The sequence below is a fragment of the Plenodomus lingam genome (assembly GCF_022343315.1).
Source record: "Plenodomus lingam strain CAN1 chromosome Unknown contig_14, whole genome shotgun sequence".
Taxonomy (NCBI): domain Eukaryota; kingdom Fungi; phylum Ascomycota; class Dothideomycetes; order Pleosporales; family Leptosphaeriaceae; genus Plenodomus; species Plenodomus lingam.
In genome coordinates this window covers 2,121,601-2,388,362 of record NW_027093932.1, presented here as the reverse complement: position 1 = coordinate 2,388,362, position 266,762 = coordinate 2,121,601, and the positions used below count along the sequence as shown (strand labels likewise).

Here is a 266,762-nt window from a genome sequence, read left to right as displayed (position 1 = left end):
ATAGGATCACTACTATTAACCCTTGCCCCTCCCACTTCTCCTCGTTTGAATGGGTTACTCTCCCTAACGGTTCACTATTAGCTACTAAAACCTATTAGATTCTAGCCTAATATTACTACTAGAAAGGTATAGAGACTACCTATAAACGCTACGTTTAGAACTGTATCCTATGCAGGAGAGGGCACCTAAGACAGCACTAACTCCCTAGCATACTCTACCCCCTTCTAATCCCTAGTCTACTAATACAACACCTATGCATTAATTTTAAGGATTTTCCCTAGGATTAACGTAGTTACAATTAGATTATAGTTATTATTAATTGCCTATTAAAGCAAGCTATTACTATCCCTTACTATAAAACTATAGACACCTAAGGTATAGCTACCTTATTTATTTAGTAGGTGTACTAATTTAGACACACTCTAGATACTATTATTTCTAATTAAGGCCCTTAGTTTGTATCTAGTTTCTAGTCTAAATTCTATTAGATTATAGGCACTAAAGTCAAGCTCTCTACTGCCTACTATAAATAAACTAATAGACAAACTAAGATTATAAACAAGTATATTAATTAGAGACTAAGGCCTTTTATATCCTATTACTAAGATAACTAGAGTAACTTACTACCTATAATAGACTGTGCCTAAAGTACTCTCCTATATTCGTCTATTAGTATAGCCCTATATTAGCTCCTCTTTAGTTCCTTACTAAAGTAAAGTTAGTATTAGAAACTAGAAAAGACCTTATCTACTATACTAGAGAAACTAAACCACAAGGACGCCTTATCCCTTGCTACTTAGATGCACAACGCCTAGAAGATTGCTAAAGAAAATATAGAAAGAGCTTAAGACTAAATACGCTCTGCTACTAATCGCTATTGCTATCTAGTTAACTAGAAGGTTAGTAACTATATTTATCTATCTACTACTAATCTTGCTATTTTATAACCTAGCTAAAAACTATCTAAATAATAGGAAGGCCCCTTTAAGGTATTAGAATAAGTAGGAAACGCGTATTACCTCTAATTGCTACCTAGTTCTAAGATCTATAACGTTTTTTCTCTAGATATACTATGCAAAGATCCCTAAGACCTATTACCTAGATAAGAGGCTCTAAAACCCCCTAGTACCCCTATATAAGGTGTAGAGGAATAGGAGGTAGAAGAAATCCTAGCTAGCAAATTATATTAATCTAAGCTAAAATATAAGGTTAAGTAGGTTAGACATAATCCTAATCCTATTTAGTATCCTACCTCTAACTTTATAGGTGCTCCCTATAAATTATAGGTATTCTACTAATAGTATCTAAATTAGCTAGGTCCCCTACATAGCTTACTAAAATAGATTTAAGCCTAGGAAAAAGGCAAAGAGGATCTAATATTACTGCACAACAATCATACCTAATATTAGAACTAATTCATATCCTATTTAGCTACGCATTATCTATTAACTACTATCTATTACTATTATTCTTGTTACTATTTATTATTATATCCTATTTAGAACCTTTAAGGTTCCTAGGACACTACTGTGAAGGACTTAGGCTTATGCCTAAGCCTAGGTCTAACACAAGACGGACTAAGTCTAACACTACTACTAAGCGAACACACTAGACACCTATAAAAAAGGCGTGGAGGGCTTATCTCTCCTTTAAGATACTAAATACTATTATTAACGCTTATTATATTCTCCCTTAAGGCTAGTCTATAATATTTTAGTATCTTCTTCTAATTATACTATAATAGTAATAAGAGATAGACGCGCTAGATATTTAGAATAACTAGGTACAACCTAATATAGTAGAAAGGCTAATACAACAGGTCTATAGATTAATAGAATAACAGGCTTAAGACTCTGCTATAATAGCTATACTATGTTAATAGAACAAGGAAATACGTAATTAGATTCTATCCTAACCCTCCTCTAAGCCTGCTAGGTTTAATAACATGCTGCCTCTGCCCTCTCCTGCCTTACGCTACAAACCTTTCCTAGTTAGCTTGCTATATAATAGCACTAAGGTAAACTTCTCCTCCTAGTAAATAACTATAGAGTTTAAACTATGTGTAGACAAGGTCTTTATTAGGGATAAGGAGGCAAGGTTTATATATATCTAGTCCTAGTTATTACCTATAGTCTAGCGCGCTATAGCACTATACTTTAAGGATAGTGCACGTAAGCGTTAGGATATAAGCAGGTTTCTTAACTACCTAGTGTTCTATTATAGCAACTATTATAGGCAGGAGCGCGCCTAAGTTACGTTAGAATACTTATATTAGGGCTAAAATTAGCCTTTTATAGAATTCTTTATAAATTTTATATAGCTCCTTATATAGTTAGGAGGTTTACACTAGGATAATAAATAAAAGCTTTTATAACTTTAGCGATCTCTTAATAGTTATATACGCTTAGTTTCCCTTAATAGGGGAGTCTCTAGGATAAACTATAACGCAGCTATAGAGGAATATAAGATAATTATAGTAGATATTAAAATTGCCTCTTTAGAACTAGGTTTTCTTTAGGCTAGTAAGTCTAAGGAACCCTAGTAGAAGTCTAACTTAGATTAGGACGGCGATATAAATATAGTAGAAGTGGTAGCCTTATTAAGTGCACCTACTAAACTGCTAATATTACGTCCTAACTAGATCCTACAGGACCTGTTTAATATATAGAAATTAGCAAAGGTCTACACCTAGTATAGATAGGGTGGTTATTTTGTGCGTGTATGCCCTAATGCCCTATTACTGTAACTAGTGGGTGTTAAGATAGTTGCAGTATTAGCAAGCGGCCCTAATTTAGGAAACTAGCCGCCCCTAACCTTAGGCTAAGTTAGGGGTATAAGGAGGACACTATAATAGAGGAATTATTAATAGTAGAGGCTATTAAGTGTTCCCTAGATATTAAGGCTAGGTTAAATAATCCTCCTTTCTTTATTCCCCTCCTCCTAGGTAGAGTAGAGAATGTGCAAGTAATAGTTAATTTAGGGTGCTAGTGTTTTAGTGTAGTTAAGGAAAAGTTAGTAAGATAGATTAATAGGAACTTTATTAATATTCCCCTATAACCCTTATAATATGCCTAGGGAATTACTAAGGGTATAAGAATTTCATAGTTAGTGGTATTAGACTATAATTTAGATAGTTAGTAGTCTTAGCTTTTAGCTTATATAGTACCTAGTCTCTCCTATTAACTAATACTAGGCAGACTATAGCTATGCAGAGAGGGCGTTGTTATAGATATTCTATAAGGCGAATTAATTATTAGGAAGGCAGGTAATATAGTAGTATAAGAGAGTAGGAGACGCCTATATCCTACCTATATCTCTATTATCTTAGGTTTAGTTATAGCAGGGTTGCTAGATTAAGGACCCTAATAGGAAGATATATAGGTATAAATTTTTGTAACAAATATACTAGATATTTTATAGGTAATATACAACTTACGCCTAATAAAATATCTAGGAAGTGTTAATAAGGGAAGTCCTATTAATATACACACTATCTATGTTACTAATAGCACAGGTTCCTATAAACCTAAGTATAAAACTAGAAAGATAAAGCTACTACTAGAACTATAAGAATTTAAGGACCTGTTTAACAAAGAGTTAGTAAGTAGTTTACTACCTTATTAAGGTAGTATAGATTACTATATTTAGTTAATAACTCTCCTAGATAGAACCTAGCCTAACCCCCTATAGGGTCCCCTATACCCTATATCTTGTGATTAATTGCTAGAACTAAGAATATAACTTACTAGATTAATAGATAAGGGCTAGATCTAAGCAAGCTCTTCTATAGCTAGAGCTCTAGTGTTACTAGTAAAGAAGCTATTAGGTGGTTAGCGCCTTTATATAGATTACTAGATGCTTAATAGTATAATAATATTAGACTAATACCTACTACTACTTATTAAGGAAACTTTGCGTATATTATCTAGCGTAAATTAGTTTACAAAAGTAGATATTTGCGCTGCCTTTTATAAAGTTAGAATAGTAGAAGGTTATAAGTCCTTAATAGCTTTCTATACCTAGTTTAGGTTATATAAATAGTTAGTATATCTATTTAGTCTTAGTAGTGCGCTATCTACCTTCTAGCAATATATTAATACCGCGCTTATAGAGTTACTTAGATTATATATAATAGCCTACCTTAATAATATCCTAATTTATTTAGGAGGAGACTAGTTTAACTATATAGAAAAAGTAAAGCATGTACTTACGCTGTTAAAAGAAGTAGGACTACACCTAGACTTAGAGAAATATACTTTTAGTGTTAAGGAGGTACACTACCTAGGCTATATTATTAAGGCAGGCAAATTACTTAGACCTAACCCTAAAAAGCTTAGGGCGGTATAGGAATAGGAATCCCCTAAGAATATAAGAGAGGTAAGGAGTTTTCTAGGTTTTACTAACTTCTACTATAATTTTATTATAAAGTTTTCTAAAGTAGTAGCGCCTTTAAACTAACTAACTAGGAAGGATACCCTATTCTAATAGGGAGAGGAAGAATAGAGTATATTTAATGCACTAAAAAAGGCATTTATATCTAGACTAGTACTAACGTAATAGGACCTAGCTAAAGAAATATTATTAGAAGTAGACTGTTTAGGATACGCTCTTAGGGGTTACTTATTACAAAAAGTTAGGGGCGTCTAGCGCCTAGTTGCTTACTACTCTATAGCACTAACGCTAGAGAGATAAAACTACACTATATATAACAAGGAATTGCTAGCTATTATTAAGTATCTTAAAAGCTAGTTAGTAGAGTTATAGAGCGTTTATAAACTGTTTACAATATTTACAGACTATAAAAACCTAGAGTACTTTACTAGCCTTTAAAGCTTAAGCAAGCAATAGTGCTACTAGGCAGAGGAACTTTTAAAATATTAGTATATCCTATAGTATAGACCTAGCTATCTTATAGGATAACCTAATACCTTAAGTAGGCAACTATAAGACTTAAACTCCTCTAAAGCAACACTATAGTTAGTAATACGCCCTAAATTAATTTAGGTTGCAGTGTTAGAAGCAGAGGAGGCGTTTAAGTTATTAAAGGGCGCTAGCCTTTTTGCTAACCTATATATATAGGCACTATAGGACAAAGCAGTATTAGAAGATAAGATATACTAAGTGCGTCTTAATATAGTTTAGAAAGGCGCTAGGTCTTTCCTAGTTCTAGCTAATACAAAGTAATAGATTAGGGACTATATAATTAGCGCACACGGCACTTTGCTTTAGAGGGGCGTTATTTAGTTACTAATATAGGAACCCCTTATAACTACTATTATATAGCAAGCATATAAATTAGGTTTAGTAGGATATCTAGGAAAGAATATAATATTTTAAATACTGCACTACAACTATTATTAGGATAGAATATTAGGAGACGTTATGTAGTATATTTAGAACTGCTATTATTATAGTGCTTATATCTCCTAGAGGCGCTAATAGGGTCTATTATAACCTATACTAGTTGCGTTATAATACTAGTCCTAAATATCTATAGATTTTATAGTTAACCTACCTATAAAAGATAATAGAAAACCTTAGTACCTATTAGTTATTACTAATAGATTATCTAAATATATTTAGCTTAAGGTAATAGTCTCTATAGTAGCTAATTATTGTGCAAGGATCTTCTAGGATAACTAGTAGTAGTTCTAGGGATTCCTATCCTCTATTATTACTAACTAAGGCTCTAACTAGTTAGGATCTTTCTAGATAACGTTGTGCTAGATAACAAAGATAAACTAGTTACAATTTACTATATACTACCCTTAGATAGATAGCAGGATAGAGCAGGTAAACTAAGAAGTACAGGTAGTGCTGCGCATAATAGTATGCTTTAAGTAGACTAACTAGCCTAACTGCCTACTAGCCTACTAACTTGCACTTAATAACAGGGACTCTAGTATAACTAGTGTTAGCCTAAATCTACTTTTAAATAGGTATACTATAGACACGCTATAAAAGGCAATATTACTACTAGTAAAGCCTAAGAATCCTTATAGAGAGGCTATAGCGTTCTTATTGCACCTATAGAGGGGTGTAGAGCTAGCGCAAGCTGCTATTGCGTTCTAATAGTAATAATAATAGGAAGTAATAAACTAGTCCTAACGCCTAGCTAAAAGATTCCTAAAAGGTAATATAGTTTAGTTTGCAATACGTAATATAAAGATAAACTAACTAAGTAAAAAGTTTAACTAGCTATAGGTAAAGTATAAAGTAATAGAAGTTCCTACTCTACTTATAGTAGTATTAGACTTACTAGGGAGCTTATATAAGACTATATATATAGATCTGCTAGAGAGAGCTACTAATAACCTACTACTAAGCTAGAAGCTTTAAGACTTATAACTAGGTCTAATAGTTACTCTAGAAAATAAAGATACAACGCTAGATAAATAGGAAGTAGAAGAGATCCTTTGTGCAAAGAATACAAGAGGAAAAGGAAAGCGTTAAGTCCTAGTAAAATAGAAGGGGTATATTAATCTAATATAGCACCTACTAGAGGTAGTGTAGGATACTAAGGCTCTAGATAGGTTTAAGGAATAGTATAGGGATGCCACGCATAATAACAGCCTAATATATATAAAAACTAGGAAGTAAGGGCAAAAGGAAACTAGAATAATAACTTAGACCTTAGTTATAATTAAGAAGTAGAAAGGTATTAGAGAAATCTTTTAATTATCCTTATAATACTCTAAGTAAGTGCCCTACTACTAAAGTTTTATTATATAGCTAATAATTAGGTAGTAGTATCTATACTATTACTATCTATAACTAACCCCCCTTTAGCCCCCCCTAAACTATTGTTTATATTATTCTAACGCCTCTACATCTCTTAGCAACAGCGGTGACGCTTACGCGCGTTATAGGTAGGGGACAACTTAGTTAACAAGTATAAGTGGTAGCAGTAGTAGTGTTAGGAGGAGAGTAGTGCTTTAATAGCTTACTAACGCGTAGCACCCTAGGCCTAAAAAAAATAAATATTAGAATAGATATAAAGGGAACAAGGGAAAACTAATACTAATAATAAGAGTCTTAATACCTTAGGCAGTGCGCTTAGTAGCGCTCTTAAGCCTATTAATATAAAGGTCAGTTTAGGCCTAGGTCTTATTTATACGCTAGTTAATATACTAGAAGGTAACACTAGTAGTAGTAGTAAGCTATATAATATTATTATTACTATAACTACTACGCGAAGGCGTAATAGTAGACTAAAGAGGAAATGCTAGAGCACTAGTAGTAGATAAAATAATAGCACTAAGCTAATACTAATTATAGGCGCGCGAGTAAGTAGTAGGGGTAAGTAGATTAATAGCGTTATTAGTTTAAGCCCTTAATATAAGATCCTTAAAATAATAGTAGAGCTAGTAGAACTATAGCACAAACTAGTAATAGGTGCCTTTAGTAGGTTTCCCTATAAAAGTGCTAAGGGTCCCCTTCTTTATAATATAAAGGCGATCCTCCTAGTAACTATAATAAAACTAAAGCTAGTTATAGAGGGCTTAGCAAACGTTAGGATTATTAGTAAGGATAGCTTCTAACTAAGTACAAGTCTTGTGGCCGTAATAGTAGGACTTACACAAGCGCCCTAGATATAGTTAGAACTTGCTATAAAGGAAATAAAAATTAAGGGGAACTTACTACTACCCTCCTAATAGTTACACTTGCTAAAGAGATAAAGCTAGTTAATACACTAATTATAGGGAAGTGGCTTTATAAAGCTACTATTATATTCCTTATTATCTAAGTTACTAGAAATAATAAAGCCACTAAGCAACTAGGTTTAGGGAGATATGTGCTAAATAAAAAGTTAGTACAGGAAATATAGGGAGAATATTAGAAGTACGCACCTTATCTTAGTGGGCCTAGCGCAGGGTCTAACTACCTTATAGTAGATCCCTACTACTAGCACTAGTAGCTGCAGATAAAGATATAATAGGGACTAGATAGGTAGGATTAATAGAAAAAGATTAGAGGAAGGGCTAATTAGTAGGGAAAATCTATTATATAACAAAGTAAGTTTAGGAAATTTATAGTAGGGTAGGACAGCTATATTAGAACTTTTATAGTAGGGTGCTAAAATAAGCGCATAGACGCTACACGCGCGTACCACTTAATATATAGGCCTGTTACAAATTAGGAAAGAATATAAAGATATAATAACAAAACTAAAAAATATAGCAATAGAGCCTAATATAGATTGTAGAGGACAAAGACATAACCCTAGACCCTAGAAAGACGATTTCACGATGGTCTATGAGGGAAGGTTAGGGGTATGTAAAGGACTTAGGCTTATGCCTAAGCCTAGGTCTAACACAAGATAGACTAAGTCTAACACTACTACTAAGCGAACACACTAGATACCTATAAAAAAGGCGTGGAGGGCTTATCTCTCCTTTAAGATACTAAATACTATTATTAACGCTTATTGCATTCTCCCTTAAGGCCAGTCTATAATAACTACCCCTAGGAAACCTCTTTATTCTATATCTATCTCTCTATTAGAACCTAGTTTAGACTCTATATTAGCTAAAATAGCACCTAGACTATCCTTCTTTGCTAGCTTCTAGATAACTAGTGCAGTAGGGATTAGAGCAGGTGCGGGAGTAGGGATAGGAGCTAGGACTAATTTAGATTCCTTCTTGTGAAACGCCTTTATCTTAGCCTACACTAGAAAGGTTGCCTCCTAATTTAGCCCTAATTCCTCCTTAAGTTCTTTAATAGCCCTTATTAAGCCCCTAACTGCTAAGACTATCTTATAGATACTATTCTAAAGCTAACATAAATTAGATATAGTAGTATAATATATAGCTATAAGGATCTTAGTAGCTTCTATACCCTTAGTCTAAGCATTAGTAATAGTAACGCACTTAGTAAGGTTTTAGGCAGTTTCTTAAACAGCGGCCTTAAACTGCTTAATATCCTTCTAATAAGTAACTATAGCTTTCTTATCCTTATCCCCTTTAGTAGGGTTTGCTACTAGGCTATAGTACTTATTTAAAGCACCCCTAAGGGTAGAGTACTCTTAGCTAATAAAAGAAGGAATCTACTAGGATTAGTAAAGGAACCCTATTAGACTTAGATACTTACTAGATTATAATACTTATTCTAGAAGATATAGTACTAGCACTTCTTAGAATTCTTTAACTTAAAATTAAAATTATTAAACCTACCTCTAGCTAGAGCCCTAACTACCCTTATATAGAGGGCGCGATAAGTAATAGGGAGGATTCCTAGTAGTATAAGTACTAGTATAGCTAAAGGTTCTAATTTAGATTAGTAACTACTTAATTATATAGATTAAATACTTACTAGATTTTAGATAGATTAGGTTAAATAATTAAAAAATTAGGGATATAGGAATAAGAAAGTTAGTAGGTAGAGGGCTAGTTATATATAGGCTAGGGATAGGGGTCTATACCCTAAGAATAAGAAGTAAAGGTAAAGGTAGAGGTAAAGGTAGATTTATTTTGCAAAAAGCTTTTCTTTAATAAGGGATCTAAACTTAATCCTAAGGATAGGGACTATCCTTTCTCTATAGGAGGGGGTAGTGTAATAATAGGGCAGAATTACCTACCTATTATTCTATACTAAGTTAGGCCTAATAAAGGCCTAACTTACTAATATATATAAAGAACAGCTCGCCTATAGTTAGGATAGGCATGTTCTTCTTGTCCTTTTATACAAGACCTATAGGTGTAGGAATCTTATCCTTTTCTGTATAGACGCGCACTCCTATATGCCTTTAAGTCATATAGGATACCTTTTGGATGCCCTACCTACCTAAGTCGTTATAAGTATAGCTATTATAGTAGAGTCTTAAGCCTATTATTCTATTAATCTATAGACCTACTATATTAGCCTTTCTACTAGATTAGGTTATACCTAATTATTCTAAATATCTAGCGCGTCTATCTCTTATTACTATTATAGTATATTTAGAAGAAGATACTAAAATATTATAGACTAGCCTTAAGAGAGAATATAATAAGCGTTAATAATAGTATTTAGTATCTTAAAGGAGAGGTGAGCCCTCTACGCCTTTTTATAGGTATGCAGTGTGTTCGCTTCATAGTAGTGTTAGACTTAGTCTATCTTGTGTTAGACCCAGGCTTAGGCATAAGCCTAAGCCCTTCACAGCAAAGTACTACTATTAGAAATTTAGTAGGAGAAACTTTACTTAGGGTTTCTATATATATACTACAAAGGATTATATAGTTCTCTTATAGATTAACTAAGCTCTATACTATAATAAATGCCTATAATAAATACCTATAATAAATGCCTATAACACATACCTATAATACATACCTAAGATATATACCTATTATATATATACTATAAGTAGATTACGTAAGACCCTACACCTAACCTAAGCCTATAGCCCGTGTGACCTAACCCTAACCCTAACCTACTTACGTAAGACCTAACCTAAGCCTATAGCCTATGCGACCTAACCCTAACCTAAGCCTATAGCCTATGTGACCTAAACCTAACCTAAGGCCATAGCCTGTGCGAAAATTTGTGGTTAGGTTTAGGTTAGTTTTAGGGTCTTACATAAGCTAACCTAACCCTAACCTAACCTATACCTATTTACTACCCTAGAGATATATATAGTAATAGATTTATTAGGTATAGATCTAATTAGAAATCCCTTATATAATCTTTTAGTATATCCTAAACTAAATACTATAATCTACGCTGTAATTATAGTAGTAATAAGGAGTAAATCTCCCTAAAACCCTAAAAGGAATACGCACTAGGACGCTCTATAAAAGTTGCTAAAATAATAGAAGAATCTCTATAACTACTAAATAGGATAGTAATTTAGAGACATAGTATATAAAGAAATTAATACTCTACTAAAAGCTAGTACCTAGGAGGAGATTAATAGGCTAAATTTAGGAGAGTATCTACTTCTACTTAAATAGGTGTTTATATATAAGCTTAATTAGGATAGTTACCTAATTAAGTGTAAAGCAAGGATAGTAGTAAGAGGAGATCTATAGCTTACTAACTTAATTTATTTAACCTACGCAGCTACCCTAGTAGCTTAAGCCTTTAGGACTATAATAGCTATTAGAGCTAAGTTTAACCTTAAGATATATTAATATAACTTTATTAGAGCTTTCCTTAACGCCTTAAGGGATTAATACCTAATAGTTATCTACAAGCTACCTAAAGGATATTAAGTGCCTAGGAAGTGCGTTAAGCTTAAACAAGCCCTATATAGATTAAAAGACTTACTATTATTATAGTATAATAAGCTCTTAACTACACTCTAAGAAAATAAGCTTATTACTTCTAAAGAGGAGCTATACCTATTCCTTAATAAAGATTAAAGTATCTTGTTAATATTCTATATAGACAATATCCTATCGCTCTATTACTAAAACTACGCAAGGTAAGCTTATAAAGTTATCTAAGCTCTAAAGTAAAGATATACTATAGAAGAAAAGGGACCTATAGGCTAGTTTCTAGGGGTAAGAGTAATCTAGGATAGAAAGAGAAAGATAATAACACTTATTTATAATAAATATATTAATAAGGTTATAAAGAAATTTAATCTAGTAGAGATAGGAAAGTTCCCTGCTACACTACTACTAAGTAAAGATATTAAAAAGAGTACTAGAGAAGCTACTAAAAAGGAGATTAAGGACTATTAGGAGCGCGTTAGATTAATCCTTTATACCTTAATTATAGTGCGCCCTAATATTACCTATATAGCCTCCTAGTTCTCCTAATACTATACTAACCTATCTAAATAACACTTTAACGCGGTTAATTAAGTGATTGTCTATCTATACTACACTTAATACTAATTAATACAATATAGGAATAGTAATCCTAATAAGCTTATAATATATAGTCTTATATTATTAGCTAATAATATTAATACTTAGCAAGTATTATATATATACCTAATTACGCTCTTTAGAGGACCTATTATTTAGAAGGCAGCTTAATAAGCAACTATTACTACTTTAACTACTAAGGTAGAGCTCCTTGCACTTAAGTAAGTAAGTAAAGAAGTAATAGCGTTAAAACGCTTTTTAACTAAAATACACCTTACTTTAGATACTACCTAGATAATTAATTATAATAATTAACAAACTATTAGGTTAGTAGTAGGTAATAATAAAAGGATTACTACTAAGTTACGCTATATAGATATTTAAAATATATAGCTTAGATACAAATATATAAAGTAATCTTTCTATATTACCTACCTACCTACTAGTAAAATATAAGCTAATAGGCTTACTAAAAACCTAACTATAGAATAATTTATAAGGTTTAGGGAGCACCTAAAGTTATATAATAGTAGAGTATATATTATAGAGCGTTAATTAAAGTAAAGGTAGTATATAAGATCTATTAATATATAATATAAAAATAACTAGAGCCTACCTCTCTATTATTAACTAAGTAGCTTCCCTAAGAAGCTCTATTATACACGCGTAGCGTGCCTTAGAGTCTATAGGGAGCTACCTAGGTTATCCTTACCTAGGATCTATAGGGGGAACCTTAGAGGAGCTAGAGTCCTTATCTTCTAATAAGGAGCTTTAGGCGCCCTTAGCTATAAGAGTAGCCTTACGCACAAGCTTAGTAGTAGTAGTAGCAGCTTTTACTAGCTCCTACTATTTAGCCTTACTCTCCTTAAGGAGCACTAAGATTCTTCTCTTCTTATCCTTAAGAAGATCTTAGCTCTTACCTACCTACTTCCTTACTAGGAAGGACAGCGTAGCATATTAGGTAAGCTTAGGGCTAAAATAGTTTATTAGTATTAATCTTAATCTTACTAAGTATTATAAAGGAAATTCTTATATAGATTATATATATTAGGATATAGCTATACCTAAAGAAGTACTACTAGTACTAAGTCTCCCTACTAGAAGAATTATAGCACTTGCTATTAGACTTATTAAAGAGCGTAAAGTGTAGATAATTTAAATAAGTTTTAGTATAGTAAGTACTAGGCTCTCTATAGTAGGAGGATCTTAGGGTCTCCTTAGGAGCTAAAGAGGGAGAGGGAGCAGGAGTAGGGGCCTAAGGTAGGGTCTAGGGAGCAGCAGGAGCTAGAGGGGGAGTAAGCGTAGGTAATAGGGCTAGAGAAGTACAAGCTAGGGAAGAGATATACCCCTTTCTTAGCCTCTTAATCTTAGCTAAATATAACTATATATACTCCTTATAAGTAGTATTAATTAGGGCCTCCTTAGTAGTAGTAGTAGCTATATACTTAGATACTATATAATCTATAATAGCATTACACGTAGCTATATACTTAGCTTCTTTAGTAGCTTTAGTAGTAGCGCGCTTAACTATAGTAGTAGTAGCTTTAGTAGTATAGGAGGTGTTAAGGGTAGCGTAGGTAGAGTAAACGTAAGTAGTAGATTTTAACTTTAACTAAGATATAGGTTAGTAGGGATATAGGTATAGTTAGATCTTTAGGGTTATATAATCTTATAATTTAAGCTATAGTAAAGGATTATAGTTAGGTAGATAAAGTCTTAGAGCTTAGTCTAGATAATATTAGAGCGCGTAAGCGTAGGCCTAATAAGGAAGGCGCGCTAGCTCTAAACTAGCATCTAAAGGGTGCGCTAATTTAACCCTTTAGATATATAAGGCTCTAATTAGGTACACTACCTACTAACTATAAGCGTAACTATAATAACTAAAGATTAACCTACACCTAGGGGGTGTGTTATAGGAGGGATAATAACTAGATTATAGAGTATCTTAATCCTAATTAATCCTAATTAATCCTAGTTAATACCTATATATAACCTACTATCTAATTAACTGCTAGCATAGTGCTAAGTGCCTAATAAAAGAAGGAGCTCTAGTAAGGAAGGTTTACTAATTATACACCTTCTAGTAAGGGTAGCTAAAGCTCTATATATATAAGTCCGATCTTAGTAGAGATAATCTAAAATAATCCATCTCCCAAATTATTCCTAACCTTAGTGATCCAAATTTCCACACCTTATTATCTAAGTTACTAGAAATAATAAAGCTACTAAGTAACTATATTTAGGGAGATATATGCTAAGTAAAAGTTAGTATAGGAAATATAGGGAGAATATAGGAAGTACGCACCTTATCTTAGTAGGCCTAGCGTGGGGTCTAACTGCCTTATAGTAGATCCCTACTACTAGCACTAGTAGTAGTAGATAAGGATATAATAGAGGCTAGATAGGTAGGATTAATAGAGAAAGAGTAGAGAGAGGGCTAATTAGTAGGGAAAATCTATTGTATAACAAAGTAAGTTTAGGAAATTTATAGTAGGGTAGGATAGCTATATTAGAACTTTTATAGTAGGGTGCTAAAATAAGTGTATAGACACTACGCGCGTGTACTACTTAATATATAGGCCTATTATAAATTAGGAAGAAATATAAAGATATAATAATAAAACCTAAAATATATAGTAATAAAGCCTAATATAGATATTAAAGGATAAAGATATAACCCTAAACCCATAAAAAGACAATTTTATAATAGCTTATAGGGAAGGTTAAGGGTATATAAAGGGCTTAGGCTTATACCTAAGCCTAGGCCTAACAAGATAGATTAAGTCTAACACTACTACTACTAAGCGAACACGCTACACACCTATAAAAAGGCGTAGAGGGCTTACCTCTCCTTTAAGATACTAAATACTATTATCAACGCTTATTGCATTCTCCCTTAAGGCCAGTCCATAACAAAGAAGAATATGCCTATCCTAATTATAGGCGAGCTGCTCTCTATATACCTTAGTAAGTTAGGCCTAACAAAGGCCTAACTTAGCATAGAACAATAGGTAGGCAATTCTGCCTTATTGTTACACTAGGTTTTTAACACTAAGCAAGATAAATCTAGTAATATAGTTAAGAGGAAAGTATAGCTTATTATATAGGGATTTTCTTAATACTATAGTTTTAACTATAATAATATACACTTCCTAGTTATTAGATATAATAGTCTACGCATACTCCTAGTACTTGCTACTATAAAGGGATAGTATATGTAATAAGTAGACTTTAACGCTATATACCTAAATAGATATCTTAAGCACAAGATATACTACTAACTACTACTAGGAATAGCTTATAATAGTTTAGTGTTCCTACTACTTAAGATACTTTATAGACTTAAGTAATTAGGACGCGAATAGTATGCTATCCTAGTAGATTAGCTAAAGACCTAGTATTTTATCTAAGTAGATTTTAACCCCTATATCTTTATATTAGAGTATCTAGTTCTTAGAATCTATATAGATAATATCCTAATAGTAGGTATATAATATTAGATTGCCTATATACTTAAACTTATAAAGACCTACTTCTAATTTTAAGATCTAGGATATCCTAGAATACTCCTTAGTCTAGAAATTAAGCACCTTAACTACTATATTAAACTCTACTAACGCACCTATATTATAGTAGTGCTTTAATAATATAGGATAATAGACTATAATAGGCAATAGACACCTATTAACCCTAGCTTATTCCTATTATAGACCCCTACTAAAGTACCTGTTAATCTTAACTAATAGAAGAAATTCTAATCTATTATTAGTTTACTTAACTTTATAGTAGTAGTAAGTAGACCTAATCTAGTATATACTATTAGACTTCTTAGTTTATATAATACTAACCTATTAGATAACTACCTTAAGTTAGTATTCTAAGTACTCTAGTATACTAGCGCTATATCTATATATTAGTTGATAATTAGAACACTACTATAACAAGGTAGGCGCCCTGCCTGTGAAATGAATACTACGTTATCTCCCCTGCCTGTACCAATTAGCCATGGTCCAAAAGGTACGCACAAGAATACTTAAGCTAAGTAATCCTCGCATAGTATAATATATATATCTTAGCTAAGCTTAGCCTAAGATAATAGTGCTAGACCCTAGCGCCAACCCATGAACCTTGTTCAAGTCTAGCCTAGGCATCTAGTAAGCGCTAGGTACGCACAAGAATACTTAAGCTAAGTAATCCTCGCATAGTATAATATATATATCTTAGCTAAGCTTAGCCTAAGATAATAGTGCTAGACCCTAGCGCCAACCCATGAACCTTGTTCAAGTCTAGCCTAGGCATCTAGTAAGCGCTAGCTATTTTTAGCCTAGCCTTGTTACAACTACCTAGAACTCTTACTAGGAGTAAAAGCATGTAACCTAACCAAGCTTAAAAAATATTAGCGTCTATCTATATATAATGCTGCTAGCTATAAAAAAAATGCCGCAACACGTCTATGCTGTTGATCAAACCTGTTTGGTAACAAGTTAAGCCGCAATCCTTGACCAAATATGATGCTAAGCCTATAATATGTAATTCCTAGGAATTATTTTGTTACCTTATAGTAGTTATCCATAAGGTCGGTCTGACTATATAAACGAGTCTTTATCCTGAATTTTGTAAGTTCCAAGACACCTCCGGCAATACATATTCATTTCAGCGTCACGTCAAGCATTCGACATATCCCAATCACCATGAAGCTCATCTTCCCCGCTTGCCTTCTTTTCATGGCTACCTCTACCTCTGTATGTGCCCCTGGGGATCTTTACCCTATGTCAACTTTCAAGGAGTATATTTTAATGCTCCAGTAGGCCAGCAAGACTCATTGCCAGTGCCTGGGTAGTGATCTGAAAATAAATTTTGCGGCAATGCAGACTTGCTGCGAGACGTACGGCCCAATCTCAGATATCCCCACAGGCACTGGGGTGTGCGAAATCAATTTATCGGCCGATGATACAAAGACTTCAATTACACAAAGTTTTACCGCGTGCTGTAATGCGCAAAATAGAGAGATCTGGGGTGCAAATTGCTCATAACTGCTCATCTCGTCAATCAGACGCTCCCTTGAGCTTTTTAGGTAGTTCAATCAGGAAACCACAGCAATTGATTTGGTTTTAGCTCTAGCGTGAGGTACAAGGCTACCACTGTGATTCCATGTATCCCACCATCCCTTATCATATTTTGTTATGTTCACGGAGTATATTTACCGTCCGTCGTGAGTAAAATGAGGCATGCAAGCAAGCGCGCATTTGCCAGTGTCTGTAAATCTGTATGGCTACGTCTTACACCTAGTCGCGGTCAACAATGTTTTGGTGGATTATCAACTGAATTTGTCCAACAATCACGCCGCACGCTTCTTAGTGCTTACCAAGCAAGCGCTATAAAGGGCATTTGGCCATTAGATTGGATCCTTGCGAGTTGCGGTATTATATTGAGCCTAGTCAGGCCAGTCACGCATGTCCATCATACTTGCAATGGCCTTATACATTCTTGCTGCAAAAAGGTTCGTTTATATATTATTTTGACTTGAGTTAGATCAATGTATCTAGAATCTAATCATATAGCAATATCCATACACGTAAACCAACTAGGTAAACTTTCCTTTTACCTACATTAGCACACATCCTTGGCCATCCTACCCTACCGTAATCGCTCTTAGGCTTACCTTCCCTATGTGCCTTTAGTCTACGCACGTATCCCTCAGAAACTTACCCGGCTTTGAGTTCTAGGGTTGTGTATCTTGATATAAAGATACACAAAACGTGCTAGTGCAATGGCAGCGTCCATCGAAGAACTACTGACGTAGTAAAGAGTTCTTGCGGGGGACTCTCGAGGGACAGGCCAATAGCAATGACCAGTGCAATGTCCCTACCAACGAACATCATATACTTTGCGAAGCATGAGGAAGACGAGAAAAACTGCTGCTATATTGAGACCCAAGCTGTTAAGGAATATCGTGACGAAGGGTCAGGTACGGGTGGAGACTGCTTCTAGGGGAACAGTCGATTAGCTGGGCTTGATAGTGGAGTTTTGCCAAACCAAGTACAATAAGTATCAAGTCTTATACAGATCCAAACCCTAGTTTTCATTGTTTTCAGCAGTAGTACACTGCGGGTCTCAGGGAAGTGGCGAAGCGCATAAATTGAAAGTTGAAACCCTGTGGTGTGGTAGGTATTTCTGTATTACATGCTTACCCACATGAACCAGCGCTGGAATCGATGTATAGTACAGTTTCTCGATGCTTTCATCTCCCACACCATTTTATCATTTATGGCATTATTGCCTCGATCATTAGCAACAGAAATATGACTGTGTCATGTGGATTTTAATTAGCATAACTTGAAGCAAGGGATCCACAAGCACCCCACGACGCGCTACTTTGGAAGGTGATGGGTACCGGTATTGTACTATGTCTAAGGAAAAGTACTCCATTGTGGGCCGTGTGGAGGAGGCTGAGCCGTCCGTGCACGCGGAGATTAAAAGCACTGTATTTCTAATATTTACATGCAAATCTATAGTAATTTGTATTATTAACTATGCCCCCCTAAGCTTTGCGATGCTTCTGTCTTAGAGGCCTTAGTAGCCTTAACCTCCTAAGCCTTAACCTTAACCTTAGCCTTAACCTTAACCTTAGCCTTAACCTTAACCTTAGCCTTAACCTTAACCTTAACCTGCTTTTATCTTATTATAGCTACGCTGCTATTAACACTAACCTAACGCTACTAGCCCTACTAATATCTTACCTGTAATAAACGCCTTATTATTAGAGTATTAAGAGATATAGGCTATATATAGCAATTTATTGCCTAGTGTTGCAGGAGGGATATTAACTGGATCACGGAGCATCTTGATCCCGATCAATCCCGATCAATCCTAGTCAATACCCCTGTATGACCTACTATCTGATCAACTGCCAGCTTACTGCCAAGTGCCTAACAAAAAGCAGGAGCTCTAGTAAGGAAGGTTTGCCAATTATTTACCTTCTAGTAAGGGTAGCTAAAGCTCTATATATATAAGTACGATCGTAGTAGATATAATCTAATAATCTATCTCCTAAATTATTCCTAACCTTAGTAATCTAAACTTCTATAGTTATAAGCCTAGATCGCGCTTTACCTTATTAAAGATTGTCCTATCTATTTAAGCGTATTATTTAACTTAGACACTAAGCTAGCAAGCTTTACTCTTTATACTATTTCTTAAGTAGAAGCTTACTTATTACTCTTCTACTATAAGCAACTAAATCCTAAAGGGGGATATCCTACTTACTAGATTAACTAACTGGCCCACCTAGTATATTTAATTCAGATACCATGCCCTAACTAAAGGGATCTAGGCAGAGGTAGACCCTAAGGCTCTAGATACTAAAAACCACTTTAATAATAAACCTATTAAGCCTAGCATGCTAATAGATATTACGCTATCTAATATAACAAGCAAGTAGTACAAACTCTAAATAGTATAGTACTAAGCCTGCTTATTAGATTAGGTATTAAAGTTATTAGTAATCTAGAACCTCTTTACATAGGTTAATAATATAGTAGATTAAGGGATCCTTACCCTAGCCTATATAGAGCTTATTAATTAAGGAAGAGTAACCCTCTAAGCACTAATCTAAGTGCTCTGCAATAACCTAGCGCTAACAGACTTAAGTGCTGCAACACTAGCAAGATTATAGTATAAAGCTTATCTTGCTAAGGTAAAGATAAGTAGCTAAGACACTAATTACTAGTAGAAGGAGTAGACAATCCTATATACGCAAGCTAAGGTATATAACGTTCCTAATGTTAAAGGGCAGCTTATAGTATAGGATTATCTTAAAGCTCTATCTACTAGGATTTTACTAGATTAGGGTAGAACTATATTTTAAAGGATTATTAAAAAGTTAGTAATAGGAGAGCTAACTTATAACCTCCTGCAGGTTGCTAAGATCTATTTATTACTGCTCTAAGAGAACAACATAAGATTAAGCTCTAAGGGTCCTAGAGTATTTGCAACAATAGGAGCTCTACCTTCTAATTAACCTAAGAAGGAGTCTTTATGCCTATATAGTAGATCTTACCTATAGAAACCTCCTAAATGTAAAAACATTATTAAAGCTTAGACTAATACAGGTAATAAGCTTACTACCACTTAACAATTAGAGATTAAGAAAAAGATTAATAGGAATTAAAAATTTAAAGAGTTAAGAAAAGCTCTAATCAAGTCCTATCCTATTAATTAAGATTATAGTAGTAAGGCAAAAGAAAACGTGATCACCTATCTAGGCAGTATCTAGGCGGCACTAATTAACCCTATGTTAATAGCAGAGAAAACGAACAGGATCTATTTAACTATAGACTTTAAAGCTCACGCTTTATTAAAGAGCACTATCTTTAACAATAGGGGTGCAGTGCACCTAGTTAATAATATAAGCTACCTAGAAGAAAGCTTGTTTAGATTAGTTAAATATAAGATAGTTAAAGCAGGAACTTAAGCTTTTCTAATCTTAGGCAGAGGGACTAGAGTAATCCCTAATGCTCTTAATAGACTAAGAGGTCTAAAAACAGAAGATTTAGTGCTTACTAACATAGTGTTAGTAGAAGGTTTTTATATAAATATTATATTAGAAGCTTAATTGCTTAAAGCAGGAGTTTAGTTCCTTAGGCTAGATACTACCTTATGGTTTAGATTATTAGAAAAGAGCGTTGTATTAGCCAAGTTACTGCGCAAGTTTAACTTAACTTTCCTAGAATATAAACCCTCTAACCCTTATTAAATAATCTAAAGCATAGTGCCTAAATAACCCTAGCAATCCTAGACGACTTACCTAAGATATAATAGTAAGGAGCTTTAGCACTAACAATTAGGCTATTTAGGACCTAAGGCGCTTAAAGCTCTAGTTAAGTTAGTAATAAATATTAGGATTAAAGGAACTCCTAGGAGCAAATGCGAGCACTACGCTATTACATATGCCTAACAGGTTATATTAAGACAACTAAGGGAAAGATTACTACATCTATACTACTAGGTATTATAGGATCTATTTAACATACTAATAGGTATAGCTTACAAGTAATAGATCTTGGTATTAAAGTGCGACTACTTAGGAAAGCTTTATACCTATCTACTATAAGCTAAAAACCTTAATAAGATTATATAGGTGTTTAAAAATTTTAAGAGCTTAATACTTAACTAATATAAGCTTAGCATAGTTAAGATTATATAAGATAATAACATTGCAACGCTCCCTTAGCGTAGCAAATCTTGCTTTTAGATCTAGGTAGCTAATAATAGTATTAAAATTAAGAGCTTACCTGTATATACCTATAAACCTAATAGAGGAGTAGAAAGAGTAGGGCAGGAGATTATAACAAAATTAATTAAAATAAGGATTAGTGCTAACCTACTAATAAAGCTCTAGCCTAAAATTGTTAAAGCAGCAACTTAGCTCTATAATATAAGCCTATCCTATACTTACAATATAATATTACCTAACAAAGTGCTAGATTATTAGTTTACTAGATACTTTAGGTGGTGGCAACTAGAGCAGATAAGGGAGGTAACTACTAATCTCTGCCCTGATTAGAGCGGAATATACGCCTATGGCTGTTAAGCTTACCCCCTTAATAGAGATTAAGCAGCTAGGCGTCACAAGAGGGTTTTTAAGGTAAACCCTTAGGGTTATATTAGATATCTAGTAGGATATAGAGCATCTAATATATATAGGATATAGATCCCCTTACTTAATTAAATTATTATAATATAGAATGTTACCTTTAATAAGGATCTTTTCTACAAAGAGAAAGATCTAGAGTAGCTTTAATAGTTAGAGGCTTAAAAAATAGTTAATGTTATTAGCAAAAATAAGATCTATAATACAGGAGAAGCATATAAAGAGCTTAATATCTTTAATTAGCTCTATATTACAGTAGAGCAACATAAGGAGTCTAGTAAGCAAGGAGGACTAAACCTAGTATAGGAGCTAGGGGGTAGGGTAGAGCTAGAGGAGGTAGATAATTAGGCTAGCTAGCCTAGTAATTCACAACCCCCTAAGTAGACACCTCTAGCGTAGGTACTAAGCATAGCTAGCTTAGCACAAAGGATCTATACAAAGTCCCCTAAGCTAATAGGGCTCTAAACTCCTAAACTAATACTAGAACTAAACTTTAGTATAGGAAATAAAGGATCTATATAGGTTATAGATTAGGGTCTTACTACCTAAGATAGTAGTAATCTAACTTACTTTAACACTATAATAGGTAGCTCCTAGGAAAGACCTAGAGGGGAGAGTGCTATTAGTAGGTTACTCTATAAGAGCACGGAGATAGGTAAGGGCACCCTATCTAGCTCTTATAAGGGTAGTAAGTAGAGCTCCTACCTACCTGCTTTAGGACTAGATTCTATATCTCCTGCAGATCCCTTATAAGCGGCACCTAGAGCTCCTAGGAGAAGTAGAAAACTATAATTTAAAGGACTACTACTAACGCGTGTTAGTAAGCAAGCTTAGGGACAGGACCCTAATAAACTACTAGGAGGCTCTATAAGTATAGGGATATATATAGTAATAGATCTATTAGATATAGATCTAATTAGAAATCCCTTATATAATCTTTTAGTATATCCTAAACTAAATACTATAATCCACGCTATAATCGCAGTAGTAATAGGGAGTAAATCTCCTAAAAACCCTAAAAGGAATACGCACTAGGACGCTCTACAAAAAGAGCTAAAATAATAGAAGGATCTCTATAACTACTAAATAGGATAGTAATTTAGAGACGTAGCATATAAAGAAATTAATACTCTACTAAAAGCTAGTACCTAGAAGGAGATTAATAGGCTAACTAAAGGAGAGCGTCTACTCCTACTTAAATAGGTGTTTACATACAAGCTTAATTAGGATAGTTACCTAATTAAGTGCAAAGCAAGGATAGTAGTAAGAGGAGATCTATAGCTTACTAACTTAATTTATTTAACCTACATAGCTACCCTAGCAGCTTAAACCTTTAGGACTATAATAGCTATTAGAGCTAAGTTTAACCTTAAGATATATTAATATAACGTTGTTAGAGCTTTCCTTAACGCCTTAAGGGATTAACACCCTATAGTTATCTATAAGCTACCTAAAGGATATTAAATACCTAGAAAGTGCGTTAAGCTTAAACGAGCTCTATATAGATTAAAAGACTTACTATTATTATAGTATAATAAGCTCTTAACTACACTCTAAGAAAATAAGCTTATTACTTCTAAAGAGGAGCCATGCCTATTCTTTAACAGAGATCGCAGTATCTTGTTAATATTCTATGTGGACGATATCCTATTGCTCTATTACTAAAACTACGCAAGCTAAGCTTATAAGGTTATCTAAGCTCTAAAGTAAAGATATACTATAGAGGAAAAGGGACCTATAAGCTAGTTTCTAGGGGTAAGAGTAATCTAGGATAGAAAGAGATAGATAATAACGCTTATTTATAATAAATATATTAATAAGATTGCAAAGAAATTTAATCTAGCAGAGATAGGAAAATTCCCTACTATACTATTATTAAGTGAAGATATTAAAAAGAGCACTAGAGAAGCTACTAAAAAGGAGATTAAGGACTATTAGGAGCGCGTTAGATTAATCCTTTACACCTTAATTATAGTGCGCCCTAATATTACCTATATAGCCTCCTAGCTCTCTTAATACCTTACTAACCTATCTAAACAACACTTTAATATAGTTAATTAAGTAATTGTCTATCTATACTAAACTTAATACTAATTAATCTAATATAGGAATAGGGATCCTAATAAGCTTATAATATGTAGTAATGCGTTATTTGCTAATAATATTAATACTTAGCAATTATTATATAGATACCTAATTATGCTCTTTAGAGGACCTATTATTTAGAAGGCAGCTTAATAAGCAACTGTTACTACTTTAACTACTAAGGCAGAGCTCCTTGCGCTTAAGCAAGTAAGCAAAGAAGCAATAGCGTTAAAACGCTTTTTAACCAAAATACACCTTACTTTAGATACTACCTAGACAATTAATTGTAATAATTAATAAACTATTAGGTTAGTAGTAGGTAATAATAAAAGGATCACTACTAAGCTACGCTATGTGGATATTTAAAATATATAGCTTAGGCAAGAGTATACAAAGGGATCTTTCTATATTACCTACCTACCTACTAGCAATATGCTAGCTAATAGGCTTACTAAAAACCTAATAGTATAATAATTTATAAGGTTTAGGGAGCACCTAAAGTTATATAATAGTAGAGTATATATTATATAGTGTTAATTAAAGTAAGGTAGTATATAAGATCTATTAATATATAATATAAAAATAACTAGCTATAGCCTATCTCTCTATTATTAACTAGGTAGCTTCCCTAAGGAGCTCTATTACGCGCGCGAAGCGTGCCTTAGAGTCTATAGGGAGCTGCCTAGGTTGCCCTATCCTAGGATCTATAGGGGGAACCTTAGAGGAGCTAGAGTCCTTATCTTCTAATAAGGAGCTCTAGGCGCCCTTAGCTATAGAAGTAGCCTTGCGCGCAAGCTTAGTGGCAGTAGTAGCAGCTTTTACTAGCTCCTGCTACTTAGCCTTACTCTCTTTAAGGAGCACTAAGACCCTTTACTTCTTATCCTTAAGAAGGTCTTAGCTCTTACCTGCCTGCTTCCTTGCTAGGAAGGACAGCGCAGAACGTTAGGCAAGCTTAGGGCTATTAGTTAGTTTATTAGTATAAGATCTTGCTAAAGCGTTATAAAGGAAAAATTCTTGTATAGATTATATATATTAGGATATAGCTATGCCTAGAGGAGCACTACTAGTACTAAGTCCCCCTACTAGAAGAGTTATAGCACTTGCTATTAGACTTATTAAAGAGTGTAGAGCGTAGATAATTTAGACAAGTTTTAGTATAATAAATGCTAGGCTCTCTATAGTAGGAGGATCTTAGGGTCTCCTTAGGAGCTAGAGAGGGAGCAGGCGTGGGAGCAGGGGCCTTAGGCGGGGTCTAGGGGGGAGCGGGAGCTAGAGTTAGAGTTAGAGCTAGAGTAGTAGGAGCTAGAGCAGGAGCACCCTTCCTTAGCTTCGCGATCTTAGCTATAGTAGTAGTAGCTACGCGCTTAGCTACTGCACACTCTATAATAGCTTTACGCTTAGTAGTAGCGCGCTCTTCTTTAGTAGTAGTAGCTTTAGTAACTATAGCTTTAGCTGCGCAGGAGGTAATAAGGGCAGCGCAGGTAAAGCAAGCGCAAGTAGCAGGTTTTAACTTTAACTAAGATAGGTTAGTAGGGATATAGGTATAGTTTAGATCTTTAGGGTTGTATAATCTTATAACTTAAGCTATAGTAAAATTATAGTTAGGTAGATAGAGTTACAGAGCTAAGTCTAGATAATATCTACACGCGCAAGCGCAGGCTAAATAAGGAAGGCGCGCTAGTTAGTATCTAAAGGGTAAGCTAATTTAACCCTTTAGATATACAACGCTCTAATTAGCTACACTACCTACTAACTATAAGCGTAACTACAATAATAACAAAAGATCCACCTACACCTAGGGGGTGTGTTGTAGGAGGGATATTAACTAGATTACGGAGCATCTTGATCCTAATTAATCCTAATTAATCCTGGTTAATACCCCTATATAACCCACTATCTAATTAACTGCTAGCTCACTGCTAAGTGCCTAATAAAAAGCAGGAGCTCTAGTAAGGAAGGTTTGCTAATTATTCACCTTCTAGTAAGGGTAGCTAAAGCTCTATATATATAAGTACGATTGTAGTAGATACAATCTAATAATCCATCTCCCAAATCATTCCTAACCTTAGTGATCCAAACTTCCACACCTAGTAAATGTAATAATAAGGTAGAATTGCCTGCCTATTGTTCTATGCCAAGTCAGGCCTAATAAAGGCCTAACTTACTAATGTATATAGAGAATAGCTCGCCTATAGTTAGGATAGGCATGTTCTTCTTGTCCTTTTGTACTAGACCTATAGGTGTAGGAATCTTATCCTTTTCTGTATAGATGCGCACTCCTATATGCCTTTAAGTTGTATAGGATACCTTTTAGATGCCCTACCTACCTAAGTTATTATATTATAAGAAGAATATTATCCTAGCTAGTAATAGTATTTAAGAATATCGCATTTGTTGTTATTTTAAGCTACTAATTTAGTTCTAGTAGCTACCTAACCCTATACCTCTACAGTTAGAATAGCTATTAGAACTTCTAATAACCAAAGCCTATAGGCTTAGACTTCTAGACCTATAGGTGGTGCTAGATTACCTTTAGAAAAATTGCGTTAGATTGCGTTAAGGTAGAGACCTAGAGACTACTAAAAGCCTAGAGGAATTAGAGGCAAAGCTAATATCCTCCTATAACTAAACCCCCTAAAAAAAAGAAAAGAAAAGATTTATTATTCTTATTAACTACAAAATATTAGACAAAGGTAAAGGAAGGGTATCTAGTTTAGCTACTTTTAAAAGCCTATTTACTAATAGAAAGAAATTAGATAAGGAAGACTTAATTAACAACGCCCTCCTTAAAGGACCCTCTTCCTATCTATCTCTTAAGGTACCTTGTGCTCCTAGGAAATCTTAAAGCAATACCTCCCTTAAAGATAAATATATATTAACCCTATCTAAAAAGAAGAGGTTAGAGGAACAAGTTAAGCAACTTACTAATTAGTTGTACAACACCTCCCTCTATAAGGAGATATAGGGTACTACCTAACCTAGCTAGTCTTTAGCTTCTATATTAAACCCTATAGTATATACTATAAAAGCTAAGAGATAATCTAAAAAGACGCTAAATATCTCTATACTTAGTAATAGTGCTGATCCTACTTTTAGATAATAGCAAGCATCTATTTAGGATAGGCTAGAGATTAACACTAATTACTACCCCTCTTCTAGAGCTTAGATAGCGTTAGTCTAGGGACACTACTTAGGACTAGCAAGAGAATACTTAGAGCCACATTACCTATCTAATTCCCTAAGTCTTTAATTCTAAAAAGCTAAGGAAATAATTACCCTCCTTTAAACTTACTTTATTACTAGAAATAAGATAGCTAAGAGTTAGACTATATTTAACTACCTATATATAACTAATATAGAGACGTTCCCTGCTTTTAAGTTATAATTCTAGAGTCTTGCTATTAGAGGAGAAGTACCCTAAATAGAGTAGTATTACTACCTCTAGATAAAGATTACACCTTCCCTAAGGATGCTAAACCTTGCTTTCTAATAGAATTGGCATAATAATTTTAAGACTATAGTAGATTATCTTACTACTTTTAATATAGAACGCTGCCTATACCCTACCTTATCTACTTCTACCTAGACTACTCTATTATCTAGAAAAGGACTAACCCCCTTCCTATACTCTAGAAACTAGTCCTATTTAGACGCTAATTAGAAACCCTATAATAGACCTTTAATAGCTAAACCTTATATACCCTACTTGTAATAATAAGGCACTACCCCTTAAAATAATTAACCCCTATCTGCTACACTAGCTACTCCTAGCGCTACTATAATAGGAACCCTAGTAACTTGCTATAATTATAGAAAGCCTAGGTACTTCTCTAGTAACTGCCCTAAACCCCCTAGGATTTAGGCTATAGATATAGAATAGGTTACTAAGAATTCTAAGGAAGAAGATACTGCTAAATTAACTAATTTAGATAGCTATTAGACAGGAAATAACAATACCTAGGAGGATTCTCCTTCCTAGGCCTAACTTAATATAACCTGTTAAACCTTTCCTTAACTAAATTATTTTTTAGTTCCTATTTACTTGCACGTATAACCTTATACCTTAATAGATCTAGTGTTTGCCTAAACACTTTAGTAGATACTAGGGCTTAAGGTTACTTATTTCTTAATTTAAAAATTGCTTATAATATCTCTTCTATACTTAGGGTACCTATCTAAAAGCTACTATACAAGCTTACTATTAAAGGGTTCTAGGATTAGATTACCTCCCTAGTTGCCTACTATATTTAGCTTTATATAATAGTTAGTAGCTAAAAGGTTTATAACTACCCCTTTATAATAGTAGACTTAGGTTCTTAGGATTATATTATTAGATAATACTAGCTAAAACAGTTCTAAATCCTAATTAATACAGATAAATCTTAACTAATCTAGCTAGAGAAATATCCTCTAACCTATAACCCCGCACCTCCTATTCTAGTATAACTCTACTAGCAAGTGCTGTCTACTCTAGTTACCTATAATATCTTGCAAAGAGACGCCCTTTAGGATTAAGAGGAGAACTAGAACTAAAATAGTCCTGGTTTAATTAATAGGATACGTAGTATACTTAAAATTCTAGCTACTTATAAGGCTGCTACTACACCTATTACGCTACCTACCCTAGTCTAATTACTAACTGTTACCCTACCTGTAAAATTCTAAATTACTACTATTTCTACTAATACTTTCTATTTTAATATAAAAAAATCTTCTAATAAATTCTTTACTACTAGCCTATATAAGATTAAGCGTAGGATCTAAACCCTATCTAAATAGGATACTCTTAACTACTACTTGTTAAATTAGAAGCTCCTATCTAACTATAACTCCTATTAGGACGTCTTTAATAAGACTAAGGCTAATAAACTTCTAATCTACTAGCCTTATAACCACAAGATAGTCCTAGAGGAACCCCTTCTAAACTACTAGAGTCCCCTCTATTATTAAAATACTAAGGAACTCTAGGCTACTAAGGAATATATATAAGAGCACCTATAGAAAGGTTTTATTAAGACTAGTTAGAGCCTATTCGCCTCTCCTATCCTATGCGTTAAGAAGCTAGATAGAGGCCTTAGGATCTGTGTAGATTACTATAAGCTTAACAGCTTAACACAAAAGGACGCGTATCTAATACCCTATATAGATAATCTATTGTCCTAGCTAGCTAAAGCAAAAATCTTTACTAAGCTAGATATTTGTGCTGCCTTTAATAAGATCTAAATAGACCCTAACTTAGAGGAGTACACTACTTTCTACACTAGATATAGTGCCTACAAATGTAAAGTCCTACTATTTAGGCTATATAACAGACCTGTAACCTATTAGTGTTATATAAATAATATACTAATAGATTATTTAGATAACTTCTATATTACCTATCTAGATAATATCCTAATCTACTCTAAAAACCTTGCTACTTATAAGGACTATGTTTAAAAAGTCCTTAAGCGTCTTTATTCTACTAGATTATAGGCTAATATTAAGAAAAGCAAATTCTATATAACCTGTACCTATTACCTTAGATATATCCTAACTAATAAAGGCTTAGAGGTAGACCCTAACAAAGTTAAAGTACTCTAAAACTGGTCTGCTCCTAAGATAATAACTAGAGTAAAGTCCTTCCTAGGATTTACTAGATTCTACTAGCAATTTGTAGAAAACTTCTCTAAGATAGCTAAGCCCTTAACTACTCTCTAGAGTCCTGCTACCCTATTTGTATAGACTTTAGAATACTAACAAGCCTTTAACTAGCTTAGGAATGCCCTACTAGCAATCCTAAGCTTGGCTTACTTCTATCCTAAGTACCCTCTAAAACTAGAGATAGACGCCTCTAATAGAGTTATTGCAGCTATCCTCTTATAGGAGCATCCTAATAGGAAATAGTACCCTATATCCTTCTTTAGTTAGACCCTTACTAGTTCTAAACTTAACTAGAAAATCTATAACAAAGAATTATTTATAATAATCTACGCCTTTAAGAAATAGCGTGCTAACCTAATAAGTACTTAGCACCTTATTAGAGTATATATAGACTATAGAGCACTAGAGTACTTTATATCTACTAAAGTCCTTAGTGCTAGGCAAGCTAGATAGCTAGAGGTTATAAGTCCCTTTAACTTCTAAATTAAGTATACTTCTAGATCTTATAACGCCTAAGTAGATATCCTAAGTAGAAGGGAATAGGATATAGTTAACCTTAAGACTACTTAGAGGGATAATTATTTATAAGTAATAATTACCCTAGATAGGTTACACCCCTAAATTAACTCTAACTTAGCGCAAGACTACCTAGCTAAGCGTTCCTTACTAATCCTAGCTTTAATTATAGTAGTTTAGAACCCTATAACTCTTAGATCCCTAGAACTTATTAAAACTCTTCTCTAAGAAAATAGGTCCTTATTCCTAATAGAAAGATTAGAGTTACCTAAGCACTATTAGATAGAAAACAGACTCCTTCTCTACTAGGATTAACTTTGCGTGCCTGCTAGATTAGTCCTATATACTAGACTAATTTATAAGGCTTATAATTAAGTATCTACTATATACCTATTAGCTACTAAAACCTATTAGATTCTAGCCTAATATTACTACTAGAAAGGTATAAAGACTACCTATAAACGCTACGTTTAGAACTATATCCTATATAGGAGAGGGCACCTAAGATAGCACTAACTCCCTAGCATGCTCTACCCCCTTCTAATCCCTAGTCTACTAATGCAACACCTATGCATTAATTTTAAGGATTTTCCCTAGGATTAACGTGGTTATAATTAGATTATAGTTATTATTAATTACCTATTAAAGCAAGCTATTACTATCCCTTGCTATAAAACTATAGATACCTAAGGTATAGCTACCTTATTTGTTTAGTAGGTATACTAATTTAGATATACTCTAGATACTATTATTTCTAATTAAGGCCCTTAGTTTATATCTAGTTTCTAGTCTAAATTCTATTAGATTATAGGCACTAAAGTTAAGCTCTCTACTACCTACTATAAATAAACTAATAGACAAACTAAGATTATAAACAAGTATATTAATTAGAGACTAAGGCCTTTTGTATCCTATTACTAAGATAACTAGAGTAACTTACTACCTATAATAGACTGTGCCTAAAGTACTCTCCTATATTCGTCTATTAGTATAGCCCTATATTAGCTCCTCTTTAGTTCCTTACTAAAGTAAAGTTAGTATTAGAAACTAGAAAAGACCTTATCTACTATACTAGAGAAACTAAACTATAAGGACGCCTTATCCCTTGCTACTTAGATGCACAACGCCTAGAAGATTGCTAAAGAAAATATAGAAAGAGCTTAAGACTAAATACGCTCTGCTACTAATCGCTATTACTATCTAGTTAACTAGAAGGTTAGTAACTATATTTATCTATCTACTACTAATCTTGCTATTTTATAACCTAGCTAAAAACTATCTAAATAATAGGAAGGCCCCTTTAAGGTATTAGAATAAGTAGGAAACGCGTATCGCCTTTAATTACTACCTAGTTCTAAGATCTATAATATTTTTTCTCTAGATATACTATATAAAGATCCCTAAGACCTATTACCTAGATAAGAGGCTCTAAAACCCCCTAGTACCCCTATATAAGGTGTAGAGGAATAGGAGGTAGAAGAAATTCTAGCTAGCAAATTATATTAATCTAAGCTAAAATATAAGGTTAAGTAGGTTAGACACAATCCTAATCCTATTTAGTATCCTACCTTTAACTTTATAGGTGCTCCCTATAAATTATAGGTATTCTACTAATAGTATCTAAATTAGCTAGGTCCCCTACGTAGCTTACTAAAATAGATTTAAGCCTAGGAAAAAGGTAAAGAGGATCTAATATTACTGCATAATAATTATACCTAATATTAGAACTAATTTATATCCTATTTAGCTATATATTATCTATTAACTACTATCTATTACTATTATTCTTATTGCTATTTATTATTATATCCTATTTAGAACCTTTAAGGTTCCTAGGACACTACCCCTAGGAAACCTCTTTATTCTATATCTATCTCTCTATTAGAACCTAGTTTAGACTCTGTATTAGCTAAGATAGCACCTAGACTATCCTTCTTTACTAGCTTCTAGATAACTAGTGCAGCAGGGATTAGAGTAGGTGCAGGAGCAGGGACAGGAGCTAGGACTAATTTAGATTCCTTCTCGTGAAACGCCTTTATCTTAGCCTACACTAGAAAGGTTACCTCCTAATTGTAACAAGGCTAGGCTAAAAAATAGCTAGCGCTTACTAGATGCCTAGGCTAGACTTGAACAAGGTTCATGGGTTGGCACTAGGGTCTAGCACTATTATCTGTTGAGATATATATATTATACTATGCGAGGATTACTTAGCTTAAGTATTCTCGTGCGTACCTTTTGGACCATGGCCGAATTGGTACAGACAGGGGAGATGACGTAGTATTCATTTCATAGGCAGGGCGCCTACCTTGTTACACTAATTTAGCGCTAATTCCTCCTTAAGTTCTTTAATAGCCCTTATTAAGCCCCTAACTACTAAGACTATCTTATAGATACTATTCTAAAGCTAATATAAATTAGATATAGTAGTATAATATATAGCTATAAGGATCTTAGTAGCTTCTATACCCTTAGTCTAAGTATTAGTAATAGTAACGCACTTAGTAAGGTTTTAGGTAGTTTCTTAAATAGTAGCCTTAAACTGCTTAATATCCTTCTAATAAGTAACTATAGCCTTGTTATCCTTATCCCCTTTAGTAGGGTTTCCTATTAGGCTATAGTACTCTTCTAAGGCACCCCTAAGGGTAGAGTACTCTTAGCTAATAAAAGAAGGAATCTACTAGGATTAGTAAAGGAACCCTATTAGACTTAGATACTTACTAGATTGTAATACTTATTCTAGGAGATATAGTACTAGCACTTCTTAGAATTCTTTAACTTAAAATTAAAATTATTAAACCTACCCCTAGCTAGAGCCTTAACTACTTATATATAGAGAGCGCGATAAGTAATAGGGAGGACTCCTAGTAGTACTAGTACTAGTATAGCTAAAGGTTCTAATTTAGATTAGTAACTATTTAATTATATAGATTAAATACTTACTAGATTTTAGATAGATTAGGTTAAATATTTAAAAAAATTAGGGATATAGGAATAAGAAAGTTAGTAGGTAGAGGGCTAGTTATATGCAGGCTAGGGATAGGGGTCTGTGCCCTAGGAAGAAGAAGTAAAGGTAAAGGTAGAGGTAAAGGTAGAATTATTTTGCAAAAAGCTCTTCTTTAATAAAGGATCTAAACCTAATCCTAAGGATAGGGACTATCCTTTCTCTATAGGAGGGGGTAGTGTAATAATAAGGTAGAATTACCTACCTATTATTCTATACTAAGTTAGGCCTAATAAAGGCCTAACTTACTAATATATATAGAGAACAGCTCGCCTATAGTTAGGATAGGCATGTTCTTCTTGTCCTTTTATACTAGACCTATAGGTGTAGGAATCTTATCCTTTTCTGTACAGACGCGCACTCCCATATGCCTTTAAGTTATATAGGATACCTTTTGGATGCCCTACCTACCTAAGTCGTTATAGTAAATAGATTATATAATTAACTAAGTTTAATACTCTCTTACTATACCTACTACTCCTTAAAAGCGCTTAGGCTAGCCTGCTTTACTAAATATAGAGTAGGTAGAAGAGTTAATCTCTTTTATTTATTAGAGTAAGAGGACTTAGTAGATAAGCTATACTACCCTAGTAGAGCACTTTAAGTATTAGGGAGTTATAAAGTACCTAATTTAATACACGCTTTACGTAGCTAGTTTTAAGCAAAGGAGGGCGCTTACTAAGCCTCCTCTTTCTAAAGAAAATAAGAGAATTAGGCTTTAATAGGCGCAGGAGCACGTAAACTAGACCTAGGATTAATAGAATAGGATACTTTAGTGTAATAAGACCTAGGTATCTAGTAGCTAGTAATAATAGATCTAGGTTACTAGGTATAATAGGGAGGCTCTTAATAAGACCTACTTAGTTAATAAAGTTAAGAGTAGTATAGGCTAGATATTCTAGGCTTGCTTCTCTAGTAGTAAGAAAGGTCCTTGCTTATTTTAGGAGAAAGATTAGGGCAAGATAAATAGGAATAGCTATACTAAGCTAGTAGTCCCTCTTATTAATAGATAGCTAAGGATATAGCTAGGACTACTATTTATACAGGATAATACTCCTACGTATGCTACTAGAGTAGTAATTAAGGAGCTTTACTCTTAAGGCATTTATCCTATCTTCTAGCCTATATTTAGCCCTAACCTTAACCCTATTAAGGTAGTCTAGAATTAGATAAAAGCCTAGATTAAGGCTTAGTATCCTACCCCTACGTTGTTTAGTTAACTATAGGAGATAGTGTACGCTACTTAGGACGTAATTACACCTATAGAGCTTTAAGTAATAGTAAATAGTATAGGGGCTCGCTGCTAGGCAGTAATTAATACCTAGAGTAGGCACACACGGTATTAAGACTGTATATTACTATATTATCTGAACTTGGTATAGCTTAAGGCAAGGGGTACGTAAGCGCCCCACAATGGAGTACTTTGACTCTACTATAGTACTTAGCGGACAAGCCCTGTAACTCATGAACACCCGTTCGGCCCTACCCTCATTCTGTTCCCTTTAGAACGGAGACTACCGTCTGCTAGATTCGGCCATTTAGCGAAGTCAGCAGCGTCTTAGGTTCACAAATAGAATCAATTAGATTACAAGCGTGGGCAATGCGGTAAGATTGTTTGAGAAATCCGCCGGGAGAGAAATTCTGGGTCTGGTTCATATGCTGGGTGGTTTGGCTTGCGTTTCATGGGTGACACTAGAGGACGACTCTGGTCGTGCGACAGGTCGAGATGACTGAGATGCAGCAATCGTTGATGAGTGGTACCGGTAGACGCTGGTGTGCTATTTGGAAAGTTTTGGGAAAGACCGAAGTCGGCAAAGTTGCGCAGTCGATCTTCATTATGTGAGACGATAAGAGCCTGTTGAGAACCGTTGGTGCTGACGGTCAAACTTTGGCGATTGCTGCGATCGATTCCCCTAGCTTTGGTATGTACCGTATTCGATTAGGCTGAGATGGTAAATTTGTGTGAATCTTCAGTGGGGTCGCAGCAGCGCCAGCGTCACGAGCAAACCTCTGCTCTCCCCGACAGCGAAACTGATCAGGCCGCAGTGATTAGAGCGCAAGACATGCATACTTGACTTTTGACAACGGAGTCGATACTCCCATGATGCACCTGTTTACAGGCCGAAAGTGAAAGCAAAACGTTATGCAGTGGTTGGCACCTCCAATCGTTGCGGCTCAGTTGGTCCGAATTATGCAGCCGAAAGCATTGGCAAACGTTATTCGAGGCAAGGAGCGAAAAAGGTACCGGTGCTGTACCTAGAGCCAAGAAAGCAGCACATGAGAGAATGACGCCGATTACATAGGCAGTATCTTTGCCCAATGGTTCGATCATGCATTCAGAAACAGGATTGTCAGAGTGTCGGTGCAGTCGAGTGCATGTGGAATAATAGCGAGACAGCAGCAATTTCGAAAGAGTACAACGGCGAATTAGGGTGTCGACCTTGGCGGTGAAATGCATCACCGGCGGGCTATTTTCCCGTGGCCGAGAATTGTCGTACAGTCTAGAGACAAGATTTCAGCATTGGCACCGACGGGACTACTATATGCTTCAAATGATTGAGGTTGCATGTGACGACACAGTTTTGGAGTAGATTGGCAAAGGTTGAAGAAAGCTGCAGGAGTCTCTCTTGCTGCGCTGCCGATGCTTTACCCCAGGTTGAATCGTTCTACGGTAGTGGGTGGAATAGGGTACCCCCAGATAGATTGCACGACCTGCACGAGCATGTGGGGGGATATGAAGTTGGGTGGTCAGGGTCGTTAGCGATCCGGCAGAATAGATTAGCACTACGGGCTGCAGATGCTTCCAGAAGGGATGAGCGCTTGTCCTTCATCTAGACGGCCAGAATACTGTATAGGGAGGATCAATTGCATATTGAGAGCAATCATAGCCGACGGAACATGGCTGCATGATGTAGCTCGAAGGAGTAGGGTGCACTACACACTATAGTGAGTACTCTAGTCCAGTCGCCATACAGTAGATCGATGGTGCATCTTCGTCCGAGGCGAATCAGGAATTGCTGACGGAGAACCAAGCGGTACAATGTGCACTTGTTTCGTGTCGCCACCGAGGTTGACCCTGGGTGAGGTTTAGATCGAGCTCGAGCTGCTACTAGAGTATTAAAGTACTTGTGAGAGGGTAAAGAGCCTTGGCCGTGAAAGTTTATGGATGTGGACGGCTGGCTGTGGCTCGCGCCAGTTCAGCCAGGCCATGGATGGTGAGAGAGTGTTAGTGTGTAGGTGTAGGTACTCCTAGAGTGTGTGTGAATGCATCTACACGCGTCGAACAGCGATGCGACTGGCTGAGCCAAAGATAGAGAGGGATCCCCCCCCCCCAAAGTGAGCCCTCCCGAGTTCCAAGGGCGGAATGCGAATCAGGATGCGAGGCACGCCGTTGCAGATGAGCAGCTCTCTCCCCTGACTTGGATAGTGAAACGATGGGCGGGCCGCGACTGAGAGCACTTGAGGGAGGCTAGCGGTGGTACCTCGTAAGATGGGTAAGATGGGAAGTAGGGGTGCGTCGGACTTGCTTATTTTAGCGCAGGGTATGGAGGCAAGTGCGACCACCGCCGACCAGGGGGGGAGCGCCTTCCCTTTGGGTGGGCCTTGGCGGCAGCCTACATATAAGGGTCCGAACATGCCACTCTGGCCTCTTTCTCAGCACAGCCCGGCCCATAGTGATAACCACCCGCTATGCCCGCTACCACTCACTATTACTCCCACTACCACCACCACTCCACCCCTCCCACATCTCCACGCCATGACTGAGCAGAACTTCGACACCTTCTTCTCGCAGACCATCAATACCAGCACCATGACTGCCACCCCGCTCACTCCCCCACGCACGGACTCTGTGCCTGCCACTATAAAGATGGAGCAGCTCGAGGTCTTCGATGCATCCTCTCCCCATGAGTCCATGATGTCCACCACCTCAGAGCCCTCATCCACACCGGCCCCCTCTTGTGCCTCAGAATCCAAGACCGTCAAGAAGCGCAAGTCGTGGGGCCAGGTCCTGCCTGAGCCCAAGACCAGCCTGCCCCCACGCAAGCGAGCCAAGACAGACGACGAGAAGGAGCAGCGTCGTATTGAGCGCGTCAAGCGCAACCGTCTCGCCGCCCACAACTCTCGGGAACGCAAGCGACAAGAATACGAGCTTCTCGAGAAGGAGAAGCAACGCATGGAAGCCGACCTCCATCGCTACCAAGAACAAATGGCCCAGATGAAAGCTGAGCTCGAGTTCTATCGCGCAAAGTACCCTGGCCAGGCACCCACACCGGTCTTCGACCTCTCGACAGCCACCACCAAAGACGCACCGGCGACCATCTGCCCCTCGCAGACGTCGACGCATCTCACAAGCCCAATGTCAATGTCCCACGACTCGTTTGACTCTCCCCGAGAGTCGTCCTACCAACCTGAGACGCCCCCTTCAACCTTCGAGGCCACACCCGATTTCGACTCGACACAATACTCTGCCGCGGTATTGTGCGACCTGCAGTGTCAGTCGACTTCGGCCACGGCCTCGCCCTCCCTGGCGGCGATATGGGCCTATCTTACACTCTTCCACCTCACGCTCCAGTCGATGAAAAACCTGTTGTCCTCGACGACCTTTTCCAGTTCGACCAGTTCCCAGAAGGCAGCCCGACAGCTGGCTCTATGGAACCCACTCATGGCCTGGCTGACCCTTCAGGCGACTTCTTCGGTTCATCCCTCTTCAGCCATGACTCCATCTCAAACCCTTATGGATTTGCTGATGGCTTTGATGCAAAGTTCTCTGATTTGCAGAGTGCCCAGTGCGCGACTTATGTCAGCGACGGGGTTCTCGCAGCGGAAACTTAGCATTCAAGACATCGTAGCAGAGTCCAATGAGGGTGTGAATGAAGCTGGGTCTGTTGATGGTGACCGTAGATCACGACTGGTGGGATCGGGCGGGCTTGGGCAATTTGAACGGCGCAAAAAGATAGGATCATTCGGACATGGGAGGCTGGGATGGGATCATTCGGCGTTGCAAGGGACTACAAGTGTCTGTTGACACGGCTGTACCAACAACCTTCTTTCTCGAGTCCAGAGTTGGTTTTGCATTTCAGGATATCGCTTCTTGAAGGCTTTTTAGATCGGCGGATAAGATAGTAACCAAGGGCTGGTGCCTTTGAAGCCAATTCACCATCTCTCACTATACACTTTGATTTTGCCATGCATGGTGATACTTTGATACTTTGTTCTTTCTTTGTCGAGCTTCACTAACCTAGTCACAACCACATTCCACGCTCACCGTCTTTCCTGTCCCCCATCCCTGACGATCCTCACCGCATCATCACCCATCGCGGCATCGGAGACAGGCCCGCGCCTCAACAAAGTCCAAGATTCTGGATGCTTCTGCCTTTTTCCCCACAATTTCACCTAGCTCCACACACATCATTCAGATCCACATCCGCCGCTGACGGCACACTTGCTCCACCTAGTACACTGCGCATACCGTACCGCTGTATCATCCAGTCCTACCTTGCAAAACTCGAAACCCAAAAACTGTGACCCAGACAACGATCAAACTCGAGAGTTGTAAGCTGCGCTCTCTATGCTGTGGTGCCATGGCTTCGTGTAGTTTTGGTATGCATGCGCTAGTCATGCAATGCATCACATCGTAGCATCGTTGGTATCGCAAATTGTTCGCCCAGATTATAGGATGGTATGTTGGGAGATGAGGACGCCTACCTTTGCATGTGCGCGTGAAAAATTGTACAAGTTGCCTGTATACCATCCTTTGGTGTAGAATTTTCATGATACAGACATGAGATGCAAGGAAAAAAACAAAGCTGTATTAGTCGATTAGTGTTTCCATGATTTAGCTCCTCATCGGACGATAAACTGTTCAATCGATGAAATCAGTCACAGGTGACGAGTCCTTGCACACACAGAAACAGGTATAAACCATGGATATTTGCGATTTAACAGTCCTTGCAACTATGTTTTTGGTTTGCTCCTTTAGGCTTCCGCTATACCTACTTGCACCTGCCCGCTGCAATACGAAACAACTCCGAACCTGAAAATAGAGGTTTCCATGTTTCAGCTACTCCATCCACAGTCTCTAAAACTTGTAACTCCTATAGTACTTTCTTGGAGAAATCAACAAGTTACAAAGATAAACGAGGATGTGGAGGCCCGATTCCTTTGTATGCCTGTTACTATATTCAACGATTCCTTTCCTCGCGTGCCCCAACGAGGCAACTAAGTCGAGCGAGTGAGCGGAATTTCATGTACAGGCTGTCGGAAGTACCGGTACGGTACTTGTCTTGCATCTGCTTGGTTAGCGTTGCTTACTGCGCTAGATAGACTACCTACTGCCATGTGTACAGTAGTAATACCTTTTCGACTACGCTCACCGACGCTCTTCCACACCGCTACACAATCTAACTACTATTGTTAGCGCAGATGCAGCCTAGGATCAGACTACTAGGGTATAGATTGAAGGTACTGCATATCAACGCCGTGAATGGAGCAGCTGCGCATGGTGAAGTGAGGCCATATCCATATCTCCAGCCTTCAATTTCGCATAGCTCAAGGCAGTGACAATCGATGGGGCAATTTCAATATAGACTTCTCGTCCTTTTCTGTGGCTATCAATCTATGTGAACATGTACTTGTTCTGGCATTGTTGGGCAGATACTGCACTATTGTAAAGGTCAAGCAATAAGTGACGGGAATGGGGGATAGTATAGACGACGCTTGTAATTCTCTAGGTAAAGTATTCGTAATTTACTGGCGATAAATATATCGAACCATAGGTTTCTATCCAGTATTTCTTGTATCTCAGTAGAACGAGCTACGGGGATTTTTGTTCCGTCCATTAAAAGGATCTGAGACAGCCGAAGCACTCGTACCGCAGTATGGGAGTAAGAATTGGTCCAAGACCAATCGACCCTTCAGCCCAGCTTGTCTAGGTACATATGCTCCTCAATTTCTATGGTGAGCAAGTTGTGCAGTATCCGACGGGATGAGGGGTCCAAAAGTAGAGTGTAACGTGATCGTATTGTCCTAGTCTAGGAGGATAGGAGCTATCTGTAGGCAAGTACCGCCAAGAGACTAAGCCCATTCAAGAGTCACACGTGACCGAGGCATTCATGATACAGCAAGTTGAACAAGCGAGCGAACGAGAATACGTGTATGCATGCAGAGGGCTACCAAAACTTTTGATAAAGGTCTTGTTTCGGCTTGATTCGCGTCCGCTGCTGTTTACTGTCGGGATATAGAGTTTGCTTAGGGAAGTAAGTACGGTACACTGGGAGGAAAATCGCCGTAGTTCCAGTGCCTGCGGTACGGTCCGACTAATCACTCCCAGTTTCATGCCAAGGAGCTTGTCTTCTTGGTTACTTTAGAGCAGCTTGGCTACCCTTCGGTCCACTACCTGCCGCAATACGGGACTTGTGGTCACGTTTATGGGGCTCTTAATTGCGAGATTAACATACCGCGTGGTGATGTCTCATCCAGTACACTCTCCCGTAGCCTCCCCGATGCTATCCCAATCGCATGGTATGGTGAGTGTAAACGTAGAATTTTTCTCCAATAAACTATTATGTGGTATGAAAGATAGCAAAAGGTCACTTTTTATCTTATGAAAAAGGCCATCTACAGCTCATTGTTGAAACATCCATATGCTGTACCAGCACTTCTCGAGTACGAGCCCTCGCAGGAATATCAAATGCTACGACTCTCGGCACATATTTCTTTGCCGGTACTGAACATGTAGCAAAGCAAGATGTGACAGTTACCAGTTGTCACTTTGCCAATCTCAGGGTGTGGCGAGGCACAGATCAAGTATACATGTACTGTTAACCGATGCTCAGAGCGTCGGGCATTTTTGAACATACCCTCACTGCGGCAGAATACTGGAAGGGCCAGGGCAGTGGTAACCTTCATGATAGTAATAGCAAATAGCAAAGACTAGTCAACGTTTGATTAAGTGTCTTCCTAATTAAAACAAAATCCATTTACTTGGCAACTTATAGCAAGCTTCACCTCAATGTCCAGCATACGTAGAGTTTTTCTTTTCACCAGAATAGGTTTGTTAGAATGTGACGTATAACGAGGCGAGGTTAGCATTGTAGGTATCTCTGCTGACCTTCAGACTACAGATGACCCATTGGTGTTCTGAGAAACAAATGGGTGGTTATAAGTTACAGCTTTAGTCTGATGAGATTTAGTGAAATACACCAACTAGCAGAGATGCAACCCGTTCTACGCTCTACGCAACCATTTTTTCGGAACTGTCAGTGCAATCCGTACAGATCAAGAGACACTGAAGCTGTTCCTACCTGTTCACGTGAAAAGATAGAACGAGGTTAAAGCGTTGGCATATTCTGCTATGATCGCGGAGTGGCACTAGACAGTCAGTAGAGTTTCTCACTACGGTACAAAACTGGTTTACTATAGCTATATTTATCTAAAGTAGACTGTAACGACGCAGGTAAGTAGGAACATCTAATAGGGGTCCAATACGACTCAAAGGCATATGGGAGTGCGCGTCTATATAGAGATAGAACGATTGTTTCCTACACCTATAGGTCTTGTATAAAAGGACAAGAGAAACATGTCCATCTATCTATAGGCGAGATACTGCCTATATACCTAGGGGATTTGGGCTAAGGGTAGATTTAAGTCAGGGTGCTAGCCCTAGGAACTGACTCAGGTAGTTAGTCGTGGTAACTATAAGTAGTAGAGTTGTTACATAGACTAAGAAGTAGTTTAAATAGAAGAAGTAAACCTAAATAGGGTTAATAGTACTAGGTAGTCTATAAAAGTAAACAAATTTTTAGTGTATATGATATTAGTATTAAATATGATATATTATAGAACGGAGAACACAAGCTTAATCTCTATCTTCTTCTACTTACTCAATCTATATTACGATCTATAGTCTCCCCTGCTTATTAAGCTAGCTAAAGGTAGATCTTAATACTAAATTACCTCTTAATAGTGCACCATCAGGGAGAGCAACCCACTCAAACAAGGGAAAGAGGGAGGGAAGAAAGATAACAGTAGACTTATTAAGTAGAGCAAGAAGATTCAAGCATAGATAGAAGAAGACTGAGGAATTTCATATGATTTCGAATACTGAGGAGTTCATGTCCACCATAACTCAGGTCCCCTTCTTATCTATATACCCATCCTTCCCTGCCTATCCTCTCCTTGATTAGCCTCAATTTTTGGCATGCCCACCGTGCCACGGCACAATAGGAGCTTAGGTTAATATTAAGTATAGATAAATTTATCAAGACTAAGTAGAGTACTAAGGTTAAGATCTATATATTTAAGCTCTATCTTGATAGTTACAATCTAACGATCCATCTCCCATTTCATTGCTAAGCTCGTGATCACCCAATTTCAACAGATAGTGCTACGCAGCCCCTCTTCGGTGACTGTTTACGAACCTGTAGGAATGTCATAAATGTCAAAATTAGTGCAAACGCAGTTTACTCCATGTTCACTGTAGTATGTTAGACTTAATGTACTGTCGTATGCTATAAAATACTTTGCTTACACCTTGACGGGGCAATATCCATATGCCCATTTCGTTCCTTTCAGGCATGTGCCTTGGCATGGAGAGCCCACGGGGCAAGTTTGAACACAGTATTCTGCCTTCTTCGTCCTGTGCAAGGCTGATTAGCACTCATAATTTTTCTAGCTCTCTAGATAAACTTACAGCGACGAGACGCATTTACTTGATCCGCGACATGTTCTTTTACATTCAGGAGCAATGTTTGTGCCGACATCAGTTTCTTGGGCATACACTGCGCTGCTGCAAACTGCCAGGAAGGCGAGGGCGGTTGTGGCCTTCATAAGGAAGATGGCAATAGTGGTGGTATATTAAACAAGGGAGTTGAGCCTGAAGTAAGTGTCTTGTTGGAAACCTGTTAGGCAGGAGCAGTCAACAAATCCTCTCTTCATATACAGCATGTTCGACAGCCTAGCAGAACCTATTTAGCGTCTTGGTTCGGGTTTCCCGGATTGTAATTCTGTCGCCATACTTCCGAGAATAGCTGGGGCCCTTGTATATCGTGGCGTACTACTGCATACATAGTATATAGTTTGAGGGTACGGTAAGTGCTAATTGCTGACCACTACACGGTAGACAAAGTGCCCCACTACTGTTAAATTAGGCAATTAAGGCGATAAAAGCTGGCATTCCCCTTAGTCTTGAGACTAGTATCGGACCTTTGTTGAAGTACCCACTGTCTGTTCTCTCCCCACCCGTTTCCCAATGCAGACGGTATATATTGTATGAATTGAAAATTCGCTCAAACGTGTGATGCAAGTGTACTAAGTAACTGAGTGAACGGAAGGAAGACAAGAGAAAAAAGCCTCGAGGTTCACCTGTGTAAGTATCAATAATTAAACCAAGCCCAGTCGGGATGTACATAGTATCCTAATCAACCACCTGCAACCGCCATCTTAGTGGGTAGAATTTCACCACTGACAGTCAGAGTCAGGTACCAAGGATGAATCGCAGAACATCAAGGGCTTAGAATCTGCGCGCTTGGCGGCTAGGGTGTCTATTTAAAGAGTACAGTATCTTTAAAACTAGCTACGTAACAGGTAAGCAGGGTCACGAGCCAATTCCCATTCCTCTCTATAAACCATTCACCATGTCAGATTAATTACAAAAGACTGCCATGTAGCTCCAGGTATCCATAGATGAAACTATACAAGTACCGGTAGATCTGAAGTTGGCTATGATTCAGGTGCCATCAGATCAGGACAAAATAGCATCCATAAATACAGATTGTGAGGCCAAAAACTTCGTTTCTGGGCATCATTCCTGCTTTCTCCGCATGCTCTATACCCACAGACCATATAACAGTATCTGTCTATATTGCTTAACATTCTGCACAACCCTCCTTGCATTACTTGCAATCACACTACCTAAAACTTCAAACACACTTTCGCAAGCTCACTCACAAGCCTCAGTGACGGCTTGCAAAATGCCGTATTTCTTTGTATTATACTGATAGAGGGTACAAAAAAGAATCTAGCTACCAAATCACAAGCAAACACCCCCTACCCCGACGCAGTATAAATCTACCCCCCTTGGCAACGCCTATCAAGAATAACTACACCGCAACATACGGTCCATGCCAAAACCCCTCTACACCACCATGACCAATTTCCTACTAAACAAACCCCTTTAAAACCATCCAGGACGTATCAAACACAACTTGCCCATGTACGCATTGTTCCAAGTAGTAAGACTAAGTCGAGATATTCAGATACGTATCTAATCTCCATAGCAATAAGTAGTATTGGAGTATATCCACGTATACCCACGCACATTCGCAATCACGCCTAGGGTTTTTCGGCTACGGTGTAGTAGCACGTGAAGATGCAGGTAGACATATCAAATCTACTATACACCAAGATGTAGCCCAAGTCCTAATTTACATCCTCCTTAGAGCTTAGAGCTGCAAGCGCTATAATGTAGACATGTTTTACACTAATCAATTCCACACAGTTGTGTAAAGCGATGGTAATGCTCAGACTAAGCCAGGCTGAATAATCGCTGGACTAGACTGAGCTTGAGTTGGACGACTGTGGAGTACCTGTGCATATATAATGTGTTGCTAAAGTGGCTATTTTGCTCTGCCAGAAGGGGGGATATTTGTGCAAATGTGAACGAATTGCAATTTGTGCGTAGCTTGACTTCCATGCTGTGGGATAGCGAGGAGCTTGGTTACCAGGCGAGAGTGCGTGGAAATATTATCCGGTATTAAATACTTGGTTGTGGGGGAGGACATGTTGGCACAGGACGGCGAATGAGATATTTGCATTAAACGTGATTGGTGTTGAAATAGACGAAACCTTGGGAGGAGAGTGAATTGTACAGATATGGTAGCTCATGAGGATGAATTTCCCAGATGGAAAATAAAGGTATGAAAGTGTGTTTGATTCGTATAGCTTCTAGACAGGGTGAGGTGGGTACAGAGAAAGAGAGAGCGGGAGAGATTTATTTCGCCCCACCCGCAATCCTCCCCGTCTCCTCTGTATTCTTGGGCAAAGAACCACCACCAGATGCATTGTGTCCTTCCAGCGCTGTCGTTTCCGGTTAGCAAGCGGTATAAAGGCACACCAGCCCCCTTTCGGACTATAAAAAAAATAGGGGGAGGATGGAATCAAAAGGGAACCCCATACCTTCACCCTTCTCAACCTCCGGCATAGGCGCAACATTGTTCTTCGTATGCTGTAGTGTTGCCTTATAGACATGGGTGTTAGCAATGTGTTTCTCTAAATGGAAGAAGCGCGTTTCGTTTAGCAAGGTGATAAAGATGCTGTGTTGTTTATAACGATACTGCATCGCATAGCGGTACTAGACAGACCGAGGAGAAGTCAAAAAGGGCAAAGCAGAGGATACTCACATCCCCCTCGTTCCCATGAATCACGTTGCCAGCCTCAAGGGGCCCATTGTCTGATGATCCGTCTCCGTTGCGCGGCATGTTATCTTCTTAGTTCTTCTTTATTTCGTTGGCGGTTGTGCTAAATCTCGTTGCTGGTCTCGAGGTTTGTGCTTGCGTGTCTTGTTTGTCCTTTTCTTGCTCTTTCGCTGTGTGCCGTGTTTGTAAAAGGCAATCTATATATACCCAATGTAATTCATGGTGAAAACTTACCTCATCATGATGATGCCAGTCGTTTGAAATTTCCTGGTCTGCGGTTGGGGCAAAGAGCGGGGGATGATGTCATGGGTGGAGTGTGTGCCCCTCTCCTCCCCCAAGGGCCCCGCCGTAAACTGGATGGTTGGATAGTGAATATTGGATGCTGGATGCTGGATTTTGAATGCTCGATGCTCGATGCGCGGCGTGTATGAGTCAACGGGGCCCAGTGGATGTGGTTTGAGGAGAGTTACTGGTACACGGGACGGGATAGGGTGAGTATACATGCCTCTAGCAAGTAGTGTGAATGCGCATGCGTGTACTAGTTATCTCGGCTAGTTTGAGGATCACGTTACTTGTCTTGTGCTATGAAAATAGCCAGGATGTAGCAGTGGCAAATCACATGATACTCAAACTACCCGAGCGCATGAGTATCAGATTGCTTGATCCCAGTTCCAATCAATTGATTATAACTACCACCATAACCACGGAACCATGAACCGTGTCCGTTAACCTAGGCTGCATGCGCAAAACCCCTGGCATTGCCATCAATGAAGCCATCTGAAGACGCCTTGCCAATGCTACCTATTCCGTAAAACGCCGATTGGGGCAGTATGAATCTCGTGTCATCGTAAGCGGGGCCCGTGGGCGTGTATTCAAAGGAGCTGCAAAGCATCCACCTTTGCGCTCGTCCGTCGGTCTTCTATCAGCTCTGCCATGACGAGGCCCGTACCGGGCGCATGCGATATTCCCCAAGCACCATGGCCGGCGGCGATGAAGATGCCGCCTCGTGCGCCGCCTTTGGTCTTGACGCCTCCGAGCCTGTCTTCCGGTATTCGCGAAACTAGCGGTCGGCCGCTCGAAGTCACTGCGCGGAAACACTTTTGGTGACTGATATTAGCATTGGCCCTCCTCCCTGTCCCAGAATTGGGCTCGACTTACAAGACCTTCGCGCAGCACTTCGAATGGCTTGCCAGGGACATTCAGCATCATGGCTTTTGCGCATTCCTTGAGCTGCGAAATCGCCTTTTCGCTCGGCTTGACGTCGGTAGCCACTTCGGGCAGCGGGATGTTGGTCGCATTCAGACCAGCCAGGTAGAGCTCTCCGCCCGTTCGCGCAAACCACTCTGGCGAGAAGCCCAATGTATCCGTGGCAAAGACTGCATGGCACACCTCCTTGTCTGGTTCGGCGGCGTTGAAGTGCGGGTTGCGAACGAGCAGCGAGTGGCCTCCCAACGAGGAGATGGGTATCCGAGACTCGGAAGCAGGGAAGAGTGTTGAGAAGACGCGTGGGGACCAGGCACCGGAGGCGATGACGATGCGCGAACACGGTACTGTCCCGTCTATTAGCAAGCCATTTCCTCCTCGCCCATGACAGACTTGGCCCACTCACAATCCCTCTCCTCGTCATCCTGTCCCATCTTCACTCCCCTAAGCACGCCGTTCTCATCCAGCACCACGCCCAACGCCTTTGCAGGTTGATGCACCCTCACACCCCTCTCCCTGCACCTCTCCAACAGCCACCTGCAAAACCGCAAGGGGTCCATCTGCGCCGTTGTTCCTTCGCGACTGATCACCTCCATGACCCCGTCTTGCGTGCGCCTCAACCACTCGGGCCCGCCATTTTGCCCCTCCCGTGATCGATTGTGATTCACAAGCTCTGCGCGACTGCTTCCGCTTTCCAGCCAGTCTTCGCCACTACCACTAACAGCAGATTCCGATTCGCTGTCCTGCGTAAGCGAGATGCCTGTGGAGGGCGCGTAACCCCATGTGGAGCGGCCGGCGTGGGTAGATGCGAGCTCAGCGTGGAGTTTGAAGGAGAGGGCACCGAGAGAGCGGACCGAGGGCGCAAACCCTACCACTTGATCAGTACCATTGTTTGTATAACGAGCTTGCCGTGTGCGCCGTGTGATTGTGGCTATGAAAAGTGACCGTGGTTGTGATTATGGAATGTAGCCGCGGTACAAAGTCTTGTAGGCAGACCATTCCAAGCGGTATACAAAGTAGTGATGACGATTGGCTGGGATACTGGGATTCACAACAACAAAAAACTCACAATCAGCAGCCAAATAGCCGCCCGCAAACCCAGAAGCACAATGAAACAATTCGGGACTCGAATCAATCATGTGAATGCTGGTGGGCTCAGTATTGCCAGTCTCAGTCAGGAAATAGGCTGTGCATAGGCCGATGATTCCACAGCCTAGAATGACGGTCGCGTTGCTGTCGCCCTTGGTCTCAGCGGCGCCGCCATCATGGCTCGATTCGTCCACATGCTCACCACCCATGATGGGATTGAGGTCGAGTTTGATTGTTTTCGTTCCGGGCTGATGGGCGAAAAGGTGCGTGAGTAGCCTTTTTATTTTTCTTTCTTTTTCTCTTTGCTTGCTTACCCCCTTGTTTGCCTGCCGACTCGACGTTTGCTCCTGTGAGGCGGGGGCTGTGAGCAAGTCACTTTTTTTTTCTTTGGCTCTGTATCGAAGGGAGAGTACCAGTGGCACTTTGCTGAGGTTGCCCTCAACCAGGTCAACAAGAAAAGTGGAAGAAGAATCCAGGCAGAGTCAATACCACATTCACCCTCTTTTAACACAAAGGAACCACCTCGTTCCTTCCTCGCCTTTTTCCTTCCATGCTTTCCTTCGACACATGATCCGTGTCAAGACGGCCAACTCGTACGATAATCATTCCCTCTCCCAACCGACCATCAACCCACACCCACACCCACACCCTCTCCTCTCCCCAACTCCCCAGCCAAACACCAGCCCCTCACTTGCCGGTCCATAGCAAAGCACGCCCCAGCTGATTGGCCGGACGTGGTTGCGAGCGGCGGACCTTGGATTCCGACTGGATCGGGACAACAAGGGCGGGGGTTGTGAGTGTGCGGCTAAGAATGGGGACTCGGACTGTGGTATGATGTCGACAACAGCCCATGTCATTCGACTTGTGCATCTGCATGCATCGTCCATGGCCACAGAGACACCAGACACAGGCACCCTATACTCTACACGCTCTCGCTCCCGCTCTCGCTCTCGTCTTTCGTCTCTTCTTCTTCTTCTTCTTCTTCTTCTTCTTCGCCTGGTGTGGCGCATTCCCTACCTACAGTGCCTCTGATGGATCAGGCCATGTGTGACCTGCAACTCTGTTTGCCGGTACCTTTATTTCCATCCGTGCCCAAGTATACATAGCCTACTCCTCTACAGCTACAGCCTGTTTATGAATTGCCGTACCACCCATGTACCTCTACCCCGCCATCCATGTGACGATCGCGCCGTCACGAGAGGGGAAGGCGTCCATGGAAGATGTGACATGGTTTCGTCGGTGCGACCGGTACCGGTACCGGTAGGTAAATCGGCGCATCCGTCCAAACCGCCATGTCCCGACTACCTACACGACCCAGAAATGGGAAAAGAGTCATCATGTCATCGACCCGGTGCAGATGTGCAAGCCCATGCAGGACAAATGCTCTCGCCCATCATTCATGATTCATGATTCATCATGCATGATGCATGTGCTGATACTGTTGCTACCCCAATCCATCCTTTGTCTTGCCTTCCGGCTCGGCTGTCTAGCTGACTAGGTAGGTAGCAATGCTTCTCGTCCTTTTCCTGTCTGGCCTCCGTCTCTGTCACACCTCAACAAAACTCCTTCCGCTACGAGCCCACAAACTTTCGTCCTCGACCTGCCACACTCGACTCCATCCACCTCCTTAGCCGCCAATCTTGTTCGCCAGTTCCAGATCCTCTGCAATATCCCACTCGGATCCATTCGTCTCTTCCTCCTCCTTCTCATACACTGCATACGCACGAATCACTTCCTCCAATGTCTCATCATCGCTCGACCCATGTGGAGGCACAGTATTGTCCTTCTGGACGCCAGCAAACATGAGGCCGTCTTTGCCTTTTGCATCGGCCATCAAAGCAGTGCCTTCAGATGTCGGGACCGTCTCCAACGTCTCTCGGGTGCACGTGGACGGGTGCGAGATGGTCGACTCGGTCTCTCCGCCATACCCAGAGCCATCGTAGAGACCGGCATGAGTGCGCCAGGCTTGCAGACGGTCCTCCGACTCGGTAGAGTCATCTTCGGTTGAACGGCCCGTGGCTATCTCGTCGGCACGGAGGGCATAGCTCGTCTGCTGCACGTCAGTCCTTCTCATGTACACGTCGAGATCAACGCATCCTTACCTCTGGAGAGGCTGGCATAGTCACATTCTTCTTCTCCTTCTCCCACACAATGTGCTCAATACCCTCCAAGTGTACGTCCTCGGTAGGCCCATCATCTGCACTACCCAAAACACATGGCTCCAGTCCTATGCGATCAGCGCTTTGGCGATTGAATGTCTGCTTCTTGCGTAGCGTGCGACACTTCTCAGCGCTCGGGGCCTCACTTGTCACAGGCTCTAGGTCATGCATAACCTCTTCCAGCGCCTGGGCCTCGCTTTTGGTAGGCTCTAGGTCGTAGATGAGATCCTTCAGCGCCTCTGCACTTGCTTGGCGAGCAGCCTCGCAGTCGTATTGACTTTGGTCAAAGTCTATGAGTTTCTCATCATTGTCAGGTACCGGTACAGCAAAATAACTGGAAGGCTCATCGGAAAGCATCGGAGAAGAAGGGCCTTGCACTCCTTCTGGACAGACATCCTCAAGAGTAAGATTTGTGCCAGGCATAGGTGTTGGAAGAGGGGGCGAAATGCCACCCCATTCGAAAGTAGCACTTGACAGAGGCGACGGAATCTTGTTCGTTTCCTCTATTTCCAATGCCTTTTGAAAAGGACCGGGCGTAGTCGGTACTGTCCCAGCAGCCAAGGTAGCTGGACCGCCAGAGACACTGAATCGAGCTCCTTGTTTGGACAATGATGGAACAGTGATCGGTGAAGAATGGTGGACAAGCACACTTGAGGATATTGAGCGTCGAGGCTTAGATAGGTCAAACATGGGTTGATCGGGCGGTGACTCCTTGAAGTTGAGTGCCAGCGAGTTCCTCACATATCGTGTCGGTGTAAGAGGGCTCTGGGACAGAAGAGTCAGTAGCAAGCCTCCCTTTTAACTGGAGGCATTCACTACCTCATGTGGTGAAGGAGGCGAGTCGTCACGTTCATTGCTCCTGCCAGGAGACATGCGGATAGTGCGCCGAGATCCGATTCTTCGCAGCGAGCCCATGAGTCGCTGACGCCTCGATGAGAGGCTCTTGCATGGCGAAAGTGCCTTGAGGTTGGGGCAGGTAGATCCTCTCTGGCGTGGATACGAACCAAATTCTTCGAGGTCACCTGCGTCGTTCTCCTTGTCGCAGTGGGCGTGCTGAGGTGATTTGATCCTGAAATTGTCAGTATAAGCTGATAATTGGATACAACATCGGGACACTTACGATACATGTGTCGGCCCGTCAACTTCGCTGAACGAGAAGAGACCCGAGAGACTCTTCTTGGCCCGAAGGGTGAGTCCATTGAGACTCATTATGGATGAATGCACAGCTGTTGTACAGCAATGTAGATACAAGTATGCGCGCAGAGGTCAGCAGAGTGTTGAGCGTGACGAAGTAGGGCCCGAGCTATGGAAGTCATGTGCAATCTGCCATGGCGCGCTTGACGCTTGAGCCCACTTTTGTTAACAACCATATGAGCCTGCTCGATTGTTCAGAGGTCCGGGAAGCAAGTTCCCAGCATTGTGTGCATGAGGAGGTGACGGTCATAGTAGTTGGGCTAGGGACGAGAAGACAAGCGTTCAGGCGTGATGAAGAGTGATCAAAACACAGGCAGGTAAGATTGATTACTACGCCAGCCATACTAGCATCCAACGGGTCAAATGAGCAGGTATAGGTGGGAAAATTAGGAAAGAGCTGGTGAGATTGGATTATCATCGTGGCTCCTTCCTTCTCCATCGCAGGCAGGGAAAGCTAGGACTCGATGGCCGCACAAATGCGGACACCGACACGAAGAAAATACCTTCATCATTAGAATGGGATCACGGCGGGTTGAAAAATGGAAGCAATGGGATAATATTACGACTTGCCACAGGTCCATCTATCTATAATGAAGGCCGTCAACCCATCTACTATCTATTTTAAAGCGATGCAACAGGAGCAAATGCCAAAAAAAAATGCGCAGACAGCCACCCTGAATTACCCATCCATTTTATCCACAAACACACACACACACCACACACACAACGCCTAAAATCAGAACGTCGCCTAGGCGTCCAAAACGGGCGGCGGCAACTCGGTCGGCAGAATTTGCTTCAACGAAGTGGAATTCGGATCGACAACGTCGCTGTTAGATATAGCTTCCATTCTTTCCTCTGGTCTTCCTCTATCTTCTTCGTCAGGCTTCAGCTCTTTCGGCGGTTGAAAAATGGCACTGCTGGTTCGCTCAAACGCATCAGGCGCTTTCTCGCTGAGGTCTATGGCTACAAACGACTTGGGCAGTTTGACACTGCGCGAAGTCAGTACTGCGTGTAGTAGGCATGGAAGGGCGAGGGGCTTACGTATGAAACTTAGCACGGAGTGTCTCTAGCACCTCCTTCCAGTCTTGATGCAAAGTCAGACTGCGACGCGGTGAGAACCCAATCATGTGACGCGAGTCAAGCTGCCTATTGCGATATTAGAATCAAATCAGGAAACTATATTCTTCTTCGAAACTTACACATCCAGTGGGGAAAAGGCATGACAACCAGGCGACAACGTGATACGGATGCTGTAGTTGAAGGTATGCGGCTGATCATCGATACTAGCGTTCTCCGACTCGTACAGCTCAAAATTGATTTGCGACAAGTAGTCAAGCTCCGGAATGGCATTGCGTTCAATCTTCGTCTTGATACCGCCCTCCAAGATGCAGTTGAGCAGTGTGTATATGTGCGATTCCTTGGTGAAGTAGAAGAAGCTCTTGGGCATGTCGGACGCCTGAAGCTCCTCGAGGTCTCCGACGATTTCCTTGAGCAGCGGGAGCGAGGTAAGTAAGCCAATCTCGAGCTTCTCTTCACTCTCGATGCCATACTCTTGAGGGCCAATGTAGTCAAAAAGTACCTTACAGAGATGATACATCTCACGAAGCTTCACAAGTCTCGCGTCTGTCTGCGCCTTGGTAGTGGTGGTCCCGACCCCAGCATAGAGCTTGAAGTACGACTCGTGTGCATATGATGGTAATTTCATGGCGACTTCAGACTTGCGTCTGAAACCCATGCGGTGCGTAAGGCTTCCACGCTCTTGAGGCTTCTCTGCTGTCTGTTCTTTTCCCTCTGTTTTTACCTGACCATCCGATGTCGCACTCGCCGAATTGGACTTCACAGAATGATTGTCGGGCGTTGTCTGCTTTGGAGGGTCTACGATGCTCTCCTCATCGATGAAGGAAGCGTCCGGAGTGAACACCCACTCGAGAAATGCACGATTGTGAAGCGCGTCGAACTTCATCGTATCGTAGAGTTCGGATATCTTACTAGGGTCAACTTTATCAGCATCTGCAAACTCCTTGAAGAGCTTCTCCCATCGTTCCTTGAAGAGCTCTGGTCCTTCGTTACAGCACCAACGAGACTGGATATGGTTGACATTGGTGTGCTGAGGGGTCGACTGCCCAACGTTAGTGGCGCCAGTCGGCGGCGACGTCACAGATGACAACGAGCTCATAGCATTCGTCTCGATCTTCTTGAAGTTGTAATTCATGACGCGCTGGTGAAACTTCATAAGATCGACCACTTGCCGAACGACAATGTAGGGTTCTGGTACATCCTTTGGCCATGCAAACTGAGGTGGGGCTTTATCACCGGCACGCAAGAGTGTTTTGAGTTTTTTCTTCACCTTGTCCATGACGTCTTTTGCAGCATTCGAGTCATCTAGTAGATCCTTGCGTACATGGATATGCTCCGCAAGGTATTGATCTTTTTCAAGAAAGGATGCCCCAAAGATCTGCGCACTCGTAGTAACTCGTCTCTCTGAGCTACTGAAGATGTGAACGTCGTCAAGAACATCCCGATTCATCAGCAGAAGATCGTTTCGAAAGTTCGCACCCATATCTTGAGTCTGATGTCGGGCCGAGTGAGTGGGCTCGCCACCCCATTTGATGATGAGTTGTAGCTTGTCGAGGATCATGTTGTTGTCTTGCGCGGTTATGCGAGATAGTGTCACGCCTGACATGGAGTCGCTCCTGTTCTTAATAGGTTCAATCTCACTATCATCCGTAGAGGCTTTTTCTTCGGTTTCGGAAGCACTCAGGGGCTGTACCTGTTGCTCCGGTGATTCCTCTGGCAGGCTTTCTCCAGGCTGTAACTCCTCCTTCCTCCTTTTCCGGAACATAGGCTTGATTTGAACTTTCGTACCAGGCCAGGCTCCTTTCTTGTTCAAGTACAACTGAAGTTCGCGCAGTTTCTTGGGGTCTTCTTGACCCTCTGCCATGGCTTGTGTGACTGCATCGCTGACACTTTGCAAGGCGGCCTCGCCAATTAATAACACCTCGGCTTGATGTCCCTTGAGCAGGTCTACAAAAGGCTTAGTATGGAAGGTGTACTTGAACTTTTGTTTCGGTGTGCGATCCGCATGTCGTATGACAGATACAACGCCCTTTAGCTTCCATTGTGCTTTGGATGCCGGAGGAGGTACGTTCAAGTGTTCGTCTGAGAAAGAGCGGTCGGGATCAGTGTCGATATCTTCGTCCGAGATCAGAGGAGTAGGAGACAGGTCAGGCTCCGACTGTGCCCGGTCCGGGATAGTGGTTCCAGTCGCCGTAGGAGGGCTCATATTTACAAGAGGATTGCTCTTTTCCGTGCTAGGCGAGGCTGCAGTTGGGGTAGTACTTAGCGATGTATCTGGAGAAGAAGGCATAGTACTAGCCTGCCGCATGTGAGGCAAATGAGGGTGAACGTGTACTTGGTTGGCCATCTTTGACATACTGGGACTTTTGAACATCTTCCCCAAAGCTTTACGATGATGCGACGAACTCTTGTGCACAGTACTCGAACTTCTATCGAGACCCTCTTGCGAATCTGCAGTTGCATTTTGTGCTGCGTTGCGTTGCTTGCGTGCAATTTCCTTGTAAAACATTTCGCGGAGAATAGTAGCAGCCTTGTCGTAATAATCGCTGTTGTCCTTGACAAAGCTCCATCCATTGACATCAATGACATAGCTTCGATCTCCAGCTCGGAGAAGGTCGAAGCCGCAGACCCGTTGACCGAATCCTTCAGAGATCTTGGACGCAATGGCAGCTTCGGACTCGCTCAGCTTCGTCACGTAGCGTACCTCCTTGCCACTGGGATTACGCTTGACCAGGCCATCGACAACAGGCGACTTGCGCGTCTCAGCGTGACAAAAGTTTGGGCCCACTGTGTAGGCCTTGACATCCTCGGCATTCTCGACTTGTAAGAATTGTTCGTAGATGTAGCTGCTTTCAGGTTCGAGAATGGCCCTGGGCACATGGAGTGTGTCATCTCTTTCCGAGCTCTTGTTGTTGATCTTCCTGAAAAGGCGCCGACCGCCACCGCCGTCCTTTTTGTGAAAGTAAATATGTATGTTATGATCTTCACCGCTCACTGGCTTCTCAACAAATGGCTTGGTAAGAGTGACACCGTCCACGCGAATCGTGTTGCCGTCGTCGATCAGCTCGATCTTCTGCGGCGGCTTCAGCCCTCCCCCAGTGCCATCTTCGGGACCTTCGAGCTTCAATCCCGTGCGTTCGAACAAGTTCTTTGCAAATTCGGCGCTTGGTAGTTTCGGCCCGCCGTCACGGCTGACGTCGATGCGCTTGGGCGTGGGGACGTTGAGTTTGTCGAGGATGGCCAGACACAAGCGGCGGTCCCAGAGCACCTGTTGCATGGGCAGGTCGTTGACGCAAAAGGGCTTGCGCAGTTTGGTGTAAGCAATCGCTTTGTCCAAGGGGAAACCGTCTGAAAAGAATGAAATAAGGAAGTCGCACACGGGCCAATTCTCCACTGCTTCGTCGAGAATGATCTTATCGCCAAAGATCTTGACCTCGAACTCGTCGACGAGCTTGCCAAAGATGTTGCGTGCAGGTTTGCTGCGGGCCTTGGACTCGAGAGCGCAGACGCCAATGATGCCCTTGGTGGGCTTCTTTTCCCTCATATCACGGCTGGCCGGGCTGCTGCTGGTGGCGGTGCTTCCGCTGATACGTCGTTGAGCTGTACGACTACGAGAACGACGGGGAGGTGGCGGTAGAGGTTGTGGGCCTGGCTGGGGAGAGGCGGTGGGATGGTGGGCGGTGGTGGTAGGGCTGGCTGCGGCATTGCTTGCTGCTGGTTCCTGGGGGAAGAGCAGTTGGGTGGGCGAGACTTTGGGGCCGAGACTGCCATTCTGGCTCGAGGTGGTGACAGCCAGCGAGGAGGTTGCGTTGGTGCTGGGGCCATGGGGGCTCTCCATCTTGACTGTCCACGGTCAGGTCAGTGAAAGTGAACAGCAGCAGTAGCAGTAGTAGAAGCAGTAGCAATAGCGGTAGCGGTAGCGGTAGCAATAGCAACAACAGCACACGCAAACTTGGCAGCAACGTCTTCACCGCATGACGCACCTTCCGGCTCTGAGCCCACTAGCGAACTCCTTCCACTCCAGCTATAGCCCCGCGCGTTGACAATGGACGAGACGACCGAGGAAATGGACAGCCGCTTCGAATCTGCAGACTGGACAGGCTGAGCAGGCTCGACGTCAGTTCGCGGGAGTCGGAACGAGTCTGGCAGCAGCTGTGGGTTCACGGCGGCAGGCCCTGGTCGCGTACTTTCTAGCGTGGGCGTGAGGTCGTTCTCGTCCAGGATGGCCGACCCGTTCCTGGAGCTGCCAAAATACTCCAACAGGCTGCTGTCGGATGCCCGTGACTGTCTGCGTGAGGCGTGCTGGCGGATGGCCTTTGTAGCTGGTGTGGGCATGGAGACATTGGCACGCTCGACGTTTTCCCCGCCAGAATCAGACACGCTGGACCTTGCCTTTCGCGACGCTCCCGCAGCACCGCTTGCGGACGAGAGTTGCTGCCATGACTGAGCGGTCTCTGAGCTCACCGTGCGGGAGAGTGAGGGTTCCATGGCTCTACGCCGTCCACAGAGCTGTCGTTGCGATTATCTACAATAATTTGCTTTTGTGGCAAGCGAATGTGTTGGCACCCATGACGTAGGCAGCCAGGAGAAACCACGGTTGAAAAGGTGGTAGGCGCTCGGGGAGTTGTGGGGATGGGGATGAAAGCACTCGCAACCATGGATGGGCCTCTTGCTGTCCTGAACGACACCATCATGGGACATTGAGAGCAGAGTAGAGTGCGAGTCCGTCTCCCCCGAGTACGTCACTGTGCACGACTTGGCCGCATGGCTGAATCGAATGGCCCAGGCACGTCGAGTCCACTGCATGTGCTATCTAGGCCTGGAATGCGGCTGGCTGAAGCGAAAAGAAAAAAGGCGAGGCTTAACGCGTGTGTGTGCGCGTGTGTGTGCGCGTGTGTGTGTTTGGGCGACGTGTCAGGCTTACCAAAGGACTCTCTGACTGCGAGTGCATCGCTTGGAGCTGCACTCTTCCATGCAGGGGGACACGGGGTTTTTCTTTGCGTCTAGATGATGACGATTGAAGCGCTGGGGTTCTGTTGCTGCAGACGCGTAGAGCACCCGTAGAGCAGAGTACAGTGTAGATACAGACTGTTCAGGGGGCGCATCCAAATCCGTCATGGTACGTACATACTACTTGTACATCATCCATCTGTACCGCACCTACATAAGTATCTAGCAGCTACTCTACCTACCATCCATGGCAGTGGAGGAGCCCCCCGGCATCCAGTTGGATTCGAGAGAACCCGCTCCTTGCGGCGATCGCTTGGCGTGGGGAGGAGCTGTCCACGTGATCTCGGGACTGGCGGCGGGCGGGAAAGATCTAATCTTATCTTATCTCCTCTCCGCGCCCCCAACCCCTGCCTGCTTGCGGGCAAACTTTTTGTGAAGCCCAGCCAGTCTTCGCATTCGCGCACTTGGTGCAATTCCCGCCCAATAGGTACAACAACGGCAACAACGCCATGGCAGGACCCAAGGTGCACAATGGCACTTCCAGTGGCCCAGCAGTCAAGCGCCCAAGAATAGAGAGCGATACCCCCGCCAAAAGCTCTGCGCAATCTGTCGTCCGCCAGTCCAAAATCTTCGCGCCGTTCCGTGTATGTCTTCAAATACGACTTTCCAGGCAGATCCTCATCCCCCCGATATGGCAATGCTAACACGGCACATGTAGACTGTAGGTCTCGTTTCGCCTACCAGCGTCCCTTTCACCTCGCTCCCCCTCGGAAAGACGACGTTCCAATTCACAACCTCGGTCGGCCGCTCGCTGCAAACATACGACTTGAAGCGCGGACTGAATCTGGTCTTCATCACGCGCCCACAGACGCCAGAAGACATTACTGCGACGCTGGCATGGAAAAAGGTCGTCTTCGCAGCCTGGTCTGGCGACAGAAGCGGCAGTGTGTCTGGCGTTTGGGTCTTTCAGCGCGGCAAAAAGGTGGCGGAGCTCGAGGTGCCTCCTGGCGTCAACGAGAGAATTACACGCCTCCTCGTGCTAGGAGAATGGATAGTCGGATGTGGCGTAACCAAGCTCCAGGTATGGAGGACGGCCACGCTTGAACACTACACTACCCTTCAGGGCGCCTCTGCCTGCCCGCTGTCGGGATGCGTCTGCACGATGCCAACCTACCTGAACAAGATCTTGGTAGGCCGAAGAGATGGCTCGGTCGAGATCTGGAACATCAGCACCGGAAAGCTTCTCTACACGCTCCTTCCTCCCGCCGCAGACTTTGGTGCCGTGACTGCCCTGCAGCCAACGCCTGCCTTGTCTCTGCTTGCCATTGCATACGAATCGGGTCCAGTGACAATACACAACATACGCACAGACAAGGAAGTAATGCGCCTGAACACGGGTGGCTCGCAGAAGACTCCCATCACCTCAATCTCCTTCCGCACAGACGGACTCGGCGCGGGCGACGATGGCCGTGAGGACGGTGTCATGGCCACGGCGAGCAGAGAAAGTGGCGACATCACATTCTGGGATCTCAACAAGGGTGGTCGCAAGACGGGCACCTTGCGAGGCGCTCACAGCCCGCCTCCTTCTACCAGTGGCGGTGTGGGTGGTGGTATCAGCAAGGTCGAGTTTCTGGCTGGCCAAGCGGTCATTGTCTCGAGCGGCCTGGACAATGCTTTGAAAAGCTGGATCTTCGATGAAACTCCATTTTCTCCCGTGCCGCGCATCTTGCACTCACGTGGTGGCCATGCTGCACCTGTTTCGGCACTTCGCTTCCTTCCTTCCAACGCAGACGGCTCAGACGATACAGGCAAGTGGCTGTTGAGCGCGAGTAAAGATCGAAGTCTTTGGGGCTGGAGTTTGCGGCGTGATGGCCAGAGCACGGAGCTGAGCCAAGGTTCCATTCAGAAGAAAGCGAAGAAAATGGGGCTGCTCAATGGTAACGCCAACGTCTCCAAGCACCACGCAAGGCTGGAAGATCTCAAGGCTCCTGCCATCACTTGCATGGCCTGCTCTCTTAATCGCGACGGCGGCATGGGAGCTAACCCAGGTGTCGCTGGCATTTGGAACAATTCGTCAAAGGTCAAAGGGCAAGACAAAAAGGCAATCGAAGCCAACATGACTGGATGGGAGAGTATCGTCACAGGGCATGCTGGAGACAAGACGGCGCGAACGTGGTATTGGGGCCGTAAGCGGGCCGGCCGGTGGGCTTTTGAAACGGGCGACGGTACAGAAGTCAAGAGCGTCGCCATCTCAGCTTGTGGCACTTTTGCCTTGATTGGCTCAGCCGGTGGTTCCATCGACATGTACAACCTTCAGTCCGGACAGCTTCGACGACGATTCCCAGCTCGGTTGACACCTGCCGAAGCAAAGAAACATAAGCTGCTACAGCTCCAGGCACAGGATGAAGGCCATGCCGAAGAGAACGCTCCTCGAAGATTTGCAAAGGGTGAGGGCAGACACAAAGGTGCTGTCACAGGTCTTGCTGTCGATGGCTTGAACCGTACGCTCATCAGCTGCTCTGATGATGGCAAGATAAAGGTCAGTCGAGACGAATATCTGGTTCGCACTCACTAACACCCTAGGTCTAGTTCTGGGATTTTTTTACTGGTAATCTACTGCACCAGATCGACTGGTATCCTATGACCAAGGTTCTCGGTCTACGCTACCATCGTAACAGTGACTTGGTAGCTCTGTCCTGCGATGATGGCTCGATCAGAGTCCTGGACATTACAACGAGGAAGCTTGTGCGTGAGCTTTGGGCGTTGAAATCTCATGCAGGGCAGGAGACGCTGGATTACACTTTTTCAAACGACGGTCGTTGGATTATATCTGCCGCTTCCGACTCTGCAATCCGAGTATGGGATCTTCCCACGGGCCATCTCATTGATGCGATGAGGCTTCCCAAAAGGTGTAATACTGTGGCATTCTCTCCTTCTGGCGAGTTCCTTGCCACAGGTCTGGACGGTGAGGTGGGCGTCCACATATGGACCAATCGAACACTCTTCACGCACGTGCCCACGCGTCAAATATCCGAAGATGACATTGCTAGTGTCACTGCGCCTACAGCATCAGGTGAAGGAGGCATTGCCGTTATCGAAGCAGCCACCGAAGACCAGGCAGAGGCAGAAGAGCAGGATGAGACTACCGTTCCTATCATGGATCAACTTAGCGACAAGATCACTACTCTGAGTCTAGTACCGAAATCGCGCTGGCAAACGCTTCTTCACCTAGACGTCATCCGCGTACGCAACAAGCCCAAGGAAGCACCGAAAGTGCCAGAGAAGGCACCTTTCTTCCTACCTTCAGTGGGCCAGAACCAAGTCTCGGGAACGGATAGTACCGCACTCACGCCCGCACCACTTGAGAAAGATCCAGCATCTCGGATCTCAAGTTCTGCGCTTGCATCCCGTTCCAACACGGCGACTTCCGCGAGTGAATTCACTCGTCTTTTGTCTCAAGCAGCTCGTACCACTTCATACACTCCTCTCCTCACCTACCTCTCTTCCCTCCCACCATCTGCTGCCGATGTTGCCATTCGGACTCTGAACGCCGAGGAGCCATACACCGAGCTGCGTACATTTATAGAGGCGCTGTCAGCACGACTGAAGGAACGAAGGGACTACGAGCTTGTACAAGCGTGGATGAGTGTTTTCCTGCGACTTCATGGCGATACATTAGTCAAGGATCAGAGCTTGATAGATGAGTTAAGGAAATGGCAAGAGGAGGCAAATCGCGAAAGGGAGAGAATCGGTGGGCTGGTAGGGTATAGTGTCGGTGTGGTCGGATGGGTAAGGAGCGCGAGGTAAGGGGACAGTCGTGCTACCGAAGCAGAATCGAAAGACGCGATGTTACGCGGCTCTGTCGTCATTACAATCCGTCCCTCTATCTATCCCATATCATGACACATCTTGCATCACTCGTTCGAGATAAGCGTGTTGTCTAATGTACTGATTCGCCTTCCACGTCAACATCTCCGCCGTATGGCACGGAGTACCGCAACACGGTCGAAACTTCAGTATCATATCCTGAGATTGGTCTCTATTTGCCACGACTTCATAATCGCAGCAACGGTAGCTAGATTCGCTTCCATGTCTCGTGGGTAGTACGACAGTGCTAATTTCAGCTGTCAAGATAAAAATATGTCACATTCCTTCCTGGGAAAGATCCGAGGGACTTGGTTGTGCATACCGATGGTCATCCAGGACCCGTTCTACACCTGCCGTACCCTATTGACACTTTGGATGTAGTCATCCAGATTCATCTTCGATGTTCTAGCGCTTGGTCGTGCCTGTTTGCCCATACGAGACTTGATGGTCACCTAATTGACCTGAGTGTAACCCTACCTCGATTGACATCGTCGACGCACAACACCGACCCCACTTGGGCCTTCTATCGGGCCTGCTTTGTCGTACTCATTCGTCGCCTATGACCGAGCCGGTGGTCAAGTCCGCGTGTGAGTCCACATGCTCGCGGTTTCAGCGCATGGTCGTCCCTTCCTTGTCCATCGAAAACACATCACCAACACAGTTAGCGCGAGGCCTTTTACAGACGGGCTCCAAGTTAAAGTTCATATTTCCTCGGACGGACTATGAGTTGTCATGTCGCTATCACACGAGCAATCTTTTGAAATCTCGTTTCGTCACGCACATTCCCCTGCTTCACAAGGCTCTGTCACAACTATTACAATTGCAACTGTACCAGTATTTTCGAACCACGCCTCTTCCAACTGAATCATGATGATTGCACAGCACTTCCAAGGACCCGATGCCATGAGTGTAAACAAACGCCAACTAGCTCCAAAGAACTTGGGCGTGCGTCCTACAGCTTTCATGTTTATCGATGCCAGCAATGGTGGTATTAACGCAAAGCCAGACAAGGTCGTCAGGTCTTTTGTAATGAAGAGCGCTCGCAACAAGAAACCTTGGAGTACAAAGCCTCGGAATCAAGCTTCGGAGAATGGTATAACGGAAACATCGTTACAGGGACTGCCTTGTCAACCGAAGAGCTGTACAAAACTCATGCAGACCGGCGGATCCAACCCTCAACAGCAATGTTACAACTCACCAATACCATGGGATTTTTCAGTTGTTCTTTCACCTAGTAGTGGGAGTGATAGCGTGGCTTCCAGTCGGAATAGCGATATGGCACATGGAAGCCCCGTATCCAGCTATGCTAGTCCACGTGCTGAGTGCGAAAACATCGGCTTCCCATGCGATGCTGTACAACACATAGGTTCAATATACCAACCCAGTCCCAGTACTAGGCTCACAGCATCCTTCAACTGTTTAGCTGTACGCCTTGATGCATACACAGAAGGACTGATTCATCAATGTACGCTCAAGTATCTCCATGCCTGTGCACTACTGCTGACGGAAACCGTAGTCATTGAATTTACGACCCCTAATCTATTTCCCATCGATCTCTACAAATCATCTAGGGAAGCTGCCACGCATTGGGTCTCTTCATGTCTCCAGAGTCCGATCGGCGCTCCTTTCATTTATGCCGCACTCACAACATCATCGAGAGCCGCGAATCATGCCTCCGAGATCTACAAGTGGCGCGCTGTGTCCGCGGTGAATGACCTTCTGACCAACGAAAAATACAGTACCGATGATACCACTATCGCCTCTGTCCTTATACTTCTCGCTCTTGAGGAATCAGATCTTGCGGGGTCAGGGAAAATGGGCGAGGATCTAAGATCGAGTATAGGTGCAAATGATGCACATCTCAATGGACTCCGGACTATGATAGAACAAAGAGGGGGGCTTGCAGCCCTGTCTGGAAATCGCTGCCTACAGGTTTGCATACTCATGTTCGTTATGGGCTCAAGGCAATACAGAGCAAATGAGGCTAATCTCAAACATCAGGCATAGTATCGCACAGTCGATCACCACGTTCAGAAGGCCGTACGCTGTCTTGGACGATATCAGCGGCTACTTTGGGCATTATGCGACTACTTCATCTAATTTCTACATCACGCCCAGCCACATAACACGGCAATGTCAAGATCTTGGCGTCAATCGCATTCTCCTGGAAATTATCCACGCCATTGTCGTCTTTGTTCCAAATCTCATCCTGTGGTACGACAGATCTTCATGCCTGGTCGACTCAATTGAGCTTCAAAAGCACGCGAGTCTATTGATGTACCGACTCTTCGATTGGTATGATCGATGTCCGGGAGACGACAGACATGCCATGGACCGGAGCATTTGCCTTGCCCTGCTAATCTTCATGACGCATGCAACCGAGCCAAAGGCAGTACCATTCGGATCTCGTCTTGCCAAAGTTGTCGGTAAACTTCACGTAATCTTTCAAGAGATCCCGCTGTCAGAATGGTCGAATGCTCGCGATGTTTACCTCTGGGTAATCACCATGGGTGCACTTGGTAGCCAAGACCCCTTGAGCATCAACTCGTCCCTGAGGGTAGATCCAATCATGGTTTTTTTCGCACAAAAATTTGCGCTTGCATTTGAAACAGGCACCATGGATGTAACAGCAGAAGCATACATGATAGACAAGCTACATGCGTGCCTCTGGATCCCATCTGTGTTCGACGCAAGACTTGTGAACTTGTGGGAAATAATGCAGTCATGTAATCTGAACATATCCGATGAGTCGAGCACAGGCAGAGAAGGAGATGGACATGATCTCGTCACTAATGATTACGCGCTTGGCCAAAGTACTACCATGCGATTCTTCGCGAACGATAGAGCTGGGAAGAAACGCGGCACTCGAACGTGAGCACAGGGACCCTTCTATCCAAGTTCCAACGAGAATGTCTATCGCTGCGGATCTTTGGGTTGGACAATGTGCTCGGCATGGCGCAGGACAGGCAAAATTTGCAGTAATCACACTAGGGAAACGCTTCTACCCTTCTCATCGTACCAGAATCCCCGTCCTTATCGCACGATATCCTCTTCGAGTCTCTCCAGACTCCAATATCTCCCGGCCGATTTCCCCAAGCTGCCTTACCTTTTCACAACCTCGCCGAGATGAAGTATCATCCTTGCGCGATACAAAACAACATGTCAAATCACACATCCGCGACATTGATATGCCTGACCATCGGCCGGATTCGTCAATCTCCAGCGGGATCCCATCAACATTTTGGTCTGATCACCCATCTCGCCCCCCTCACAGCTTATTGGTACGACAGCCCACACGTCGACCGAGTGCACGACCTGCAGCAGAATTCGCATCACCACCCAGGGATATGGAAACGAATGCCTACCGCAGACTTGTAGAAGCAAAGGATATCAGGGACACAGAGCTGTGCTAGACAGGTCGGACAGGTCTTCAACCAAACAATTCTAGCCCTTCTACGCACTGGTGTCTTCAATACCAAGTCTTGTGCATTTCTTGGGAAGCGTCTCAAACTCCAGTGTCGCTCTAATTACTTGAGGCTTGTTTTCATTCAAAACATCGCAGCCGCTGGACTAAGCAATGCCTAGGAGGTTTGCTTTTGGGGATATAATGGGATAGTTAATAGTGTTGTGGTCAACTTGCGCCACTGTTATAAATACTTTATAATTACACCTTATAAAAGGATTTCCTTCTTCCGTGTGGGATTATAACCTAGATTTCAAAGGAAAAAACACTACAACGCACACAATACCTTACAATCTACCCTTCTAAAAAAAAGCAAAACAACACTCACATCTGTGTATTGCTGGCCACTTCTAACATCTAAATTTGTTGTAGTTGGTATCTAACTATCTAACCACAACACTACACAACCTACTACTAAGATAACAAACACGCAAAAATACAACTTTATCATCACCGCACACACTAACTAACCCCCTTTTCTACCAAACATCCCCCAAAAAAGCAAAAATAAAAAAGAGAGAACTTGCCCATTCGCGGAATCGAACCGCGGATCTTCGCATGACGCAGAAATTACGAGTGCGACGCTGTACCCCTAAGCCAAACGGGCTGGTTGTTGAATACCACTTTTGAAAATTGGTGAATATATATTTGTGATGAAAAAGGGCTGGATTAGTATTGAGCGTAAAGAAGTGCGCGGGGACGAAGTAGCTTGGAATGGTGTGTCTATTAAAAGGGTTGGGGCGCGGGTTGAATGGTGAGGGGCTGCTAGCTAGGCATCTAGCCAAATGAGAATTGTGGGGGTTTTCTTTTGGGTAGCGGCAGGGTATAGGTTGCTAGGGGTTATGTAGGGTAAGAAAGTACACTTGAGAGGATCAAGAGATGTTGGATTTGCTGTTATGGATTATTTGCAGGGCCTCTCTACCTTGTTCTGATCATGACTTGAATAGGCGGGGGTTGTACGGTGTTGTTGAGTAGGGAGTTGGTATGGTAGCTGGCGATGCTACTACAGAACACATGTACTACCTAGGTAGATGTATCATGCATGGCAAAAGGATCGTCATATATGATTGCTACTATCAATAAACACAAAGCATCTCCTCTTACAACCCGAATACTACCTCTACAGCACCGTACCGGTAGATCCCATCTAAACCCAACCCAACCAAACTCACCCGCCCACCGCCCAACCCCATCCCTCAACACAACCCAGCCAAGCGGAGATCGCACACGGCGCACATGGCGCTCACCCATACCGGAACAGAAAAACAAAACTGCCCCAGCAACCTACATGCAGTACTTGCATACCCACCAGCCTCACAGGCCAAGCATCGACCGCCCCGAAATCTCGTGTTCCTGCATAAAAGGCTAGTACCTACCGGTAGAGTGGAAAGTTTAAACGCAGGGCGCGCGCGCTCCGGCTCAGGAATTGATTGCCATGTGTTTTTTTGTTGTTGGCGGTCACCGCTATTGTGGTCATCTAGGAAGTGAGGCGGTCAGTAAAGATGGAGACAGCGAGGACAAATTGTTCAATAGGGTGGTCCAGCGCAGTGTGAAACTGACCGCCGTCGTGCACGTTGGCAAGACTGGTATTTGCAAGCTACGTGCCTGAGCCCCTATCCTGGGGACTTGATTGCATAATTGGGTACTGTATTCATTCCCGTGGACTTTGCACAGGGATTTTTTTTCTTCTTCTTCCAACGCAGAGACTCTGCTGGATGTACAATACGTACAGCATGCAAGCCGCCGTTCCTGAGCCGCCTTGCTGCATGCGGCCACAGCAGACTCAAGCCTCAGTACCAGGGCCAAAAACGCCACATGTATGGCAGCGGAGCCTCGGCTCGGGCAAGCCAGCAAAGCGCAAAACCCACGACTCAGCTGAAAGCAGCGAAGTCTGGGCCGATGAATTTTTTTTTATATTGTGACATGCCATTCAAGACCCAATCTCCGTTACGCCATAGCAAAACATGGGGATTTTTTCTTCTACATCTACTACGTAACCGGTACGTACGGAACCTTTTAAGATCCGGACAATGGTCGTTTTGTCGCACATGTCCGTGTATGTACATCGGCATCAACTAGGCGGAAAATTTTCCGAAGCAAGAAAAAAAAGTCTGGATGAGCTGATGAAGCTACCGTACCTGTCCCTGTATCAAGGGTTTTGACACAATGGTGGCATGATGACTGTGACACGTAGCGGCAGGGGGCCCGAGGGATCCATGGGAATTTTTCTTTCCGAGCTAGAATAGAAAAAATGGTCGTTTTCCATCCAGCTTCCGTGCCATTGCCTAATATAGAGAAGGGCGGGGGGGAGCACGGTCTGGTCGACAAAAGGTCATGCGAACGGAGTTGTTCAGTGGCGTACAGTAGGCGGGCACGAAGAAGAAAAGAAGCCACCTCGGTGCGGGTTGGCGCGAAGTTCTCGCAGTGGTCATGGCATGTTGGTCTTTTGGCCCGTGAACAATTCTTGTCGACAAATGGTAGGCGGAAGCTCCATGCTTTTGAGCGGCCGGTTCTGAGAAAGCTGGCGAGCGGGAGCGGTAGGGCTGAAGTCCCGGATATCCAGTTCACGTGATGGCCGGCCTTTATGGATTCGGCGGGTGCTGACGGGAGGGACGGATGTCATGGAAGCAGGAAGCGTTTCTTCCCGATCACTGAACTGACTGAGGAGCGAACCAGGTGCAGGTGGTGGACTCTGTGGAATCTTCGATATGAAACGGGATGTTGACCTCGTAGCCTCTTCTCATCCCGCGGGATCCGTTGGAAACGATTCTTTTACATCCATGACGAGTATTTGGAGGGATACCTGATCGCCGTGCATCATCTTCATCCTTGATAGGATGCTCGGAATCGTGGTCGTCGATCATGTCGAATCCCATGCAAGGACCAGAACCAGAGTAGGGAAAGGCAGGGACGCGATCCGGCATCCGAGCCTAGCGAGCTTCCGAGCTCAGGCAAACAACGGATTTGGGCTTATCGATGACAACAGTCGAGACCCTGATTCATCTCGAACATGATGTCAGTCATTGCGTGGCATGGCTGTGTTTTGGCTGGGAGTATGTAGAGCAGAGTATGGCAATTACAGTGTGTATGCATTGTAGGCAAGGGACATGCAAGTCAGCCGAGGCCCATGTGAGGCAAGTTGTCCGAATTTGAGGCATAGGATTGAAAGGTAGCTTCCGAGACAGCGAGGAGCTGCCAATTACCGTGTACCGGCGAATGTGAAATATAGGACAACAAACTAGGAGTAGCCAGGTACGTGGTATCAACAAGGCGCAGAAAATGGGCGACAGGTAAACAGACCGAGCTTAGTAGAGCGCACAAGAACTCGTGCTGAATGATCTGCGGCTGTCTGTTGGCCTTTTTGCAGCCCATGTCCCTGTTTTAGGGCGCGATGAGGCAGCAATACACAAAACTCGACATCAACTTGGTTCTTGCAGCTCAAAAAACAAGGCGTCGACGGGGGTTTTCCCAGGGGAGAGGAAAGAGGGGAGGCGGAGCTAGAACGCCTCGCAAAGGATCAGATATCGCATATTGTGTATCGCCATCGCCATCGTGCCTGGACAGCCAGCAGTGTGGCTCAGCAAAACACACCGAGACATGTTCTGACAGCGTGGTCGCAATGAGAGAAGGAATCCCGCATTTCCATGGGAAGGGAAAGGGCAGGCTACATGGACGCCTCGAGCTAGACACGTGCTTGGTCCTTGTGTTTCACCACAACGGGCCGCCGAACAACGCATCAGGATCATCGGCCACCAAACAGACCCTTGATTCTGCCATACATGAGACCGTCGAAATACGTTACCGAATACAGCAACCCCATTACTGCCCTCGGGGCGCGGGAGGCTCTCTCGTTCGGACATTCGGGGCCCCGTACATGGAGCAGGGGAGGGTACCATACACAAAGGCAATTTCGAGAAGTGATACAATCATCAACCACAGGATGCGGAAATGATGCGATTGTGAGGCCGTTTGTGGGTTGGGGGGGGGGGCGACGTGGGGAAAGAAGGGTGATGGGCGCCCAGAGTTTCCAGTCTCAACCTTTCCAGCTTTTTGGATGGTGTGGAGATGCAAAGGCCACGTTGAGATCATGGCAGACAGGTGATCTGGATTCCAGAACGTCTTTGGAGTCTTGCCTGTTTGCCATGCATGTACCTACTGTACAGCGACAAGACAAACGACATGAGCACAATCCGGCGTATTTCAGAAAAGCGGTTAGAGATACAGTAGACAGTCGGGAGGTAGAGTAGGTAAGACGAACAGTGAGCGTTTCAGACACACAACCCCCTCCCTCCAACCACCAACCGCAGCGGACATGGTAGTCCAAGCCCTGCATTTCCGTCTTTCGACCGAGCGGAAACTAACTCACTCACTCTCCAACGCCAACCCTGACCAAGCCACAGCGCCTCACGGACTGCCACGGGCGCCGAGCTTGGCCGCGCCGCGCGGGTTCCCTGAGCGCGCATGTACGCGGCATCTCAAGCGTGTCAAGGGGATTTTTTCTTCTTCTTCTCTTCGCAAAAAATATTTCCAGGCACCAAACTAGGTTGTCATACTATAGACTGGCGGGCCTGACGTGGGAAAGCTGAATCGGCGTGCCGTAGTGGAGACGACACCGGTGGAATATACTGCATTCATTTGTTCTTTCGTGCGAGGGGGGAGGGTCGGCCGAGAGGATTCGGTACCTAGGCTAGCGAATCAGTAGAGTGCATGTGAAGCGTGGTCGTGACCTGGTGAGTGGTGAGCAGATGGCGCGTACGGCGATAACGAGGCGTCACATGAAGCATGGAGATCGCGATGGGGAATTGTAGGTAGAGTGATGATGATGATGATGCTTGATTTGATTTGACAGCTAACTAGGGCGGGAGTCTCAACCAAAAAAAAACAGTGGGAGAGCTCAGAACCGCATGCGACCCGAATTCAAACGCCTCAGTAGCTCATAGTCGTGTACTGTAATCCTTGCCCCGTAAATCTGAGTAGAGTAGATCGCTTCGTGAAAATGTAAAAATGTGAAATTCCGTCCGTGGCCCATGCCAATGCCAGTGAAGAAAAGCTCCAAAGAAAAAACGCCGAGGATATCATGCTGAAACAGGGCAGGCTCGCTGAAAATGCTGATCAAAAATCAAAAGGTCGTCGTCGTAGCAATGCTGCGCTGGCCTAATAACTTGAGATGAGCGGAGCATTGGTGTCCATGAACAGCGGGTGATCGTGCTCGAGGTAGCCGGATTGTGGTTTGGCGTCGTAGAAGGATGGGTTGAGAAGAGCGTCGTTGTCGGACAGGTTGAATGTCGAGGTCGGTGGGGATTTGGGAGGCGATTCGTCGTCGGATTCCTCTTCAAACACGAGCTCTGGTGGGGATTGTAGCTGCGAGGGAACACGAGTGAGGGCAAGTTCCGAGTCGTCCTCCATGTCGTCATAAAAGTCGTCGTCCTCCTCATCCACCTCCATGGTGGTTATTTGTACGGGTGGGTGGGCGATGCGGCGGGGAATGGCAGCAATCATGTCAAAGTCATCCTCGTTCTCAGACTCGGACTCGGACTCTGAATCCGAGTAGTCCTCGTCCTCGGCGATGCTGTCCACCCACTGAATGTGGCGGTCCTCGGCCTTGGAGGCCTTGGCCATGGTCTGGTTGAACCATTGCTCTTGCTGGCGTTCGGCATCTTGAAGTTCGAGCATCAGGCTGTCGAGGAGATTGGCGTGGCCGACAAGAAGGCGGAGGTCGTGGTCAGCCCTCGAGGCCTCTTTGCCCAGCTTGGAGCGGGCCGAGGCTGCAATGTAGTAGGTTTGGGTGAGGGACATTTTTTGCTTCTTTTGTGGTGGTGAGGAGACAAAGTGGGAGCGAACTGCCTCGGCGGTGATGGGCTCCGACAAGGTCTGTATGCGAAGGTGTGATGAAGAAGGCATCCTGCTGGTGGTTCAGGCAGAGACGTATAGATGGATGGATGGGGACAGGTAGCTGGCTAAGAAACATGTGAGTCAGTCTTCCATGATGATGACTACTATGACTGGTACACGAAACATGGGGAGGGTTCGCGAACCTTGATGGTGTGTAGCCAATGGGCGGGAGTGGATCCGAGCTTGGGTGCTTTGGAGATTGTAATCGATGCACGGTATGTATGTATGTGTTGTGTGTAGGGGGACGAGTATAGTATATGTGTGTGTGTGTGTGTGTCTTCTTTGCCTGTTGTTTGTTGCTGTGATGTGATGGTCTGTCTTTTTCTCCAAAAGACCAAAAGAAGCGGACCAGCGTGTGTCTTATGCTACGTAGGGCTTGGAGGATGACCACGATGCTTTCCAACGGCTCTCGGATTTATTGGCATCTTTCCACCGTTCTTGGCCGAGTCGGTGAGATGATTCACAAGCGGACAGGGATGCAAGCAGCTTACGCGGGACCCGAGGCGGACGCTGCAAAAGCCTTTGGCCGGTCGACTGGACTTTGGTTGGCCCTTGCGGCCTTCACTCTTGACTCTCTGGCTGGATTAGCTCAGCCAGCTGGCCCGGTCGGGTGCCAGGCTGCGAGGCCAGTCAGTTGGCCGTAGGTTCAGACAGGCTTCGTTCTGCCACCGAGTCGGCACGGAGCGGGCACGTAACCTGTCGCAGAGACGCCCTTTTCTGTCCTCTTCTGTGCAAATGGCGTTTTGGTCGGAGTTTAGCAAACTGCGAAGGCATGACGACGGCAGGCCCATGGTACAGTACCGTACCGGCCATCCTCTCGTCCACCTGGCATGGTCATGGCACCATCCATGGCGCCCTGTTGTTGCTCTGCTCTGCTCTGCGACAACAACCATTTTACATTGCCTCTGCAGCCATCCACAACACGACCGACTCCCCTTTTTGGCCGGTGCGTTGTCTGCCTAGTTGGACCCAGGGCGCGCGTACTGCGTATCTACTATTATGCGTGCATGTCTGTGTGTGTGTGTGTGTGTGTGAGAGAGAGAGAGAGAGAGAGAGATGGAACGGGTGCCTGATGTGTGTGCCCATGGAGACGGCCAGGGATGCGTTGTCCGTAAGGCTCAGGGCCAGCCGCCAGCGTCAACCAGCGGTCAAAGCCACAGACAGGATCATCCGCTAGCCAGAGCGGTCAGGGCCATCGGACAGGACCATTTTGAATTTCCGTAGCCTGGCCCTGTTGGGTAGCATGCAAACATGGTAGTATTGTAGAGTATTGTCGGTGGACAGGCAGGACCTACAGTGGCTGCCTGTGGCTTCAACACCTGGCCCCGCCCGACCCTCTCGCTAATCAATAGAGTTGGGCGTTGCGTTGCGTTGCCATGCATCTGCATTCTCCCTTTTGCATTCTGCATTCTGCATTCTGCATTCTGCATTCTGCATTGCCCCGACTTCGCACACACTCGCATTGCACAGCTGGCAGGCTGGCAGGCTGGCAGTCCCGCTCGCCAAAGGAACACGCGGAACCGACACATCCTTCCCGTCCCTTTCCGCCCTTGCCCTCACCCACACCACTCAAGAGACAGAAAACTACTACCATCCCTAGACACACACAGAGAGAGAGAGAGAGAGACAGAGAGAGACCGAGAGCTACGGACCAGAATTTCGTCTTTTCGGTGGTATAGACTACCTTGGTAGAGTAGATCTCGCTCCGGACGAACTGCGCAAACCTTGGACGCTTGGACTGTAGTACTCTACTCATCATGGGCTAGCTCCCCCCAAAACAGCCCTTGGGCGTCTCGAGACAGACGACGGCATTCCAAAGCTTCCTTCCTCTTTGTCCGCATCGACTTTCTAGACCACGGCGATGTAGGTCCTCTCTCTGTCCAGACGTGCAACGAGATCAACCGAGATCAACCGAGATCAACCCCCCCCCCCCGCCTTTCTCTCGCACAATGTCATCGCTTTCGTCATGGATGGGGGGGTTTTTGGACTCTTTGGCTTACCAACTCGACCCTCTTCCTCGCCTGGTGTTGGACTTTGATTGGTGGGAGTCATTTGGCTTACTCGGCACCAAAGGAATAATGCTGAGTAAAGCCTGGGTTCGACTCTAGAGACATCTAGAGTACTCACCACCACCACGACGACTAGCAAACTACCTAGCAAAACCTTGGTCAATGGAGAGAGCACCTGCATGAACCACTCATCACTCATCCATCATGATGACTGAGTCACACTCATGCTTTGGGCGGTGCATTCCTTATTTCCGTGCTTCGAGTGACTTGTCACTTTTTGGACTGTCCCCCAATATACTAGGGTACATGTCACCTATACACTGTAGAGTAACCAGACAGTCGAGTTTTGCATCTCACAGGCTAGCATGCAAAAGCGGGATGGAGCATGGGATGCTGGACGCGGATCTCTCGTCACACCCGTCTCCGCCCTTCCCACCATGTACTGCTTCTCTTCTGCCAGGCATCTCTCAGGCGCAAAAGGCGCCAACTCTATCCCAAAGCAGTAACTCATCTCGCCATGCCTTGCTCAGCTTCTCCCTTATATCTACATTCGGCCATACTCGCACAACGTGAGCGGAACCAAAAAGAGGACTGCGCCCGCCCGCCAATGAGGCCATCTGTTCCGTTACCCATCACCCACCGGCCGCTTTTTCACCGCTGAAGCTGTGCGAGCCGTACAGCTCAGCATCGCCAACGCCGATCCACCATCGGTCTACAGGCTCGTTAGCTGCGGATGGCCATATTCTCCTGTCAGCTAGGTACGGATCTGTCACTCGTCTCCGCATCCGCCCACTCTGACAAACAATGAGTCGACCTCGTGCTACTACGCGACGGGGGCAGGACAAGGCGCTAAGCAGACTGAACAGCCACAGTGTGACTTGCGAGTTACGACGACACGCGCATGGCTTCAGTACCGTACGGCCTCCCGTCGCACACGCGTTGCAACAGCCACCAAACGCCAGCGAGCTCAGGCAAGCACTTCATCCTCAAGGCTGATAGCAACAGCCTGACCGTTGACTCTCGTCAGCAACACCTCCACCCCCCACCTCCAACAAGAAACAAAACGTCATACTCACTCCGCGGTCCAACCGTTGCAACACCCAGCCATTCACGAATAATAGTACCCAAACGGGCAACGTTTCAGCCTGTGCGCTGACAAAGAAATCCCACGCATGGGTTCTAGACCACCCATTTCTCCCTCCCGTGACAGTCTTGTAAAGGATAGGGTACTGCGCAGTACCGGTACACTTAAACACTGCAAATCCAGTCCACACACACAACAAAACCCATGTGCACCTATCCACAGCCAAACATCACGTGAGCCCTCACACGCTGCGAACCGCCGCATGCGTCCCCCGACTAGAAGACACGGTTGCTAAGCGAAAAGGGGGGTTCAGTCCTGTACCTGACCAGTCTTTACTCTACTCTACTGCACATGAACACCTCCTCACCATCCCCCCCCCCCCCGCATTATCCCAAACCGTCGCGTGGAACTGTCTAGACTGCTGAACTGCGCACCACTCCTCTCACTAGACCTTTTACCGCTCCTCACCACCCAGCAACAGGTAACCTGCGAAGAAAGACCGTCTCGAACATGAGGTATCCCACTGCTCTCCCACCACCCCAGAAACCGCATGCACATCGCACCAGAAGAAAAACCCCAAGAAACTTTCACAGTCACACAACATCCCCCCTCCAGCTCACAAATCCAACAAACACGCATGGAGGCGCATCCAACTCACCGTTCACCATTCACCATTCACCGTTCACCCCCCCCCCGCTCCAAACCCAATCCAATCCAACCCCATCCCCCATCCAAACCTTCCACACTAATCCCGCTCTGCAAACTCAAACCAAAGTCTCGACTGAATTCAGGCTTTTGAACTAAAACTCTGCAAAAAAAAACAAGACGGCGGTTTCCCGTACTGTGAAGTTACGATGTCAACCTCATTTTCATCTTCATCTTCCATTGTCCTGCACGCAAATCATCAAACCATGCTTCTTTAGATTGGGAGTGGGCAGCCTGGCTTGGGCCCCAGAAAGGGGGGCTTCGAGGGCCCGGGGAGAGTGCAGAGCCAAGGCGTGGATTTGGCCATGTGGCAGTCGAGTTACAAGTCTGCCATATGGTATTCCTCACATGAGGTACACACCACGATGCCATTTTTATCAGTGAAAAAATAAAAACTTGAGCGTCGAGCGTTGGCAGTGCAGCTACTACAACAACCTCGCGCACGCACACACACACACACACACATCATCATGATACCAAAATTACATGACATTTTCTCACATCCTATACCTTCATAACCAAATCCCCCTTCTTACACACATCCACTCCCCACTCCACCCACAAGCGCCAAAACCCGACCAAACAGCACCTGTGGTGGCGGCAACACCTGTCCATCATCCAGCGCATCCTGCAACAGCTGCGCATTCAGCACCGCCTTGTCCTCGCTTAGATCCTGCGTAAGATCCTCCGCCACATCAACGGATCCGATGCCAGCCTCCTGCATTTCCTGCTCCTCCCCCCCATCCCTAAGCGTATAAGCCTCGCGTAGCCCGTCACTTTCCTCGGGCGGTGGTGTAGGCAGTTGTAGTGCTGTGGCGCGGGGAGTGATGGCTCTGATGCACGAGGCCGAGTCAAGGGCGATGAATCCGCTTTCGCCCTTTCGGGCTGCGAGGGCGAGCGTGATGGAGGGGGATGTGCTGGACCAGAGTGGGGATGTGTGATCGGGATCGTAGATTGTCAGAGTGGAGCTGGGTTTCTTTGGTTTGGAACTGGAAGACGTGTTCTTTTCAAAGTGTGGGAGGGCAATGGCGAAGGTGTTGTCGTCGTGGTTGACAGCGAAGCGGATCAAGGGGATGCGCTCTATGCGGTCCAATCCAGATGTGTGGAGAGAGGCGCTGTAGACGAGTTGGTCGTGAACCATGTCCCACACGGTGAGAGATTCAGCGACGAAGACGAGGTGTTGGCCGACGAAACCGAGATTAGACAGTGCCGTGACATCAACCTCGGTCATGGAGCGTCGGATGGTTGCGGAATGTGTGTCGATTAGGTGTGTAACTCCTACATCAGACTCTGATGCCCATGAGATGGCGACGGCGAGGACAGAGCCATCCGTGGAGAATGCTAGCCGCGAAGTCCGTGGCGGAAGAGACTGTTGCGAGCCCTCAAGCACATCGACTTTATCGCTAATCGGAATGGAGCGCTCCAAGGTCCAGGTAACCAATCCCTCTTCATCGGCTCCACGAACAACTACTCCATCGCGAAGTCTCGTCTTCGGTCTCCAAATCTTGAGGACATGGTCTTCTCCAACCGTCGCAAACCCAGCTCCATTGGGATCAGCAACAAGATCGAAGACCTTGCCATTACCACACACGTCCTCGAAGAAGTGTGGGGCATCGATCCGCGCTGCCAACTTCCACTGATCATGTGCTTCATCGCGTCGCCAGAACTTGAGATATACCTCGCGGCGGTTCAGGCGCTCTTCTTCGTTGAATTCAGGGATACCTTCATTCAGGAAGCCAGTATCAGACGCGGGTGGCACCCACTCATCGACTGTTGCAAGCCACTCGCCATCGTGACTAACCTGAAGAAGCTTCGCGCTAGGTTCCTTGATCTTGCCACCTTCTGGTGCCACGTTCGGCTCTGTTGCGTTGTTGCGTGTCAAGGCCTGTCTAGACTTCGCACGGTGGTTAGCAAGGTCGAAAGTTTGTAGATATGGTTCAGGCCGAAGACCCTCATTCTTGTGTCGTGGTTGCGATGAGGGTACGGTGAGAAGGAGTTCATCCGGTGATGCTGGATTGACAGCCATGGGCACATGATGGAATATGTCAAGGTTGGTCTTGTTTCCGTTCGGGTCTTTTGACTGTTGCTGAGTGTCTATACGTCGGGACTGGACGCCAACAATGTTCGTCTTGGCTTCTAGTTCGGTTGTGGAGAGAACAATGACCGAGTTGTTCGCAAGCGATAAGGCGTACGAGGTGCCTGACGGGGAAACCACTACATTCTCGATGGCTGCAGATAGATGGGGAAGATGTTGTGCTCGTCCCGTAGCAAGTTGCCAGATAGTCAGTACAGTCTCTTGGCCACCGGAGATGAAGTAGTTGCCTACAATGCGTCAGTATTATGCTGGACCATTGTCGTACCATATGCGTACCATCTATTGACCACTTCACGGCACCCACAGCATCTCTGTGCCAGTGGAACCGCTTAGGTCTCAGACTCTCCGCACTATCAAACTTTTCCTTCTTGCCCTTCTGTGCGCCTTCAATAGCAGCAAAGGTAGCCAGAATGTCTTCAAAGAGGAAAACGACACCGGTTTCCTCTCCAACCGCGAAGTCGAGCACATCCCTTTGGTCTACCACAGGCTTCTTTCCTTTGCTAGTCTCTCGTTCACGGTGATAAGCACTGAATGTGGTGACACGCTTTGAGAACTTAAACTCGCGCCAGATGTATTCAAAGTCCTGCACAGCCGTATGCGTAGGCTTTAGGCGCTTCCCAACCATGATCGAATCACTCGTGTTCAGAACAATGTACCTGCCTTGTAGCAAAACCTGAATGCCACGTATAGATGAGCTGGTCTTCAGCACGCGCTTCAACTCTGTTTTGGAAGCTTGAGACTTTGTGCGGAGCGCGTGGCAGTTGATAACCTGGCTGTTGTTGCCCGTCTCGTGACAGAAGACAAGGTCTTCATCAGAGTCGGGTTTGGTGACAACAGTCATATTCCGCACAGGGGCTCCGATATCCCAGCGTCCAACCTTGGTTCCATTTACCCAATCCCACAGGGTGATCAGACCATGGGAGTCGGCGACATATACGAGGTTCGACTTCGTGGTGGAGAGCGCATAGGCCGTGAGTACTCCCTTGCCGCCAATAGGAAGCACATTTGCAAGGAGCGACGTTTCGGTGGAATATATCTGGAGCGAGTTGAGATCGGCGAGGATGAGGTACTTCTCGTCGACAGAGAAGATGGGGTCAGTGGGAAGGAACCAGCCACCCTGTAGTGGCGAAACTGCCCATTTGGAATCACTCTTGTTCTTCTGCTTCTTGGGTTCCTTGTAATCCCTCTTCTTGAGCGCCTTCTCCACCTGTGCCTGTGTCAATGGCTCCATCACTGCCACCGCCTTGTCTTCTGCAGCATCCTGGCCCTCGCCTTTTATCGCCGTGTCGTTCTTTTGTTCCTTTTTGCTCTTCTTCTGACTCGACTTGCTGCGAGCCTCGGTTGCGTGGGCCTGTGCATCGATATTTTCCGTGTCCTTTGCAGCCTTGGTTGGACGTTTCGCAGTGGTGGATTCATTTACGAGAATCTCATGCTTCGTCGCCTTTTCAGTCTCTGCAGTTGCTTTCGATTGATCTTTTGACTTGTATCTAGGCGTGGAATTCGTCTTTGATTTCGGTGTCGAAGTAGCTGCAGGCGTCGCCGCGTCTTCTTGAATGCTAGCCGCCTCGCTCTTCCTCTGCTTCTTGGACTTGCGCTGCGGCGTCGCCTCCTCGTTTTTCCTCTTTAATTGAGGAGTCGCGTCCACCATATTGACTACCCTGCCGTAATCTTCCTGGCGCAAATATATGCGAGAGGGTGTGGATGCGCGACTGTTCAAGATTCCAGTATTCAAGATCCGAGAGTTGAGATTGTTGCGTCTCGAAATCTTTTTTGATGGAGCAACAGGCCCAAGCTTTTTTCCACCGCCTGCAGTGACCACCAATCACTTTAACGTTAGCGCGTAATGTCCGCATCTTTCTTTGACCAAGTCGCACTCTTCAACATCAAACAAACATCGAACTTCACTTTGCGCCTACTCACCCTTCTTGCACCGCGTCTGAGCCCATTGCAAATCGCGGAACTATACTTGCACAATACAAACGCTCAACACTACCACCAAAATGATCATCCCCATCCGCTGCTTCTCCTGCGGCAAGGTACCATTCTTTGTCCATTCTCTGATCGCGCTGCGCATAACTAACCCCCCATCCAGGTCACCGGCGACCTTTGGGAACGCTACATTGGCCTCATTACCGAGCAGCAAATGTCCGATGGGTGAGTCTCCCTCTTCTACCCTTTCCCTCTAGTCGCACGCTCCGCAAACCCTCGCCCTACGCCTCCAACCAACCGATATGCTCCTCTCTACATCCCCGAACCCTCTAACCCTTCGCCCCTGCTAGTGACGCCCTCGATGCCGTCGGTCTCCAACGCTACTGCTGCCGCCGCATGGTCCTCACCCACGTCGATCTCATCGAAAAGCTCCTCAAGTACGTCCCCGCCGCAGATAGGCAAGAACAACGGAAGGAACATCAGCGTCGTAGGGCTGCAGAGAAGCGGCCCTGAGGCGTGTCGAGTTTCTTCCTTCCCTTGTGCTGAACGAGTATGTCCCGGATAGGGGCTAACGAAATGACTACAGATATAACGCGAGTGAACGGGAACAGGCGAGAGCTGCGAGGGGAGGTCGCTAGTTGATTAAGACCGGGACGAAGTGAAAATGGGTGACTTGGGAGTTTAGTAGGGCATTTCTGAGGCGTTCTTCTTTCCTGGGCTGGAGGTTACTCCATGTTTTCTGTTTCTTGGTGCTTCAACAACATCGATCAACTCAAGACTCTAAGAAAACAATAGAATGCTATTCAAAGTTACCACACAGTTCCCTGCTTGTACACACCTGACCCTATCATATCAGCACCAATAGAGACCCAAGTCCACACGTACTCTTCATGAGCACGATTATAGTCAGAGGATTTCGGTTCACAACAGGACGATAATTGCATAGCATTGTACTATTACAAGACATGATCTTTCCCCTAGCCATGGCGCTTGAACTCCAACCGCCCAGTCGCCAATCCAGCCCTCTAGTAGCGAAACGAGCATAACATCATCGCCCGTCGAGGAACCCAAGCCGTGCCATAGCCAGATCATGAGAGATTAGATGGCATTCAAATCTGAATGTAGTGAAAAACGGAGAGGATGGGCAGACCGCTATGCAGAAAAACAGACAAAGAGAGAGAGAGGGAGAGGATAAAAAAGAACAAGCAATGCATTGCAATCCTGGTAACGCCCGTACATGTATGCCAAAATCTGGAGACAAGGGGGTGGGTGGCCCGCAATTGGCATGAGAGAAATGAGGAGACAGAAAGATGGAAAATGGTGCAAGCTAAAGCGGAGCAGATGCCGTGGAGCAATCTACTTTTTGCTAGCGAGGATACTGTATTGACCACCGCAGCCCACCCAGGTGAGCTTCTCGTCCCGTGTGGCAGTGTTGTCGATCAAGGTGGGAACATCGACATCGTCATCCGTGCCCAGGCCGGTTTGATAATTTGCAGAGAATCCCCATGCATAGGCCTTGCCGTTCTTGTCAATGACAATGGTGTGGTCAGGCCCACATGAGCCAGCAACAATGTCCTTGAGGTTAGGGATCGGCGTAGGCTCAACCAAGATCTTGGGCTTGCCATTATTCTTGAGAACCTTATCGGGATCCTCCTCAGCAGCGAGCACGTCGGCAGGAATGCCGGTTTGTGAACCATCACAACGACCCCATACGAGCACTTGGCCGTCCTTGGTGATGGCGATGTTGTGATGCGCGCCACCGGCGAGAGATGCGACGTCCTTGCCCTCTAGGCTATGGATGATGCGTGGTGTGAGAAGACTGGCATCATCCGCGCCAGCGTTATCGGGAAAGCCTGTCTCGCAATAATTGTTGGCTCCCCATGCCCAGATGTGTCCATCTTCTGCAATGGCAAGACCATGGTAATCACCTGATGCGATGGAAACAATCTTCTGGCTGTGGCGCTTGACAGTGGCATCGTGAAAACCAATGCGGTTCGGTTGGAGAGCCTCGGCGAGGGAGCGCTCTGTGACGCGGCGACCAAGCTGGTTCTGTTGTCCATTACCCCAGGCATAGACGCGTTGATCTTTGTCCAGTGCGTAGACGTGGTTGGTACCGCAAGCAATTTGGGTGACCTTCTTCATACTCTCAATGTACACTGGGAACCTGGCAGTGTGGTTGCCGCGCTCGAAACCAAGAATACCTTCATTTTTGCGGAACGTTCCCCAACCGTAGACTGCACCCTCTGTCGTCAGTGCAAAGGAACAGCTGTCTCCAGCAGCAATATCCACAAAAACTGTGTCTTCTGGGAAGTGCTCGTCCGACACGGCTGTAGGGGTTGATTCAAGATCGTTCAAACCACCAGATTCATCCTCAGAGTCTGAATCGGAGTCGTCAGCGTCGAGATCGCGCATCTTGACATCGGCATTAGACGTGTCGCGTCCTAATGCGCCGTTGTCGTTGACGCCCCATGTCAAGATCTTATTATCCTTGGTCAGCGCAACCACGTGCATACCACCTGCGGCGACCCTGACGACGTTCAGGTTGGAGAGAGGCTCATTGTAACGTGGGCGCTTGACGTCAATGGCCTTTTTGGTTGCGCCGAGGCCAAGCTCCCCAGAACTGCCCTCGCCGAAGACAAAGACCTTGAGTGGTTCTGTATAGCGAATCGCATTGATTTCTGTCTTGCCCTTCTTTGTGCGTCGCGGTCCCTTGGGCAATGGTTTCGCAGGCTCCTGTGCGACTTTGGTGGCCTTTGGAGCCTTTGGCGCAGCCTTCGGTTGCTCGACCTTGGCCTTCTTCACTGCCGGCGCCTTCTCTTCGACTTGTTCTTCCTCAGACTCTGCCTCGCTCTCTTCATCCTTCTTGCGCTTGGTCGCTTTGGCTGGCGCAGCGGGGGCGGAGGCGGGTGCGTCTGCCTTCTTTGCGCGGCCTCCTCGTGCAGTGACTGTTGTTGTCTTAGTATCGCATGACAATTCTTCGGACGCGTTGACTCTACTCTTCTTGGGCTGCTCTTCAGCCTCTTCCGTCTGCTCAGGCTCTTCTGAGATGCCGTTGGTCGCAGACGCGTCTTCGGCCTTCTTTGCGCCTCGTCGTGCAGCTGGCGCTCGCTTTAGCTTTGGCTGGACAGCTTTGGATAGCTGTGACGTACCGGTGCCATTGACTTTGACCTCGTTACTGTCTTTCGACTCCGCAGGCTTGGCGCTTGCGGCGCGGGATCCTGCAGCTCGAGCCATGATATGCAGACTCGAAGTGAATAAAGTAGGCGTGCAAGAGGCCAGTTGAGGATGTTTGTTGGATGCTCAGCTGCGCAGGTGGTTGGGGTGTTTTGGCTCAAAAATGTTGACGCTACTAAGCCCTAAGTTAAATATGGGTCGGATACCGGTAAGGTCTGGGAACGTCAACATCCCTGTCAACATCACGCTGGCAGGCCACCAACCCTTTCACCGAGACGGACGTCACCGCCTCATCGGCCATGTTCTCTTTGATATAACTAACCAGCATCCCCCCAGCTGCTTCTCCTCTCCCGCTCCAGCCATTTCTGCATCGCTTTGACAGTCTTTACATCATCATCAGCGCCTGCAACATACAAACGCTGGTTGCCTATGCACATGAGGCAGCATTCCATCTTGTTACCGTGTTAGTAGTACCTGAATGGTCGCTTAGAGAGACACAGGGAGATCCGGACTCTGTGGAACAACACGGCACAGCATCGTCTAGCATCGCCCATTCACCATGCCTGGCCCCTCTCTTGTTCTCTTTGTTGTTGTTGTTGTTCTTCTTCAAGGAGTTTCCTGCGTGCAACCAGAAGCTCCTCCCCCCAAAGCTGCTCCCCTGCGTGGATTACCTTGGGCCCAGCTGAACTTTCTGCATACAACAGATGTGCACGGCTGGTGGGGCGGGCATTTGCAAGAGTAAGTTCTATACGATGCGACTGACATCTGCCCTTCTCTGCTGTTGTCGTATTGTGGTGCACATAGCAACTACACATCAACAAAGCCTTGTTAGACCGCTAGCCCCATCAGAGAAACGTGTTCTATGCAGCTGGCCCATCTCCACACGAGACACAAACTGACACCTTGCAGATCATCATTTTCGGCTGACTGGGGAGACTATGTCTCTTTTGCTAAGCACCTGCACGACAAGGCAGATGCAGATGGCTCAGATCTCTTGCTCATCGACACGGGAGATCGCGTAGAGGGAAATGCTATTTATGACTCCTCCAAGCCGCGCGGTAAATTCACATATGAGATTGCGAAAGAGCAACATATTGATCTGATCAGCTCTGGCAACCATGAGTTGTACAAAGCCGATACGGCCGAAGGAGAGTTCTATCACACGGTTCCCGATTTCAAGGGAAGCTATCTAGCTTCTAATCTGGACATCTACAACCCCAAGACTGGAAAGCTGGAAGCACTGGCCCCTCGTTTCAAAAAGTTTACTACAAAGAACCAAGGAATTCGCATCTTGGCCTTTGGATTCATCTTTGATTTCACAGCCAATGCGAATAATACAGTGATACAGCGAGTCGAAGATACTGTCAAGGAGGATTGGTTTACAGAGGCCATCAAAGATCAAGATCTGGATCTGATCATCGTGTTTGGCCACGTGGATATCCGCTCCGACGAGTACAAAGCTGTGTACTCTACGATTCGATCTGCTCGGTGGGACATACCAATACAATTCTTCGGAGGGCATTCGCATATTCGAGACTTCAAGATCTTTGACAGCAAGTCTGTGGCTCTGGAGAGTGGTCGCTACATGGAGACATTGGGTTTCATGTCAATTGATGGGCTTAATACTGGTGGCACAGAAGGTCGCAACCCTGTGGCGGCGAAGGCTGGACTCACCTTCTCACGTCGCTACATTGACAATAATCTGTTCTCGCTCCGTCATCACAGCGCAAAGAATGAAACCTCTTTTTCAACCAAACACGGCGAAAAGGTTTCTCATGCAATCGGAGATGCCAGGAAGTCTCTTGGTCTTGGCGAGAAGTACGGATGTGCGCCTCAGAATCTCTGGGTCAATCGGCGACCATACCCACACAATGAGAGCATCTTTACCTGGATCGAAGAGCAATTACTCCCACAGTCAGTTGGAAAAGCGGAGAGACATGAAAAGGAGAACAAGAAAGCCTTAGTCCTCATCAATACAGGCGCGATTCGATTTGATATCTTCAAAGGTACTTTCACTAAGGATACAAAGTTCCTGGTATCGCCATTTACCAGTGCTCTTCGCTACATTAAAGACGTACCATACCAAGCGGCCAGCCAGGTCATCAAACTCCTGAATAACGAAGGACCCATCATGCTGGAAATGATGGACAACAATGCCTTCTTGCAGCCGCCAGATGTACTAGCAGCACGATTCCGTCCCATGATGTTCTCGCAGCACGACAACTTGGCCCAGTCTCCCCGGGATCAGACAGTTTTAACAAGTAACGACGGTCCCGAGCCATTCCCTGGTTACACAACCATAGACGATGCTGGAGAAGATGGCGACGACACGGTGCATGAGAGGATTCAATTCTACCAAGTGCCGAATGCCATTCAGTCGACTGTTGGGTTCAAGGCATCCGACGACCATGAACCCGAGAAGGTGGATGTAATGTACAACGCATTCCTAGAGAGGTGGGTTTTGCTCGCACTGGAGTATACAGGGCAGAAGTACTCGCTGGAAGACACAGAGGCTTTCGCCAATGGGCGCAGTTTCACAGACATCATGACAGACTGGGTCAAAGAGCATTGGGGTACTGAGGAAAAATGCCCACAATGAATGTCTAAATCACCATGTATCGCATTGAAAATCTACGTATATAGCCTTTAGTCACAATAAGTGCGCACAATCTAGTGAATACCCTCACATTATATTTCCAACTTCAATATCATATCTGTCCCACAAGTCCACTTACATAAGCAAAACCTGGTCACCAATGACGCTTGTGCTGAACCCTCACCAAAAGTTTCGCGAACCGCAATCGATCGGACCTCCCACCACCAACTCCCCTCCACAACCGATCCTCCCAAACGTACGCTGCCATAACCCTCTGAATCGCCGATCGAAGTCGCTAAACAGATAACTCAGTACTCCCGATAACAATCCCGCACTGCAACGATGCCACCAAAGCACATCCAAGGCAAAGGCCGCACGCTCAAAGAGCCCAACTTTGCACAGTCCACACTGCGGGCATTGACAAGCGCGGAGAACAGAAGCGTCGTTGGTGCGATTGGCTTGTTTGCTGTAAGATACTCTGGATGATGCGGAGGAAGACTCGAGGCGCAAGGTGGAGGTGTAGCAACTCACACCATATCGCCGTGTCAAGACGGGTGAAGATATAGTTTCCTATGGACATTTTGCTAACCTGTGTTTTGCAGATTGGGGTCACATTCCTACACAGCAGCTGGGCTGAGATTCTGTTGCCTGCTTAGACGAGACGACGAGACGAGACGAGATGATGGATGGAGAAATGCACTGAGGCGTTGGGGGAGGGAAAGAGGAACAAATATCGACATGGACTGAGGAACTGCTAAACGGGTTTCTTTTCAAAGAAGAGAAAAAGTGTAATTCACAATGCGGAGAGGTTTTTACCCGGTCACCCTCATGGATAAGGCAGGCCATAAATGACCCCATTTGGTCACCACTCATCCCTGTACAACAATTGTATACAAAACGATTCATGAACACAAGACACCACACCATAACACACGCCACACAACTTGCTCCCATCCCATCCCCATTCCCCCCACTCGAAAAGGAAGTCTCACACACCGCATAAACCCCATGCCCACCCCGCTTCTGAAACACAACCCGCCTCACCCTCCCTCTTCCAAACCACACACCCGCGCCACAAACCTATTGTATAAGCCCCGCCAAGCTCCGTCTCGCACGTCACAGATGCTTGTTCTGTCTTGCCCACACGCTATCCTTCCATCTTGCACATTACCATTGTCATATAGGTACAGGTACATATCACACACAGTGAAAGAACCCACCCTTGCCTTCTCCCCCTTACCCCATCCGTCCAATCTTAGCCCCACAATGCCCAATCTATCCGCCCAGAACTCTTGATACAAAGGATCTTGCATCTTGAGCGAGGGTGTGGAAATGTCACGCTGATAACATGTGTTTGTCAGTTGATATGAGAGTGCTTGTGAGGATTGCCTGGAGCGTAGGTATGTGCGCTGGGAACTATGCTTGTCTACTGTGTGTGTGCTGCGCGCCGTATGTGGTAGAGAGGATGTAACGAGGATACAAGGGTCTTCACAAAAAAGAAAACCCATAGCATGCTAAAGTCTTCCTCGCACGATTTCTCCCTGCTCGCACGTGGCGCGCCACACATGCAACATGCATGCACCTACCCACCAGCAATAGCCAAGTTTCCCACCCTGCCCCCTCGCCCATTCTCCCCCTCCCTCCCGCACCGGGGACTTTTAGTCGAATGGTGTACATGTGTTTTGCGCCTCCGTTGTCCCCCGTGCCGTGTTGGTTCTGCTGACTGCAGAGGCTGCGTTTCCACGGCGCAGCGGTGAGGCGTAAGGAGTGAAATGTTGAGAGATGATGTGCCAATGGTTGGGGTGGGGGGGTTTGTTGGGTATGTGTTTATGAGGCACGGTGAGTTCATAATTTGTAGTATGTGGGCGTCACGATTTCTGCGGGCAGGGCTGGATGGTATCAATTGTGGCTGCGTAGTCTTGATGTTGGAAGCGCTGGTGGCGTTAACAAGGCCAACTCAATGCAGTTGCCGTCTTTCGCATGCGTGACGATATATATGGCTGGCGATAGCGGTCTTGGTATTAGTATTGAGTTCACAAACACCATCATCGTATGCATCACCTATCGTGGAAGAGCCTTGAGAATATTGCTAGAATGAAAACAAAGGTTCTTGTGTGTATAATGGATTCAAAGATTACTTTCCCTCCTACGTGCAAGCCGTAAAGCGGGCCACGATCATCGCTGTGGAAAAGGGGGTTCTATTGCGGATCAACAGTCCGGCTGTGAAGTAGTATGTGTGAAAAGGAACAAAGCGACGAATGTAGTATGCTCGCTGAATTACGGCAACTTGTTGCTGCGTAGACTATCATAAAAGAACCAAGCCTAAAAGCATGGCCTGTTTTTCGGAAATCCAACCTGTGCAGATAACAATAAATGTCAAATGGAAATCGTGACAATGCATGATGCTAGGGTATCTCTGGTCTATACTTCTCGAACCCAAACCTGCAGGTGATGTTAGTACTTGTGCTGTGAGATCATGAGATAGTAAAAAATGACTCACCTCCATCTTCGGCATATCGCTACCTTCCTTTCTCGCCAGTTCTCTGGCTGTCTGGACAGCCATGTCTAGATCGTCTTGATCCGCCATGGTGATCATGTCGCCTTCATCCTTGATCTCAACCTTGAAGTTGTTCCTTACGCCAAATTTCTCCCTGATTGACTGCCAGAATTCACGTATGGTCATGTCCGGTGTGACGAAGACGTAACGTATGTCGGCGGCATGACACTTGACTCTGATTTTGCCGCCTACGCCACGATTGCTGCCACCGGATCTCGTTGAACGGGCAGGTGATCGTCGTCTTGATTTCGCGCGGGACATCATCTCAAACTCTGCATCGTCAAGATCACTACCATCATAGTCGTCTTCATCTTCTTCTTCGATGTATGCAGGTCTTCGAACTGATTTTGTACGGCCATATGCACCACGGCTAGATCGGGCCGGCTTTTCGTAACCATCATCTTCATAATACTCGTCAATAATATCATCGTCCGAACCGCGGCGGCGCGACCTGTAATCGCGCTGACGGGTCCGTGTGGATTCAGAACGACTTGGCGGTGCTCGGTCAACAGACCTCTCTGAAGGTCGTTCTGATGCAGAGCGTTGGAGACGGCGAGGAGCAGGCTCCTTTTCTTGTTGTTGATCAAATGCAGCTCTTCCCAGATTGAGGGGCTGTGGCTTGGGTCCACCACCTCGTACAGACTGTGCACGAGACATTGGAGCGTCCGATTTGCCTGCAGATCTACGATCCGCCTCCGGGGGAGGTGTGGGTGGGAACACGTTGCGGTTCAGCGGGGGTTCCGACTGCTGGCGCGCTCTGCTCTGAAGCTCTGGCTTGACAAGATTGGTCGCAGCGTACGAAAGCTTATCATCAGGTCTGTCGTCCTTGGCTGCCTGGGTGACTTTCTTGACCTCTGATCCGGCGAAGCCAGTGAACGCATTGGATCGATCTGATGCAGCGACGAGACGTGCTTTTCCAAGGTAATCCTTGGTCTTCAGGTTTTTCACTTTGGCTTCGTTGGGGCGGTATACAATGCCGACAGGAATGGAGAAAACAGTGTAGCCCTATAATTGTCAATCCTTATTCACTCGCAGGCGTGTCACAGGCATACCTCCGCTTGCTCGTTGATAGCTTCGTCGATAACATCATGGTCAGGTACCACCTTCTCTTTCGCAGCGAATGAAAGATCCTGCAAACCCGCCTCCTTCTGCTGCAGGTAGATGTAGCAGAGACCGCGGTTAAACAGGACCTCACAGGAATAAAGCTTGAACTTAAGGCCCAATTGTTCATAATCGATATTGTTGTTTCCGCGCAGATATAGGAGAGTGTCGTTGAAGTTGGCAAGCGCTTCCTCGAAATCGCCCATGAGGAAGTTCGACACACCCTGTTGGAAGTAGGCCACGGCGAGGTACTGATCCAGACGCACAGCGCGCTGGTAACATTCGACCTGGTAGGTGATCAGAATCCAGCCTCTCTTGATACCTGGGTGTATCTGTCCGACGTACCGCTTTCTCATGTTCACCGAGGGTCGCATGGATTACACCACAATTAAAGAGAATCTTGGATGTGTCGGAGATCTGATCAAAAACCTTCAATGCCTCCTCGAACTCGTTGTTGTCGTAGCTTGCAAGGGCTGCCACCCAGGTCTCGATTTCCTACCCCCACAATTAGCTACTGCAGTCGGAGGGCAATGATGGAGAGGCAAGGAGAGGGGCGCGCACCTGCTTCAGAGACATGACGAGTGATGTTCACTGTTACCCGGCAGTATGGTGTCGTCAAGCCTCGGTCGAATAGATCTCCAACTACTGCCGCTCCACGATGAAGGAGGGGCGAGGATCCGTCTTAAGCGCAACCAGACAAGTCCGCCTCTTTTGATTCTTTTCCAATTACAGAGTAGCCGCCGGGGCTATCGCGGAGGCGTGATTTCGGGTATTAGTATGTGATTAGTGGTGCACATCCACTATTACAGACGGCTGTATATTTTGCTAGTCTGGTGGTCTGGTGGTGTTGGGGCGCTGCGGGGATGGCGGGATGGGGGTTTAACGATCGTACGGCGTGCAAGTAGGTACAAGGCACAAGTTGGAATATGGGAACGAGGGAGGAAGAAGTTTCGAGGGAAGTTCTCGGAAGAAACCTGGGACACAGTGGGCATTTGGCGGGCGGCTGCAGCCAGCAGGGCACAGGCATAGGTGGGGAGACCAATTCTGAGGTCCAGCGCGTCTGAGGACAAGCCTTGGCTGGCACCGCGATTCCGTGCCGTGATTGGCCCCCTGCATGGTGAAAGCTCAATGTCCACAGCGCTTCTGGCCTTTCCAAGACACTACAACCACCCCCCCAACCCCCGTCTGCTTCCGCATGACGCCGCCGCCGCCATTCAAGACTCGCAGAAGACTACAGTGCCTTTTTCAGGCCGAGCGCTTCGCATTGCATCCAGATCTCCACTGAATACGGCGTGGACAGCGCAGCATCGTGGCCATCATGGTGGCGAGCATCCGAGGCCCGCCCCCTTGCAATCGATGGGCGATGGATGATGGCGTTTGAGGTCTGTTACATGGGAGTGAGACACCCACGTGATGCCAAACACTCTCCAGCCACTCATCCACTTGCCTTGTGTCGCCTTAGATCTCTGAGGCATGAACGCATAGCTCTGCAAGTCCGTGTTCGTGCATTCTTAGTTTCGGCCTTAGATTACAAGGTGCCTGGTGGACACTTCGCTACCAGATACGCCATGTCAATGGCACTTGGAGAGCCTCACACTGCGGCTTGGTATGTACAACTTGCATTTGGCATCCTCATAGCATGCCACGATCACGTTGTTCCTCCCTCTCCTGCCAGACTGTCTTTCCAGAACACGAGCACACCGTCTTGTCGTCTGCACATGTCATTCGTCAGTGTTATTCAAGCGAAGTCATCCCAAATGCTGGAAGAGCACAACGTGGAAAAGGCACTTACTATCCCAAACGCCTGCACTACGAGCAATGACACCCACCAGCGTATCTGGATCGTTCTTGTCAAACTACAACAGGTTAGTCTTGATCTGCCTTGCAGAGTAAGTACCTGCATACCTTTCCATCCCGCTGTCTCGCAACCACTATGCTCCGGCCGATCATCTCCCAGATGTGGATGGGCTTGTCCCAAAAGACGGCACCGACTCCACCCTTGCCTACCTCTACCGTACCAAAGATGCCTCGACACGGCTTTCCTTCTTTCCTTGCTTGTGCAGCCTCCCAAATGCTGCCAGTTGACTCAGGTCCTTGTGATATGTCTCCAGATTCCCGAACTGTGGCATGGTAGGTTCCGGGTGATAGTCCCCTGATACTGAGATCTACAATGGTCATACTTGGGGCCACTTCAACCATGCGTACCAATCCTCGAACTTTGTTTTCGACATGGCTAGCATGTGACTCCAGAATGCACACAGCAGCGCCTTGAACCAAGATCAATAACTAAATTGGGAGGTATGTGCCTGGCTCCTCTATGACTTACTGTTTGATTTGCCTGATCCACGCAATATGGCATCACGGCCAGTAGCTTGGATAGCATCTACAATAGCGGATGGAGGAGCTGTGCCTTCAATTGACACCAATTGGTCTTGGAGGTTGGCTGTGACTTTGGTAATACCTGCATACTGTTAGGAGCCGAATGACGTGCATGCAACACTGCTCGTACCACTCAGCTGGCTGAGCGAACCTTCAATGTCTTTGACACAAGACTCGCACGTCATGGGCACCGCGAAGATTGTCTCGAAAACAGGAACCGTCATCTTGAAATCTGTGTGATTCGGTAACGTATGTGTACTTGTGTTGGCGTGATATATGTCACGATACGAGTATGTCATGGGCCTACTCATAATCAGTCGCTTGGAAATCCACTTGTCGGCCCGTCGCAGACGTCAACCCGATCGACTTGTGTAGATGTGGCACGTGATCTAGAGTGCTGGTAGGCGGAATTTGTTTAACGGCCTTGGCGCTTGGAACGTCAACCGCACGACGAGCCATTAGGTAGCGAACAACAATTGCCTGCCGCGTCTATTTATTCGTCGTGGGATCATTTTGCCTAAGGTCACCCAGACCTTGAGGACTCCTAGGATCTGAATAACTGGGCCATTGGCCCCCTATAGCATCATGTCACAAGTCATTGGGAAGGTATGCATCCACCGGACCTCCGCATCTTCATGTCTCGGGATAAGGATCCTAAATGCAGGAGATGTATTCTTGTAATGATAGCAATGGAACTGATTATAATTATACAGACGCGCCTGGCCTATGCACGATCATGGCACCTCGTAGACATCGGGTCTGACCCCCGCGCTCTCGGCCGCGTCGCCACCTCCATCGCCCTCGTCCTCATGGGCAAGCACAAGCCCATCTTTGACCCCTCGACAGACTGCGGCGACTACGTCGTGGCTATTGACTGCGCCAACCTGCACACCACTGGCAAGAAACGCTTCCAAAAACTCTACCGCACACACACCACTCGACCGGGTTCATTAAAGGAGCTCAGCATGGACCGTATGATTGCCAAATGGGGAGGCGGGGAGGTGCTGCGGAAGGCGGTCAGTGGCATGTTGCCGAAGAATAGGTTGAGGCAGGACAGGTTGGCACGGTTGAAGGTGTTCGAGGGCAGGGCGCATCCGTATGGGGAGAATATTCTGAAAGTGGAGAATGGCGGTGGGCAGAGTATTGTTGAACATGAGGCGGTTAAGAAAACTCTGTCGGGACAGAAGGAGGCACAGCAAGCAGCGGCGCCTATATCATGACGCGGCCGTTACGAGGCGTAGGATGGAGTGGTGATTCAAAGTATAGGAAAGCTGTACATCTTATGGACGTAAAGTTCTTCTTTGGGTGTAAGATATTTTGCTATGTGGACAGTAGAGGGATATCAGCTTCGCATATATCAACTGCACATGTCAAAAACTAGCCCCCTGCGTATTTGACACTCAGTGGACTGGGCATATCAAAGGCTCGAGATAATTACAAGCCATTTCTCACCGGTGTTAAATTCAATTTAATGCCTACTCGTAAGACGATGAGTAATTTACTCAACCCCCTTAAATCACTAAAGAAATGGTATATAATTCTGCTCTCCATATACACTTGAACCCCTGGTATTGTTGTTGCACGCTAAATTTTATACAACGAAGAAGCAATGTGCCATCAAGTCGCTAAATTGAAACGAGCAAATTACAAATATGTCCATCTACAGCTTGGACTTGTTGCCCTTGCGCGTAACAGTGCACTGGATGAGGCCGTTGGGATCAGACTGAGGAGCCAAGACGGTAGCGTCCTTGCCTAGGTTTTGGATGCCCTTGTGCCATGAAAGGTCTGCAAATATTAGCAGGAAACTCGATTTGGGATGCACATATGCGTAAACTTACCAATCTCAAAGTAGTGCTTGTTGGGAAGAGAATAGTCGACAGCCTCGACTAGAGGAACAGCAGCGAGGATCTTGTCGCACATCTTGTACATGGTGGCTTGTACACTGGCACTATCGTCCTCGGCGAACACCTTTAATGTGATATCCCGTGCAGCTTTCCAGGCAGCATTAAAGTCTACCTCCCTGACCTCCGCAAGGGTCTTGAACAACTTCCATTGCCAACCAGCCTCAATCTCAGTGCTGAGAATGCGGTCCCAGGTCTCAGGCAGCTTGGTGAACTCATCGCGATGGAAGCCGTGGAATGCTGACCCAGTGCTCTTGAGTACAAGCAGCTTTTCGATTTTGGATCGAATGGAGAAACCCTCGCCCTCCCGTGTGACTGATTCGATAACGCGTGTCTCGTCGCCATCGCGGAAGAAAGAGTGAGGATGTGGCTTGCCGTCAATGGTCATGCGGGTCCATCGGTGTTGGATGATCTTGACATGCGCGGCGTGGATGTGTGGATAGGTCTTGATGAAGTGGTCGCCAATGACAGCGGCAAACTGCTCTGGGGGGTCGATGGGATGCTGCTTAGCGAGGATGTACGTGGTCTGTTTTTGTGTGTCTGTGGCAACAATGACCGAATTATCTGCTTGCGTGTAGCTGTCCAGTGTCAGTACTTTGGGGGTTGCAGCGGCACCGATACTAAACTCACGAGGTCTCTATGTCTCCCTCAAGCAGAACACGAACTGTTTGCTCCACAACAGTGTGAATGCCAGTCTTGTGATCCTTGTCGACCTTGTACAGGCGGACATTGTCCTTGCCGTAGCGGGCGTAGCTAAGTTGAGACATGATGTGCCTAACGCGTGTGATTGGAAGCTAATTAGGGGATGTTGGTGAGAGGTGCTCTATGATGTCAAAGCTATGAGCTGGGCAAGGCCTATATAAGGAACTCTGAAAATGTGTGACCTAAGTATCCGTGCGAATGCCTCAGTAGAGATATACTCTGTTTATAGCCCTTATCTGAGGCCTAGTATACGGAGGCGGCCGAACTACGAACTACGAGAAGCTTGCGTTTGACAGGCGGGCAGCAAGGAGCTCTTGACGACGCGGCCACATCGGCTTCAGATTGGTTGAGATGGCCGTCGGCGTGCTCCGACGAACACGTGACCAGTTGCAAAGGCGCGGGGCCCAGCGACGACGGCAAAGCTTGGAGGGCTTGGAGCCTCGATGTGGCGGTTCTGCATGATATTCTGCGTGATATCAGGCCATGAGGGTGGATTCTGGCATCTGCAATGCTGGAAGGTCTGGAATGGCCGCAGAGTAGCCCCGTTGTTTGTTGGATCGTGCATGCTGTGCAGCTGTGCTATGAGATGGCTCTGGCTCATGGGCTGAAGAGAAGGCCGCCGACAAAGGCATGCGGCTGCTGCAAACGCACAGACGCGATCTGTCGTAAGACCGCAGCCCGACCACATTCTGTCTACTCTACACTGTACTGTATTGTACTGCAAGGAAGCCAAGCACGTGGTGAGCAATCCGCTCTGTTACGAATTCACCCCCAATTCGACTTGTCCCACAGTCATTCCGCTGCAGCCAAGGTCCCAAACGCTCTCTGCCCTACCTGCAATACCCTCACAATACCAGAGCCTCGAGGCTCCAACTCTGTCGTTGCTTGCAGAGCCACATGGTCGTCGCTCTTTCCCCACACGTCACCGCCAGAACCCCGCTCCGTAGTTAACCCGCGTGTCGAGGATAGCCTGGAGACTTCACTCGACTCTTATCTGTGGCAGCTTTATGAAGCATAGACAGGCTCTGGCAGGATAGGGAAATGCGATGCGGGTAGCGAGGCCACGGTTAAGGCACGCTCATGACGCCTGTACCCGCCCGCTCCGTGAACACGCAGGCCGACGCGCCCTCTCACCTCGCGCCCTCGCAAACTAGAGATGGCCGTTCACTGTCGGCGGCCAGCGCCATGGCCGCCTCGCGAGGGGGCGTGTCCTCGTATGCCACAGCCAACACGGGACCAGGCAGCTTCAGCTCGCAGCTGGTTAGACCGACGACGTCGCAAGATGGCAGACTGCGCCCAGACTTCGACATGCACGCCATCACGATTGCGGAGAATGATGCCTTGACCAGCGAGCAGCGACAGGCAGAGCTACAGGACGCAATTGAGAAAGAGACGAAGATCAAGATTGGGTCGGAAAATCTGCTGGAAGCATTGAATGCGAAGAATGCGAAAAACACAAAGGATCAGAGGCTGCAGGTGGAGGAGCAGCTCAACATCTCCAATAGAAAGCTTGCGCGCCTCAAGTCAGGGCTAGCCGCGGAAATACAAAGAGCAAAAGAGGTCAAATCGCCACCAGCAGACCCTCAGAGCCGGCTCTCCTATTTGTTTCGGAGAAATCTATCACGGTCACCATCACGGCATGTGGTCCAACAAGAGGAAGAGGGGGATGATGAAACAGAGTCGCCGACTTTCGTTCTGGCAGAGATATTACAGGCACTCGAAGTCCAGGGAATGCAACCAGAATACTATGTGGAAAGAGCGAATTCTCTAGTCCTCCTCTTCAAGCGACATCCAACGCTCAAGTACGACTTGGCGTGGTCCATTTTTGGTCTCAGAATGCAGACGATGCTACTCAGCGATAGCCGTGAAGTTGTCGCAGCCGCGTATAGGGTCATGCGGTATGCCTTCACCGATCGCAAGTCTCTCCGAATCATCAGAGGCTTGCACACAGATTACCTGGTCATTCTGTCGCTTGTAAAAGAGAGCAAGGCCAGTGTGGAGCGAGAGCAAGCCCTCAAATTTGTTCGAGCCTTCCTAGATGTCAAGGGAGGCGTGGAAGAGATCTCTCGCGCTGTTGTTCGCATTATTGTGGCTGTTGCAGAGCATGCCGAAGACCGACTTAGGAACATTGCCACTCTCACGCTTGCCGAAATCCTTGTCCGTAAACCGGCTCTTCTTGTTTCGGCTGGTGGAATGGGTGCTTTGGCTGATGCTTTAGGCGAAGGAAGTTACCACGCTGCTGAAAGCATTGGTGTAGCCTTCCTCTACCTTCTGGATACTCCGCGGCGACGAAGCTACCTGCGTTCTGGGCGCGAGCTGGAGGCGCCTTTTGCCATGTTTACAGATGCAAGTTCTGTTCATGGGCATTTGCATGAGGAGAAGCTCAAAGTAAATGCCAAGGTGATTGCGTCTCTACTTCGGAGCTGGCCTGGCTTGATGACTTTGTGTATGAACGATTTCCTCCCTCTTCGCTCCTTACTACTTTCTCTACAAATCACAACCCCTCACGTTAGGAACATTATTCTGGAGCTACTGTTCGATCTTCTCCGTATCAAACCTCCGTCATGGTCTTCCTCCTTTCTAGCTGGGCGTCGTCTGACCACTTATGGACGGGTGACAAATCTGAAGAATCTACAGGTTAAAGACCAAGCCACTAGCAGACCTGAAGACGACACAAATAAATGGAGTTTGCTCGACCACTACGTCGCGGTGGTATTGGCGGCTTTTCTTCACGCTGGACTAGTGCCCGCATTACTGCTTGCTGAGGAAGAGCCGTTGACTTTGCCTTTGAAACGCAAAACGACCCTCTTACTCGGCGAAGTGCTAAAGATGGCAAACGAACTACTACCACCATCCTGGAGCGCACAGCTTCAGGTTCTACCGCAGCTTTTACATTCTGCGGCATGTTTTCAGTCAGAGGACCGATTTGTTGCTATTGGTACCATATATCAAGTGGACAGTATCAACAGGACTCTATACCGGTCCGGCCCCACATCTTTATATACCACTAAGGGTACCATGGCCGCTGATCCAACCTCAAATTCTCGACAAACCGATCAATCCAAAGTCCAAGCTGCAATGCAAATAGATGAAGGTCAATTCAGGACTCTGATGCTTGATACTCAGGTCTTGAACACGGTGTCGTTCCAGAAGTGGAGATGGGATCTGATCTTGACGATTATTGAAGGTCCTTTACTCAACCCCAAACGCTTGGATGAAGCTATCAAAGTCACAAAGTTTGTACATCGATTGCTGGGTTTCTATCGGCCGTTCAAGTATCGATTTTCTGAGGTGAAAAATACGAAGCCCAATCAGAGATACGTTCGTGCAGGTTGTGCTTTGATACACAGTCTCTTACAAAACTCCGAGGGCGTCAAGTATCTCGGCGAGAGCAAGTTTATCCGCCAGCTTGCCGAATGTTTGTCTCACTTCGACAGAATGAGTGGCTTAACTTCTGAATCGCCCATTTTTCAAGCGGACCGGATGAACGAAACACTTACTGGTGGTTACTTTGCCCTGTTAGGTGCATTGACGAAGGACTCTCGCGGTATTCAAATATTGGAAAGATGGAGAGTTATCAACATGTTTTACCACATTGTCGAACTCAATGACCGCGATGACTTGATCCGGACTCTGCTTAGCAATATGGATTACACCTTGGATGGACATATACGCATCATTATATCCAAGGCCATGACGTCTTGTTCCAAAGAGATACGTATTTTCGCGACGAGATTACTACGCAAGTACGCGACGAAGCCAATGCAACAGAACAGCTCTGTCGGTGTTGCAGAATGGGCTATCAGGCTACTTGTTACACAACTGTATGACCCGGATGTGGAAGTATGCGAGGTTGCAATCAAGATTCTGGAAGAGGCTTGTAACCAGACGGAGTCCCTAGAGTTTGTGGTCAAATGCCGTCCTGCCTTGGATCATTTGGGTGAAATTGGCGCTCCCCTGCTCCTCCGTTTCCTATCGACATCAGTAGGATATCATTATCTTGACGGCCTGGACTACATCACGAGGGAAATGGATGACTGGTTCCTCGGGCGAAACGATACTTACGTTGCCTTGATCGAGGCCTCTATGGCACGTGCATTGGCCGACATTCCAGAAAAGCCTTCGGCTCATTTGAATTACGACGATACACCCGAGGTAACGGACTATGGTCTTGTTCCTCCTCATTTCTATCGAGAATTGACCAGGACAAAAGAAGGTTGCAAGCTGCTCAAACAGAAGGGACACTTTGACGAGTTTGCTGCCAACATCCGTGACTTTGCCATGGAGAATGATGATCCAGAAATCATAGTCAAGGTCAAAGGCTGCTTATGGGCGGTAGGAAACGTGGGTTCCATGGAACTGGGTGCGCCCTTCCTCGAAAGCTCCGATGTAGTCAAATGGATTGTGCAGATTGCGGAGCAATCCGAAGTCATGTCACTCAGAGGGACAGCCTTTTATGTGCTGGGTCTGATTTCAAAAAGTCTTCACGGTCAAGAGATACTTCTAGAGTACGGATGGGACGGAGTGGTCAACGAGGCTGGTGAAGCACTCGGATTTTGTCTTCCGTTGGACTTTAACAAGTTGTTTGCCGTAAGTCCCATTTCCCGCGACTGGACCGTGATCTGCTAATAGACGAAAGATGAGACCCTGGGTTGCCAAGTCCAGTGAACTCAGGTGGAATCCCAAAGGCGAGATCAAGGTGGCCATTACTGATAGCGACCCGGTGAATGCACGCATATTGAAGCTTGCTACAGACCTGGGCAATACAGTGCTTGCCAAGAAGGCGGCGAACGACTTACAAGTGTGAGTACGGATTGATTTTGTTTGGCAGCATCGTGCTAGGAATCTGACGTTTTCGCAACAGTATCAAGTCCAGAAAGGTGGCTGCGTTTAGCAGACCTTCGATCTTCCACAAGGTTATGCAGATACTGGAAGCACATCATTTCCGGCTTCCAGCCTGTCGGTTTGTTCTAGATCTGTTTGACAAGCGGGTGCTTGAACAGATTGTGCTAGAGGAGGAAGAGGAAGAAGAGGCTGATAGCAGCGAGTCTGAATCGGAGTCCGAGGCCGATCAGGGTCTGTCGAATAGCGTGCGGGTGTCCATGTCATGATGAGTGTTGATCATGAGCTGATGTTCTGGAAGGATGTGGCGTTTGAGGAGCACTACGCCGTGTACGATAAAGTCTCGTGTCCGGCCCGAGCGAAGGAAGAAAGTGGCGTACTATGAAAGTTGGGTGCAGTAGAGGACAACAAACGTTCCATGGTACACCGATAATCAAGAAAGGACGTCTCAAAGGGTCTAGTGCTGCTTTGGGCAGTTTTTGGCGAACTAGTCTACTGATCATGCACACACATGCGTACACAGAAGTCTACCACCTAGGTACAGATCAAACCATGTAAGAAACATGATGGTGGATCTCGAAGTCTCTCTACTACGATCAGGTCGACGAGGCATGCGTGCTCGGTCATGTCGTGACTGTAGTCTGTGGTGTGGCTACCCACTTTGACAGTGGATGTGGGACTGGACGGACATTGAAGCGCCATAGCCGCACCGGATGTGAAGGCCTACTCTAGAAAGGGCACGTGACGAACGTTCAGGGTCTTCGGCAGACGCAAATAGGCATGCCTGAGCAAAGCGCGCCCTCCCCTCCATTCTCCTTGGCGCAAAGGTTGCACATGGAAGACCCGCGGTGACAAGTCGAGGGCCGTGGTCGGCGGCTTCATTGGCCGACGGGTACTTTGATCAGACTTCCATGACGCTTGCAAGTCCAGTCCAGTTCGCTTTTGGCAATCTCCATACCCAAACATTGCCTGTGCGTAGTACTAAGCTGGCGGTCCGCGATCTTGGGGAAGAACTTGCATGATAGACTGGCGTCGGCAATCATCTAGTGATGATGATGAGGATGATGATGCTGGCATTGTGGAAGCAGGAGTCTGTCTTGTCTTGTCTGTCTCTATCTGTCTATAGGGTGCATGCACCGGGTAGGTAGACTACTCTACACGGTATAGGTACTGTGCAAGTCCTACCAAGTACCTGCTACTACTCTATATATGTATGACTACTATCAATACTAGACACCTGCATCACAATCAATGGCCCCAGAACAAACACGCGTTCTGTGCATGTTCCATTGGATCATCCAACGCTGCTGTCTCAAAGGTACATGTAGTACCGCCATGCACACAGAGTACATGAGGGTAAGAGTGTAGACGGACCAGGCCGCGCAATTGGTTGCAGAGCGGCGAGCCAGATGGAGTATATACAACTGTCAGCCCAAACCAGCCTAGTGGGCTTCTCGATGACGAGCGCACTCTTCGATCCCACCAACCCTTTCCGTTCTCCATCGATCGTAAGCGAATCGCTCTTTGCCGTGTGAGTCGTCGAGTCGTCGAGTCTTCGAGTCTGGGAGTCGCCAGTCGTCAGACCGTGAGTCGTGACCCATACCCACCTGCTTACCTTGGTGCGGGAGACATCGCCGATCTGTTTTGGGCTTGCGCAAAGTCGTCTACGATGGATGACCACTACTCTAGTACTTCACTCAACCCTCCCATCCTCAGAGTCGGACTTCCTCGTCCCTGTTCTCCGGTACAGCCCTTTCGGCCCTTAGCACTCTTCCTTGTGTACAACACGCTTGATCTTGTGTATACATCCTGTTTGCTGTTCCAGACCTCTCTACCACATCTGATAGCGTCTACACCAACCCGACTACCAGACCTTTTCGGCGCCCCTCCCCGTGCTTCTTCACATAGTGCGTCAGCACTCGCCTTCGACTGTTTCGCCGCCAGCCCGCCTTCTGGAGCCGCAAGGACCACGGCCGCCGCTTCAGTCCGACCTTGACTGGCCTTTTAAAGGTCTCCATTGCCGAAACCTCGACTTCAACCTCGACTGCGACTGCGACTGCGACTGCGACTGCGACTTCTACTTCGGCTTTTGATATCACTCTTCAAGTCTCGCGCAGTTGCAGCACGTGCCCCTCCTTCGCCCCTCGTCGAGTCAACCCCTCCTCAATCGCACACACATACACACATACATCCACACTCTCAAAGAGAAAGTGTCGCATACGGTACATGGCTGGCAAAGGCATTGCGCGATATACTGCATCTACATGAATCGTCAAAGGACCAAAGCCTGCTCGATCCTCGAAAGTGTGGAGCGCACCTACGAGCCCCAATTGTCTGTGCAGGACTTCATGACCGACAATGGGCTTTCGTCGGAGGCTTCGGAAACGGTAGCTTTGGACGCCCACTGCGATGCCAGACAACTCGTTCGGCTCGTACAATGCCCCCGCTGCTCTCGACCTCTCAAGACCCCCGTGACACTGCCCTGTGGTCACACAGTTTGTCGCGGTTGCCTCCCGGCCCCTCAACCCCGAACGAACATCTCGTATCCCAATACGCCTGACCGCCTAACCGGGATCGCCTGTCCGCTGCTGGGCTGCGGGGCGGAACATGCGTCGGCGGAATGCTCGGTCGATGTGACGTTGACCAAGCTCATGGAACTGATAGAAGCTGAGATTCACAAACATAAGCCACATGCAGGGAAACCAGCTATTCTCCTTGAAGAACTCATCCGGGTCAATGGCATGCCCGCTGAAGAAAAGGATCATGAGAGCGAAAAAGGTAACCAACAAGAATTGCCAGGTGGACGGCTTGCAGCGACCTTTACCATGGCCGACATGGGCAAGCTTCGCTACAGTTCCGATGTTGACTACCAGACGACGTCTTCATATAGTGACGAAGATTGCGAGTTGCTAGATTCTGCCTTGCTCGAAAGGCTGCGCGATGTCACACACAAAGAGCTCGACTGTCTTGTCTGTTACAACCTGATGCTCGACCCGACAACTACATCATGCGGTCATACCTTTTGTCGTCGCTGTCTTGGCCGCGTCATGGATCACAGTAGCATATGTCCCTTCTGCCGACGAGGCCTTCATGTGCCTGCGTCTTTACAAAATCAGTCAAGCAACAAAATCCTCAACTCGCTCCTCAATGGTCTGTGTCCAGATCTTGTCACGGCACGTGCCGCCGCTCTCAAGGCTGAGGAGCAAGCTGGAGACGACACATATAACGTGCCGCTGTTCATATGTACATTGTCACTTCCGTCCATGCCCACATTCTTACATGTGTTTGAGCCACGTTACCGGCTCATGATGAGACGTGTGATTGAAGGGAACAAGCAGTTTGGCATGGTCATGTATAATCGTACACATGCTCCGCAAGGAGACTTAGGTCCGACTCAGTTTCTCGAATACGGAACATTGCTCGAAATCGTGAACTACGAACTGCTACGGGATGGACGCAGCTTTATCGAAACACGAGGCATTGGCCGATTCAAGGTCAAAGAACATGCCATGCACGACGGCTATCACGTGAGTCGAATCGAGCGTGTAGAAGATGTGTCGCTCGCCGAGGAAGGCATGTTGGAGCAACGCGAAACAACAATGGCTCGAGATTACGCCGAGATTTTCATGCGAGAGCATCCCCAAATGCCGCTACCAAACGAGATCGCCATCGAAACATTGTCGACACAGCAATTACTCGATAGTTGCACAGCATTCGTGCGTGAGATGAGAGAGGCCAGTGCGCCATGGCTCCGCGACCGTATCATTCAAGTCTATGGAGAGCCACCGGAAGACCCAGCCATATTCCCGTATTGGTTCGCATCCGTCGTTCCCATTGTAGAGGAGGAGAAATATGTGCTTCTGCAAACCGAGAGAGTCCGCGAGCGCCTCAAGATCGTGTACTCGTGGATTGGCAGGATCCGTGGGCAACGCTGGTAAGTCGAAATCTCCGCTCACCACAACAACCCCTCCATTACGAACTCTGTATCTGGATGTTCTGCATGTAAGACGGGCGATCGGCGATCTATTGCACGTGTGTTGCAAGTCTTGCCTTGCCCTCTTGATCTCAGCGTCCATTTGTCAGAATGACGAAGAGCTTTTGCATAATGGGCCGAGACATTCATTCACCCTTTACTTGTCAATTCAAACTTACTACTTCTCATTGGACACAGCTAACCACTACACGTACAGGTCTTCCGGCAGTGCATGCAGCATCCTATGACTCCTTCTCGCCATCGTGATGGTCGGCCTAGCCCTCCTGCCCGTCCCAGTCACAACATCACACTCTGCATTCCTGGAAATTTGACATGCAGCCCCCACCTCGTAGCAGGCTCAAATTCATCCTCAACGACTCCAGTTCCAATACACCATTCCTTCTCGTAGCGTCACATTTTCATCAACTCTACCGTGTATGTACACTGACTGACCCATGTCGCCTGGGTCGACCCCCTCGTTTCAAAGAAAACTTTTTGTCTCCGCGGTTCGCGGTGCGCTCGCGCGACTCTTTCTTTTCCTTCTTCAATGATTACCCCCTTTCAGGAGGGCCGGAGCTAGCCGGTCCATGTTCATGCTTTTTACAGAATCTATATCCATGTCCGGGTGCTAGCCTGGTTTCTTTATGCGGGGAACATGACGGGACGATTTGCTGTTTGGATGGCCTTGTTTGTGTGTTTGTGTTTGTTTGTGTGCGGGAGGGGAGGGGAGGAGGGAAGGGCAGGGACGGAATTAGAAAGAAAGAGCGAAACGAGAGACGTGTGACGTCTCGGAAAAACTTTATGGGTACTTTGTTGTTGGCATGAAACATGACTGGAAGACTAGTATCTGCATGGACTTTGGAGTTTTATTCTCTTTTTCTTTCTTTTTGGGTCCTTGGATCCTTGATCACTGTTCATCGTATATGCCAAGCCCAAGGCGCTTGTTGTTATTTGTACCTTCAACTTTCCTGGACATGAATCCAGACGCGATTTATAGTTCGCTTGGGCGACTGAGAGAAATACTTTCTGATCCGTTTGTACATGGTAGATAGTGGGGATCTGAATCATGGGTGGGTGCCATTTACCCCTTCCCTACCAATGCGCAGCCATTCTTGCATCATCTTGACCTTTGATCAACGTAGTATCAACCCTAGGTCTAGTATACCAAGACTGGGAGTACCTTGGCTCCCGTGTTAAGCCCTCACGCCCGCATTCGTTCAATCACACCTCCTGAACGCTGCTAAAAGTGCACAACGCAGAACCTCACAGCACAGCAACGACTATGTAAGATTTAAAAACAAGCACACATATCCCTCCCACCCCATTGCACCCACACACCCCTTTCCACGCGCAAGTTATACAGCCACCACACGGAGTCGTCAATTACGAGAGCGAGGATGGAGTGGGGGCTATTTGGGATGTGATTGTGCTGCTGTGATGGACTTGTTTGGTAGGCGGTGTGGTGGGTGCTGGGGGTGTTGCCAACGTATTAGACTTATAGCTCTTGAAGACGTAGGAGCAGGAGTGCTGGGTTAGGGCTACGCGGGGGGTGGAATGGCTTGTTTGGTTGTGGAGTGGAGTGGAGTGGAGTGCTAGTTTAAGAGGGAAAGTGTAGGGAAGATCTTTGTGAGGGGAGAAAAGAAGGAGAGAAGAAAATTTTGTATAGAAGAGGCTAGCTTGGCTTTTCTTCATCAATGACATAGATCTATAACTTTTCTCATGCATAGGAATGTAATCGTTTAATTTACACAGGAAGCCAAGGGCTAGGTTCAGAGATTTTTGCTTCGTGTTATTGGAGATGATCTGTCAAAAGGTGGAAACAGATATGGATCTAAGAATAGGTGATTTCCACGCTTTGATGCTAGAATGGATGGGGAGTGTATCCAGATTCTCGCCTCGAAAAAAAAACGCCAAGACGCAATGCTTATGCAACAAGGGTTATGCCAAAAAAAGACAGTCCAGCAAGGCTGTCATCACCACGTTGGTGGACCAAAGGTTCCTCCTTTGGGTAGTTCTTTGTAGGGACAGGCCTGCCAGTCACAGCCCTGGTTGGGAGGGTTAGTACATGTACGTCGTGGGGAGAATACAAAACGTACCTGCTTGTAGACCTCTGTACCCCACCACTTGAACCCGCTCATCCAGCCGGGATACACGATGCCGAAGAAGATGACAACCACGCCAAAAGCCAGGCCCGAGTCGAGCGCAGCACTCAGCATCATGTTGTACTTTTTCCACCAATTCTTGCGCCGGTTCCGAATCTCATAGTTGAAAATATAGCACACAATCGCCCACACCGAGAAGTTGAGACCCGTCGCTGGGGGGATCCAACTCAGACTACCAAATACCACGGCAAGGTTGACTTTGCGCAAAATAGATTTGCGGTCCTTGCGTGCAAAATACCAAAGGATGACGGGTGCAACAGCACCGACGAGGAAGGCCCATATGAGTGGTCGGTAGAGTGCGCCGGGTCCAAAAAAACGTTTGGGTCCAACTACGCCCCATAGAATGCTGCCGTTAAAATGGACCCGTGCGATAGGGCAGTTGAATCCATTAATGGCGCTCGGTGTGCAGATGCCGGGAATATGGCTGAGCATCCAGTTCAACACCCCAATCTGTGTCAAACTAGAGATGATAGTGACGGACAACTGAAGCTTAAACAAGATGCGCGGAGGAATCTTCATGTAGTGGCCAAGTTTCAGGTCAGAAGCAAACTTCAGCCCCTGTGTTGACGAGATGTATCCAAAAGTCGTGAACACCATGTTCGCGACTGGGCGACCCGGGAAGACTACACCACAGATCAACTGACAGATCAAATAAATACTGCTCTGCTGGTTTGTGATTGCCATGACGATGCCAATGGGGATAAACAGGATGGCGCCGATACCCAAGGCCAGAAGCAGGCCATGCCAAGGTAGATGGACAGGATAGTACTCAACGACGAACACGCCTACGGCAGCCATGCTCACACCTGTCAGGAGATACCATGTCATGGGTACATCATTGTATTTCCTCATCAGGCGATTGTGTACATCTTCCGCTGTGAGCAGGTCCTCTATTTCCGGTTCAGAAGTCGTACTAGATCTCCCCCGGCTCATAGAAGGCGATGAGGGGCGGCCGTTGTCCTCTGAACCCGTCGACAAGGGCTGGTATTCAGTGGCTGCTTCCTTTCGAATCTCTGCCCATGAGCGGCGCCATTGTCTCCAGATATCTTTTCCGTGCCAAAGGCCAGTATGCGAAAGTAAAGCGGTCAGGGCGGCAAATTGAAGAGCATAGCTGAGAACATAGGTGATGGGTAGGTAAACTCGACTGTACTCCTTGTATGCAGCCTCGTCAAATAAGAAGTCGGGCGTCAGAATCTTGCTAACGTTGTATGGTTTTCCTTTGTTGTCCCATACTGCGGCCGATAGAATTGGCATGTAAGACGAATACAGTACGTTCTTGTAGTCTACATGATGTCAGCTCAACTAGACAATATCATCGAGCAGTTGACATACACATGATGGGTGCTGCAATCCACATGACGCCAATAAGGCCGCCGAGGATGTTCATGGCAGCCCAAAACGGTGTGACAAGTGGCGACCCAATGTAGGCAATCTGTGCCCAGTCAAAAGTCAAGGGAAACAAGCCGAGCCCAGATGCAATGCCAAACTACAGAGTGTCAGCGTTTTGCATACAGATTTATGGAAAGATGACGTACAAGATTTGCAATAACGACGTTCTTAGGTGCAAACCATGTGATGACGCTAAAGTAACTCAATGCAGGGAAAAGAAGTCCAGGTAAGAAGTAAAAGGCGACAGAGCCCATGAAGATGCGCCCAAAAAACTTGCGTGGCGAGATGGTCCAACCATCGGCTGGCTTATTTTCATCTTTGTGCAAAGCTGTGAACATGGCTGTGGAAACCAGGGTACTTGGCCAAATCATGCCGCTGGGTCGGACAAGATACCGCCGTGTGAGACCAGCAAGTGCATAGCCCAAGATTTGTGTCGAGAGGATGAGGAGAATCTGATACATGATGCCAAGATCCTGATGGTAAAATTTGACCTGCTCTACAATGACCTGCATTAAGATCAGTATAGTTCGACGCACGGAACCAAGAGAGTAATCACATCTGTAGCAAAAGCAAAGCCAAAGGATACGTTACTGCTCACGTACACACAGCAATGCTCCTTTTCATTCCAGCGGCCTTGGGCTAGCCACAGGCGTATTGATCGTGTCCAAGTCGACCTTGATTGTGGAGTTTCAGAACTGTAAGTTCGCTTATGCAAAGACCCGTTTACAAAGGTTTCTTCGGGATCCGAGGGTCGTTTAAAGATCTGGTCCCAAAGCAGACCAAGGGGATGAACGAGCAAAAGAGCAATAATAGGAGTAAGACTGACGCTAGGGTATCGTAGGGAAAAGAACAGATTGGTCGATGAACCGGCCATCGCGAACAAAATTGACAGGAACCACATGCGAGGGGTATCAATGGATAAGGCAGTGTTGTCGCTAGCAGCGACGGAGGCGCGAACTTGGGCATAAGGCGAGTTATCTAGGGGATTGCCTTTGATATCGTGGAGACTTTCGCTGTCGGAGACATCGTCGTCGTCGTCACCATCCTCCTCCTCGTCATCCTCACCAGCATCATCAATACGAGTGCTACTGGAAGACGCTGGTGAGCTGTCGAGCAGTGGGACACCAGCTATGGACGGATCCAGGCCAGCGCCATGGAAACGTGCCTCGAATCGACTTTCTTCTTGACCATCAATCTCCTCACCCAAGGTCAAGCTGCTGCGACCTTCCTCTCGAATGCGGCGTCGTGAAGGACCCCGACTTGCAAGATTCGGTTCACTTCGTGCTGATTGAAGACGACTAGAGTCGGGCGACCGTTGGGACTGGGTGTATTCACTGTGGGCCAGTCTGCTCTTGCCTTCCCTCTTTGCTTTCTGCGAGCTCTTGATCACATGATGCTCATCGGAATCATCCGGACTCAGGGATAAGATTGGTAAACCTCCATAGGACCCTGTGTGCTATTAGCCTAGGACTTGACCACCAGGTTGCGCACCCGTGCAGCAGTGTTGGGATTTGCGATTTGCGAGTCGTGCATTCAGCATGCAGGGGCGGGGCGAATCGTGAGCGACATTAGCTTACCAGTACCTTGTGCTGGGCTCGATCGCACCAACAAAGGCGCTCTCGACATGTTGTTCTTGTCGAGCGAAGGAGGATTCGCGGGAGGAGCTGGTGATGGATCGTACTCGTCATCAGGTCGCGCTTGAGACGTGGCTATCTTCCTTGCTTTTCCAGACAGGGTGTGCAGTTCGTAGCTGCCTGTGGACGTGGATGTGGCTGTGGCTGTGGTGGTCGATGTCGACGCAGATGTTCCCGCCGTAGCCGGGTCACTGGGAGAACGTGGACGTGGGCCAGGCGAGGAAGCGTCCGAGGAGGATAATTCGTGCCAGGCACCACGAGCCATATGTATGGAATGGTGGGCGACTCAATCGCCTGTGCAATTGGATAGGCCGCGCTGTCGCACCAAACAAGGGCTTGATGTGCTGTGGGGGCCAAAGAAATCAGATGATCAGATAAATTGTGCTAGCGATGAGTCTCGCCGACCGTGTCACTCTCACTCTGTTTCTGATGATCTGATTAGATAGAGTTACGGCCCTTTTTCCAAAAAGAAACAACCGTCATGGCCAAAATGGTTAGAGATTGGGCGGCCAAGTGGGGGAGGAATGATGCAAAATTAGAGGGCGCAGACGGGAGTGAGCGCTTCACGCGGGCGGGATGCAGGTCATCAGGCACGGCATCACCCGGAAGACTGTCTGCCTGCAAGCATCAAAATGCCGACCCTTTGAATTGTTAGCTGCCATGGCACCTAGCCTACCACTACTCTACGCCGTAGATAGAGATGCAGACGCAGACGCCGCATCTGCACATGCACGCGCGCTTGCATCTTTGCAACTACAGTACAGACATATACTCTTATCATACATGCATTTTCTGGTACAGTGCGGTCATGTCTACTGATGACCGCTTTGTTGAACGTCCACGTGGCCAGGTATGCCCACATGTCCTTCGCGTTGATGGTAACCAGCGGTGAGGCCCTCAAGCATGGCGATGGCACCCTCAACATCGTCCTTGTTATACAAAAACAATCCCTGCAATGCCGCCGTACTCACAGAGTCTATGAGATCAAGTTCTCGGACCCTGGCCATGAATCGCTGCTTCGCTTCACCGCTCCCATCAAACTCCGCGTAGAAGCGGTCCCACAACTGTTCGATCTGGTACTCGGTTGCCTCGCCAAGACGAACTGTCATGTCAACACGCCCCGGCCGAATTAACGCCTCATCAAGCCTCTCCACATGATTTGTCGTCAGGAAGATGATGCGTTCTTCAGCACTCGCTACCCCATCTAGCGCGTTGAGCAGGCCTGAGAAAGTAACAGATGCGCTAGCGAATCCATCTGGCCCAGGCGTCTTCCTGTTCATAAACGCAACGTCAACATCCTCCAGCAGCACTACTGTGCGACGCGGTACCTTGGTCAACAGATGGTTGAGCCTGTCATCTGTCAAGCCCCGCTCGCTGACGTTCAAGATGGCAATGTTGAAATCTAGATGGCCTGCGACAGCCTGGATGAAGGAGCTCTTGCCAGTTCCAGGCGGACCATAGAGCAGGTAGCCTCTTCTGTACGGAATACCGCGATCAAGATACCACTTGCGTGACGCAATGAAGGCCTCCATATCCTCTACGATTCTCTCCTTCACGCCACGCTCGAGGACCACAGAGTCCAAGGGCCGTTTCCGCTTGGCGTCGCCGAAAGGCTGCCACATAGTGCCCATTGAGTTGTATATCACCGTCTTGCCCTCCTGTGACTGCTGGTAGATCTGGTGCGCCTCGGCGAAAATGTCCTCGAAGATGTCGCGATGTGAATACAACGTGGTGAGACTGATGGTCTCAAAGGGCACACCATCCTTGACGTTCAGACTGTTGCGCTCTCGCTGTCTGTCCACCAAGATGAAGGCGTTCTTATAGCGCAGAAAGTGTTTTCCAGGCCCAGGCACGAAGGAGAAGTGGGCAGCGTGCGACGGCCCATCTTGGGGGGTGTAGGTCTGCACCTGGAGATGATGCATACGAGGATCGATGCGATTGAGGAATTTGGTGAGCACGCCGTTCTGCGTGGGTGGTCTCACGCCAGCTTGTTGTGCGCGGTGGTAGTTGGTCATCCATTGGAGGAGCCATGGATAGGCATCATCATGTCGTGTTATCTCGAGGTCAACGAGCATGCGCCTGCGCACGAAAGCAGCGCCATGTTGGAGTCCCTTCTGGCCTGTACGCGCCGCCACTCCAAGCGCTGCGAGACCGAAGCCCTATGAGGGGTGTGAGCACAGCACCATCAACATCACCAACACCAGGGCGGGACCATACGGCGGTAAAGAAAGGATTGTCTGTAATGTGCGAAAAGACAGAGCCTGTATTCGCGCTGCTGTTGGCCGTAAACTGCTTGGCCAGCTCGTGTCTGGGCGTGTTGGGTTCCATAGGCTGTTGTATATACAGAGGCTCAGAAAGTCAGAAACTGGGAGCGTCATAGGCTAAGGCGAAACGAGCGTAGCGCCCTGTAAGTTCACCAATATCCGTCGCGTGCACATGTTGCACAATGCACAAGTGCTGGCTGGTATCGACAACCACTGTTGCCTGAGTATGCATACCTATGCTGCTTGCCAACATCATGATTAAGAAATGAAACTTGGAAAACACCAAATGTCACAGCAGACCCACATCCAAACATGTTTGACGAGTTTCCGTTCTCCGACTCCTGATTCTCGTTTCACTAAATGCAGAAAACGGAATCTGGGGTCGCGTCGCGCTTGCCAGTGTTGAGTGCTGTGGGGCGCGCTAGTTGGGCCAGGGTAGGAGCAGATTGATATGGCTATCGCTATGCCTCAGCCCTTCCTTTTGGCTCAAATAGTGACCCTGGAGCCTGCTATGAAGGCAACCCTCTCTCCATTTTCTCTCCACCTACGCATACACACACACAATGTCTACCGTCACCATAGGCCAATCCTATTTCGAAGCGCTTCTGCGAAGGTGAGTTGAGCCCTTGCGATAGATCTTGGAACTGAATTGCGTTATCTGTTTGCTAATGTTGTGATAGAGCCAAGTTTGTACGTGCAGCCTGCAAGCTACCTAGGGTATAGGTCTGCTAGCATCCTCAAAGCCTGACAGTCAATCGTAGTATACATCCGAACATGATCTTGCAGTCGGGGCTGATCTCTCCAACAATGTCACCATCTCAAAAGACGAGCACATGTATCTGGTGCGTTCTCCTGCTTGGCAATGTCGTGGTCCTGTGGCCAGAACCCAGCCTTCGATAGAATTTCATACTCCACATAACATTCAAGATTTTTCTGACTCTCGAGACTTCGTAGTTGCGCGCAGTTCGAGAATACCGTATGTCCCACCGCACACCATCAGTCATAACATCCCCTTCCGTTATGGTTGAGTTCTGATGCCTTCCAGATCTTCTCAAAAGTGCTCTCTTTCGTGGCGGTCTGACTATGGAGACTTTGGAAACTTTACTAGCAGGCGAGGGCGCCGATACCGATGACAAGTCACCCCCTTACGAGTACGCATCTGGGAAGACACTGTCCAAGCCAACCCATAGTCTCACATCGCCGACCATGTCATACAACGATGGCAACTCACCATCCACGAGCGCTGCCTCTAGGATCAACAGAGGGCATCTCCTAATGAATCAAGGAGCCACCAGCTATGACGAGCGAGTATCTTCCACTGAGAGCCCTGACAGAGGGAGCTCTGGGGGGTCCGGTGCTCCTCCTCGTCATGTACCTGTTCATGATCAGCGCACCGTTCTTATCACAGACCTCCCAGAGCGCACTACCCACAAGGATCTTGCAGACATCGTTCGTGGCGGACGGCTATTGGATATATTCCTTCGCAACGATAGGTCTGCTACTATCTCATTCGTCGAAGGCGCTGCAGAGTTTTTGGCTTACGCTAAGCGTACTGACATCTACCTGCATACGAAGAGGGTAATCGCATTTTGAAGTCATTCGTACACAGCCAACTGACCATGTACAGCTCAAGTTTCGGTGGAGTGATCGACAATTCCACGTACCATCACACGTGGCAAACAAGATAGCAAACAGCGGCGCGACCCGAAATCTGGTGGTTCGTGGTGTCGCAACCAAGCTCACGGCAGATCAGATCCGAGACCATTTAGACCACATACACAACTTGGTGGTGGTCGACATCTACTTCAAGAACGGAGACGCATACATCTCCACTAACTCTGTTCACAACGCTCTCTTTGCCAGGACTTGTATGATGTCACGTACCGTGTACAAAGGCCTCCGCATCGAGTATTATCCTGACGAATGCGCTCAACCTCTCCCGCGGCTCGATACGAGAGTCCGGCCCCCAATTCGACACGAAACGACGAAGGCTATTCCGATTGTAAACCAATATGCTCTCCTTGGGACAGAATCCGACGAAGAATCGGAGACCGATTCTACAACGTACCCTTGCAGCGGCATTCGCGTCGACAGTGATCACTGGAGCAGCATGTTGGTTTGATATAGCGCTGGGATGCACTCACGGTTGTGAATGGCTTCTAAATATACTCCTCGGATGCAGGGCTCGGTGCTCTCCATTTGCGAGGCCCCTCCAGTATTCATCGGAGCGGTAGCGCCATCTCAGTGGAACCAAGATTACCATAGTGCTCGCCAGCATGCCGAGTTTCGCAGGGATGTGTCGCTTTCGAGGCCCGATATCCTCCTCTTGTGTATCCACTTTCAGCCCGGGCCTAGCCTGAGCCAGATCGAAAGGACGTACGATACATCAGACTGAGCCCAACCTCGACTCCTCCTTCTCGTAGGTCTTACCAGAGGCATGATTATTTTCGTAAAGATACCCTGTTTCTTCTAATCGTCACCTGAGGAATTTATCATTGAACCCGAATCTTGAACGATTGGCTGAACCACTTACCTCTACTAGTCGGTGCCAATGTGCATGGAGCGTGTGATTGAACGAAAGATGACGTTCGGCTAACTACCGGTACTGCCGATCAAAAGCTTATCGCACTTAGCGAGCGAGCATTAGCCTCACGCCTACCTAGTCGATGCATGTCATGTGTAAATTGATTCTTATTCCCGTCTCATAACTCATAACTCATCTAATTTTCTTGTCAATTCCATTTACAGTACCCATTGGAAGGGAAACCATGGCCCCGATAGTGAAAGTGGCAGTGATCCAGCTCTACCCCAAAGTAACTCCCACCCCCTTCTTAACGACCCTAAACCCCTCCTCCCTCCTCTCTGTTTCTGTCCCCCTCCCCCCGCGCGACCTTCCCCACACTAACACCAACACCCTACAGCCCCTGTCCCCCTCGCACAACTTTAAAAAAGCCGCGTCCTTCATTCGCGCCGCCGCCTCCCAGGGTGCTGAACTCGCTGTCCTCCCGGAATACCACCTTACTAGTTGGCATCCGCAACATGAAGATTTCCTAGCCCTCTGCGACGACTGGGAGACGTATCTCCACCAGTATCAGGATCTAGCGCGGGAGTGTGGGATTTGTATTGTGCCGGGGACAATTGTGGAGAGGCATCGGGGCGGAGAGGGGGAAGAAGGGGAAGAAGAGGACAAAGAGGACAAAGAGGGAGAAGGATGGGAATTGAGGAATGTGGCGTATTTCATCGATGACGAGGGCGTGGTTAGGGGCAAGTATGTGAAGAAGAACCTATGGTAGGTGCGTTTTGTGTTTATTTTTCCCATTGTATTTTTGTTTTGGTGCATGGTTTCACACCTTCCTTTTTTGAGTTCCCTGCATGATTTCACCTTCCCCTTTTGAAAATTCCCCTTTCGGTCTATGCATTATTCTCGCTCCGACATGATCTTCCCCCTCTGTCCTCTTTTCAGAAATATGCTTGCGATCATCGAAGTTGTGGGGTGGAAAGTCGGTGGTTGGAAAGAGTTTACGGGCTGACGTTAGTTTCTGCGCTCGACGAAAAGGGGCCCGGAACGCGAGCACCTCACCGGCTCGGGCCGTGAGAACCACGAAGTGTTTGACACGCCGATTGGAAAGATCGGCATGCTGATATGTTGGGACCTCGCGTTCCCAGAGGCCTTTAGAGAGTTGATTGCTCAAGGGGCCAAGATCATGTGAGTATCATCTCCTGTCCTTTTTCCCGCTCTTTATCCTCCCCACTTTTATAGGTACCCCTTGAATAGGTAACGACTCATACGGCCATACCATCCTTGTCTCTATATAACATCATGTAATATCCAAAGCATGTTTAGAGAGAAAAATTCCCCATTGGTTCTACGAATTTATGCCGCACACTTTTTTTTTCTACAGGTACAGAAAAGGAATGCTAATGACGCTTTCCCCCTAGTATCATCCCTACGTTTTGGAAACTCGATGATTGCAATGAAGCAGGCCTGAAGCAAAATCCAACAGCTGAGGCCTTGTTCTTGGATAGCATGTTGACTGCAAGAGCATTTGAGAATACCTGCGGTATGTGTGCCTTTTTTTGGTTTGTCTTTGCTTTCTTTTCGTATCACTATCCGGTCACATCACCTAATGCATGGTCTGATGTTTTAATTTTATTTTTCCTACTACATACATAGTATGTACTTCCCTGGTACACTTGCTGTAATGGTATGGGGTAACACAGTATGGCTCAAGGAAAAGCTGACTCGTATACGATCATCACCAGCAATTGTGTTTGCCAACGCCGGCGGACCAGCAGGACAGAGTTATGCGGGGCTGTCACAAGTCACGGTCCCGTTTGTCGGGCCGTTGGCGAAATTGGGAGGTTGTGCGGAGGGCATGAGTGTGGTGGATATTGATATGCAAATCTTGGAGGACGCGGAGAATAACTACAAGGTTCGGAGTGATATTGCAAGTGAGGGTTGGCACTATGACTATAGGCATTCGCGGATGAAACTCTAAGTGTGATTCAAGGTTGGATTGCAAGTTTATGTGGGTATATGTGTATGTACGAGGAATGAATGACTAGATCATGGCATGGGAGCTTCCTCTGAGCTCCCCAGTCTCCGACGCGCCAGGATGAAGGAAAAGCGATTCCGGACTGAATGAGGAACGAAAAGGTATACCCAAACGCCTGGATCCCATGTTGTTTGGCCACTGACTGTGCATCTGGGCAGCCTGGCATGTCCGTCCCCCCTTTCCACCTCAGCTCATCCCACTCGAGCTCATCTCACTATCAGGCGAATGGAGCTTTGGTATGTAGCCGACTTCGTGAATGGTACGATCACCGTCATCACTTATGGTCTCGCCCACGACTACCGCTCTGGTCTTGCCTGGCTCCAAGAACTTCTCCTCGTCTCTTGCCAGGATGGCAGCATTTTCTTTGGCGTAGATGCCCTTGAAGAACATTTGGAAGTCGAATTCGCTGTCGAAACCGAGTTCAGCAATGCAGTCGTAGTCGTCTTCGAGACTATCTCCCCTTAACATCAACAGGGGACGATCTGGGTTTGATGGTCCGCCAAAGCCCTTCCGAGTGATCCGCGCGAGATACTGACGTCTGAAAACCTTTGGCCAGACTTGGCCGACTAGACTACGGGCCAAGGGAATATGTGTATGCTCGTAGTGGTTCTTGAACTCCTCCGTGGTGATGTTGGAGTTTCTCGTAATGAACAGGAGGACCGTGTATGTCATAGCCGATTTGTATTTTTATTTTTCAAAGAGAATATCGGGACTGCCGCGAACGGCTGTCAAGGCAAATAGATCGAAGGCGGCTGGAGAAGACTGTAAGGACGGTGGTAATTTGGGGACGGTTGACGATACAAGGAGGGAGGGGGCAGACTTGCCAGAAGGCCAGCCAATGCGCGACTCTTCGGGGCCCTTTTAAAGAGCGGTTGAGACTGCAACGGCTAACAAAATACATGACTTGTCAATTCACCAAAAGTCATCGTGAATGCGCTAGAGCGAAACTACCGGATATGACACCGCCAACCGACACAGGCTCGCCATACTTTCTGTGCCACGGATGTGGGAGACTAAGGCTGCGACGGGTGAGCGGTGGCGATTCATGGCCTCGACACAAGGCCGCCATGGCTGGATTGGAGGATTCGGGCTGGGGGGCTGGGGGAGGGGGGAGGGGGGAGGGGAGGAGAGCAGAAGGGGGGCGAAGGGGGGAGGGGGCGGAGGGGGCGGAGGGTCAAAGGCCCGCGGCCCCTCCTGAAGATCCCTGTGGGCGGTCATTTGGGCGGTCGTTGGCCAGCCGCGCCGCCGGTGAAGTGTTGGGCGGACCGTGGGCAGTGGGAGGGAGGCAAGGTGCGCTATCGATAAGCAACGGTCACGCACAGTGCTCGGGCCCCAAATTGTCAAAAGTGCTGGTTTTGCTTGGCAGCGCAGCGGGGAGCACTCAGGCTGGAGGGAAAAAAAAAACCACCCACTTCACCCAACCCACGAATCCCAAACGAACACCGCACCACCATATACGGCTTTGCGCCCTCCTCCACGCCACGCCACCCGTGCTGCCCGTCGATCGATCCAGCAGAGATGAGTGTGCGACAGCCGCAGTTCCAGAACGGCGAGGCTCGACGGGCCCCCCTCGACGATAGCGACGCCGAGGAGGAGGCCATGGCCAACGACTATCGCGAGCAGGTCCAGTACGATGACGGCATGGAGGATCTCGACCGCATGCCCTCGATCAACAGCAACCAGGACATCCATGCCCAGCTGCAGGCCGCCGCCACGCCCCTCGAGTTCCAGGCCACGCTCGAGACCAAATTTGCCAGCTACGACAGCTACTGCAACCTCTTCCACTACATCCTCAATTCAGAGGGGCCTGTTGACCTCGAGGTGCCCAATGTGAGCAGCCCCTGACATTGGCTCCCATGAACACATGGTGCACACCAGAGAAGCACCAGCAGACTAACGCGGGGTAGTACTACTGGGCCTGGGATGTCATCGACGAGTTCATCTACCAGTTCAACAGCTTCTGCAGCTACCGCCAGCGCGTCGCCCAAAAGAACGAAAACGAGGAGGAGATTGCGCTCCTGCGCGAGAACCCAAACACATGGGGCTGCTACAGCGTCCTCAACGTCCTCTACTCGCTCATCCAGCGGTCACAGATCAGCGAGCAGCTCGGTGCCATGAAGCGTGGCGAGGACGCCAGTCTCTACGCAGGAGAGTACGGCAACCGTCCGCTGTATAAGATGTTGGGCTACTTCTCCATCATTGGTCTGCTCCGCGTCCACTGCCTCCTCGGAGACTTCAGCCTCGCGCTCAAGACGCTCGACGACATTGAGCTCAACAAGAAGGCCATGTTCGCGCGCGTCATGGCTGCCCACTTCACAACCTACTACTATGTAGGATTCTCCTACATGATGATGCGCCGGTACTCAGACGCCATCCGCATGTTCAGCCACATCTTGGTCTACGTCTCACGGACAAAGAACTTCCAGAAGAATGCGCAGTACGACTCCATTACTAAGAAGAATGATCAAATGTACGCACTCATCGCCATCTGCGTTGCTTTCCAGCCCACAAGGCTCGATGACACCATTCACACTGCTCTCCGCGAGAAGTACGGCGAGCAGTTCAACAGGCTGCAGCGCGGTGGACCTGAAGCCCTGCCCCTCTTCGAGGAGCTGTTCCGCACCGCATGCCCCAAGTTCATCAGTCCGACTCCCCCCGACTTTGACAACCCAGAGGTCAACATTGACCCGGTTGAGCACCACCTCCGCATTTTCATGGACGAAGTCAAGAACAACATGATGTCACCCACTGTCAAGAGCTACCTCAAGCTCTACACTACTATGGACTTGAAGAAGTTGGCCGGCTTCCTTGAGGTCGAGCCCGAGAAGCTAAGATGCTGGTTGCTCGTCAACAAGCAGAGGAACAGGCAGATCAGGTGGACCGAGGGTGGACTGTTGGATGGTGACATCGTCAACAGCGGCGACTTGGACTACGCTATGGAAGGAGTAGGTCTACTCAAGCATAAACTTGGATTGAAAGCTCAGCTAACCACTTGTAGGACCTTATCCACGTATCAGAGGCAAAGGTCGGCAGGAGGCTGGTAGACTGGTACCTGCGTAACCTGGCTAGGACATACTAAGACGGTCTATTTCTTAGAGTCGCAAGGGGGTGGTATGATTCATTGTCAATGCTGGCTCAGGACATGTCGCGACGGAGCATTGCAATTGGAGTTGGAAATTCAAAAGTATTTTCGCGGAAACCCAGGAAGGTTCAAGGAACCGGGAAGGTGACACGCGCACATGATGCTGTCAATCCGACGAGGAGATGGCCGCGACGGTGCAAGGCAAGACTTTGGAAAGCAGAGGAGCTCTATAGCATCAAGGAGCATGGATCCAGGAATATTGATCAAAGTATGATCACAACTAGATGTGCCACATGTGTGTGTGTGTGTGTAGTATTGACATGGAATTTTATGGTGCGATTGGTATTGGCGTCCAAGATGGATGAGTTGCACCATTGGATACATGTAGCAGAGTTAGCAAAGCAAGGCTTGTGAGCGCCATGAGTGGATCAGCAGCTTTCCCTCAACCGAGAGAGACTCGAAGGTTCGGCCAACACCAACCAACCCCCAGCGACGTCAACGGCAGCAATTACCGGCCAAAGGCGCAAGTCCGCGTCGCGTGCACGGCAAGCGATCTGCCCCAAACATGATCAGTTGACAACCATGTAAACGCGCCTGCCCCTCATCGGTTGTTGGTGCCGCTCCATCACTTTCTTCCGACAAATCCTTCCCACCTGACCGCCCGCTGTCATAGCTGCCTTGCCTTTCTCACCGACAAAAAAGCATCGGCCATCTTTACCTCTCGGGTCTTTTTGCTTGATCTTGGACACTGCGACACCGCTATCGAGTGTCACAACTCGTGCACAGCGGGGTCAAGGTACACGGACAAACAACTCGACACGCAACCGTCACCCTCCTAGTCTAAACAATACAGGGACAGCCTACCAACGCCTGCTCGGATACCACTACCACTACCACTACCACTACGTCAACGAGAGGGACAAACCTGCAAACAACGCAATGGCTCCCGATCTGAACTCGGTGCCTCCCTCCCCACACCCAAATGTTACGAGCCATCCGTCCTCCAGCACTCAACCAGCGTCCGGCTCGCTGTCCCGCCAAAACTCCACGCCAGCCTCAAGACGAGCATCGCAAATCTACCCCATGAGCCCTCCGCCACTACCTCTGGCTTCACCTGGTGGTACGATCCCGCCCATAGCACACTCTGGGTCCCAGCACAACCTTGCCTTTCCCCCTCTCAGTCCAAACATGAGTGGCCACATGGCAAGCGCGGACTCGGCAGGCGTACCTATGCGGCACCCGCGCCCCATGACGCCCGCAGAATTGCATCTCGAGCTGGAGAAGGAGCAAGAAGCGGTCGTCAACAGACTCACCCGCGAACTATCTGCGCTGCGAGCTCACTCTGCTTCTGTAGCATCTACTGCCTCTAGCACTGCAGAGTCGTCGGTAACACACGCCGAGTCGCTAACGGGCCCTACACATCCCACTTCCTCGCGCCGTCACCGTAGTTCCTCAAGCGTGTCCCGTAATGGACCCCCTGCCGGCTTTCCGCATCGCTACTCGGTGTCGTCACAGCCGGCTGGGGGTGATGCGAGGGATCATCGGAGCCCGAGTGTGGTGAGTACACCGAGATATGAGGAGGTTGCGCTACATAAGGCGGAGTTGGAGGAAGCCAGGAAGGAGAATGAGGCGTTGAAGCAGAGAATCAGGGATTTGGAGAGGATGATTAGGGGGAACGAGAGTGATGGACAGAGGGGGAGGAGCGGGCAGCCGGCGCAGGGTGCTGGGGCTTGAAGGCGTTGAAATGGGTTCGGGGGGGGCAATGAGTCGTGAAGCAAGATGGACTTTTTCAAGTCCATTGGTTCGAGAAAGATTTGAAGTTTTAGAGCTTCATCATGTTTTGGTTTTGTACCGCCCAGCGTACTTGATCTCAGCACCGGCGTTTAAAGGAGATGGAAAAAGCAGGGCACGCGACGAGAGCACACACTACACCACCATTCAGGCTAGTCGTCATCCTATCTCGACAGATAGATATTCCCTTGCTATCATTTCCAAATATACACAACATGCAGACTCCACCAACACTTCCATGTCAAAAAAAAACTCTCTCAGACATCTACCTCCTTCTCTTGTACACGATTCATCATATAACGCGAACACACTCGTCTGAACACGTCTTCATAGCCTCCTTCCCCCACCGCCCATCTTCTTATTCTCACTATGCCTCTTGGCCTTCAACGCATCCCGCCTTCTCTTCTTCCACGCCCGATTCAGCTCGCCCCGATTCTCCCAGAACCATTTGCGAAACTCGCTTTCGGGCTTGTCTTCCTTGGTTGCTTTGGCTTTGAGCTGTTTCCCGCCTGAAGCAGGATTGGCGTCTTCTTTCCCCTCGTCATCGGCATCATCATCGTCGTCGTCGTCATCGTCCCCTTCTTCTTCGTCTTCTTCTTCTTCTTGCTCCTCCGCGACTTCGGCTAGCCGCGACTTGGCAGCCTTCGCAGTTGCATTCGCATTCGCATTCGCCTGCGTGTTCAGCGTCAATTGCTGCTGCGCATCTGGATCGGCTTCTGCGTCCGACTCGTCGTCTGCTTCGGCACTGTTCTTGCGCCAGTCAAAGGAGAAGCGGCGGCCGATGGCTGCGGTGTCTGGGGTTGGGGCTGCGGAGCGGAGACCGCGCCACTCGATGTCGCGTTGGGTGTGGGGGGTTGTTGGGGCCGGGGCATCGGTGGTGGTAATGGTGGAGGCGTCGTGGTCCATGTCCATGGGGTCGGTGGGCGCGGTGTCGAAGAAGCTGAAGGATGTGTTGATGGGTTGGAGTTTCTTGGTGGGTGTGGTCGTTGCGTCCGAGGTGGGTTTTGCGCGCTTGAAGAGGGCTTCTAGGGGGTGGACTTGCTTGGTTTCTTGCGTTTCCTGTGCCGCTGCGGGTGGCGAGGGCGCCTTTGCGGTCTGTTGTGCGAGGGAAGTAGGGGCAGGTTCAGATTTTTCTTCTTCATCCTCTCCATCCTCAGACTCGGCTTCAGAGTCGGATTCTTCCGCTGACTCTGATTCTGAAGAAGAGACGACGGATGATTCGTCCGTCTCAGACTCGGATGATGAGGGCGGAGGTGTAGCCTTCTTTTCCTTCTTAGTCTTCTCCTTGTTTGGGGATGATGATGCAGGTTTCCCTGAACCATCAATCCATGCTTTTGCAGACGCCGACAGTGCATCTACGAGCTCCAGCGTTCGCTTGGCTTTTGCCTTTCCCGTCTCTGGTTCTACCACAACACCATCCTCGTCTACCCAACCCTGTCCATTGACGTACTCGACGGCCGGCTTCTTCTCCGTGGAGACTTTAGTCTCTTTGAGAAACGTTGGAGTCTTGTAGTTCTTTTCAAATTCGTGCACAACCACCTCTCGTGCCTTGGACTTGTTCTTCTCCTTCTTCTCCTTCTTCTTTTCCTTCTTGTCCTTGCGTGCGACTTCTGCAGCAGCCACAGGGGTTAGCTTGGCCTTGAAGAGCAGCTCCGGCTCTTTCGTATACTTGGACTTTCTCTGTTCATGCTTGCCATCCTTGTCCTTTTTCTCTTTTTTCTCCTTCCTCCCTTTTCCACTCTTCGACGGTGGCTCAGTCCATCCACGCTTGACCTTTCGGCCATCAGGCAGTTCAATACCTTCCAGCACGCCATTCTCTTCTTTTCGCTTCTTGTCCTTCTTCGCGCGCTTCACAGGCCTCTCTGCCTCAACAGCTTCCTTCGCTGCGTCCGCCTCCTCGCGAGCCTTGCGCTTCTCGGATTTGGCCATTTCTATGCGCACCTTTGTCCCTCGGAGCGTGGTTCCGTTCAGCTTCTTCTTCAGCTTCTGCGCCTCGACCTCGGGTAGCTCAACGTAGCCAAAGCCCTTTTCGGGGAAGGTCTCAACAGTGTGAAACGAAATGTTCTGGGCAAGTGGCTGGACAGACGGCGCAATATAGACCTTCAGCAAGTCGGGTCGGAAGGGTGTGATATGCAGGCGAACAATCTTGTTCTCATCGGGCGGTGATGGTTGCGCTTCGGTGGGAATAGCCGCTTGTGCTGCGAGCATTGGGTCCCGTGATCGCTCGTGTGCGACACCTTAAAAGAAGGGATGCAGCTGCGTGAGTATAGTCTCCAGCTGCACCGTGGCTGGGTTTGAGTATGCAGAGGTGTTACCACTGCTCATAAGCGTGGTGTTGATGCTTTGAGACGGTCGCGAAGTGGAGGGGAAAGGAAAATGTTTAGCATATTCTCCACGGCCCACTAACGCTTGCGGGCGGAGGTGTGCTCCTAGCTGGAACCCATCACCATGGGTCTGTCTCTTACACATCTGTCTTGGGACCAGACGTCTAAATAAGCTACACCACACATTGGCCGTAATGCGCAAACCACCTTTCTGCCTCTTTGTCTTCCTCACCTTCCTCACCTTCCTGTTCCTCTCTCTAGCAGCCTGTCAGTCCCAATCTCCCCCCTCTGCGCCTCAGGCTTCCTTCCTTTCCTCTCTCGCGATACCGACTAACACCCCACAGCGCCGACATCCTTCTGCAAATGCACCTGTTTCGGTAATAGCACCATTGTCGCCCTCGACGCACGCACTTCTACCAAGAAGCCTGCAATCCCCGAACTTCACAAGCCCCGCGCAGCCAAAAAGTCATGCAACGACTGTAATCGCCAGTTTTGCTTGGGTTACAGCTTCTGTACGGGCGAGAAGGAGGAGAATGTGCTGACTACATGCTTCCAACGGGACTCGGCCAAGGATCAGGCAGTGGTATTCATCTTTATTGGGGCGACGCTGGGGCTATTGGGGTGGGCTGGATTGAGACCGTGGATTGAGGGGTGGAGAGAGGTATGTGAATATCAGAAATCGGAGGGGGAAGTCTCCCGTAGGCATGCTCTAACAATACACAGAAGGTACGAGAGCGGCGGAACTATATACCTGTCTCTGCGCAGAACGATCGATGAGCGGGATAGCATGTATGTCATGACACATGGTCAATTGCAAGTTCCGATGATTTTCATAGACATCAAGTTTAGAGAGCCCAAGATGCTTCTATTCATACCAAAACCCCCATCATGCAAACATAGTAGTAGTACAGCAATGTACAGGCTGTGAGGTTGTCGGCTGTACATAGAGTCCGTTCCTCTCCTCCTTCCTGCTCTTCCATCTATTCCTTTTCCTCTCCGTGCTCCTACTCTTTCTTAGATCCACCCAGGAAGCTGAACCAGCCCTTGCTCGCTTGCTCTATTTTTTGCTCGACCTTCTGAGTCGCTCTCTTGGCAGTATTGTCTAGTGGGCCTCCGACTAGCGGTGTCGATGATGAGGCTAGTGAGGATGCACCACTGGTATTCGCCCTCGCTTCCTGAACCGCTGTGGTTATACCAAGGCCTTGTCCTTGCTGTGCTTCCTGTCTCTTGACCTCCTCAACCGCCAGTCGTCTTTGCTCCGCAATTTCCTTCTCTTCTTTCCAGTCACCATGTGCCCACCACAGCAGCCTTGAGGGAAGTTTGCGCTCTGCCTGCTTCTTCTCATATGCTTCTTGCTCTTCGGCAATTCCTGTGACAAGGGCAGTTTGTGCCGGTGTTGCTGTCCCACTGGCGACGGCGGAGCGGGCGAGGTCAAGGATCCTGGCTTGTGCCTTCTCTTCTTCGGCGAAATATAGGGCGCGCTTCCGTCGATTGTAGACAATCATGTCGCCTATCGAGAAGACGGCGATGACACCGACGCAACCTAGACTCGTTGTTATTATCATGCTTTCCTTTCAAGTCCCAGTGCAACTGCAATTGGGCTGATGAGTTGCGGTGCATACCAGTCGCAAAGATTAAACCGTAGACTGTAAACCGATGCGCCGCATCTGCGGCCATTCTGCCGTACAAATACATGTAATCCCACCGCGTGACCTGTGCCATCTTCGCCCTATTCGCAGCCTCTCGTAATCTCTTGACTTTCTGTTGTGGCGTTTCATTCTTGGGTGCGGGATCGGCGAACTGCAGTGTCGTAGCTCGGCCTCCCGGTCTTGTGTGCGCCCAAACGCCCGTCGCTGTGAAGCGTGTGGAGTCTCCTGGCGATTTTGACATTGTGGGTGACGTTAGTCCGTAAGGATGTAAGGAAAGTGGTGGGTGGTGGGCGGCGTCAGAGGATTGCGGAGTTGCAAGTGGAATGATTCAATGATCAAAAGTTGAGATTGGACTAACGTTAGGGTAGGGTTCGATGCGGAGAAATCCGCGAATCATCGGGCCAACGTTTGTCCTGAGATCATACAACTCGTGGGAACATGTTGAAACAGTAACAGCTTCATAATTGGATTGAAATTAGGAGTAGCAGTCCTTCTGGTCGTTCTTGAAGCTTCATGGACGATGAGTACGCGCCGTGCACGATCCAACGACCAGGCTCATCTTTCCCTGCATTCACTAGGTTAACAAACGCAGAACACGCCATGTTCAGCTTCTTGCAAGACCACCACAACACACTCTCTTGCGCATTCGGCTGATCCTATCTCTTCCGATTCATTTAGTTGACAATATCCTATGATCGACTCGAGGTCGTCATCGATATGGATCCAAATCTTGACCTAGCAAAGATCCTGGCGACGCTGGCGAATTTACCCAAACCAGAGTCGCAAAGTTACGAACAGCAGGTGCAAGAAACCAATCCAGTTCAGAGCTATGCTGGTTTTCAGAATCCAATGCACGCGTATCCAGATCATCAGAGCACAGCGTATCAGCATCCAGCCGATCCTCGGTTAGTGAATCGACAAACACATCAACATCGAGAACCTGCCCTCAAGCCACAAGAAAGATCTTCGACTCCGTTGGTAGACCCCTCGACGATCACAGAATGGAAGCAGGGTCTTCGTTGTGTGAGCAAATTAGCAGTCCAGAACCCAGACTTTGTCCCAGCGGTTCGCAAGGTATGTTGAAGGTCGAGCCATGACAAACCATCCACCAAATAATGATACTAATCGGGTTTACAGCTGATGAAGGACCAAGAGCAGAACGTTCGCTCTTGGGAAGGCGGGCGGGCACGACTGATCGAAGACCACAAGTTCAAGCGTGAGAATGAGCAAACGCATCGTGCTGCACTGTAAGTGTATTGCCAGTTTTTTTTTGGCCAAACCACTAACACACATAGATCCTTGCCAGGATTGTTGGGAGGCGCTCCACCCCTTCGTGTACGAATTTCCACAGATCGCATGCATGTCCCTAACTAACAGATGCAGACTCCAGAACGCGAGAAAGAAGAACTAGATGAGTATGATGCCAAAGTCTATAGGGCGTCTAAAGCTATGGTCGAGTCACAGACATCTTCTCTCAAGCTACTTGGTGTGCCATTCTTTGGAATCAAGCCATATCTTGTGATACAGTCGTCTGAAGAAACACAAGGATCTGATGCTTCGCATTCACATGGCAAGATCACGAAGGAACAGCTTCTTGAGTTGCAACGCAAGATGTTGAACCATTTGATGGAGCTCTATGGGGACTGAGAGAAGTTGCAGTATCAGGTAATTGGCCCACACATAGAAAGAGACAACCACATACATGTGTCTGCTCAGGCACCTCCGCGACCCAAGTTCCTACGTGGTAACAAGCTTAGGCCACATGGATCCAATGATAGAGCTTCGTGAACGTGATGACAGTCTCTGTTGTGGAACTCACTCCAAGTAATCAAACTAGTCGTTCTTAAATTGCGTCCTACCTTATATGGTTGGACTGGACGGGCCATTTCGAAGGTGCCCAACCTTCGCTCGCACGAGCATTCCCACCTTCACGTCTTAGTGCGAGTTCTCCAGTCGTTCTCGCGATCCAGAACCTTGGCTTCTCATGTTGGAGTTGATCAAGCTGTAGTAGCGATCGACGCATTCGACAGGAAGCATGTTGAAACAGTGCTTGATACTGGAGCCTTGAGCATTCGCACACTGCATTACATTCACCAGAATGGTGCCTTCTTGTGATACCGTCGCCCCCGCACCTTAATTAGAGCGTTTGCCAAATGATACTGCCTCACCGCGGTTGCGTAGCCGCTAAGCTTGTTATTAAGGACGACCTGAACCGCACCTTCCTCCCCACAAACCTCACAGCCCATTCCTTTGCTTTACCACACTCTTTTCACACGCTCGCTATATACTATTCTGCCTGCTACTCACCCACTGAGTACCTCGACCGCCATCAACATGATCATCGCAAACACTCTTCTGCTTGCTGTACTGGCCTGTAAGCGCTTCTCCTCCTAACACGCTCAGCACGATTGGTCTGAGTACCTTTCTGAATGTTCGACTGGAGTCAATGAATACTCGCTTACATAGACACAGCTTGCGCTCTCGCCGGAGCCGCTCAATACGGCTACGATGCAGACCCCGTCTTCGCGTCGGCTCTTACTCCTCGAGACAGCTGTTCAGAGCTACCTCAGCTTTGCACCGATCTTGTGACGCTCCACGGTATGGCAACAATGTTGACCTACCTCTGTCCCGAGCCGACAGCTCTCAGCACCGTCCATGTTACCCAGACCATGACCACAACTGTGACTGTCGCCCCAACTGGTAACGGTGACCCGCAGTCCACTAAGACATCCGATGAGTATGTCTTGCGTAAAAGAAACGCAGCGTAATGTCCTGACCATGTTATAGAGATCCAACCGGCTCCGAAGAGGCTACAACAACGACTACGGTTAGGTCCACGGTCACCGAGCATAGGACTATCACCCTCGTGCACAGTACCGACGGATCGAAGTCCTCTGTTAGGACATCTGTCATGACTGAGCCATCCTCCGAGAGCCAATCCCTTGATATGCCCACGTTCATGCTGCCTATCATCACGGAGTCGTTCTCAAAGGCCGCTCCTACTAAAGCCAATGTCACTTCTTCCATGCTCGCACCTACCGCGATATATCGGAACAAGACATCGTACAGTGGCTATGCAAAGCCCACGATCAGTCTATTCAGAGGTGCAAAGGCTTCAGATTCTGTTATTCCGTTCAAGGGTATCGCTGGACACCATGATGTTCCCTACATTGTTCTATTGCTTGGCACAATGATAGCTGCTGCCAGCGTATGAGCAGAGGGGACACGAGGTCAATTGTTGCCCAGGACGGAAGTATGAGGGTTATATAAGGTCGAATGTTGGTGGAGGCAGCATGTGTTCCACGTAAATCGATATGTGCAACATGTGAGCCGCTCTCAAGGTGCTACTTAGTGTGCCGGCACGGTGATGACGGCTGGGGGCCATGATATGCACATACGGCTATGCTCAATGAGGAAATGACTGCTGAATGAATCACAATGACTCGAGTTGTGCACGATTGTTCTGGCTGAAAGTCTTGCGAAACGTGATAGTCGATTGTGGTATTGTGATGTCCTCATCCCACCCTATCCAGAGACTAGAGCTGGAGGAAGCTGGGTGTGGTTCTGGCCATAGCTCACACAACAATGTGGGACCGAAGGCTGCGGACTCGCGAGCCAATCACGGTGGTGTCGCACCGCGACCACGGAACCCTTGGACAAGCTCCACGACCTGTCACCCTCACCGTTGGTGAAAAACCAATCGAACTTGCTACAACATTGTCCACTTGATCTTGACGTCCTGCCAGACGTGATCGCACACCCTTCCACGCCGTCGATATCCTTGCCTCAGATTCATACCTCACCTCTTCACGCGTTGTTCGCCAACGAAGAGGTTTGTTAGCGACTGTCCTTGGGCTCAGGTCGCACTTGCAGTACGCTTCGGTCGCAGGATACCAGACCGTCACTTCTTGTTGGTGACGAGCCAAGATGGTTGGCAAAAAGTCGGGCAGAGCCCAATTGCGGGAAGAAGGTCTGCTCCTGGCACTTCACAACTAGCATGGCTATGTCTAACTCGTGGAAAGGACTCGAGCGGACAGACAACAACATGGACCTTACCACCTGGCCTGTAGTTGGTATGATCAATCAAAAGAACTACTACACCGAGTTCCTCAAGCGCGATGAGCAGTTCCTCGCTGTACGATACCCAAAAGATGAGGAAAGGGCGCGCATAGTCCAAGAGGCTCGGGACAAAGATCGCGCACGCGCGCTAGGCGTGCCTGCTATGGAAGGGATGACACCACTGGCTACAGAGGACACAGCAGAAGACGCTGAGGGCTCGTTTGCATCACGTACAGACATATCAAAACTCATCGTCATACATCCCGGCAGCCAAAACCTACGGATAGGCCTCGGCTCGGATGCCCTACCCAAGACGGTACCCATGGTGATCGCACGGCGGTGGAAAGAGAGCGAGGATGAGGAAGATGGCGGTGAGCCAAGTCCGAAGCGTATGAAGGTCGAGGGTGAGGTGCCAGCAGACGCCCTGCCGGAGAAGTGGTTTGGAGACGATTTTCGCGACCAGTACGGTGCCATGACATCGGAGCTACGATTACGCATGCGCCAGAACAAGCGACGAGTGTTGCCCAACTCCAAGGATCTTGTCTCGAATTTCAACAAGCGCACACCCCCAGATATCATCTCCGAACACAATGATATCAATCGTATTGAATGGACGGAGATTCCTGCCGACCCAAAGAAAGCACCCGATTTCTTCACTGGAAATGAAGCTTTACGGATACCTGAGAAGTCTAACCCCCGCTATAAACTATTCTGGCCCATCCGGAGTGGCACGTTCAATGAGAAAGACTACTTTGACCGAAATCAGATATATCACGACATCTCAAAGATTCTCGAGGAGGCATTCCGAAATCAGCTTGGGATCACGAGGATGAAGGATCTTATCAACTACAAGTGTGTATTCATCATCCCAGACCTCTACGAACGCCAATACGTTACAATGATCCTCGACATCTTAATACGAGATCTTGGGCTCGGTAAGGTCTGTCTGCAACAAGAGAGCCTTTCAGCTACATTTGGGGCGGGCTATGGTGTTGCTTGTGTGGTTGACATTGGCGCTCAAAAGACCTCGATATGTTGTGTAGACGAAGGACTATGTGCGGAAGAATCGCGTGTCAATTTGAAGATGGGCGGCGCGGACATTACTGAGACGTTCATCAAGATGATGCTCTTCGGGCACTTCCCATATTCGGACATGAATCTGAAGCGGCGATACGATTTCCTACTTGCTGAAGAACTCAAACAGAAATTCTGCTCCATGGTCGAAAACTCAGTCACGGTGCAGACATGGGACTTCCATCTGCGGGCGTCTGGCCAAGACACACGTAAATACGTGTTCAAGACGTATGACGAGACTATGTTGTCGGTCATGGTACGAAGGCAATTGAACACGATAGCACGATATACTGACAGGTACAGGGTTTATTCAAACCATCAATATTCGACAATGCGTCAAAACTAGCGAATCGACGGAAAATCATTCCTCGCTCGGTCGACCTGTACGATGGATCCCCCAACGATCCTCTCTCTTCGGCCCAAGCTGCAGTCATTGAGATTGCAGCCGGTAAATCCTCGAATGGTGCCCAGGACGCCTCCATCGCCACCCCCCAACGACCCGCCCAGTTCAACCTCCTCGACCGTCTCAATGGCAACGAAAACACGCCCCGCTCCTCGGTAGCAGGTTCTCCCGTCCCTGAAGGCACCAACACGCCTAACCCCGAGCGCGACACCCCCATGGGTGATGCCGACGGCGCCCCACTCATCTTCCGTGACCCCATCCACGAAAAGACCAAGATCGCCGAAGAGCGCGACAAGATCTTGCCTGTCATTCCCCTCGACCAAGCTATCCTCGAATCCCTAGCCCAAGGTGCCCGTGGCGACGACCGCAAACTGCGCGACTTCTTCGGCGGCATCATGCTCGTTGGCGGCGTATCCAAAACCCCTGGACTCCGCGAATTTATCGAAGCCCGACTACGCGAGCTGCGCCCCTTTTACGGCAAGGAGATTCTTGTCGGACCGCCGCCGCGTGACTTTGATCCGCAGGTGGTGGCCTGGAAGGGCGGCAGTGTGTTTGGCCGGCTGAGTAGTCATGGGAATGACAGCTGGATTAGCAAGGCCGAGTATGATATTCTGGGTGCTAGGTTGTTGAATAATAAGTGCATGTTTGCTTGGTAGGATCATTGCTACATGAGACGACTTTAGATGGGGATGGTGGTGGTTGTGGTGATGATGATGATGACGATGACGAGGAAATTGGGGAATAGCAAGGGGAATATGAGGATGGTATTCTAATCCAGCACTGGCTTTGTTTGCAACAGCTGATGTTCTAATGCATAATAGGCGGTTGTTGGGTACGGCAGGATAACAGAGGAATCTCCATAGGACGCAAAAGAAATTCCCCCATGGCATACGTGGCAAGGACATGAATGACTCTCTACAACTGTCGATTTTTTTTTAACAACAACATGCAGAACAATCCGCTCAGACACCAGATTTTTGATTGATAAACATGTTTAAAAAAACAAAATATGATTGTTATGCACTTGTAAAGCAAATATAGCCACATCTGTCTCTCGCTGTGTTATCCCTTGTGCAAGCGATGAACAGCTCGGCTGCGTTGGGGATTCTTGGTGCGTGTGTCATGTGTTGGATGTGTCGGATGTGTAGTAAATCGGTGTATAGGTGAACGACTTGACCTTTTTATTCACTCTATTCGGTTATTCGGTCATTCATTCATTCATACACAGTAACCCAATACATCTCAAACACAGTAACCCATAACTCCTCATCCAAACAAGCCACCCCTTCCCCCGCCAAAAAGACTCCCACCCCCCCTGACCACAAACGGGCGGGTGAGCGGGCAACGGGACGTTTAGGACAAAAAAACAAAGGAAACCAGGCAATGTGTACATAGTACACACCTCCATTACAAACAGGATGTCGGATGGGACAAGGGTAGTGCCGAAGTAGGACGAAAGAAAGGGAAAAGTGGGGCGGTGCTGACTGATCTGAGTACTATGATGGTACTATGGGCCGGTGCAAGGCTTGTGCCATGGCTGGACGGGGGATACCGGTATAGCTGGGCTGACTAAGACTGGTGTGAACGGGGTTTTTATCCTGACGCTGGGGGGAAGGGGGATGGATGGTGGGATAGATGTATGAGGTTCTTGATATTCATTTTCATTTTATTTTCATTTTCTTCAACTTGGGGGGAGGAGAGATTGTTTAGAGGTAAGATTAGAATTGGGGAGGGAGGTGGACATTCTATGAAGTGAAGTGGCCTGACCGGTTCTGGGGAGGCGAAAATGTCTTGTCTACCCATCTACCAGTATTCACACATGTAGTGATTTAGTACCCATGCTCGAATGCTTATTCGCGGCGATCTTTGCTTGCCGTGCGGAACTTTTTTCTTGGTATTCATAGTGTGTACATGGTGGCCTGTCCGGACACGTTTTTTGTTTCCTACAGTACACATGGCATCCCTGGAAATCAGGCCATGGCTAATATTAGGTAGTAGGCCCTTATGTTCCGGGAGTTTTCATGTATCAGGGACTCGACGACTACACGGACTCCCGGTTCTGCGGCATGATGGAGTGGGCAATCTCATCGCTCAGCTCGGCCATTTCCACGTCTTTCATGGTGACGCCAGAGGGACTATGACTAGTCCACCTGATTTTGACCTTTCTGTTGTTGTTGGTCCAATCGGGGTGATGTTTCTTGGCCCTGAATTCATCTACGAGCATGGTCATGAATTTCCATGCATCGTCAAAATTGCGGAAGAGATATTTGCGTGAGAGGCCTCTGCCATCATGGGAGATCTTCCACTCGGAAAAACAGATGAGGTCTTGGACACGTGCGCGGACTTGAGGAGGTTGACCTTCTGGTATCGTGAGGCCGGACATGGCTGTCCTGAGCTCTCTGCCAGACAGTCTGGGCTGGGGTTGCTTTGATTTCTCCTCTTCATTTTCTGCAGCTGTGCTTGAGGACAGATTTCCTGCCGTGGAGTTGGTCGAGGCATCGGCTGTAGATATCGACCGAGAGCTTGTCCAGGCTGGTGAGACGAAGAGAGGCGCACGATGCCTTGAAGGCGTGTACGCGTCAACAGGGCACCATGTCCATCTCCCGGTGACACCACTAACGTGGCTGCTAACTCGCAGTGCGCGACTAGAAATTGCACGTCAGACTCGGTAGAATGTCGCTTGTGATGAGTAAGACTGCGATTTGCCCAGACTACGGTTGGCGAGAGTGTGAGGGTGTGCAGGGTGAGGAGCGTGCATGCAGATTTGGGCCAGGTCGGATGCCTTGGGATAGAGTACCGGTAGGTAGATGTGACTTACGGAATTGCCTGGGGAAGTAGTCTGAGATGTGTCATACCGGACCTCCTCTAGGTACGGTAGCTTTCTGGTGTTGCGAGTGTTATGCCAAAAGCGAGGGTTGACCGGTGTCACACGCCAGGATGTGGTCGCGACATTTTGAAGCTTGGTGGTGTGTGGTTGAGCGACAGAAAAAGAGAGCAGTGGCAGCTGGGGATAGTTCGCGCTAACTGGAATGGGCGTCGAGTGCGAATCCGGGCATCGGTCATCAAGTGCTTACGGTTGATCGTGGTTATGGCGCAGATGAAATTGCCGCGGTGCACAATGCGTGATGAGGGCCGAAAGAGAGAGAGAGAGAGAGAGAGAGAGAGAGAGGGCTACTGTACCGGATGGGTGAAGATCACTTGGGCCATGCAAAGAGAGTTTTGTGCAGTCTGGGCGAATGCAGAATGAACGCTTGCTATACCAGCTACTGTTGCCCCGTCCAGGCACTGTCTACTGTCTACTGTCTACTGTCTACTGTCTACCGTCTACTGTCTACTGTCTACTGTCTACCGTCTACTGTCTACTGTCTACTGTCTACCGTCTACTGTCTACCGTCTACTGTCTACCGTCTACTGTCTACCGTCTACTGTCTACCGTCTACTGTCTACCGTCTACTGTCTACCGTCTACTGTCTACCGTCTACTGTCTACCGTCTACTGTCTACCGTCTACCTATGGTATTTGTCTTGGTACTTGGTAGTGGTACTACCAAGGCAGCACATACATGACCGTTGGATGACGAAGGACGGACGGCGTGAAATGTTTCAAGTTTGCAGTCGATAGAGTGCATTGTCAGCATCGTATAATATAATCTACCTAGTAGGAAGCGGCCCGTCGACTCATTCCCTAGACGCTGTCCCAGTGGCACGACCCACGGTGCAGTCATCTGCGGGTCTGGGGTGAAAGGCCATGTATGTACAGCAGACCCTAGTACATACCGCTAGCAATATGTTACTCCATTCGTACCCTCTGCTTTCCTGCCTACTCTGCCAGTCCGCCGATGACCGTCAGATTGGCCGCGGGAGTCGTCGGATCTGGATACAGGCCATTTCCGTACATGCGGACAGTAATCAACGGTGAACCGTGCCAGGACCAAGGCTGGCTTGCATGTCCAGGACTGGTATTGGTACTAGTGGTTAGCCAGGTATTTGGGGCATTGATAAGCAAAGCGGCGGGTAGAGTAGAGCAATGTACTCCTCCTGTTAGAGACACGACACTGCAAAGGTGGAGACTTTGGATCGGGGACTGGGGTTTCTGCGCAAAGACTCGCTCGACTGCATCAGCCTCCTGTCAGATGTCAGACTGAGAGACCAGCAGGTGGAATCTTCCTTGAAGGCAATCATCCATTCTGGGCAAAGCAAGTGTACGACTACTGTAGTAGTAGACGCGTTGCATGCACACAGACGCGCGAGATGCAATGGCCTCGGGCGAATCGTCAAAGTAACTTGGGTCTTTTTTTCTTTTTTTTGCTTGTTGCTTGGAGAGAGAGGAGGGAGGGGTGGTGGAAGGGGGGGGGGATGGAAGGGTGACGGTGACGGTTGAATTCTTGACCATGTTCCCCCCCCCCCCCCCTCCCCTCCCCTCTCCCCCGATGCCGATGGACGCCGCCCGCGGATTGTTCGTTCGATTGTTCGTTCGCTCGTCTTGTACTTAAAACCGCGCCCGCCCACCTTTCTTAGTCAAAGCTGCGTAATCGACATTTTGAGCCAACAGCATCGGCCAGCACAGGTGAGCTTGTCCCCCGGGCCTTCCCCCCCTCCCTTCTGCCCATTTCGTTGTTAGTCGACGGTACCAACAGCGACAACACATACCACTACCATTACCACTACCAAAGAAATAACAACGACAACAACAACAAATCATGCCGTCGCAACATCCACGCGCCATCATCGGCCATGCGCACAAACACGCTGACTCTCAATCGCACCCAGATCCGTTCCTGCGCCCCGTGTAGCCGGCCTGCCACCCGACACTTCGCTGCAAGCGCAACCGCTGCGACGTCACCACCACCACCACTACCAGCAACACCACCACCACGAGCATCGCAGCTGCCGACGATACCGCTGTCACCAGACTCTTTGATTGCAACCTCTTTTTTTTTCGACTCCCACGCACGCACGCGCCTCGACACGTCGAATGACCCGGACGCTGTATCCCTTGATCCGCAGCGACACGGGCTATCACAACATGCAGCAGCAGCCGCCGCCGCCACCTGGCGCTCAGGTAAGCCGTACTACCGCGTGCGTCCATGTCTATGCCGACGTTGTTGCTGACTGTACGCATCAGGAGCATAAGCCCACTATAGAGATGAGTGAGTGCTCGCGCCCCCACACCACACACTGCACACCACACACCTCCGTCTAATTACTAACCCACATCGCACAGGCTTAAGAGAGCATCTGCTCGCGGCAGGCGCTGGCCAGCCCACCCCGCAGACGCTCGCCCAGCATCCACAGCAGCATCCTCACACCAACGGCCCGCCGCACGCCATTGACCCGGCCATAGCAGGCGCTGCCTATGCCATGAGTGCCGGCGATGATGGAAACACGAGTGAAGGGCGCTCCAAAGGTCGGCGCGAGCTGTCCACGTCAAAGCGCGCTGCACAGAACCGTGCTGCCCAAGTGAGTAGCAGTCGCGCATCGCCATGGCACTGTGCTAACCTTGGCAGCGCGCATTCCGGCAGCGCAAGGAGGAGTACATCAAGCAGCTCAAGGATCAGGTCAAGGAATTCGAACAGCTATGCGAGCTGTACAAGACGCTGCAGTCGGAGAATTACCAACTGCGCGACTACATCATCAACCTCCAATCGCGCCTCCTCGAGACTCAGGGCGAAATACCACCTGCGCCCGCTGGCGTCGACCTGAACCGTCCCCATGGTGGTCCTTCGAGTCTGAATCAGCCCCAGCCACAACCACCGCAGCACATTCAGTCACCAGAGCCACTACAGCAGCAGCCGCAACAACAACAGCAACAACAACCACCGCAGCAGCAGCAGCAGCAGCAGCAGCAGCAATCACAGCAACAGCCACAGCAATCACAACATCAGCAACAACAACAAAGAAGTCCCAGCAGCAATAACGGGGGGCTCTCGGAGCGCCAGATTGGAGAGCTCCAGATGGCAGCACAAGCAGCCGCGGCTGCTCAGCATGGTACAGCGGGCACGAAGCATTCTAGCCCAGAAGGCTCCTATGACTATGCAGCCGCAGAGAAGCGTCAGAAGGTTGAAGACTCGCCGCAAGGTCAGTTTCCTTTCCCTCCCAACACACGACGACCTGAAAGCTTATCATGAGAACAGCAGCCGTCGACTCAACGCCCAGTATACCTGCCTCGTAGAACCCAGGCTGATAATAACGATGATACTTCCGTCTCCGAGCTTCAACAGTCGAACAAACAGCACTCCCGACCCCTCCAAAACGGAATCTACCCTCTCTTGTTATCCACATTGTTTTAACCCACCTTTTTAATTCCGACCACATCCATGCAAGCAGCACCTTGACGGTTCTTTGCCGTGGATGTCTCGGGGGGCGGGCGCCAATTTTTGTCCATATAAAAACGGGCGTACGGTGTATGATTGTATCACAGACGAGCCATTGCCGCTCCCCCCCCCATCCTGTTTGCCATATTAATGTGACCTTGTTCTGCTCACACGCACACCCATCCATGTCCTTTTTTCTCCTTTTCCACTTGCACAGCAGATGCCTGCCCACACTTGTTGTGTCTCTTTACACCACGCACCGTCGGATCGGCCAACTTTGTCGCTAATGAGAGACATCCGGGCCCTCCCCCCCGCCCCTTGTTTTTTTCTTAACAGGATTTCCTGCTTTGTGCTTGTTGCTGTTTTGTCTGTCTGTCTGTCTGTTGAAGTGGGTGTGTGGGTGGACGTTGTACTGTACTATATCCCATCATATCATATACCATGCCATATCGCATTATACCGTATCCTACCATACTATACAGTCTCACCTCGCCTTGCGTACTATTTATCCTACCCTAACACAAACCCATAGACAACATGAAACTAAAATTCAAATGATGATTTTGGTAGCTCACCCAGCATCCAGCATCCAGGGGGGCTGGATACCCAAGTCCCACGCGCTCCTTTCCATACACATTTGTAGTAAGTAGTACAGTGGTGCGGAGTCTCGGTCCCGCAGAGGGGCGATGCTTGTTGATGTCGTTTGTAAAAGGGGTATAGAAGCACAGTGATACAGGTATGTACCCAACTTTTTCCCCGAGTTTTTGTCTGTGCTATTCTTACTGTTCAACAAGCAAGTATGAAAGACGTTCAAACCAGTTCCGGCGAGTGAAACATGTGTAATGGGACAGCTATCATGGATTCCATCAACCCTCTCAAGATTTCAAGATTTCACGATTTGGGCTGGTATAGCCGTATATTTCTGCTTGGAAGTTCGTTTTGATTCGTTTCGTGTGGTAGTGTACAAGATTTAGTGAGCTGATCTCTCCGAGCCGCCAAGCCCCCGAAGCTGGAAAGATAAAAGATAGAAAACGCCGCGCGATGCTGGATAAGATTTGGGAATGGGAATTGGGTGTGTATGAGAGAGGGGAGAGAAGTGTGAAGAGAACGGGAGAGAGAGGAGGAAAAAAAGGCCCGTGGAGCAACAGTGTATCAACTCAATTATACGACCTACTCTTCGCAGCCATCTCCTCCTCCTTTGCCTTTTTCGCTGCTTCCAATTTCTTGAGTTCTCGCGCTACGCCACCGGTGCCTCTCCACCTGTTCATACTTGTTAGTCTGGACTCTCTCATTCACCTGAATGAACTTCAATGAAGCATGTATTGACAAAAACGTACCAAACATCCGTACCCCAGCGAATCGTCCTTTCTGCTGCACTCCGCGGCCCATCTACCGCAGGCCTGACATCCAGATAGAAGACCGGCTCGCCCGTCGGCTCCGGCGCACCCTCGTAGTAATCAATCACGTAGCGCACCTCCTGACACCCATTCTCGTTGCACCGCTCCACAAACCAATCGTGCCTGTCGAACGGGGGCGCGGTGCCAAACTTGCCCGGCATGACTTCGCCCAGCCACTGCAGTATGGTAGCCTTGGGCGTCATCTCCGTCGGTCGACCGGTGAAGCGGAGGAGCTTGGGAGGCGGAATCTTGGCATCGTCCCACGTCGTCGTGTCAAAGGGATCGTCTGCGGTGCCGAGCATGAGATTGGCCATGTCCTCGCCGCGCTTGCAAATCTTGTAGCCCTCTATTATCCCTTTGCTGAAGCGCCGCTCCCAGCCCATGATCTCCGCCCAGGCGCCCTCGTTGAGGAAATTGTGAACGCCAACCATGGACTCGACTGCGTCAATGGGCGTGTCCGTATATCCTTTGCGCAACATGGCATTGTACATTTGCTGCGGGGAGGGGTATTCCCAGAGTGAGCCGTCGCCTTTGGGGATCGTGCTCGTTTCGCGGGAGAGCGGGAGGTCGAGGGTTTGTTTGGCTGCGCGGTCATTGGAGAGGTCGCTGAACATGTTGTTGAGGGGGTTGAGGCGTGAGAGGAGACCGGTCTTGGGTGGTGAAGACGAGTCTGCTGATGAGGGGGGTACATAAGGGCAGGCGCTCGAGGAGGCCGTTTGTGATTTCTCTGCGACTACGGGAGCCGTGGCCGTCTTGGGCTTGTGCATGGGACATTCTGGCTGCGTTGAGGATTAGTTTTGTTCATGTTGCGAGTCGCGCGCAAGACGTACAGGTGGTTCAGCGTTGCCTCCTCGCGGCATACGGTGCGGCGCAACAGGCGCAACAGGCGCAGAAGGTGAAGACTCTGCCCAAAACCAGCCCATGATGAATCGAAGTACGAGTAAAGTGTTCTACAGAAATCAAAATCAAAATTTTCAGTGAAGAAGTGAAGGCAGGCTCATCAAGGATACCACTACCACAATGTTACCAACGGGTGGCGGCGAGTGTCGGGGAGAAGATTTGGCTGCAGGGTCTCCCATCGTCATCATCGGCCTAAGGCCTAAGCAACACCTGCCATGCTCCGATTGGCCGCATGCTTCAACATGATTGAACAACTACACCAGATGCATTTGTTTTTTTTTACTACGCGCGTTACGCTTGAATATACGTGCATGGTATCATATATTCCCGTTAGTTGTACCCAAAACCAGCCCCAATGGCCCAGACCCGCAACCGACCCTCTGGATCATGCTATGTGCCTGCCACCTTGGCCAATTGGCCAGTTCCACGAGAGCTGAAAATGGCCATGATACCGAAACTGCCGTAGAACAAAACCATGGGATATGCCACAAGGCCTCGCATAGAAGTCATGCGTCCTGCCACAAATTAGCTTCGGCATTGGCCTATACCTGACCAGGCTTGACTCACCAACAACGGTAAACATCGAACTTGAAGCATACGAGCACCAAAAGATGGCAAGACTGGTAAGGAGGTATCCGAAGAGACCATCGAGTGGAACAACGATGCCAAAAATGGCAACCATGACAAGAGGGAGCAGACAGTATCCCAGAACTGATGCTGATCGCGGAAATGTCAAGGAAGATCCAAGGTGCGACCCTTGCGAGTGGCCGTGGTCTCCGGGAGCTGCCTCAGCAGCACTCACAGATGGTGACATGAGCGAGAGGATTTGATGGAGGAGGATGGTGCCAACAAAGGCCAGCCCTACGTGGCTGTCAGCTATGACGTGTGAACCATGCGAATCGTAACATACCATAAATGTACCCGAAGTGGACCTTCCCAGAAAGCTAGTAGCCATCAGTATGATTCCAGAAATGAGCATCGAGTAACGTACCAGCAGTGAAGTGCCAAAGATCAAGAAGAACAGAATCGGCCCCGCAACATCACTATCGTCCATGATATGCTGATCGATCCTCCCAAATGGATTCAACACAGCTAGCGTCTTCATCTGTATGTGCTTGAAATTCACTCCTAGCTCTTCCAGCAGTGGTGGTTCGCCTTCATATCCCTCTGTGCCAAATGCCGCCAGCCACCCAGTCCTCAGCCCCGATGCGCCCATGCCCATCTGCCCACTCACACCTGGTGCTGCGAAGCCCGCGCCATACTGTGCCGGGTAGGCTTGAGTCTGAGAAGCACCGTAATTTGCTTGGAAGGGTGTCGAGTGTCCGGACACTGGTTGGTTGGAGAAGGAAGACGAGTAGAATTGGAGGTTCTGTGCGTTACCACCGCCGTATTGGGGGTTCTGTCCGTAGCCGTATTGCGCCATTGTCGCGATGAGGGGAGCCCTGACGAAGCTAGTGGTCTACGCAAGAGGTCGTGTCGTGGCAGCGAGTGGTAACAGCGGGTGGTGACAGCGGGGGTGGTGGGTAAGCCTGGCGAAGCTTGGGCGGTGTTGTGGAAGTGGTGGAGATAATTACGTGGAACGAATGTTGCAACGTCACCGACCGAGCAAATGTCAATAAAAAGGACAGTAGAAACGGAATACACAGCAACCTGCGAAACAAGAGTGACTCTGCGTCGAAATGTATTAAGAGAATAACTTCTTCAAGTCGATGTTTGAGCTCTCAAAGCGGCAGTCGTATGAATGTCTTCGTGTCGCTTCGGAGGTCCCGCCGTCTGATTGGCCGACCACAGGAGCGAGGCATCTCATGTCTGCTCACAGTGCTCACGAGACAGTCACATGGTGAATAATTTAGAGTATTCATGAATGCCAGTTCTAGGGATTGCCAGCAATGCTGTTTAACATAGAGAATCATCTGGACAATGCGGTCGAAATCACAACTTTGAGAGCACGTTCGAGTTCAAGTTTATCATATCTGAGGGGGGTATCTGTTATAACATGGGCAAAGGGGAGAGTGATATCCAAAAGTGCCCTCGACTCCGCCAAAACAATGCAGGTCATAATCATTATGCATCAAAGGACCTGTTGTCCCTAGGAGACTCATCACGCTTCTAGTTGCCCCGAAGTGTACTACATCTCAACCGTTGTTCGCCGTGAGGTATAGTTGCACCAGTCGCACTTGAGACATGTGAGTTTCAGAGTGTAATATAGCTGTCTGAAAAGACATACCATTATGTCAGAGGAAGCCTCATTGTCTTCTCGACAATATTCGTTCTTACACCTCTTGCATGTTCGAATGAACAGCTCTTTGCAGCTGATGCACTACTCCCAGTAAGCTCAAGCACCTCAAGGCCAGGGGTGGAGGGAGATGGCATACCGTATGGCCGCAGCCAAAGCAATCCCTTCTTACGCCGATGACCTAAATTTGTTCCCGTCAGCCTATTTCTTGACAACAGATTGAGCACATACCTTGGCGCGCAAGTGCCAGGTTCACAGTTGCAGTCGTCCAGTAGGCAGATCCGCGGGCAGTCTTTGGAGACTGGTATCCGGAAGCCAACCACTTTGTAACAACTCCACGAAGGAACATTGCTTCTTGCGCGCCAAGGTAAATCCGGTTATCCGCACATCCCGTTTGAGCCAGCACCGGCTTCCATTTCTCCGACTAGGCAAGCTTCAACACAGAGGCCCATATGTACCTTGATGGTCTGTTTCGGGATCAGGTGGCTAGTCCCGTTGGGTTGTAGGCTCTCTGTGAGCTCCGTTTGCTGCAATTCCGTGCGCTGGGCAATCGTTGATCCAGTATAACACTCCTCGTCCCACCATTTATGACACCGTTCGCACCAACGACCCTTGAGACAGTCTTCGCAGCGTACAATAAGAGGTGGGGCTGATGAGCCATCGGTGGTGTGTGGTATCTGCGCTGCGCGCAGCGAGCTTCCATGAAGTGGCACTGGACTCAGGAGTGGGAAATGTGACTGTACAGACTGTCCAAAGACGGCGGCTCCTTCGGGGCAAGAGTGACATGTCTCGCAGCCAGATGGTCCTAGAGCAACAGTCGCAATTGTGGGACGAAGGAATGATGCGGGATGTGGTGCGCCACTCGCAGTGCCTTCCAGGGTATATATTCTACTTGGATCATGCCGTGGACCTCTGCATAGCACAGCATCAAAGGCGATGATGCCCTCGCATGCTTGGACTATTTCCGCCCAGTCTGCTGATGGCCGCTTCGGGATCATCTTGCCTGAAGACTTGTACCATCTGTCCTCCGTCTGTGCCAGTGCAGTGTTGAGTGCGTCTGAAGATTTTTGATTCCTGGTAAAGAGTCAGAACCCATAATGGAGGAGATTTACCAGTGGGTACCACTCACCACTCTGCGCCAATTTGCGCTCCCTGCGAAGACATGATGCCTCGTGGTGAAATCTTGGTGAACTTCTTTGCAGTAGCCGGTGGAGGAGAGGGCAGAGGATCGCGGGGCCCGAATAGGTAGATACCTTTGACTCTTGGTGTACCCGCTGGTCTTGATGGTCGCACTGCATATCGGAGATACTGCTGGAGCTTCCTTTCGTTCAAATGCTTGACCTCTCGGATAGACAGAATGCGGACGTTGTATCGGTCTTCTGTGACGAGCTCTTTCACGAGCTCTGCTGTTACACTGAGGCCATCGAGCACCAAGGTATGTATCGTGCGTAGAATGTGTTGCTTCTCAAGTCTGGTGAAGATGCCACGGAGGGGGCCGCTATAGAAGTCGTCTTCTGTCAAGGCTTCATCCATGCGCTCGGCCCGAAAGTTGACGCCACCGACGTCGAGAGGGCCATCGAAGGGTGCAATAGCAGACTTGACGGGAGAGAGATCAAGGTAGCGGAAGGCCTCGGGAGATTGGAGAATGATTTGGTGGAGGGTCCTGGAGGTTGTAGAGAGGTTCCGCAAGGCTGATATTGGAAGATAGGGGGCAGTCTGTCTCAATATCAAGGTGTTGGAGAGGAGGTCGGCCAAGGAAGTGGGAAGATCAGTCGAGATGGTGACGGGACCCATGGTATGGGCAGTTGGGAGGAATGCAAGCGAACCACTTTGGCAGAAGGTTAGAAGGGTACTCACCAGGTCTTTATTGCAGAGTCGAAGGACTGCCCAGCTGGTGGGGGGGCACGTGCCAGAACAAGACTCCCTGCAGAGAGATGTTGAGCAACAGGTAAAGACTAAAGACTAATGAAGGTTGAGACAGTGAGAGTGTACGGTAAAGAGATGCGGTGGGATGGAAGTGTGGGATCCTGGTGCCGATCAGACCCTGGGCGCCGTAGCCAAGATGCACACGTAGATGCTGTGTATGCCATGTCCTCTCCGTGTCCTCTCCATCTCCTCTCCTACACGATGCCAATGCTTCCTTTCTCGCTAGAAACCCGAAATGAAGCAGCCTTTGCAGCAGGATTAGACGGCCAAGGCGACTATAAAATGTCTCGAGTGCTTGAATCGGATCAGTAGGAAAGCGTGGGACAACCGCCTAGAACAATCGCCGTCGAGATCTCGGAGGCCGGCGGGAGGTGAGACAAGCGCAGGGGCGATGACAGTCTTACCCCACGTTGTTCCTGTTACGACAAACATTCGACAGACCGAAACTACAAAGGCGGGCGCGGCGTACGCGTGCGTGTGCAGTCTTGTTCTCGATAAGCAGCTCCCGTGGCGGCGGCGGGCCGGAGAGTGAAATGACGCCAGCCGCCAGGGTTTAGCTTTCAGCATTCATTCGAAGCTTCGAGTCCTGTCCTACTCTACTCTACTCTAGTACTCTAGACTGTGTACTCTAGAGCCGCATCAGTTCAAGATGCATATGTCAGCCACATTTGCCGCCCTCTTACTATAGTCTGATTACACACTGCGCAACCCATTCGCGCAGTCATCCTCGTCGACTCCAATACTCCATTTCTCCACTCTCCCTGCTGAAACCCTGCTCGGTGGAGTCTGTCACATTGCCAGACTCGCCATGGACCCTGAATCTGCCCCAGCAGAACTCAACTGGTCGGCGCAATACACCCTCGCACAACCAACTCGAAACACTACGCTGCCAGGCGACAAGATCCTTCTCCCGCCCTCGGCGTTGGAGCAACTGCTGTCAGCCGCTCCCGTCGTGGCCGTCGATGCAGATCGTCCGCACATCACCGCCTTCGACCCCTTCAATCCTTACACATACAACGCCGAACGTCAGGCACGAGCCCAGTTTCAGGACCGCCACCAGCAGTTGCCGCATCCGCTGACGTTTCGCCTCGTCAACCCTGACAATGGCCGAGTTGTCCATGCAGGAATACGCGAGTTCTCCGCAGAGGAGGGCGAGATTGTCCTGAGTAGCTTCTTGAGGGAAGCACTGGGTATTGAGCCACAGCCCACAGAAAACTCCCGGATAAACACCCCAAATGGGCTTCCAGACGATGATGAGCACATGGGTAATGGTGTCGAACCATCCGTCACCAACGGCCACACACGAACGAACATCACAGTGCACGCTATACAATTACCCAAAGGCACGTTTGTGAAGCTACGGCCGCTCGAGGCTGGCTATGATCCCGAGGATTGGAAGTCGCTACTAGAAGAACACCTGCGATCCAACTTCACGACCTTGACGAATGGCGAGGTTCTCGTGGTATACGGCGGTCGTGCGCCAGGTGGCAAGCGAGAAGAGTTTCGCTTCCTGGTAGACGGCTTCAAACCAGAAGGGGATGGAATCTGCGTGGTAGACACTGATCTCGAGGTCGACATCGAAGCCCTGAACGAAGACCAGGCACGCGAAACCTTGCAAAGGATCATGGCCAAACGACAACGAGCGCCCGGCACAACAGAAGGCAGCTCTGCTGGCGGCACAATCGACATCTTCAAGGCGCAGGAGGGACAGGTGCGGGAAGGAGAGTATGTAGACTACGAGCTTCCATCCTGGCATCGGTCACAAGGACTCGAAATCTCCCTAGAGAAACTGGACGAAGACGATGAAATCGATTTGTTCGTCAGCCCACACTCGCCACATCAGCAGGTTCGACCACGGATAGATGAACATGTTTTTGCAGACATGTCGAGTCAGCGATCCAAGCGTATACGCTTACAACCAACGAATGCGGAACTGGATGATGCCGAGTCCGTCTACATCTCCGTACATGCATACCCCTCAGGAGAGCCTTCGAACACGCTCAAGGCCTATCGTTTACAAGTCTCCCTGTTTGATCCCAAATCGACAGCAGCAACAGACGGAAATGATAGCATAGAAACAACACATGGACCCGATGAAGTTCAGTGTAAAAATTGCACGCAGTGGGTTCCCAAAGGCTCCCTCTTCCTTCACGAAAACTTTTGTCTGCGAAACAATATATTATGTCCTCAACGGTGTGGTCAGGTTTTTCAGAAGCGCTCACCAGCCTTTGAAGCACACTGGCATTGTCCCCACGACACTTTTACTGGAAACACCCCTCTCAGCCGCCAAAAACACGACACGATCTACCACACCGAGCAATCGTGTTCCTCGTGTCCTCTCATATTCCCCTCCATCCCAACACTCGCCCACCACAAAACCACAGTCTGCCCCGGGAAGCTCATCCTCTGCCGCTTCTGCCACCTACAAGTTCCCCAGGAAGGTGATCCCACCGAACCACCGATTCCCGAACTCCTGCTCTCCGGTCTCACGCCCCACGAGCTAGCCGATGGTGGTCGCACGACTGAGTGCCATCTTTGCAATAAGATTGTGCGCTTCCGCGACATGGACACCCATCTCCGACATCATGACCTTGAGCGCTTGTCCCGTCCAGCACCGCGCCTATGTCGCAATGTGAATTGCGGACGTACGCAAGACGGCGTCAACAAGATGGGTGATACACGGGCCGGGACACGAAAGGGTCAGGGCCCGGGTAACGAGATCGGGTTGTGCAGTGTGTGTTTTGGCCCGTTGTACGTGTCATTGCATGATCCAGAGGGCAAAGCGCTACGTCGACGTATCGAGAGGCGGTATCTGAGCCAGTTGCTGACAGGCTGTGGGAAGGCGTGGTGTAGGAACCCCTATTGTCGGTCTGGACGGAAGAACCTCGGCGAAGGCGACAAGTCCATTCCAACGAAAGAAGCCATGCCCCTGGTCAAGCCGTTTTTGGACGGCATGGACGGCAGAGGGTATAGCACGCCTTTGCATTTTTGCGTCGATGAGCGCAGCCAAAAGTATCGGACGCTGGCGGACATGTTGGCGGCCGAACAAGGCATCGAGGGGAAAGGTGGCTATGGCCTTGAGTGGTGTGTGGCAGCTCTCGAAGCGGAAGGAGGAGATTTGGATAAAGCGAGGAGTTGGTTGAAAGGCTGGGCTCCGCAGCGTACCGAGGCTGCGTCGTGATTGTGCGTGGGATGGGTACTAGGTGTTGCATCTGCATACACGGCGTTGTGAATCGAGGATAGAGCCTGCATATAGACTTGAGAGATACCCCCCCTGATTTAATCCGAAACATGTCGAATCACCACAATGACAGTCGTGAACATATTCCCCAAATCCCCTCTCACCCCAATCTCTCATCCCAGGTCCAATCAACCATATCCCCCCCCCCTCTCTCTCTCAAAACTCAAACCCCCTCTCAACCCACCCCCAACCAAAACTTGCGCCACCACACCGTCTCCGCATCCAAAAACCACGGACTCACGCTCTCGACAAACTGCTCGGGCGACGGCATCTGCTGCGCGTCCAGGTAGCCCAGGGCCATGATGAAGACGTCGCAGGTTGTCAGGCTGGTGCGGGCGAAGACGCAGTGCGAGATTGGGTGGGGCATGGTAGGGTGGTTTGTTGTGTGGGTGGGTGGGCTGGGGGATTGATTTGTTGGTATGTTGGTGTTGGTTGCCGGGGTGAGAGAGGGAGGGAGAAGGGGGGGATGGTGATGGGTATAGCAAAGGCTGTAATGGGTCAAAACTCCGTTTGCAACCACCCTCCTTGCACTTGTTCTTCTCCTTCTTTCAACGTTGTCTTTATATCACAGCTCCCCCCTTCTTCCTCAAACACGATCAAGGCCCCAAAAAATCTCAATCCCCCGCCTCTTGCCCCGTACATTCCAATCACCCACCGAGCCCGTCCGTCCTCCTCACCGCCTCCTCGATTCGCCTCTGGCAAATGTCTGCTGGACTCGGGAGACTTTGCTATATGTGAGGTGACGGTACGTGCGTCGATTTCCTTGACCGGGTATTGGGAGATGCAGGGGGGAGGGGTTTTTTTGCGAATTTTTTTTTCACCTTAACCCTTGTTGACACGGGTGTCGAGCGAGTGAGGTTTTGCCAATGGAGATTTATTTATCTATTTTCCTCAGCAGGGCGCGCGGCGATAGGATCTTAGGGATGTTGTGGGACCGTATGTCGTGGCGCTAGATAGGTACAAGTCGCACGAATATGCGCGGACAGTAGACTGTGGACTGCGCTGCACGTGCTGAGCAAGTGGAAACCGTACCGTACAATGGGGTCCAAAAGGCGAATCCAACTGGTACTCCTATTGTGTTTGTACCGTATTGTCACGCTGCTCCGAGGAATGAGAGTGCGCTGTTGCAACGAGGGTAGCTTGTCGAGTACAGTACGTACAATAGATCTGACCCCGTGGTCGCACAGCCCCTACCTATAGTCTATACATAAGCCCAGCTGGGTGCGCGCATCAGCAGATACGCCCGCCCGGTTCCGAATGAACTAGCAATGCAGGAGCATGCTCATCCTGTCCTATTCAACCCCCACATAGTCATCAGTCCAGTAATCCTCAGAGCCCAGTGTGGATCCAGTTTGCAATACATATGCATGTGTCCTGGTGATGAGAGATGTAGTGTAACGTTGACATGTGCGTGCGTGTTCAAGATTTGTTGTAGAGATGTTGTGAACCTTGGATGGGGGTGAACCGTGATGTTGCGATGCAAGTCGATGATTGGAAGGTCGTGGATGATAGCGCGGTGTTAGGTCGCTCGCTTGAAAAATGACGTGCAGCGAATGGGGGACGAGAGACTGGGGGGTAATGACTGAGACATGACGATGGGCTTTGCTTAGGGGAAGAGGGTGGCGGAGAGTGAGTGGAGGTGAAATATGCAGGAGAAAGGGATGGGTTTTCATTTGTTAGTGGGGGTGATAGAAGGATCGAAAAACTTGAAAGAACATAAGGCGAGGCGATGGTCAAGGATGTAGCTACCAAGTTGATTCTATCTGGGCACTTACCTTGAACTATTGATTGGCAAATCGAGATATTGGATATAGGATATCGGCTATTGGTTAGTACACCGTAATATGGGCAGACACTGTACATGCACATCAGTTACACATAAGCACATTGGAAGCAGCATTACGAGTGTTGGATTTATTATCACGATAACAGACTTAGCCGCATCAAAATATCTACGCCGAAAGCAATGTAGTCCCGTAATCCATGACCGCCGTTATAAACACATTCGAGTCCGAGTCCAAATGCGACATGACGCGTGCAAAAACCAGAAAACGAACATTCCACGACTGTAATGAGAGTCGATCAGATTACTCGTAGGTTCAGAGTCGTAGAAACGAATAGGGCTCCAACTAAGCCTTGGGCTCAACAGCAACTTCCTCATGGGCCCTTCCGGCAACCTTGAGGTCGCCCTTCTCGATATCGCGAGTGATCTGGTCGAAACGTGAGGCAATCTTGCCGGCCTTCCAGGCAGGGAGTCCACTGTCGAAGACATCATCCATCTCCTCGAGTGTCCTGCCCTTGGTCTCGGGTGCAGTCAAGAACATGTGGATAAAGGCAGCGGCATTGAAAGTCCCGAAAATCTGTCTGTTGTCAGCTTCACTCATAGAATTACAAGATCGCATACGTACCATGTACATCTGCCAGTTGATGGACCATAGAAGAGGGGGGACAGCAAACGCAAGGATACAGTTCCAGGTCCAGTTGGCAGCAGTGGCCAGGGAGACAGCCTTTGCGCGGACCTTGGCAGGGAAGATTTCGGAAGGATAGGTCCATGAGGTAGGTCCCCAGGTGGTAGCGAACGTGGCCACGAAGAGGTAGGAGCAAGCAACAATACCCTTGGAGACCGCGCTGTGTTCCCTCGGGACAACCCAGGAGATGTCCTTGTCGGTTGGGTCTGGATTAGGATTGCCGTACGAAGCCTGCAGAGCGCCAGTGGTGAACAACCAGACGGCCATCAAAAAGCTACCCACAAGAAGAGCTGGGCGGCGTCCGAACCTGTCCAAGTACAAAATCGCAGGGAGAGTCATGGCGACGTTGATTATGTACTGGATACTGGCCGTAAGGAGCTCATCAGCGATACCTGCGCCTCTCATGATGAATACTATGTAATACATCATAATATTCATTCCACAGAGTTGCGACCACATCTGGATAGACATGCCGAGGATGACACGCTTGACGATACGGGGCTTGATCAGGGCAGCGAAGCTTGTCTCAGCCTCTTCACGCTCGAAGCGAAGGGCCTCTTCAATTTCCTTGTACTCGGCAAGAACTTTGGGGTGATTGACGTCACCACCGCCGTGGAGGTGGGCGAGAGTCTCAAGAGCCTCTTCCCAGCGGTCCTTGGAGGCCAACCAACGTGGAGAGCGAGGAAAAAAAAACATGCCGATGAACAGAATAGCACCGGGGACGGCCTGGATTCCCCATGGAATACGGAAGGCTGCAGTACCTTGGTTAGGGTTCTTGGAACCACCACCCGTGAAAGAACAGCCGTACTGGATGAAGCTGGAAGTAATGTGTTAGTCCTTTGAGTAAGAAGGCAAGCATTTGAGAAGTGAATCCAAACTCGGATGTGCTTAGTACAAATGCTCAATGCGGAAAACTTACTATTGGATCAGGATACCCCAAGTGATAGCCCACTGTTGGAGTGAGACGACGCGACCACGAATCTCCTTGGGGGCGATCTCGGATTGGTAGACTGGAACAATGGCAGAACAGATACCGATGGCGAAGCCACCGACGACACGGCCGACGCAGAGCAAGGGAATACCATTGGCAGCGGCCTGGAAGATGGCGCCGATGATCCAGATGAGGGCAGCGATTTGAATAGCATTGCGGCGCGAGAGCCTATCCGCAAGGAAAGACGAGGCAAGCGCACCGACGAGGGATCCAGCAGGCATGGCCGCAGTGATCCCACCCTGGCGAGTTCCACTGGGCGCATCAAAGTAGCGAGAGTAGGCTTGTGTGCCGAGCACACCAGACATGGAAGAGATGTCGAAACCGAAAAGAGCACCACCTATGGCGGCGAAGCCACAGATGGCGTAGACACTGGTGAAGCCATGTTAGTGTCACCTGCCCGAAGTTGGAAAACCTGTCTAAGATATCACTGACTTGTAAAAGGTCTTCATCTCGCCAAGTCGTTGTGACCAGGTTCGGTGAGCAATGTGGAGCGGAGTGGGAAGTGGAAACAGTGAAGGCGCGGGGGGTGGAGAGGTCTCTTTATGTAGCGATAAACGAGTGAGGTCGACAAACGCGTGATTGCTCAGAAATACCGTCTGTGCATACTACCTACATCCTAGGTAAACACACATACTACAGCCTACTAGCGTTGCTAGCAGGAGCCTACCTAATAAGGCGATTGAGAGCCACGACTTGGCCGTTGGCCTGTTTCCCATACATATGATGGCGTTTGAGGCCAAGCCTTGTGGCCCCGCAAACAAGCGTTTGTGCAGGAAGCCTGTCTAACTGGGGAGTCGGCAATACATCCCTGGAGCTGGCTTTGTATGGTTGGTGGCCCGATCATGCTGTACATTACAACCTTCTCCAACGCCAGGGGGGGAAGGGGGGGTGGGGCCATATTGTTACAGCAGATGTGACCATAGACGCTCTTAAACCTACTTACTGGTGTGCGGCTGAGAGCCTTCTGGGGTTGGAGTTACAGTGTTGCAGTGTTGTAGTGCCACACTTACACAGCTCTTTCTGAGTCTCTGTTCATCGCATATACCGCAAACGGCGCCGGTGAGGGAGCGGTGTGGCGTCGATTTGACAAGCACGTGTACATGGTCCTACACGGTACACTAGAAATAAAACCCCATCGACTGAGCGAGCGTTGAAATTCTTTCATGTCTCATGTCCAGATCGGGAGACAGACAGAGTGCGTCGATGAGCCAATGGTGTGGTCGCAAGTTTGTACGCAGGACTCCTCAGGCGCACAGCTAAACTCTTCTTAGTTTACCGCCAGGCTCGGGTCCGTTGCGAAAGAAAACACATTTCCCTGGTCATTTCATACAGGAAAGATGTACCGAAGTGGTTCCAACGAAGCGCGGGCCGTCTAGGCGGCATGGCGTTACCAGGTTCTCTCTCTGCCTTGCCTTTTTGCATGATCATCTTGCAATCAGGGAGTCAGGGATCGTGGGCCATGGTTGGATCTCCAGTGGGCTGACCCCGCAATGGAGTAGAGCGCAATAGGGACCAAGAGGCGCTCGAGCTCGAGCAGGAGGGTAACCATAGCCTGGGGGAAAGGGGGGATGTGGGTGCACACAACTGGGGGGGGGGAGGTTGGGGGTTCACCTATGTAGGTAGAGAGACTGTGGTTGGCTTTGAGTTGGAGGATGAACGTCGAATTTACCGTCGGCAACTGAGAGGCGGCGCCCCGCAGGCAAGAGGCGCTTTAACTTGTTATGGGAGAAGTCAAGTGCACGGCTGCCACGACCGCCCACGTCGCCCGCGCTTGCACCAACTCGTTGTGTCTTGCAAGCCCTCGGCTGCTTTTCCTCCGCCTCCAGCCCCGGACAAGACAGAAAAGACAAGTACTCTAGACACACACGTTGGGTTTGCCATGTTTCCATTCGCCGTGCACTTTTGACAAGTGCGGCTGTGGCTTCTTTTTGGGTACTAGCAGCCGTTTTGCCGCCAAAGCGCAGTGGTGGTAGTCGCATCGTTTGCTTCTTCCGGTATGCCAGCCGCCATCGCATTCGGCCTTTCGTACTACTACCGCACCGCCTTCGATGCGTCCCGAATGACTTCATCGTCGATGAATGCCCAAATGGATAGATGAAATCGACTAGTTAAAGGCCGAGCACAATGGACTGCTGCAGAGCAGACTCCAAACAGGAAGCCCGATCCAAGGCCCGCCGCCCAGCGCTGCCAACCTGCAAAACTTGCGCACCAGCATAGCGGGAGCTAGAACAGGAACCGAGTCCTTGCCAATCAATCCCGATCCTTGTTCCAGGCGGGAAGTGGAGACAGAGTCAACAGCTCGGGTCATTCGTCTGCTCAGCACACCACCACCGATCCTCTTATCCTGAACTACTGTAGACTTACGGCAACTAGAAGACCGACCGACATGAATGCCCGCGAGGGGGGCGGGAAATGAAGCACAATAGGGTACTCTTTGCGTCTTGTCTCGCTTGCCAATGCTTGCACCCTGGTACTATGACATTGATAGCAACTCACTACTCTACAGCACGAAGAAAGTAGACCCCAACCATTGCTACCATACACAGCACCAAGCCATCCTACATATGGCAAGTAACACAATGCATACGACCACTCCACACTCCATCCAACGTCAGCCCCAATCCCACCGTCCATCTCCCATCTTCCCACTCTGGCAAAAGCTCCACGCTCCGCCCCCACCCCTCCCATACCTTCTCTCCCCTTCAAACCTACCACAGTGCAGTAGAGTACCACCGTATCTCTGGGCTTACCGGTACCCTACAAGCATATGCTCGCTTATCTACCGTGCAGCCATCGTCACCCGTACTCCGTACTCCAAACTCCAGGATAAGCCCACACAAACCCTATTGATTCCGCGTCCCGACACCGTATTGCCTTGGCTCCACGGTAGGCTAGCGGTGCGCCCACATCACTGTACCACATGTTACAGCCACAGCACATGTAAGCACACATGTAATAGGTAACAGGACCTGAAACAAGCTCAAGGCAGATTTCATGTAGGATGACTTGGCTCACCGTAGTGGCTGCGACTATTCCAGTGGGCTACATTAGATTGATTTCGCAACGTTGCGAAAAGAGTCTAGCCTTTTTCGAATTGAACAACTGTGGTTTAGTTGTGTCTTGGATGGGATTTACAAGGTAGGTTCTAGGGTGGATAAGAAGTACCCATGTATTCTGTGAATGAGGCTAGGCTTTCAAGGGCTGGTTGTTTGAAGGCATACATTGGATAGCAAAACATTTGGATAATCATCAGCAAACACATTCACAAGGCACAAGAGCACCTCATTCCTCCTCACATCTCGTCTGTATCGGCATAGTTCGACCTCATATCCTTGGAAGTACACGTTGTGAGAATGACTTCTTGTTATCTTATCATAGGAGCGTAGGGTGGGGGCTTTGACTACATATCCCGTCTGGTGCTCGTACGCTACTCGCTGTGCCAGATAGCTGTTATACTGCGGCTGTCATGAGCAGTAGACACGAAGCCTGGCTTCAGGGCTTTTGGACCTTTGAATAGAGATCGTATACAGGTGCGGGGACCGAAGAGATATCCATTAACTAATAGCACCTCATCGCTCTGCCTTCACTGCACATACTTCGCCACAGGCCTTACCACCATGTTCTCCGGCTTTGCCTTACTCGCTCTCCGTCGTCTCAGTGCCCGCTTCCTTCTCCGTCTTCGGTGCTGCCAGCGGTGTCGCGATCTCCTCGACAACCTCATCGAAGATGCCACCCTCCGGCTCCTGCCCTTGCCCAATCGCCCTTAGGATCCTCCACGCACGGCGAAACTCGTCTCGAATGGCAACGATGCCACGATGCGTGACAGTCCGCGCAACATTATGGTCAATCTCGAACGGATCCTCGATAGCAAACAAGTACCGATTGGTGACCTTTTTCTCCGCCGTCACTTTAGTCGTAGCACTGACCCAGCCTTTGCTCTGTTTGGTTTGGAGGCCGCCTGGCGTGCGGAGGGAGAGGACTTCGGTGGTCCAGTAGAATTGCGGAGTACGCTGGGCACCGTAACCTGGGGACATGGAGGAGTAGTATTGGAAAAAGCCGCGAAGAAGCGCACCGATACTCTGCCTATTGTTTGAGAGCCGACCTGCTTGTGCCGCTTTGATAATTTCCTGCTCATTGCGCCAAAAGCGGACATTGTAGTTGTCAATGGTGGTCTCTTTGAAAAAGGTCTCGAGGGCCGCTACTTCGGTGGGCAGAGGTATGGAGTGTTGGAGGTTTGGACATACGGGTGGTTGGGCTACGTTGACTAAGTAATGTAACACCATCAACACCCAGCCGTACGAGGAGAGAGTGCCAGAGTAGGAACTATTGACCTTTCGGCGCTTTGCCCAGGACTTGACGAATAGGACAATAGGTCGGACTCGTGGGTCAGTGAGAGAGTAGCAGCGCAGCATCTGTGAGTTATGTATCCCTAGTGGGTTTTCGAAGTTGATGTCGCATTGGATGCCGCAGCCTGTCTTTGGGAAATCGAGGGGCCCTTGAACCTTTTCGCGCGTCCATTGCTTCTCTGTTCGAGGCTGGTGGTCCTTGTTTTCCTGGCCATTCGGCTCTGTTTTAGCATCGTCGTTGGGCTTCTCATCTGGTACGGGCAGATTCGTCTTCATTTGCTCGCTCTTGGCGCGCCTCTTATTTTCTGCCTTGGTGCTGATGGTGTTGCTGAGCGCTGGGAAATTTTCACCAAAGCCAGGGCTATCCGCATGGTGCGTGATTTCGACAGCCTTCTCTCCTTCCTTCTCAGCTAGGGATTTAGGGGTTGGAGGAGGCGGCTCAGACGGACTGTCACCGGGATACTTCTCTTCCTCAGATAGCTCGTCCCACTTTTGACGTTCTTCGCATAAGGCAGTGTATAGTTCCTCTGTTGGAAGTTCGCAAACTTTAAGAATAGGAACTCGTGTTCGGGTAAGTAGGCGACCACCCATTTTTACGTCCAACACTGCACGTTCTAGAAGACGGGGAAGCTCGCGATCAATTCCTGTTCGGTGTGATGGGACAGAGCTTTTCCATTCTGGCACCACTGCAAGATCCATATCTGAGCCTGGCATTGCAAAGCCTGATGCAAGACTACCAAAGCCGACTAGGGAGATGGTTGCGATGTCTCCCTTGTAGTGTTCTGCGATAGCCTGCTGCATCACGTCCTCCAAGCGTTTCCGAAATGCCTCCTTCTCCTCGAGCTCAGAGAGAGACATCTCGGCTTTTGGAATTTCCTGAGCAGCAAGATTGTCCATGTGCTCGATCTGTGCAATGGGGTTCTCCCGAGGATAGTTGTTATTTGGTCGGGGCGCATATGATCCTTGCGCACGCCCTTGACCTGGTACAACATGACTGTTCTGGGGCCTTTGGAGAATCTTAATAGGAGGCTCGTGGGGAGGTCCTCCGATATTGGAGTAATGAGCCTGCTGATTCTGCTGGTAATGAGTTTGCCGTGGGCCATGCTGTTGATTGCCAGCTGGGCTGACCGGTGAATGAATGGAGCTCTGTCGATTGTGAGGGATATTTTGAGCTTGGTGGTAATGGCTACTTGGCTGGTGTGTCCTTCCACCTCCTCCCCTTGGCGGACCTGTGTTTGAAGAGGGATTTGCGCGCCATCCGTGGCCCTGTTCGACACGATTCTGGTGGTTTCGGTCAAAGCCACGAGTAGGGCCCCCAGATCCTCGGCCCCTGCCCCTGCCTCTGCCTCGACCTTGACCTTGCTGTGTGGGCTGCAGAGCCGAGTCTGTTTGACTGCTGGTCACGTTGCTGAGAATCATGTTGCGCAACTGACCTTCCAGTCCAGTGGACTTGGGCGTGGTGGCGCTATCCTGCGCCATTACAACAGCGGAGTGTTTGAGAAGCGAAAGCTGGACGCTCTACTGTCGCAGAATGGCGCTGCGGTGATGGTGATGCGTGGTGTTTGGTAGTACCTAATTACTGCAGGCCTCCAGACTGGCGCAGCGTCACGTGCCTACGGACTAGCTTTTGTACACAAGTCTCTGCTCGTGCGATCTACCAAATTCAATGCCCTGTGTTTCCCAATAACATGGGGCATTCCAATGGAAAAGTGTTTGTTTGCAAAGCCAGATAGGGAATCGCGAATTGCCTATAGTGATTTGACGAATGCGACTCTGAACTCCCCGCGGAACAGACTCGAAAGCGTGGTTTTGAAGAGCTGGGTTTTGCGTTTCTGCCTAGGTTTGCTTCTCGGGGCAGCAAACACGGTGGTGAGGGTGTAAGTGATGGTGTCACTATCTGGGGATAGCTATGCAATGGGCGGGAGACGCATGGGGACATCACACATACCGGTACATGGCGCACCTGGGCATGGATAGGGCCGCCCCCAGTCATTTCCTTGGCACGCTTGGGTTGGGGTTAGCGCAAGGTGGAGCACTGACGGCATTACATTGGCCCATTGTTACCTGCGTCCCATGGTTCACACCCGGACAAGGCAGGACAACCTTTTTATTGTCTGTCCCATCCACCACCACTCTCTCTCTCTCTCTCTCTCTGTTACATTTCTTCCCCCCTCCTCCCTTTTATCCTCTAGACAACACGCTCGCTATGAACGGAACGACACTGAACCAGACGCCCGCCGCTGCGCCCGCCGCGCCCACGACTGCGCCCGCATCCGCTGGTGTTGGTTCTGCTGCTGCTGCTGCTGCCAACAATGGTCGACCACCAGCCCGCCGTCGCAGGCCCCAGTCGAACCCACTGCGTGCGCCCAAACGGCCGCTACAGAACATCACGCGGCCGTTGGTGTCGCTCGCCACGATGAACGAGAGCAAGAAGCCGGCGCCGGGCCTCGTCAACGATGGAACACAGACCAAAGAGGCGCTGCGGCAAGAGTTCATTGCGCAGGGCGCCACCACATTCCCCTTGGTCGTCACACGGCGTGACCTGAAAGAGCTGCGGCATCATGTGATGCGCCTGCAAAGCAAAGGACGCGTCGACATCGAAGACAAGATGCAGTTCACTCCGCCTATCAAGCTACACCGGCGAGATCCGCGTGCACCCCCAAGTGGTGCAGGTTCCCACTTCGAGGAGGAAGACACAAAGGAGGACTTGGATGAGATCAAGGAACGTGAACGCATCGAACAGCAAAAGGAAGAGCGCCGCAAGATTCGCGACGAGAACCAAGCCAAGATCGCTCCCAGTGGGACCAAGAAGCCGAACGCCTTCCAGAAGAAGACGGAGCAAAAATACCGTCCAGATGACACTCCAGAGGCGAAGAAGCGCCAGCTGCTACGGTACGAAGAGACGCTGCCTTGGCATCTAGAGGACTTTGAGAATAAGCAGACATGGGTGGGCACATATGAGTCGGAGCTTTCCGAGGCACACGTCATGCTCACCACCACGGACCCCAACAACCCACTCGCAGGCGCCATTCAATTGGCACCCATGGAGCGTTGGTACCGATTCAACGTCAAGAATAAATTGAAGCCGACAGGCGACGACGTAGACAAGCTCATGTACAAAATTGAGCACGTGCCAGGTTTCCTCAAGAATATTGAAGCACGCGCCATCAAGCGAGAAGCACAAGAAAACGAACGTGGTAACAGCGGTCTCCGCACGCGTGTAGGCGGTGGAGGCGATGATGAGGGTAGAATCCGTCAACCACGGCTCGATGAGGATGGCAACTTCGTCAAGCAAGAAGCTGATGCTGACGACATTGACTTCAATCTTGAGGAAGACTTTGCTGATGACGAGGAAGGGCTTAATGGCCTCTTTGAGGGTGAGGAAGAGGAGGTCAAAGAGGCCACTGAGAAACTGAAGCGAGATCAGTTGCAGGCTGCCCTATGGGAACGTCCGGATGAGTTGACGATGGAGCGCCGTGAAGAACTTGAGGCAAAGTTGGCTGGTGAAATAAAGGCCATGGAAAAGATTTACCGAAAGACGCTGGTGAAGCGTGAGAAGCAGTATGACTATGCAGACAGCGATCCAGAGAACCCATATGTAACCGAGAGTGAGTCCGACACCGACTCTGAGACGGAAAGGCAGCGGGCAAAGGAAGAGGAAGAGAAGAAAGCCGCGGAGCAAAATGGAAAGACGGTTGAAGGGGGAAATGTACCATCTGGCACATCGACAAAGCGTTCAAACACGCCGTCAGGGATCAACAAGCTTGCTGACAGCAATAAGAAGAAGCGGCCTGGTTCGCCAAACCTGTCAGAAGCTAGTGGCAACGAGTCTTCCCGCAAGAAGCACAAGAAGAACCGTGACAAGCTCACTGATCCTTCCCGCAAGTCCTCTCTCGCTGCTCTCAAGGGTGCTGGTTCTGGTAGTGACAGCGAGATGACCGACGCCGGTCGCATCCGCAAAGAGAAGAAGAAGAAGTCCAGGCTCGTGCTCGGCGCCTCTCCCAGTGGCACCCCGGGCCCCAGCCGCGCGGGGAGTCCCTCTGCCCCCAACCTCAACGGTAGCCGAGCTGGTAGTCCCTCGGGCGCCGTCAAGCAGCTCCCCACGGCCAAGGAAATCCATGATTCTATTCCACCACAGGGCATGAATCTCAAGGATCTCATTCTCAAGTTCAAGAGTCGCGTTGAACACTCGAACACCAAGCAGTTTATCAAGCTTGTCAAGGCAGTATCGAGTTTCGACAAGCAAAACAGTTGGCTGACGCCGTTGGCTGAAATGCCATCGGATGAAAATGTCAGTGCTTTTATGCAGGCTGCGAATTCATCAAAGGCTAGTTAGTATCCTACCGCCAAGGAAATTTACGATTCCATTCCACCACAGGGCATGAATCTCAGGGACTTCCTTCCCGAGTTCAAGAGTTGCTTCAAGCACACGAATGCCAAGCAGTTTATCAAGCTGGTCAAGACAGTGTCGAGTTTTGACAAGCAAAACATGTGGTTGACGCCTTTGGCTGAAATGCCCTCGGGATGGAACCGTTAGTGCTTTCATGCAGGCTGCGAAGTCATCAAAGGCTCCCTAGTATGTTAAGCGTTAGATGAAGGGACCAAGGGACCAATTGGGGCACTACCGGGTTTGATTGCTGCACTTGTGGGGCTTTGTCTGGTCTACCTGGGTAAATAATTTTGATGGGCTTTTAGACGGCGATACCTTTGGCTCTGGCTTTGGCCGTTAGGGAGAAATATACGACGTATCCCAGTCCAATGAATTGATACATTATTAGTAGCCTTTGAGATGATGTCTATCCTGCCACTGTCCGCCATCTTTTCATGATTGCCATTATACATGTATGCTCCTCAAGAAGCCATCTACAACTTTATGTCAAAACTCGTGCCACACCCACAACTACTCGTCGCCCCCGGAATACCCGTAATCTTAAACTGACTGCCTATCAACTCCATGCTGTAATCCACCGTACTCCCGCTCAACAACTCCAAGCTCGCCTCGTCAATCACCACCTTCTCGCCCTTGGGCCCTTCAAACACCGTGTCTTCGTCGGTTGCGGGCTGTTTTGACAGGTCGCATAGGTCCATGAGGTATTGGAAGCCGTGGCAGCCGCCGCTTTCGATGGAGACGCGCAGGGCGAGGGAGGGATTGGCGTCTTTGGTTGCGATGGTGTGGAGACGGTGAGATGCGCGGGGAGATATGGAGATGGTCATGGGCGCACCCGAGTCGTCGGTGCGGGGGTTGAGGATGGGGGTGGCGGGTGTGGCGACGGGTGGGGAGGATGTTGGAGAGGTGGTTGTAGTTGTAGTAGTGGTAGTGGTGGTAAGGGTTCTTCGGGTATTTATTCCAAGAGATGATGGTGGGTTGTATGCTGGCGTAGTATTTGTACCTGCTCTGTTGATAGATGGTGCGAGGAAGTCGAGGTATAACGGTCGCAGACTGGCCGTCGCTTTGCTGAAGGCTCTCGCAGACTTTGGCCGTTGAACTGTACGACTCAAGACGGCCTTTCCCATCCCTGCTTTAGCTGCACGCAGACAAGAAGCGCACATTATGTAGGGTGATGCCATTTTCGAGGTGGATGGTTATGGAGTGTGCAGTGTTGTCGAAGTCGTTGTCTCGTTGAATCAGACTTCCTTCTCTGAGGTCATCGCAGAGAAACACCACGCCCAACCCGATGCAGCCAATCATGCGCCGTTACTTATGGACCAGAAGTTCTGGGCCGATTAGTCAGGAACCACACCCCCACCGCCTGCGTCCAACGAGCCCCTCTGATTTGGTGCCCCGCCTGTTGCGGTGCAAGGGCATCAATATAATCGATACCTGGAAAAAAACACAGAGACGGCGAGATAGAATATTTTGTCCGCGAACTTTCTAGACCCGTGGACACTTCCTGGTCGAGTATTTAAGCTGCAGATCGTCGGCCAGGCTGGACCGTTCCTTCGTCCCACAGCTGCCCACTTCACAATGCCAAAACTTCAGAATGCATATTTGCAGGTAGCCACGCTGGAGCTGTGCTCCGAGGCTTTTGCCAAGGCAGAAGATGCAAAGGATCCGCTCAGCAAGTTGAGGGAGGAATTCTGGATACCGACCAAAGGCGATCTTCGGAACAAGAAATTTGGGCATCAGAAACACCCTACGCGGAACGATGATGGCGAGGATTCGATTTACCTCTGCGGCAACTCTCTTGGACTGCAACCACGGCGAACAAAGGAATATGTGAACCGATATATGGATACGTGGGCATCCAAGGGCGTCTTTGGACACTTCACTGACTATGAAGGGGGGCTGCCGCCTTGGTTGCACATCGACGATGTAGTGAAAGAACAGACGGCGAAGATTGTGGGAGCGCTGTCAAGTGAGGTTGTGGTTATGGAGACTCTGACCGCGAATTTGCATCTCCTAATGGCGAGTTTCTACAAGCCTAGCAAGGATCGATGGAAAATTATCATCGAAGGGAAGGCCTTTCCCAGTGACCATGTGAGTCTTGACACTAATACCTATTGGAAAGAGTAATTACTGACAAAGTACCATAGTACGCCGCACTCTCCCAAATAGCACATCACAACCTAGACCCATCCGCACTCATCACCATAGACCCACCATCGTCTTCCTCGCCTTATCTCTCCACCGAACACATCCTCTCCATCATCTCCCAACACGCCGCAACCACCGCTCTTGTCCTCCTGCCAGGCATCCAATTCTACTCTGGTCAATACTTCGACATTGAACTCATAACCCGTCACTGTCACGCCCTCGGCATCACAGTAGGTTGGGACCTCGCCCACGCCACGGGCAACGTACCACTCAAACTACACGACTGGAACGTAGACTTCGCCGCATGGTGCAACTACAAGTACATGAACGGCGGCCCAGGCGTAATAGGCGGTCTCTTCGTCCACGAGCGCCACGGCACCGTTGAAAAGCCATCAACCACCCCACGAAACCCAAACACATCCAAAGACTCCAGGAACCAATCCACAGAGCTAATTTACAGACCCCGACTCAGCGGCTGGTGGGGCAGCGACAAATCCTCCCGCTTCGCCATGTCCAACACCTTCATCCCCATCCCCGGCGCAAGCGGCTACCAACTCAGCAACCCCAGTGCACTGGATATAACATCTGTCATGGCCTCCCTCGACGTATTCTCTCTGACCTCCATTGACGCTCTGCGCCAACGCAGTCTCCGCCTCACAGGCTACCTGGAAGCCCGCCTACTTCGCTACCCCGGCGGTAACCCACCCTACACCATCATCACACCCGCGAACCCAGCGGAACGAGGTGCGCAACTCAGTGTGCTCTTGCAACCGGGTCTGCTGGAGCAGGTACAGAGAGACATTGAAGACAAGGGTGTGGTGGTTGATGAGAGGAAACCTGATGTCTTGAGAATTACGCCGGCGCCCTTGTACAATTCGTTTCTGGATGTCCATCGCTTTATGGAAGTGTTTCATGAGGCTTGTCGGAAGGCTGTGGAGGGTTCAGGAAAGGCAAAGACGGGTAAAGGGGGAGTGGCGTCGGACGGGATTGCGAGGACGTGATGGCATGTGGGACCATGCTTTTGAAAAATAATAGAGGATTGATCTTCTTCTTTTCCTTCTTCTTTGCAACATTTATATCCAGGTATACTTTTTAATGCAATGAACTGATTACAGGTTATAAAGCATATCAAACGCTATTCAACATTCGATACCTGCAAGACGGTGAAACTACTATGTACCTGAACATATTTCTCAGACAAACCGGCAGCAAAATCCTTCACAGCGAATGCCGCACTACACTACTCCAACAGGCCCGTAAAACACCCATAGCTAATCCAATTTTCCCGTCCGTGCCACTGATAGAAACAGCGCCCTTGCTATACCCAAGACCCCCCACCGCAACTAAGCCTTCAACGCAAAAGAAAACAAACTATCCATCTGAACCCACTGTCTCCCATTCCTCTCCAACCACGCCTCCACAACCCCCTTCAACGTCCCAAACCTCTCCCGATTCTGCTCCGCCAGAATCTTCATCTTCACCCTACTCTCCTCGACCTTAACCCCTTCCTCACCCTTAGCCACGCGATCGACATCGAACAAGCTCTGAAAGTACAGAAGCTGGTTCCACACGTCCTTTTCGCGCATCTCCCAGTGCATTTTGCCCAGACAGTCCTTTGCAAGACCCTTGGGCCCGAGACAGCGGTGGCCGTAGACGGAAATGCTGCGTGTGCGGTTTCCGCATTGGGGATCGTCGCAGACGAGGTGGCCGGCGTAGTAGGAGGCGAGGAGCTGGCGGATCGAGGACTCGAGTTGGGCTACGACGGAGAGGGTTTGAAGAATCTGTTTGCATCCTTCGGCGGGGCATTGGATACCGTTGTGGGATACAGTTTGCAAGGACGTCGTGGTGGGTGATGTAGCCGAAAGGCCTTGAAAAGGAAAGACGGTTGTGCAGCTGCGGCAGCGTAGCCAAAGAGGTGTGCAGGATTGGAAGCGCATGGAGTCTGGGATTTGCGATTCCAAGGGATGGATCTCAGTATCTTGCTGGGCACCGCCAGAGACGGTGGAAACGCGGTACTTGCTCGTGTCAAGACCTAGGCATGCGGCCAACATGGTGATGTTTGTGCCGTCGATGGGAGCACATAATCGCTCTACCGGTGGGAGGATCTGCTTGTGGAGGTAGTAGTCGATGTCTGGCTTGAGCCCGCTATCCGTCTTGAGCACTTCATCGACCGGGTAAGCGTTCTTTGCTGCATTCTCGGCCGAGCCTGATGATTCTCCAGTGATGATGAAGCTCATCACATCCTTGGCCTTGACGTGCTTGCCCTTTGCCATGAGCCGGAGGGCAACCTGAACAGAAGGCATGGAGTTGCCATTGGGATACTCCTTGGGGTTCTTGCCTAATTGCGTGTAGATAGTGTATTTGCGAGTGGGGATGGCATATTCACGCATACGCTTGCTGAGCTCACGGAGATGGTTGTGAATCTTTTCAACGACCGTTTCGGGATCCTCGCCACTCAATAGGAAGTTCAGGAGCTCACTGTATCCAAGTTAGATAGATGTTCAAAAATGCAAAAGGAAAGGGTAAAAGGAAAGGAGAACGAACGTTGATGTTTCTTTCGACAGGGCACAGTACTCTCTGCGTCTCATATCAAGACCCTTTACCTCCAACTTCTCAACATACTTGCCATCAACAGGTATCATGTTGATAGCAGCATACTTCTTCTTTGCATGCAACAGGATGCGGCGGAAAACGTTATCGATATCAATCTCGAGAAGCCTGTAGCTGTCATTGACCTCCTTCTTGAACTCGTTACCAAGCTTCAGAGCGTCTTGGATATTGTCCACATTCGTGTTAATCATGACGGAGTCGGTATCGCCATAAATGACACGCAGCGCCTTCTCCTCGGCCATATCTTTGGTTTTCCTTAGAATCTCTCGTCCCTTGTAGGTGGTGAGCATTGCAAGCGGCCGAGCGTAAAACCGTGACTTTGTGTATCCCAAGCAACCGTACATAGAATTGGCTGTCAGCTTCAGAGCAAGTTGTTTGATATCCCATGTGGCTAGCTGATCCGGTGTAGCATCCTTGGCCTTCATGAGCTTCTTTACTTCTCGACGACGGGAGACAAGTGTAGCAATGAGGCGGGGCAGGATGCCTTGTTCTTGAGTTGCTGGGACTTCAGGGACTTTGTCGTCATCTTCGGAGAGATCAGCTCGCTCGACGGTAGTGAAGCAAATGTTGAACTCCTGGATGATACTAGGGTATAGAGAGTTGAAATCCATAACCAAGATGAACTTGTCGTAAAGTCCCTTCTCAGGCTCGAAGACGAGACCACCCTTGAACTTGTCCTTCTTCTTCGCATCTGCACCTTCCTCGCCTTCTACCGCGTCTTCCTCAATCTTGACCTTGCTCTTGCCCCATTGCTTGTCAGGACAAATGTATTTGTTCTTATGAAACTCGTGGAGCAGAATGTACTCGTTTCGCTCAGCACGAGTACCGCTCAATGTCCGGGCCCAGGAGTTACCAGCAAGATTGGTCAAAACCTTGGTCAAAGGAAGCATCTGCACCTTCATCGAGATAGCCGCGATAAAGTATGCATCGGCCTGACAGTGCTTGACGTAGTTCAGTAACCCCTCCTTGGTGGCTGCCCAGCTGTTCAGAGCAGCTTCGTTATCGAGCTCCTCGCGCTTCTTGTTCAGGACCAGCTGGCACATCTCCTCCAGACTCCACGACTGGCACTTCGTCATGAGCGACTTTCCGAGGTCATTGGCAAGATCGCAGAGCAAGCGGCCCGAAGCTAGTTGCTTTTCAGCAAAGAAGCTTCCTCCACCTTTGCCCATACTCTTCGGCCAGTCACTTCTCTTGAGACGTCCAATACGGTGCCAACCAGGGGTCTTCTTCTCTCTTAGACGACTGAGCAAAACGCTGTAATCGACATCATCCAGACGATGACCAACAAGCACATCAGGATCATATCGCTGAAACATTGCCATGAGCCAACTGAGAAGCTCTTGTTCTGTCTTCTTCAGCGTGAAATTTCCTTTGACCTTTTCCACTTCGGCTTGGAAGCCCGTAGGAAAGGCAACACCATTCGGCCGCATAACAGTGAAGGACTTGCACTCCATATCTTCAATTGGAGTCGTATCAGTAAGCGAAAATTTATCGTAAATCATAGCGCTGGCCATAAGGATCTCCTGTTTGTTGTCCTTGGCATTGAAAGTAGTTCGTAGCGAAAGACTCATCAGCGTCATAGGGGGAGCGTCCAAATTGTCTGAATTGCTGAGTACCGAGATGCTATTGGGTTTGGCGACCTGGGCTTCAAGCTTACACCACGAGGCGTTGTGAATAGCCCCGAGATCAGGGTTGTCAATCTTGAGCCAGCAAGGACCCATGACGTTCTTCCAGAGCACAAATTGCTCGAAGAGCGAAGTATTAGTACCAAAGACGTGCGAAAATGTCTCTCCGCTTAGGTCAGCGGAAAGAGGCATCTTGTCATATCCGTATAATAATTTGAGGTAGTCTGCCTCCTTTGGTATGTCTGGTAGTTCAAAGGCATACTTGCGGGTGCAAGGTTTGATCTTGTGCATTCCCACCCGGTGTCTGCTCATGATGGAGTCCACTTCGTCTGAAACGTCACTTAGTCTCACCTCCTCGTCGGTCGTAACGCCTCTAACCTGTCGATACTCGCGGGGTAGGAAGTACAGTTTGCGAAGAATATTGTCAATTTTCAAGAAGCAACTCGCATAATTGCCTGTCTGCCTGTCTTTGACTTTGCCGAATAAGCAGAGACTGCCATTGATCTCGGTATAGTCGATCCAAAACATATGGAGGCTGCCATCTTCTTCGAGTGCATCTTCTGGCCTCATTTTTCCAACGCCAGTAGTTTGCGGGGCAGGGCTACTCATAACATTGAGTTTGCTGGTGACTTCGTTCCAGGACGATGCGTCCACAGCTGATGGTCCGACCGGAGACGAGCTGGCAGGAGTGGGATATTCTGCTTTCTTGATTCTCGCTATAGGACGTTTTCCGGCCATGTTGACGCTTGTGACGGGCACGCCGAGGCCTCCAGTGGGTTGTGTGACCTCCATGAGATCCTCCTCCTCTTCCTCAATCTTGACTGCAGGCTGTGCTCTTCGCTGCACAGCCTTTGCTACAGGTGATGATTGAAGGGGTGGGTCACTCATGGGCACATCGTCGTCGGCAAATGTAGGAAGTCCGTCGTCATCGCCATATTCGTTCGCTGCTGGCGGTGTGTCGGGCATAATAGTATCCGAGTCATTAGTCCTCTTTTTCGATACAGCTGGGCGGTTCTCAGATATGGGAGGTGACAGTACACGTGTCTTTCTCCGTGCCTCTGTCTTGACAGGTCGCATTCGAGGAGCGGGTTGACGGATAGGGTTTGTATCGATCTCGCCGAGAAGATCTTCCATGAAGTCTTTGTCTGCAGCGGTAGCAACAGGCTACACAGATTAGTATGTGTGCAGTCAATTGTTGCAATTGACGAACTACCTTTGGTTTGGGGGCCTTTGCCGCCGTTTTTGCACTGAAGTACTTGCTGATGCCGTTATTGATCTTATCTTGCTTCTCCTTGTCTTCTTCGCGTTTCCGTTTCGCTACAACCCATTAGAACTGTCAAAAAAGACATAGCACACGCTCTGCACACACCGGCTTTGCCTTTTGCGGGCCGTTCATCCTCGCCTTCGCTGTCGGTGGCAGCGTAGTGGTAACGACCCTGGCCATCATCCCATTCCTCCCGGCCGTCATCGACATAACCCTCGCCATTGTCGTCTACGATGAAGTCATCCTGGTCTAATCGACTTCTTACAATCTTCTTGTATCCATCTTCGTCGACCGTATCGTACAGTTGCTCCTCCTCTTCAACTTCATATGTAGACAAGCGCGTCTTGCCAGCAGCGCGCAGAGCCTTGATCTCCGCTAATGCCTTTGCACGAGACATGGTGTACTATAATATCGTAGAAGTGTATGGAAGCAAAAAAGAGACAAGGCCACACCGAAGAGCGTGCTGAAGCGTTATCGAATGTGCAAGTGGCGCGTTTGATGGGGGGGGGGGGGGGGAGGGGTGACGCGCTAGCACACGCGACGCGACTTGTCCTTCGTTTTCAATTAATCTACATCGGGCTTAGCGTAATTCACGCCACTCTCTTTGTGGGCACCATCATCTCTCATTACGCAGCGTAGGATACATACCTAGATAGCGACATCACTGTGACCAGAACAATATGGCGTCGGTGTCAAAGGCCCCCCTGGTCTGGATAGACTGCGAAGTAGGTGCAGGCACGCAATTGAAACATACTCTTTTTGACCAACCAGATGACCGGCCTGGACACGGATAATGACACCATCATGTCTCTGGCTGTCTTCGTCACAGATGCAGACCTCAATCTCCTCGACGAAGAAGGCTATGAGGCCATTATCCATCACAGCAAAGAGCAGCTCGATCGCATGGGCGAGTGGTGTGTTCGCCACCACGGCCAATCAGGACTGACGCAATCCTGCATCGACTCGACAACAACCGCAGAAGAAGCCGCAGAAGGCCTGCTTTCTTATATCAAGAAGTATGTGCCTGAGCGTCGTACCGGGCTTCTTTCGGGAAATTCGGTCCATGCAGATAAATCATTTCTTGTCCTACCACCCTACAGAATTGTAATGGATCACCTCCACTACCGGATTCTGGATGTCAGTAGTATCAAAGAGGCCGCCCGGAGATGGGCACCCAAAGATATTCTCAAGAAGATCCCCAGAAAGCAAATGCTACACGAAGCGCGTGCAGATATTCTGGAGAGTATCGAAGAAGCACGATACTACCGCAACGTATTCTTTCTGAACCCTATGAATACAACAGAGCAGAAATAGACGTGCTTATGATACTGGGAGCATTTTCTCGAACATTGCAAAAACTATTCATATACTTGCAAATCTTCGTCCGTGGGACATCCGCGCTGTACCCTACACATGCTTTATTAGGCTGCCACGATGAACACCGGTTCGACACAGCTTGACAACAATAACCTTACACATACTGTACGGTCAATGACCTCACTTAAATTGAAGTCTACTACACCCGGTTATATTCTTCGACTCAATGTCTATCCCCTTCATATCTATTTGCCGGGACTTCCACCAGCCGACTAATACCATCTAGCTCCAAGGCATGCTGTCTCTCATCAGCACTCATTTCGCTAGAATACGACCCTGCTGGCAATTCTGTTGCGTTCATCCCATATTTCTCTGGTACCAGTGGATCAGCGACGTGTCCCATGTGCACTGGTTTGTGAAGCTCGTGGGGGTTCGCATCGTGACGACTCAATCTCCGCCTCCGAAGAAACAGCGTAGTACCAATCAATACGCAGACTAGAGCTAGGACACCAACGAAGATACCGGCTATAGCTCCAGATGAAAGTCTATTTGCAGTCTTGCCGTGAGCATCTGATGGCTTTTCCGGTGAGGGGCCTGGCACAGTTACTACCGCGCCATCTACAGCAGCTACGCATGCGTTTGTAGTATCGATGCCCATCAACTTCTGTTCCATGGGTTGTACTTGCACTGGCGCTATGGTAAATTCGTTCTTATCGTGATCGACCATGAGATACGCAGAGGATAAAAACATGCCTCCGAGGCGCGGCATGTTCTCCTCTAGATCCAGGTAGCTAACTACTGGAATATCCTTCCAGACCGTGCTCCGTCTAATCTGCCCATTGTTCACCGTGTACGGCTCGTCGACGATGAAAAGCTCGTTGGGAATATTGACTGTGATCTCGTCGTTGATAGAGATGGACAGATTGCCCTTGAAAGTCCTGTGTCGAATTAGCGGATCGTTGACAATGCTTCGCGTTATGCACTCATACGCAGTATTCGGATACACGGAGGCTACTCCATAGAGTAGCTCACCAGCGGAACCATTGTTGAATGGTGTCTGTTCGACGCCCAATATATCATGCATCCTAACCCAGTATTGGTAGGGCAACGTCAAGATACTGGAAAGCGTAGGAACAACACATGCTTGCAGTCTCTCCGACTTCAGCACGTGCTGGGCCGTCCCGGTCACAGAATTCAACCCTATCCCCGTTAATTCTACGACCATACCCTCGCGACACTTCCAATTATTGCGAGTAAAGGTTGTGGTGGTGTTTGGAGAGTCACCAATGAGCGCCTCATCATAGCCTCCAAGCGTTAATGAGCCATTACGTGGTTTGTCGGATATGGTCGAGTCGGTGCCCCAGAAGAATGAGTACGTCTTTGATGCGATTTGGTTTCGCGATGCCAGTGTACTCAGGAATGTAGACTCTATGCCCAATCCTAATTCACCCTTGTTCACGTACGGATGAGACGTCCCTGCACGAATACCGAATGCGAGCTGCGGAAGGTCGAGACCCTGGTCTTTGATATTCATTATAGTAACATCATCAGCTATCCACGTTGCCGTGGTATTGTCGTATGGATGCTGTTCGGATATACCGACAGTTTTGCTCCCTGACAACTCTATGTCATATAGGCCACCTCTGAACGTCGTACATTCTTCGATTGAGAAGTTCACAAACTTCTGCGGAGTGCTGTTCGGTACGAGTTGTTTGCACAGACTATTTGCCGCCCCATACAAGTATGTATCATTAAGAGAACTAAAGTTTCGTAAGCTGGGTCTTTTTCAGAAGCATAGTCGTCACCTACGCGCTGGGAAGCAGCGCGATTGTTTGCGCACTCGGACCGCCAATCCTCAATTGTATGCCCCGGACTTCTACTCGATTGGAAAGGACATTGCTCTTGAATGGAAGGGACACTGCGAGGGGATTACAATCAGCGGCAACAGATGCCAGAATGAAAGTGCTAGCGGTAAAGGCTTGAGTGCCCAACCGCAGTAACATAACGAGAGGTGAGGGGGAAAACGAGCAAGAGGGAAAAAGAGAGCATTGAACTTGACGTGAAAACTTGTCGGCGGTTATATATCTCTCCATGATTCGGTTACTCAGTTTGGAGGATCAAACGTTGGTCGCCTAATGGGGCGTAAAGTTGGCTGCGGCAAGGCACCATGCATGTACAGCCCTCGAGTAACCTGTACCGTAAATGGTACCTGAAAAGACTCTATGCATTGCCGCAACATTGTGTGGCACTTTGAAAACACCCAGCGAAGGGAACAAGTTGGCAAGGCATAGTGTCGGTTGGACTGAGTAGTTTTTGTGTCATCATGAAGATGACAAAGGAAATACTGCTCAGACAGACCACAGACTTCGCCAGTATAAGAAAGCTACGCTAGTTCTTTAGCCATCGTAACAAGACAGACTCAATGCATCTCATCATGTGTTGATACTATGGTATCGAGGTGCAGTGATGTGAAAAGGGGCTAGAGGCATCTCGGCCCCCACCTCCCGCTTCCCACGTCGGTACCTATCTGCAGGGGTACCGGTATGCACTATGAGGACAGTGTCGAGAAGCTCTCAGCTCTTAACAGCACTTTCGCCCCTCATCTTCCCGCGTACGCAAAGCTCTCATAAGATGCCAGAACTTCCAATTTCTTGATCTAAAGCCTCAATCTCTTTCTATTCAACAATGCCACAGAATCTCCGGATGAAATTAATCCACGATATTAGGCAGTCCATTGGACTGACTACCATCAAATTGGGCCGAAGATTGTGTTGAGCATTGCCGAAAAGATCGATCAGGCTGAATGGGATAGCGACGCATTGATTCTCACAATGCATACCATCAAATTACTCGAGTTCCATCAAAGTTATGATCAATCGAAAGGTATGACAGTACAGCTGTTTTCTACAACTATATACATGAATCAAGTGCGTATAGTTCCACGGAAGAACCTATGGCAACGCTTAATATATAAACCACTACAGCTTCCCGCTCAATTTTTCAAATCTAAATGCAAGATCCGTCAATAGTCTCAGTAGCGTTCTTGACGTATCCCTTCAAGAAACCGCCACCACCACACTGCAGCCCCTTGACGAAAGCCTTGGCCACAACATCTGCACCTTTAGGAGAAGTGTGAGTGTGGTCTTTCGGAAACAGAGCATCCGTCTTCTCCTTCCCGAGCTCCTTGAAGATGGCGGCAGTGTACGCACTGTGGTTCACATACATGGCATTCGGGCCCAGGGCCTTGGCCACATCCCTCGAGTACTCAACGAAGCGCCCACCATCAGTGTAGCTGAACGTGCCGCCCTCCCAAGGATTGTTAGGGGTGGGGCTGGATATGATGACCTTTGCGCCCTTTTTGATGAGGTCCTTGCCAGCTTCAGTGAGGTAGTAGCTGTATGTGTGTACTGTGATGTTCTTGCCACCGGAGGTGACTTTACAGACCTCGGATCCCCTACCAGGGCATACAGTGCGACCGTTGTCTTTGGGTGATAGACTGCCACCGTCGTTGTGACCGAATTCCATGATGACGATGTCACCGGGCTGGACGAGGTTGGCGATATCGTCGAAGCGACCTTCGACTGTGTAGGAGCGCGAGCTGCGTCCACCCATGGCTTTGTTCACAACCGGGACAGAGAGTGAGTACGGGAGGTATACACCCCATCCTGTATAGAGTATTAGTCATGCTGCCAGACGAGTTTATAGCATGAGATCGTACCAGTAATTGCACCGCTGCCTTTCGCCATTGTCGAATCTCCCGCTGTGTACACCTTGAGCCCACTCTTGGAGACATGCGAAGGGGCACTGAGAGCAGTTCCCGTAAACGCCAAGAGCGAGAGGATGCTCGTTGAGGAAAGCATTTTGCAGAGATTATTGTCCTTGCTCTTGCTAAGCCAGTTGAGTGCTTGGAGAATGCTAAGGAAAAGACTTGGGGACCATGTTTATATACACACACCGTCCGACGTAACATGTGAACGCATAACAATTCATCCCATCCAATACAGAAAGTCGGAAACCCCCCCTGATAATTTTACTTGCTGCTCCCTGAACACGCGATGACCCGGGGTACCACCGCTATATTTTTTCCGCGGACATCAACGTGGTAAGCGGTCACAGTGGACACAAAGTTTCCCGCCATGGCCTGTTTAAAACGAGAAATATAGTACCCCAGATTAATACCAGCCGTGTGTGTTGCGGGGTGCACTCTGATAGGACGGCATTGTTGATGCCGAGACCGACACTCAAGCTGCAACATTGACGCGATTGTGGAGTTGAGATGGTGTTTCGCGGATCTGCAAGGGCTTGCGGGGTATCGCGTACCGAAACCAGGAAGCATTGTCGTTTTGGGCAGTGCGTAAAGCTTGACTGGCGATGCTGACTTACGTGTAGCTTCCGCTCGTGCGGTGTTGATGTTCTGGAAAGAGGATGTGGTGGTGTAACCTTCCAGATGTTGCGCGAGATCGCCGGGGTTATCATGATCACGAGTACCCATCCATTGTATGGTACGTATGCTTTCATAACAGCCACGGCGTATTTACTTCCGGAGCGCTTCGTTGTCAATGTTGACTCTAGGGTATCCTGTAATACAACCCAAACCGCCCACTCCCGCCCGGTCCAAAATGGGTCGACAAGGTACATCAGGCTTTAGGCTAGCAATCCTAGGCCATGTCTCGTCGTCCACGCAAGATAATTCACTGACCAGAAGTGTTAAAAGTGGGTATTGTCATCTTGACCGTGACTTGCAATCAACCTCGGTGGCTCAGGTAGGTAGTCTGCATTTTGCATTCGGCCACTTGTAGTCAAAATGGAGTAGAGGTCTATTTATAATACTTCAGCTACAATTTTACTATGGCCGAATACCTATAACACTTGAGCTACAATCTTACTTTGACCGAATACCTCCAATACCTGCACTTGAACTCGTACGAAGTTGAGCATGTCCCCCGTTCGACTTGCCATTCCGAGGTCTCGCTGCAGTCGCACACAGCAGACTGCCCCTCATACATAACCGTTATGCAGGCCTACTTCGATGTTTTTGAAGTTGTCTTGTTCTCTTTACAGACACTACACTGCAATACAAGTAGCAACAAAACCCCCATTCTCTTCGTCATCAGTTAACTACCAACTAAGAAGGGCTAGTGCTCGGCGGCACAATTTGAACGATACCATCCCAACACCGAGTTGTGCCTAGATGATCAGAACGGGGAAACTATCAGCCTCAATTCGGACGCTAGAAAGCGGACGCTAGAAAGAAGAATGACGATAATAGAGCCTCATCTCGCCATCGGTTTCAATCCTCCAGACCGAGATCTCAGCTCCTGCTATGTATAAGGTAGCAGTCAGATTCAGAGGCATATCAATAGCCATCCTCAGAGACGCTCGTGGACATGCAGCCCTACATCCCTACACTGCCTAACATGAAACATATCTCGCCAACTACCGACTTCCATCTCACCCAGCTATATGTCTAATACAAAGAGTACGATGCAAAACTATACAACAGTTAGCGCTCATCACGGCCGTAAGACAGGTACCTATAATACCTAGCGCTTGGTAAGACTCCCCAAATAGATCGTCGACCACCCAAGATCGACAAAGACGATCACGTACCTAGATAGTACGGTAGTATACACGCCAGCTATTATATACCTGAATCTATATGTAGGTCCATGTATCTACACACCACCCATCAACAAACACACACTCACCGTCAATAAGCACACCAAAACCTCCACCCAGATCCCAAACCCTCCTCCTTTCAAATCCTCAATCCATCGCAAAGATCTCCTTCCTACGGCAGGTAAGACTTGGCAAAGCTTGTCTCGCTCGTAAGCCAAAAAGCCAATCTCGCATCTCTCCATCCGTAATATTCCTAACTACTCGTTACGCCGATCCCGCGGCACCCACACAAATGCCAGATGCACTGCAGAGGGTACCTACATACATACATGTTACTGTACCACACCAATCCATACAAAGGTTCCCACGCTCCCGCCCCATGGGCCTAGACTCCGTGGTAGAAGTCGCAATCTATCCGCGACATCGGTTGCGCGCCACACATCATTTGCTTTGGTAATCATATTCCTGGTAGCTTACCCGCAGTACAGTATCTATATAGTAATTCGGTACTACGTACGTCTGTGTCCGGGATGCCCTACCACGGACCCCTCGGCAGATGTAAAACGTGCTGCTTGCGTGCGCGCTGGAGTGAATGTGGGAGATGACGGGGCACGGTAGGTATCTACTGTTGGGTTGAAACGCCGTTTCTGCGGAGTAGCATGGTGCACCGTTGGCTTGGCTTATATGGTAACGACTAGAGATCGTGGAGATGTTGTGCTGACATTTGTTGAAATGTGTTCAAGTTACCACACTACAAAAACGCATGCTGTTCATCCACCACACCCTCCCTCCTACATCTCAACCACCCTCCATGCTCGCGCAACCCAATACATACCACCATTCCCCAAGTCCTCAGCGCCTCCATATCTGTGCCAGCCGCAACATGGCTACTGTCTTTCCTTCTTACCCGACTTCACCTTTTTTCCAGGCACGGGTGAGGCTTGGTGGGGGGAAAGGGGGTTGCGTTGCCAGAGGGGGGACTAAAATGAGGCGCGTGCGTGGTGAAAGGGTGTGTTACAAGATGAAGGGATCGTATGGTGCTGTGTTGATATACTGTTTTGAAGGGTTTGGCAAAGCCTCATTTCCGTACACACACATACATGCATGCTTGCATGTATACAACAACAATGCACACTGCACACGCTGACCATGCAAAACAAGCGGATCAATCCTACTTTGGGCTGTTGCATGTTGCCATAATACATCTATGTATCCCCAAACGCCCCGACCATGTATGCTTTGCTTCACCTTGACCGCACTCTTCCCTTCCCCCTGCTGTCCAAATCACCTCCCATCTCGCTTCTTCCCCATGCTGCTTCCTAGGTGGTAAACAATAACCCCTCTATCGCACCCTCAGATTCCCAACGCCCGCACAAGAAAAGAACGCAGATAAGAAAAGAATCTCCGTCCCTGGAGATGCCAAATAGCCCCATGCAAAAAAGAAGCGCACTGCCATGCATGCATGCAAGATAATGTAAGCAACAGAAGAGAAAATAGTCGAACAAAAGTGAAGGGACAGGGACAACTCAGAAAATAAGATAAAAAGGATCGACAAGTAGGAGAGGGGGTCCTCGAAAAAAAAAACGCCACCAGGGAAAGGCCGATTGTTGGTTAAGCTGGCCTTCCGTATGCAATCGTAAATGTGAATGTATGCGCTTGTTTGTTTTGTGCTGACGAGCTGTTTGCAGGCTTTCGAATTCGAACCTGTGGATAATGAGGGTGATGGGTGTGAATGCCGTGGTTCGGATACGCTGAGGAATCTGTGTGTTTATGTGTGGGGATCGAGCTCAGCCTGGTCGTCTGAAAGCTTCGACATTGAGTGAGGGTGTTTCCACTTGACGATTCGTTGGTACACCTTCATTCTTCCGCCTGTCAAAGAAGTTCTGACATTCGTGACTAACGAAAGTCCATTCTGCAAGCGCACGTCCAGCGTAGGTGCTTGATGTTATTGCGGTGCCGGTCGGCTGGACGCTGCTTACAGGGTCCATGTTGATCGCTCGGTGTTGGAGGAGGGTCTGAGCGGGTTGCGGCAGACGAGGAGGCTGAAGGCGCATGTTCTGATAAGTACCGAAGCGCTTGTCCACCCATTCGAGGGAAAAGCGGAAGCTGTAGGAGCGATGCGTCAGAGGAGGCGGCGCAGACGGTTCCGGGGAAGACTGTTTACTCGAGCCGGCATCATTTGACGTCCTGCCTCCATTGGTCTTCAGGTTCTCCTTCTCTTTGATGCTCGGGCTAGGGCTCTTCGCCTTCGCGGCCTTGCTTGAGCCTCCCCCTATAAGACTGCGGAAGAGACCCCACTTGCCCCTCCCTGGTTCCTCGTCCGGAAAATCATTGGAATCGATTGACATTGCTGATGTTGGTCGAAGTTCGGTTTCTGGACTTGTACTAACAGGAATCGGCAGTTTTGCTTGATGAGGATTCTGCACAACACCGTCGAATGAGAGAAAGGGGCCATTGCAAGCAGTGACAGGGCTATCATTACGTATGATGAGAAATCGTCGGCCCGGCGCAGGGTTACACGCCTGTGTTGATGGGAATGCAGTGTCCTTCTTCTCAGCCTCCTCTTGAAGCCACAAATAGTGTGACCATACAGTGCGTAGACGGTCGCTCAACGCTCGCTTGATCTCCCTACTATGCGTTAGTATAGTGGTCAACATTTCACCTCGGTCCATTGTACGAACACTTCGACATCGGTCTCCTCTCCATCAAAACGTGCGACTCGCCAACATAGGAGGCGCATAAAGTAGGAGCGCACCATCGGACACCAGTGGTTGAATCGGCTCTCAAAGAAGTCTGGCTCCAGCAAAAAATCGAGGCATAAGCTTGCTTTGCGCCGTTCATCCATAACCAGTGTGGGCCAGATGCTGAATAGAAAAGAATACAACTTGATCTCGGTGCCAGTGTTATGACTTGAAGCCATCGCTTTGCACACGGAAAGCCAGAAGTCCCAGTTCAAGACTGAGTGGTGGTCGCTATCGTGTTGTTCGTAACGGACCATGATGACAAACGCCTCTTCTAGAAAATCGCACAGTGTATAACAAGCATTACTGTCGTATATGGTAATTTTGCGGGCCTGGGCCTGGAGTAAACGAGCGAAACTTTCGGCAAACATCCGTCGAGCAGTGTGGAGATGTACGTTTCGCTCGGATAGGAAATCGCGAATAAGCATGATCAGTCGATTCTCCTGCATCTGCCTCGTAGCATTTGCAGGTGGGAGGGACATTGCTGTCACCGACGCGTCTGGCTCTAGGACATCGTCAAATGTAATGGGAGCGGCCGTTGCGTTTGCTTGTGAAGGCTCCTCTGGTTGTGGTGGTGCTGCATGCCTATTGATCGTCGCATCTAGATTTACGAGAATTTGCGCGTGAACCATAAGCAATCCAGGCACACATATCCGCTCTGCGTTGCTCGGCTCCACGGGCAGGAATTCGGTAACGAGGATGTGGTAATGCTTGACAAAAACATAAAAGAGGTCGCTCTCTGCTCCAGACCAGCGCTTGGTCCAAAGTCCGTACCAGTCAAGGTTGGCCACAGCCAAAGGGGGAGAGACAGGTTTCCGTAGCAAGCGCACCGTTTTCGCGAGAGAGGAGAATTTGAGCGAGTGGAGACCGGGTGGAAAAGCGGCTGCCACAGACTCGGATAGATCGTCGAGTTTGTCGAGTTTCGACACGCCCGATTCCTTCAAGACGCGCTTCATCATATCTAACGATGGGTTCCACAGTCGTACGAGAGTGTCGGCGATTCCAGGACAGAAGCAAAAGACGTAGGCGCATGTCTTGCCGCAGAAGGTTACGAGACTAGCAGCCGCATTTCTAAGAGACATCTTCTCGACCACGAAGGCCATTTGTGAAAGCAGGTTTTGTGTGAAGATGTTTCGAACATTGTGGTACACAGAATCGGCGAGGAAGTCGGAAGAGCTTGAGGCACTGGAAGTGTTCGTGGTTGTAGAAGGGGTCGCTACTCGGTCTGCAAGGGCACAATACGGAGATGGCCACAGTCTCCACTCGGATCTTTCCATGATGCCAACGATGCCTTCGAGTATGGCGGGACGATCTGTGCCTGACATGGACTGGCCATTACGACCTGCCACAAGTTCCAGCAGGCCTGTCCACCATCCGTTCAAGATGTTTGCTCGTCGGTCCAGGTCTTCTGGTCGTAGCTTGTGGTTCGAGGGATGAGAGGCGTATTGGCGCAGGAAAGGGAGCAGGGCGGTTCGAACGACGTTGGCTTTGAGGGCGCTAGATTTTGACTGAAACCTTGTCCTGTGTTAGCTATGCATGTAGGATATGGTGCTGGACGAATGGACTTCTTACTTGCGGAGGTCTGCATCGAGCGTCCGGAACGCCGTCCAGAGCTCATCCTTCTTGCGGGGCTCCGTCTTTGCGCCCTTGAGCTTCTCGGCTGATATATTGCGTGGTAGCGGCGGAGCGTTAGTCGGGCTGAGGGGCGTATGCGGCTGCGAGTAGTGAGGGAGCTTTTCGGTGGAGAAAGACTTGGGCACGGTGGGCGACGAGCTTGTGGTTGCATTGAAGAGGCCGCTGAGCCGTTTGTTCTTCTTGCTAAGAGGCACAGGCTGCTGTAGGTCTTGCGGGGACGAGTCCCTTACCTCGGACTCTTCCGGAATGCTGATGGTGTTGGTTGGCCGCTGGCGTTTGAGCGCTTCTGTGGCCGGGGAGCTGTCAGTGGCCTTGTCCGCGTCCCTGTTGGCGTCGGCGTCGTCGCTGGTGGTGCTAGTGGTGCTGTTTTTGGTGCTGGTGCTGGTGTTGGTACTGATGTTGGTACTGGTGTTGCCACTGCTGCTGCTGTCGTGCTTCTTCTGTGCGGCCTTGCCCCTCGTCGGCGAAGATGACTGCGGCTGCTGCGAAACGACCCACGACTTCCTCCGCAGCTTGGTCAGGGATCGGACGGGCGAGCCTGTGGGCGCTTCGGCCTGCTGCTTAGCCATCTCGGTGCGCCCGCGGTCGGGCATGGGTTCCGCGGAGGCATCTCTGCTCTTGCTGGAAAAGGGGCGGAAGCGCGATGACTTGCGCTGCACCGTGGGCTTCAGGCTGGGCCGCATCTGCACAGCGGCTGCTTCTGGAGCCTCTTCTGGAGCCTCTTCTGACGACGGACTCGATCCGCCCGAGGAACTCTCCGACGTGCGTTCGCCATGGCCCGTCTTGTTGTCATTGTCCTCCCCATTCAGGTCTGTGGTGTCGGTGTCAATGTCCTTGACACGGGGGAAGTACGTGTACGAGGCCGCCTTGGGCAGCTGGGCGCGTTCAGGTTCGCGTGGGGGCGGCAGGCCAACTTCAGACACTGCTCGATTGCGACCGCGAATGGCATTTGCCAGGGAGAATTGACCGCGTGGGGCTGCAGCAACGGCGACAGGCATGTCGAGGATGTGCCTCTATGACGGGAGGAGAGTCAATGGACGGATACGGAAGAGAAGGCGAAGCAGATTGCGTATGCCCCAGAAGCCGACTTTTGGTCTATGCCCGGTGTCCTTTACCGGCTCATAGCGTTCCTGGAAAGAGAGGGGAGAAGAAGGAAGGGTTGAGAGCAAGTCCAGCTGGTAGAATACAGCTACCTTGGGCGTTGGTCCAAGACGGTTGCTCTACTAGAGTAGGCGGGCCGTTGAAGCGCAGGCTGTGAATGCTCCTAGCGCAGGCTCAAAGGCTGGGGCTCTAGCAGGCCAAAGACGTCACCTCTCTCCTCCCACACCGGTCGGACACGGGCGGATTGGGGAGGGCGAAGGGTTGGGGGAGGGGGGAGCGGGCTGCGAAAACGAGATGCAACAGGACAGGGCAAAAGGGTTCACAGTAGCGACCGACAGAGATTCAGATGGCTTGGACAGTCCACGATTTTTCAGCCCTCACCGACGCGCTGTTGGGAGAGGGGGGAGGAGAGCGAAGGGCAGTTCAAACGATGGCCTTTGACGGCTGCAGAGGCGCATCAGAGAGCAGGCTAGCAGGGATGATGAGAAGGTGGCATTTCGCGTCCCGCAGATCTCGTCGGAGTGATGTCTAATATTAAAACCGGGCATGTTGGAGCCCCGTTGTTTAATTCGCCTGCCTATCATGTATGTCCTCGTTCATGGACGCGTATTTGCCTCCCCCAGCCTGCCAGGCACTTACTTGGTTGTCTGCAACTCTCTTTTTGTCACCGCAAACATGTCAGAAGCTGTGGCTGTGTGTGTGTGGTGTACCGGTATGTATGCTGGCCTGCTGTGGTGTACTGTGTCGGTATAGAATAGAGCATGTGTCTGTTTCTGTGTCTGTGTCTGTCTGAGCGTGCGTGTGTGTTGTATGTGTGTGTGTGTGTGCCATAGTATGTATGTGTGCGTGCGTATCTGTCTGTCTGTCTGTCTGTGTGTCTGTCTGTCTGTCTGTCTGTCTGTCTGTCTGTCTGTCTGTCTGTCTGTCTGTCTGTCTGTCTGTCTGTCTGTCTGTCTGTCTGTCTGTCTGTCTGTCCAGTGCCAGTGTCGCGGCCGCCTATTTTGCATCGCTGCAGCAGTTGCTTATTAGGTACATTATGCCCAGGACACAAGTGTGACCCCCCCCTCAATATGTAGCCATGGCCATGGCCAGTGCCAGTCCAGTCTTGCCTGCACGTAGCGTGCGTGCGCGACATCTTGATTCCACCCCAGAAAATACTGCAATCTCCCGATGACTTCCCGGTCGTTAGCAGCGAGTAACATATGGATCGTTTGATTTCATTTTCCAGGCCAAGGACGACTCCACCTTGTCACGGCGCCTACCGCCTACTGGCCACCGTCTATTGTCCACTGTCCACTGTCCGCTGTCCACTGTGTATCGCAAGAGGCGTACTTAGTAGACAGGACGATAGAAAGCCGAAGCCGTACCGAATGTCGTTGTGGTCGCATGTAGTGTTTTCTTTTTCTTTTTTTTTCTCCTTCTTCTTTTCTTCGATGCGACTACTACTGTACAAAACACCAGCTGAGCAGTGGGCTCACGGACACAATAGGTACCTACCAAGATGCACTAATCAAGCCGTTCGGTGTGCGTGAGCCGTCTTCCGCTCCGTTTTTCAGCCTCGTCCTTCTTGCGGCTGAGCCTGCAGAACGCCAGTCAGCGACAACCAACCGCGCATGGTTTCAGACCCACGCCGCCTTGAGTTTCCTCGGCCTTGCGCAGATAACGAGCTTCAGCAGGTGGGGGCCGTATGGAGCTGAGGTCCGCATATGCCACAACCCACCGCCGAACTGTGCTCAGTCTCCTGATTTCCCTCCAGAAGTTACCGAAGACATCGTCGTCGATGATGGAATGAATATGCCATTACCTACCTAGTCTCGGCAGCATCGGATGGCTTTTGCTCTGACAGTGCTGAGAGTGGAGTAGAGTAGGTAAGGAGAAACCAAGGGCCAATTCGAAAAGGCCCATGAGCTTGACAATGGCATTCATTCGTTGTTTGGGTCCATGACACACTGATTACCGTCTTGTCCCTCTTCATCGGTTGCGCGCACTCTATATGGCATCATGTATGCGTCGTATGTACCTGGTTCTCTGGGTAGGTAGAGTGTAAAGAATGCAAGTAGACAAAGGGTGCAGCCTGCAGCGGTGCATTGAATGATTGGCATTGTCCACGCGGCTGTTGCCATCCGGACGAGAATCAGAGAGCTGCATCGATAATGCATCGCCTGCCTTATCAACGCAGCCAGCAGCCATGCGTACGTATACCGTACTCCCAGCCCAAGCCGTCCTCACTTGTCGTGGATCCGATCAACTGCATATTCAAAACATGACATTGTAGAGTAGTGCGACGCTCACTCTTGGTTACGTCTGTGTCGTGTCCTTTCCATCTAACAAAGATGATTCCCGAATGCTACTGTGTGCGTTGCTATGAAATGCATGTAGATGGCTGGTCGTTGTTTTCTCAATCAAGCCGCCCACGGCCACACCCTATGAGGGCCGTGCCTCAATATCACGTGATTTGTATTCCATGGGGATATACCGGAGATGCATGATTGCTTTATTGCCCCGTACTATTGACACAATGGCTAGTCTTTTGGTACAAATGCTCCCTCATATGGACAATGCTTCTTCCTCTAGTGCGTGGCACCGGGCGTGGTGATGCTCTCGTCCTCCTCCTCGAACCAGTCCTCCGACGGCAGCACAGCGCCGTCCTCGCTCGAAGATGCACCTTCAACCTCCACCGCCTGCGTCTCATACGCCTTCAACTCGTTGGCAATGTCCGTCTCTTCGGGGGAAGCGGGGGCCTTGGGCATGGTAAAGGTCTGGACGTGGCCCTCTGCGTCTGTGGGCTTGACTTGCGGGACCTTGTAGTTCCTGAGCTCGCGGAGGTAGAGGTCCTGCACCAGGTCGGCTGTACCAATTGGGTCAGTACTGGCCAGGTGCGAGCGCATGGGGGATGAAGTCACCTGAGCGAACGGCCGAGGGGGTGATGAAGGTGCGGCGGGCGACGTAGCATGGCTGCTGGCGGGCGGCGCGTACGAGCGCCTGGCGCTGCTTTGGGGTCAGTGGCATGCCATGGGAAATGGGTGAGAGGAGCGTACCGAGGCCCTGATGGATTGCGCAATCATGGTGTTGATGTCTTGAGATGTGGGAGCTGTCAATGGGAGGCTTCGGGATCAAAGGTTCGGTTGATCCATTGACAAAAACCACAGCTCGAGCCGCGGACGAAAGCGGTTGGCGCCATCACTCCTCTTGGCGGTCGCCGCCTGGGGGCCGCGCCTAAGGTTTCCCATCCTCCTCCTCAGCACTTGTTCCCTCTTACTTACCTCTCCCCCCCCCCTCCTCCCCACCCCTCTGCCATTTCTCGTCCTCGACACTACACTCGACTGCGCCCGCCTACCAAACGGACACGGTCGCGCTCGAGTTTTCTAGACGCACGCCTGCATATAGCAAACCATATAGAGAATATAGAACAACCCTTTGCCTCCCCAAAACTGACTCCATCATGTCTTACGCTCCAGACGGCCGCCTGCTCTCGCCTGGAGAGGTGTACGAGGAGGCACCTGCCCCCGTCGTTGACGAGGAGTGGCAGGAAAACCTAAATGTCCACCTCATCTGCCCAGACTGCCAGGAGTCGCCCCCAAACCTCGTCGAAGAGTTCAGCGCCGGTGACACCATCTGCGGCTCCTGCGGCCGCGTTCTCGCTGACAGGATCATCGACACTCGCTCCGAGTGGCGTACCTTCTCAAACGACGACCAGGGCAACGATGACCCCTCTCGTATCGGTGACGCTGCCAACCCGCTGCTCCACGGCTCCCAGCTGGCCACCGAGATTGGCTTTGGAGACGGTGGCCTGCGAGTGCGAGAGTTGTCGCGCGCACACAATAAGTCGAACCATGACAAGGCCAATAAGGCACTGCAGGCCGCCTATGGCCAGATCAGTACCCTGTGCGACTCCCAAAACATCAATAAGACTACGGCAGAGACAGCCAAATACCTCTTCAAGATGACGGATGATGTCAAGCTCTTCAAGGGCAAGTCGCAGGACGCCATCATTGCCGGCTGCATCTTCATTGCCTGTCGCCAGCATCGCCAACAGCGCAGCTTCCGCGAGATTTTCAAGATGACCAACGTATCTAAGAAGGAGGTGGGTCGCACATTCAAGGCCCTCGAGGCCTATCTACAAAAGACTCAAAAGGAAAAGACGGGTCCCACAGTTGCAGGGAACGGAGCGGTCATGGATACGACCAATCTTCTCTCCACCGACGAGAACAGGAGCACCAGCGCTGCCATGCTCATGCCTCGCGCCTGTGCCAAACTTGGCCTTGGCACCAATGTCCAGATCGTCGCCGAGCAGTGTGCTGAAGTCGTATCACGCGAAGGCATTGCAGCTGGACGCTCGCCGCTCTCCATCGCCGGTGCCTGTCTTTATCTCGTATCGCACATCATGGGCCATCCAAAGACACCAAAGGAGATTGGTGCTGCTGTCGAAGTCAGCGACGGTACGATTCGAACGGCGTACAAGCTCATGTTTACTGCCCAAGACAAGATCATCCAGCAAGACTGGGTCGAAAAAAAGGGCGCTGACCGCACAAAGCTTCCCACTGCTTAGGGTCGCAGATATAGACCAAATGTGTCATAAATGGGGCGTTTCAAGGAGGGGGGTGGGGTGGGGGGTTTCAGATTGAACTCTGCATGGCATCCAAGGGCGTTGGCATCATCTTTCATTATTCCCTTTCTATTTTGCAAGCATGCATGGCGTTACGGTAGTGGGCGAGCAGTCTTCAGTCACGCAAAATTGGTCTAATCTCATTTGGGGACCTGGATTTTATATACCCTGGTAGTTCTGCACACGAATATGATGTTGGTCGTTGCGATGAACCTCACCCAGTTGTTGCTTCGTGGTGATAGTAAAGAGAACCTACTACCGCGACTTCCTCGATGAATTGGAAGTCGTGGACTCTTGCTCGTGTCGTGGAGGAAGCGGCGGCCCTGCCCATCCATGATGCCTACAGCTCATTTTTCCCGACTATGCACTTCACTTCTGTCTAGTTTTTCACCCCCAACCACCCAATTCACTTCCGTCTAGTTTTTCACTCCCAACCACAAAACACTCAAGCGTACAACAGAGCAGGTGTCTGGATTTCCATTTTCGGACAAGGCCTGCATGAATCACACAAAGACAATGTTCTCGAGACCAACAAGAACGACGCGTACCACAGTTTATGGCATGGGTTGAGCTTCTAGAGTACGGCTAGCCCAGATTTACACTTAGCTGGATAGCCATGGTGTTCCTGTATACACATGTGTCTGCCCTACCAGCCGACTTAGCTGCAGTGCGGCTGGAAGCTCGGTACTGCTCTACCGTTGAAAAAGTAAGACTAATGCAAGCATACCCGCACAGAATGCTGTGGCATCCTTTTACAATTTGTTAACTTGGAATTCTAGATTCCTGTTCTACAATTTCCTCTTGCAATATCAGGTCGTACGCGTAAACCAGTTCTCAACAAATTAGCACACCTACTGCTATGATCCGTCACCGCAAAGTCGATAAATCCAGAACTACATACTTTCCCTTATTGCCCATGGATGGTCAGACTACTGTTTTCCCCTAAGACGCATGAACCATGACGCATGCTTACGAGGATAAATCAACAACCACACACTGATAACATGAACAATACTTTTACCAGTATGCGTATACTACAGTCTTGCTTGGGACAGAATTGTTGAGGGTGGGGACTAATTAGATGCTACTACACGACCGAACCATGGAGACTGATGGCATGCGAGACCTATAACTTACAGACTTTCCTCTTTCTCTTTTTGTCTTTCATTTCAAACACACCTTCTCCTTGTTGCCCTTGTAAGTGGGTACCACGATCGTTTTGTCTGATATCTTAAAAAACACACTCCTTTTTCATTTTTCCAACTATCATCAGCAAGCCGTCTTTCAAAGATGCCTTCCCTGCTGCTATTGCTCCTTCTCGCTGCCAGCCTGACAGCCACCGCACGGGCTGCTAACATCATCAAATTCATCAACCACTGCACCTACCCCATATACTTCTTCGAGGTTGGAAACGGTTTCGCTGGTGAAGACCACCAGGCTGTTACCGTGCCGAGTGGCGGATTCGTAATCCACCAGCTGCTAAACACCGACGGCGCGCAGGGTGGCATGTCCATCAAAGTCCGCGACGTCCCCGAGTACCGAGTGGCTCCAGCCGGGATTCTGCAAGCAGAGTACAATCTCCATTCTTCTGCTACGGGGACGCTGTGGTACGATCTCAGTCTGGTTGATTGTGACAAAGGTGCCGAGGCGACCAGTCCTCGCTTCTGCCCCCTTATCCAAGGGGGAGTGAAGATGTTTGTGCCTGGTCACGAACACAAGGGATGTCGTACGGCATCTTGCGATCATACAGGGTGCAAGAATGCTTACTTGGAGTCTGGACCTAAACCTGGTGACCCCACACTAAGCTGTGATGCTGGTGCGGACATTCACTTTGAGACGTGTAAGTCAAGTCATCTATTATATTATAAGACAACTTCCAAAAGTAGTCACCCTGGGTTTCAAAACTGGCATGTACACCATATTCTGACATTTAAACCAATATCCAACAGGCGTTAATAGCGTTGGTCCAATGACCATTCTTGACAAACCGAATCCAAATCACGGATCAGAGCAAGGCTCTCTTCAAATATCTCCAGATGCCGCTTGTGAGTAATTTCAGTCCGCCCTTGAACCACTCATATTAAGTGGTGAAATGTAAACAGTGGAGTTGCATGATCCCGCATCACTCTGATTGTTTGCCTCGCTCTCAACAATTACCAACGCATCATGGCAGGTGGAGAGAAATCGAAATCTACCTGCGCTGGTAGTGTTTACGGACAATGCTGCTCGGTGAGTCTATTGCCCATTTGGTAAGAGAATACTGCTAACCTGGACCCAAGCAATATGACAATTGTGGCAGCAGTGAGGAGTATTGCGGTGCCGGGTGCAAAAAGGCCTTTGGGACATGCTGGGGGTGACCAAGGCGTGCTCCTATCACGCCTCTGAGAGTGAAGAAGTCACGCCAGGGTGGGATTCTGAATGGTTGACGAGACTTCCGTTGCCCAATGGCCTCCTCGCAAGTTTCCAGGCCTATGAGCACTTCAGCCAGACGCCTGATTGCATGATCCGAGCCTCTCTTTCACAGGTCTCTGTTTCTTCTTCAACGCAACCCCAGCTGGGCTCCGTCAATATGCCTCCCATACCAAGTATCGGTACTCCTGCTACATACTATACTGTACCTTCAGTTCCCAGCAACACAAGGGATTCAAAACATGCGGTCTGCCGAGTCGAAGCATAATGGCACCCCAACAACCAACGAGACACCCTGTTCCAGCCCTGCTATGCTATGCTGTTCGAGTTTCGACGCCAAAGACGCGAAACGGAATCTCTCGCACCTTGGATGGGGTGGTGTGGGAGGTTGGAGTTTGCGCATTATGCTGGATGCTGGGTGCGAGATGTGGGATGTGGGGACATGCACGGAGATACGTGAGGTTATTTCCTTGCTCAGATTGTAGATTACAAATCGCCATTGTGGTAGGTGGTGGGGGAGGGGGAGGTATTCAATAATGTGGCAAAATGTAGGACAGGAAGCAAGATTCACACCAGACAGGACTGAATTCAATTACCCTACCATGACATGCACCAAAAGCAAAAAAAAAACATGTAAACTCTAAACTCTGAACTTCATTTCAAAAACTCAAGCACCACATCGTCACGCCTAATCTCTCACAATAGTGTTGGGATACTTCTCTGTCCTGTCCAGTCATGTTGAAAATTCATTCATCATCTTCATCTTCATCTTCATCTTCATCTCTATCTATCCCTCCCCTCGCCCAGCCAGCCCTCCAGACCCGTAATCCCATCCCAAATGCAAGCTCCCTTTAGCATTTCATAACCCGCCCTTCGCCCCCTTTTCCACCAAAACAATCGTTGAAGATCGTTCCCATGTTGAATAAAAACCCCTTTATATAACCAAAACGACCATGACTAAAAAATATCCTAAGAAATGAAAGAAGAAGAAAACGCCTAAAACACCATCGCTTCAAGGGTGGTAGGGGGAGGGGGCGCCAAGGGTAAAGGGGGTCAAGGATGTCGTAATCGTATTGTTGAAAGTGTCGTCGAAAAAAAGAAAAACTCTTGAATAAACGCAGCCACATGATCTGCCCATTTCAAGTATACAGGAACTTGTTGGGTGTGACGACTGTGTGTCATGTCATTGGGGATTTTCAGGTAGGTGTAGGTGCGGCGGCACCCGTGATGTCGCCTGCGTCTCCGTCGACGGGGGCACAGGTGCAGAAGAGGTTTGTGTCGCCGTATGCTAGAGTGGGGAGTTAGCACATGTACTGATTCAGAGGAAACAAGGGGTCAAGAGAAACAAGAAAGCAAAGTGAAAAAACATACCATCGTCCAAGCGTGCGACACTGGGCCAAAACTTCTTACTCTTCAACCAGGGCAACGGATAGGCCGCCTTCTCCCTCGAATAACTCCTCTGCCACTCACCCAGAATGAGATCCTGCTGTGTATGCGGACTCATCTTGAGCACATTACCCTCGCGCGGCTGCTTGCCCTCCTCGACCTCGCGAATCTCCTGTCGAATCGCAATCAGGGCGTCGCAGAAACGATCCAACTCGGCCTTTGACTCGGACTCGGTCGGCTCAATCATCAGTGTGTTGGCGACAGGCCAGGACATGGTGGGCGAGTGGAAGCCGTAGTCTTGCAGACGCTTAGCCACGTCGATGACTTCGATGCCGCAGGATTCCTTGAAGGGGCGGATGTCTAGAATGAATTCGTGGGCGCAGCGACCTTCAGCATTGGTGTAGAGGATGGGGTAGTGCGGTTTCAAGCGGCTGAGGATGTAGTTTGCGTTGAGGAGGGTGATTTTAGTGGCTTGGGTGAGGCCGACGCTTCCCATCATTTTGATATAGGCCCATGAGATGGGGAGAATGGAGGCGGAGCCCCATGCGGCGCCAGAGACGGGGTGAATGGCTTGCGCTCCGCCTGTTTCACCCCGCAAGTGTCCTGGCAGGAAGGGAGATAGGTGTTCCTTGACGCCGATGGGACCGACGCCTGGCCCGCCTCCTCCGTGGGGGATGCAGAATGTCTTGTGGAGGTTGAGATGGCATACATCGGCACCAATCTCGCCGGGGGAGCAGAGCCCAATCTGCGCATTCATGTTTGCGCCGTCCATGTACACTTGTCCGCCGTGTTTGTGGATCAAGTCACAGGCAGCTTTTACGTTTGGCTCAAAGACGCCAAATGTAGAGGGGTATGTGACCATGAAGGCTCCCAGTTCCTCACTGTGCTTCTCACATTTTGCTTGCAAGTCGGCCATGTCGAGGTTACCGGTCGCAGTGTCGCATTTGATGGGCACAACGCGCATGCCGCACATGGCAGCACTAGCAGGGTTGGTGCCGTGTGCAGATACAGGAATAAGGCAGATGTCGCGCTTCTTGCCCGGCTGCTGTTCGAGGTACTTCCGGATTACACGAAGACCCGTGAACTCGCCTTGAGCGCCGGAGTTGGGCTGGAGGGAGATAGAGTGGAAGCCAGTGATGTCGGCCAGATCGTCTTCGAGCTGCTTGATCATCTCGGTGTAGCCCTTGGCACGATCGAGAGGCAGGAAGGGGTGAAGATTGGATACTGTCTCAAAGGAGACGGGGGCCATTTCTGAAGTGGCGTTCAGCTTCATGGTGCAGGACCCAAGAGGAATCATAGAGTGAACAAGAGACAGGTCTTTGGATGCGAGATGGTTGATATAACGAAGGAGTTCGGTTTCAGAGTGGTGCGAGTTGAAGACGGGATGTGTGAGGAATTCACTCGTGCGCTTAAAAGGCTCTGGGAGCTCAATGTTGACGTCTTCGGTGAAGGACGTGTTGTCTCCGTTGCCAATCTCCCTGAATGGCTGAAGCAGATTGGTGATGGTCGCAGAAGTGGTGGTCTCGTCGACGGAGATGCCAATGTGCTTGTCATCGATTCGCCTGACGAGAATCTGTCGACGTTCGAGATCAGCCATGATGGAGTCTGTCTTGTCCCCTGTCTCAACCACAAAGGTGTCAAACAGAACTGGTGCATTGTCCAACTTCCCGCGCTGTCCAGTCCTGAACCCATTGGCAACAAGCGCCTGTTGTACAAGTCTCGCCTTCGCAAGAACCTGCTTCGCGATCTGCTGAAGTCCATTCGGTCCGTGATAGACGGCATACATGGCACTCATATTTGCCAGCAGCGCCTGTGCCGTACAGATGTTGCTCGTCGCCTTTTCACGACGAATGTGCTGCTCCCTGGTTTGTAGCGCCAGCCTCGCCGCCGGGTTGCCCAACCTATCCTTCGACAGGCCGATCAAGCGTCCGGGAATCTTGCGCTTGTACTTGTCGTCACACGCGAAAAAGGCAGCATGCGGTCCACCAAACCCAAACGGCACACCAAAGCGCTGCGCGTTTCCGAACGCGATATCCGCGCCAAACTCGCCAGGGGGTGTGAGCAGCGTAAGCGCCAGAAGATCTGTCGCCACGCTGAACAACGCACCCGTCTTGTGAACCTTGTCTGCCAAACCGCGGAAGTCGTTGACCCCGCCTTCTGTGTCAGGGTACTGTGCCAGTACACCCACGAGGTCCTGTCCCAGCTCCTCGACCCTCTTACTGTTGTCCTTCAACACATCCGCCACCTCAATCTTGATACCGAAGCCCTCGGCGCGCGAGTACAGCACAGCCAGCGTCTGGGGGTGACAGCGCTCACTGACCAGGAAGGTCTTGTTCTTGCTCTTCTGCTTGCTCAATGGCATCATTCCCATGCTCATTGTCATGGCTTCTGCCGCCGCAGTCGATTCATCCAGCACTGACGCATTCGCAATGCTGAGGCCCGTCAAGTCCGACACCATGGTCTGGAAGTTGAGCAGACTCTCCAGTCTTCCCTGACTGATCTCAGGCTGGTAGGGTGTGTAGCTGGTGTACCACTGAGGGTTCTCGAACACATTTCTCTTGATGACCTCTGGCACTTTGGTGCCATAGTATCCCTGGCCGATTAGACTCTTGCCTGGCTTGTTCTGGTCCATGATCCTCTTCGCATTCTTGAGAAAGACAGATTCAGGCACGCCGTCGCTCTGCCACTTGCCCTTGTGGTGTTGGCTCAGTTTGCCAATCTTGATCTCGCGCGAGGAGAGGATATCGGCGGGAATGACCTGCTTGACAAACTCATCCAGACTGGCGGCGGGTGGGTCCAGTGCCCTCAGCATGGCCGCTGTCGACTCTGCAGAGGGTCCAATGTGTCGTCGGGGAAATGTATCGAGCGCTTCGATCGGTTTCGCAGACGAGAGTTGCTGGGGCGGCGTATCGAAGACATCGTCTGCTGCCTCCACAGCCGCTGCTGCAGCCTGGCTGGCCGGAGTAGCATTCTGCTGGAATGCGCGTTTCTGCAGATGCTGCGCTGATTTGGAGGCAATTGCGCGCGGAGAGCTTCCTGCCAGTTGGGGACGTGAGAGCTGGGCGACGCAGGTGGAGCGGGCGAGTCTGCTGGCCGAACTGGCAGCCCTGAGGCATGCTGTGCGCATTTTGGCTGTGTGAATGAGGGGAAGGAATGTCAAGGGGAGGAGCCCCAGAAAAAGTCTGAAATTCTCTCCCGCAGATGTTCGATTATTCTCTTTGTGGAACAATGGTTTGGGTGGCAATGCAGTGCAGGTCTGTTGCTGCGAGGGAAAGAGCTCGCCACCACCAAGGGAAAGCAGTGGTCGTCTCTGCGGTCTGAGCTAGGTAAACAAGCTTAGAGTGGAGAAAGAAAGGTTGATGAGAAAGAGATGGATGATTGCAAAAAGAAAAGGGAAGAGAAAGTCAAAATCATGCCATGCCGCTAGAAAGTATTGGAGGCAGCGGTGACCGTGCCGACTATGGGAAGATGCAAACGCGTGCTTTCTCTAATGTCATCATGCTCGGTCTCTTTCTCTCTCTCTCTCTCTCTCTCTCTCTCTCTCTCTCTCTCTCTCTCTCTCTCTCTCTCTCTCTCTCTGTGTGTGTGTGTGTCCATGAGCTCTCTCCAACACCAAACAAGGGCCGTTGTTATCCGTCGCGTAAACGGCGGGCAGGCAAGACATCGATAAGGCAATCCCTGTCAGCCCACCGCCCTCGCACCCCACCAAGGCGATAGTTGGTTAGCCCACCAATCCAGCAGTCCAACCAACCACCCAACCTTTTTCCTTGCATAGGTAGGCGTACGCTATACTCACCTACCCCCTACTCCTACCTACCCGCTACCTACTCCACACCACCCGCCTGCATACAAAGGTCACATTGGGTAAAACTAAGCATCCAATCCTGCTATTCCATTACCTGATATCCACTGCAGCCCACTTGCATCACACCCCAAACTCTACCACTACTCCGCACACGGCGCACACGCCAACCCGGCCTTTCTTGGGCAAAAAAAAAAAAAGAACACTAAATGCTCGCCCGTCGCGGAGCCATTGTCCGTCGGAGATTCCTTTCCTTCTCCGTCTCCTCGGGCACTGGCAACACGCCTTGCTCACGCAACTGTGCTAGATATTCTTTGCCTGTAGGATACCATCATCAGCCATGCATATTATACACGCTTGTGTAATAGGTCGACATACCGTATTTGTACCCAACATCGTGAATCTCCTCAAACTTGGCAAAGTCCAGCGTGCCGTATGCATCAATCGGAGGCCGCATATACCGACAGCCCGGTGTATTCTTTGCCCGCTCCAGCGCATCGATACTGCTCACATACGCAAGACGAGACTGGATCTCAGACAGCGTGGGAGGATTGGGGTGGCTTGAAAACGGATTCCAGCGGTTCAGTGTGGCCCAGAAGCCGGAGAGGGAATCGCCAAACGCCTGTGGTGTGTCTTCGTCCAGGCTTCCCACATCGACGGCAAATATCACGTCCGCCCCAAGGCTCTTCATGTGAGCGACGGTGAGGTTGTCAATATACCCGCCGTCTAACAGCATGCTGCCATTGTCGCAGAGCGGGGGCAAGAGACCGGCAAGGGACATCGAGGCCCGGACGTACCGCCAGACATAGCCTGAAGTGTGAATCTCTGATCGTGACTTGCTAATATTCGTCGTGTTGCAATAAAATTCCAGCCAAAAGTCTTCCATCTGGGAATTGCCAAATGTCTTGAAGATACCGCGGTTGAACTCGTGACCCGTCGTATACGAGACACTGGTCCAGTTAGCCATATCGAGCTACAGTAGCAATCGAGTATACGTACGAAGGATAAGTAAGGTCGAAAGCAAATCTCCACATGCTGCCCATACGTCCTGCAAACTTCTTCGCTCTGCCATACATGGGAACAACATCAGCGTCCCAGGCATACAGCGCACCTACGAAGCTGCCAATCGATGTACCGCCGACAATGTCGATGGGTATGCCAGCTTCTTCAAGTGCGCGAATGATACCGACTTGTGAAATGCCTCGTGCACCTCCGCCTCCCAACACCAGCCCTACTGATTTGCCACAGATGCGCCTGCCAAGTCGATGAAAGTCGCCCTTGAAGGGTGTATCCGCCGAGTACAACGGAGTTTGGCGAACTTTTCTAGACGTGTACTTTTGTATCTCCGCCTGGATTACCTGAACTCTCTGCTTGAGTGTCTTTCCGAAGCGCCTTCCGACATGGTGTACTGGCTCGGCAGTGGCACGGAACGACATCTGGATATGATGGTGACTTCCATTGATCCAAGGTCGATTGCGCAGCCACTTCCTTGTCAGACCAGAGGGACAGTACCTTTCCGTGTGTAGCAGCACCAACTCCTTGCGTGCAGTCGTCTTTGTCGTCAACAGGAACCGTTCGTACTCTCCAATATTGGGAGAGGACTCGGCCAGACCGACGAGCAGAATACAATCGGCCTGGTTGATACACGTCTGAGTCCAAGGCGATTTGACGGGCGTGTCTGCTACATATATGACCATTCCATATCTCTCCTCCAGGTCAGCAAGGTACTGTGAAAGCTTGAGCTTGCCCATCCGATTGAAAGCGTGGCGTCCCAGATGATTCAAAATGGCAGCTTGATTGAGCGAAACGACGCCTCGAGGCATGCCGATCTGAGTAAGCGCGTTCACAAGCCGGCTGGCAAAGTCTACAACGGGAATACCCGCAGTGACTGGCAGCACTGTCACTGTGCGCAGATTCACCGTGGAAGATACATTCGTTCGTGTGGCTTTCGCACTTCGTTCTTTACTTTGCTCGTGAAGCGGATCGTCTACCAAAGCTCGCATGCGGGAGGCAATCATTTTTGAGATTTTAATCGTAATGCCAGGATGTTCAAGAGCGAGGCTGTTGAACAATGTCTTGGGGAGTTTGGCGAGCTCAGTATCGCGAATGGCATGCAAGGATCCTGGACGCGCAGACTCTGTGAGGACCTCTAGCTCACCAACACTGTCTCCTTGGCCGTATTCGCCAATGACTTTCATTGAACTATTTTCAGCATCGCGAATAACACGTAGACGTCCGTTGAGTACGATGTAGATGGCGTCACTCTCATCACCCTGGTTGTAGATTACCTGTCCTGCATTGACTTGAACCCATTCGAGAGCAAAGTCGATGTGCTGGATCAAGCGCGGTAGAAGACTGGTAAGACGCTTAGCCATTGTTAAGAGAACAACGGGATAGCGTTCGACGATCCTCTCAATGGAAGCGCGTGGAAGAAAGCCGACGTAAACATCAGTCTTAGCCGTGACATCGACAAATGATCGGTTTGAGGAGATGGTGCCGAGATAGCCAGCCAGACCACCTGGTTTTGTCATAAAGAGACTCGTCCGCGAGCGCTTCTTCTTTCCACTGTCTGCCGAGTTGCGCAGAGATGTGCCCTTATTTTTTTGCCTCATTTCAGGTCCAAAGAGATCTTCCTCAGTATATCCAGATCCGTTAGGATGAGTTCCAAACACATCGGTCTCTGAGCTCTCATCCTCGACAGCCACACTAACATCTAGAAACCCGTCTATGACATAGTACAAACCAGGATTCCGTTCACCTTGCTCAACAAGCACAGCATCTTTTGGGAAGAAGACGATTTCAACATCGTTTACAATCTCTTCTGTGATATTGTAGGGGCTGGATACGCTTGCTGCAGACATGCCTGAAACCGAGGCTACAGACTCCGTATCGCCATCTCGCGAAGCTTCGTAGGGATCGATAAAGCTAAATGCATTTGTAAAGAACGCTTTTTGTCTCTTGGCATCGAATGAGACTAGTCGTGGTGACTGCTCAACGGATCCCGTGGGCCGGGGCATAGAATTCTCAAAGTTAGTCAGGCCAATAGCTTTGAACATGCAGTGCAATATGGATTCTCTGAACACGGTAGCTTCATCAATAGATTCTTGTCGATGTACCGATGGCCGTAACGATGGTGAGGCGAAGGGATTGAAAGTACTTGCGTCTAACGGTGTGCGAGCATCTCGGCGGTCATGCTGGTATGGCTGTGAAAAGCTGCTTCTGCCAGAGCGACCGGTGCCACGAGCCATTTGAGAGTTGGTCAGGAGGTCACCAGCACTGATGCGATCGTTGCGAGGTCCCGAGTCCATCGTCTGCTGTGGTGGAGATGCCATGTTGACCAGCTTTTCACCAGTGATATCAATAGAAGCGCCACGCGCAGCAGCAAGCCGAGCCTTTGCAGCTGTTCCCCTCCTTAATGAAACGCTAGACCGGCGTCGACGACCAGCTCCAGAGTTGTGCAATGCGATGCCCTTCATGCCCTCATCTAGACCAATGCGTTCCGTCTCCTGGTTGAACTTCTCCTTGAGTCGCTCAAGTGGAGCATCCCGGAGAAAACCTGGAAGATCATATGTGGTGTACTTGTTCATCAGCTTCTCAGTTCGGAGGACTTCGTTAGTCAGACTGAGGTAGGAATGGCTGGTAGCAAGAGTGACCCTCTGCAACCGGGTAATAATCACTTGAACAATGTGCGCTGTCGCTTTGGGATATATCCGTGTCAAACGGCGGAATGCAGTAGCGGGAATAACAGCGATAGTGGTATCTACAGTTGCACGCGCAACGATGTCAGGATGAGCAGCTGACTTTGGTTTTACCGTTCGAGGTGGCGATGCTCGTGTCTTGGTGTGCTTCAGACGATCGCTGTACCCATCTGTATCTAGGGAAAGGGGTGGTACACTTGAGAGGCGACCTCCGGCTGTTGGACTGTTGAGGGTTGATGTTCTTCGATGCTGCAAATTGCCTGCCGAGATGCCATTAGGACTATGCGGCCTCGAATCGTCTGGCCCGTAACTGCTCGTCCTGGTCACTGAGGGTCTGATATGGCCAGGTGGGGTTTCTGGTATGCTTGAACCGGGGTCCTCGTCTTCATCGTGGCGAAGTTTGACATCTTCAGTAAACAGCGACAGAATCGAGAATAGCGAAGTCATGGGTGCACCGTTCTTGACTTCAGTCAAGAGCTGGTATCCTTGACGATGGCCCTGGTGCGAAGAACCCTCTGGGGATTCTCCACCTCCGCTATCATCCTCATCAGAATCTGAGCTATCTCGATTCGACTTGACAAAAATCTGCACAAGACCATCTACCACGAGACAGAACCCCTTCTCTTCCTCGAGGAGAATAGTCTCACCAGCCACAAGACGACGAGTCTGCATGGTGCGTGTAAGTTCATGGAAGACGGGACGTTCGAGATATCCGAAAACTTTGATAGCACTCAAGAACTCGTCGAGATAATTCGAGAGACCCCTTTTCGAATCTGTCTCGGCGCTATCAGGAAAGACTTCTACCTGGGGCTCCTCACGCTGCGGCTCCTGTGGTAGACGTGTGTACATGGTCATGTATCGATATCTCACGAAGTAACTAACTGTCGACACGACAAACACCACTAGCAGCATCCTGTACAGGCTTGATTAGCATTGGTAGAGTATCCTTGTGCAAACCATCATGGAATGGGGGTTGGAACTTACAGTGTGGTAAAGTTCATTGTGAAGGTCAAGCTCATGGAGAACAGAGTGAACAGCCATGCTGGGATAGTATAGCTGACCCAGTACAAGATTGTCGGCAGCACACCGAGAATAGACAGTATAACGCGTCCCAACAAGCCAAACGTAGTCGAGGACGCAGCCTCGGTACCTTTTGCAGAAGCCATGGAGGTCACAGCAGCTTCTGCCACACTGGAGACGGCGGCAGCTGATTTATCTGCCAGAGAATGGATGGCCTCTGGGGCCGGCATATTGGCCATGATGGAGAGTTCAGTTACCGGTCCTGGTCTCCGAAAACAGAGTGCCGACTATTACGAGTGTTTCCTGCTCACCAATGCCGTGATATGTATGCAAAGACGAGACTCCCATGATATTGCGTTCTGCATGCACGTTGCGGGATCTGCGAACATGGCTGACATGACCCAGACTAACTAAGGTATGTGGGAACAAACATGTGACAGGTGGGCTGAACTAGCTGAATCTGGTGACTAAGCAGTTGGCTCTAGCGACGCGAACATTCGCGGCTAACAGCTCCAGCCCTGGCACCACATGTCCCAACGCGGCGCGACAAGCTTCCACTCCGCCTGGGCAATTGAAGGTCGCCATACATCGAATTCGCAAGTCGCTTCTGATCTAACAGAAGGTACCATCGCTTCAATCTCGCGAGCTATCTTTATCCGCATCACGTAGCCTTTCTCCCTCCCTCGCGACATATCGGTACTTTACTCATTGCGCCGCGCCCCATAGTCTCCCCCAATTGGCCCAGCATGCCACCGTTCAAAGATGACCAGATCATTGTAAGCATATTTTGTTCCCTGAGACAGTTTAGTCGCACAAATGCTGACAGTGATAGATCATTGCGCCCGGCTCAGAAACCACGGTAGCCCAGCTTGGCCTACCGGAGTCCTTCGCCCCGCCCCGGTTACGCGTGCGGTCGCGTATGTTTCCTGCGGAGAAAGAGGGTGAATTCGAACCCTATAAGATCCGGCGGAAACAAGACCAGCCGGCGGTCGCGGTAGGCGCACAGAACGACGAGGCCGACGCAGAGAGGAAATCAGGCGAAGACGAGGAGATAATATGGGAGGAGGACCGCGTGTCAGAGGAGGGTGCGATATGGCCCATTCAAGAAGGCAGGATCGTGGACTGGCCCTGTTTCTTTGCGCTCATGTCGCACGTCTACAACACCCTGAACCCGCCCTTCCACACAGCCATACTGTTGGTTGCGCAACCAGCATGGACTCCACGAGAGCACGAAAAGCTTACTCAGTTCTTTTTCGAGAAATTCAAAACGCCTGCCTTCGGTCTATTAGATGCAGCATTGGCGACGACGTGGGCATATGGTGTACATTCAGCGACCGTTATCGATGTAGGAAAGGCGAAGACGGATGTTACTGCAGTCAGCGAGTTCATCCCACACATTCAGGGCAGGGTTGTTTCATTGAGCGGATGTGGTGGCGAGGCTTTTACGGAAACCTTGCTTGCCAAACTCAAGTCCAAGGGTCTCAATCGCGACATGTGCGAACAACTCAAGCGGTCTCCCATTTGTGAAATCCTACCTACTGGAACGCCGCTGCCAGGCTCAGGGGATATCCCAGAAAAGGACATCATCACAAATCCTGCTGCTGCTGCTTCGACGGGCGCTACCGATTCGGGACCTGTAGCAGCAGCCGCTATTGGTAACGTCCCACGAGGCCCGGGTGCAGACACCGAGGTGGGTGAAGATCTTGGAATTGAAGAAAATGAGGGCGTGCTCGACGTCGCAAGCATTGTGGCGGGTGGTAAGATGAATGAGTATTTGGCAAAGAAAGAGAAAGAGAAGCAGGAAAAGGCCAACGCGAAGAAGAAGGGTGTTCCGGTTCCGGAAGTTAACAAGCCTGTTCGACTACCAAACTCAAGACGTGAAAAGGCCACCTTTTTATATGAGGATCATGCGCTGCTGGATACCCTCAAGAACATGAACCTTAATACCCAAGATATGGCAGATGCGAAGAACGCGCTGGATGAAGGCCCAAACCGGAAAGGGCAGGAAAACGGAGAGACTGGAGAGCCCACTTCGGCCGTTGAGGCCAACGGAAATGGCGACCCCAGCTCTGCAACCAAACGTACAGGTGCCATCAGGCGTGAGATTGAAGTGGGAACCGAAAGATTTTTGACAGCAAGTGACGGGACACTGGAAAAGATTGCTGATGCGGTGCATCGAGTGATTTCGTCAGTGGACGATGTCAGTAAGCGAAGTGATTTGTGGGATCAGTTGATCGTCTGTGGCAACGGCTCAAAGCTACGGGGTAAGTCTCAATCAAGCAAATCACAAAGAACACATTGATTAACTAGTGTATAGGCTTCAAGGAAGCACTGCTACAGGCACTACAGACCAAGTACCTCATTTCGCCATCTTCAGCGACCATTTTTACATCAGAGATCCCATCAAACATTTCAACGCCTGCAGGGACTGGCGCAAACACGCCACAACCCCAGCTTGGCCCTCATGGAGGATCGCAAGTCAATCCACTTCTATTTGCAGCCACGACCGCCCAGACTCAGCACATGACTCCACATGGCGGCAATTCAATGATGGCTGGTATGTCACACAATGCACACTCATCACATGGCCAGACACCTACTTCCATCAAATTTGTCAAGCCACCAGAGTATTTCCCAGAATTTAAGGAAGTGGGATACGACGAGTCTGCATTCCTGGGCGCTCAGGTAGCTGCAAAGGTCATTTTCGTGGTAGATCAGGGACAGAGCAAAGGCTACATGACCAGACCAGACTACAACGAACAAGGACCACAGGCTATTCATGACTACAGCCTGTGATGCAATAGCATCCGCCCGCATTACTTATTGTGCTATGCCTTGGCATCTGTGGCGTCGTCATACTGATACTGCGGCATGCCAAAGCAAACAATCAATCAAAAAGTTTTGGTCAGAATCTGGATGTCACGGCGGCGTTATGGACAGAAGCAAAAGATGCCCAAACGTGAGCGATGTTCACCAGGATTTAGGCTGGCGACGAAATGTGCGCCAGATTTGGCAGTGCAAGAGATTTTATGTATGATCAAACGGTCTGACGCCCACTTGTATAACATTCTTGCCGATTGCCCGTATTTGGTATCGCTTTTGGTGCTGCTGATATCCGTCGGCGTTCTCCGATAGAGACGGTCCGCTCCACGTGCTAGAAATTTAGCGAGAGACTAGCCTGAATGGTCAACCTTTCTTCCGGCATTGATAAAGATCCTATACCCGCTCTCAATGTCATCTCACTTGATTGAATTTTCTACTATCTTTAACTCCCTGCTCATCTTACTTGTGGTGCCTTGTTGGAAGTTGTTGGTCGCAGATAGGATTTGCGGCAACACACAATTGACGTTATAAGTGGAGACTTACTACTTGGACCCCCGCCCCTGATCTGGAGTGACTAATTTTATCGTCTGCGCGCTGTCGGGATTCTGAGGTCAGTAGTCTTCTGATATTGGGGTATCGGATCAATCAATATGGCTGCATCGGCACCCATATCCAGGACGATCTACACAGGTCCCTTTGTTCATAGCGTGTCGCTTGGCAAGCTCGAGATATGCGAAAGGGCGGCCATTGGAGTCGACGAGAATGGAATTATCGCTTTCGTTGAGAAGAACACTGAAGAAGATAGTATTGGAAAGATCAAAGGCCGGCGAGAAGGATGGTCAGATGCACATGTGGTTAGCATTGAGGGAGATGGCTTCTACTTTCCAGGCTTCATCGACACACACACTCACGCGCCACAACATCCCAATACAGGTCTTTTTGGCAAGACCACTCTCCTTGACTGGTTACAAACTTACACATTTCCAATGGAATCCTCATTATCTTCCCTACCAACGGCCAAACGGAGCTACCAGAACTTCGTATCACGGACGTTGTCACATGGTACTACCACATGTGCCTACTACGCTACCATTCATGTTCCAGCCACCAATCTTCTCGCTGATATCTGCCTGGAACGAGGTCAAAGAGCCCTCGTTGGAAGAGTGTGCATGAACAGCGACCTGAGCCCTGAATACTATAGAGATCAGAGCACGGAGAGTAGTCTCAATGACTCAAAAGCGAGCATCGACTACATTCGCTCCATTGATCCAAACGGCCATATCGTAAAGCCAATCATAACCCCGCGATTCGCCCCGTCTTGCACATCAGATTGCCTTGCCGCCATAGGCAAGTTGGCAAATGATGCAGACTCCCACATCCAAACACATCTCTCCGAGAACAAAGGCGAGATCGAGCTGGTAAAACAACTTTTCCCAGACTCAAAAAACTACACAGACGTATATGATACACATGGTCTCCTTACACCCAAGACTATTCTGGCGCATTGTGTACATCTCACGCCGGAGGAGCGCAAGACCATTCTCGACCGCAAGAGCAAGATCAGTCACTGCCCGGCATCGAACACGGCGATTACCTCGGGGTGCGCACCCATTCGTGACTTGCTCGATGAAGGCCATACCATCGGCCTTGGCACCGATGTTTCTGGCGGCTGTCATCCATCGATCCTCGAGAACGTGCGTCAATCGATATGGGTCAGCCGGCATCTTGCATTTCAGACCTCTGATTCGGCAAAACTTTCAACAGAAGAAGCATTGTATCTTGCAACAAGGGGCGGCGCTGCGGTTGTAGGACTCGAAGATAAGGTTGGAGGCTTTGAGGTCGGAAAGGAATGGGATGCACAGATGATCAGGCTCGGTTCAGTCGCCGAAGAGGGAAACAGCGATGGAGCATTCGATGATGGACCCGTAGACTTATTTGGCTGGGAGAGCTGGCCTGAGAGGATCGAGAAGTGGGTATACAGTGGTGATGATCGTAATACAGTCGCGGTGTGGGTGCGGGGTCGGCTTGTACATAGGACCGCGAAGTATAAAGGTGCTAACTAAATAGTTGCAAACTGTACAACTATTAATTTCATGACCTTTTGATCATCTAAGAGTCATCATTCGTCAAGCTTTTCATAAACAGCAAATTGGCTAGCAAATCACAGCACCAGCGCCAATATTTACGATCATAATTCCCCCCCCCCCCGGCCCTCACTTTCGCCTCATCAATTCTTCCTCAATGACCTCTGCACTACACATATTTACGAAGTCCCATAAATAAATGAAGATGCAGTTCTGCCATGACTTGTCGCTCTTCAGTGTTCTTGCAAGATTATTAAAAATCCAGTCTCATAAGCTCGATATCATACATGCTTTTATGATGATTTTACCGCAATCCCATGGGAGACCCAGAATCCTGTGAGATTCTTACCTATGGCTACTTTATCTTTTGAATTTTTATGACATGAAATTCTTCTGCTAAGGTCTCATGTGCGTTCCTTGGGTGAGAATGGGTTTGAGTGAGTAAACTGACATAGGTATTGCACTTTGCATCACATGTACTTTGTCTCCTTAAATTCGCTCAACCCTCGTGTATGTGACTGGGACTGCATAATAACGTCCCCTTTCATGTTATTCCCCTTCCTCAAAAGCGCAGACTGAACCCGCATGGGATTGAGAAAACTCCTGGCCATATTTACGGGCTGTGTTTCCCACCTTGGGAAGTCAAAATGCGCCTACTGCCAGGAACACGAAGTGCAGCATTCAGAGGAAGTATTTAAAGTGCCAGAGTCGTCCTTCCAGCCGGATTACACGTTGTCTCAAAATAGGCTGTGAGATGCAATGTCTTCCGCTCTCTACGACCGCCATATCAGAACTGATCTCGCAGACATTCGAGAGCAGCTTGAGTTATGACTCATCTGCGTGCGAAAATTCTCGGCTCCCCGTTTCATGCGTAACTACGTTTCTGATTTTGTAGAATGGGCGTCTGATAGGGTGATTCGTAGTGTTGATGTGTTTTGATGTGAGACATGAAACGACATCTTTCTTGCCATAGGTATTCGACACCACTAGTTTGACAAGATGTGCGAAGGAATCAACAATCCCTCGTAAAAATCTCGCATGTCTTGCAAAAAAGCGGTTTTGACTTCATGAACGATCTAGAACATGACTGGTAATCTGGGAATGGATGCTGCTTCTCTTACAAACGACATGATGAGTGGTATGGGATATTTTGTACGAATTTCAGGGGTATACCGATAAAGTCGCATAAAATCTGTATATCTGCTTCTCCTTTGGATCTATACACTCCTCTTCCATATGAATGCATCAACTACGCTCTTTTCAATGATACAGAGTTTAGACTGATCATCATTCCACAAAAATTAAACAACTCCAAGATAAACTCTTGGAGGAACTAGCTATGCCCATGTGATGATAATTGTGTTGGTCTGTTGTCAATGCCTTCATTGGACTGGCGTGTAACATGATGTCCGACCATAGTTATTCTCCCTCAGAGAATTCTTTGATTAATCATTTCCCCAATTTATGACTTCAGAAGCCAATATCATTATCATATATGGCTCGAGCTAGCCTCTCACTCAAAATAGAGTTACTATTCACATGATAAGAAGGCCATTCAACGGAGAACAATATTTATTTCATATGATATCTTCGCGCGACTGTCACAGTTGCCAATGGGTCATCACTCTAGGTTGATTTAGAAGCGAGGCCTATAAATGCTAAAGCCCGCGTTTCTCCTCATCCTCCCATCACCTCTCCTGCAATTCTTCCTGGGTTGAAAATGTATGGACTTGAGACCCATGTTGCGCTGGCGAAACCTTTATTTCTCTTGATACTTGATGGAAATTACCAAAGAGTAATGAATTCTGATGTCTGGATGGTTTGAACGGAGTGACGTGAACGTGGTGTGTTAGTCAACTACACGGCATAGCTGTACACCTTTCGGTAGCAATTGGCTTTGAATTGGCTTCGAAGGTTGGGACAGTATACTATCGTGCACTTCTAAACCTTATTAGGAAGCATTTGCGACACAACGAAAAGATCTCACTAGATGCAAGCATATTACAAGTATGTGACAGACCTTATTGAATTAGATGAGGTCACAAGAGAACAAGCACATAGTGATGTTGGCGATCTGCGAGCTTTCGAGCAGTCGCACTTTGATTTGAATACAAGTGATCAACGGCAAGTCAGAATTTGGTAGCTTTATTGACATAATTGGCGGTAGAATTCTGTGATAACATCATTCAAGAAGCGGTGTCTCAGTAGAATAGTGCGGTAGTTTAGGCCCGCTCATCTTTGCAACTGCTGGGAATGGGAAAATGCATGAGTGGTGTCGCTCTGCGTTTGTCAACATCAATATAGTGGGAAAAACGAAAGCATAGGTAGGGTAGACGCCAAATGCGTACCGTTGATGTCATCATACAGTGTAGACGCGCGCAAACATGACATGTCAAAACTCATCTCAGTCCACAAACACTAGCAGACATCAACCCTGATTTTTTCAGTTTCATAAGACAACACATATGCAAGTCCCTGCTAATCTTTGAGTCTAAAAAACCCTGCGAGGAAGGCAGCAAGCAGGGAGCCTTTATCCCCTCTCCCACCCGAGCAAACAGCACCACACAGCCACGCATGGGCTCCTCACAAACTCTGGAGCCAGCCGATTCCATGTTCGTAGAAACAAGGAGATTGAAGAGAAAACGATCCCATCAAAAAATGAATCCTTCTTTTCGAAACGGGGGTATGCTTGATACAACACGGCACAGCGCGAGACCGACCAGCCACACAGACATTTCATTGCCGTCCATGATTTTTCTCATTATACATGAAGTATGGGTGGTGCTATAATGGCGTGTATCGGTCCAAGGGGAGACCTTTTACACGCTCTTGCGAAGACGCATATCCCACGCATCCTTCGCGTTTTCCGGCGTGAACAAGAAAGACTCGCCGGCATATGGTACTCGTAATCCAGACATTTGGCAATGTGAAGCCCACTGGAACGCAAAAGAGGTGCTTCAGCCCATGGCAAGGCTTCAAACTTTAATTTTGTCGTGGAGGAAAAGGAGCTCGAGCGAGAAAATAGGGTTGAGTGCGAAGGTGCGAGCGGATCCAGGAACGGAATCTGTCTGGCTCATGATTTGGTAGGTCGGAGTCTGTGTGGCCATGCCGACAGGTTCATGTGATGTTTCGTTGCAGAGCGGGAATCACATGGACAATCGAGGGTAAAGAAGATGGATCCTCATGGCTGTACCATAGCCTCTCTTATACACACACACCCCCTTGTTTCCATGTAGGAAAGACTTGATGAAGAGAAATACCAAGTTAGGACCTCTTTTCTTTCAAAACTCACTCCACAAAATCTCAGAAGAGGTCAGACTTGTCCATCCCATCGCTTCAGCATCGATTCAGAAAAACACAAGCTGCATGCACTTTGTTGTTTTGACGACTTCCACACATAAAACGGAAGACTCATCATTATTCCAAAACATCTCCCACGGCATGTACGGTAATTCAACAGCAACAAGCCATCACAGCGGAATGCTTTTATACCCTCCACACTAGCACCAGCACCAGCACTGCCCCCCTTCCCAGGCACTCCCCTCCACTTTAGTTTTAGAAGAGTCCTTCCGCAAAGTAAAATAGAAAAAAGGAAAAAAGGCGCATTGCGTTAGGATGAAACCCCCATTCTCGCATCTCGCATCATCCCATACTTTTCGCAAGAGATTAGGGTATTTAGACTATGTATGTATATAGCGGTAGTAGTAGCGTAGCAGTAATAGTAAAAATACTAATAATAATAATAATAATAATAGCGACAGCAACGCTACCAAACGTGATGATTTTTTTGACGTCTCCAATTCGTTCAGTGTCGTATTCATAGAGTGCGTGAATAGCCATGACCTTCCGTAGGTGAGTGTTCTTTGCTCGTCTCGCTACTTCCTTTTCCTTTTGCCTGCACCACTTCCCCCCCCCCCTCCCCTCCCCCTCCCTCTCCCCAAACACACACACGCACACCCACCCTTCGCATGCCTTGAAACCCAGTACCATCCCCCCAATCTACATCCCCCTCCGCGCCTCCCACCACGCCTTATCCTTCTCCCTCCGATGCGGCATCCCCTCTCGAATCTCCGTCTCCCGATCATCAAACTCGACACTACGCGCCCGACTCCGCGTCCGCACACCCTCGCCCACACGCTCACTCACCAGCGTCTTGCTACGCCGGGGCGTCGCGCGCCCATCATCTGCCGGAAAAGTCTGGCGGGGCCCAAAAGTATCGCGACGACGACGCGAAGCCGCACTGGGACTTGCAAGACCGCTGGGGACGCGACTGGCGCTCATGTCTGCACTCAGGGGTCGCTGTTTCTTCTTAGTTTTGCTCGAAGTCGGCGTTGCGGGGGGCCGCTTGATGTAGTCGTAGGTTTGGGAGTCGCGGCGGGCGAGTTCGCGCTCGAGACGCCAGAGGGGGGCTTCGGGGAGGATTTTGACGGCGGCGGAGTCCCGCCATTTGATTTTCCAGTAGACTTCTGGGTCTGAGGCGCGTTGGTTGTTGAGGCCGTAGTCCACGACGAGCTTGTAGGTGTCGGTTAGGGCGCGGCATTCGTAGGCGCCGCGGTCGAGGATGCCGGGGCCTTCGAGGCGGTGGCGGGTGCGGACGGAGGGGTGGATGTATTCGTTTGTTTGGCGGAGGGGACGGTCAGTTTGCCGGCCGGTGAAGGGGTCGACTTGGGTGTAGTGGCCTGGCTTGCGGATCTGAGTCGTTGTGTCAGTGTTCAAGTTTTTTTTGCCCTCTTCTTCTTCTTCCACCGACTTCCCGCATTCCATTGCGGTATTCAACGTCTAGGACTGAGAGGAACTTGAAATGTTGAATACTTACTGTTGATCCACCCAGCGCCATTGCCCCCTTGACCTCACTGTATATCCTGCCAAAACTCCACGGTCTCACCGCACCCTCCTCCTTTTTATAGTACTTCTCATTCAGTTCATCCTGCTCAAACAAGTACTCGTCCCGCATATCCAGAAAAGGCTCCAACTGGCTCATCATCCACGCCAGCGTAATATTCGCGAGCTGCATGTCATCGTATCCACCCCCTACATTCGCATGCGCGCCGGGAAACCACACTTGCCGCAGCGTAGTCCGGTTTCCCTCGGGCTTCTCCCAGACAGCGGGGGCGAAGGAGGGGCGAGATTCGTCCAGGGCAAGCGCCTGAAACGCATTCTCGATGCAATTGGAGAGTTTGGTGTCGTGGAACGAGGTAGCCCGGGACTGCTTCATTTGCAAGCCTGCGCGTTGGAGGATGCCAATTCGCGGGATGCCCAGACTTCCGACAGTATCCCATACGGCGATTACTTTTATGGGTATGTCGAGCCTGGTCAGCCCTCTCCGCTCAAGTTCCTCGGCATAGCGGGGGTCGCCTGCGCTGGGTTTCCGGGGAAAAGGAACGTCTGGGTGTTTGGGGCGGTAATCGGGATTCCGCCTGTTTTGCACGTCTTCGTAGACTTCTGGGAGCGTGTTGAGCCCTTTTTTCGTCAGGAGCCCGATTTCGCCAATCAGTCCGCCGATACTGCGCGCTGTAAAGGCTCCGCGAGAGAAGCCGAGCAGGAAGATTTCGTCGCCAGGGTGGTAGTTGTTGGCGAGAAAGGAGTAGGATTCTCTGACTTCCTCTGCCAGTCCTTTGCCCGTTGCGCCCCCAATGACTCTGGACACACGCCCTCCTTCTGTACCAAGACCTTGTTGGTAGTTGACAATCTGCGGGACGCCATCTTGGCTGACTGCTTTGATAGCTCTTGATATCCGGGTAATGTTGCTGGGGATCGCGATACTGCCATTCTTCATTCCATTGTCGGAATTGTTCCACGTCCCATCACAAGCTACGATGAGCCTCTTGAACATGCCTCTTCCACCACTCAGTCCCGGCGTATCCATAAGCGGTCCGTTTCTCCCCACACTTCTGCTTCTCGGGCGTGCCGGCACATCAATGATAAGAGGCGTCTTTGCACCACCCCTTGAAATGTCCACTACGACCGGCGCAGGGCTCAGTGGCGCCCGTGTGCTCGGCGCACGACTCCTACTCCTGGCTCTTGAAGGTGCGATCGACATGCTAGTTTGCCTTTTTTTGCTACTTCTCCTTCTCGGTCGAGAACCAGCAGATGTACTGGAGGAATCGGAGAGGACGTAGCCCGAGTCAGAGTCGGAGTCAGAAGGGGCTACGTCGACGTGGTCGAGCCACTTGTTGACGCGGCCGTACCCGTCTGCAGGCAGCGTTGCTGATTTGCCGCCAGTCAAAACGGTAGAGAGTTGAAGGAAGGGTTGAATGCTTGATGTTGGGTGAGTGCCGTTGAGCTGTCAATCGTTCTGTTGTCAAGTCTGGATAGTGGAGCAAGGCTGGTACACCGCGTCCGGGTAGATGCGCGATCGACTTTGTGACTCCAATCCAGGCCCACGAAGAACTTCTTCCCCCTCGACCTCGAATTCCAGCTCTTTTCAATCCTCACACCACTCTTGTGAAGCCGCTGCACAATTTCCCCTCTTTCTCTCCCTCTTTTGCACAATTCCCCAATCCTTCTCCAACGTCCAACACGAGTAAGCGGTCTAGCCTACCTTCACTCCCAACCACAACCTCGGCACCCTGCAGTGCTCTCAGTCCAGAAAATGGGCCAGGATAGGTAGACGGGCAACAGATAATCCGACTCACGGGCGAATGGCTGGCTGTACGATGGTCCCCAATACGCAACAAAGCAATGAAAATGGAAACGTGTCGCGCAAGCACCAAAACGCCAGCACGCGCGCGCACTCTTACGTGCGACGTGGTTGGGCTCTTTTGGCTGAATCGTAAAAAGTAGGCTGGGAAAGAGAGAGGAGAGCCCAACCTCATTGGACTCGCTTGCGATCTGATCAACCCTGGCTTCTGCTCACCCAACCTTCCTCTTTTTTTTTCTCTCTTAATCTTTGCTTTCTTCTGTTTCGTCTTTGCTGGCGATTGACAATTAAAAAGGGTGCCTGCGAACGACACAGATGGAGGTTTTTTTTTGGTGACAAGAGGGTCTTCAGATGATGACTTTGTTTCTCAATCGAGAATGAGTTCAAAAAGGACGGGCGCTTATACCCCTTGTAGAAAGATGTCTGCTGTCATCCAAAGTGAGGCGCACACGTTCCCTTCAAGATCACACTTTCCCACAGTCAGACGCTACATGGTGTACCATAGCCGGTAGGTAGGTCTGGTGGGTGCTCGGGAATCACAATCGCCAAGCATCCGCACTCGCCCACCGTCGGTCGTCCTTAGCATCCGTGGAGACAGACACACACCACCAGTTGGGCGGACATGGTAGAAAGGGAAAAATGGCCAGTGGGCGACCCAGTTTTCGCTGAGCTGTTGTGCATTAGGAGCTGTTACCCTAGCTCACGTAGCTGTCGACTGTACAGTAGCGGCAGAAGGGATAGGTGGCCGTTGAAGTCTATCCTTGCTGGCCCATCGGCTTGACTGGGCGGTGAGTGAAACAGGTACGTGGGAGGCAAGGGACTACCTAGCTCGTATCTCGTTGCAGCGGTGAGGCCTGGCCCGCGAACTCTCGTAGCTGCTTTGCGGGAACTGCGGCAAGCACCTATCGATCCATCATACGTACATAGGCGGTCTTGTCACTTGACTCGAGCCATCAAAGAGTGCAGGCCATAGTCTGGAGATACATGTCGGTTGTTGTAGCTGTCGTTGATATCAATTGTTTTTCAATTTGGTTGACGTTTTCTTATCTAATCTAGGGTCCCGGATATCCCACATATCGCCGCAATCGCCGGGAGATCGATTCCAACCTCTCCGTTCCCTTGCGCTTTTGCATCCCCTACCGAAGTATTACAAGTCCGTTCATGGCCGCGATTCCAGGATCATAGGGCTCTCATTACTGCGCCGAGCAACAGCCAGTGCCCTCAGCCGAAAATTCCCCTGCGCCACTAATCCGCACACTCCATGGGAGAACACAAACTCTACAATATCGTACAAAGTTCCGTCCTAGACAATCACACATCTCTAGAACTCCGTAGTGATATCCCAACTCCCGAGAGTATATGATGCAACGCAAGTGACGAAATAACAAAGTCCATGGGACTGCGGCTTGAGACAAGGACGACGGAAAGAGAAAAAGAAAAAAGAAGAGATAATACACGGATAAGGAAGGGAAAGATGAGATGATTAAACGCCTAGAAAGTCGTGACCGTCGTAGATAGTGTATACCAATGAAGATGAGAAATGGTACAATCTGGTAGATGGCCCAGTCAATTGCAGTCGTCGAAAAGGTCGTCGAGCTCGTCGACATGGATGCTCTCGGGGCTCTTCATGGCCCAATCCTCCTCGTCGTCCAATTCGAATTTCGGCTGTTTGCGCTTCAACGAAGGGGGAGGCATCTCCATGTGAAGCGTGGGTTTTACGGCTGGACTGCTGGGTACAAGGCTTGCCTGGAAACTGGAGAGGTGGTCCAAGTGACCAAATAGAGCAGCCGCTGCTTCCGAATTCTTGCGTGCCGCACTCTCCTCCGTTTCTTCAATTGAATGGGAGACTTCGTCCATGACGACATCCTGCTTTGTGCTTGGCTCTGCCGAAGCACGGGCCGATCGCTCGGCTTCCTGACTCCTCCGCCGTTGCTGGAGGAAGGAGGCAGTCTGGGTGAACTCGCGTTCATCTTTTTCTAATGGCGGTGATTGTGCCCTTCGGTTGTTTGCAATATTCGCCGTCGTCGGTGGGTGACTTTGATTCGAGAAGGGATCGCTGGCGTTGCTGTCGTAGTCGGAGAGATCCAGCTCTGGCGATGGCGACATGCGAGCTCGTGAACGCGCATCCAGATCCTCCTCCTCCTCAGAAGCCGCAGAAGAGAGCGATGGGGAGATGATGCGCGCCGCAGATGGAACGTTGCCTCCGTCGGCAGGGATCGGCTGGTGCGGGCAGGTCGAGAGGAAGTAGTATACGCGCTTGGGATGGGTACCCACAAGCTTCTTATCCAGGGGACATCTCGAGAGGGCTGTCCAGGTGCGCTTGAGATAGGTGGCCAGGCGGGACGAGATGATGGCGGCCGGATTGGCGGAACTATAAGTGGCACGTCAGCATGCGTAACCATGAGTGGGGGGGGGGGAACACTGCGTCTCGGTGGTGTGGTACGTACCTCTCTACTATGGGGATGGTGGGCGACAGAACGGTTGCCAGCTCCTTCAAAAGGTGGGGTCGGTTGCCCGTCTTCTGCAGCTGGCCGATGACACCGACCACGATTTCATCGTCGATGCCCTGGGTGTCGACTTTATTGGAGCCAGACTCGCCGCCGGGCGAGGGTGGCGGCGTGTCTGCGACGCGGCCGGAGCTCTTTGGACGACGGTCGTCGAAGCGCAAACTGGTGGGGCGGGGTTGTGTGGGCGAGGATGCGCTGGAGCCCGAGTGGGAGCGTTTCTGCTTCTTTGCGAGGTGCGGGTGTTGGCTGTCGGTTGTCGAAGGCGGTGAGCGCGCCAGTCGCGGTGCTCCAGGCAGCTGTATGCCGAGCGAGGGCAGTGACAGCGACTTGCGGCGCGTGTTGTAGCCCATTGTGTGCTGTGGCGACACAGTCGCAGTGGTCGCGCGGGGGGTGGGGAGAGGAAGGGAGATCGGAGGGCGACTGCAAAAAGAGGAGAAGAAAGAAGAGGAAGAAGGGCAAAAAGAAGGGCAAACAACAAGTAGGCTGGCAAAGGGGATGGATGAGGCAGCCAAAAAGTTGTGGTTGCTGGTGAGACTGCAGGGGCGGCGATTGGTTGCGGGCGGAATGCAGGTTGATGCAGCCTACTGTATACACCTGGAAAGCGAGCCGCCGGGGTATGCAAGGTAGAGCAGGGAGGGCGGCGACTTTTTTCTTTACATGCGGCCACACGACCTTTTGGACGTCGGAGAGGGAGAAGAGGCGTCCGAGATCAAGGCGACGATGAGGAGTGGACGAGTTTTGATTGAATGCAACAATAGTAGTAGAGTAGTAGTAGTAGTAGTAGTAGTAGTGATGATGAGAATGAGGAAGAGGATGATGGTGATGGATGAGTGGGGAGAGCTGGTTGTTGAACCGGCGGCACTTGCAACGGTCACTTGCCCGGCTTGTCTCCTGAGAGGGGGGGGGGGAGGGGCGGGGGGCGTGAAAGACGTAATTGGGCGGAGGCGAGTGGCTGCTGTTGCCGCCTCTGGTTACGAAACCCAACACAGCCGGCGACAGTCAAAGGTAGTAGTAAAGGTAGTCAGAGAGAAGTAAAAAAAGAAAAGAAACACTGGCAACAACACGACCACCACGAGTTGTTCAGCGGGGAATGGTGGAAAATAGAAGACGACAGAACAGGTCAGATCAGGTCAGTCAATCGAGGTGTCCCTGATGCAGTGCAGTGTGTGCAAGGAAAAGGTGGCAAGAGAGAGAGAGAGAGAGAGAGAGAGAGAGAGGCAGAGGCGACGAGAAAAGGACGGAAGGGGAGGGCAGAGGTGGAGCAAGTGGTGAAGAAAGCAGGACTAGGCAGCGGCTGGATGTCTGTGCGCTGGGTAGGGTGAATGTGAATCTGAGTGTTTTCCCGGGATCATCTCTCTTGTGGGAGGTACTAAGGTAGGTAGAGTAGATGGTAAGAGTAGACTGGAGGGTAGGACAGCATGCTACTCTAGGTAATTTTAGACTGTCTCTGCTTGTTTGTTCTCTTTTGCTTTCTGGTCTGGCTGGCGGGGACTAGTAGTAGGTACAGGGCACATCATAGTAGTAGACGTTGTGGGTTGCGCATGGCACCGCACATTGGATCGGGAGGAAGCCGTGGCAGGCTGCATCATCATGCAAGCTTGCAGTAAAGTGCCACCAGACCAAGCCAACCCAAGGCAGACAGCCAGACAGCCAGACAGCCAGACAGCCAGACAGCCAGACAGCCAGACAGCCAGACAGCCAGACAGCCAGACAGCCAGATACAGGACACACAACTTGACACTGGATAGATGGCTACCTACACTGGGCACACTGGGGTGAGTGGACCCTCTGCCCGTTGCCTGTCCTGTCCTGTCTCGCGGAGAGGGAGGGGCGCATTGGGCAGATGCAAGTCTCAGCTGTGTGCTGCGCCCGGGCAATTCAACACAACACACCGGGAAGGGCAGCACATCCCATTGTCAGTGTCACGTCCCCCAGACTTGGCCAGCCAGCCAAAGCAGCGAGACATCTGATGACAAGCCAGAACGGACCAGGAGGTGGGTGTGAGGTAGGCTATAGTGGCCAACTACTTACATGCTCCCTCTCTCTCTAGTACCGATAGTACATACAGCATGTACAAGTACCTACTCTCTCCCTACTCGAGTACTCCATGTACTGTGTACATACTGTGCATGCAGACATACATACAAACACAGCCAACCATGTACACACTAACCCAGGCGCGTCTCTGTAGGTACATAGCTAAGGCCAAGGGTACCAACCAGAATGCAGACTACAAGTTTTGGCCCTTGGTTAGGTGAACCCACATGGAACCCTACGGCCTTGCCCAGGCACGCAATCCCTCCACTGGCAAGGTTCTAGAGTGTGTGACCTCATGCTCCTCGCCATCCATGCGCATCTGGGCGGGTCCCGTCAAAAACAACTGTCCCCGGCCTTGACCGCCTCCGCCTCCTCTTGCTCACTCGGTTGCCTCTTGCCTCTTGCAGTCTGCAGCTTTGCACCTTGAACGGCCTCAAAAGCCATCTGTCGCTGCCTGCATAGACTACCGATTTCATCCTCTTCCGCAGCGCCCGCAGCCGGCCAGCCATTCTTTTGTCCCAAACTTTCGTCGACGACGAACCAGATGTGGAGTTAGTCTTCAGACACAAGCCGGGGTGTCCTAGGGCGGTGAAGCTTTCCCCCTCCATCCATGTCTGGCTATTTTTTTTTCTTCCTTTTTTTTTCCTTTGCAACGGACTTTGCCAGACCAAATGTGCGCGGGCAGGCCTCGGCAAACACTGAATTTGCAAGCGGCAGACAAAGAAACTGGCCCGCTCGCATTGCTCTTGGTCGTGGCGTGATGTTGTTTAGTGATGTTGTTGTTGCTATTGCTGCTACTGCTGTAGAGTACTGCTGCTGTTGCTGTTGCTGAAACTACTACCGGTACATGCGCCTGTGTGCCTTGTGGTTCTGCAGTCGTGTTTCACAACCAAGCTCTCTCCAGTTACTCTACCTCTCCACATGCTTTTCGGCGCCTCAGACACACCAAGACGCACGCGACGTGCCACCATTTCCGTTGGCGGGCAGGGAACCTACAGCCGGCTTGTCCTGATGAGGCCAGGCGCAAATGCCATCCAGCTCCCGGTCTGCATGTGCGCCGCAGCGAGCGTCACTTTTCGGTGGGGAACGGAGAGGTAGCGCGCCGAACTAGATCTCATCCTTCTTGTTTCCCCTCCATCCAACGTTCAGAACGAGCATGTGAGAGGAGAGTCGACAAACGTTATATGCGAGAACCCTACTGCTCAAGCTCTCTCCAGCAACACCATGCGACCTAGAGTAGCCACTGCAGCTGATAAGCAAAACGCTAACCTTTCGGTGCTTCCGACCCAAAGTTACACGTCTCTTTTTTCTTTGACTGCCCATGGGAACCTGACTGCAGATCGATGATCGATCTCGCTTGACTTGCTGTTGTTTTCAGCAACTCTGCTAACGGCATACCGAAATCGGTCCATTACCCCTCAACCATCAAAGATCCATGATCAACGTTGACGTCCGTTTCCACCCCAACTCGTCTTCGCCAGATATTGTAGTAGCCCATCACACCAAGTTCCAAGTTCCCACTTCCCACTTCCAAGCACACTCCTGATCATCACTCTGGTGATCCGTGTGTCGTTTCTGGCTGCGGTCATACTGCGGCTGTCCGCAAGTTCATGGGCCTGAAAATGTGGGGAAAGAGTTGTACCAGAACATTTCATCGCCAGAACGGCCACCACGACTTTGATTGTGTGACAGTCCCCTCGGGCTGCGTAGCCTGTGCCCCAGCCGACTGCTCGACTGCGGCTGCCACTTTGTCGGCGAGCTTTTTCCGCATGCCCTTGCGCGGCTTCAACACGAGCCACCACGTGGTGCCCAGGTTGTATCGCTTCATGTTTACGACCTCTAACCCGCTCTCCTCGACAATCTGCCCAATGTCCTTGTTCCACCAACAGCCATGTTCATTCGCGTGTGCAGGCGCTGTCTTGTCCAGTATCTTGTTCAGCCAATCGTAATGCGACTTGCCGTGCTCTAGTAGCAGTATCTGCCCGTCTTCGTTTGTAGACGCTTCAATGTTTTGGAGCAGCTTCACGGGTTCTGGCGTCGAGCAGAGACCCATGGTCTGTATCACTGTATCATAACCTTGTTGGGCGTCCCAAGGTGGTATGATGGGGTCGAGTGCGGATTGCTGCTTGAAGAAGGTGCGGCTAAAGTACTCCTTGTGTGTATCATTCCATTTGCGCTTCGCAACAGCGAGCATAGGCCCGCTTTGGTCGAGCAAGGTGACCGTTGCGCAGTGCTTTGTGTTGTAGTACGGAATGTTCCTGCCTGTACCGACTGCCACCTCCAGCACATGTCCCCTCGCCATTTGCGTGAGCTTCTTGCGTCTCCAGTTGAGGAGCATCGTTTTTTCCGCCAGGCTGACCTTCTCGTCGTAGCCATCGGCTTCCTTGTCGAACCTGTCAGAGAGATCCTCAGCGAGGTCCACGACAGGAACTTCAGTATTCAACGAGACATAGAGCATGACGCCATACATGCCCAGCCCAAAGGCAGCGAGGCTGACGCCAAAGAAAGCTCGTTGCCGCCATTTGTTCACCTTGGCCTGGTGATGTGCTGAGTTGATTTCTTCGTCAGAGAGTTTCTGCAGGTCTGAGAGTCTGGGTCGCGCCTCCCAGGCTTTCCTAATGTTTTCTTGTGGCGTGCGCTCGGGCCGGTGTAGCAATGGCTCGACAGCTGGGCGCTGTGGCTGTCTTTGCTGCTGTTGTTGTTGTTGTTGCCATTGCTGCTGCTGTTGTATGCGTTGTTGTTGCAAGGGCAGTGGCAAGGTCCGCTGCGTAGGCAATGCGGCTGGTTTTGCGGAAAAGGCCTTTGGCGGCTTTGGAAGCTTCGCCATGAAGGGCAATTGGGGCTGTTGGGGCAGGAAGGAGCGCAGGCGGTCGACGTGAAGGTGTAATCTGGGGTTGGGAAGATTCGCGATGTTCGATTGTTTCTGCCTCTTCAATTTTCTACGACCCGATCGTCTGGGATAAGTTACCGGTAACGTTAGTCCATGCTTCCAACTCCACCCCCACTCCCCCACTAAACTCCCCACCGCCGCCTCGAACCACGAGCGACGCGCATTGAACCGCGAATGGCCGTGGCCATGCCCTGTCATCAAGCAACGAGATCGGCGGCATCAGATTTCATCACGCGTGGCAGCAGCTGCAGCATGGACGAAATATTTATACGCTGAGCAGGTAGTCGACGATTTTTGCAGACCGGCCTTTGCGCTCTTTCTTGTAATTCCTAGAAATCTTGTAAATATCTCTTCCTCGTACATATCTGTACCTTTCATCTCCCAATGGCCTCGGCAGCGTCCACAAACACACACTCATCCATCTTGATTGTCGGAAGTGGTGCTTTCGGTCTCTCTACAGCATGGTCGTTGTGCAATAACCCTCGGTATGCCAAAACTACCATCACCGTGGTAGACCGCCAACCGTTTCCTGCGCCGGATGGCTCTAGTGTACGTGTTTGAGAGCCACAGGATGCAGAAATGCAGAAATGGCGCTGCCCTTCTCCGAGCCGTTTGAGATGCCATGAAACTCACCCCGTCATACAGATTGACAGCTCCCGTATCATCCGTCCTGACTATGCAGCAGCGCACTACACACGCCTGGCGACCAAGGCCATGGAGCGCTGGCGTACCGACTTCGCACCCGAGCACTACCACCAGGTCGGACTGGCTGTCGTCGCCTGGGGTCCGGAGCAGAAATACGTGTCAGATTCCCTGGCAAACGTGCGCGCGATTGGCACAGACAAGGTCGAAGTCTTGACCTCAGCTGCACATATTCGACGAGCATGCGGTCTAGAAGGGACCGACGAATGGGGCAGTGGCAAAACAGGATATGTGAACTGGAGTTCAGGTTGGGCTGACGCGCAAGGTGCCATGTTGTGGCTGCGGAAGAAGGTCGAGGCGTTGAACAGAGTCAATTTTGTGACTTCGGGAGTGAAGAAGTTGATTATCGACCACAAAGCCAACGCTGTATTGGGTGTGCGATTACAAGATGGCAGAGAGCTAAAAGCCGACCTCACCATCCTCGCCGCAGGCGCCTGGACAGCCTCGCTCATCGATCTACGCGGCCTATGCATGGCCACTGGACAAGCCGTATGCTACATGCCCATCTCCTCCTACGAAGAAGCCGCTCTCGGCAATCAACCCACCATCCTCAACCTCTCCCATGGCTTATTCATGATCCCACCAGCTAAGAAACTCCTCAAAGTCGCACGACACGGCCACGGCTATGTGAACCCAACAACAATCCCACATCCAGAATCCGACGACCCAAATGAGACCATCACAGTCTCCCTCCCCTACACCTCTGTCGACGACCCCACACAAGCCGTACCTATAGAAGGCCAACGCCAATGCCGCGACTTCCTCACTGCCATCCACCCTTCCATTGCCGTTCCTTCGCGCCCTTTTACCAAAACGAAAATCTGCTGGTACACGGATACGCGCAATGGCGATTTCCTTATTTCCTACCACCCCAAATACAAGGGTCTGTTCGTTGCCACAGGAGGCTCAGGTCACGGCTTCAAATTCCTGCCCGTGATTGGAGACAGCATTGTCGAGTGTATCGAGGGAAGAACGCCAGAGGACTTTAAAGGAAAGTGGGATTGGCCTGCGGAACGGGTGCCGGAGAACCAGTGGCCCGGTGATGGAAGTAGGGGTGGGCCGGTGGGCATGGTGTTGGCGGAAGAGATGGAGAAGAGTAGAGGGAATCTGTAGGGGCGGATAGATGGGAAATGTAAAAGGGAGGGCAATTTAATTCAAATGGCATGTGTCGTGCTGCATAAAAGCCTCTCTCTCTCGTCCATCTTTTCTCTTTCCTTCAATCCATTCTTCTCATCGTTCTGCACCGAATATTCCAACCCAAAATGCCGAGAACCCTGCGTCAAGTGCTGAAATGAGCAAATTTACATGGAATTCGAAAACCAACACGATAGATATATGTGCTCGTTGTCCTTGAATGCCAGCATATAGTACATCTTGAAATGCGAAATTGTATACATGATGAAACGAGAAGACATGTATAACATTTCGTATGATTCCCGCCCTGCAGCGACGGGGATAAGGTCTCATAGCGTGTATTCTTGGGAATTTAGTTTGAATTTGCATTTGACGATGACATGTATCGATGTTCTGATACGACTGTTCAAATAACTGTTTTTCGGATCCATGGCTTGGGAAAACATGGGTGGCATGGGTATAAATTTTACACTTCTTCATCATCAGCTACAATTCATTACCCACCGGTGTATTCTTCCTTCCTTCCTTCCTTCCTTCACCACGCTTCCCTGAAGCATTTCGATAACAAAAAAGCACATCCAACCTTGCCCGATGCTGAAACAAAAAGAATTGCTATGCGGTGGAATGACCTTTTGCCCAAAGACCAAAGGATATATACCAATGGCCTCGCAGGTTGGAAGCGACGCATTCATCCCACATGAAGTATGTGCAGCAAACGGTTGCAGGCCATAAAGATTTGTTTCCGCTTAGTAGAGACTGCAGTCGCAATTTAACCACACAAAATCACAGTATTCAAACATGTCTGAATGTCTTTCAGGCGATCGATAAACGTGCGTCAAGATTGTGCATGACTCCAGAACCATCAATAACCCAATTCATTTGCTATCTTCTAAACAATTATGAGGACGCAGCCTATTTCTTCCGCCTGTGCGTGTGGAGAGCATGCGCAAAGATGGGATGTAGTTAAAATCTACTCCACCATCGTTCTTGCTTCCTTTCATGTACAGTTCTCGGAAGTGGTGTGCTCAGAGAAAATGAAAATGCAGAGCTGAATGTGAGCCTGTGTCTTGAAAGTGAGTTTATAACACTATAGTACCTGAACATGTGTGAGGGGATTTGGTGGTTACAAAGCATGCTTGATTGAAAAGGGGGTTTGGCTTTTTATGTGTAAGATCTGTGTGTGAGGAGCAGCAAGTGCAGTTTGAGAAATCATTTGGGGAGCCTTGAACGCGGATAGATGGGTTTTCATGTATCTTGTATGTGTGCTTCTCCTTTCTAAAGTTAAGTGAAGAGGCCGTTAAATACTGATAGAACAAAGTAGATGCAGATTTAGAGACAAGTCAACGTGCCTTTAACCCCCCACGTGGCTGGACCCTGCATCGTTCGATCATAGTTGCCCCACCGAGGGGTAGCTTCCAATGTTTGGCCAGCTCCCCTCGAATGTTATCATTGACAACACAGCAACCGGAGTGGAATCCTCTTCATCTCGTCTTACAATTGTATCTCACACAAACACAACTTGCAACCATGACAGACATCAACCTCCGCGACATCCACGACTCACTCATCGCCATTGCCAAACAAGCCGGCGAACGCATCGTCGCCGCAACACCCAGCACCGATGCCGCAGGCTCCAAGAAGAACTGTACGTATCCAACCCCTTTCCCCTCGTCTACAACTTCAAAAGCAAACACTACAACTAATCCATGACCCAGCTGTCGACCTAGTAACCGAAACCGACTGCGCAGTCGAATCCCTCGTCTCCACCACGCTCCGTCAAAAATACCCCTCTTACTCCTTCATGGGCGAGGAAACCTACAAGCCAGGCGACAAGCTCACCGCCGCTCCAACATTCATATGCGACCCCATTGACGGGACTACAAACTTTGTCCACCGGTACCCCTACGTTTCCATCTCGCTGGGCTTTGCCGTGGATCTGGAGCCAGTAGTCGGAGTAGTGTACAACCCGTTTACGCAGACTTTGTACTCGGCGATCAAAGGCCAGGGCGCATATCTCAATCAGACGACGCGGTTACCGCTGAGCGCGCCGACGCCGTTGGATTCGCTGAATAGCTGTCTGGTGGCTGTGGAGTGGGGCAGCGATAGGAGTGGGAATGATTTTAGGGTCAAGAGTGAGACGTTTAAGAGGCTGGCGGCGACAAAGGAGGAGGGTGGGGGCATGGTGCATGGGCTGAGGAGTTTTGGAAGCGCGGCGTTGAATCTTTGCGGGGTGGCTAGTGGCGGGCTTGACATGTGAGGACTCTCTCTCTTTGCTTCAAAGTCCACAGTTGAAATTGTGTTGTGCTGACTTTGCTGGTTCAGTTACTGGGAAGCTGGGTGTTGGGCCTGGGACGTGTGTGCGGGTTGGGTGATATTGAAGGAGGCAGGAGGCATGATGGTGGATGCGAACCCAGGGAATTGGGAGCCCAGGATCGACGAGAGGAGATATATGGCTGTCCGTGGAGGCCAAGGCCAAAAAGAAGTCATCAAGGAGTTCTGGAGTCTAGTCGACGGCGCATTCGAAGTAGGCATATAGCCGCAAGACTGACCGATAGGTTGTAGTAATACTACCAGTAGTAGTAATCCTGTAAACGGGCCGCAACAACTCAAACTTCACATCAACTCACACAGGCAAAGCAAGAACACAATAAGTATAGCGGCGACCGCTGTTTCCTCATTACATCGCCACTAAAACCATCCTCCACAACCCAACTTCTCCAAGCGGTCTCGGCCAATCTTGTTCTGCAGCGGAGCAAACGTCTCCACCAGAGACCTGTCCGCCAGCAACGGTCCCGGACGGACCAGCGCAGAACCACGCTTTGATTCCAGAAATGAATGTTCCTTAATCCTACAAACACACCCTTAATTTTCCACAACAACAACAAGCAGGCAGATTTCTCGGTTCCAATAAACTTCCCCAACGCACAGCCAGAACAAAGAAAACGCAGTTTCTCAAGGTCGTCTTGTACTCTCTCCGCAAGCAGAGAGGGGGCGGTTAGGAGAAAGAAAAAAGGGCAAATACATTGTTGTTGTTGTTGTTGTTGTACGAGTTGAGAATGGAAGATTTGGGGCGGTAGGAAGGGGATTAGGGTTACATGAGTAGGGGGTGAGCAAACACAGCACGGGGTAAAAAGGTAAGAGAGGAGTAAGAGTTTGACGATAAGGATAGCCACCGTGATTCAAAATGCGCCGTGGAAAGCAAATGGAAGAGAGTCAATCCCAACCATGTCGTTTTTCTGGGGTTTTATCTTCTTTTCGACGAGCGGGGTGGGCGCAAAAGGGGAGATTCGCTGTGGGGTTGGCAATTTGAGTGACGAGTGTCGGAGTCGTGATTTGGTCAAGTTGAGTGTGCTCCGAGATCTGTGTGCTTGTGCGTGTGTGTACGTGTTTGCTTTGATCTTTGACGGGATCAATGGGGCTGTGCAATCAGAATCAGATGGTCCTTGGAGTTCCGCGAGCATTGCTGGAGAGGAGAGTCAGTTCTCAGTCTGCGGACATCACATGTGGATTTGGATATGAAGACGCAAGAAAAGACACAAGGCTCACCTCACGTCCACGAGATCATCAACATGATTACACATAGCCACGAACAGGTCAAAGAACAATTTACCCCCCATCTCCATTTCCATCTGCATGGTGCCACTACGCTTGAAGGTCTTCCTGCTTCGGATGATTAGAGCGAGGTAGTGTGCCCGCAAGTGGCTGTCGCTGTCTGATGTATTGTCATATGCATAGCGCGCTGAACGCAGGATCGTCCCGACCTCGATTCCACTCTGCAAGCCTTGCTTGCGCAAAGACAGCTTCTTGAGTTCGTCGAGGCCGTAACGATCGGCGGCGCAGTAGACGGCTGTGTCTCTCAGGAGCACATCACCTACACCAGAGTGATAAAAGGTCGGTTCCACAGCGGTGGGACGGTCGCCGTGTTTGTTTGGGTCGGGAGAGCTCATGGCACCTTCGAGCATCCAGGTTTGCCTACGCTTGTCTTGCACCAAGCGAGGATAGTAGTCACCTTTGTACAGATACTCGAGGATGCACGAGAAGATCTCGGGTTCTTCCATGGGCAGATCGATGCGGCGAGTGGTGGATTCGAAGAATTGGTCCCGCAGAATCTCTGCAAAGAAGGGGGAGTGAGACAAGACATCTTCGTGCGCGGCAAAGGTTCGTTGGTCTGCACCAACGATTACAGTCACAATAGCAGAGGTCAAACTCGGAGAATCTCTCTCTGCCATTGGGTTAGCCTTGCGCGCTTCCACCCTCTCGACCAACACCTTCTGCTTCGTCGCTTCGCGAAACGATCTCTTCGGTGCTTTGGTTATCTTGCCCGAACGGTCTTTCGAGCTAGCAAAAGAGCGTTTGCCGAACATGTTGGCGAAGAACAGAATCGTAGCGAGCGACGGAAGGGTAAAGAGTGGACAGGTTAGTTGACGCAGGTCATGAGAAAGGAGCTCTGGAAACTCTCAGACTTTGTACTCTTCCTCGGGAGAAAAGAACGAGGTCCAAGGAGCTTAGTGTGTTAACCGACACTGGTGGTGAAGGATAGCACACTTTGGTTGTCGAACTCAGGCTTGTCGTGAGGCGTGAGAGCTGAAAGTGTGGGGATGGCGGCCTGTTAAATACTGGCGTTGCCAAGCTGATGCCCCTGCAGCCTGCTGTGGTAGCGCCGGGCTGTGTAGCTTGAACAAGCACATTATTCGCCAATACATGGCCTGGCCTCTTATGACTGGGCTCAGGCAGCGAGGCAATCATGGTCCTCTGGTCTTATTTGGCGCACTGTTACGTTGGTGGAAGGCCATGGAACAAGCTTTCAGGCATCTGGCTGTAACTTACCGTACCGGTAGGTAACTTATGGCAGTACTGGTTAAGCGACACCCGACCAGGAGGTCTTTCAAGTATCGTGACGTCTCTCTGCTATCAGATGAGGAGAATAACGAGACTATGGATCCGCAAATCAATGACGAACAAAAGACGAAGGATTGTATGCAGAAATCAGCAAGTGCTCAGGTATGTACAACGGACGGAGAACGCGTCTACAGAAAGCGCGGCACGGCACGGTCCTATCACGATGTAACGTGACATGTGCTCGGCCTCTTTAATTCTGTGACTCACAACCGAAGCCAGGACTACTCTACTCTACTAGAGAGCCTCAAGTTCCACACAATCGGGATATTGGTAGGGTTGTCTAGCATATACGATAGTTTGGTTTCATAATAATGGACCTTCCATGGTTGAGCTATACCTGTCAATGACAACCACATCGTGCTCAGTTGCAATCTTGGCGAACAAAGCGTAGTCAGTGTGAAAAAGCTGATATAAAGCCCTACCTAAGACGTTCTACTAGAGTACATGCCAGGCTGATTTTATTCGAGGTCAAGAGTACTGAGTTGATCGCCATAGGGCTGCTACCAGGCTCCAAGCCCCGACACGATCAACAATGCCATCTACACAAACCAATCCCATTCTTGTTCCCAAATCTTCCCTGTGTCCTCTTGGCTCAAATGTCCACCACGCAGCGCATGTCTTGTCTTCTTGAACCCTGTCTCATCTTGTAGTATCGGCCATTCGACAGCACTGGTACTCGCGCTATTACATACGCACATGTATCGTTGACAAGTTTGGCGTTCCTCTTCATCCCAAGGAGATCGTATGAACTCGATACACGATTCTGCAGGAGAGGGCACGCATGGCCCAGCCAATGAGTTACCGCTGTCGGACTCCGACATACCGTCTTCTGGACTGGGCGTTGGTGTTGGTCGGCGTGAAATAGCGTAACTAGCAGGCGATACAAGATACATCCCCCCATCACCCTCAAGCGATTCGCACAAGGAAAGGGACCGAGATCGCCGACCATGGCCATGGGAACTATGAGGAAGAATAATCCAATCCTCTGATAAGATAGTTGATGTTTCGCATAAAGGAGGGAGTGCTTGCAGAGATGACGCAAGAGACGCGCAATCCAAAGGCGCTCCACTGCTAGAGGCAACGATGGTGTCACCCGCGACATCCACCTTTGCAAAAGGTGTTGGTAGTTCCTCGACAGCGGCACATTCATTATTTTTTGAAGCTATAGAATCTGCACGTGTCCTACACCAGCACGGGTTGGCATGCCCTAAGTCCAGAAAGTTCCTGGTATCATGCTGCCTTTCTAATCTGGTAGGATGCAACGTGAGTTTCGATTTCAGCGGCATAGCGGGTGTTAGTGTAACTTTTGGGTCGAAAATTTCTTTTGGTATAGCTGGCCGTACTTGCAGTGAAACCATGTTGATGAAAGGACGGGAAGATCCTATAGGCGCTGTTATGAGAGCAGTGCATGTTCGTTTGCACCCGCTGGCTCCTGCGTCGGGTGTGGCACGATAGTCTGCAGCATCTAATTGTTTTGAAGACTTCTGAAGTGAATGCATTAAATCACGCTTTGCGAACGATGCCAGCTGCAAGTCCGAGTCATGGCTTGGGGAAGCCGGAGCCGACCACATGGGTGTCGAGAAAGGCAGTGCACAGCTTCTTGATGGGATCGTAGATGGAGATGCAGCTATGGCTTCTGATGAATTTGTCTTATCCGTACTTGGCGATGCGCTTGAGGATGGTGATTCGACAGTCGTAGAATTGAGGAATTTGGATGTAGAAGGACAGCGGCCGATTGAATCCGGACAGGCCAAAAAAGCGGAGAGGGGAAAGAATCGTGAGTCTTTGCGTTCTATCTTGAAGCGATCTGGGTGCGATAATGTGCGTGAGGTGCGTGCGAGGCATGTCTCAGATATTGAGCCTGGCTTTGGATCTACATGGACTGCTGGAAGCACAGAGATTGGGGACGATAGCAATGTGTTCGGACGACACTGCGGAGACCAGTGTTGCAGGATAGCCTCAGGGGCCTGAAGATTGTGACCAGGCAAGCTAGTCTGGTTGCTGTTGTGCCATTTCACAGATTCCATCGTCAAGGCACTTGCGCACTTCTCTTCAGCTGTAAGGCTGGGTAGCTTTGCGGGGAGCACAAGTTTGCTTCTATGGCGTCGACCGCCTCGTTTTCCTCGTCGTCTACATTTAATTGGAGCTGGCAGCCAGTCGAAATTCTACTTCGGTTCGGCAAGTGGTTGATCACGTCCCTGCAAGACGCTGAAGGGGTTTGCTGTACAGGTTGTGAGTGAATTGCAGAGGCCTGTACTTTGTTCAAGACATGACTTACGAGTAGGAAGAAAGCTGTTTTCTTGAGGACATGCTGGATTTGGATCCATCGATGGTCGCGAAGGTAGTAGATGTTGGGTACAGTGATGGGAACGGTTGGATTGCGGCAGTCCCGAGACCATTACGTATTTAGGTTGAGTGACAGTAGGTAGATGGAAACAAGACGTGGAAAAGGACAGGAAAGGTGTAGTAGGTAAGATACAGGATAGAAGGAAAAGAAGGGACGTAGGAATGTAGGCACTAGGGTATGTTGGTGACAGTCTGTTCTGGTAAAGGGTATAAAGTGTATAAAGTATGTAGAGTAGGTGGTACTGTAGTAGGTAGTAGGTAGTACATAGGGCTGACTAAGGTGCAAAATCGCCGTCATAGCTCAATATTAGTTGGTCCCCACATGGCCGCCCATCTGCACTCTTCACTTGACAGCGGGGTTCAACGCTTCTCCCAAGCCCGTCCTCCGTCCTCTCGCCGTCCCTCAGTGCGCTCCAGGCTAATTGGCAGTGATCCAAGACCAGCAATTACCTGGAGCCGCTGCCGCAGTCCACCATCCGCCACACGCCATACGCCATACGCCATCCGCCATCCGCTTCACCCACCGCCAGCCCGCCACGCTCGCACGCCCAACGACCGCCATCGCCATGCCCGCCGCCATGCAGGCCCGTCGCCCGATGCCTCGCATTGTGCCTGCCATCCCGCATCGCCTGTCGCGCGCGCCGCCTGCTACAAGGCCCCTCACGCCCGAGGAGTCTAACAAGGGCGCTGTTGCTCAGCAAGAACCGCAGGCAGAGCCACCGACGGCCGAGGAAGAAGAGCAGCCGAACGCGCCTTCCGAGGACCATCGAGCGCCTGCTCACGATGCGCCATGGACGCCAGACTCCAAGGCATCGGGAACTGGCAAGCAGGCCCAGCCAAAGGCCCTCGCCCTGGCTTCTTCTCCGCCGGCCTCTCCCCCTGTTGGTGTGGTGGACGAAGTCGAGGCCGAGCACGCCCCAGGTATGTTCTCGTACCACAAGTTACGCCACGATGCTGGCCGAATCACTGTGCGCAAGCTCATACGCCAAACTGCAGAGACCCAAGTCAATGGCCAAGTCAAGACCAATGGACACACCGATGACTCTCCAGTCGCGCCCATGGACAACTCCCAGCCGCTCAGTGACCAGACTCGACGCAGATTAGCGGTGCCCGCCCAGCTCCCACCGCCTTTCTACCCTTCCAACAGGTCGGGCACACACACTCCGCCTGATAGCCGGGAGGCACAAATGCAGTTCCACCAGCATCAGCTCAGCGCCGGAGCTGTTGAGTTCCGCAGCGCCAACGACTCGCCCACTATGCCAGCATCTCCCAAGGGCCTGAAGCAGCCGATGGATCTACAGCACGCTGCATTTCCCCCACTAGCCCCCAGGTTTACTCCTCAGCCATATGCGCCTTTCTTCCCCGGACACTCTCACCATCCTTCCGAGGTTGGTGCGCCTTGGCTTCCGGCCCCCGCAGCGCCGCCGCGCCCTGTTTTCGAAAGCGGTGTAGAGTATGCGAGCCCTTACAACGGCCAATTCCCAGAAGACACTGCGTTCCGCATCAACGGAGTTGCCGCCTCGCATCCTCAGTCACCCGGCAAAACTCACTTCAACGATGTGAAGCCTGGGTCCGACCATGGAGAGGATCCTCATGCACTTGCATTTCAAAACGGCACTGCAGCACCAGTGTCTCCTCTTGAGGAATCAGCCTTCGAGCTTGCAGCTTACCTTTCCACTCAATTTGGAAATCCAGAATTTGCCGATTTCGTTCTGCAATTTCGGTCGCCAGATTCTGCTCTTGTCTCCGCACCTGTTCACGGTATTGTCGTTAGGCGAAGCCCAACCATCGCAGAAGCTATCCGCCACAGCCCAGCTCCCAGCCACCGTTCTCGCGACGCGCGGCGGTTGATTGATGTGCTGGTATCTGATCCCTTCGTCACGCGCGACTCGCTTGAAGAGGCTGTCAAGGTCTTGTACGGAGCGCCACTGATTACGGCACAAAATTTCTTGTTTGGCCTTGCTCCGTACATGTATGAGAGCGACCAAGCTGGCCCATCGAGTGATGCTCGACGACGTATCCAGGAGATTTTGAGCTACAAGGCTGCTGCCCGAACACTGCAGATGCCTAGCATGCAAGCTCGGGGTGTTGACATTGCACGTATGCTCCTGCGATGGGACACTGTTGACCTCGTACTACAATACGTTTTGCAAGCTGGGCCGAGTCCTCGGTCTCGGGTTGAAGGGCCCGATGCTGAAGACCCTTTCATCACCGCGCTGCTCAACTCTGCCATTGACTTCATGGCCTATACTTTCCCAGTCGACTTCCAATTGTATACCATTGCGCCAGAACTCCGCGATCTCCCACGCCTACCAGCTTTTATTGAGGCTCGGACGACTTCGCATAACCCGCGCTTAAGCAAGATTCGATTCGGAGATGCGCCTCCCGAGCATGATGTCCAACCGCGTCACGCCACAAGTGTGCTCTCGTCGGTCCTTCTTTCACTGCCCCTTCCTCTTGTAGATCGTCTACTGAATCATCGGGCGACGGCGAATCAGCTTGGCTGGACTGGCGTTGTTGCCCTCATGCGGGACGTTGTCAATGAGCGTGAGAGCCGGCGTCAAAAGGCTGTACAAAACCAGTCAAAGACGGCTGCTCATGGGCCAGTTCCCAAGGCTTTGTTGAAGAACATGTATATTGAGGAGCATGTGGAGCAGGTTGATCCGTCGCCTCTCCATCCTTCAGGCTACAAGTTGGTTGCAAAGCGTTTGCATAGTGAAGTCTGAGGGGCCGGTCTGGACAAGTGGAGTCTCAACTATTGCGAGCTCTGAGGTCTCCGCATCTACAGCCATATCCGGTCGATCTTGGTACGTATCTTCCTCGAGGTGTTTACAAAAAAAAGGGTGGGATTATTCTAGGGTGTATAGCATAGCGGTTTGTCAAGGCGTTTGATGTGGCGTTGTTAGCGACATACTTCTCATCTGGTTCTTCCTACAGTCACTAAAAGTACGACACGAGAGACGACGATGCATATTCCCCCCCATAATAGGAACGAAGCACATAAAGAAGCCTTAGTTCGCTTTGTTATACCCTTGCGCTCTGCAAACCATCCTTTGTAGGCGTCTTGAGTAGTCTTCGGATTTGGGTGGGGCGCGGTGGCCCGTCTGGCGATTTCAAGGTTTCTGGCGCAGGGGTCTACATAGACGTCGAGAGACGGACAAAATAACATGCATGGTACCTACCCAGCCCAAGTGATGATGAGTCCTGGGAGCTGTAGTCGTGTTTGAGTGTGTGGTGTGTGGTGTGTGTGTGTGTGTGTGGTAAGTGGATCCTGGTCTGGCTGTCAAAAACTATCTAGTGTGTTGACTTACCGTATGGTAAAGCTTTTCGGAAACTTTCCAGTCAGGAAGGGGAAGCTTGTTCTACCCATCCCAAGATTTTGCGGCAAAAGCAACTACTCGGTCCCGCGGAGTCATCTAGGTCTTACTGTACCTACTACTAGAATGGCGCTCTGTCTGATATCACCTTTCCTGTCGAGATGATTGTCGAACACTGATTTATGTACAAGTCCGATATCCGCATCGGCCGAAGACTTGGTCGGAGATCAGAACGTGTGCCATTGAAGACAGACGAACGAACAAGCTTAGAAGGGCGCCGGGTATTAGGCGGAGATAAAAAGGTTGGTGACGTGCTCGTAGTACGCCCCGTCCGCTGTTTGTTCGGCTAAGGCAAGGAAAAGGAAAGTTTATTGCGGCAATCGCTTTTTCGCTATCAAGTCAAGACCGAGGCAGATCTCGTAAAGGTTGCCATAGGGCGTGCTGGGCTGGTCCTATCCTATGTACATCACTGTCCCGCCCTCTTTCCCCGTTTCCAAAGACCGTGTTTGCCCCTGGATTCCAACCTGGCTTCCTACTGAACTTGGCCTCTCCTTCTTAACCGACTTCTCTTCGCTCCTAAGCAATAACTAAGCAATCCTCGTGAAGGTGCCGCAGGGCGTGCTGGTACCACCGTTCCGCCCTTTTCCCTCCCGAAGGTAGGAGCGGTAAAGCTGAATCTGCTGCGCTTACACCTAGACTCCATCCCTGCTCCCTATTCTACTTTATTTTAATCTTTGCTTCTCGTCTGCTTTTTGTGTGTGTTCTCTTCAGGCAGTGTCCCAGGCTTTACCACAGGCAAAGCTTTGTTCTTTTGGCTATTCAGCTTCCAGCCGCTAAAAGAGGGTGCTATTCGACTCTTCATCATCCTCTCAGCACAACGCTTGCCATCCTAATATGAACCGTACTACAGCGCAGGCGCATGATATGCCTACAATATCAGATACGTCTTCACAAGTCTTTGACGAAAAGCCAAGCCAACGGCCATCACTGTCATCTACAGACTTGGTTCATGGCACACCGGCGCTTCAAGCCCACGAACAAAATCAACACGAGACCAAAGACCGCCCATTACGACAGGAAGAAGGCGTTGAACTCGAGCCTGTTCAATCAAGACATCCCAGCGTAAGAGATGCTTCGAAGATACCCGATGGAGGTCTATGGGCTTGGCTGCAAGTCTTGGGCGGCTTCTTCTTACTCTTCAATTCTTGGTACACTTGATATCCCCCCAAAGCCAAATCTCCCGTCTCACCACTAACAAGAAATCTCCCAGGGGCATTGTAAATACCTTTGGCTCCTACCAAGCCTACTATGAAACCGAGCTGCTCTCCTCGTGGAGCCCCTCCTCCATCTCCTGGATCGGCAGCATCCAAGCCTTCCTCCTCCTGTTCGTCGCCGCCCTCACAGGCCCCATCTATGACGCCGGCTACTTCCGCGCCCTCCTCCTCTTTGGCAGCTTCATGCTCGTCCTCGGCCAAATGATGCTCTCCCTCGCCCATGCGTACTGGCAAGTCCTCCTCGCCCAAGCCTTCTGCATCGGCATCGGAACCGGCGCGCTGTTCGTCCCCAGCATCGCCATCCTCTCCACCTACTTCTCCACACGCATCGGCATGGCCATTGGCATCTCCGCATCTGGCTCCTCCTTTGGCGGCGTCATTTACCCCATCATGTTCCACAAACTCCTCCCTAGGCTCGGCTTCGCATGGACAACGCGCATCCTCGGTTTCGTCATCCTCGCCACCATGCTCATCCCCAACCTCGTCATGCGCGTCCGCGTCCTGCCCCCGAAATCCCGCTCGCTCTTCGATCTCCCCGCCTTCTTGATACCCGCCTACTCCATTCAGGTCGCCGGCTTCTTCGCCGGCTTCATGGGCTTGTACATGCCCTTCTTTTACGCCCAGCTCTACGCCCTTCAACGACACATCACCAATGAAAATCTGGCGTTTTACCTCCTCGCCGTCATGAATAGCACCTCTGTCTTTGGCCGCATCGTGCCCAACATCTTCGCCGACATACTGGGACCTTTCAACGTTGTGATTCCCTGCTGTCTCGTCTCGGCCGTGTTGTGCATGTGTTTTATCGCCGTGGACAGTTCGGCCGGTATCATTGTGCTCATGGCTTTTTATGGCTTCTTCTCCGGTTCCTTTGTTAGTCTGCCGCCGACAGTCATTGTGCAATTGAGTGGGGATGCGAGGGAGAAGATTGGGACGAGGTTGGGGCAGAGCTTTGCGTTTGTCTCGATTGGCTTGCTGATTGGGACGCCGATTGGAGGGGCGATTTTGGATAACAAGGGGTTTGATGCGCTGTGGACGTTTGGGGGGTCTATGTTGTTTGCCAGTGCGGCATTCTTGATCATGGCGAGGGTTGCGTTCAAGGGATGGGGCTGGGTCAAGGCTTGACGCGTCTGATCTGGCACATATGTAGTAGATGCAGCTGCCAAAACAAAATTCATACTTGACAACCCTGAGCAATATCCGTCATGAAATGTTCACCACAGCTATAAAGACCAAACTACGCCTTCTCCTTGCCCTTTCCCCCTTCATCCACAAACGGCGCCTGGGGAACATCGATGCCTTCGATTTTCCACTTCATCCCTGGGTACGAGTCACTGTGCACCGTGATATCCACCTTCATCCCCTGCGCCTCAGGCGGCAATGAGACCTTCGCCGAAGTCCGCAGACTCGACTGCGTCCCCCCATCGCCCCTTTGGCTACGACCACCACCACCACCACCACCACCACCACGCAGACCGCCACCATTGCGACTCAGATCATTCCAGCCCACACGCTTGAGTGCAATGATTTCATCCGAGCTTGAATACGAGACGATGGCGAAGAAGCCTTCAGTCTGTGGCTTTGGGTAGCGAGGCGCAAAGATGCGCACACCGCCATTTTGCAATCTTGCGTAGTTTTGACGTGAAAGGTTGAGCATCATTGACATGGCGTTGATGCTCTCCAAGTCGAGCCTGACGACCGGCAGACGGGCTACTGGTTCGATGAAGCGCTGCATAGCCGCAACGGTGACGCCTGCAGACTTTGCCGCTGTCTGAAGCGTGGCTGGCTTTGCCGTTGTTGCCTCGATCAACGTTTTGGGACTGGCTCGGGGGTTTTCGAGACGCTTCTTCTCCTGTTCGACGTCTACGCCTGGGAAGATGGATAGCACGCCATCGGTGGGCCAGCGTGCAGATTTGATAGCTTGGAGAAGAGAGATCATGGCTTCACAAGAGGAAAAGTATCCCAGCTCAGTGAGGACGTCAATGGAAGCCTGTACAATACGAATGCTCTGGTCCAACACACTGTTGAGATCACCCACATAATCAGAGATTGGCAGATCGATGCGCGAAAAGTGTGCTTGTAGAAGCAGGAAAGCCTTTACATGAGGATCCCACATGGGCAGACCAAAGTCATCTGCTTGGATGGGGAGGGCCTTGGACAGCTCGACATTGATGAGATCTTCGTTGTGGCGAACTGGCAACTCATCGTACTCGGTCGCATGCGAGATCCAGGCGAGAACATCCGCAAAGGTTGCATTGCGCTTGACGTTCTTGACAAGATATCGGATGGTTTTGTGACTGAGGTAATAGTAGCTCATGATCTTGCCCAAAGGAGTGGGATCGACCTCGCCAGTTGGTTCTACAATAGCACATGAAGATTCGTCTAGTTCCTTGAGAGACTTCTCAACAAGCTCAATCATGTAGTCGTTAGCCATGGTTTGCGCGGCTATGGTGTTGTGCTCCTCTGCTGAGAGCTCCAGGCCATAGAAGGAAGGATTCTTGTGTAGCCGGCGGAAGAAGAACGTCCAGGTGAGATAGTCTAATGCATCTTGTTTCGTTGCAATAGTTCCGGCTGAAATTTCGGCGCCCAAGTGGTTATCCAGGACTTTGTGGAGCGACGATTCGACCGGAAAACCAGTGTGGAGGAAATGCTTGTAGAATTCCTTCTTCGCGTCCTGGGTGAAGATTCGCGCAATACCCGAGTCGTCAAACTGAGGGCGCCCGGCACGACCTAACATCTGCAATACGTCCGTCAAATCCATGTCCTTGTATCCTTCAGTCTTAGCGTCGAAGAACTGCGTTCCCTTGACGACAACTAGATGTGCAGGCAGATTCACTCCCCAAGCGAGTGTACTGGTAGCAATAAGGATCTGGATCTTGTTATTTGCAAAAAGTTCTTCAGATAACGATCGATCAGTCTCAACTAGACCAGCATGATGGAGTCCTATTCCAAAGCTGAGGGCCTCCCGTAGTGCGCCGTCCTTGACTCGAGTGAGGTTCAAAGCGAGGTCATCTTCGGACATGTGCAGGAAACGCCTAGGGTTGTCTTCCATACCACAGAAGTTGATCAGATCACGCGCAGTCAGACGGGTTTGGCGACGCGAGGCTACGAAGACGATGACAGGCTTCTCTGGAGAGTGGGCCTTAATAGCAAGGAAAGTCGGTCGGTTCATGGACTGCATCAATGGGCAGAACCCACGTTGCTCTGGGAAGCCATCGATAAAAATCTCAAGAGGCACAGGGCGGACAGAGTGTCGGAAGTTGAAGAGACCTTCTTTGACGCCCAGCCAGTTCCCAAGATCTGATGCATTAGCGCAAGCCGTGGACATACCGAGCAAACGTATGGAGCCGTCCTTCTTTTGCGATGCAATATAGTTCATACGTGAAACGATAATCTCCAGAATAGGACCTCGATCACCACCTAAGAGATGAATCTCATCGATGATAACCAAGCTGACTTGACGAACATATCCACGAGTCTGCCAGCTACGACTAATACCGTCCCACTTCTCAGGCGTCGTGATGATGACATCTGCATCTCGGATAGTACGTGTGTCAGGAGTATTGTCACCAGTTAGTTCGACTAACTTCAGGCCCATTGGACCAGCTAGTCGCTTGCCCCAATCCTGCACTCGCTCTCGCACAAGCGCCTTCATGGGTGCGATGTAGACAACCTTGGATCCAGGCTTTTCGCGAAACGCCCACCACATGGCAAGCTCAGCGGCGACAGTTTTGCCACTACCAGTCGGTGATCCAAGCAATACATTTGCTGGAGTGTGGTACAAGCAATGAAAGATCTGTGACTGCATAGGGTTGAAGTACTGAAAGCGCTGCGCGTACACCTCTTCTAGAAGTGGGTTCTTCAAAGCAGATATTGGTAGTGGCTGTAGATCCAGTAGATCGGTATACACACTCTCTGTGTCAGGTCTAATGAGATGCTGAAACGAAATCGGATGCACAGTCTCTGCGCCCAACCAGCGGTCGGATAAAACACGCACATAGACCTGTGTAGGTAGTGGGTCAGAGAGTGGAATCGTGAAGTTGAGTTCGTGATTATCATAAAGCTTCTTGCGCGACAGGATGAAGTATTCGTGGTGGTAAATGTCGGAGGTCTCGGAGTTCTCGACCCAAATCCAGAAGGCCTCTGATGTTCCATGATGACGATCATTCCAGACGAATTCGGGCGTCAGCCAGAGATGAATCCTGAGGACGTCGCGATTCAGAGGTGCTATCTCCGACTCTATACCTAGGGTAGGGAAATTGTTCATAATCCTTGATATCACAACTCCCATTTTCTTGTTGTGTACCATGTCTCCTATCTCGCCAGGGTCCATGTCTCGCAAAGTTTCGATCGAAGGGAATCTTGCATCGAGCAGACGCAGTACAGGCTGTGGAAGGTCAAACTGATGTAATGGATGCTCGATGGACCAGCAGCGATGTTCGATAGACTGGCAAATACTGAGGAGGACTCGACACTGGTAACCCCAGCGGCGGTTGAGCGCTATCATGAACAACGCACGTGCAATCCGTGATGCATTCTGGGTAATATAGTTGGTATCGGAGACGAGTGTAAAATCTTCCAATCGTGCTCTTGATATGTAAGATTGCAGCAGATAATTCGTTTTACCATGCGATGTAGCGTAACCATCCTTTACGTCGGTGACCACGTATCCTTCTTCTTTGAGAGCCGACAGTTCCTTCTCTTCAGTCTCACGCGACTGCACTTGATCGAACTCTCCGCTCATACTAATCATAGCCAATGCATCTGCATCACTGTTGTGAGGCTGCATCATAGTGTTGAAGATCTCTATACTTGACTGCTGGACGTAGTACTGACTGGCAATACGGCCAACATCTTTCGCGCGCAGGTCTTCAGTGGTTTCGTTGAAGATAATCATCTGACTCTTTTGGAGAATCCTCGCGGCATCGATAATCAGCTTACGGCGTCTTCCAACAAGCTGTGGGTCGTCTCGAATCTCACTCCACTCTATACCATATGACAGAGGGCTCTGTTGCATCCGCACGAACAGATATGAGTATCCGAGCCAGGTCACTGCTTCCGATACGGTAGTGACCGTTCCTAGCGAGATCTCGGCGTTGAGATTGTCTATAAGCTTTGCCGAGAATCTTGATTCGATGGGCTGTTGTTCTGTCACCGCTTTCATATAGTGATCAAGTTTATCGTGTGTTGTGCAGATAAACCCAATACCAGTGTCCTGGAATTGGGGTCGCCCAGCACGACCAAAGATTTGAAGTACGTCCAGAATGCCGAGATCCGTGAATTTACCCTCCTGAGCATTGTAAACCTGGGTTCCTTTGATCAAGACAGCAGCTGCGGGAAGGTTGACGCCCCATGCCAATGTAGCTGTACAGCAAAGCACTCTCATCACGCCATCCGCAAAGAGGCGTTCGACCAAATTTCTGTCTGAGCGAGGCATACCAGCATGGTGAGTACCCATGCCTTTGTCAAGAAGCTCACGCAGATCTCGCCCCTTGGATTGCTGCATATCGCGTCGAGCAAGGTCATATCTTGGATGATCCGTTGGGTCAAATAGGTCGGTGCACTGGTCCTCAACAGCCATTTCGTGAAGTCTGCGGGCTGTTTTGAGTGTGTCCGCTCTGGAATGTACGAAGACCATGACCTGATGCCCTAACTTAAGCATCTCCACGACTTTGTCGAAAGCTACCTTTTCGATGTTCTCCCGAGACTTTCGGGTTCCCGCCTTACCTTTTGCTCCAATGAAATGCTGCTCCAACGGGACAGGACGAAAAGAAGCATCGAAATAAAATAGGCCAGCCATTTTGTTTACACGAAGGAAGTCCGCTACGTCAACATAGTTTGGGAGGGTGGCAGATAGACCAACAATACGGATCAGCGATTGTGTGCTTTCAACCTGTCGCTGAGTTCTGGCGACCAAGCTTTCCAGGACTGCGCCTCGCTCATCGTGGAGCATGTGGACCTCATCAATGATCAGTAGCCGCACTTTTTGGACAAGTTCAGTGTCTCCAGTGCTTTTTCTTGTCACCACGTCCCACTTCTCCGGTGTAGTGACGATTATTTGGGTATCCAAAATCTCGGCCTTAGTCAAGTGCATGTCACCGGTAAGTTCGCGGACTTTGATACCAAGCCATGCGAAACGCTTTCCCAGTTTTTCAGTGATTTCGGCAGCAAGAGCCTTCATTGGGGCAACGTAGATGATCTTGAAGTCTTCCGTCATGACAGTGAAATCGGTAGCTTCAGGTTGTTCAATAGGATTCGGTATAATGTTCCTAGCCACCGTGTTGAGGATGGTAAGCACAGCCGCATCCGTCTTACCTGCACCGGTGGGAGCACAAATAAGCATATTCTCACTTGTCTTATATGCGACGGGATATACGAGGCTTTGCATGCGGTTAAGTGTCTTGTAGCCTTTGAACGTCCTTTGGCAAAGACCATCGAGCTCCCGGATTTCGAGAAGTTTTCGGCCAGTGCCGACAGTACCGACGGGCACTGCTGGGATCTCGTATTCCTCACACAGATTATCATCACGGTGGACAGTTCCTGGCGGCAGAGCATACTTCTTGCCATAAGCAGAGACTTTATTACCAGCTTGATGGGTGCGATAGACGTGTGGATATTGAGGTCCGGTCCGGTCCATAGCGGGTGCCAGTAACGCATTTTTGTGGTCTCGATCTTGCTTACGCAACGCTTCTTCACGCTCTGCTCTAGTCTGCAAGCGCCCAAAAATGCCGTCTTCTTGAGCTGTAGCAGTCTTTTGGGGAGGTTGTATAACTTCCTTTCGGTGAGAGATGAGATCTGCGACGAGGTCGAGTTCGCCATAGCCCACAATGTCGGCTAGCATCATCTGCAGCTCCTCGTCTACATCCAATCAGAAGGAAGGGGACAAAAATATCAATTCTTACTTACCGTTGCTGTCACTTGCAAGGATAGCTGTGATCTGATCCTGTAGGGCAGTGGCATCCAGTCCGGAGCTGGTTCGCGCAATAGCAGTGCATTTGCGGGCCAACCATTGCTGATCATAAGCATTGCCAGCCAGCTGGCTTTTTTGGGGGAATTGTCCGAGTTGATCGCTACTATATGCTTCTTCGTACTCGTCGCTGATAATGTCCCATATATCTTCCCCGCTTGCAGTTCCAGAGAAGTCATCGTCGTCGAATTCGAGGTCATGGCCATAAGCTGGTGCCTCCTGGTCGTTGTCGTTTGGCAGATTCAGCTCTGCTATAGCACGGCGCATGGAAGCAAGCTGCTCGAGCCATTGCGTATGAGCGTCCTCTACAGCGGCCGACATGGTTGTTCGAATATATCGTTCCGTAGGGATTCAAATTTCATCCAGGATGATGGCGGCGATGTGACATGTCGAGATGCTCGGCTAACGCTTTACTAGTTTGACCTAGGCCGCTCCCTGCAGATCCCGTACGGGATGACATAAGCGGACGTGGGGGCGGCGCATGTGGATGTTGCATGGCCATGGCGCCCTGCTGTGACAGCCAGAACACTTGGAGTCGGCTGCAACTGCATCTTGCGACGCTGCAGACTCGATTTTCCCACATAGCGCAACCATGAAGATCATTTACATCGGCGTAGGCTCTCTTTCCACCGTCTCTGCATCTGGCATAAGGCTGACTTGTGCCCTTCTAGGTCTTTATGACGGAGGTGAAGGCTAAGGACGATGAGGCCGTCGAGCTGGTCAAGGAGCAGGCTCTCGACTCGTTCAACTATTTCACCCGCGGCAGTATCAGTCAGTTCGTACGTCATCTCAACCTGGACGAGACCTGGGCAGGGCCTTCATACCGCAGATTCATCCAGACCACACCATCGATCATACTGACCGGCAACTAGGCAACCTTCTGCGGAGGTCAGATCGCGAAGCGCACACGAGTAGGACAACAGCAGAGTGTTGAAGAGAAAGGTTCGTCAATAAGACTCTCGTATTACATATATTCTCGAGGAAGCTCACACGGCGTGATAGAGTACATGTTTCATGCGTACAGCCAGCAGCCGGGCATTTGCGGCATGGTCATCTCCGACGTCGAATACCCCAACCTCGTAGCCCATTCGCTCCTCAAAAAGGTCGTCGACGGCTTCCACACCAAATATCCACGCAGCGCCTATGCCAACGCCACCAAGGACAGCCCGAAGCTGTCGTACCCTGAGCTCGCCGACTACATCAAAAAGTACCAGGACCCACAGCAGGCGGACAGTATTATGAAGATTCAGAAGGAGTTGGACGAGACCAAGATTGTACTGCACAAGACTATTGAAAGTGTGCTGGAGCGTGGGGAGAAGATTGACACGTTGGTCGCGAAGAGTGATGGGCTTAGTGCTCAGAGCAAGATGTTCTATACACAGGTACCGTCTCTAAAGTACCAATCAATCTCGTTTGTACAACCTTCTGACTCGCAAAACAGGCCAAGAAGCAGAACTCGTGCTGCGTCGTCATGTAAATACCTTGCTACCTACATTCTCTCCCTTGTTCCTACTCGTACATGTGATCGCTAGTCGAGACCACCATCTAGATGTTAAATACCCAAACCCGATGATGACCACACCTTCTTTTCGTTGTACATCATAAAGCTCCTGCTCATCTCACTAAACACTAAGCTCTCAAAATATTTCGTCATCGCTATCCTCCGAGTCACTTGATATCTGCGTCGACGTCTCGTCAAGAGAATTAGATGATTCATCTTCTCGCTCCGCTTCTTCCTCAAGATTCAGCTGATGTTCAGCGATATCCTCATCGTCAATATCCCCAACCGCCCGCGCAAAAGCCTCAAGATTCGTGTCCACCAGTGTAACTATCTTCTGCCAATTGCGGAAGCCCACTTCCTCCTTGTCGTCGTCCTCATCGCACTCCCACGCAATAAATATGTCCGATGTATCCTTCAGTATCGTAATCCAGCTAGGAATCGACTCGCGCTCAATTGTGGCTAACCACGTATCGATACTCGCTAGCAGCCGGTCTTTGGACTTATCGTCGGTGAGCTCTCGGTAGGCTACATTTGGCTCATCTGGATCTTTGTCGCAGTACAGCAGCCGGCACTGGCGGACATTGAAGCGCCAATCTTGGCGCAGTGCCGTGTCTTCCCAGCCCTCTTCATCTGGACAGGCGTGCGGCGACTTGGGATCGTAGGTGTAGCAGCCACGAGCATATTTGTCGTATGATCGGTGACGTGTGTCTTCAGGTGTGCCTGGCGAGTAACTCAGTCGCTTCCTCTTTGCCTTCCACGGCGTCGGCATCGGCGTCTCAGGCGCAGACGGAGGCAAAATACTTTCTTTGCTTGACTCTCCAAGATACGTATTGGCCTGGTGGTACATGTCCACCGTCGAAGACGCTCCCTGCTCTTTCATGACTTCGCTGATCTTGGCATCTGGGTTTGCTGCCTCCCACGCCGCCTCGAGTTGTGCGATAGATTCCAACTCCTCCATGGCGTTGACAAGGTCGACCTTACGGATTCGGAACGCTTCTTTGGCTTTGGCGTAGTCCTCACCTGTTGCGCCGTCAGGGACTTTGCGCCAGGGCCCACCTAGAGCAGTCCAGCGCGGCCACAGCTCATTGACCATTCGCACGTGTATCCTCATGATGCATTTTGGACACCATGCGGCCATGCAATTCCCATTGCCGCCATTACTGCCATTCGGCTCTGCAGTAGTCGGTGCAGAAGCTGGGTGCCCTGGATGGAGGAGGTGTTTGCAGCGCGTCGCGCGTACGGCATGGTTTGCGGGTGCTGTACTAGAAGTCGGGTTTGAGGGCGGCAGCGTTGTATCTTCTCTCTTCTCAGATGCCTCATCCTGCGCTGGATCTGACTCATGTCTGTACATCCACTGCATGTAATCTAGATATTCGTATGCGGTTGGCAAAGCAACTTCTTTAGCATCTCTGATTTCCCTACCATAGTGCTCTTGCCACCAGGACAGGTACCAAGGGAGTTCGTCGTCGGAGAATAGCGCTGACGCCCCGGGCATTGTCGCGCGGTTCGCACTGCTCATGGTGTTTTGGTGTGACTGACACTGGCTGCACTGACTGTAGTGGCAAACAAGAGAGAGCTTAGCGAAATCAGTGACCTATCCAAGCTTAGTGAAGAATTGTGCTTTACTCAGATATGTCGTTGAGGCCGATGAGTGTGGGTATTTGTTTTTAAAGTGGTAGAAATAGTCGAGCGTGTGTGTGGAGGGGAGAGAAGAGGTGTGCGCGTGTGTTGAGCTTCTTGTCTGTTTGTATATATATGCTTATCTACCTTTAGTGAAAGTGGACAACATGTGACTGTTATTTCCCATTAGTATGGGTAGGCAACTACTGCTACTGCTACCACTACTTACTGCCAGCCACCTCGCATATCTGGCATATCTATCTGAATCCTGTATTCGGTCGGTACCACGATCGTGGACTTGTCATTGTCTGGATAGTCGATGCAAGGTAGATTGCTACTTCAAGGTATGCACGCTTGTCTAGGCCAGTCAACCACGCAGGGGAAGTTGTGCCTGTATGGCCTGTACAAGAGAGAGGCTGTTGTGGTCAAACGGTCAGAAAGTCTGCCTGCGTTTGTCGTCGGCTCAACCAATGTGACTAGTTTCACACGTCCACTCAAATACAGCTTTCATTAGGACCGAGTTAACGTTGGGATCGGTTGCGAAGGCAAGTGCGGGTTTGCAACGTGTTGGATCAATACACGAGTTGGAAGACCACTTGGGGCTTGGAGGCAGTTCCTGGGCTGAGGGTCACTTGGAGCGAGCTGATGCTGTAGTGAAGCAGGGGTGACGGCTGTATACTTTAAAGATTTTATGCTTTGTAGGTAGTCAAGCCAGCTCTTGAGCACTGCTTAGTTTAGAAAGAGCCTGACGCAGCTGAAGAAAGACGAAAGTCACTCATCCCACTCGTGTTGAACAATGCATCTTGGGTTCAAATAATATTTCGAGCGGGCATTCTAGCCTACAGAAGCTATCCAAAAGCATCGCTTCGGTAAAGGACGTTTTCGATGCACAAGACAGAAGGGCTCGAGAGCTACTAGATTGTACCCGGCCCAGACTTGCACGATGATCCACCCTCATTCAATGGGCAGAGCACTCATTTGGGTTGTTGACCAGAGACGTTGTAGGAACATTGAGCCTACCCAATCAGCCTCAACCCCCGACAGTATATTCGAATGATTCCCACGAGGGACTCTTTCACAGACCCTCAAGTATCTGATGCATGTCCCTTTCAATCGTCTTCGAAGACAATGAATTCAGTTTGCTCTTCGGCCTCGAACAGAATGCTTCCGTCATCCAGATCACTGTCTTCGAAATAGGACAAATCTGCATCTTCGTTGGACTCCACATCCTCCCAATCACTGTCATCATCGTCATCTTCGAGAAGATTTTCAGCAGCATCGTCACACGAGGCATCTACTGCTCCGGTTGCTTGGTCGTCTACGATCGATCGTTGCGCGCAGTCTGTTTGGGTGTGACTGGCGGGTTCAAATTCGTCTGGAGAGGCATGTGCCTCCTCACGGTCCTCGCTGACTGTGTACTTTCCGTGTTCATATCGAGGTGATTTTTGCCAAAAGTATGCACAAGGTCTCCCAAGCTCAAAGCTGGTTTGCTCACTAAAAGCCACGGTCTTTTTCCCATGCGTACGTGACCTGTCCGCGTCACATCCTCCTATCTCAGACCAGTAAAGCTGTAGCGCTTTCTCCGCCGTCTGCAAATCCTTTCCTTGCACGCGTGAATGCCGGAGTGACCAGTCGGCTTCCTGTTCAGCCATACGTTCGAGTCGTGAAAACTCCTGAACGGCGCATATCTTCGCATAGAGCCACGCGCTATACACGTCTTCTTGAAACTCTGATGTCATAAGCGTGCAGGTTGGTGCTCGTCCACCAGCGCTATCTAGAGCTCGTTTGAGGACTCTCAGGTATCGAATATGCATATCAATGGTACAGACAGGACATCGCAGCCATGACTGACCGACAGCTACAGGATGTAGCCTATGTTGGCATACTACTGCCACAGGTGGTTCGACTGGGGACCCTGTTGAGTCCTGAAGAAGGGGTTTGACGTGTTCAGATAAATCTTCGAAGTGATCAGAAAAATAGCCAGAATCCTGCCTCTTGAGCCATTGTTGGAAGTTTTCGTATTCCAAGGCTGAAGGGACAAGACCTTGTTGCGCGGAGCTTAGTGTGGTGCATAAGCGCTGCCATCGTTGGTAGTGCTTTAGTTCGCGTGGAGGGAAAATAATGCTGGCTGATACGCTTGGTTTGATTGGCGCAACCGTACAGTTTGCGATAGTCATTGTCGCGGGGGTTTGTTGCAACGCCTACCGGAGTTGTGCAGTGGCAGATCGTTGTATCGGAGTGCTTGGCGCTTGTTTTCTTTTGGGTGGCAGGTAATCGCTGGCCTTAGTAGATGAGGTCCAAAACTGGCCAACTTTTTCTTTGAGGACCGAGGTGGCCGGGTGAATCTTGTGCTTGTCGTAGCGATGAATATCTTTGTTTGTTTGTCTCGCGCACAGAGGCCTGTCAATGACCACTGTGCAGGAAAAGACAACGGTACGGTTATCGGACGCTCAGTCTTAGTCGCGCGTCCAAAAGGTGGAGAGGCACAGGAGTGCAAGCGTTCAAACGTGGTAGCGCACGCTGGCGCAAACGCGCAAGTTGTCGACTTCCTTGGGAATCTTGGAGAAGCAGACAGAAGCCATGATCTTTGGGCACGACCGATCCATGCCTTTCACGTGTCTGGGAAGGGGGGGAGGATATTTTTCTTCTTGCTATTGTGCTATTGTGCGCGCCAAATGCCCTCGGTGAAGGAGAGCGTAGGAGCGGAGGTGGTGGTAACAAACGGCGGCCTTGTTAGGTGAGCCGACGTTTTCTTATGAATGAAGCGGCTTTATGGCGTGTTCACTGTCTGCGCGGCTTGCTTGCGCGCTTTCAGTGTCGGGTGTGGGGGGTGGGGTTGAGTGAGTCTGAATGTGAGAGGTGAGAGGGGAAGGCGAAGGGACGAGGGGAGGGAGAACAGTGGCCGTTGCCGGATGCGGGTTAGTGCGCTGCTCATGGAAGGTTCGTGCGTCATACTCGGGCAGGCTGGGCAGGCTCGGCAATGCTGACCGCACGTGGCTTAGGTCAGCGACACTTGCCTGGACAGTCTGCCTACTGTAGGTTACCATGTATGTACTACTGTGTAGTACCATACTACGGTATAAATAAACTCCACAAGATGGGCAAAGTCTTCTCGGTCTCCTTCTTTTAGCCTCCTTGTCATCGCTGTTCGTGGTGGTGCCAAGCAACAAAGCAAAACCTCTTGCAAAGGCTAGAATCATGGGTAGAGTTTCTCATTACACAGGCCTCTTCGGAACTTTGTTTGTCCGCCCGCTCTTTCAAAACGCAAACGCTCATACATTGCCTACCTACCCTCCCGTACCGAAGCACTGCACTGTTTAGCTCCTATCTCCAATCACATGGGTGTTATCAGATGGAATTGAACAGAAGAAACCATGTCAGGTTTCAAACATCACGGGGTAAAGACCAGGGGATCGAGTGTGTTTAAAAATCAACTTGGTGCGTGTTGAGTCGCATCTTGCCTCACCTCCCTTGTCTCCACCCTTGTCTCCAAGTCACTCGCTGCTCGGTTCTTACACACAGCCCCAGACCTTGGTGCTCACTGCTGACTCTGATTGCCTGATGCAAAGCGCATTAGGCTTTCGTTACCCAATCGGACCACACAAGTGCAGCATCAACAAACCTTCGGTCCGCAATGCCCTTCATCTCCTCAATCTCGAGCGTCTACGGACGCACGGACGAGAGGATCAGCCAGGGGTCACCCATGCGGCCATCGCAGCCAGTCCTACCAACTGCCTGCTTCCTCATGCCTCCAAATGTAGACTCGCTGGAGATGCTTCATTATCTCAATTTCGGTCAGTGAACGTGGGGCGAAGTCTTTGACAATGAAGGATCAAACTTCCTTCACACAATGACTTTGAGTCTTCGAAGTCGTTCTCCATCATACTGTGTGGGCAAGAGGTATTCGGGGGTTCTCCCGGTCAGCCTGCCACCTCCTTGCCAGCAGCCGAGATTCTACATAAAGGCCATCGAAATAGCCATGTAATCTCTGGCAAAGGTTTATTCGTTCTTTCTTCCGTGGTACCTACCTATACACAACTGCTGATGATCACAGCACATGGCATCACGAGATGATTCCATGTCAATCGGTGGTAATCATACATACGAGCAGCTCGCAAGGGTCTACCTACTTCACGGACGTGAGCCCGGCTCAAGCTCGTGCGCCATTGAAGCCTGAAGAGTGAAAGTGTTGACACAATCAATTTAAAGTACCCGAATTCATCTGACATGTAGACCGCTCATACAACTTGCGCAACCGCCCTTCGTATAGTACATGTGGCTAACATTGTAATCTGAGATGCTTGTCTCAACCCCCCCGGACGGTGGTGGCTCGCAAAAACCGGTAGACTTTCTTCCTCCTCGGCTTGAAGTGTGGTCCAAAGGAACAGCCGCGACGTGTCGCCTTGGATCGTCAAACGCTATCCACACAGGTTATAGCAAGACCTGCTGTAAGCTGACAGATCCGATTGGCGGAATGAAAGCTCCAGCGTTACCTACTGGCCGGTGCTATGCTGACTGATCTGTGAAAGACAGGTTGATCGGTACTCCAGGATCATGCAGGCGTGCATTGGTCAGGTCTGCGTTCCATGTATCTTCTGATGGTCCCAGGGACATGCGCTTCTGCGTCTGCTAGACGCATGGTCCTTTCTGCCGTATGGGATAGGCCCGGGGCAGAGGTATTGACACTGATCGTGCGGTTTTCTTCGGCACCTGCTCAACCTTCCTTCTTGCTCCTTTCATTCTGTCTCTCTGCCAGATATGATGGATCCCCAACATGACCACGATGATGACAGAGTCAGCCCGGTGAGCTACTCACATCGCGGCTGGAGCCCTCCTCCACGATTTCAAGAAGTACACCAACAGCCTGCGACCGGGGCATTTTCGGGAATACAGTACAGTCCGCCTTCCCCGCCAAGCGCCCATCCAACCCTTCATGAACATGCAGAGATCGGGACTGGACAACGATTGTCGCAAGAGAATGATACTCATCAGTCAGGGTACGACAACTTCCAATGGTGCTCAACTCAAAACAACCCTGCTGGTCTCGAGGTCGACGAAGCTCCTCTTCTCGAGTCTGACAGTTTCAGCAGATACTACACCGACGAAAAACTGCCCTGCGGTCCTGATCATAATGTTGTACCACCAACTCCTGATTACTCGGCACCTGAAGTTGTGCCGGGCCAGTTCCTTCCCCAATCGTTGGCTGAACGACCACTTCCGCCATCCCCAGGTGGAAGCTCCATGCCCATCTCTCCTCACCCGAGAGTGTCAGATTTCACTGAGCAGGCTGGCCACCCTAGGTCTTCATCATCTGACAAGATACCGGTACCAGAGCCAGCCAACGATCGGACGTACTGGGGTATGAAGAAGCGCAAATTCTTTATACTCGTAGCGTGTGTCTTAATCTGGGTCATCGCTCTTGCGATGGGCTTAGGCCTGGGTTTGGGCCTAGGACTCAAGGGTAGCTCATCGTATGTTACGCATCCATTCTTGTATTTGTTACAATGATTAACCATGCGATAGGGATGATGGTCCAACAGATCCAATATGCCGAAGCAATCCAGAGTTATGTATGGGTGGCGCACTCAGCGCCAAGTACATTTCACAAAGAGGTGCTTTCAACGGCAGTGGGATTGCTTTGGCTGGTGAATCATGGAACACGGGTCAACGACGTATCTTCACGCTGTACTTTCAGCACCATACTGGGGACATCAGATTCATGCAATACACGACTGACCGAAAATGGATTGGTGGAACAAAGGCTGAAACGGTTGCAGGCGATGTCAAGGACGCCTCTCCGATCTCTGCTGTCTCCTATGCCGTCAACTCGACGCAATACGTAAGCAGCTGCCTTTGTTTTCTCCTGAGGATTAAGGCTAATTCTTGCGAAGTTCCATGTCTTCTACATCGACAGGAATAATACGGTGAGACAGGTGACAAGGACCAACCAGACCGAGATATGGCAAGCCGGTCATTTGAACGAACTCAACTTGAAGGCATTCAGCGCACCAACTAGCGGTCTACAAGCCTGCTGGAAGGGTAACTACTATGGTGACTCCGACTTTTCCCGATTCCCAACAGCCTCTGGCATAACCAATCAACAGCCCTTCGACGAGCGCCTAGGCATGAATCTCTGGTTCGCAACAGACAATTCCACATTCCAGCAATACGCCTGGTACAACGGGCAAGACGTCTGGGTCCCTGTGCAAGAATGGAAAGATGTCAATGGCCACGCCGGCGTGGGCTGTTACAGCTGGGGCGAAGGCACATCCACTTACACCATGCTCGTCAACAAGGAAAACGACGTTGAATTCTGGTGGCGCGACACAAACACCACCCGCCCTGCCACAGAGGCCCATCCAATCAACAAGTGGACCAATGCCTCCAACGCCGCCATTCGCGGCGTCTATCCCGCCAGCTCCCTCGGCTTCACTACCTATTTCTACGCCCAAATGGAGGATAGGACTATCCAGGGGTTCAATGTCACGTTTGCATCCGAAAATACAACTTTTGTCCCGGACGAAACCTTTACTATTACCGATCCTGCGGGCCCTGTCAAAGGGCTGGGTGGCACCCACATGAGCGTCACGGCGTTTGCGGAGAGAGATGCGAATCGCAGGACGATTTGGGACAGCTTGTATGTATTTTACCAGGCCGAGGGAGATGACATTACAGCCTTTACAAGGCCGTTGGCTGGCGGCGAGTGGACCAAGGGGAAATTGGCGATTCCATTGGAGTAAGTGGGAGTGGAGAGCGGAAGAGCATTTAGTACAGGCGGGAGTAGGGATTATGGGTCTGACAACCAGATATCAGGAACTAGCAGGGGATTTCTTTTTTTTTCTTTTGTTTGCATAGTAAGGTGTTGGTTAGGGTGTGGGAAGGGCAAATCTTTCTTCTTCTCCCTCTGTGATTCCTGCCCGACCTTTTAATTTTCTAGAAAAAACTATTCTTACATGTGAATACAAAAAGAGTTTGACACTCTCGAGTTCAACCCGGTTATGCGGGGATTTGTATCCTTTGATACAGTCCAGTGTCAGCGTGGAACGTGATTCACCGCTGTTCTTTGAGTGTACAGCGACAGAGCATAACATCGTGTCTCAACATGACAAACACAACTTGAACCCTCGCAATCACCAATGCCCACCAACACTTCCTTGAACAGTTGAACTGACATTCTTACACCTCACACATACTACACCACCCATCCCCCCCCCGCGCAGCCCTCCACCATTCACCTCCCTCCCCAACCCAAAACACCACCAAGCGCAGCCAACCCACCCCATTCCCCCATCCACACATTCCCCCACCCCTCTACCACGTGCGTCACGCGCAACTAGAATACTACTCCGTGTGCGGCGTTATCATGAGATCCGATGGGCTAGGATGATAGGGATCAGACGAGAAGGATGAATTGAGATAAGAGATGAACCAAGAGGCGCACAACTGGCGTGAATAATAAGAGCGAGTGCGTGGCGGGTCGTGGATGTGTGGATGGTGTGGCGCGGGTTTTTTTGGGATTGGAGAAGTAGGGGGGGGGGGGGTAAAGTGTTTGTGTTTGTGTTTGTGTTTGCGAGGGGGAAAGTTTAAAGGTAGGAGAGGGCCGATTGATTGTTTGATTGTTTTGTGGTGTGCTACTGTCAGGGTTTGGAGAGATGGTTTGGTTTGGTTTGGTTGGCTGGTTGGCTGGCTGGTTGATTGTGTATAGAAGTGCAAGTATTTGCTATATATATATATACACATATATACATCTACGTAAAGGGAGGGCGATGCAATCACAAACCGAATTTTGCACCTACCTACCACGAACCTTTGGAACATTAACGTGCGGTACCGAACCAGCAATAATTCGACTACAACTTGGCTCGAACCTGGCCCTCAGGCCGAACCAGCGCCCGCCCATTCGTGAGCACCGTCTTGCCACCGTGCACGCGAACGGTGAATCGAATCTCCTCGAAGCCCTCCTTGTCCACATCGCCCGTCCTCCACATGTCTACAATCAGCCGGTCGCCGGGCTTGACGGGCGCGGCGAAGCGCGCTTGAAAGGCCTTGAGGTTCTCGGGCTTGCTGCTGCCAAAGGCCTTGAGGACCGAGTTTGCGGCCAGGTTCCAGGAGAAGAGGCCGTGGATGATGGGCCCACCGAAGCCCATCTTCTTGCCGGGCTCGGGGTCGGCGTGTAGGGGATTGTAGTCGCCATTGAGGCGGTAGAGGTGGGCGGTTTCTGGCGTGGTTTGGAAGACGCGGGTTGAGTCGGGTGCGCGATCGGGAGGGGGGAAGTTGGGGACCTTGGGGCCTGGAAAGGATGTTTAGTTGGAGGGAGAAGGCGACAGGGCTACTTGTACAAGTAGTTATGCGATATGCAGCTCACCCTTGGGACCTCCCCATCCACCCTGGCCAACGTAGAATCCGCTACCAACAGCCCGGGTATACGTCTCGCCCGTCTCGGCATCGACAAGGCGCTGCTCTGTTTCCACGACCGTCGCCTTGCCCTTGTCGTACACACCGAGCACTTTACTCCTAATCTCAAATTTGCGTCCCTCACTCGTGACCGGCAAGGGCTTTAGGAACTCGATCTTGCGCTCTCCATCAAGAACGCCCCTGGTGTCGAACTTGGGGACTCCCTCAATGGGCTCGGCGTTGCTGCGCGCATAAAAGTCAATGACATCTTGGTCGGCGTGTTTGAAGGGAAGGACGATTGCGTAGGTTGGGAAGGCAGCGAAATGAGGGTGGAGTTCCTAAACCGAGGATTAGTATGGCTTGCAGATATCCATGTACGTATGACAACATGGTTATATGGGAATGGCGCAGGATGACGTACGTAGAGGAAGTGCAGCTCATCGGGATACGTAGCTCCAATGCTGTTCGCGAAGAGAAGAAGATCGCGCTTCAGCCACTTGACCTCGAACGAGGGAAACTCGAAGCCGACACCGGGACCGAGTTCTTTACCCATACCGACGATTAATGGGAGGCTTGTCAAATATCAATAGACTACCTAAAACAAACAGGACAATTTCTGAAGTAAGGTATTTGCGTCCGACAGAGGAGAATTGTAAACCTCTGGATCGTAAGCGGGGTGGTCAATACGTTCAGGCTCGATGAAGCAGCTCAAGCGGAGTTCTGGGGCGAATTTGCCGAGGTTCAACTCCCAGTTCACTCATCGCGAGAAGCACGCTATCCTTAGTGAGGAAACATGGTGAGAGGAGTGCGCAACGCTGCCAGATCAGACAACTTACCCTGCCTTACGGCATGTACTTGTTGCGCGACAGCCACGGGCAATCAATTCAGCCAAGGGCCTAATCACACATCATGCAAGAATATCTTGGAGGATTGAACCTGTGCGTGTTTTGGTGTTGAGTCGCAGCAGGGTGGGGTCTTTTGGGCAAAATGCTAACATCGTGATTTTTTTTTTACATTTCTTCACGTATGTACAGACGAGCATTCTTCCTCAACGTGGTCCACTCCCAGCCAGCCATTACAGTCCCGTGATGATGCAAATGATTTGGATCATAGTATGCTAAATGTGCAACCAAGTATGTGTGTAATGCATAGGAATTGGAAAAACACTAACCTTACCACTGCACCGGTTTCGGTCAAAACTCCCCAGCAGATAGATATAACGATCGCGATGCCTGACTGAAAGACCCCACGCAATGCAAAAACAGCAGGTCATAAGAGAAGCTACCCTTTGTGTACAGAGAAGACGCAAACGCGCCAGGTGACAAAACTGTACATCTTGTCTCCGACACCTTGCGCGGAACGCATGCATGCAGTTTACGAGCGAGCGTAAACCGAGAGTATGTAGTATTGTCGTAGTATTGTCGTAAATTTCATCTGTCTTGCTCCAGGCAACGCATCTGATCTGGTTACAATATTGATCCACTGCAACCCTTCCCTTGGTCTTTGTGAAAGTCGAAAGTTTATCGATCCACAACATGGTCATCACAGTGTCGATGGGGGCTGAAGCCGAACGGGAGCGAGGGAGCATCGCTTTTCGAGGCTCAAGATGAGAACAGGAGCCGGGTATCCAAAAAGAAACTCGTGAAAGAGAGGCTGAGCTGGTGTACCGCCGTGTGTTTGACAATCTGGTCTGTAGCTTTCACATAGCCCTATTCATCAACCAATAAGGTGCACGGTCAGAGACAATATCGCCCGTGCCAAAGTGTACGGACGTATCTGGCTCGTTCACTAGACGTCAAAGTTGCCGTGGTTGAAGATATCGTGGTCGTTGCTGGGGATGACTCCAGACATTCTATCTCCGCGCCCGGCAGGCTTGTCCCAGTCTACTTCATCCTTTTCATCTTCATCCATTCGCTCCATGTCATTGTGCTGTCTGTTGCCAAACTGTTGATCCAATGTACTTTGGTCGGTAAAGGTGAAGCCAGCAAAGTTTGCTTGCATAGTTGGCGATAGGGGTGTAGAAGCCGGGTTGACACCGGAAGCCAGAGCGGCCGCTCGTGCGTTGAGGGATCCATTGCCGCTATTGAGAGCATTCGTAAATTCAGGGTCGAAGTTGGAGACATCGAGTTCTCCCTTCAACTTGGGCTTGAATGGAGGAACCACATTCTTCTTGGTCAACGCTTCCCAGTCAATGTCTGCAAAGAAAGGGTGAGCCTTGAGCTCTTCGGCATCCCGAGTTGCGCCAAGTCTGTGCTTCGGGTTCCTGTTTAGCAGTCCCTTGACAAAGTTCCGGCCCTCTGTGCTGAGCGCGTCGCGGGGGAATCGGACTTTGCCAAACGCAATGTTCTTGTACATTTGCTGGGTATCTTCCGCGTAGAAAGGACTCCATCCACAGCACATCTCGAACACGAGTACTCCAAGTGACCAGAAGTCGACCATCTTGGTGTAACCGTGCTCATCCAGAAGAACCTCGGGGGCAAGGTACTCGGTCGTACCACAAAATGTATTGGTAGTTGCATTCTCGGTAAGGTTAGCCTTTGACAGGCCAAAGTCACAGAGTGCGATGTGACCGTTTGCATCCAGGAGGATGTTCTCTGGTTTGAGATCGCGGTATACAATGTTGTGTTCGTGCAGGTGTTGCAGAGCCAGGATGAGTTCGGCAATGTAGAACTTTGCACGAGCTTCCTGGAAGCGACCCTCTCTTTGAAGATGCCAAAAGAGCTCACCGCCAGACATGTAGTCTGTGACGAGATAGAGATCAGATGGCGTTTGGAAGGAGAACTTCAAGCCCACAATAAAGGGTGAGTCTGCCATGGCCGTCCGGACAAGGATGTTGCGCTCTCCCAATGTGTGTGCCACCTCCTTCTTCTGTACAATAACCTTCTTGGACAGCACCTTCATGGCGTAGATGCGGCGAGTGTCACGCTTGCGGACTTGGAAGACCTGGCCAAACGTGCCCTTTCCGATGAGCTTGAGGATCTCAAAATCTTCTGGGCCGTAGTGCTTCTTGTCGACCTTGTGGAAGTTGAGCTTCAAGTGAATCTCTCCCGTCACCTTGCCACCCTCGCCCTCTCTGGGTTCTAGGGGGAACCAGCCGTCATATGGCTCATTGTATTCAACCAGGTTGGGGCAGAATCGAACGTGACCCAAGAACGCCTCGCCATTTGAGCGGTCGTAGACTGAAATGTCCACTTCAGCGTGGTCTCCCACAACATCGCTATGAAGGGTGAGTAAGAGGAGCTATTCAAGAGGATCGAGCGAGCAACTTACAAAATCGCCTCGTGTTCCCACTTTGGATTCGTCACCTCTTCCGGCGCACTATTCTCTCTGGGATCCGAGCTCTGGCCACTGTTGCTACTCTGTCGACTCTTCATGGGAATGGCCATGGGCCTGCCCATCTCGCTCTCTGTCCGCCTCATCTGCATGGGTGCGTGGCGACCCTTCTTTGCCTCATCGTGTCTCGGGCCGTCCGAGATGTACTCGGCCCACTGGAACTGGCAGACGACATAGGGATCCACACTGGGCCGTAGTCCTCGGCCCTCTGATATTGTCACGGCAAGCTTCCCCTTGGGCGCGACAAAGGTGGCAGACTTGCTGCTCTTGATACTCTCTTTCGACTTGTCCGATGCGTTCGACGTCCGCGACAGGTTCGAGGGCAGCGGCTTGCTTTCCTGTGAACGAGTGCGGGGGGTCTGAGGGGGAGTAGCCTGAGATTGGGGTGGCGCAAAACCGCCTTGCGTTAGCTTCTCCGTTTCACCGGTCAACTGCGAGGTTGAAGGAGTTCGGGAAGAGGCACTGGGAGTGGGGCTGGGCAGCATTTTGGGACGCGTCTCTGAAGCCTCCTCTTTCTCTGGGGGGTCCGACGAAGCAGACAAAGGGACTGGTGCGGGGATGGGGTTCGTGGAAGGCTTTCTTCCGGGCATGAGAGAGTCACGAACCTGGCCAAAGTAACTGTGCAGAATACCCGGCAGTCGCTTGTCCGTCGGATCGGGGCGCGGTGTTGTGGCACCGGGTGGCGTGGAGCTGGTGGAGCCGATCTGGTCGTGGCCGTCTTCGTTGGCGTCGTTGGTGGCTCTGTGGGGCGTCAGCAGGGTGGCGGTGGGAGGTTGCATCGTCGCGGTGAGAGCGCGCGCGTGATGTGGTGGTGGATGAGAGGGAAGAGGCAAGAAAAGGTGAATGTGAGGGTGAGGATGAGTAAGAAAATGCAGGTGAGCTGAGGCAGCCAGAAGCGAGTCGGTGACGCATAGAAGGTGGTGTGTAACTTGGATTTGGCCGCAGCCCAGTGGCCGCCGCCGCTCGCTCTGGTGGATGGTGGGAGGCTGAGCTAAGCGACGACAGCAGCAGCACCAGCAGGAGGATGCAACACCAACACCAACAATAACAACAGGAGCGCTGCTGAATGCAATCGCTCCCATGACAGAAACAGGCCGGACCAAACCACCACTCTAACCCTTCAAAAATGAAATAGAACCAAAATAAAGCCATAAAAAACTCTTCAAAAGAGAAGGGCGGGGGCGGGCAGTGGACGAAAACAAAAAAGACAAGGCTAGGCTTACCTCTGCATCATGGCTTGCCGCAGCAAGTCGGCGGCGCCTGAAGAAGGGTTGCCGGTGGCAGACGAGGCCATGTTGGTGGTGGAGGCGGCGGAGGGTCGGGTGGTGGTGGGTTCGCGGTCGACGTTGGGCATGGACAGGGTCGGGATGAGACTCGAGGACTTGATGCGAAGGTGATGGCGGGGTCGGATCGTCTTGGTCGAGCTCTCGGAAGCGCGCGAGACTAGTCCGGGTCGGTTTGGACGAGCATCGACGGCAGGGCGCGTGGAAGCAATAGTGGTGGTGGGAGTTTGTCGAAGAGAGATGTTGGCAGGGCTAGTTAGGCTGGCGGTGGAGGTGGTGTTGGAGGTGTTGGAGGTGGATGTGGATGTGGATGTGGAGGTGGAGGTGGAGGTGGAGGTGGAGGTGGTGTTGGTGTTGGTGTTGGTGTTGGTGTTGTTGGTGATGGCAGCAAGACTGGTGGTGCTGGCGGGGAAGGTGAAGCTGGTGGCCAAGGACGAGGATGAGGAAGCGGACGAGGTGGAAAGGAGAACAGTCGGGTCGGCTGTGTGAGGGCGTGAAGTCATAATAATCAACTGGAACCTGGCTCGCTGCTCGGAGCGGCCTTAGCTTCGCGACAAGCGTCTTTTGTAATGAATGCGAAAACTCTGCTCAAGGGCTCTATTTGTCGGGGGCAGGCTGCCCGAGTGCTTGCAGTGCAGCGCGCGAGATGCAAGACCAGCAGAGGCACAGACAGCTAGGCAGATTCCCTAGGGAGCCAGCCGTGGCGCAGTGAAGGTCGCGGGCAGGTAGGTAAGTACTGGGGTGAGCGGTACCTGGTACAAGCCCTACCTAACCTGACCAACAGCACCACTGCGCAGTGTAAGAGTAACAGAGACAGGGTGGGGGGGGAGGGCGGCGGCAGCAGCAGCAGCAGGTGTATAAGGACTCAGGTTGCAGGGCCAGCATATTATGTATGTACACAAGTAGATTGATTCCTCAGAAGGAGGGCATCACCACCCTTGCGCCCTGCGGCGTTTGATAGCAGCGTCATGTCACCAGTCCAGCTGCCGCTCCCTCGGTCGCAGTCGCGCGAGGCAACTGCAAGTTTGATCGTGGACAGACAGTGACGGCGGGCGTTGCAAGTGTACTCTAGTCTCTAGCCGACGCCCTCACCCGGTTTTCTTCTGGTTGACCGCTACTCGACGTTTTCTAGCTTTGCCAGGTCTAGCAGGGCCTCTAGCTGTTGCAAGTCTCTTGTCCCAGGAGCCCGGCGACAGACAGGTAGCGGGAGGCAGGTCAAACCATGGTACCAGGGTACACCTACTATACGACATAGCTATGGGTGCCATGGTACGGTAGGCACGCAGGCATACATAGCAGGGCACCGACCAAGAGGGCGTACCTACAAACATGCACATACATGGATGTATATACATACAATACATACCAGACGACCTACCACAGTATATGTACTAGAGGAGGAGTAGGAGTAGGAGTAGAGTAGTAATGGTAGTGGTAGTGAAGGCAGTTTGTAGTACATAGTAAGGGCATGTACCTGGTAGTAGTAGTAGTAGTAGTAGTAGTAGTAGTAGTAGTAGTAGTAGTAGTAGTAGTAGTAGTAGTAGTAGTAGTAGTAGTAGTCAGTGCTAAGTCTGTAGTGGATCGGTACCCTGGGCCAAGGCCGACACGCACGCTGACGTTATGTTGCCCACTGCCGCTGGCTGGCTGGTCTGACAAACACATGACTGGGGCCCGCGATCCTCCATCACCCCCTCCTAGCGAGTCCTTACGCGGAGCAGATCTCGGAGACGTGCGGCTCGCCCACCAATCGCTGCCGACACATGTCCGTGTTGAGTGGACCGCTGAACCCCCTCGCATCTGCCCACTGTTGGCCCATGCCGCGCCCATCCTACCCACGCCCCACGTCAACAAAGACAAATGCAAAAACAGCGATTCATCCAGTTTCACGCCAGGCCACCGAAAAGAGAGAACGAGAGAGAGAGAGAGAGAGAGAGAGGGGAAAAACGCCGCAAGTGGGCCATGGATGTGCGACTGTGCACACTTGTTGGGACATCCGACACTTGAGCCGAGAGGTGCCTTGTTTCCCATGTGTCAAGATTGGCTATTCCGACATGATAGTGGGTGGGCATGATGAGTGGACAGAGCAGGGCAGTGGACATGGGAGCAGATAGGTACACAGTCAAACTTCGATAGCAGATTGGAGTAGAGTAGAGTAGAGTAGAGTAGAGTAGAGTAGAGTAGAGTAGAGTAGAGTAGAGTAGAGTAGAGTAGAGTAGAGTAGAGTAGAGTAGAGTAGAGTTAGCGTCCACCATCCATTTCTCTTTGAGATCATGTCATGTGCCAGATCAGCTTACCCCGTTGTCATGGGCCATTCACATGTGCCTTGTGACAGCTGAGATGCGACATGGGCGTGGGTACATTGAGGAGGAGAGGTCGTCGGTGTCGGTGATGGTTGGCTACGCTGTGACGATTTGCTTGGTTGCACGCTGGAATGGACCATGGCGCTGCAGAGTGGCCATCAGACAAGTGACAGTCGTTGTCATACAACTAGGTGCATGATACCGGTACATGCACGCATGAATCCGTTCATGTCACTCTACCCCTCATTCCCTCACCGTCTACCACGGGTACGATGGTTTTCTACAGAGCAGCAGAGTAGATAGAGCATCACTGGCAATCGCCGTCCTCCGTCACACATGAATGATGCAATCCATGGCGCTACTGCTTCACAGCCAAACCTGCCTTGGCGAATCGGCCCAAGTTTCGCCGGCGGCACTTCCTTTGTACCTGGGCAGAGACGCTGCATCGCGAACTCGGTGCTGGAGCTCAACGCCAGATTCGCCCCGCGCACTCGACCACCATGTCTGACCGCGAGTTTGGCGGCAATGACGACCTGTCGCTGCCCAAGGGTATGTAGGCACCTGCTTGCCAATAGAGCCAGATTTTCAAGTTGGACGCTGAGCTGACCACCTGTCGCAGCAACCGTGCAGAAGATTGTCCAAGACATTCTAGCTGGCGAACCTGGCATGACGTTTGCCAAAGATTCCCGCGACCTCCTCATCGAGTGCTGTGTCGAGTTCATCACCCTCATCTCCTCCGAAGCCAACGAGATTGCCGAAAAGGACGCAAAGAAGACGATCGCATGTGAACACGTCAAGGCAGCCCTGGAGGAGCTCGACTTTGGCGACTACGTGCCTGCCATCCTCGAAGTCGCCCAAGACTACAAGAAGCAACAACAGGTAACTCTCTCTCTCTCTCTCTCTCTCTCTCTCCTACAGACAGGATTCTACAGCATAGGCTAATGCGCGCAGAATCGCGAGAAGAAGCAGACCAAGATCGAGCAGAGCGGCCTCAGCAACGAGGAGCTCGAGCGCATGCAAGAAGAACTCTTCAAGTCAGCGACCAACAAGTTCAACGCGGCCCCGCCGACAGCATGAGCACTGAAGAGGGTTCACGTTAGGAGCAATCATGTATTTCTGCACGGCGTTATGGTGTTGTCGGCCGTATAGGTCTCCTCTGGCGTTTGGAATAGATACAGGACAGGATGAGGAACGCGTGGGCCGGCAACCACTGGGTCTAGGGCCTGGCGGGTAGGCGTTCTCGGGTGTAGCAAGGCACAGCGAAGTCTAGCCCTGAGCAGAGAATCTACAGTATCTAGGCGAGGAAACCATTCATCAGCATCAGAGATGATGATCATTATTATTTTCCTTTCCACACTGGCGCAGAAGCATAGTGCCTGCCTATGAACGCATGCTTCGCGGCGAAGGGTCTGTGCGGATTCGCGACCAATGACGTCGAGCACAAGGGCCGCCAAACCCCGCGTGGTGGCCCCGGGGCAAGCAGCCGCAATACAGTAGCAGCCCACACTCCACTTGCCTACTCTTACCACTGACTGGCTTGCTACCGCCTATCTCCAGCCACAAACTGTCACCACTACCACCACCACTACCAACGCAACACTTAACACTTCCAGCACTACACCCTTCCCCAACCTGCTACACCCCCACATACCACGCAAACATGTCGGGTCTCGAGAATGCCCTCTTCAATCTCAAGGTACCACTCGCACACACATACATACACATACACTCACCATTGCGCCTGCAACCTCCTGACCCCTCCCCTAGTTTACCGCCAAGTCGCTGAACAGACAGGCCCTCAAGGCCGGCAAGGAGGAACAAGCTGAGAAGATGAAGCTCGAAAAGGTGCGCATCTACCACGGCCTCCCAGCGACACCCCACCCCACATCTAACCAAACCCAAACCAGGCTATGAAACAAGGCCACAACGACATCGCCCGTATATATGCTGGAAACGCAATCCGCAAGCAAAACGAGAAACTCAACCTCCTCCAACTCGCCTCGCGCGTCGATGCCGTGGCCGGCCGTGTCCAGACCGCCGTCACGATGCGCCAGATTACAGGGAATATGATGAAGGTCAACCGGAGTCTGGATGTTGCCATGAAGAGCATGAATCCAGAGCGTGTACGTAAACCCTAACTCGAAACATGCACACTACTATCCACAGTCTGTGTGACATCCAGAAAGCTGACCAGGTGTTTCAAACAAACCAGGTAGCCGCCGTCATGGTCGACTTTGAGAAGCAATTCGAAAACGTGGATTCGGCCACGGAACTCTACCAGGACATCACCTCCTCGGCCACGGCTGTCGGTACGCCACAGGAAGACGTGGATCGCCTGATGGCGCAGGCGGCAGACAAGGCTGGCGTCGATCTGCAGCAGGATCTCCAGGAGGCCACGCCTTCGAAACAAAAAGTCGGGCCCACGGAGCAGGAGGAAGAGGCTTTCACCGAGCGGTTGCGTGCGCTGAGGAATTGAGCGATTGGCGTTTTAGGTCATGGGGACTGCGGGGAGGTGTTATTGGAGTTTTGGGCGCGATTGGGAAGTGGGGGCTTGTTTGTCGTTGATTTTATTTTACGTCTTTAGATTCAGTCATTTGAATCACATGCGGCATTTGATCTTGCAAAGGGAAGATGGGATATATTGGAAATATGTGTCCCTTCCCTTTCCCCCTCACTCCCCTTGTTTTTCCCTCTCGACCGCCATAAGATGATCTATCTCTCACAAATCGCGCGGTGAACATCCACGACGTACATGCCCGTCCCATACCTACCGCCCTCCACACAACACACAAATACAACACACGCGACGCAAGCTACAAACTGATCAGTACATAAATAGTGATTCATCTATCTACACGCGACAAGCCCCATACCAGACCAGCATAAGATTAGCCACAGTCCCTGAACCCCATCCCCCATAATCATCCATACCGATGCACCTCTCCATCCCCGCCTATATACAAGCCGTGTCCTGACTCCTCTCCCCCCAGGGCACAAAAAAAAAGAGGTAAAAATCCACGGCACCTGCCGGCCGCCAAAGAGCAAGAAGCCGAACCGAACCGTTCTGCAGCGAGTCCTGCATGATGGCGATATCTTCGTTACAAAACAAGAAGCCACAGAGAGAGAGAGAGAGAGAGAGAGAGAGAGAGAGAGAGAGCCAGACAAAGGAGAAAAGAAGCCGCAAAAGAGGGCATGCAAGCGATGACAGGACAAACCAGACGAACCAATAGAAAAAAAGAATAGCCCCTAAGATGGAGCAAAATAAAGGTTAGAGGAAATCAATAGGGAAGAAAGGTCCAGGCAACGAGACTCCTCGGCATTCAACAGATCCACAATCTCGTCCAAACCCCCCGAAAAAAAAAGGTATAAAAAACGCCGGGTGTCAAACCTTCCAACCCCGCAAAAGGGGAAAATAACCCCGGGCACGCGGAAAAAACGCCAGGAAAAAGGTAGATGCTATTACAAAAAAAAGTAAAATCCTCCAAGATGCACATCCACATGTGTTGGGCGAAAAAAAAGCAAAGATTAGAAAAATAAAACTCCCGGTTTGCTTGCTCGCTCGTGAATTTTTGCAGATCCCTAAGCCCAAACACCGCGTGAGAAGAGGGAAAAAAGAAAGGGTGCCGCTTGAAGACACCACGGCCAAGTAGACAGGCCCCTAGTTGAACATCCACTGGCAATGACATGCACTCGAGGGATCACTTCGGGGATGGATATCCTCAGGAAGAGCATCGCGCTTACTATGTGCGTCCTCGGATGCGGCAATGTACTCTTCGTACGTGGGATCCTGTTCCTGCAGCATGATGCGTAGAGGGCCGTTGGGGCCGTTGGGCGCCGTAGTCATGATGCCGTTGTCCAGGAGTAGCATGCGCTGGCAGTACGGTGGCGGCGAGTTGGGGACGCGGCGTTCTTCAATCTTGACGATGCGGGGGTAGGGAAACATGCGAGGTGGGGCGGCGGGGTCGGACGAGGAGCTTGCATCGCGGCGTACGGGAGGAGCGGCTGTTGGAGTGGCTCCGGTAGATGGGGTGGGGTGTGTTGAGGAACCGCTGGTCATGGTTGCCGCACTGGCTGCGTTGATGGCGATCGAGTCTGACGAGGTTGGCGTGGGAGACGTCGATGACTGACTGGGAAAGATGGTGTAGGATGCGGCAGACGAGTTGTCCGTGGCGTAAATGTAGCCTTCAATGTAGGTCTCGTTCCAGAAACAGTACCATGGCATATCGCCAGGCCTCACGATGAAGTGCTGGCGAAAGACTGATTCGCTTCGCCTTGTCGTAAGATCTTGTGAACCGCTCAACTCTTCCGGTCTCAGTATTACTAGTTTGTCGTAGCGCGTCTTGAAGTGAAAAGCTGGACCATATGCCTTGTAATCTAGGTCGACTACTAGGTCCATGAACTCCTGTTCCAGTTGTGGAGTTTGTAGACCATAAAGTATGACATCACTGGGGATGGAAGAGCCTTGCTTCATAGACGCAAATTGCTGACAGCCTGGAATTTCCGATGTGTCATTGATGGTGAGTACAAGGGGTGCAAATGTCATTTTGCAAGACCAGGCCGAGTATTGGCTGGCACGTGCCAAACATCCTGGGTTACTTTCCTGTGGTATTCCTAATGGCAGAGCGAAGGCACCCGTAGGTAATGGTGAAAGCCCTGAGGGCGTGGGGATAGGCACAGCATCAAAAAGCGAACCGTTTGGCCCAGTAACCTGTGAAAGTCTAGCAAGGTCAGTGTTTGTTCATGTTGGCTAACGTCGAAGGAACTTACGGTGGGTCATGAGGCTTGTCGCCTTCGCCTTCTTTCTGCTCGTTGTGATGTTTCTTCACGATAATTGTTCCAATAGCTGCTCCGAGTGCAATAGCACACACTAGCAGTAACATGAGTACCGCTACAAAAATCCCCATTGGTATCTTGCCACACATTTTCCTCTTGCGCCAATTCGGCTGGGCACACACAGGATCAGCTTTCTCGTTGAAGCTATTCTCCGTGGTGAGTAAGGATGCCGAAGACGAGTCAGAGGGTTCCGCGGGTATCGTTTGTGCTGACGCGGAATTCGCAGGCGCCGGGTTACCCGTTTGAGTTTCTGGTCTTTGAGGGGGCAGGCGAGCGGGAGTAACGGTGGGGAGCGCTGGCGCCACGGGCAAAGCCGGGGTCGAGAATGAGATCCTGCTTGCTGGTGATGAGGGAGATACTGGTGTGTTGAACGGATCCTCCGACTCGGCGCCTGGAACAGGTGCAGGAATTATGCGCGATGCGCTCAGCTCGGCAGCCACAGAAGCTTTAGTTGGACCCTCATCTGGATACCTCGAGTAAGGTGGAAGTTGCTCGGTATGCCCATCTGGTCCAATAATATCCTGCTCTTCACCGTCTGGTCCCAAGACTCTATGGTAGCCGCTGTTGAGTCCAGGAAATCCTACTGGGCCCATGGCGGTTTGCACAGGAGGCACCACCGCTCGTGATGCTTCTGGAAGGGCCTCTTGAGGCTCGTCGTCAGCGAGGCCGCTCTGAGAGTACATGGCATACGGGTGGGTTGGGCGCTGTAAAGACATGGATCGGTGGGGCTGGCGTTCGGTCGAGGTTGTTGCTACGCTCAAGGGACGGGCCATGGTGTGCTGCGGGTACATGCCATACGGATGGCTAGGTCCGCTACCCAACTCGAACGGGTTTTCCGAGTTGCTCGTCGTCGCAAACGATCCAGCCGAGCTCACTGAGTCGCGGTGTCCTAGTGGCGAAGGGGTGCTGGGCCCCCTGCGGTGCGAGGACTGGCCATCTGGGCCCATCGCATCGTGCACCTTGGCAACGCTATTTCGCGTGGCCATCCTCCGCAGACTGGTCCCTGGAGCGCCTGGGGGTTTCGAGGTGGAAGTCTGGCGCTGCGGTGCGTCGTTTCGCTCGTGGTTTTGCCGGTCGCCCGGCCCTCCCTCTGCCGTGTCCACAGGCCGGAAGCCGTCCGCGACTGAGGAGGGCATGAAGTCATCTTCATCCGGCTCGATTTCGTATGTGTCGTCGAAGACATCGGGGTTGTCGGGCTGTCGCGAGGGCTCCTCGTCATGGCTGTTGCGTTGCTGCATCGCGGCGAAGGGTGCGGCGCGCCCCTAAGGCCCTGGTCTCCCTGGACAGGCTGGTCAAGCCTCCCGGCAGCGCTGCTGCGACAACGTGCTTGCTCGGGGAGGGGCGATGTGCCAGTGTCGCTGTCGTTGTCGCTGTCGCTGTCGGTGCTGGTGTATGTGTCGATATGTGATGGGGAATTGCGGGCGAGAGTGGCGGGTGTAATGGCAGATGGCGGCGGATGGGGTGTGCGGTTGTGGTTGATTGTGTGGTTAATCGGTCGAGGCAGGTTTGAGACGACGCTTGAACCGCCCTTCCCCATTAACGTTAGCGCAAGGGCGAACAAGGCTAGGCCCCGTCTCTACTTCAACACCGTAATCCTACCAGTTGGCATACATACTTACTACCACATCTACCTATCGTACCAATGCGACACAGATGACCGATTAAAGGTCGACTGGCGGGAACACTCCGGCTGTCACAGTGTCAACTACTTCGAGACTCTACTTACATAGCTTATTAGCCATCATCTCCCTCACCACACGCCAGCTATCGTCTGTTATTTCTATATCACCCATAGTGCTTACCTTATACCGAGGTGGTGACTGCCCACCACCAATGGTGGAGACTCCCCTGTCCGGGTTGTCTGGGAGACACCCATTTTGGGACTAGTGGGGATATCTATATCTAGCCACCTTAGCTTCTTTGTTAATAGATTCTTTAATTAATACTTTTATTATATTAGGTTATAAGCCTAGCTTATCCGCTAGTATACTTAGCTTTATTTACTAGTACCTACTTCTATTAATTACTCTTTATTAGCTTCTACTACTTTAGCTACTATATTACTATAATATTACACTACTAATATAGCTTCTTACTATAACTTATTTAGCTTATTACTAACCTATATGTAGAAATTTGGATCACTAAGGTTAGGAATAATTTAGGAGATAGATTATTAGATTATATCTACTATAATTAGACTTATATATATAGAGCTTTAGCTACCCTTACTAGAAGGTAAATAATTAGTAAACCTTCTATTGCAGGAGGGATATCAACCAGATCACGGAGCATCTTAATCCAATTAATCCCAATCAATACCCCTGTATAACCCACTATCTAATTAACTGCTAGCTTACTACTAAGTGCCTAATAAAAAGCAGGAGCTCTAGTAAGGAAGGTTTACTAATTATTTACCTTCTAGTAAGGGTAGCTAAAGCTCTATATATATAAGTCTAATTATAGTAGATATAATCTAATAATCTATCTCCTAAATTATTCCTAACCTTAGTAATCTAAATTTCTATAGTTATAAGCCTAGTTTACGCTTTACCTTATTAAAGATTATCCTATCTATTTAAGCGTATTATTTAACTTAGATACTAAGCTAGTAAGTTTTACTCTTTCTTTATACTATTTCTTAAGTAGAAGCTTACTTATTACTCTTCTACTATAAGTAACTAAATCCTAAAGGGGGATATCCTACTTACTAGATTAACTAACTAGCCTACCTAGTACATTTAATTCAGATACCATGCCCTAACTAAAGGGATCTAGGTAGAGGTTAACCCTAAGGCTCTAGATACTAAAAACTACTTTAAGAATAAACCTATTAAGCCTAACATGCTAATAGATATTACGCTATCTAATATAACAAGCAAGTAGTATAAACTCTAAATAGTATAGTACTAAGCTTACTTATTAGATTAGGTATTAAAGTTATTAGTAATCTAGAACCTCTTTATATAGGTTAATAATATAGTAGATTAAGGGATCCTTACCCTAGCCTATATAGAGCTTGTTAATTAAGGAAGAGTAACCCTCTAAGCACTAATCTAAGTGCTCTGCAACAACCTAGCGCTAACTAACTTAAGCGCTGTAACACTAGTAAGATTATAGTATAAAGCTTATCTTGCTAAGGTAAAGATAAGTGGCTAAGACACTAATTACTAGTAGAAGGAGTAGATAATCCTATATACGCAAGCTAAGGTATATAATATTCCTAATATTAAAGGATAGCTTATAGTATAGGATTATCTTAAAGCTCTATCTACTAGGATCTTACTAGATTAGGGTTAAACTATATTTTAAAGGATTATTAAAAAGTTAGTAATAGGAGAGCTAACTTATAACCTCCTACAGGTTACTAAGATCTATTTATTACTACTCTAAGAGAATAATATAAGATTAAGCTCTAAGGGTCCTAGAGTATTTGCAATAATAGGAGCTCCACCTTCTAATTAACCTAAGAAGGAGTCTTTATACCTATGTAGTAGATCCTACCTATAGAAACCTCCTAAATGTAAAAACGTTATTAAAGCTTAGACTAATACAGGTAATAAGCTTACTACTACTTAATAATTAGAGATTAAGAAAAAGATTAATAGGAATCTAAAATTCAAAGAGTTAAGAAAAGCTCTAATTAAGTCCTATCCTATTAATTAAGATTATAGTAGTAAGGCAAGCGTAATCACCTATCTAGGTAGTATCTAGGCAGCACTAATTAACCCTATATTAATAGCGGAGAAAACAAACAGGATCTATTTAACTATAGACTTTAAAGCTTACGCTCTATTAAAGAGCACTATCTTTAATAACAGGGGTGTAGTGCACCTAGTTAATAATATAAGCTACCTAGAAGAAAGCTTGTTTAGATTAGTTAAATATAAGATAGTTAAAGTAGGAACTTAAGCTTTTCTAATCTTAGGTAGAGGGACTAGAGTAATCCCTAATACTCTTAATAGACTAAGAGGTCTAAAAACAGAAGATTTAGTGCTTACTAACGTGGTGTTAGTAGAAGGATTTTATATAAATATTATATTAGAAGCTTAATTACTTAAAGTAGGAGTTTAGTTCCTTAGGCTAGATACCACCTTATAGTTTAGATTATTAGAAAAGAGCGTTGTATTAGCTAAGTTACTGCGCAAGTTTAACTTAACTTTCCTAGAATACAAGCCCTCTACTCCTTATCTAATAATCTAAAGCATAGTGCCTAAACAACACTAGTAATCCTAGATAACTTACCTAAGATATAATAGTAAGGAGCTTTAGCACTAAAGATTAGGCTATTTAGGACCTAAGGCGCTTAAAGCTCTAGTTAAGTTAGTAATAAATATTAGGATTAAAGGAACTCCTAGGAGCAAATATAAGCACTACGCTATTACACATGCCTAATAGGTTATATTAAGATAACTAAGGGAAAGATTACTATGTCTATACTACTAGGTATTATAGGATCTATTTAATATACTAATAGGTATAGCTTATAAGTAATAGATCTTAGTATTAAAGTGTAACTACTTAGGAAAGCTTTATACCTATCTACTATAAGCTAAAAACCTTAATAAGATTATATAGGTGTTTAAAAATTTTAAGAGCTTAATACTTAACTAATATAAGCTTAGTATAGTTAAGATTATATAAGATAACAATATTATAACACTCCCTTAGCGTAGCAAATCTTACTTTTAAATCTAGGTAGCTAATAATAGTATTAAAATTAAAAGCTTACCTATATATACCTATAAACCTAATAGAGGAGTATAAAGAGTAGGGTAGGAGATTATAACAAATTAATTAAAATAAGGATTAGTACTAACCTACTAATAAAGCTCTAGCCTAAAATTATTAAAGCAGCGACTTAGCTCTATAATATAAGCCTATCCTATACTTATAATATAATATTACCTAATAAAGTGCTAGATTGTTAGTTTACTAGATACTTTAGGTAGTAGCAACTAGAGTAGATAAGGGAGGTAACTACTAATCTCTACCCTAATTAGAGCAGAATATACGCCTATAGCTATTAAGCTTACCCCCTTAATAGAGATTAAGCAGCTAGGCGTTATAAGAGGGTTTTTAAGGTAAACCCTTAGGGTTATATTAGATATCTAGTAGGATATAGAGTATCTAATATATATAGGATATAGATCCCCTTACTTAATTAAATTATTATAACGCAGAACGTTACCTTTAATAAGGATCTTTTCTATAAAGAGAAAGATCTAGAGTAGCTTTAATAGTTAGAGGCTTAAAAGATAGTTAATATTATTAGTAAAGATAAGATCTATAATACAGGAGAAGTATATAAAGAGCTTAATATCTTTAATTAGCTTTATATTATAGTAGAGTAATATAAGGAGTCTAGTAAGTAAGGAGGACTAAACCTAGCGTAGGAGCTAGGGGGTAGGGTAGAGCTAGAGGAGGTAGATAATTAGGCTAGCTAGCCTAGTAATTCACAACCCCCTAAGTAGACACCTTTAGCGTAGGTACTAAGTATAGCTAGCTTAGCATAAAGGATCTATATAAAGTCCCTTAAGCTAATAGGGCTCTAAACTCCTAAACTAACACTAGAACTAAACTTTAGTATAGGAGATAAAGGATCTATATAGGTTATAGATTAGGGTCTTACTACCTAAGATAGTAGTAATCTAACTTACTTTAACGCTATAATAGGTAGCTCCTAGGAAAGACCTAGAGAGGAGAGTGCTATTAGTAGGTCACTCTATAAGAGCACGGAGATAGGTAAGGGCACCCTATCTAGCTCTTATAGGGGTAGTAAGTAGAGCTCCTACCTACCTGCTTTAGGACTAGATTCTGTATCTCCTGTAGATCCCTTACAAGCGGCACCTAGAGCTCCTAGAAGAAGTAGAAAACTATAAGTTAAAGGACTACTACTAACGCGTGTTAGTAAGTAAGCTTAGGGATAGGACCCTAATAAACTACTAGGAGGCTCTATAAGTGTAGGGATATATATAGTAATAGATCTATTAGATATAGATCTAATTAGAAATCCCTTGTATAATCTTTTAGTATATCCTAAACTAAACACTATAATCTATACTATAATTATAGTAGTAATAGGGAGTAAATCTCCTAAAAACCCTAAAAGAAATACGCACTAGGACGCTCTACAAAAAGAGCTAAAATAATAGAAGGATCTCTATAACTACTAAATAGGATAGCAATTTAGAGATATAGCATATAAAGAAATTAATACTCTGCTAAAAGCTAGTACCTAGGAGGAGATTAATAGGCTAACTAAAGGAGAGTATCTACTCCTACTTAAATAGGTGTTTATATACAAGCTTAATTAGGATATGTGGAAATTTAGATTACTAAGGTTAGGAATAATTTGGGAGATGGATTATTAGATTGTATCTACTACGATCAGACTTATATATATAGAGCTTTAGCTACCCTTACTAGAAGGTGAATAATTAGTAAACCTTCCTTACTAGAGCTCCTACTTTTTGTTAGGCACTTAGTAGTAAGCTGGCAGTTAATTAGATAGTGGGTTATATAGGGGTATTAATTAGGATTAATTAGATTAAGATGCTCTGTTATCTAGTTAATATCCCTCCTGTAATATACCCCCTAGGTATAGGTGGATCTTTTATTATTATAGTTGCGCTTATAGTTAGTAGGTAGTGTAGCTAATTAGAGTGTTATATATCTAAAGGGTTAAATTAGCTTACCCTTTAGATACTAACTAGCGCGCCTTCCTTATTTAGCCTGCGCTTGCGTGTATAGATATTATCTAGATAGAGCTCTATAACTCTATCTACCTAACTATAATCTTTACTATAGCTTAAGTTATAAGATTATATAACCCTAAAGATCTAAACTATACTTATATCCCTACTAACTTGTATCTTAGTTAAAGTTAAAACCTACTACTTATACTTGCTCTACTTATACTACCCTTATTACCTCCTATATAGCTAAAGCTATAGTTACTAAAGCTACTACTACTAAAGAAGAGCGCGCTACTACTAAGCGTAAGGCTATAGTAGAGTGTGTAGTAGCTAAGCGCGTAGCTACTACTACTATAGCTAAGATTATAAAGCTAAGGAAGGGCGCTCCTACTCTAGCTCCTACTACTCTAGCTCTAACTCTAGCTCCTGCTCCCCCCTAGACCCTGCCTAAGGCCCCTGCTCCTGCGCCTGCTCCCTCTCTAGCTCCTAAGGAGACCCTAAGATCCTCCTGCTATAGAGAGCCTAGTATTTGTCGTGCTAAAACTTGTCTAAATTATCTACGCTTAGCGCTCTTTAATAAGTCTAATAGTAAGTACTATAACTCTTCTAGTAGGGGGACTTAGTACTAGTAGTACTTCTCTAGGTATAGCTATATCCTAATATATATAATCTATATAAGAATTTTTCTTTATAATACTTAGCAAGATCTATACTAATAAACTAATAGCCCTAAGCTTGCCTAATATTCTACGCTATCCTTCCTAGTAAGGAAGTAGGTAGGTTAGAGCTAAGACCTTCTTAAGGATAAGAAGTATAGGGTCTTAGTGCTCCTTAAGGAGAGCGAGGCTAAGTAGCAGGAGCTAGTAAAAGCTGCTACTACTGCTGCTAAGCTTGCGCGCAAGGCTGCTTCTGTAGCTAAGGGCGCCTAGAGCTCCTTATTAGAAGATAAGGACTCTAGCTCCTCTAAGGTTCCCCCTATAGATCCTAGGATAGGGTAACCTAGGTAGCTCCCTATAGACTCTAAGGCACGCTTTACGCGTGTAATAGAGCTCCTTAGGGAAGCTACCTAGTTAATAATAGAAAGGTAGGCTATAGTTAGTTATTCTTATATTATATATTAATAGATCTTATATACTACCTTACTTTAATTAATATTATATAATATATACTCTACTATTATATAACTTTAGGTGCTCCCTAAACCTTATAAATTATTATATAGTTAGGTTTTTAGTAAGCCTATTAGCTAGTATATTACTAGTAGGTAGGTAGGTAATATAGAAAGATCCCTTTGTATACTCTTGCCTAAGCTATATGTTTTAAATATCTATATAGCGTAGCTTAGTAGTAATCCTTTTATTATTGCCTACTACTAACCTAATAGTTTGTTAATTATTATAATTAATTATCTAGGTAGTATCTAAAGTAAGGTGTATTTTAGTTAAAAAGCGTTTTAACGCTATTGCTTCTTTGCTTACTTGCTTAAGCGCAAGGAGCTCTGCCTTAGTAGTTAAAGTAGTAATAGTTAATTATTAAGCTGCCTTCTAAATAATAGGTCCTCTAAAGAGCGTGATTAGGTATCTATGTAATAATTACTAAGTATTAATATTATTAGCAAATAACGCATTACTATATATTATAAGCTTATTAGGATCCCTATTCCTATATTAGATTAATTAGTATTAAGTTTAGTATAGATAGACAATTACTTAATTAACCGCATTAAAGTGTTATTTAGATAGGTTAGTAAGGTATTAGGAGAGCTAGGAGGCTGTATAGGTAATATTAGGGCGCACTATAATTAAGGTGTAAAGGATTAATCTAACGCGCTCCTGATAGTCCTTAATCTCCTTTTTAGTGGCTTCTCTAGTGCTCTTTTTAATATCTTTACTTAATAGTAGTGTAGTAGGGAATTTTCCTATCTCTACTAGATTAAATTTCTTTGTAATCTTGTTAATATATTTATTATAAATAAGCGTTATTATCTGTCTTTTTCTATCCTAGATTACTCTTACCCCTAGAAACTAGCTTACAGGTCCCTTCTCTTCTATAGTATATCTTTGCTTTAGAGCTTAGATAACTTTGTAAGCTTAGCTTGCGTAGTTTTAGTAATAGAGTAATAGGATATTATCTATATAGAATATTAACAAGATACTGCAATCTCTATTAAAGAATAGGTATAGCTCCTCTTTAGAAGCAATAAGCTTATTTTCTTAGAGTGTAGTTAAGAGCTTATTATACTATAATAATAGTAAGTCTTTTAATCTATATAGAGCTTGTTTAAGCTTAATACACTTCCTAGGTATTTAATATCCTTTAGGTAGCTTGTAGATAATTATAGGGTGTTAATCCCTTAAGGCGTTAAGGAAAGCTCTAACAACGTTATATTAATATATCTTAAGGTTAAACTTGGCTCTAATAGCTATTATAGTCCTAAAGGTTTAAGCTACTAAGGTAGCTGCGTAGGTTAAATAAATTAAGTTAGTAAGCTGTAGATCTCCTCTTACTACTATCCTTGCTTTGCACTTAATTAGGTAACTATCCTAATTAAGCTTGTATGTAAACACCTATTTAAGTAGGAGTAGACGCTCTCCTTTAGTTAGCCTATTAATCTCCTCCTAGGTACTAGCTTTTAGTAGAGTATTAATTTCTTTATGTGCTGCATCTCTAAATTGCTATCCTATTTAGTGGTTATAGAGATCCTTCTATTATTTTAGCTCTTTTTATAGAGCGTCCTAGTGCGTATTCCTTTTAGGGGTTTTAGGAGATTTACTCCCTATTACTACTATAATTACAGCGTGGATTATAGTATTTAGTTTAGGATATACTAAAAGATTATATAAGGGATTTCTAATTAGATCTATATCTAATAGATCTATTACTATATATATCCCTACACTTGTAGAGCCTCCTAGTAGTTTATTAGGGTCCTGTTAGTAAGCTTGCTTACTAACACGCGTTAGTGGCAGTCCTTTAACTTGTAGTTTTCTGCTTCTTCTAGGAGCTCTAGGTGCCGCTTATAAGGGATCTATAGGAGATACAGAATCTAGTCCTAAAGTAGGTAGGTAGGAGCTCTACTTACCACCCCTATAAGAGCTAGATAGGGTGCCCTTACCTATCTCCGTGCTCCTATAGAGTGACCTACTAATAGCACTCTCCCCTCTAGGTCTTTCCTAGGAGCTACCTATTGTGGCGTTAAAGTAAGTTAGATTACTACTATTTTAGGTAGTAAGACCCTAATCTATAACCTATATAGATCCTTTGTCTCCTATACTAAAGTTTAGTTCTAGTGTTAGTTTAGGAGTTTAGAGCCCTATTAGCTTAGGGGACTTTATATAGATCCTTTGTGCTAAGCTAGCTATGCTTAGTACCTACGCTAGAGGTATCTACTTAGGGGGTTGTGAATTACTAGGCTAGCTAGCCTAATTATCTACCTCCTCTAGCTCTACCCTACCCCCTAGCTCCTGCGCTAGGTTTAGTCCTCCTTGCTTACTAGACTTCTTATATTGCTCTACTATAATATAAAGCTAATTAAAGATATTAAGCTCTTTATATACTTCTCCTGTATTATAGATCTTATCTTTACTAATAACATTAACTATCTTTTAAGCCTCTAACTATTAAAGCTACTCTAGATCTTTCTCTTTATAGAAAAGATCCTTATTAAAGGTAATATTCCGCGTTATAATAATTTAATTAAGTAAGGGGATCTATATCCTATATATGTTAGATGCTCTATATCCTACTAGATATCTAATATAACCCTAAGGGTTCACCTTAAAAACCCTCTTGTAACGCCTAGCTACTTAATCTCTATTAAGGGGGTAAGCTTAACAGCCATAGGCGTATATTCCGCTCTAATTAGGGCGGAGATTAGTAGTTACCTCCCTTATCTACTCTAGTTGCCACTACCTAAAGTATCTAGTAAACTAATAATCTAGCACTTTATTAGGTAATATTATATTATAAGTATAGGACAGGCTTATATTATAGAGCTAAGTTGCTGCTTTAATAATTTTAGGCTAGAGCTTTGTTAGTAGGTTAGCACTAATCCTTATTTTAATTGATTTCGTTATAATCTCCTGCCCTACTCTTTCTACTCCTCTATTAGGTTTATAGGTATATATAGGTAAGCTCTTAATTTTAATACTATTATTAGCTACCTAGATCTAAAAGCAAGATTTGCCACGCTAAGGGAGCGTTGCAACATTGTTGTCTTGTATAATCTTAACTATGCTAAGCTTATATTAGTTAAGTATTAAGCTCTTAAAATTTTTAAATACCTATATAATCTTATTAAGGTTTTTAGCTTGTAGTAGATAGGTATAAAGCTTTCCTAAGTAGTCGCACTTTAATACTAAGATCTATTGCTTGTAAGCTATACCTGTTAGCATGTTAAATAGATCCTATAATACCTAGTAGTATAGACGTAGTAATCTTTCCCTTAGTTGTCTTAATATAACCTATTAGGCATGTGTAATAGCGCAGTGCTTATATTTGCTCCTAGGAGTTCCTTTAATCCTAATATTTATAGCTAACTTAACTAGAGCTTTAAGCGCCTTAG

General features: G+C 49.0%; 83 protein-coding genes across 83 annotated transcripts; 39 read left to right on the top strand and 44 right to left on the bottom strand.

The window, feature by feature from the left end:
- Window positions 1-16,486: 16,486 nt before the first annotated feature.
- IAQ61_002832 (uncharacterized protein) lies at window positions 16,487-16,828 on the top strand (the record flags this gene model as incomplete). The annotated part of the gene is made up of 2 exons (XM_066095711.1): window positions 16,487-16,537; window positions 16,604-16,828. The coding sequence occupies 2 exons, from the start codon at window positions 16,487-16,489 to the stop codon at window positions 16,826-16,828; spliced, it is 276 nt and encodes a 91-aa protein (XP_065954547.1).
- A 19,354-nt stretch (window positions 16,829-36,182) lies between these two features.
- IAQ61_002831 (uncharacterized protein) lies at window positions 36,183-37,718 on the top strand (the record flags this gene model as incomplete). Its single annotated transcript, XM_003843380.2, has 1 exon — window positions 36,183-37,718. The coding sequence occupies one exon, from the start codon at window positions 36,183-36,185 to the stop codon at window positions 37,716-37,718; it is 1,536 nt and encodes a 511-aa protein (XP_003843428.2).
- Window positions 37,719-44,681: 6,963 nt separating this feature from the next.
- Window positions 44,682-45,168, bottom strand: IAQ61_002830 (uncharacterized protein; the record flags this gene model as incomplete). The annotated part of the gene is made up of 3 exons (XM_003843384.1): window positions 44,682-44,767; window positions 44,867-44,927; window positions 45,091-45,168. The coding sequence occupies 3 exons, from the start codon at window positions 45,166-45,168 to the stop codon at window positions 44,682-44,684; spliced, it is 225 nt and encodes a 74-aa protein (XP_003843432.1).
- An 809-nt stretch (window positions 45,169-45,977) lies between these two features.
- On the bottom strand, window positions 45,978-48,127 carry IAQ61_002829 (uncharacterized protein; the record flags this gene model as incomplete). The annotated part of the gene is made up of 5 exons (XM_003843385.2): window positions 47,712-48,127; window positions 47,378-47,645; window positions 46,715-47,176; window positions 46,264-46,655; window positions 45,978-46,202 (listed from the first exon to the last, which is right to left on the bottom strand). The coding sequence occupies exons 2-5, from the start codon at window positions 47,604-47,606 to the stop codon at window positions 45,978-45,980; spliced, it is 1,308 nt and encodes a 435-aa protein (XP_003843433.1). The 5' UTR covers window positions 47,607-47,645; window positions 47,712-48,127.
- An 897-nt stretch (window positions 48,128-49,024) lies between these two features.
- On the bottom strand, window positions 49,025-50,765 carry IAQ61_002828 (uncharacterized protein; the record flags this gene model as incomplete). The annotated part of the gene is made up of 4 exons (XM_066095710.1): window positions 49,025-49,447; window positions 49,500-50,321; window positions 50,376-50,625; window positions 50,677-50,765. The coding sequence occupies 4 exons, from the start codon at window positions 50,763-50,765 to the stop codon at window positions 49,025-49,027; spliced, it is 1,584 nt and encodes a 527-aa protein (XP_065954546.1).
- A 535-nt stretch (window positions 50,766-51,300) lies between these two features.
- On the bottom strand, window positions 51,301-56,730 carry IAQ61_002827 (uncharacterized protein). The gene is made up of 4 exons (XM_003843388.2): window positions 55,811-56,730; window positions 51,950-55,670; window positions 51,792-51,896; window positions 51,301-51,739 (listed from the first exon to the last, which is right to left on the bottom strand). Exons 1-4 carry the CDS (start codon window positions 56,313-56,315, stop codon window positions 51,499-51,501), a joined length of 4,572 nt encoding a protein of 1,523 aa, XP_003843436.1. The 5' UTR covers window positions 56,316-56,730; the 3' UTR covers window positions 51,301-51,498.
- A 478-nt stretch (window positions 56,731-57,208) lies between these two features.
- On the top strand, window positions 57,209-60,584 carry IAQ61_002826 (uncharacterized protein; the record flags this gene model as incomplete). The annotated part of the gene is made up of 3 exons (XM_003843389.2): window positions 57,209-57,421; window positions 57,496-59,316; window positions 59,367-60,584. Exons 1-3 carry the CDS (start codon window positions 57,287-57,289, stop codon window positions 60,582-60,584), a joined length of 3,174 nt encoding a protein of 1,057 aa, XP_003843437.1. The 5' UTR covers window positions 57,209-57,286.
- Window positions 60,585-61,511: 927 nt separating this feature from the next.
- On the top strand, window positions 61,512-64,384 carry IAQ61_002825 (uncharacterized protein; the record flags this gene model as incomplete). The annotated part of the gene is made up of 3 exons (XM_066095709.1): window positions 61,512-62,109; window positions 62,161-62,590; window positions 62,646-64,384. 3 exons carry the CDS (start codon window positions 61,512-61,514, stop codon window positions 63,517-63,519), a joined length of 1,902 nt encoding a protein of 633 aa, XP_065954545.1. The 3' UTR covers window positions 63,520-64,384.
- A 2,371-nt stretch (window positions 64,385-66,755) lies between these two features.
- On the bottom strand, window positions 66,756-67,031 carry IAQ61_002823 (uncharacterized protein; the record flags this gene model as incomplete). The annotated part of the gene is made up of 1 exon (XM_066095708.1): window positions 66,756-67,031. One exon carries the CDS (start codon window positions 67,029-67,031, stop codon window positions 66,756-66,758), a length of 276 nt encoding a protein of 91 aa, XP_065954544.1.
- A 2,230-nt stretch (window positions 67,032-69,261) lies between these two features.
- On the bottom strand, window positions 69,262-70,008 carry IAQ61_002822 (uncharacterized protein; the record flags this gene model as incomplete). The annotated part of the gene is made up of 1 exon (XM_003843394.1): window positions 69,262-70,008. The coding sequence occupies one exon, from the start codon at window positions 70,006-70,008 to the stop codon at window positions 69,262-69,264; it is 747 nt and encodes a 248-aa protein (XP_003843442.1).
- Window positions 70,009-70,391: 383 nt separating this feature from the next.
- IAQ61_002821 (uncharacterized protein) lies at window positions 70,392-70,643 on the top strand (the record flags this gene model as incomplete). Its single annotated transcript, XM_066095707.1, has 1 exon — window positions 70,392-70,643. One exon carries the CDS (start codon window positions 70,392-70,394, stop codon window positions 70,641-70,643), a length of 252 nt encoding a protein of 83 aa, XP_065954543.1.
- Window positions 70,644-72,373: 1,730 nt separating this feature from the next.
- On the top strand, window positions 72,374-73,126 carry IAQ61_002820 (uncharacterized protein; the record flags this gene model as incomplete). The annotated part of the gene is made up of 4 exons (XM_066095706.1): window positions 72,374-72,510; window positions 72,689-72,766; window positions 72,818-72,979; window positions 73,036-73,126. 4 exons carry the CDS (start codon window positions 72,374-72,376, stop codon window positions 73,124-73,126), a joined length of 468 nt encoding a protein of 155 aa, XP_065954542.1.
- Window positions 73,127-73,180: 54 nt separating this feature from the next.
- IAQ61_002819 (uncharacterized protein) lies at window positions 73,181-73,896 on the top strand (the record flags this gene model as incomplete). Its single annotated transcript, XM_066095705.1, has 2 exons — window positions 73,181-73,222; window positions 73,510-73,896. The coding sequence occupies 2 exons, from the start codon at window positions 73,181-73,183 to the stop codon at window positions 73,894-73,896; spliced, it is 429 nt and encodes a 142-aa protein (XP_065954541.1).
- A 433-nt stretch (window positions 73,897-74,329) lies between these two features.
- Window positions 74,330-77,540, bottom strand: IAQ61_002818 (uncharacterized protein; the record flags this gene model as incomplete). Its single annotated transcript, XM_003843397.1, has 2 exons — window positions 74,330-76,119; window positions 76,169-77,540. 2 exons carry the CDS (start codon window positions 77,538-77,540, stop codon window positions 74,330-74,332), a joined length of 3,162 nt encoding a protein of 1,053 aa, XP_003843445.1.
- Window positions 77,541-77,892: 352 nt separating this feature from the next.
- RPB10 (DNA-directed RNA polymerase II subunit L) lies at window positions 77,893-78,334 on the top strand (the record flags this gene model as incomplete). The annotated part of the gene is made up of 3 exons (XM_003843398.2): window positions 77,893-77,928; window positions 77,985-78,046; window positions 78,172-78,334. 3 exons carry the CDS (start codon window positions 77,893-77,895, stop codon window positions 78,332-78,334), a joined length of 261 nt encoding a protein of 86 aa, XP_003843446.2.
- An 843-nt stretch (window positions 78,335-79,177) lies between these two features.
- IAQ61_002816 (uncharacterized protein) lies at window positions 79,178-81,055 on the bottom strand (the record flags this gene model as incomplete). Its single annotated transcript, XM_066095704.1, has 3 exons — window positions 79,178-80,766; window positions 80,818-80,919; window positions 80,971-81,055. The coding sequence occupies 3 exons, from the start codon at window positions 81,053-81,055 to the stop codon at window positions 79,178-79,180; spliced, it is 1,776 nt and encodes a 591-aa protein (XP_065954540.1).
- Window positions 81,056-81,539: 484 nt separating this feature from the next.
- On the top strand, window positions 81,540-84,550 carry IAQ61_002815 (uncharacterized protein; the record flags this gene model as incomplete). Its single annotated transcript, XM_003843400.2, has 4 exons — window positions 81,540-81,733; window positions 81,905-83,568; window positions 83,956-84,059; window positions 84,194-84,550. Coding segments are annotated over 4 exons (2,016 nt in total), but the record flags the coding sequence as incomplete, so codon positions are not given.
- Window positions 84,551-86,012: 1,462 nt separating this feature from the next.
- IAQ61_002814 (uncharacterized protein) lies at window positions 86,013-87,825 on the bottom strand (the record flags this gene model as incomplete). Its single annotated transcript, XM_003843402.1, has 5 exons — window positions 86,013-86,033; window positions 86,092-87,153; window positions 87,201-87,536; window positions 87,595-87,744; window positions 87,811-87,825. The coding sequence occupies 5 exons, from the start codon at window positions 87,823-87,825 to the stop codon at window positions 86,013-86,015; spliced, it is 1,584 nt and encodes a 527-aa protein (XP_003843450.1).
- Window positions 87,826-88,881: 1,056 nt separating this feature from the next.
- IAQ61_002813 (uncharacterized protein) lies at window positions 88,882-89,852 on the bottom strand (the record flags this gene model as incomplete). The annotated part of the gene is made up of 5 exons (XM_003843403.2): window positions 88,882-88,961; window positions 89,042-89,105; window positions 89,155-89,516; window positions 89,576-89,710; window positions 89,759-89,852. 5 exons carry the CDS (start codon window positions 89,850-89,852, stop codon window positions 88,882-88,884), a joined length of 735 nt encoding a protein of 244 aa, XP_003843451.1.
- A 361-nt stretch (window positions 89,853-90,213) lies between these two features.
- Window positions 90,214-90,848, top strand: IAQ61_002812 (mitochondrial 54S ribosomal protein uL13m; the record flags this gene model as incomplete). Its single annotated transcript, XM_003843404.1, has 2 exons — window positions 90,214-90,234; window positions 90,342-90,848. 2 exons carry the CDS (start codon window positions 90,214-90,216, stop codon window positions 90,846-90,848), a joined length of 528 nt encoding a protein of 175 aa, XP_003843452.1.
- A 440-nt stretch (window positions 90,849-91,288) lies between these two features.
- On the bottom strand, window positions 91,289-92,296 carry IAQ61_002811 (uncharacterized protein; the record flags this gene model as incomplete). Its single annotated transcript, XM_003843405.2, has 3 exons — window positions 91,289-91,413; window positions 91,467-92,107; window positions 92,160-92,296. The coding sequence occupies 3 exons, from the start codon at window positions 92,294-92,296 to the stop codon at window positions 91,289-91,291; spliced, it is 903 nt and encodes a 300-aa protein (XP_003843453.1).
- A 231-nt stretch (window positions 92,297-92,527) lies between these two features.
- Window positions 92,528-98,493, top strand: IAQ61_002810 (uncharacterized protein). Its single transcript, XM_003843407.2, has 3 exons — window positions 92,528-96,821; window positions 96,871-97,034; window positions 97,096-98,493. The coding sequence occupies exons 1-3, from the start codon at window positions 93,312-93,314 to the stop codon at window positions 97,340-97,342; spliced, it is 3,921 nt and encodes a 1,306-aa protein (XP_003843455.1). The 5' UTR covers window positions 92,528-93,311; the 3' UTR covers window positions 97,343-98,493.
- IAQ61_002809 (uncharacterized protein) lies at window positions 98,494-101,771 on the top strand. The gene is made up of 2 exons (XM_003843409.2): window positions 98,494-101,007; window positions 101,264-101,771. Exons 1-2 carry the CDS (start codon window positions 99,338-99,340, stop codon window positions 101,292-101,294), a joined length of 1,701 nt encoding a protein of 566 aa, XP_003843457.2. The 5' UTR covers window positions 98,494-99,337; the 3' UTR covers window positions 101,295-101,771.
- A 947-nt stretch (window positions 101,772-102,718) lies between these two features.
- On the bottom strand, window positions 102,719-106,714 carry IAQ61_002808 (uncharacterized protein). Its single transcript, XM_066095703.1, has 6 exons — window positions 106,175-106,714; window positions 105,154-106,046; window positions 104,744-105,103; window positions 104,541-104,694; window positions 103,143-104,491; window positions 102,719-103,091 (listed from the first exon to the last, which is right to left on the bottom strand). Exons 1-6 carry the CDS (start codon window positions 106,494-106,496, stop codon window positions 103,020-103,022), a joined length of 3,150 nt encoding a protein of 1,049 aa, XP_065954539.1. The 5' UTR covers window positions 106,497-106,714; the 3' UTR covers window positions 102,719-103,019.
- A 24-nt stretch (window positions 106,715-106,738) lies between these two features.
- On the bottom strand, window positions 106,739-108,771 carry IAQ61_002807 (uncharacterized protein). The gene is made up of 2 exons (XM_066095702.1): window positions 108,449-108,771; window positions 106,739-108,390 (listed from the first exon to the last, which is right to left on the bottom strand). The coding sequence occupies exons 1-2, from the start codon at window positions 108,557-108,559 to the stop codon at window positions 107,044-107,046; spliced, it is 1,458 nt and encodes a 485-aa protein (XP_065954538.1). The 5' UTR covers window positions 108,560-108,771; the 3' UTR covers window positions 106,739-107,043.
- A 287-nt stretch (window positions 108,772-109,058) lies between these two features.
- IAQ61_002806 (uncharacterized protein) lies at window positions 109,059-110,617 on the top strand (the record flags this gene model as incomplete). Its single annotated transcript, XM_003843412.2, has 6 exons — window positions 109,059-109,108; window positions 109,176-109,185; window positions 109,257-109,337; window positions 109,450-109,471; window positions 109,541-110,073; window positions 110,123-110,617. 6 exons carry the CDS (start codon window positions 109,059-109,061, stop codon window positions 110,615-110,617), a joined length of 1,191 nt encoding a protein of 396 aa, XP_003843460.2.
- A 646-nt stretch (window positions 110,618-111,263) lies between these two features.
- On the top strand, window positions 111,264-112,994 carry IAQ61_002805 (uncharacterized protein; the record flags this gene model as incomplete). The annotated part of the gene is made up of 5 exons (XM_066095701.1): window positions 111,264-111,308; window positions 111,417-111,784; window positions 112,052-112,201; window positions 112,435-112,556; window positions 112,759-112,994. The coding sequence occupies 5 exons, from the start codon at window positions 111,264-111,266 to the stop codon at window positions 112,992-112,994; spliced, it is 921 nt and encodes a 306-aa protein (XP_065954537.1).
- Window positions 112,995-113,237: 243 nt separating this feature from the next.
- Window positions 113,238-113,723, bottom strand: IAQ61_002804 (uncharacterized protein; the record flags this gene model as incomplete). Its single annotated transcript, XM_003843413.1, has 1 exon — window positions 113,238-113,723. The coding sequence occupies one exon, from the start codon at window positions 113,721-113,723 to the stop codon at window positions 113,238-113,240; it is 486 nt and encodes a 161-aa protein (XP_003843461.1).
- Window positions 113,724-114,569: 846 nt separating this feature from the next.
- On the top strand, window positions 114,570-116,095 carry IAQ61_002803 (uncharacterized protein; the record flags this gene model as incomplete). The annotated part of the gene is made up of 2 exons (XM_066095700.1): window positions 114,570-114,872; window positions 114,989-116,095. The coding sequence occupies 2 exons, from the start codon at window positions 114,570-114,572 to the stop codon at window positions 116,093-116,095; spliced, it is 1,410 nt and encodes a 469-aa protein (XP_065954536.1).
- Window positions 116,096-117,072: 977 nt separating this feature from the next.
- Window positions 117,073-117,867, top strand: IAQ61_002802 (uncharacterized protein; the record flags this gene model as incomplete). The annotated part of the gene is made up of 1 exon (XM_003843415.1): window positions 117,073-117,867. The coding sequence occupies one exon, from the start codon at window positions 117,073-117,075 to the stop codon at window positions 117,865-117,867; it is 795 nt and encodes a 264-aa protein (XP_003843463.1).
- Window positions 117,868-118,251: 384 nt separating this feature from the next.
- On the bottom strand, window positions 118,252-120,132 carry IAQ61_002801 (uncharacterized protein; the record flags this gene model as incomplete). The annotated part of the gene is made up of 1 exon (XM_003843416.1): window positions 118,252-120,132. One exon carries the CDS (start codon window positions 120,130-120,132, stop codon window positions 118,252-118,254), a length of 1,881 nt encoding a protein of 626 aa, XP_003843464.1.
- A 310-nt stretch (window positions 120,133-120,442) lies between these two features.
- Window positions 120,443-121,025, top strand: IAQ61_002800 (uncharacterized protein; the record flags this gene model as incomplete). Its single annotated transcript, XM_003843417.1, has 3 exons — window positions 120,443-120,515; window positions 120,593-120,909; window positions 120,972-121,025. 3 exons carry the CDS (start codon window positions 120,443-120,445, stop codon window positions 121,023-121,025), a joined length of 444 nt encoding a protein of 147 aa, XP_003843465.1.
- Window positions 121,026-121,252: 227 nt separating this feature from the next.
- IAQ61_002799 (uncharacterized protein) lies at window positions 121,253-122,138 on the bottom strand (the record flags this gene model as incomplete). Its single annotated transcript, XM_003843418.1, has 2 exons — window positions 121,253-121,791; window positions 121,871-122,138. The coding sequence occupies 2 exons, from the start codon at window positions 122,136-122,138 to the stop codon at window positions 121,253-121,255; spliced, it is 807 nt and encodes a 268-aa protein (XP_003843466.1).
- Window positions 122,139-122,365: 227 nt separating this feature from the next.
- On the top strand, window positions 122,366-123,677 carry IAQ61_002798 (uncharacterized protein). Its single transcript, XM_003843419.2, has 4 exons — window positions 122,366-122,971; window positions 123,035-123,144; window positions 123,193-123,232; window positions 123,281-123,677. Exons 1-4 carry the CDS (start codon window positions 122,615-122,617, stop codon window positions 123,542-123,544), a joined length of 771 nt encoding a protein of 256 aa, XP_003843467.1. The 5' UTR covers window positions 122,366-122,614; the 3' UTR covers window positions 123,545-123,677.
- A 554-nt stretch (window positions 123,678-124,231) lies between these two features.
- IAQ61_002797 (uncharacterized protein) lies at window positions 124,232-125,111 on the top strand (the record flags this gene model as incomplete). Its single annotated transcript, XM_003843420.1, has 3 exons — window positions 124,232-124,271; window positions 124,370-124,634; window positions 124,685-125,111. The coding sequence occupies 3 exons, from the start codon at window positions 124,232-124,234 to the stop codon at window positions 125,109-125,111; spliced, it is 732 nt and encodes a 243-aa protein (XP_003843468.1).
- Window positions 125,112-125,824: 713 nt separating this feature from the next.
- Window positions 125,825-128,296, top strand: IAQ61_002796 (uncharacterized protein; the record flags this gene model as incomplete). Its single annotated transcript, XM_003843422.2, has 5 exons — window positions 125,825-125,867; window positions 125,920-127,286; window positions 127,334-128,085; window positions 128,179-128,197; window positions 128,255-128,296. 5 exons carry the CDS (start codon window positions 125,825-125,827, stop codon window positions 128,294-128,296), a joined length of 2,223 nt encoding a protein of 740 aa, XP_003843470.2.
- Window positions 128,297-129,474: 1,178 nt separating this feature from the next.
- Window positions 129,475-130,640, bottom strand: IAQ61_002795 (uncharacterized protein; the record flags this gene model as incomplete). Its single annotated transcript, XM_066095699.1, has 2 exons — window positions 129,475-130,060; window positions 130,609-130,640. The coding sequence occupies 2 exons, from the start codon at window positions 130,638-130,640 to the stop codon at window positions 129,475-129,477; spliced, it is 618 nt and encodes a 205-aa protein (XP_065954535.1).
- Window positions 130,641-130,669: 29 nt separating this feature from the next.
- IAQ61_002794 (uncharacterized protein) lies at window positions 130,670-130,999 on the top strand (the record flags this gene model as incomplete). Its single annotated transcript, XM_003843424.2, has 1 exon — window positions 130,670-130,999. One exon carries the CDS (start codon window positions 130,670-130,672, stop codon window positions 130,997-130,999), a length of 330 nt encoding a protein of 109 aa, XP_003843472.2.
- Window positions 131,000-131,859: 860 nt separating this feature from the next.
- IAQ61_002793 (uncharacterized protein) lies at window positions 131,860-134,228 on the top strand. Its single transcript, XM_066095698.1, has 6 exons — window positions 131,860-131,999; window positions 132,203-132,494; window positions 132,558-132,582; window positions 132,657-132,892; window positions 132,940-133,510; window positions 133,567-134,228. The coding sequence occupies exons 2-6, from the start codon at window positions 132,408-132,410 to the stop codon at window positions 133,602-133,604; spliced, it is 957 nt and encodes a 318-aa protein (XP_065954534.1). The 5' UTR covers window positions 131,860-131,999; window positions 132,203-132,407; the 3' UTR covers window positions 133,605-134,228.
- An 806-nt stretch (window positions 134,229-135,034) lies between these two features.
- On the bottom strand, window positions 135,035-136,066 carry IAQ61_002792 (uncharacterized protein; the record flags this gene model as incomplete). Its single annotated transcript, XM_066095697.1, has 2 exons — window positions 135,035-135,895; window positions 135,974-136,066. 2 exons carry the CDS (start codon window positions 136,064-136,066, stop codon window positions 135,035-135,037), a joined length of 954 nt encoding a protein of 317 aa, XP_065954533.1.
- Window positions 136,067-136,433: 367 nt separating this feature from the next.
- IAQ61_002791 (uncharacterized protein) lies at window positions 136,434-137,466 on the bottom strand (the record flags this gene model as incomplete). The annotated part of the gene is made up of 4 exons (XM_003843427.1): window positions 136,434-136,558; window positions 136,611-136,904; window positions 136,954-136,987; window positions 137,035-137,466. 4 exons carry the CDS (start codon window positions 137,464-137,466, stop codon window positions 136,434-136,436), a joined length of 885 nt encoding a protein of 294 aa, XP_003843475.1.
- Window positions 137,467-138,171: 705 nt separating this feature from the next.
- IAQ61_002790 (uncharacterized protein) lies at window positions 138,172-140,073 on the bottom strand (the record flags this gene model as incomplete). The annotated part of the gene is made up of 5 exons (XM_066095696.1): window positions 138,172-138,219; window positions 138,271-138,363; window positions 138,419-138,460; window positions 138,738-139,353; window positions 139,409-140,073. The coding sequence occupies 5 exons, from the start codon at window positions 140,071-140,073 to the stop codon at window positions 138,172-138,174; spliced, it is 1,464 nt and encodes a 487-aa protein (XP_065954532.1).
- A 940-nt stretch (window positions 140,074-141,013) lies between these two features.
- IAQ61_002789 (uncharacterized protein) lies at window positions 141,014-143,386 on the top strand (the record flags this gene model as incomplete). The annotated part of the gene is made up of 1 exon (XM_003843429.1): window positions 141,014-143,386. One exon carries the CDS (start codon window positions 141,014-141,016, stop codon window positions 143,384-143,386), a length of 2,373 nt encoding a protein of 790 aa, XP_003843477.1.
- A 235-nt stretch (window positions 143,387-143,621) lies between these two features.
- Window positions 143,622-143,813, bottom strand: IAQ61_002788 (uncharacterized protein; the record flags this gene model as incomplete). Its single annotated transcript, XM_003843430.1, has 1 exon — window positions 143,622-143,813. One exon carries the CDS (start codon window positions 143,811-143,813, stop codon window positions 143,622-143,624), a length of 192 nt encoding a protein of 63 aa, XP_003843478.1.
- Window positions 143,814-145,575: 1,762 nt separating this feature from the next.
- On the bottom strand, window positions 145,576-147,941 carry MFS1 (MFS sugar transporter; the record flags this gene model as incomplete). The annotated part of the gene is made up of 8 exons (XM_066095695.1): window positions 145,576-145,806; window positions 145,855-146,731; window positions 146,834-147,274; window positions 147,338-147,443; window positions 147,512-147,514; window positions 147,573-147,687; window positions 147,849-147,858; window positions 147,916-147,941. 8 exons carry the CDS (start codon window positions 147,939-147,941, stop codon window positions 145,576-145,578), a joined length of 1,809 nt encoding a protein of 602 aa, XP_065954531.1.
- Window positions 147,942-149,009: 1,068 nt separating this feature from the next.
- Window positions 149,010-149,613, bottom strand: IAQ61_002786 (uncharacterized protein; the record flags this gene model as incomplete). The annotated part of the gene is made up of 2 exons (XM_066095694.1): window positions 149,402-149,613; window positions 149,010-149,378 (listed from the first exon to the last, which is right to left on the bottom strand). The coding sequence occupies exons 1-2, from the start codon at window positions 149,591-149,593 to the stop codon at window positions 149,010-149,012; spliced, it is 561 nt and encodes a 186-aa protein (XP_065954530.1). The 5' UTR covers window positions 149,594-149,613.
- Window positions 149,614-150,540: 927 nt separating this feature from the next.
- Window positions 150,541-152,730, bottom strand: IAQ61_002785 (uncharacterized protein; the record flags this gene model as incomplete). Its single annotated transcript, XM_003843433.1, has 1 exon — window positions 150,541-152,730. One exon carries the CDS (start codon window positions 152,728-152,730, stop codon window positions 150,541-150,543), a length of 2,190 nt encoding a protein of 729 aa, XP_003843481.1.
- A 430-nt stretch (window positions 152,731-153,160) lies between these two features.
- On the top strand, window positions 153,161-155,587 carry IAQ61_002784 (uncharacterized protein; the record flags this gene model as incomplete). Its single annotated transcript, XM_003843434.2, has 1 exon — window positions 153,161-155,587. One exon carries the CDS (start codon window positions 153,161-153,163, stop codon window positions 155,585-155,587), a length of 2,427 nt encoding a protein of 808 aa, XP_003843482.2.
- A 527-nt stretch (window positions 155,588-156,114) lies between these two features.
- On the bottom strand, window positions 156,115-156,819 carry IAQ61_002783 (uncharacterized protein; the record flags this gene model as incomplete). Its single annotated transcript, XM_003843435.1, has 1 exon — window positions 156,115-156,819. The coding sequence occupies one exon, from the start codon at window positions 156,817-156,819 to the stop codon at window positions 156,115-156,117; it is 705 nt and encodes a 234-aa protein (XP_003843483.1).
- An 82-nt stretch (window positions 156,820-156,901) lies between these two features.
- BNA51 (Kynureninase 1) lies at window positions 156,902-158,931 on the top strand. The gene is made up of 2 exons (XM_003843436.2): window positions 156,902-157,729; window positions 157,786-158,931. The coding sequence occupies exons 1-2, from the start codon at window positions 157,217-157,219 to the stop codon at window positions 158,785-158,787; spliced, it is 1,515 nt and encodes a 504-aa protein (XP_003843484.1). The 5' UTR covers window positions 156,902-157,216; the 3' UTR covers window positions 158,788-158,931.
- IAQ61_002781 (uncharacterized protein) lies at window positions 158,932-163,783 on the bottom strand. The gene is made up of 4 exons (XM_003843437.2): window positions 163,391-163,783; window positions 163,235-163,338; window positions 160,331-163,185; window positions 158,932-160,264 (listed from the first exon to the last, which is right to left on the bottom strand). The coding sequence occupies exons 1-4, from the start codon at window positions 163,680-163,682 to the stop codon at window positions 159,130-159,132; spliced, it is 4,386 nt and encodes a 1,461-aa protein (XP_003843485.1). The 5' UTR covers window positions 163,683-163,783; the 3' UTR covers window positions 158,932-159,129.
- Window positions 163,784-164,056: 273 nt separating this feature from the next.
- IAQ61_002780 (uncharacterized protein) lies at window positions 164,057-164,599 on the top strand (the record flags this gene model as incomplete). The annotated part of the gene is made up of 1 exon (XM_003843438.2): window positions 164,057-164,599. One exon carries the CDS (start codon window positions 164,057-164,059, stop codon window positions 164,597-164,599), a length of 543 nt encoding a protein of 180 aa, XP_003843486.2.
- A 226-nt stretch (window positions 164,600-164,825) lies between these two features.
- IAQ61_002779 (uncharacterized protein) lies at window positions 164,826-166,499 on the bottom strand (the record flags this gene model as incomplete). Its single annotated transcript, XM_066095693.1, has 2 exons — window positions 164,826-166,362; window positions 166,483-166,499. The coding sequence occupies 2 exons, from the start codon at window positions 166,497-166,499 to the stop codon at window positions 164,826-164,828; spliced, it is 1,554 nt and encodes a 517-aa protein (XP_065954529.1).
- A 1,109-nt stretch (window positions 166,500-167,608) lies between these two features.
- Window positions 167,609-169,208, bottom strand: IAQ61_002778 (uncharacterized protein; the record flags this gene model as incomplete). Its single annotated transcript, XM_003843440.2, has 2 exons — window positions 168,321-169,208; window positions 167,609-168,267 (listed from the first exon to the last, which is right to left on the bottom strand). Exons 1-2 carry the CDS (start codon window positions 168,460-168,462, stop codon window positions 167,609-167,611), a joined length of 801 nt encoding a protein of 266 aa, XP_003843488.1. The 5' UTR covers window positions 168,463-169,208.
- A 1,827-nt stretch (window positions 169,209-171,035) lies between these two features.
- IAQ61_002777 (uncharacterized protein) lies at window positions 171,036-176,597 on the bottom strand. The gene is made up of 3 exons (XM_003843442.2): window positions 174,535-176,597; window positions 172,903-174,477; window positions 171,036-172,849 (listed from the first exon to the last, which is right to left on the bottom strand). Exons 1-3 carry the CDS (start codon window positions 175,593-175,595, stop codon window positions 172,009-172,011), a joined length of 3,477 nt encoding a protein of 1,158 aa, XP_003843490.1. The 5' UTR covers window positions 175,596-176,597; the 3' UTR covers window positions 171,036-172,008.
- Window positions 176,598-178,113: 1,516 nt separating this feature from the next.
- Window positions 178,114-178,940, bottom strand: IAQ61_002776 (uncharacterized protein). The gene is made up of 3 exons (XM_003843444.2): window positions 178,737-178,940; window positions 178,602-178,686; window positions 178,114-178,546 (listed from the first exon to the last, which is right to left on the bottom strand). Exons 1-3 carry the CDS (start codon window positions 178,761-178,763, stop codon window positions 178,269-178,271), a joined length of 390 nt encoding a protein of 129 aa, XP_003843492.1. The 5' UTR covers window positions 178,764-178,940; the 3' UTR covers window positions 178,114-178,268.
- Window positions 178,941-179,140: 200 nt separating this feature from the next.
- IAQ61_002775 (uncharacterized protein) lies at window positions 179,141-180,247 on the top strand (the record flags this gene model as incomplete). Its single annotated transcript, XM_003843445.1, has 1 exon — window positions 179,141-180,247. One exon carries the CDS (start codon window positions 179,141-179,143, stop codon window positions 180,245-180,247), a length of 1,107 nt encoding a protein of 368 aa, XP_003843493.1.
- A 39-nt stretch (window positions 180,248-180,286) lies between these two features.
- IAQ61_002774 (uncharacterized protein) lies at window positions 180,287-182,357 on the top strand (the record flags this gene model as incomplete). Its single annotated transcript, XM_066095692.1, has 3 exons — window positions 180,287-181,010; window positions 181,084-182,144; window positions 182,254-182,357. Exons 2-3 carry the CDS (start codon window positions 181,595-181,597, stop codon window positions 182,355-182,357), a joined length of 654 nt encoding a protein of 217 aa, XP_065954528.1. The 5' UTR covers window positions 180,287-181,010; window positions 181,084-181,594.
- Window positions 182,358-182,470: 113 nt separating this feature from the next.
- On the top strand, window positions 182,471-182,981 carry IAQ61_002773 (uncharacterized protein; the record flags this gene model as incomplete). Its single annotated transcript, XM_066095691.1, has 2 exons — window positions 182,471-182,533; window positions 182,667-182,981. The coding sequence occupies 2 exons, from the start codon at window positions 182,471-182,473 to the stop codon at window positions 182,979-182,981; spliced, it is 378 nt and encodes a 125-aa protein (XP_065954527.1).
- A 46-nt stretch (window positions 182,982-183,027) lies between these two features.
- On the bottom strand, window positions 183,028-183,213 carry IAQ61_002772 (uncharacterized protein; the record flags this gene model as incomplete). Its single annotated transcript, XM_066095690.1, has 1 exon — window positions 183,028-183,213. One exon carries the CDS (start codon window positions 183,211-183,213, stop codon window positions 183,028-183,030), a length of 186 nt encoding a protein of 61 aa, XP_065954526.1.
- Window positions 183,214-183,290: 77 nt separating this feature from the next.
- IAQ61_002771 (uncharacterized protein) lies at window positions 183,291-187,226 on the bottom strand (the record flags this gene model as incomplete). Its single annotated transcript, XM_003843447.2, has 2 exons — window positions 183,291-184,001; window positions 184,085-187,226. The coding sequence occupies 2 exons, from the start codon at window positions 187,224-187,226 to the stop codon at window positions 183,910-183,912; spliced, it is 3,234 nt and encodes a 1,077-aa protein (XP_003843495.1). The 3' UTR covers window positions 183,291-183,909.
- An 880-nt stretch (window positions 187,227-188,106) lies between these two features.
- Window positions 188,107-192,858, bottom strand: NTE1 (phosphatidylcholine and lysophosphatidylcholine phospholipase; the record flags this gene model as incomplete). Its single annotated transcript, XM_003843448.2, has 4 exons — window positions 188,107-188,219; window positions 188,280-188,851; window positions 188,901-192,512; window positions 192,584-192,858. The coding sequence occupies 4 exons, from the start codon at window positions 192,856-192,858 to the stop codon at window positions 188,107-188,109; spliced, it is 4,572 nt and encodes a 1,523-aa protein (XP_003843496.1).
- Window positions 192,859-193,153: 295 nt separating this feature from the next.
- On the top strand, window positions 193,154-195,869 carry IAQ61_002769 (uncharacterized protein). The gene is made up of 3 exons (XM_003843449.2): window positions 193,154-193,395; window positions 193,452-194,883; window positions 194,937-195,869. The coding sequence occupies exons 1-3, from the start codon at window positions 193,366-193,368 to the stop codon at window positions 195,413-195,415; spliced, it is 1,941 nt and encodes a 646-aa protein (XP_003843497.1). The 5' UTR covers window positions 193,154-193,365; the 3' UTR covers window positions 195,416-195,869.
- A 223-nt stretch (window positions 195,870-196,092) lies between these two features.
- IAQ61_002768 (uncharacterized protein) lies at window positions 196,093-197,505 on the top strand (the record flags this gene model as incomplete). The annotated part of the gene is made up of 1 exon (XM_066095689.1): window positions 196,093-197,505. The coding sequence occupies one exon, from the start codon at window positions 196,093-196,095 to the stop codon at window positions 197,503-197,505; it is 1,413 nt and encodes a 470-aa protein (XP_065954525.1).
- A 4,020-nt stretch (window positions 197,506-201,525) lies between these two features.
- Window positions 201,526-203,566, bottom strand: IAQ61_002767 (uncharacterized protein; the record flags this gene model as incomplete). The annotated part of the gene is made up of 2 exons (XM_066095688.1): window positions 201,526-202,218; window positions 202,343-203,566. 2 exons carry the CDS (start codon window positions 203,564-203,566, stop codon window positions 201,526-201,528), a joined length of 1,917 nt encoding a protein of 638 aa, XP_065954524.1.
- A 1,521-nt stretch (window positions 203,567-205,087) lies between these two features.
- IAQ61_002766 (uncharacterized protein) lies at window positions 205,088-208,159 on the bottom strand. Its single transcript, XM_066095687.1, has 2 exons — window positions 206,614-208,159; window positions 205,088-206,537 (listed from the first exon to the last, which is right to left on the bottom strand). The coding sequence occupies exons 1-2, from the start codon at window positions 207,021-207,023 to the stop codon at window positions 205,733-205,735; spliced, it is 1,215 nt and encodes a 404-aa protein (XP_065954523.1). The 5' UTR covers window positions 207,024-208,159; the 3' UTR covers window positions 205,088-205,732.
- A 2,202-nt stretch (window positions 208,160-210,361) lies between these two features.
- IAQ61_002765 (uncharacterized protein) lies at window positions 210,362-211,537 on the bottom strand (the record flags this gene model as incomplete). The annotated part of the gene is made up of 1 exon (XM_003843456.1): window positions 210,362-211,537. One exon carries the CDS (start codon window positions 211,535-211,537, stop codon window positions 210,362-210,364), a length of 1,176 nt encoding a protein of 391 aa, XP_003843504.1.
- Window positions 211,538-211,682: 145 nt separating this feature from the next.
- IAQ61_002764 (uncharacterized protein) lies at window positions 211,683-213,712 on the top strand. Its single transcript, XM_066095686.1, has 2 exons — window positions 211,683-212,149; window positions 212,246-213,712. Exons 1-2 carry the CDS (start codon window positions 211,985-211,987, stop codon window positions 213,413-213,415), a joined length of 1,335 nt encoding a protein of 444 aa, XP_065954522.1. The 5' UTR covers window positions 211,683-211,984; the 3' UTR covers window positions 213,416-213,712.
- Window positions 213,713-213,954: 242 nt separating this feature from the next.
- On the top strand, window positions 213,955-216,049 carry IAQ61_002763 (uncharacterized protein). The gene is made up of 3 exons (XM_066095685.1): window positions 213,955-215,081; window positions 215,152-215,689; window positions 215,759-216,049. Exons 1-3 carry the CDS (start codon window positions 214,877-214,879, stop codon window positions 215,970-215,972), a joined length of 957 nt encoding a protein of 318 aa, XP_065954521.1. The 5' UTR covers window positions 213,955-214,876; the 3' UTR covers window positions 215,973-216,049.
- IAQ61_002762 (uncharacterized protein) lies at window positions 216,050-217,883 on the bottom strand. The gene is made up of 2 exons (XM_066095684.1): window positions 216,988-217,883; window positions 216,050-216,899 (listed from the first exon to the last, which is right to left on the bottom strand). Exons 1-2 carry the CDS (start codon window positions 217,798-217,800, stop codon window positions 216,846-216,848), a joined length of 867 nt encoding a protein of 288 aa, XP_065954520.1. The 5' UTR covers window positions 217,801-217,883; the 3' UTR covers window positions 216,050-216,845.
- A 991-nt stretch (window positions 217,884-218,874) lies between these two features.
- IAQ61_002761 (uncharacterized protein) lies at window positions 218,875-220,890 on the bottom strand (the record flags this gene model as incomplete). Its single annotated transcript, XM_066095683.1, has 2 exons — window positions 220,614-220,890; window positions 218,875-220,481 (listed from the first exon to the last, which is right to left on the bottom strand). Exons 1-2 carry the CDS (start codon window positions 220,732-220,734, stop codon window positions 218,875-218,877), a joined length of 1,728 nt encoding a protein of 575 aa, XP_065954519.1. The 5' UTR covers window positions 220,735-220,890.
- A 2-nt stretch (window positions 220,891-220,892) lies between these two features.
- Window positions 220,893-223,407, top strand: IAQ61_002760 (uncharacterized protein; the record flags this gene model as incomplete). The annotated part of the gene is made up of 2 exons (XM_066095682.1): window positions 220,893-221,602; window positions 221,678-223,407. The coding sequence occupies exons 1-2, from the start codon at window positions 221,248-221,250 to the stop codon at window positions 223,405-223,407; spliced, it is 2,085 nt and encodes a 694-aa protein (XP_065954518.1). The 5' UTR covers window positions 220,893-221,247.
- Window positions 223,408-224,892: 1,485 nt separating this feature from the next.
- On the top strand, window positions 224,893-226,394 carry IAQ61_002759 (uncharacterized protein; the record flags this gene model as incomplete). The annotated part of the gene is made up of 2 exons (XM_003843464.2): window positions 224,893-225,206; window positions 225,269-226,394. 2 exons carry the CDS (start codon window positions 224,893-224,895, stop codon window positions 226,392-226,394), a joined length of 1,440 nt encoding a protein of 479 aa, XP_003843512.2.
- Window positions 226,395-226,506: 112 nt separating this feature from the next.
- IAQ61_002758 (uncharacterized protein) lies at window positions 226,507-232,557 on the bottom strand (the record flags this gene model as incomplete). The annotated part of the gene is made up of 2 exons (XM_003843465.2): window positions 226,507-232,127; window positions 232,176-232,557. The coding sequence occupies 2 exons, from the start codon at window positions 232,555-232,557 to the stop codon at window positions 226,507-226,509; spliced, it is 6,003 nt and encodes a 2,000-aa protein (XP_003843513.2).
- A 271-nt stretch (window positions 232,558-232,828) lies between these two features.
- On the top strand, window positions 232,829-233,713 carry IAQ61_002757 (uncharacterized protein; the record flags this gene model as incomplete). The annotated part of the gene is made up of 5 exons (XM_003843466.1): window positions 232,829-232,849; window positions 232,908-233,015; window positions 233,109-233,178; window positions 233,239-233,618; window positions 233,678-233,713. 5 exons carry the CDS (start codon window positions 232,829-232,831, stop codon window positions 233,711-233,713), a joined length of 615 nt encoding a protein of 204 aa, XP_003843514.1.
- A 160-nt stretch (window positions 233,714-233,873) lies between these two features.
- IAQ61_002756 (uncharacterized protein) lies at window positions 233,874-235,256 on the bottom strand (the record flags this gene model as incomplete). Its single annotated transcript, XM_003843467.2, has 1 exon — window positions 233,874-235,256. The coding sequence occupies one exon, from the start codon at window positions 235,254-235,256 to the stop codon at window positions 233,874-233,876; it is 1,383 nt and encodes a 460-aa protein (XP_003843515.2).
- Window positions 235,257-236,466: 1,210 nt separating this feature from the next.
- Window positions 236,467-237,534, bottom strand: IAQ61_002755 (uncharacterized protein; the record flags this gene model as incomplete). The annotated part of the gene is made up of 1 exon (XM_003843468.1): window positions 236,467-237,534. The coding sequence occupies one exon, from the start codon at window positions 237,532-237,534 to the stop codon at window positions 236,467-236,469; it is 1,068 nt and encodes a 355-aa protein (XP_003843516.1).
- A 957-nt stretch (window positions 237,535-238,491) lies between these two features.
- Window positions 238,492-242,342, top strand: IAQ61_002754 (uncharacterized protein). Its single transcript, XM_066095681.1, has 3 exons — window positions 238,492-240,828; window positions 240,881-241,196; window positions 241,249-242,342. The coding sequence occupies exons 1-3, from the start codon at window positions 240,116-240,118 to the stop codon at window positions 242,095-242,097; spliced, it is 1,878 nt and encodes a 625-aa protein (XP_065954517.1). The 5' UTR covers window positions 238,492-240,115; the 3' UTR covers window positions 242,098-242,342.
- A 693-nt stretch (window positions 242,343-243,035) lies between these two features.
- On the bottom strand, window positions 243,036-244,469 carry IAQ61_002753 (uncharacterized protein). The gene is made up of 3 exons (XM_003843471.2): window positions 244,173-244,469; window positions 243,723-244,089; window positions 243,036-243,647 (listed from the first exon to the last, which is right to left on the bottom strand). Exons 1-3 carry the CDS (start codon window positions 244,302-244,304, stop codon window positions 243,208-243,210), a joined length of 939 nt encoding a protein of 312 aa, XP_003843519.1. The 5' UTR covers window positions 244,305-244,469; the 3' UTR covers window positions 243,036-243,207.
- A 1,070-nt stretch (window positions 244,470-245,539) lies between these two features.
- IAQ61_002752 (uncharacterized protein) lies at window positions 245,540-247,863 on the bottom strand (the record flags this gene model as incomplete). Its single annotated transcript, XM_066095680.1, has 2 exons — window positions 245,540-246,968; window positions 247,043-247,863. 2 exons carry the CDS (start codon window positions 247,861-247,863, stop codon window positions 245,540-245,542), a joined length of 2,250 nt encoding a protein of 749 aa, XP_065954516.1.
- A 2,978-nt stretch (window positions 247,864-250,841) lies between these two features.
- On the top strand, window positions 250,842-251,744 carry IAQ61_002751 (uncharacterized protein; the record flags this gene model as incomplete). Its single annotated transcript, XM_003843474.2, has 3 exons — window positions 250,842-251,216; window positions 251,287-251,546; window positions 251,619-251,744. The coding sequence occupies exons 1-3, from the start codon at window positions 251,168-251,170 to the stop codon at window positions 251,742-251,744; spliced, it is 435 nt and encodes a 144-aa protein (XP_003843522.1). The 5' UTR covers window positions 250,842-251,167.
- Window positions 251,745-252,327: 583 nt separating this feature from the next.
- Window positions 252,328-253,300, top strand: IAQ61_002750 (uncharacterized protein; the record flags this gene model as incomplete). Its single annotated transcript, XM_066095679.1, has 4 exons — window positions 252,328-252,363; window positions 252,435-252,512; window positions 252,575-252,790; window positions 252,880-253,300. The coding sequence occupies 4 exons, from the start codon at window positions 252,328-252,330 to the stop codon at window positions 253,141-253,143; spliced, it is 594 nt and encodes a 197-aa protein (XP_065954515.1). The 3' UTR covers window positions 253,144-253,300.
- A 188-nt stretch (window positions 253,301-253,488) lies between these two features.
- Window positions 253,489-257,407, bottom strand: IAQ61_002749 (uncharacterized protein). The gene is made up of 2 exons (XM_003843476.2): window positions 255,435-257,407; window positions 253,489-255,385 (listed from the first exon to the last, which is right to left on the bottom strand). The coding sequence occupies exons 1-2, from the start codon at window positions 256,736-256,738 to the stop codon at window positions 254,326-254,328; spliced, it is 2,364 nt and encodes a 787-aa protein (XP_003843524.2). The 5' UTR covers window positions 256,739-257,407; the 3' UTR covers window positions 253,489-254,325.
- Between the last annotated feature and the right edge of the window lie 9,355 nt (window positions 257,408-266,762).

Coding starts and splice junctions, on each gene's coding strand:
- IAQ61_002808 (XM_066095703.1), bottom strand. CDS start 106,496: ATGGCTCGTGGTGCCTGGCACGAATTATCCTCCTCGGACGCTTCCTCG. Junction 106,047..106,174: donor GAGCCCAGCACAAGGTACTG/GTAAGCTAATGT, acceptor AATAGCACACAG/GGTCCTATGGAGGTTTACCA. Junction 104,695..104,743: donor ACGTCGTTATTGCAAATCTT/GTACGTCATCTT, acceptor GACACTCTGTAG/TTTGGCATTGCATCTGGGCT.
- IAQ61_002762 (XM_066095684.1), bottom strand. CDS start 217,800: ATGTTCGGCAAACGCTCTTTTGCTAGCTCGAAAGACCGTTCGGGCAAG. Junction 216,900..216,987: donor ATGTTGATGATCTCGTGGAC/GTGAGGTGAGCC, acceptor TCTCCTCTCCAG/CAATGCTCGCGGAACTCCAA.
- IAQ61_002793 (XM_066095698.1), top strand. CDS start 132,408: ATGACCCGGACGCTGTATCCCTTGATCCGCAGCGACACGGGCTATCAC. Junction 132,495..132,557: donor CGCCGCCACCTGGCGCTCAG/GTAAGCCGTACT, acceptor TGTACGCATCAG/GAGCATAAGCCCACTATAGA. Junction 132,893..132,939: donor CACAGAACCGTGCTGCCCAA/GTGAGTAGCAGT, acceptor TAACCTTGGCAG/CGCGCATTCCGGCAGCGCAA.
- IAQ61_002769 (XM_003843449.2), top strand. CDS start 193,366: ATGCCACCGTTCAAAGATGACCAGATCATT. Junction 193,396..193,451: donor TCAAAGATGACCAGATCATT/GTAAGCATATTT, acceptor TGACAGTGATAG/ATCATTGCGCCCGGCTCAGA. Junction 194,884..194,936: donor CAACGGCTCAAAGCTACGGG/GTAAGTCTCAAT, acceptor ACTAGTGTATAG/GCTTCAAGGAAGCACTGCTA.
- IAQ61_002749 (XM_003843476.2), bottom strand. CDS start 256,738: ATGCAGCAACGCAACAGCCATGACGAGGAGCCCTCGCGACAGCCCGAC. Junction 255,386..255,434: donor GACAAGCCTCATGACCCACC/GTAAGTTCCTTC, acceptor TGACCTTGCTAG/ACTTTCACAGGTTACTGGGC.
- IAQ61_002810 (XM_003843407.2), top strand. CDS start 93,312: ATGACGCCTGTACCCGCCCGCTCCGTGAACACGCAGGCCGACGCGCCC. Junction 96,822..96,870: donor ACTTTAACAAGTTGTTTGCC/GTAAGTCCCATT, acceptor AATAGACGAAAG/ATGAGACCCTGGGTTGCCAA. Junction 97,035..97,095: donor GCGGCGAACGACTTACAAGT/GTGAGTACGGAT, acceptor TTTTCGCAACAG/TATCAAGTCCAGAAAGGTGG.
- IAQ61_002809 (XM_003843409.2), top strand. CDS start 99,338: ATGAATCGTCAAAGGACCAAAGCCTGCTCGATCCTCGAAAGTGTGGAG. Junction 101,008..101,263: donor AGGATCCGTGGGCAACGCTG/GTAAGTCGAAAT, acceptor CTACACGTACAG/GTCTTCCGGCAGTGCATGCA.
- IAQ61_002776 (XM_003843444.2), bottom strand. CDS start 178,763: ATGATTGCGCAATCCATCAGGGCCTCG. Junction 178,687..178,736: donor CGCAATCCATCAGGGCCTCG/GTACGCTCCTCT, acceptor ACCCCAAAGCAG/CGCCAGGCGCTCGTACGCGC. Junction 178,547..178,601: donor CCCCTCGGCCGTTCGCTCAG/GTGACTTCATCC, acceptor CAATTGGTACAG/CCGACCTGGTGCAGGACCTC.
- IAQ61_002763 (XM_066095685.1), top strand. CDS start 214,877: ATGTTATCATTGACAACACAGCAACCGGAGTGGAATCCTCTTCATCTC. Junction 215,082..215,151: donor CGCAGGCTCCAAGAAGAACT/GTACGTATCCAA, acceptor TCCATGACCCAG/CTGTCGACCTAGTAACCGAA. Junction 215,690..215,758: donor GCTAGTGGCGGGCTTGACAT/GTGAGGACTCTC, acceptor TTGCTGGTTCAG/TTACTGGGAAGCTGGGTGTT.
- IAQ61_002753 (XM_003843471.2), bottom strand. CDS start 244,304: ATGGGTAAAGAACTCGGTCCCGGTGTCGGCTTCGAGTTTCCCTCGTTC. Junction 244,090..244,172: donor ATGAGCTGCACTTCCTCTAC/GTACGTCATCCT, acceptor TCCTCGGTTTAG/GAACTCCACCCTCATTTCGC. Junction 243,648..243,722: donor TGGATGGGGAGGTCCCAAGG/GTGAGCTGCATA, acceptor CATCCTTTCCAG/GCCCCAAGGTCCCCAACTTC.
- IAQ61_002807 (XM_066095702.1), bottom strand. CDS start 108,559: ATGGAACCCAACACGCCCAGACACGAGCTGGCCAAGCAGTTTACGGCC. Junction 108,391..108,448: donor ACAATCCTTTCTTTACCGCC/GTATGGTCCCGC, acceptor CACCCCTCATAG/GGCTTCGGTCTCGCAGCGCT.
- IAQ61_002777 (XM_003843442.2), bottom strand. CDS start 175,595: ATGCCTGTCGCCGTTGCTGCAGCCCCACGCGGTCAATTCTCCCTGGCA. Junction 174,478..174,534: donor CTCGATGCAGACCTCCGCAA/GTAAGAAGTCCA, acceptor ACACAGGACAAG/GTTTCAGTCAAAATCTAGCG. Junction 172,850..172,902: donor GAGGAGACCGATGTCGAAGT/GTTCGTACAATG, acceptor AACGCATAGTAG/GGAGATCAAGCGAGCGTTGA.
- IAQ61_002798 (XM_003843419.2), top strand. CDS start 122,615: ATGGATCCAAATCTTGACCTAGCAAAGATCCTGGCGACGCTGGCGAAT. Junction 123,145..123,192: donor CAAACGCATCGTGCTGCACT/GTAAGTGTATTG, acceptor TAACACACATAG/ATCCTTGCCAGGATTGTTGG. Junction 123,233..123,280: donor GAGGCGCTCCACCCCTTCGT/GTACGAATTTCC, acceptor TAACAGATGCAG/ACTCCAGAACGCGAGAAAGA.
- BNA51 (XM_003843436.2), top strand. CDS start 157,217: ATGCCAAAACTTCAGAATGCATATTTGCAGGTAGCCACGCTGGAGCTG. Junction 157,730..157,785: donor AGGCCTTTCCCAGTGACCAT/GTGAGTCTTGAC, acceptor AAAGTACCATAG/TACGCCGCACTCTCCCAAAT.
- IAQ61_002827 (XM_003843388.2), bottom strand. CDS start 56,315: ATGGAACCCTCACTCTCCCGCACGGTGAGCTCAGAGACCGCTCAGTCA. Junction 51,897..51,949: donor GCCTTTTCCCCACTGGATGT/GTAAGTTTCGAA, acceptor ATATCGCAATAG/GCAGCTTGACTCGCGTCACA. Junction 51,740..51,791: donor CTCCGTGCTAAGTTTCATAC/GTAAGCCCCTCG, acceptor GACTTCGCGCAG/TGTCAAACTGCCCAAGTCGT.
- IAQ61_002781 (XM_003843437.2), bottom strand. CDS start 163,682: ATGTCTCGTGCAAAGGCATTAGCGGAGATCAAGGCTCTGCGCGCTGCT. Junction 163,339..163,390: donor GCCCGCAAAAGGCAAAGCCG/GTGTGTGCAGAG, acceptor AATGGGTTGTAG/CGAAACGGAAACGCGAAGAA. Junction 160,265..160,330: donor CTGTCGAAAGAAACATCAAC/GTTCGTTCTCCT, acceptor ACTTGGATACAG/TGAGCTCCTGAACTTCCTAT.
- IAQ61_002754 (XM_066095681.1), top strand. CDS start 240,116: ATGATGGATCCCCAACATGACCACGATGATGACAGAGTCAGCCCGGTG. Junction 240,829..240,880: donor GGACTCAAGGGTAGCTCATC/GTATGTTACGCA, acceptor ACCATGCGATAG/GGATGATGGTCCAACAGATC. Junction 241,197..241,248: donor CCGTCAACTCGACGCAATAC/GTAAGCAGCTGC, acceptor ATTCTTGCGAAG/TTCCATGTCTTCTACATCGA.
- IAQ61_002766 (XM_066095687.1), bottom strand. CDS start 207,023: ATGGGCTACAACACGCGCCGCAAGTCGCTGTCACTGCCCTCGCTCGGC. Junction 206,538..206,613: donor ACCATCCCCATAGTAGAGAG/GTACGTACCACA, acceptor TGCCACTTATAG/TTCCGCCAATCCGGCCGCCA.
- IAQ61_002764 (XM_066095686.1), top strand. CDS start 211,985: ATGGCCTCGGCAGCGTCCACAAACACACACTCATCCATCTTGATTGTC. Junction 212,150..212,245: donor CTGCGCCGGATGGCTCTAGT/GTACGTGTTTGA, acceptor CCCGTCATACAG/ATTGACAGCTCCCGTATCAT.